The sequence below is a fragment of the Nyctibius grandis genome, chromosome 2, assembly GCF_013368605.1.
Source record: "Nyctibius grandis isolate bNycGra1 chromosome 2, bNycGra1.pri, whole genome shotgun sequence".
NCBI classification, from domain to species: Eukaryota; Metazoa; Chordata; class Aves; order Nyctibiiformes; family Nyctibiidae; genus Nyctibius; species Nyctibius grandis.
In genome coordinates this window covers 87,303,828-87,555,212 of record NC_090659.1, presented here as the reverse complement: position 1 = coordinate 87,555,212, position 251,385 = coordinate 87,303,828, and the positions used below count along the sequence as shown (strand labels likewise).

At 38.9% G+C, this 251,385-nt stretch overlaps 1 protein-coding gene across 1 annotated transcript; it reads left to right on the top strand.

Annotated features, from left to right (window-relative positions):
* Positions 1–28,928: 28,928 nt before the first annotated feature.
* On the top strand, positions 28,929–139,563 carry TDRD3 (tudor domain containing 3). The gene is made up of 14 exons (XM_068424692.1): positions 28,929–29,189; positions 71,372–71,456; positions 75,578–75,643; positions 85,791–85,951; positions 88,115–88,256; positions 94,440–94,511; positions 95,045–95,194; positions 95,874–96,014; positions 97,860–98,016; positions 98,380–98,505; positions 113,245–114,083; positions 116,023–116,148; positions 133,170–133,312; positions 138,038–139,563. Exons 1-13 carry the CDS (start codon positions 29,149–29,151, stop codon positions 133,287–133,289), a joined length of 2,226 nt encoding a protein of 741 aa, XP_068280793.1. The 5' UTR covers positions 28,929–29,148; the 3' UTR covers positions 133,290–133,312; positions 138,038–139,563.
* Positions 139,564–251,385: the final 111,822 nt, after the last annotated feature.

Sequence of the window (251,385 nt, the reverse complement as noted above, 5' to 3'; positions counted from 1 at the left end):
AAAAGTCCGCAGTGGGGGAATCTTCTGTTTATTGTTTATTATAAATTCCTGATTGGGTTAGACCTACTCAATTATGTCTGAGCAAATGATCGATAAATATGTTCAGATAAAAAGAACAGAAAATATTCTCAGTCTTTTGCCTATACATGCAGCTAGGTGGCCCATTAGTACTTTTATCATGTGGGTGACTGCCTCATGGGAACTAAATGCATTAACTCAACTCATTTAATCAAAGTAAATGAACAATCATCAAATGGTAAAATCTGTATTTTGACCTAACATGGCTTTGAGCCACTCACCTAGAGACAGAGCTCTGTATTCCCCTGAACCATTCTTGCATATATCTTTAATATCATTCCTCTCTATAACACACTTCTACTGTATGTTATGTTTTATGAGTAAATCTTCCAGCCATGGGAATTTACAATTAAAATAACCTTCACGTTGAGGACATTTCTGGTATTAGCTCTGTCCCTTATTATCCTACTTACGTTTAAGCCTTTTAGATGTGAAATTGAAATGGTTAGTTGTACATGGTAAAACAAGGAAAATCTATTTCCGTTTTCAAAAGATGAAACTTTCTGGTGCATTGGCTAGGCTTAAACTTGAGGGCGGTAAATTTTCAGTATGGTATGTAGGGAGTTAGTTACATGACTCATTAACATTAATTCCCATCTGTAAATAATTTTGTAATACTTTAACAGGGGAGCTATTTCATCTTTTATACTTAGCTGATTGTAAAAATGTATGCTGAAACCATCTGGCCTTAGTGTTTTGTTGGACTTCAGACTTTTAATAGCCAGCCTGATTTCCTTCACTGAATTGGGGTTTTCTAATCCCTGGCTCAATTCTCCTTCCAAACTAGGTAATACCGTGTTGCTATTTGCTTGTCAATCAATCCCTATCTCACCAATTGAGATGAATAACAGAGTTGCTATAAAAACTTAGGAAGGCTTTGGTCCTAATTCACATTCGTGCTAAAGTTACTTTACACTGCTCCGGTCGCTCATTTACTGGGTGTAAATGCAATTTACTGCCTAAGCAATAAAGTGACTGTAACATAAATGAGAATCAGATCCCCTATGTTCAGAGCAGCTAACAACTTCAAATTGCTGAGTACTATTTTCCCACAGGAGCTAGCATACTAGGATTTCAATGCCTATAAAGAATGCAACAAGGCAATTAAAAATGAAGATATTAAATGAGAAATTGAATGGTTATTTCTAAAGTCTGTTTAGAGCTGACTTTTCCAAACAATGGGACTGATTAAGCCTGGCTGTTACAAACATGTCGACTTCTTCTAAAGTTCAACCCTGCGTGAAGCTTGGGTATTTGCCACAGTACATGCAATGAACTCTCCGTATTGGAGAAGGAGGACTATATTTCAGGGATGCATGCAGAACTCCCTGACTCACCTGCTCTCTCAGGGACTGTCACTGAGATTCAACAATTATTAAGTAGTGATGCACAACAGTGTTTTGATAATGGATGAGTGGGTAGATAATGGCAAAAGTAACTTGAAACTGTAGTTACCACAAATGCCAAAGCAGACACTGCTACCTCACATCTTTTCCCATTTCTAAAGTCATGTTTTTTATTGCCTGAAGACTTACAAAACAGTTTTTGTTACAATGCCCCATAATGACTGTGAAGTTCTAAGCTGATGCTGGTCTATAGTAAAGAAGACATTTGATGGCAAGTAGGCTGTGAAGTGGGCTATTCCAGTTTAGACAGAGGTCAGTCATCCCCATGTTCTTCTTACACCTCTGTTATATCAGCATGAATACTTACTTTGATGTGAAGTCCACATTCCTGCCCCCGTCCTCCTTTCTTTTGGTCTGCCAAAGACACTTCCAACAACCCACATGCTAATAAAGAATTGCTCTACCGTGGAAACCACAGACACAAGAAGACTGATTTGCTAATACATGAATTCTTATATGCCATAAGTAAATTGTCCTCTGTGCTCTGTTCACTACTTCAGACCTATAAATCTTGTGCCTAGTCTTCTCTCACCAGCTGCTAGTCAGCTTATTTCAATCCTACCTTCACCTTGCTGAAGAACATAGGGAATGTAGTGTATATATCATCTTATACAAAGATTAATAGCTTTCCATGGTTGCTAAATTGCCTGGTTGTCTAAGCTAGGGCTGTGTTAAGGTGTGCATGTCATAGTCCAGATCCCTCATCTGCTATAGCAGCGTTCTTAGACAGTGTGGTGTTTTTGCAATACTACTCAAGCTAACTAGCTCTTGAGGCTGGATTCTGTAAAGGAAAACCCATGTGGTTTGTCTCCTGAAGGAGCAGGCATGTTCCTGTTAACACAAAAAATCATCAGCAAGCTTTGTGTCCATCTAAAAGTGACTTTTGCACTGTTCTAAGGGAGACCGATGTCTAAAAAGACTTTACTAATTTTTAAATGAAAGGTAAAAATAATCCTACTGCTCCTACGTAAGTACACAACAGGCTTTACGAGTGCTAATAAACAGAATCCTCTTCTTATTCTTTGGCATTGAACATTGTGATTTACTCCAATGTAACTGAGAGTGGAATATTTTCCTACCTCCCAGTTCAGATAAATCATTGTAAGTAGTAAAATATTTTTGAGATGTTGCTCCTGCTATCATAACTGTCTGTTTTGCTATGAGAAAAAAAAATCTATATAAATGTTTTAGAGCAGAGTTGATCATCATATATTACTTAGGCAGTTATGATTAGTTTTGCTTATGTTAAAACACTGTAACATTATTTAATGTAGTGATGAATGCAGGAATTACTAGTGCCATCTATTGTTGAAAAATGTAGACTTCTAAATGTTAATTTGCATATTCCATGGTAAAGTAGCATTAAAAATTTAATATTTTACTGAGTTTTATTGCAAAATGAAATAGTTTATGTAATTGCATGTTTGGAATGTTTGTACTTTGCACTCTTTGAAATTTGTATATCTTCAGAAAGAATGTACCTGGGTTTTATTTTCATTACAATCTTGCATCTGAAGCCAAACTCTACTTTAGTTTTGGACCCCGGAAATAAGCTTGTAGTGATTTTCTGTACAATAGGACAGAAAACAAATTTTTGCTTGCTGGACACAGTTAATTTTGAGTTGAAAATTCTTCAAAAGTGCACAGCAATTTGAGCCTGTGTGTCATATTCCAAAGCAGTGCTGTGATGAAGTCTCCATTTCACTGACCAAGAAACTTAGGGCCAGATTTAGACTGTTTCTTTTACATCTTTGGGTGTTTGAAAAGTAGAGGCCCAGCCTTTACTTACAGCAGAATGCTGCAAGGCATGCGAGATGTCTGTGCTGCCAATACAGGGAGGAGGTGGGTGGCTCCAAATAGATCTCAGAAGACCTAAATGTGGTTCCTACCTTTCACCATTGATGCAAAAGGAAACCTCTGATGAGCAAAGCTGAAAAAGCAGAAGTAGAGAGACATGGATTTTCTCAGTCTCACCATGCTTGGGAGCTGTTGCATTGGGAGTCACAGTGGTAAATTTTTTCCTGAGGGAAAGGTGAGAGCTGCTCCCCTGTCACCAGGGGAAGCACAGGAGTATTGCTACAGCATATCCAGAGCTCTCTGGTCTCTGGATGCCAAACCAGGTGGCATTTGTCTTAGTGACATTTGAATGATAATGTCTCAGTATTATTTTCCTATATCGCAACTGTTTGCTGTGCCTGCTGCATTGCCACACTCCATAGGAAAAATCTTTGTAAAAGATGGGTCAGTTGTATTCCAGGAGTGTTAATCTGTCTCAGCAACACCTCTAGTCCACACAGCTCATCACCTGGCTTTTTGGGGCACTCTTGCTTTTTGGCTGCTGCTATTGTACAATGAATGATAAAAAGATTGTAACTATGGGAAGAGGGCAGTGGCTGCCTACAGCAACAGGTACATTTGAAGGATGATGACATGATCAGAAGGAATCAAGTCTACCTAAATCCTTTTTAAATCAGGCTGAAACTCAGTTATGTCCCCCACAGCAATCCATTCCACCTTGGTCTTATCTTTTAGGCACTTTAATTTGTTGGTGGTGGGTTCCTGCCTGTCACTTCATGCTCCATTGCAATCTGCACGTAGGCAGGCATTTCCTTGACTCTACCCAAATCCCTTAAATATACCACGGTTTTCAGACATGGTCAAGTCATGACTCATGCACCATTGTATAGCTAGGCATACAAGTATCATGTGGAAGAACAGACAAACAAAACCTAAATAAAGGTTTGTGGTTAAGGCAATCACCCAAGAGGGAACAGATCTCTGATTTCCAGACCAGGCTTCTCAAACACGAGCATTTTACGTTATACCATCTTTGATTAATAATACCAGCAAACTTGAGAGCAAAGACCAAGCCTTCCCCCCATTTTCTAGCAGAATGCCCTGCACACTTCATGCTTTATCATTAGGAGCTTGGGCGGTTTGTGGTTTTTCTTTTTTAACACGTCCACTTGATAAGAAGGGAAATGTAAACTTTGAAAAGTTATTATATTCCTTTACCTCTGACAGGGTTAATTTTAACAATTAAAAATTAATCATATGAGAAGGAAAAGCTATATCATAGAATAATCAACACAATACTAAATGAAAAATATTGCATTTCTGCATGGTGAAATGGCTTCCTCATGACAAATCAGCATTGCTGTTTTCCTTGGGGGAAATCACTCCATAAGAAAAATATAACATTTAACTACAGAACGATTTACTTTCAAGTTACAAACTGCATGTTTTGTCTTTAAATGAAATGTGAAATAATCCCTGACTGCCTCACAAATACATATATATTTTTTCCTTCAGTTTGTAACACAAAAACTATAACATTTTGGAAATGATACTCTTTTTTTTTTTCTTATGGGTCTATAATAAGAAGAATAGCAAGACACAATTCCATATAGGTATAACTTGAGAAGTTAAGCAGTTTGACACTTTTCAGATTGTTTTATTTTCCCCTGAAACTGATTTTGCAATCAGGTATGTCTTTGCTGTAATCTTGTTTATTTTAGAAAAATGTACATGAAATCCCATTTTCCTGAATATGGTGGAAAATAAGAAACTGGAGACATATATTTCACTTGATAACATTTTACTCTGAGTTCTCTCGTTTGGATTGCTCTCTGACTTATACAATAATTAACTCTCTTGCTTTTCCTGTGTTTTCTTTCTGGTACACACACATGTATACATAGTAATATCAACTCGGGTCATCTATCACCACTTAATCTAAACTTTGAACACAAGTCCTATGAGGAGCGGCTAAGGACTTTGGGCTTGTCTAGTTTGGAGAAAAGGAGGCCGAGGGGCGACCTCATTGCTCTCTACAGCTTCCTGAGGAGGGGAAGTGCAGAGGGAGGTGCTTAGCCCTTCTCCCTGGTATCCAGTGACAGAACACGTGGGAATCATAGAATCACAGAATCATTTTGGTTGGAAATAACCTTTAAGATCATCAAGTCCAACCGTTAACCTAGTACTGCAAAGTCCACCACTGAACCATGTCCCTAAGTACCACATCTACATGTCTTTTAAATACCTCCAGGGATGGTGACTCCACAACCTCCCTGGGCAGCCTGTTCCAATGTTTGATAACTGGACATTAGGAAGCATTTCTTTACCAAGAGGCTGGTCAAACACTGGAACAGGCTTCCCAGAGAGGTGATGGATGCCCCAAGCCTGTCAGTCTTTAAGAGACATTTGGACAATGCCCTTAATAACATGCTTTAACTTTTGGTGAGCCCTGAAGTGGTCAGGCAGTTGGACTAGATGATCGTTGTAGGTCCCTTCCAATTAAAATATTCTATATAAAATTTCCATTGCTGTATGCCATTAGCAAAGCAATCAGAAATTTAACGGTTTCCTTGTTTGGCTTGAATGAAAAAGCTTTTGAAAATCTGCAATTCTATATCTGTTAAAGACCAAACAGTTACAAGCAATTCAGCTTCCTGCATAATAGCTGAATTGTGAATAAAACATTTAATTTAAACTTTTCAGTTGAGATATTTATCTCCCCTATGTTTTTATGGTACTTGGGGCAATGGAAAAGATAGAGACTTGAGTGTGTACAATGCAGATTAATAATAATATCATATTTATGTCATGCTAAGTTTCAGAAAGAAAAGACTCTCACAGGCAAAAATGTATTCTTAAACCTGAAATGTAAAGATATGGGGAGTACTCTAATCCAAAAATCAGAACCTTTTTGAAGAAGCTCAGATATAAACTGTAACTTCATTTTTAGCATCGTGTTGAACTTTTTGGCTTTGGTTGATATCAATAGATGAGCCACTATTATAAATACAGAAGAAGTTTTTCAAAAAAATCTTATAAACAGCCACAGGCAATTTCAAAAGTACAAACCCCAACTGTTTTAATAAAAATGTCTTTGAAGTTTTTCAGCTGTCAGATTTCTTTAATGCTATTCTGAAATTGGATAAAAGTTTGAGGGAGCTGATTTTTCACTCCAGATAAAATTAAAAATCTATTAAGCTGCTTTACAGATCTGATAGCTGAAATAATTAAGTGTCACTAGGCAAAACACAAGTCACATATAAGGTCAGTTAGGAATCTGGGTTTGATGGATCAGACGTGTTCATAATCACTACATGGGCAATCCACTTGACTGAACACTGCATGTGCCTCAGATCCATTAGCGTCACTTCCAGATACTGCAAATATTTTTGGAAGGTTTAAAGACACATAAGCTAGATGTTGTTGAAATGCCTAATGCCACTTGTGGTATTCCTTGTGTTATCTTAGAATCATAGAATCGTTTTGGTTGGAAAGGACCTTTAAGATTATCGAGTCCAACCATTAACCTAACACTACCAAGTCCACCACTAAGCAACATCCCTAAGCACCATCTACACATCTTTTAAATACCTCTAGGGATGGTGACTCAGCCACTTCCCTGGGCAGCCTGTTCAAATGTTTGATAACCCTTTCAGTGAAGAAATTTTTCCTGATATACAATCTAAACCTCCCCTGGTGTAACTTGAGGCTGTTTCCTCTTGTCCTATTGCTTGTTACCTGGAAGAAGAGACCAACACCCTCCTCACTACAACCTCCTTTCAGGTACTTGTAGACAGCAATAAGATCTCCCCTCAGCCTCCTTTTCTACACACTCAAAAACCCCAGCTCCCTCAGCCGCTCCTCATAAGACTTGTGTTCCAGACCCTTCACCAGCTTTGTTGCCCTTCTTTGGACTCGCTCCAGCACTTCAATGTCTGTCTTATAGTGAGGGGCCCAAAACTGAACACAGCATTCGAGGCGTGGCCTCACCAGTGCCGAGTACAGCGGGACGATCACTTCCCTAGTCCTGCTGGCCACAGTATTTCTGATACAAGCCAGGATGCCGTTGGCCTTCTTGCCCACCTGGGCACAGTGCTGGCTCATACTCAGTCAGCCATTGATCAACACCCCCAGGTCCTTTTCCACCACGCAGCTTTCTAGCCACTCTTCCCCAAGCCTGTAGCGTTGCATGGGGTTGTTGTGACCCAGGTGTAGGACCTGACACTTAGCCTTGTTGAACCTTATACAGTTGGTCTTGGCCCATCAATCCAGCCCATCCAGATCCCTCTGCAGAGCCTTCCTACCCTCAAGCAGATCAACACTCCTGCCCAACTTGGTGTCATCTGCAAACTTACTGAGGGTGCACTCAATCCCCTCATCCAGATCATTGATAAAGATATTGAACAGAACTGGCCCCAATACTGAGCCATGGGGAACACCACTTGTGACCAACAACCAACTGGATTTAGCTCCATTCACAACTCTTTGGGCCCGGCCATCCAGCCAGTGTTTTGCCCAGCGAAGCGTACGCCCATCCAAGCCATGAGCAGCCAGTTTCTCCAGGAGAATGCTGTGGGAAACTGCGTCAAAGGCTTTACTAAATTCTAGGTACACAACATGCACAGCTTTTCCCTCGTCCACTAAGCGGGTCACCTTGTCATAGAAGGAGATCAGGCTAGTCAAGCAGGACGTGTCTTTCATAAACCTATGCTGACTGGGCCTGATCGCCTGGTTGTCCTGTACGTGCTGCGTGATGGCACTCAAGGTGATCTGCTCCACAACCTTCCCCAGCATCGAGGTCAGACTGACAGGCCTGTAGTTCCCTGGATCTTCCTTCTGGCCCTTCTTGTAGATGGGCGTCACATTTGCTAACTTCCAGTCCCCTGGGACCTCCCCAGTTAGCCAGGACTGCTGATAAATGATGGAAGGTGTCTTGGTGAACACTTCTGCCAGCTCTCTTACAGTGACATAGCTTATATTAGCTCCAAAGTTCAACCATATTACCTTTATACATATTAATCCCCAAATCTAAGAGCACTGTTTAAATTTATCACTATCTGATGTCTTGAATTGTCAGAATGCCAGGTGAAGCCATGTATGTAATCATCCTCGACTGGAAGAGATAATGCAGAGAGCCTGAGCTGCAGAAAGCTACAGGAAAGTACAGAAGGCTTCCTTAGCTCTGCTTGGCAAGTGTGAAGCTTCAGCAATGTTTCAGGGACTCATGGACAAGTTATTAATGTCATTGTGGTTATGTATTCACATCTTGATAAATGCTAACTTTTGCATACATCTTGCAGATTGAACATGTACAAAGAACAAGAACTATTTTTCAACTGTTATTCAGGGTAATGTGATTCATTTCCACCCCAGCCCTGTAATGAAATATGAGAAATGAGGAAAACTACTGAAGATAACTTTTGAGAAATTAAAAAATTAGAAGGCTTATAGATGTGTCTTTTGCTGGAGTGTCCAGTTTTACTCACAAAATGGCAAGTGAAATCCTTTATTCCCAACTCTTCTACCCCCTGACCCCTTCCGAGTGGTGCAGGAAGAATGGGAGTTGTGGTCAGTCCATAATAGCTCCTCTCTGCTGCTCCTTCCGCCTCACACTTTCCCCCTGCTCCAGCATGGGTCCTTCCATGGGCTGCAGTCTTTCAGGGTAAACCTGCTTCTGTGTGGGCTCTCCAGGGGCTACAGTTCTTGTCAGGAGCGTGCTCCACCATGGTATCATCCAGGTGCTGCAGGGGAATCTCTACTCCAGCACCTGGAGCACCTCTTCTCACTCCTTCTTCTCTCACCTTCATGTCTGCAGGGCTATTTCTCTCTTTTCTACCCTCCTGCTCTGCCTGTCTGGCATTTTCTGGCCTTTCTTAAATATGTTTTCATGGAGGTGAGGCCACCCCTGCATCTCCTGGCTACCAAAAACTTGACACCTGCACCCAATACTATCCGGTCCATGTCGGGCCAGAAAAGATAAAGCACAATCCTATGTAAGCCCAGTAATTAAAAGCCTGGACTGTACAAGGAATAGGATCTCAGGTTAATACTTCTGCAAGAGTTTGGAGACGAAAACTCTCGTATAAATTTTTATGCGAGTGAAGCTACAGGAAGATAGTGCCATTTTGTGGCCATCTGTGTGGTTCTAGTTGTCAAAAAGGTTATAAACTCATGAGGGTGGGGGGATGTGGACACATTGGTTCATGGGGAGTTGGTACTTCTTATACTATGGTACTATAGTTTTATTCACACACATGAGGTTTGGGATTTTTTTTTTTTAAATAAATGAAGACAGAAATTATAGGCAATGAGTGTGTGTCTACCTCTAGTTTTGAGTGGACCTGTAATAAGGATGGGTACTATGGAAACCCAGGAGGAAAGACACCTCAGCCTGTGAGAAAAAAAAAAAGGTGAAGATGTTGGAAACTGGATAAGGAGATGATTACCAGCTGAAGGACTTGCATAAATGCCCATGAGTAAACAATTATTCATGGCCTTTGAAGACAGCCAAAGTCAGAGGTTTGGAACCATATGTTGTTCATTGGAAGAGGGTGTTTCTGCCAGATCAGCAATGACCACTTGTTCAATGTGGGATGGTTGTGATTACACTGTTATTTTTGTCTATTGACTTAAAACAAAATCAGTTTGGAAAATTATTTTAACCAGAAAGGTGGTGGTGCAGAAGTGCCTAAGAGTCAGAATCAGACTGAGGTTTCTTTACCTACCAGGAGAGATTGTCTTTGTTGCTTCTTTGTTGCTTAAGCATTCACTTCTTTTCAGAAGTGATAGTGCCTTGTGAAATCCATGCAACGGTCCTTGCAGAATTAATAGTATTATCCTCCTGCTCCTGTGTGTCAGAGTACACAGCAATAATATTACCCTCACTGAGCATGTGGCAATGGATATCTGCTATGGTTATATTCTACAGAGCAGAAGATAAGATGATTTTAAATTTGTAAGCTATCTGCCAGGTTGCAGAATTTAATTTGCAGGACCAAACTTCCGCAATATTGTGTTTATATTGCAGTGTCATTTACTGTTTAATAGAAACATTCACAATGCCCTAGTTCCATCTGTTATAAATAGTGAAGGCTGATAAACACTATGAAAACACAAGATGCAGCTTTCTGGCAAATTATGTTTAGTACAGCCCCCAAACATGAAGCATGATTTATAACATTTGCATCTCTCTTTTTTTTTTTTTTTTTCTGTTACTCTACAGTAATTACTTTAGAGCTTTAAGCAGATATATAAATAATACTCAGTTTTACACTAAATTGTTGTTTGAGAAGACAGGGACAAGTATATGCACACACACACACACGTTTCACACCCGCAGTTGTACTGCAGTTACAAATCTTGTAATGGCTGCAGAATTTTGATATAACTGCTTGCAAGTACATTTTTTATCAGACAAATACAGTTGAAAGGCAAGACCACACACTATTATTCATTGTATGAACAAAATTCTGTTTTCGATTAAGAAAATGGTGACGAGTAGCAATAGACTTGCAAATGCTTCTCTGATGAAACTACTGCTGTTCCCTGCTCTCAGGAGAAAGGGAGAAATTGTGTAGCAACAGGGGGAGTGAGTCACTGAACAACGCTGTTTGTTAGTTAGAAGGTGTGGGTGAGGTGTGGTAGCAAAAGAAGGTTCCTGGTAATGCTGTTTGGGCATGATCACTTTATCATCTGACAAGACTGAAAAACAAATTATTCTACACAGTTAAACTAAAACAAGCTTTCAATCTGAAATACCTGAGACAGTCTACAGAAACACTTGAAAAGACAGAGTTTAACTACGTTTACGTCTTCTTTTCCTCAAGCTGTATGCGAGCAGGTGAATCACGCGTCCACTCAAAAAGTGAAAGAAAGATTTTTTTCATTTGTTTTGTTTTTGAAGCAGATATATTTCAAAGGAATTAACTCGACAAGCCTCACCATAGTCACTGCTGACAGTCTTTAAGGTTAGTGGATATTTCTTCCTCTGCAGAAAATGTTTGTTTTTCCAGTCGTGTTGCCCGACTTTGACTTAACTGTAACCTTTCCAGGACATATCCACACCATTTAAATCCCCCTGGTTGTGTAAGCAGATCATGTTATAGACTGGACTTTTTGAAAGCTAAGCCAAACCACTTGCTTTTGGAAACAGAAGGTGTAAAAAGCTCTGAGATGAGTTTTGCGCATCCATCTCCTCAATTATATTTGATCTTGGAGTAATTAGCAGTAGGAGACATACTCTTTAAGGCAAAAGGTATATTACAGAAAACAACTGCTTCCCAGGCTGTCACCCCAGTGCAAGGCACTTCTTCCATATGCACAGCCTTAGCTGAGCAACACACAATGCTCATACATTCATGGTTTCATCTTCTGTTTTCCCCAGTGTTTTAAGTATTGAATTCTGAAGTCTTCTCCTGATAATATAGGGACGTGACTTTGATGTGAGCCTCAAACTGGAGAGGAAAATGGGGAGGAAAATGCATATATTTACAACACACTGGCCAATGTAGCTATAGTTTAATCCATTAACATGTTTATTTCTGACTTTTTGCTGCAATATGGTATGTTTGGTTTCTGCAATAAAAGTACAGCGTTTTAGGTATATCAAGTCAGAACATATAACCAAAAGTGACCTTAATCTGGAATACAGTGAAGTGTCAAGTGAAAGGATTTCCATCAGAAAGACAGAAACTTACAGAAAAGGCATGTCCCTTATCCCTCTGGCTATTATTTTCTTATATCCTGGAATTTTTAAATGTGCACACTTCTCATTCTTTGTTTGTGACCTTTCTCTTAAGGACAGGCATTTTCTTATCTTTTTCTTCCTGGAGTCAAGTTAATTTAATTTACTGATCATATCAAAGGCCTAATTCTTATGTACGTGTGTTTCACTGGATTAGTTTAACTGGGCGTAAAAGAATGTTAAGTAAAGATAATAGGATGATTTGTTTGAACACAACAGGTACAAATTAAGTTGTTAACTGTATTATATAAATTGCATTGCTTATCATGTCTGATAAGCAAGCTCAATAACATTTAGCTTTGGCGCATTTGTAGTTTCGTCAAGAACATAACTTTTCATACCGATTTTTAGTTGCAATGAAAGCAAAAAAGAAGGCTCCTGATTCAGAAACTGGTTTTGGCTGTGCTTCCTTTTCCTCTCAACCATCTGCCCTCCACCTGCTGTGGGGAGAAGTCAGTGTTTTATGCAGCAGCTACCACTACATTGCTGGAAATTACAGCATGGTCTCCTGTGAGGAACTAAAACTGGTCTATTGCGAAGAACTGAAATTGATGCTAGTTTACCATACCAGGTTGTGGTGTAAAGCAAAGTAGTTCAGTTCATACAGGAAAGACAGGGAGATCCAAGAGAAGTACGAGGGAAGGATGAGATGGACATTCAGCTCTTGTCCTCAGAATAGCCTTTTGTTTGTATGAATCAGCACCCTGTTAAAAATCCCTGTTCGTGTCAGGTATCATGTAAGGTCTGCAGAGAAAGGTCTGCATTTCAAGCCTAAATTACAGCATCACTTCAGTCCCACCATTGAATAAGGCCAGTAGAGCTAATTAATTAGTCATAGAGTCAAGAGTCATTTAGACTGGAAGAAACCTCTCTCTGGAGGGAACCTGATCCAATCCACCATTCAGAGTAGGTCTCACAGGTTGCCCACGTCATCCAGTCGAGTTTTGAATATTTCTAAGGGTGGAGATTCCTCAGCCTCCCTGGGCAACCTGTGGCTGCCTACTCTCAATAGGAGTAATTTTTTTTCTCTTAATATTTTATCAGAATTTCCTTTGTAGCAGTTCGTGCTCTCTCCATCTCATGCTTTCACTGTGTACCCTCAAGGAGAATCCAGCTTCATCTCCTCTATACCCCCCCATAGGGATTTGTAGACAACAACTCACTCCAGCCTTCTCAAGGCTTAACTCAGTTCATTTAAGCTTCTCCTCATAAGTCATGTACTTCAGGTCCTAATCACCCAGAGGAGATAAACAGCTTATCTAAACTTGAACATTAAACACTATATAGCATTCAGCTCTTGGAATTCAAGTCCTAGACATATAGCAAACTTATCTTTGTGTTCAGGAGACAGAGGAGCCAAAACAAATTACAAGATTTATCCTAGATGCATGTCAATTGGCAGGATGGCCTAATATCTAAAGTGTTTGAATTAATTGCTGTGATTCTTAGATAAATTAACAAGAAAACTGAAAGGTGTATTTGTATGCTTATATATGGCATTAGTGCAGAGATGAGTAAGAAATATAATGTTATTTTCTTCTATCTAGTCTTCAAAAATATACAGCAAATACTTGTAGCTTTCTTCTGTTTTTTTTTTAACTTGCTAAAGTTTGGAAATCATACCTTAAAGCCAGAAGATAAGTTAATGAGTATTATTTAATAAGTTTAGCCATCAGGAAAGTCAGTGGTTATTTGATCATAGTCTATTAGTATGTACACTGGGATCAGACTTAGATCAGAGAACGGTGGAATCAGTGAGACAACATATAAAAGTTCTGTAGTTGGAAGACAAACATATCAATTCAAGCTAAAATAATGTACATCATTTTACCACGATGGCAATTTACAATCAAAACAACTTACCTTGGCAATTAATGAATTTATCACTATGTGAAGCCTTTAAGTTATGACTGTGTGTCTTTCTAAGAGACATCCTCCAGCTCAGTCAGAAATTATAGGTCAGGAATTACTAGGTGAGGTATTGTGACCTCTATTATGCAAAAGCTCAGAGTAAATTTTCTGCATAGTTATCTCTGTTTTTAACTCTGTGGATCTACAAAGTAGAACCAGAGTGATGTGCTACATGGTCATTCCCCAGTGGCTGCCTGGACTGGAAAAAATGCCTTACTTCTGTGTCACATAGTACCATGATCTCTGTTTTCCAAATTTCTAATCACCTGCATTCATTTTTTGCAACACCCATGCCAAAAGAGGGCAGGAGGAAAATATGCTCTTTTTTTTTTTTTTTTTTGGACATAAGTTAGACTGTCTTCCTTTGGTATTTAAAGCTCAGATTGTATCTCCTATTATAAACAACCAGATTTTTTAGGGAAATTTCTGACCACTAAGCATAATGAAAATGAAACCCATTAAATAATCTAGGTGGATTAAAATCCCTAATAACATCTCACTTTCAGATCCTTTGAACTTACATTTTGTTTCTTGAATATACTGCATATGAAATTCTATAAAACAAACAAAAACCAAACAAAACTAATGCATATAACTTGAGAGAGAACAGAGAAGACTGTTCTAAACCCAGGAAATAATTTGTCTCTCTCCTTTTGGCTACATGTGGAAGTTGAGAAACATTTATATCACCCAAGGAAGCTATTAAGATAATTATGAGCTAAAATCTCTGCACTTCATCTTTCTGTGATGTTCCTAGACAGTAAAGCATGAGGCTTCAATTTTCTGTGATTTCCTCTGGAAAGCCCTCTCTTCTTCACTGGGACTCCTCCTGCTTTGCAGGACTGGGCTCTTCATCGCTGGAGCTATTCCATCGCTTCTGTAGTAGCAGCATACCATGCGCATCCCTCAGCCTCCTTACACAACAGATTGCAGTAAATCTTCAATTTAATATCCTAAAACCTTTTTTATGAAGCATAGAAATAAGCTTTCCTTCAGTAAGTGATACATCCTCAGCTTTCCAAAAGCACAACCTAACCTGAGAAACCGAAAATAAATTGTATGCGTGTTCTATAGAAATCCTCTAAACAAATAAAATGGAGAGACATTTTATAGCAGTAATAATTTCTTACTTGCGAGTGTTTCAGAAGACTCCCACAGCAGCAGCTGTTAAGGAAGTATCCATCTGTTCTTGTTTCTCTGAACAGAAGTATATTGAATAGATGGAGTTTCTAAATGTTCAGGGTTGTCATTAACATGGGTAGCTGTGATCGTCACTTAAGGCATTCCTGATATTGAAATTAAAATGAAGACTATCTCTGGTTCTATCACAATTTGAGAATGCGAAAAATGGTTCCCTGAAGAAACATCCTGTCAACCGAATATTTTTAAAATTATCTTCTGAAAACCACTTCAGTATTCCTGTGACTGAGCTGGAAATGCTGTATCAGCAGCATTACTGTTCTCTGAAAATATGGATCAAAACCCAGCTGTTGCAGATATGTTAACTGGTGAATAAAGTCCAGAGATCTGAAGCCTTTATACTGCACTTGAAACTTATGTTTCTATTCAAATATTGAAGGCTTTTCAGCTTTCTTCTCCATTGCAAAAAGTTCTTTGAGTCACTTCTAAGCAAGGCTTCAGAGTCCCTAAACTGGAGTGCTATAGTATAAAGACCAGAGGACTGGAGCTTCATCGATGCAGCAGTGGAATCAGCATGAGAAAGGAGAGATGAACACAAGCTGAGAAACACAACACATCAGTGTTTTCAGAAGTGAAACAGAAAATGTATGGGGCAATCGTATGAATGAATCTACGAAACATCTGTGAAACTCCTACACACTCCAGGGTGGTTTTACACCTTAAATATTTATATTTAAGCTACAACATTGTCGTACATTCAGATCAGAAATGCATCTTGGCAAGCATTGTTAAGAATGAAAATTCCCTCTTTTCTCTTTAGCATTGTACTCCACTAGACAGGAGGGAACAAAACAAAGGTTTTTACATGTAGCATATATAACAATTATAATATCTTTAGAATTAAAGCTAAAATAATACCAACTGAGGTATTAAGGCTTCGTATTAGTTTGTGATTTGCAATGACTGGTAGCTTTCATCCAAAACACTGCTAGCACTACCTTGCTGAAATGCCAAAGTTTGATCTGTCCATTATGTTTTCACTTTTATTTCTATATTCCTCCGATTCTTTGTCCTCTCACGAAGGCATGATGTTTTAAGTCCTATGGAACATTTTGCTATTTGTTATGTGAATGACTTGGTCTGGACACATGGTAGCCAAATATTCTCATTCCATGACGGAGTAGTTCCAGCATTGTCAACCACAACTGTTTACAGCTGAATCTATCTGCAAAGCTTCAGGAACTTAACTTTGCAACCATCAGTTAAAAAATAATAATGCAGAGCTTCGCATCTTCCAAAGAATCCTCTCAAACAAGTAAAAGCTGGCTAGCCTCCAGCCTTAAATGCAGTTATAAATATAAAACTTATACTGGCTTTTTGTGGTTTATAGGCTATTTTCTTTTTTTGTTTGTTAACTGAGATTTTTAGATCTACAAAAATGTGAGTAGAGGAAACTGGGTTTTTTAGCAATTTTGCAGATGATACTGGTAAAATTACAAGAATAGCATTTTTACTGAGGGAAAACAAGACAACAAACAAAAAGATCCCACCCTACCATGATCTGGACAACAGAGTATGTGATATACTAATTTGTTTGATAGAAAAGTATAGATTGTGTGCTAGGATTGTTTCGGCAGTAGGCATTTTGCTAAGCCACCTGCCAGGTTAAGCCACTCTAATAATGTAACCATGGTAATACTGCTGGCGTCAGCGTGAAAGACTGATTTGTGCAGCCAGTAAAGATTGGGCACCTTAATGCATTAGCTGGAGCTGTTAGGAAATGTTTGGAAATAAATATGTAAAATAGGTATAAAAGGTTCTCTTAGATTGTTTAGTGTTTTGCTTTGGGCAATATTTGTTAACAGCAGGCTGCCCTTTTTATAGGGCTAAGCGAATGTGGTTGTGAGCACTGAAATAGATAACAAACTGCTGGTAGATTCTGCTCTGCTGCTTTGCTTTTTGTGCTTTGACGGAAAACAACTGTTTCATTTTTAGCAATAAAAGTGTGTTAGCCATGCCTGTGTATCTGCTGATGTAAACCTGAGACTTACAGCAGTAATTGCAGAAAATCTGGAAACAGACAAACCCAGCAAAACTCGAAAGATTTAACTAGGCTCTGTAAAAATGGTCAGTGAGTTGGTCAAGGTGTTGCCACTACATTTTATCCCTCTTCTCCCCATCCCTCTGTTGTTTTCCATATGCTTTTCACCCCCACACATTTCCTGTCCCTCTCACATTTGCCTTTCATATGCCCCTCAGTTATGTGTTATCCTCACACCTCTAATTTGCGGCTACACTGCTCCACAAATAATGGGTTTGTTTTTTTCCAGAGAGGCAATGATCTGATGATATACTGTCTGTATCCAGCATCAGTGCTGACTTAATTAATTTCTACCCCTATGTCAACACAAGTGGTGCAGGACTGTAATGTGAATCAGATAATACAAAAAGAGATTCACTTTAAAGTAAACACCTCGGCACCTCTTCTCTCCAACTTCCCTTTTTTCAGCCAGGCACCTGGTTCACACAGTAGCCCCACAAGCATAAGCAAATGTAAACAGAATTAAAGGAATGTCTTAGTCAATTTTATAGAGGGTGGAACAGAGTACTGATTATTTCAGATTTTGTGGCCAGAAAAGGGAAAATTATAAACTTATATAATCAGTATTCACTCTCCGTGCCAAAAGGCAATTTGTATAAGAAGAAAAAAGGGAGTCCTTAATGACCTCTCTGTATGTTATGTTTACTTTGGTTTGCTTACTAGCAGCAATATTTGATGTATTACTGTTTCATGGCAAGAAACGATTTTAATTCATTGCATCTTATTTTACTGGTCTGTATTCCCGTTGACACAGGTAGCCCAAATTGTTGCTCTATGCTGTGGCCCAGTTCTTGCCAACTTTTCTTTAATCTCTCAATTTTTTGTTGTCTTCCTCTAGAACTTTTTCTTCTGATCTCTCATTTCTCTCTTTTTTCCCCTTTTGCTCATTTTTCATGGTGAGTGCTAGTTCTCAATGGTTCACTAATTTGCCAGACAGCACTGTGCTTTCTGGAGCATATTTGTGTCCCCCAGGCTGTCAACTGTTGGATTCTGCATAGAGTAGTTGCTGAATTAGCACGTGTATTTGCTTCTGAACTGAATCAGGAATTTTTTGTAGGCTTTGGGAAAAGTGAGCTTATGCTTTTGTAGTGAATTAAGGGAGTTACAGCTTTTAAAACAATTGTGGCAGCGGGAGTCCACTTGTGGATTTGGGGCTATGCAGCTTTTCCACTCTCTGAATCTCTTCCCTTCGCTCTTATGCCCCATTGTTGTATGGACTCCATTTGAAATATCTTAGACACTCAGGATAAATACCCAAGCCAGGGAAGTTCAAAGTCTATACGTGCAAATAATGAGAAGTTGCTCAGGGCTCTAGCATTTCTGTTTCTTTTCATTCTTCATCTTTGAGCACAGCAGAATTTAACCTAAAAGTTAGCTGAAACATGTAGTTGGAAAAAGAATATTTTGCTTTTAATAACTTAAACTATGTAAGGCTGCTGTATGATTCTATAATTCTGTAATTCCCTTCATAATTCTGCTCTTACTCAGAATATAGGGCCCAATTCTCTATTGAAAGAAGATTAAAAACCTACTATGATGATCTGCCAATTCTTTCACATTCTTTTGATTTCTTGTGTTTTGCTAACAGGCAGAAAACAAGGAGCACTGAGGACAGAATAATAACTAAAATCAATAGAGACAGAAAAGATACATAAATAAAAGAATCAGAAGAGAAAAGAACTGAATCATTCATAACTGAAGGTCAGCAAATAGCATGCCCAGTTATTGCATTCGATTGTTAGAAGTGTTGATTATGCTGCTTCTTGAAAGTTCTTAAGAAAATTAGTAGTTTTCCAAACTGCCCTGGTTTGGGTCTGCAGACTAAAAAGGAAAAGCAGTGGTAGGCAAAAGCTTCCACATCTGAATAGGAAAGACGCATGACACAGTATGTTTTCACTGCCAGGAAGTAACACAGAAACATTCTTGTCTGTTTAGTGTGCATTCAATCACGGATAGAAAGTCAACTGCTTAGCTGAAGCCTGGCACAGATTTCCAATAACTTGCTTTTCCTCAAGCACAAACATACAACAGCACCTGAGGAAAAGTACAGAGTGAATCTTTTATGATCTGAAAATAATCTTTTTAGATTTCCATGAGAAAACAGTATTTATTTATTTGGTCTTTTTCTCCCACTTTGCAGTTAAGTGAAGAGCTGACACAGATTGCTGGATCATTTATGCCCCAAACTGCTCATATAGAGATGACATCTTCTGGTATTGTGGATATACAAAATTAAAACTTTATGGTTTCAATAGTAATAATAGCAAAACCAATATACAACCAATACAAAACCAATTAAAACTTTATGGTTTCAATAGTAATAATAGCAAAACCAATATACAGAGTTACTACACAGCCATGTACATTGCTGCATAATAGGTAGTCACTGTTGTGTTGCGCAGCTGTGCTCTCGAATCTAATCTATGTTTATAGTTAAGGTCATGTTCTGCTCGTGTACTATGCAGGATGATGGTGTCTATGCCTGCATTGCTCTGATGGGTTGATCTATGGGCTTGTCATCTGCAGTGTCTTGGGTGTTGCTGCCCAACCCTAGAGGAACGGGCTTACCTTTAACAGGGACATCCGTTGGGCTGGACAGGCAACTCTAAGGTGTTGCATCCATGCCCACACTGCAGGCATTTTATGTCACCCTGGGAGCTACCTGACACTGTGTGAGGTGCCTTCTTGCACAACACCTATCCCAAAAGGCCTTTAGCACATCTGGGAAGACCCTCCAAGTGCTTTCCCTAACTTGTCTACTCCATATATATGCCATGATTTCACCATGCAGCCCGTCATGAGCAGTTCTGTCCAGCAGCATCCATTAGTAATGATCTTCATTTCACCGAGACAAACTATGACAAATTCAGCTTGAAAGGCAGGAGAAGCATGAGGGAAGCAGAAGTCTGCAGGGAGCACCAGGCATTCCCTACCTGGTCTCCTTCTATGTGAGGGCACTGTTGCTGTCTTGTACATTGAGTGACTGTACAGATAGCAGTTGGCCTTCAGCAGTGTCTCCACTGTTACTGAGTTTTCTTCAGTTACATTGTGTGTATTGATTTTGTACATGAACTGACTGCCAGTGGGACTCTAATTTCTCCACGTAACAGACCACGTTGGTAGCTCTGGGGTAGGAGCTCTCAGGAAGCAGCAAGCATGCGCCGCCCTACAAGGGAACAAAGCCAGGAGCTGAGGGCAACAGCAAGGCAGGTAGGGCAATGATCCCACCCACGTGGGCGCAATACCACGGTACCTGAGCAGGTACCATGCTGTTGAGCAGGCTCAGACAATATTCAAGATTACTAGACATGTCTGCAGTGATGAAGCAGGTGTAAGGTCAAGCCAGCAAGTCAAATCGGTGGTTCAGGATCAGCAAGGCACAGGGCCAGGCACAGACATACCTCAGACAACTCTCAAGGATCGAGGCCTGAGCTTCAACGCAGTTCCCAAGTAAAGGGCAGGAGGCCCCCATGAGGCTTCCCATAACTCCTTCTTACAGAGCTCTTTCCCCAGCAGCCTGATCTGAGGCTACAGCTGCACCAAATCAGAGCTGGGCTGGAGCACAGGCAGCCAGACGCCAAGGATGGGGGAAGTGGCTGCAAAGCCTCTTGGTGCACTCAGAGCCCTGACAGCAGCATGCTTATTTCCAGATTTCCATCCAGTCCAGAAGGTATCAGTCTCTTAAAAGTAATCTTGTTAGAGACGAGGCACAGCTGTTCAGAGCTGGGATGTTTACTGCAGCCCAGTGAAAGTCTGCAGAGCCATATGCCGTTTGATCCTCTGCTCCCTGGCTATTTACCAGCTCATTGTCCAGAGGACCAGTAGGTTGAGCTGTGCCAGAATCACTGACAAACACAAGCCTTTCTGCTGGCCCTCGAGGGGGCCCGCCAGCATCATAATTAGATGAGATTACATTCTGCTGTAGTTTGTGATCCGTTGTACCCTACTGATCATTGCAGTGGTTCATCTGTGCTAACTTTCAGATCTGAACTGTCCACCTTTTGACAAGCAGCCGCGCAGACCTGTCAATAGCATCATCATGCCATATATAAATGCTGCTATCCTGACAGCCACAGTGCCTCGGGAATTGTCTTTTGACAGCAGTGATGGTGTCTTTGAGACTGACATGATGCCAGCATGACCTATACTTTCAAGATCGCCACGGCCTGCCATGCGTTTTGTGATTTGCAGGAGAAAGTGGGGAGTGTGGTCAAACTGAAGGGTTCCAGAAGCAGGTAGTCAGATGACAAAATCAATTAAAGCAGCCTGAGAAAAATGTTAACTTGGCCTCAGTGGAAGTTATCTCTCCTTGCAACATCACCTTAACTACACAGTCTGTGGCTATAGGTAGTGGTATTATGTCCAAGACTTCATAATTCTTAACAATTTCCAGGCTTCAAAATGCTCCTCCTGTTTTTCTCTTTCCTTCATCCTGCTCCTTTCCAAACTTCCCTCTTTCTCCCCCCCCCAGCTATTAAAAATTCATTACTTCTGTAATTTTCCTTTCTTCTCTTTACTCTGTGAAAAGTCAATTCCTTCTCCAGATGCTGTAACAGATGCCAGCTGTTTGATTGCCTTCAGACACAACAGGTCAGGTTTGGTCCCTCACCCCCAGCAAACACCTCCCCAGTGTGAAACACTTGTAATAACCAGCCCTCCTTGCTCTTTGTCTACGGTTTAAGGAAGTTCATTACAGAAGAAGGATAAGGAGAAAGACTGAGTGCTGACTACTGTCCTCTCACTTCAGATGAAACAGAAAACATTCCCAAGCAGCCCTGCGTATTTTGAAGCGCAGCAACAATAGATGCAGTGAAGCTGATCCTTCTGACTGCAGCCAAACCACATCGCGATCTGGTCCACCACAGGACACAGAGATAGTCACTTTTGTTGAAACCTGTTCTGGTTTGGACTAGGACAGACTTCTCAGTTAAGTTTCTTTTAAGTGACTTTACTTTCTGAAGTTGACTACACCGCTTGCTGCCATGGAAACTAGGGTCCCTGCTGGGCCTCTTTGTTCCACAAAGGAAAGGACCATAAAAGTGTTGCTCTTGCTGGGAGGGGCAGACAGGACAGGTGACCCAAAGGCAGACAGGACAGGTGACCCAAACCTGACCAACGAGGTATTCCCTCCCACCCACATCATACTCAGTATAAAGCTGGGAGACCACAAGGGTCATACTCTTTTCCCCTATGGCCGACATCCTGGGAGGACTCCGCCCATGCTCCTGGCTTCACTCCTGAACCCGGTTCCCACCTGCTGCCGCGTGTGCTTCGGGACTGCCCAGCGCCTGCCCTGCAGCATCAGCAGTGATCATCATCAGGTGACCTCAGCAGCAGTTTTGTATATAGTTTATTATTTATTATACTCTTTTTCATTGTTACTGTTTATTAAAACTATTTTAACTTTCCAACCCATAAGTCTCTCTCCCTTTTCTCTTTTTCTTTTCCCCTTTGGGGAAGGAAAGGATTAGTAAGACTGTCTGTCATCCGCCCAGCCTTAAACAGCGACAAAACCCCAGTACACTCCTAGAAATACAGTGACCAGAAGTGAAGGTCCTTTACCTTTAGTGCCTGATTACTTTGGGCTACAAATCCAGGGTAGGAATCACCTGCTCTTGCATTCAGTGAGAGGACCAGTTATCTTCAGATAATGTAATGAAGAAAGCGTATTCCATAAAAGATGACATAAAAACTAAGACCAAAACAGTATTCTTGTCCTTGTGGGGGCCTCCCGTCAAACCTGGTGTTCAGGGTCTCCATCCCACTGTTGTTGGTTTCAGCACACCAAGTTGGGGTGCATGATACCGTAACTCACAAGTGTTATGGGTTTCTGCTCTTGCCCATTTCAGGCAGGTGCAGTCAACAGAGTTTCAGCTCCCCAGTTCTGTGAGCCTGCTGCTGAATCAAGGTGATTGGGGATGAAGTTGGCAGGAGATCAAGGCAACCAGGATGAATCAAGGCACAGGTGGGAACCTGTAGGGCTGCTGCAAAAATCTGGCTGTCCAGCTTTTGCTGTCTTGCCCTGTGCACTAGTTCTGTTTGTTCTCTGCCTCATCAGTGCCCTAATGGAAGTGTTCAAACAGATCAAACATTTCAGGTACTTACAATAACAGAGCATTGTGGAAATAACCTCTTTGTCACAGATTAAGTTGTCCCAGGTCACACAGGCAGCAGTCATGAACTGCATTTTAGGCACATCTCTACATGCCTATCATTACCTGGTATTCCAGAGGAGGGGCTGCCTCCCTCAGTCACTGGATGACATGGTGGATTTTGTGAAGAAGTCACAGGATCCAGTTATTCTTCGCTAAAATAAACAACAGGAGCTAGCTGCTACCTATATACTATTTCTGCTCCTAGCCTCTTACATTTCTAATTAATAAGGCAGATAAATACAGGATATGCAAGCAAAGTGATAGTCATACAGAATTAAGTACTCTAAACTTTGTTGGTTAATAATCTGAATGTAATAGAAAAACAAGTTGTACTCCATAATTAAATATGGCTTAAAGGCAGAGCACAGATGAGGGGTTCTTATTACCTACTTTGGTCTTACATTACATTTTTGTACACTGTTGCATACCTGCAGTTAGTGTGCCTAAGATGACATATTAAGCAATCTTTCCCCATCTACTCTCTCTACCTTTTTATATAGCCATATCATACTTGGAAAATATATAATATCTAAAAGGTTGTCTACATTTAGCCCACTCCCAGGGCTAAACAATAAGCATATATAATATCTAAAAGGTTGTCTACATTTAGCCCACACCCAGGGCTAAACAATAAGCAGTTTTTTTCTCACCCAATGTCCCTTCCCCAACCAAGGAAGGGAATTGGGAAAAGGAGGGAGACTCATGGGTTAAATTTAAACAGATTTAATAAAATAAAGAAACCAACATCAATGGTAATACAAACACTCAAAATTATACTTAGCCCACATGGTTGCAGCAAGTTGCTCCAGGAATAGCAATCATTGGGAATGCAAAAGAGGGAGGGGAGGAGAGCAACAAAACAAAACAAGCCAATCCAATCAAACAACAACAACAAAAAAAAAAAGCCCCCACCCCTCCTGTCAGGTTCAGAATCAAGCTCATCGCCTACCGCAGTGAAACCAGAGCTTCAACAGTTGCCTGGCCCTTGGCCCTTGACAGCAACCCCAAGTACATCCAATGCAGTCAGTCCCACGTGGGACCCACCTTTGAATCACATGGTATGTTTTACCTGCCTGCAGGTAAATCACCCCCAAACCCTGACCGCAAATAAAATAGATCCGAGATCCCTGAGTTCGGACAAAGCACAACTGAGGCATGGTATCGATAAACTTAACCTTTGGCTTTATTGATTCCAACGATAGGGCAACTTCTTAAGATAAAGTGAAAGAGAGAGAGAGAGAGAGAAATAAAAGCAAGAGGGAGAAAGAGATCAGTCAGAGGGAAAGAATAGTCACCACCCTGGATCCTGCAGCATCCCATGGGTCCTCTGTTGATTCTCAGCAGTTGGTGGTGGGTGGACACATGGTGCAACAAGATGGTTCCTTTTTATAGGGAATTTTTGCACAGTCATGCTGATGTAGAACTGCCAGTTCTACCCACCCAAAGGTGTGGTGATCATGTTACCACCAGTCACAGTCCCAAGGGCATGACATGTCCGGTTCCCACACCGTAGGATTGGCCCATCACCAGGCTGTTGCCCGATAATGAAACAATTGTATTCATTTAAGATCTTACTAGAACCTAAATAGCTTCATGTGTAGCACTTTGAAGATGTAAAGTACTAGATACAGGTTTTTTCTTTGAAGAAGATCAATACAGATAATTCTCTAGTTTTCCTTGAAAGCTGAAATCGTTTGTAAAAGATGTCCTAGAGCAAGCTGTTAAATCTCATGCCCTGTTTTTAGGTGATTCAGAATGCTGTTACTGTTAAGCCTGTTTCTGCGTAAAACACTGAGAAACCCATCTTCAGAGACAAATCATGGATAAATGTGTTGCTCATCAGACCTGTTTACAGGTTAATACAGAAGCAGAACTGTCCTGTTCTCAGGGCTTGGAGCACATCCCCTTCTAGGAGATTAGATGGCTGAGTGAAGGAGTTTATCTGGCCAAGTCCAACGTCATCTTCATCGCCAGTGAGAGCTGTTGTGAAGGAGGTAAAAGTGAGGCCCTGACTTTGCTTTCCATGGGAATTACTTTTAAGCAGTGGCTGTACCACCAGCCCCTGCCTGGGCTACATCACAGCCCTGTCACAGCTACATCTGTGCTCAGGCTTGTACCTCCTCCATCCTGACCTGGACTCAGACCTGCTTTCCTGGCTGAGCTCAGCCCTGTCTTGTCCTGGTGGCCATGCTGGGTGATCACCAGGCTGTGTCTGACCCTGCCTACCGTCTCTGGCTCTGATCCTGACCAGGACTTGCTGCTCCACATCCTGGATCCTTATGCTGAGGTTACCGCTCCTGCCTGCCATGTTACCACGCTCCACTCCTGGCTTGCCTTCCCTCGAGAAGTAGCCGGCCCTTGTTGCTCCATGTCACTTCTCTGATTCATTTGGAGAATAACTGCTTGAGGCATTTCTTAAAATTTAACATAGCTGATTCACACGGAGCATTTTTAAATAGGACAGTCAACCAGTCACGCATGGGGGTGCATTTGTGCAAACCATCACAATGATTAAAAATTACTCTTTTTTTTTTGGCTGGTATTGACATCTTTCAAAGATACTACAAAAAGTGACCATGTACAATAAATTATCCTGAAGCTACATATGAAATTTAGCAGCGTTAGTTGTTCCTCACAGACCTTGTCTTTTAACCTCACACTTTTCCATGGCTAACATTTTGAAACAGATGCTTGGAAAGAGAAATTGGAATGAGCCTTTCAACTTCAGTGAAGTATAACAAACTAGATTATGGTTTGGACAGAAGAAGACCATGTGAATTTTGGGAACAGTGATGCACTGATTCATCTTGAGTAACATGTATTTTTCAGAGAAAGCTACGGAGGCACAGAGCCCCTTACAGGTGTGCTGGAGTCTAGGCTCAGTCCCTGTATAGTCCCAGGTACTCTGATGCTCATTAGCTTCAGCAATGTCGTTTATTCTAAAGGTGATGAATATGGAGATCTGCTCTAAGAATGTTTTATCATCAACAGTTGGTACAGAGGCTCTTATCCCTCCAATTTGTGGCTTTCTGACTGCTTGGCAGGCATTGTATCACCTTCTGTTTTACTGTGGAGCTAATTATTTACCTCACTGCAGCACAGCTAACACAGCTAGAAACAGTAGAGTTTGGGCAGTACCCTCCGTGAGCAGAGAAAACGTGTCCTAATGGGGACTTCTCACGTCCAAAAGGACGTGGGTGTGTATCTCTGTCTCTCAGCTTACATATAATGAATTTGTTAGAACAGATGCCTGCAGACCTTTAAGGACAGCACGGGGTACTACATTTTCTTTATTGATGGTGTCTTGTGCCATGCAGTGCAACAGCTAGCCATATGCTGGCGTAAATTGCTGGTATAATTGCCTGGTGATTTCGATGAAGATTTAAGTAAGCAAAAGCTTCCATGTCTTAAACTAACACAAGGTAAAGCATAAAAGTCCGTAATTCTCATTATCTTCTCCTAGGTCATACTCCATCCCTTACTAATTGTCTCTACAGCACCTCTTTTTGAGTTATAATAATGTTTACAACCTTTTCTTGATAATCTAATGTGCAGACAGGTCAGACTCCAAATGCAAGGTGCTTTATTACCACTTCTTTTGCATAATAAGTGTCTGAACTAGCACTACACTTCCACCTATCTGCTGGTGCTTTTCCATGTCAGCAGCTGCCACGGTTAAGTGTGCAACAAGGGTGTGACTTGGCTACTAACATTTCAGTGTGGCTCTTCTGCTTAACTTTATGGTATTTCTCAGCGCTAATTTAAGAGCCTTTTTAGTACAGACATACAGTAGGTGTATTTCACAGCTCTTATGTTAGTTCACCTTGACATTATTCCTTTGGAAACTCTTGTCACGATATGGGACTGCACAACCTTTGAAAATCCAAACAAGTGATATGGTTATTCAATCCATGTACTGTACTGCTGGCTGGGTTGGCTCAGGTTACTGAACTCTGTGTCGCTGGCTCTGGTGATTGTTCTCTATGAGCTTGCATCAAAAATGCATTGTAGCACTTTCCCAGTTAATAATGCTCCCTCTGCTGATTTTTTTTTTTTAATGACCAGCACAAGGATTAGAACTTCCCTGAGTGTGATACTCGTTGTTTTGAGATTTTGCTGGCAGAGATCGCATACGTCAGTCTTCTAAGTGGACATTTATTATTTTAGGGCTAGAGTATATTCTTTCTGTTAAGACTCCAGATCAGAAAAGCTTCAAGGGTTATTATATGTGTAATGTAAGAGATTTCTCAGATTAATCTGAACAATACAGATTTTGTTTCCTTCTTCCGTGTCAAGCTTTTCATAAATATTGATCTTGAAAAGATTTGTAACTTCTTGAAAAACAGCAGCCACACAGGACACCATACACACTGGTGACAAAACCTTTGTCCGAGTATAAAATCTATACAATACAAAAGAGAAGACAAGGAATGAACAGACCATAGTAAAAAAAAAAAAAAAAAAAGTGAATAGTGCTGACCAGCACAGCAGAAGTCACAGCTTGTCATGTGTAAAACTTACGAGCGATTTCCACTCAGTATAGAAAAGACAGGTTTTCAGGTGGATCAAAAAAAAAAAGGAAAACAAGAAGCTGTTTTGGAGATGCTGCACGAAAACTGAAACATCCCAAGGATGAGAATGACACACAAAGAAAAGTGCATCTTTAACAGATAGACAGGTTAGGCAGGTTTTAAAACCTTAGTGCAGTAAAGAAGAACTAACATTTGGCACCGACCAGTTACAGAAGTAGCTGAATGTGACTGACTAATGCGAATTGTCAGTGTCTTCTGGAAGGTAGCTGCCCTCACCTACAGGCAGAAACCCTGAGTGCCAAGGCTCCGTTACGCATTTTCTTAACTCCTGACCTGCTCACGTTCACCTTCTGGCAGTTTCTCTGAACGCTGGAGCACAGAGAAAACGGGAAGGCAGCACTCCCGCCCCATCCATTACTGGTGCCTGAGGTAACTGGGCACTTACTACAGCAATAATGAAATAGTGCCCTTCATTTAAAGTATAATTCCCATTAAAAAGGCAGATCACGAAACTGAATGTTCATGTCAGTGCAGAGCGTTCTACGGAAATGCATTAAAAAAAAAAAAGACATTGAAGAAACACAGGAACAGCCTTCTACATCTTGTCACTCTTAACTGCTAAAAACCCCCTTCTCATCCCTAGCACCCTCTTTGAGAGCATCGAGGAGACTCTTTTCCTACGCAATGTTATTAGCAATAATATTATTTATAGATGAAATGCGTTTAAAATAAACTCTTCCCACTACTACAAGGGGGCAGGCCGCTGGCCACCGTTAAGGCTCCTGGGCGGCAGAGGCCCATCAACGGCCTGTGCGAGACCCTCCGCAGCGGGCCCGGGACGGGCCTGGCCTCCGGGCGCCCAGGCACTGCAGGCGGGCTGCAAGCAGGCAGGGCCTGCTCTCCACCGCCTCCCAGCCCCGGGGCGCCTCCTCCTCCGCCCTCACTCCTTCCCTTCTCCACCATGGCGGCAGCGGCTTCCAGGCAGGCAGCGGGACGCCCTCCCGCACCGCCCCCCTCATCCCCGTAGCAACCGGTCGCGGGCTTTGTTCGTCTCTCCCTGCGCCGCCTCCACCCCTTCCTTCCCTCTGCTCCGCTCCCCTCCCTCCCCCGCCGGAGAGCTGGCCGGGCCGAGCGGCCGGTGAGGGGCGGGGGAACGAGCGTGCCCCGTGTCCCTCCTCCGAGTGCGGGGGCTCCCCGCAGCGCCCGGCGGCCCCGCGCCGGCCCGGCCCCGCCGCCCCGCCCCAGTGGCCCCAAGTTCAGTGGGTGAGCAGCGGCAGGAGGCGCCATGGCCGACAGGACGAGGGCGGCGCTCTCCGAGTCGGGCTGGTAAGTGGGGGCGTCCTCGGCTGCGCCGCGGCCTTCCCTGCCGCCGGGCCGGGCCGGGCCGCTAGGCCTCGCCGGAGCCTGGCCGCCATCCCCTGGGGAGCGGCCGCCGGCCACGGCCGGGGCCAAGCATATCTTTGCCGGTAACTCCGAGCAGTGGTGTGGGGTTTTGGGGGTTCCCCTGTTTCTGAAGCGTGCAGCGCTGAGGAGACGTCCCGCCCTGAGCTCCGGCTTGGAGCCAGTCGCCATGTCCACGGGAAGGGGGTGCCGACCCCCCCCGGCGTGCGCTTGGGGCCTGTCACTGGAGCGGCTTGTGCTGGTGGCGGGGAGCAGCTCTCGGCCCCTCTTGGTGGCCCCGCGGAAAGGGGCGTCCCCCGGGCCCCCCACCCCGGGGCAAGCCGCTCGCCGGCGGGGCCGTGAGCCTCCCCGGGCCGGCGGGGGCTGCCCTGGGGCCGGCCTGCCTCCCCCTCTCCTGACTGCTGTTCCCCGAGGCCTGTCTCGGCTGGCTGTCAGCGATAGCAAATGCCAGGAGGCCTGGCGCTTGCTGATAGTTTTATTGTTTTTAATTACACTGTGCTCCCTTACAGCAAGGGAGAGAAGATGGAAAAAAGTGGAGTTAAAGTAGAGTAAATACACGTGTGAGGCTGAAACCAGGTATTCGTGTTTTCTAGTCAGTCCTAATCATCGGGCAGACCGTATTTGTTTCGGAACAACGTGTTTCAATGAGTTCTGCTTTTCAAATACCTCGTGCAAACTCTGCATCTCATTTGCTAGCCTAGAGGTGTTTTGGCACTGTTGACTGGAAGTTGATTTTCTTTTTAATTGATCACTTATTAGTCAACATTAGTCTTTTTTCCTTAACTACTTACAAGTCTTTCACCAAAACAAAAGCTCAATGCTAACTACCAAAACACAAAGCTACTTGCTTTAATTGTAATCGAGAAAAAGTGCTCAAATTACAAAAAGCGTCATTATGTCCAAAGGCATGTTGGGGATATTTCTGTTCTGCTGTTTAACTCAGTGGTTCTTTTGGACTGCGATTTCTTGTATGGCTAAGTCATAACAGATTAAAACAGACATCATATGATTTAGAATAGAATAGAATATTTCAGTGGAAGGGACCTACAACAGTCATCTAGTCCAACTGCCTGACCACTTCAGGGCTTACCAAAAGTTAAAGCATATTTTTAAGGGTATTGTCCAAATGCCTCGTAAACACTGACAGGCTTGGGGCATCGACGACCTCTCTGGGAAGCCCGTTGCAGTGTTTGACCAGCCACTTGGTAAAGAAATGCCTCCTATGTCCAGTCTAAACCTCCCCGGATGCAGCTTTGAACCATTCTGGCGCATCCTGGCACTGGATACCGGGGAGATCAGCACCTCCCTCTCCACTTCCCCTTCTCAGAAAGCTGTAGAGAGCCATGAGGTCGCCCCTCAGCCTCCTTTTCTCCAAACTAGAGAAGCCCAAAGTCCTTAGCTACTCCTCACAGGACGTTCCTTCCAGCCCTTTCACCAGCTTTGTTGACCTTCTCTGTACACATTCAAAGACCTTCACATCCTTCTTAAATTCTGCACACAGTACTCGAGGTGAGGCCACACCAATCCTAAATGCAGTGGGATAACCACCTCTTTTGACCAGCTGGTTATACTGTGTTTGATAAGCTACCTTTTACAGTGTTTATGTAGCTTTTACAGTGTTACTTTGTGGTAATAGTAACTAAACAGAGAAAATTAGTGTCTTTAGGTCTTCTTGTTGGATAAGTATCATATGTTTCAAAAATACTGTTCTAAGCAGTTCTAGAGTGCACAATCCCGTGATCCCTGGCTATCAGTGAATTGAAAGAATAATAAGTATTTATGCTAATTTTCATAACATTAGCTTATTTAAAGGGAAGTTTTGACTGTAAGAGGAGACTCACCCCCCTCTTCCATACTTACTGTGCTCCGAAAAGGAGAAAGCTTTCCATAAAAGTAATTTTTATTTTCATAGTTTTCTTTTCTTGCTTTGTATTGCATATTCAAAATTTTATCTCACAGTTTTCAGTTCTTAGTTATTTTAGTACTTTGTCAGTTGAATGAGTGCCATTGGTAAATGGCTTTCAGGTTTTGGCAGTACAGATATGAGGGGTCTCTGAAATGATCTGTTATTCTGTAGTGTTTGGCTCTCTCCTTGGGGGCATATACTCTTGAATGGCTCTAAACAGTTGTTTTTGCAATACTGCAGGGTGTGAGCCAAAGACAGAGGCTGAAAGATGATCTGGCAAGTAGTGGGCTGATTATCAGGTCCACTGGAATTATGCCTTGACGTAGTTGCATTGGGAAGGGTAGTATGAAAGGGGGAAATGAATGCATATACTTTTGAGGAATGTGAGGTGGAGTGGGGAAAGAAATAATGCTTTAGAAATCTTGTTTAGCTCAGTGTTCATGCACTTTAAAAAAAATAAGCTAGACATCCATGCTTTTAAGTGTTTTGCTGTTGCTCTTATGCTTATGACTTTTCTCATATTATTAGTAGGTCTTAAAGTTATTTAACACATGTATGAGTAAGCCTTCAGTGGTATTTCTGACTATACTTGTCTACACTGGTGGTTAAATCATGTTCTGTACCAAACTGGTTGCCACTGTTGCTGTCACCTCATGTCAAAATGGTATGCTCTCTAGTACAGAAATGAAGCTGAGTTTATACATTAAAATCTGTTCCCACTTAAACTGCAGAAGCACCACTTGGCGTTTCAAAGCGAGTGTTTGGTTTGAAGCGTTCTTCCATAGTTGCAAATCTGTTAGCTTGTAAGATACTGCCTGTACTGATCGGATTTTACTGTAACTTTCTTAAATCTTTAAAGATAAGAAGAGTTAATATAGACACTCATTTATGTGAATTTCTGCAATTAGTTTTTATTTTTTTATGACTCTGAATACAAAGTATTTTTCAACTAAAGCAGTAATATGGTGTAGTTACTATAGTATAGTAATAATACATATATTGTTTTTCAACTAAGTATTGTAAGAGAGTCATCCATTGTCAAATTGCCTGGAAATTTGTAATGTTTGCCTTTTAAGCTTCTTTAAGTATATCAATTACGTTTTTATCAGCTTTTGAAAGATGAAGTTGCCCTACCTAGTAAATGTAACAGTGGTAGCTAATGCTGATAATTTTTTTTTTGTGGTGGTGGTGTTTCATGAAAATCTATAGAAGACCTCTCTAGCTTGTGTGCAGAATTGTAGTTTTTCTGAAGTTCTTGCATCTGTCTTGAAGTATGCATTTTTTGAGGCTAGTTCTTTTCATTATGCACTACACTGCATACCTTGGATGCTGTATCTTGGAATGAGATACTGGCTCTGACTTTAGAGATGAGATGAGGTGCGTTTGTATTACGTTGCAATGAAAAAGATATTCTGTCTTGAAACAGAAGTTCTGTGTTAACTTTAATTACCAGATGCTTACTGGGGAGGAAGGCTAGGGGGTCAGAGAGAATTACCCTTTTGTATTGTTATAGTTACATTTGTGAATTTTGGAACGAATTTTCCAGTGTTTCCATTATAATGTAGACTTTAATGGAACGTGAGTTATTGAATCCAGTTTTCTTACTAGAAGTGAAGTCTGGAAGGACTCCTCCTTATGTAAACAATGAATAATGGAACACTTCTCACTGGCTTGCAACAGAATTTTTTTGTTTTTTGGAAGTCTCCTGGGTGGCATTTCACAAGAGAATATGACAAGCCAGGACCTCTTCAGTGGCCTGGAACTTTGCAGAACTTGGGAATTTATTACATGGAAATGCCTATACGTTGTCAAAAATGAACAATATGCCATGTCCTATAGCAGGTTTAGCCTGTTGTCCCACAGATCTTGGGTCTGGTGACTGATTGATCTCTGAATGTGCGAAAGCAAGACATGCAAACTGGATAACTAAAGAATTCGTTAGTGCAAGTAAATGTACATGTGAGTTCCTTGTCAAGTAGTACAGATTTTTAATTACAGTGTGTCATGCCATAAAAATTAGTAAGTCTATGGCAAAAATATATTGTCTTGTAAAACTTCATATATTTTGAAGATTATGTAAACAATATTCCAACTATGAAAAGTTTTTCCCAGAGGTGAAGAGGAATTGGAATTGTACTTGTTGTTTGGAAGCAAAAGAATAGTGCTTAGTAATCCATGAGAAAACCCTTATATCAATGTAATTTTGGTTTTATATACTTCATAAGTGAAAAATATATAGTTGGTGTATATCAAACTTTTAAGCTGAATTTTAGGTATTTCAGCAAGTAGCGTGCTGTATACTGGATAACTTTAGATTTAAGATTGATCTGTTCAAACTGGTTCTTTGTAGGACTAATCACATGATGTGATCCAAGCTCTAAAGCGAAAGGAGGTGCATGTCTAGAAACACAGGGAAATGCTCACAGGGGTGAATCTATCACCTCTTTCTACGAGTGCAGCAGGAATTTGGCAAAGTAGTCAATTCGAGGATCCCGCAAAATGATGTTCTTTTCCTGCATGTTCTTTTGCTGTTCCACTGAAACGTCTTTGGAAAGCTCAGCTGAAATTGGTCCCTGCATATGGAGTAAGCCCAGGCTGGATACAAGATGTTCCTTAGACACAGGGATAACACAGTGATTCACAGGAGAGGTGCATCTGTTTTGAGGTTCTTGACGCTCCTTTTGTGATGTACGTCATGTTATGAAGTTTGGTTGGTACCATGAAATCTCAAAGTGCCAGTACAAAATAAAATGCCAAATCATTGCATTTTTCTGTTTGTTCAGGTATATCCCTTGCTGGCTGGTCTGATCAGTTTGCATTCTTGCTGGATCACGAATAATAGGTAGCTAGAACTTGATTTCTCTACGCCATTTTCACTCTGGAGGAGCAGGAAAGGTCCAGTGTTTTACCTTCTGTTAAGGGAAACAAGCCTGAGAAACTAATACAGATACCATTTTTTATTTTTTAATTTATTTTTTTTTAAGAAGATGCTAGGTGGTAACAGATGACTGGTATCAGATGGAATTGTCCCAACTTTCACAAGAAACTGATTTAGGGCTATCATTAATAGTTAAAAAGGTGCAAAGAAGGATAGCTAAAATAAGGAGATGGAAGGACGTAGGGGAATACTAATATGTTTGGAAACCCTCAATTTGCAGAAGAGAAAACTGAAGGGAGAGAACTCAGTGAGGTTTATGTAATCTGCAGGCAGTACATAAGGTGAAAGTAGAAGTCTTACTCACCAAATCCTGCAAGATAATTGCTCACTGAATGCTGCAACACTAGAATTAGAGAGCACTTACCAAAGCTAGTAGCAGACTGGTTTGAAAATGGGTAAAATATTTGACCAAGGACCTCAACCAAAGCTTGTTTGCCAAGGATAAAAGGTTAACCTGTGGTTTAGGACAGCTGGTTAAAAGATGAGAAACCAGATAAATGAATGATTGCTTCAAGATGGAAAAATGTTACCAGTGGATTTCTGCTGGGATCTAGGGGTTCATCGTATTTAAAAATAGTCTTCAGGAATGATAGTGTTGTGGCATCACAGAAGTTTGTTGTTATATGGGGACTGGTAAAATCTAAACTGATTGGGTAGTTGCAGCAAAATCTTATGATACCATTGCCCAGTGTTTTTACATACAAATGTAGTTCAATTTTGGTGAACACCAAATGCTACTCGTGCAGGGGAAAATAATGCAAACCAATCTACACAGTGCTAAGCTCTAAATTCGCTAACCTTACTTACTCAGAGAAGGGCAGTGGTCAGAGAGCTGTTGGGAATTGCTCATGAAGAATGAAATAATTGGTGGGTCATTATGTATATCAATGGTGTGTCCAAATCATTAACAGCGTGCGTTAATGTAATCAAACCAGCACGGCAAAGGTTTCATAGACAGTGACAAAGTGGGTGAGAGGTGTGGAAGATCCTCTGTGCTGGGAAGATGAAGATCTTTAGTCTGGAAAACAGAACAATAAGGGGAGAGGTGATAGAGGTCTATAAAATCTGTAGATCATAGAGAAATGATTAATAGAAAGCAAGAATAGCTGTTTTTCTTAAGACAAGTATTAGGCCACCCGGTGAATTGAACTGCTACCTGATGAAAACTAAAGTAGCTTTTCAAGCAATGTGTAATTAAATTGCAGAACTTAATTGCCACATGATATGGTGGAGCAGAAAAATGTAAGTGGGTGAAAATTGTAATTAGGCAGAATCAGGTAAGGGTAGATGGCAGTGAATACTGGACTTTACAGTGGAGTTGGACTGCCAGCTCTAAAACGGCTGAAAACTAGGAATTATTCCAGGCACTTCTAGATATTTACTGTGTTTTACATTCTTTACCTGAATCATCTGCTTCTGACTACCCCTGAAAAAAGCGATCTACCTGTCTGTGTTAGATAGACCTAGACTGCATAAATAAAAGCACCATTTATGTTCCTATTTTTATGTTAGGTGTCTTCACACTGTAGTTCTGCTGAAGAAAGCATTTTCCTCTCGATTAGAGATGGGGAAAGGAGTAGGAGTTTGGAGAGAAAGGAGCAGGACTGTTGGAAATAGGACAGAGAGAAAAGACAAAGCAAGTGTGACAGTCCCCTATGCACTCAGTCTCAGCTGTGATTTCCACTGCTTTACTGCAACTCAGCCTTCAGGTTTTCATTAGTTGCTGGGAGAGACTCCTCTTCTCTCATCTTGTTATGCCAGATCTCAAATCAATTTATGCATCATCTTTGGGGACACAGACTTCACCTGCTGGTTTCTCTGAATAATCTGGTAGGATGCTGAAGCACTAGTGTAAGATGTCCTTGATTTATAGAATTGCTGCAATTTAAAGTGAAGGTGTTGCTACTGTGAACCCTTTACTCAACAAAAGAAAAAAAAGGCAAAAAAGATAAAAGAAAAAAGCTTAGTGTACTTGCAACACATCTAAAGCTGAAAGTCTTTTAAATTGTTACAGACCTTTTTTTAACACCCACCTTTTCAGTGGCCTTACTTTTCTGGATATAGTGTGTCTCAGGTTGATTCTCTCCAATCAATGAGTTCTGTAGGAGTATGTAGGCTTTCCATAGCTAGTCTCCTTTTTGGAGTCCGTGGAGATTTTGAATATAGAGTCTTGTTTCAGAAGTTATTTACTTAGCCTTATAATTCATAGGCTATGCTGTCTTTTTGAGATGCAAATACTTTATTAAGACAAGTGTTACTTAATGGGTTTGACTCAATGATGTAGTTTACTTCTTTCTGCCTCTTTTTGTCCCCATGCTCTTTGACTGACTTTGTATTGAACAGTGCGCATTATCTCTGAGATGGAGATGTCTGCTGAGTTCCATAATACTTTCTATCAATTTGTCTGTTGGTAAACTAATTGATGTCATCAGCTAAACAAGGGGAAAGGATGGAGCTTGTTAACACAATTGCGATGGATAGCTTTGGCTGATTTACTTCTTCCCTCTCATAAATTTTGCTTCTAAGTATACTGTAAGCAGAGCATGTACAAAGGTGATTTTGGTAGGGATTTGAGAGAAGGACTTGGGCAGGGTGGAATAGTAGCACGCTTGATTATTATTTACTTTTTCCAACAAACCCAAATGAACTTCCAAATGGAAGAGTGAGTTAAGAAAAGCAGCAGTGTGTTTAGGAAGTCTACATTTTCCTGATGGTCGGTATCTCTTACAATTTGAGCATAAGTAAAAGTAGGTGTGTTTTCAACTTGTGTGTTCCTGCAGACTTAAATTATTAGTCAGAAAGCCTGTACCTTTTAGAAAGCGGAAATTTGAGGCATTTGGAGTAGATGTTGGATATAGATGAACGAGGTCTCAGGAGAAAGCCCTTTGCAAAGATTTTGCATTCTGAAATCATGTTATGAGACTCTTGAGACAGGTTTTTTTTCCTCTCTTCAGTCTCTGCACGCTCACGCTCCCCGGACCCCGAATTCCTGAGCAACAGGCTGGTGGGAGGGTAGCTGGAGATTTTGGAGTGAGGTGGTGGTGTCATTCGTACTAATAACAAACTGATACTCAGTAGGTTTTTATATGTGCATATTTTACATAAGTGCTACTGCTGGATAAAATACAGCTGAATGTAAATAATACATATAGGACTATGTAGAAGGATGAAGCTGTCCTGAAGCTTAACTTAGACAGAATTATGCTTAGAAATGTTGGATTTTAAATATCCTATGCATTGGTTAATTTTTTAGATTGCTTATTCTGTGATAGTTGTAACAATATAATTAAAAGAAATTCAAGACTGATTATCCAAGCTGTGCATATTGTTCATATTTTCCAGAGTAATTTTCTACTTCTTTAGAGCAAAAGGAGGATATTTAATTCCAATAATGATAATTCTAATACAGCTGACAAAAAAAAGGAAAGGCTCTCTGGGGGATGAATGATATGTGAATGTTTCTGATCACATTTTATGTACTTAATGCAATGCATAGTTGTAGGGTGTCAGAATTTAGGAAGACCAGACAGCTCTAGGACTGATGTACAACCTTTGAGAGAGCTGCTTCGCACATTTAAGGAAAAAGAAAGTGACTGGTTTAAATAATCTTTGTAACACTAGCAAGCAATGGAAGCATGATGGGCATTCTCACATTGGCATCATTTTGAGCCTTTCACTTTGAGGAATGCAGCATAGGTATTAGAAATGGGAGTGATGGCATTAAGTGACAGCAAGCGAAGACTTGCTCTGAGTTAGAGAACAGACTGCTGAAATTCCTTCCTTGTCAGAGAGCGCTGCCTGGGGAGCGTGGTCAAGACTGGCTTTTTCTTTCCTGTTGTTTGTCTCATAGTGCTCCAGGAGCTGCTAGGAGCTTCTTGTGCTGTGTCATGTCTGAAAAAGAGCTGTTGAGGAAAGCCAGAGGAGAAAAAGCCATATGTGTTCAGACAGCTTCAAGATACTCTCAGTGGTGTGGCAGCTGTGTCTCTGGCACGGCCCCAGCCTTAGAATATTTTGTGTTCAGTTTAACACTTTAGGGTGGCTGCCAGCAGTTTCCTGGGGAAACGTGAGTGAGAAACAGTATTCACAGCTTGTGTCTCAGCAAAAAGAATTAATGAATTTCATTGTACGAAGAAAGAAAACCCTCTTTGTCATGACTTTTGTATGTTGAATTGCTGTGGCCTGGTATGAATCATGGAGTATCAAATCTTCTCAAGGAGCAAAGCACACAAGAACTCCTGCCCAGTGCTTTCTGACTGCAGGGGCTGTTTCCAGCATCTGCTGTATCACAGCAGTGCCGCTTGCTGAAAGCTTTATCTTATCAAAGTTTGGAGTTAGTGAGGTTATCTTGGGTACACCTCTGTGTGCTACCTGGAAAAATTTGACATTTTTTCGTCGCAGCTATTACTGCCGGATAACAGTGTGTGTACTTATCACTAAATCTATTCTATTAAGTAGTTGTAGAGATTCATGTTAACGTTTTTTTTCAATCTGTTGAAGTTTCACTCTGTTATATTCTTTTACTGTTGTAAAATACAGTATAGTGTTAGCTCAATATTTAAATACTTCTATAAACGTAAATAGGATATACCGTTAAAACACAGGCTAAAGGTGTATGTGATCCAGGACCCTTAGCAAGTGCATTAAAAACATTATTTTCCCATTTTATGAAGGTATGAAATCACTTATTTAGCTCTGATGCTGATGGCAGGATACTGAATGGGGAAAATACAACTTTCAATAGCTGGATCATCTTGTTATGTAGTATTGCTTGATAGAACAATAGAAATTACCATTTATTATGGAAGCACATTTAGACTTCTTTCTTTTGGTTGATGATACCATAATTACTGTTAGGGTCAGTGTACAGTGGGAGTGAGGGAGACTTTAAAAGGCATCAGGGCAGTTAAGTTTACTAGGAGGTTCCAAGTACGTACTTTTTTTGTATTTGTTAAACTGTGATCCTCTATCCAAGATAGCTTTAAATACAAAGCAGAGATTTTGAATTCTATTTACTTTTTAGAATGGTAACACTAATGAAGCATTACATTTTTCAACTTCTTAGAACACTTTCTGGTTTATAGTTGAAAGTACTTGCCAGTGCCGAGGTTTTAATTTAACTGTTATTTGGAGGTCAATGCAAGAGGAAAACAGTCACTGAAGCTGCTGAAGAGAAGGTGAGTGATTTTCAGGGGTGGTTCTGACTGCAGAGTAGTGATTTCTGAATGAAGTGTATTTTGTGTTGAAGTGATGAGTGGCTCAGGAATGCTGAGAGGATCCTTATGTGAAAAATATGAACCATCAAGCTGCTTTTCATTGAAAACAATGTTTAATGAGCACAGTCATGACTCTTGGTTTTAAAAACTAATTCAGATGTAACATACCTATCCATCTCTGTAATAGCATATAATTACTGATAGACTTGAGAGTTGCAGTTCAGCTAGTCGAAGAAACAGCTTGGTGTTCTTCCTTGTGGCAAGTACTTGCCAAATTCCTCTGCAACTTTTCACTTGAATGCTATCTGCAATGTTATATCTATTTTTGCTACAAAATAATACCAACTTTGTTTGTTTGTAACCATGAAAATCAGAATAAGTGAAGGAAGTGGATGTATCAATGTTTATACTTATTATTTTAAGCTAAACTAGTTTGAGTTTGTTTACTAGTTAAAATTATTTTTGAATATTTAGCATATAATGATTTCAAATCGATTTTGTGTCATTAAAGTCAAGTATGTAAAAATTTTATTAAACTTTTTTTTTAATGGCTGATGGAGTCTCTTACTATCAAATTGGCCTGTAACATTTCTTGCATATGTTTCAGAGTTTCCTTTTGAAGAATTGGCTAAACTGGAGAAGATCCCCATGAAATAAGCAAATGAGGAAACAAGAATTTGGAGTGGTTTTTATGCTTGAGGTGTTGAGTTTTGTTAAGTTTTCAACCTTGATCAGATACCTATTACAGAAATTCGTGATTGATGCTCATTATGATCTTGGACAGTTAAGCAAAAACGTTCTGTACTGTGTGGATTTTGAGATGGAAAAAGATTTCCTTGGAAAATGCTGCAAAGGGTTTACCAGCATGTAATTTCCTCTAAGTTTGGGAATGGGGAAGAGAAGGGAAGAGGAAACTTCTTTCTAATCGCTTCATTACTCACTGTCTCTTCTGTTTTCTCAGGTTACGTTTCAGTTCCTGACCTAACCATCTTACCATGTGAAAATAACATGAAGAAATGAAAAAAAGCTTAGTTTAGTGTAGAATAGTAATTTCTGTTATGTTCTTGCTATGATCTTATTTTCTTTATGCTATTGCACTAGAGAGATGAACTGAGTGCTTTATAACTGCAGAACCTCCACTCTTAAATGTTTTTCAGTTTCTTCTTTAGATTTGAATTTGTAATTTATAATTTTTTTTTGCTCTGTGCAGAATAATTACTGTGTTCCGTTGTTGTTGTTTGATTCTTAGTAACAAATTTTATCTTCCAGTAACAGTTAGGAATAACTGAATTCCCCCTCCCTCCAGCAGTTATTGGCTGACAAGAAAAATGTAATTTTCAGTCAGATTGAAAGTTTCTTTGACTGACTAAGGGAGGAGAGCAAGTAAAAGGTTGAAATAGAGTATCGTTCAAAAAACCCAGGGAGAATAAATACTGTGTGTTGTTCTCCTGTTACGCATTGGCTGACTGGGAGGTCAGGTGAATCTCTTGAGTGTTAGAGCCCTTAATTTAAATCGTCTTCCTGACCCTGCAATGCTAAAATACTAAATTGAAAGTATTAATTGAACCAGAAAACATGAAAATAAAGCCTAGTAGTGAAGGAACTTCTTCAACACCTGATTTTCACCTGTTATTTCAAAAAATGTTTAAGTAAACCATACAAAAGGTAACATAATTTGATATGGAGTCTTACACCTTTTTTTTTTTACGCTTTGTTTATAGCAGTAGCAGTGAAGTGCAGTGCGAGTTTTCTTTTGTGCAAATTGGTCTTTTAATTTTTGCTAACTTTGAAAAAGTGTTTGCTCGAGCAAAACTGTACTGCTATAGCTACAAGCATTTTAGTAAAAAATACTATCAGTTAGGAAAAGCATGCTTCTGGTTGCATGTTCAGACTGCACTTATCAATAACTGACTTTGTTTTGCAGTAGTTTGTCTGTTCATATTTTTTTCAGACCTATACTTGTCTGTAGGTCAATGGTTGAATGAGTCTTCTGTAGCTGATGTGCAGCCCATGAGCTGCAACTTGGAAATAATTCTTGGAAGCCCTTTAACAGATGTGTAGTATTTTTCAGTTTTAGAAATACAGATATCTGTAGCTGTAGAGCTTTTCAAATAATGAATTATAAATACATCTTATTTTTAGTGTGTGTTTTTTTACAGTGCATGGGTATGCATGCCTTTACACTTATTTTGAGTGTGGGTTGTTTTTTTTTAAATATGCTATAAATCTAGTTTTAGAACTCTGTGGAAATGCCTATTTTTAGCATAAAGTAGAATAAAAAGAAACCTGCCACTTCTGCAGGGTTGAAAATAACTTTTCCCTATGGAGAAGAATTTGCTATGCTAAGTTAAAATTATACAATAATAGTAATAGGGATGTGTGTATTGTAAGCTTCGATGACCACAGCTGTAAAAGAAGTTCTTTTCTGCTTAGCATTTTCAGTTATAACATATGCTTCTTTGAGTAATTAGTACTCATCTTTCATCCTTGTCTTCTGAGCAGGTTGTAACTTCTTTTTTTGTTTATTCGTTTTTGTCAGTTTTGATCTGTAGAAGGGAGGGATGTGCATGGGGTGTCTTCAAAAGTTACTTTTTTTTTAGTTAGAGCACTAGAACTAATTCTATAGGAGCAGTACCCCCTACAGCAGCTATTCTTGGGGATTTTGGGTTGGTGATAAAATTCTGTTTTAAATATTTCAAATAAAACTGAGGGCATTTGCTTAGCATCTTGCTTTGTGAGTCAGCAAGCACTGGGGATGTTAAGCTTATATTATTTCCGAAATTAATACAAAGTGTCTTGAAGCAGAATCAGTCCAGGTCTTTGACACTGATATGAAAGACATGCTTTAATAACAAAATACCAGTTAATAATGTTTCCCAGTTTCATTTTGTAGTTTTATGGTTCAGTGCTGTTTCTGTGTAGTAATAAAGTGAGATTTTACAGCTTGAATTGAGGAATATTAATAGTCTCCTTCATGAGTACAGTTGATAAGCTAAATGAGGTGATTAAAAATGATCAAAATTATACTTGATCTAATAAAAATATAGCTTTTTGTTACTTATGTGTGAATATTATATGTTACATATTCCAGTCTCAATAAGCCAACTTTTAAGTATCCTTGCTGGAAAAATGCACAAAATGTTCCTTTGAGAAAGCATTTTTGGTAATTAATTCTTATAAAGATGCCAGGTTTTGTTTTGTTTTGAGATACTCAAAATATTATTTAAAAAAAAATTTGCATGGACACCTTCTGTAGAGGCCATCCTACTCCCACCCCTTGTTCAAAGCAGGGCTAACTCTAAAGTTAGATCAGCTTGCTGAAGGCCTTGTCTAGTTGAGCTTTGAATATCTCCAAGGTGGCCTGCCCTAGTGCTTAGCCACTCTTCGGGAAAATTTTTCTCTCCCTTATGTCCAGTTGAGATTTCGCATGTTTCAGCCTGTGTCTCTCACACTTTTATCATTTCACTCCACACCTCTCAGAATTGGCTTTGTCTCCTTAAACAACCTTCAAGGGGGGGTGGTGGTGGGGGAATTAGTTCCTTGTTTGGTCTGCCCTTCTTCAGGCTGAACAAACTTGGAAAACTGAACGATGCTCTCAGCTTCTCCTTCTATGACATGGGCTCTAGCCCCCAAAAACATCTTAGTGCCTGTCTTCAGTTTGTGGGTCTTCTCTCATAATGGGAACCCCCAAAAGTGGACAGGATATTTTAGACATGGCTTTGAACTGGTGGGAGGGGAATAATTATGTCTCTTGATTTGCTGGCTGCAGTCTTGCTAATGCAGCCCAGTATGTTATTAGTCTTTACCACTGTATGGGCTCACTGGTTTGTGTTCAAGTTGTTCTTTGCCACGAACCCACAGAGCTGTTTTCTGTCCAGCCACTTCCCAACCGTAGCAGTTGCAAGGGGTATGTCTTGGCGCTTATCGTTGAGCTTTGTGATGTTCCTTTTGGCCAAAGAACTGCTATGGTGATGCCTTTTACATAGTTCAGTTTTTACTAGCATCTGATCCCCTGCACCCTCCCTCCCCAAAAGAAAAAATGAAAATGAGTTCTCTTATATTTTTCTTGTTGAAAAGTTGTGCATCTCTTTTAAACTGTAAAGTGCTTATGTTAATATCATTTTGATGTGCTTATGCTAGCACAAGCTATGCTGATCGGTAGTGAAAAAACGGTAATGAAAAAACTTGATTACAGAAAATGTGATATATAGACAGTACGTACTTAATAAGAACCATTACTAGAATGCCTTTTTTGGTCTGGCAGCTGCTTAAACTTCTGATTTCTCAAATTTATGAACTGGAGACTAACACAGAAGATGAAAGATCTCTTCATTTCATGTGGAAGTGGTATTTTGAGTTAACTTTGCTGCAGATCCAAGAAACTTAAATTGTTCCATTCCCCATTCACGTTTCTTTTCTCAGTCTCTACAGTGGAGTGGATGATCTTGCGCTGTCCTTTGCTGTGTCGATCAAAGTTTCTGTGCCAGTAGTGTGTCTCTAATCAAGTCCAATAACTGATGTCTGTAAAGAAGCCCGAGAGTGTGACAAACATGCAGAGATGATGTCTCAGAATGTTTCCCTAGCTTTTAACTATTGTTTTTTCAGCAATTTCCTCAGCTGGATATTTCCTTTCTATTAAATAAACTTTTGATGAATTTCTGCTGCATGGATCTGTGCAGTTGTTTTTTGAAAACTATGTAAAATTTTAGCAGCTGCAGAATAGTGAATAACAACTTTATATGCTGTATGAAGTGCCCTTTTTCCAAGTTTGCTCTATTTGCCACTTGCTAATTTAGAGACAGTGAATAGCCAATCCCTTTTTATGTCTTTAGTGTCACTTGCCACCATATAGATAGCTTAAATCCATTCTTCAGTCTTTTTCATGGTGAAGAAGCCTATACTGTGTAGTTAACCTTCAAAAGAAAGGTGTTCTGTGTGTTTGATCTGCTTTGTTACTGTCAAATGAAGAAGGGCAGAGAGAAGACAGGATCCTGAAAGGAGGGAGAGTTTAGGAAAATAAGTGATCTGATGAGGACAGGGAGAAAGAGGAAAATGAAGGGAGATACTTTGCAGATATGCATAATTCAAACTCTGTCATTATAGAAGAAAGTAACAAAAGACTGAGAAAATGTGACGTGACGCAGATGTGGTATTATTTAATCCCTTACCCCCCAAAAAAAGTTAATTAACAGCTTATTAAGCTAAATATAATGCATGATAAATTACATGCATGTTTAACAGTACAAGTCTGTGGCCTTTGGGTGTTGCCTTTTAGCCCCTCGTACTTGTGAGTTTGAGTAGAAGAGCATAAGAGTGTGAACAGTCATTTGCAGTTACAAGAGGTAGGGCTTGGCTTGCACAGGCTTCTGTGAGCCTTGGTGACTGGATGTGGGTGTGTTCCTATGCCGTTAAACATGCAGAATAAAAAGATTTGACTTTATCACACCACCTCTCTCTGTGAAGATGATATACCTGTTTTACTACTTGTCAGATGAGAGGTGGTTATTTCTTGAGATGTCTTATTTCAGCTGGGTCTTGCTTGTCTGCCTGTATCCATTGGAGTCCAGACCCCATCGTATACTGTGAATGATATTTTTCTACGAAATGCAGATGGATATTTCACTCGGTACTTTTTAGCTTAATATTACTTCCTAAATGTTGTGACACACACTTGATTTCACTGTTTGTTAATCGGAGTATTAGGGCATAAACTTAAAGTAACTTGCATTAAAGAAAGTAGTCCAGTTTTGATTCATAGCATTGTATGATTACTTGACTCTATTAATGAAATGAAAAACAAGCTGAAAATAAGCTTTTGAGAGCTATGGAAATCTGAAAGCATGTTTTTTTTCAGGCTTGTGCCCTCCACTCCTAAAACTAAACTCATTATTGTAAACTCTCCCCTTTGACTCCTGTGACTGCCTGCTGCAGTGCCCTTGGTGCTCTTTAGCGCCTGTGTACTATCATGCCTTCATTTCCTTCTTGTGGTCTGTCCTACCCCAGAACACATTTGGCTTCATCTCACGTCCCTCTCTGGCAAGCACCAGCAAGTGTTATGGCTGGTTTGGAGCTCGGTGAGTGCTTCAATTGACCAGTTGATTGATGCTGCTCGAAATGGATGAAAGCCAAGTTCTCTCTCCCTCTTCCACAATGCAACTGCTAATTTGGATGTTTTGCTTCTACCCAGCAGCTGATTTCTGTGAAACTTAGGGGAACTCAGTATCTTTGAGACCTCTGTTTCTCTGTCAAATTTGGCTGAAGTAGGCTTGCGTGATTAGAATTCATCAGTGTGACAGGGATGCTGGACAGACTGCATAATATATAATCATTGTTTTCTAAGGGTAATTGAATTCAACTGCATTTTAAAAACTTCTGGATCTGTGCACTAAAACAAAAAGGAAGAAACTAGACTTCATGTGAAATGGTTTATCTATTTAATCTGTGACGTGTTTTCTTTTTCCAGGTATTGAATGCAAAAGAAGGGAGGAGAAATTTGGGAAAAGTGTGTATCTCATGCTTGTTAGTTCAGCAGCTGGAGTATTCCAATACAGGAGGAGTGGATACCAGGTCAGGCCCTGGGGATTTGAACCATGTATTCTGCCTCCTGCAGGACAGTGCTTTGTCTGTGAATCCGTAATATACACTGTGGTGAAATAGTCTTTCTTCTTTGATGCCATTCCAATTTTATAAATAATCAAACTTCCTTTAGAGTTGCCTCAGCATCTCAGGCAAATTACCCCTTAGGCTTAGTGAATCAGTCTTCCCCCCCACACCTTTGTCTCTGTGTGTATTCTAGCATTTGGAGCAAGTTCAACAGAAGGAATTGACAGAGGCTCAGACACCTAGCACTGAAAATGTGGAGAGATGCTAATGTTCATGCAGTGCTATGATTTGAATTCTAATTTTTGTGCACAATGTTATTCATTGTACAATTATCCACTGCACTTATTCTCTGCTAGGAAAATGTGCAGCTGCAGTAAAGTGTTTTTAATCCCTTCATGTTTCCAGAAGCAGAAACTAAGCTCATCATTCAAGACAGGTTGGAAGTGACCATTTCCTGAAAGACTTGTGAGGTAGATAAAATTTCAACAGGTGCAGAAGGGATTTTATCAGAATATGTCCAAAATAAAAATGGCTGAGAGGGATGTTCTTCTCCTATGATTTAGTTTATAGGGCTTATATGGTTATTAACAGATAATTGTCCTGCAAAGCATAAGAGAATAATTTTTGAAGGAGATTCTCTTCATAGAAAATGGACATTTCAGTGCATCTTACCTTGATTTGAGGCAGTGTCTTCAAAATAAGGAAGATTATGGTCATAAGCATTGCTTTGCAAATTTTACTTTTCCCCCCACTCTGTGATGAGGCACCATGACTTGTCCTAACTCTAAGTTAGTCACGTTGGTCTCTCCTCCCTGAGAATCAGAAAGGAGAAGTTGCGAATTTAATTTTTCTATTTATCCTGACACATTAGTTTTGCTTGCTACCACCTCCTCCCTTACCTGGCAGAGATCAAGAGCAAGTGTGTACTAAGGTGTTTAGCTTCTAATACTTCAGATGGAAGTAGACTGAAATTTAACTGTCTGTGAAACTTGTAAGGAAAGCAGAACGTGAAGTAGCTGGGTGAGGAGGGGGGGGGCAGGGAGGGATATTAATGAAGGATGGCAGAATTGCAGGTAATTCTAAGTTTCAATTAATCAGCAATACACTGAATAGGTAACAAGAACATGGGTCTTCTGTTACCGTGTTTCCACATTTGCTAACGTATTAACTCCAGTCAAATAACTCTAAAGCGAGAAAAGGCAAAAAAAAAAAGAGGAGAAAAGGAGAGAAAAGCATTTTAAAGAAGCAGCAACTTAGCTGACAAAAATGGCTGTCATACTAGTTACCTGTTTACAGCTATGAAGACAGACTTCATGTTGCTTCATTCTTTCTGGATATCTTTTCTGAATACTGCTGAAAGAACATCAGTCTGCAGAAAACTGAGTGGTCTTGGTTGAAGTGTTATTTTAAAAAAAGCAGAGACAAGTTTACTTATTTTGTCTTTTTTTTTTTCTGTCTTTCTTCTTCATCCTTACGTTTCGCTTGTCACCGTGTTTTGTCTGGGTCCTTTGCATTTCTTTGTACCTAAGCTTGCAGTTTTCAGTCATATGAACAGTTTAAAGAGGTTTTTTTGGTTGGTTTTTTTTTTTTTTTTTTGGTCAGGGAAGGTGCAGTGTGTAAATCCTGCTGATGGCTGGAGCTGAACGCCTCAAGTCTTAGTCCCTGCACAGCACCCCTCTGTACCCTGTGGCTTGCTCACAAATTACCCCATCTCACCTTACTAGTAAACATAGGTGGAGCTGTGAATAAAGTTGTGCTTAATGTTATATCAGTTTTGATGTTACATTGTCATGTTGCCTCTAGAAACTAGAGCTGGTGTTGTTAATTCAAACCCAGTAAAATTTTCAGACTTACAAGCAGAATGCATGAATTTAATTCATATCAAAATACTTTGTGGTGTGCGTGTTACTATACAGTTTATTGTGAGGTGAGACTTCACAATGAAGTTTGTGATTGCAGTTGTTAGCGTGGAGATCAGGAATTATATCTATCCATCAGTCAAATTTCAGAGGAGATACAGGTGTATGATTACACATGTGAAGTTAAGCAAAACATAGTAAAAGGTTTGTACTGGCTGTGGAAGAAGGAGATGATGCCTTGTTCAGGAAAGAGTCTGAGTAAGAAGGGAGTTCTCTGATCAAATTTGTATGGACATAGCAACTTTATGAGATCAGCACTGAGAGTCATATGGCTATCTGATCAGTCTTCCTGAAAGCTGAATTTTCTGTGTCAAACCATTAACTTCTCTTAACTTCTCAGTAGTAAATGGCGTAATAGTCTTGCCAAGCGCAGGCAGTGATCCTTGATCTTTCAAAGAGTTATCAGTAATGTCAAAGAGATGGGGGCAGTCAAGTTTGTGGAGAGGGATGTGAAAATGGTCTCATGAGGAACATATTTTTTTTTATTTTATTTTTGAGCAGACATTGGCTATATCCTTAAATCTGTAAAGACAAAATAAATAGTTGGCCATAAAGGATAAGCACAGTCTGAGTGTGCAGAAAGACAGAAGCCCTTACCGAGTTGTTTAGGTAGGCATTTACAGCTTGTCAGTGGAATATAGAGAGAGGAAAAGGGAAATGCTCTTTATTTAATCTCTTCGTTGATTATATCAAAAATATTTTCCTGTGTTCAGTGTGAATTAAAGAGCTCTGGTATATCAGAAATGTTTCTGAACCTTTAAGGTCATGAGGAAATATTGTAACATGTATATCTGACATCACGACATTAATAAAATACATGTTGCTGGAATGGAAAAATGGCAAGCCAGATGCCAAGTTGCTTTGTCTGAGCATACTTACCAAAGTACTCTTTACCTGCCTCCCCGTAGATGTTATTGAGTCTCTCTGTTAACACTTTGCTGATGATCTTACTTCTGGACAGTGATTGAGAGAAGACTGCTTTGCATCAGATACAGTAGGCTGAGAAGTGAAAGGGTGGGAATTCTGACTAGGGAGGGAAGCAGAACGATGAGGAGAGCCGGAGTCGGGATTTTCAGAAGTGCGAAGCTTGTGACTATCGTACATTCAGTGCCTACCTCTAAATGCGTATGGAAATGCTAACCACGCAGAAAAAAGTGTAGTTGTTTCAGGCAGGGCATTCAAAGTTAGTGCTGATCTTTTTGATGCTTTTAACTAAAATCTAACTGCACTTAATTCCTTATTGTGGAAGGAAGGTAATGTCTTCTCACCTTACAGAAACCCTTGAAGGCAGGTTTAATTATTTCATATTGTTCACTTAGATTCTCTGATGACAGTATCCTAGCAACAAAACCAAAAAATAATCTTAAGGATGGCATAATGTTTTATTTAGTGCGGACTGCGAATAGTAGCTATTGAAAATAAGAGTGACTGCATATTATGGTATTGGCTATGCCTGAAGTGGTGTGTGTAAATACACATAAAAAGACTGTTTATGAAACCTCAGTTTGGCCTTTAATGTTTGTATTTCCTCTCTATTTTGGTATTGTCTTTGAAACCTTAGTGTGTCTTTAATATAATTTTTGTGTAGCAATGCATAGGTTTTGAAAGCAACCTGTAGATTTTCAATATGTCCCATCGGATAAGTTGAGAGCTTTATTTTTCTGTTCCTGAATTTTCTATCTACATGTGGAAGTACAGCTATAAAACCGACTTGAGAAAATCGTGAGAGGCAGTGCAAAACGGAATAATTTTTTGTAGTGCTCATAGGATGAAACAGAGCAGAGATTGTAAGTTTTTGTGTTATTGCTACTTTTAACTGGCTGGATACCACTTGTGGCAAATTTGAGTTACACAAAGTAGAAATTTAGGTTGGTGTCTCTTCAGTGAAAAAATAATAGCAATTTTTTCTGAAAACAGACACCTGTATTAGCAGATGTTCAGAGGTATTACAATTATATGCATTATTCCCTTGTTGTGGGTTTGTTTCTTTAATGTTGTGGCAGTCATTTACTTTCTGATGGTAAAATATTGTAGACTGGACTATGCAGGCAGTTTATGGCTATAGCTGTGCTGTTGGCTGTGAGAGTTGCCATGCTGGTTGTGCTTGAAGGTGGTGATTTCCAGAAGGGACATCATTCAGTCATCCTTACTTAACACTGTCTCCCTTCTGCACACTTCTGGAATCTATTGCAGCAGCCATTGGTGCTGTAGGTGTAAAAATAACTTAGTGTTTGAAGTAGCAGTTTCCTTGAAGTCATCCGGATCAATCTATATCATTTTTGTGAGCCAACAAGTGCAGTCATGGGTGGAGGATGATGGTAAAATGATTCGTTACCTTCTTAGGCAAGTCCTCTACAAGACTGACTCTAGCTGTTTCTGTCTTCCTATTAGAGAAAAGAGCAGGAAGCACAAGTGTAGTTCCTCCTAAGAAGGACTTTTTCTTTGATATTCAGGGAACTAGGGGATTTCTTGGGATTCTCAGAAGATTTTGAGTATGTATGTACGTATTTTTAATTATTTCTGAGGAGAATTTTGTTTTCTCTAGCATTATGATTCTGCCTATTTTGTAGAGGCTTTGTGTTGTTTTCTGACATACTGAAAGGCTGTCTTGCAGTTGCATTCAAATATTGGGTAAATCTTAGCTTGCGCTTCAGAAAGTATAGCTTTTGTTTTGATGCCTGTTGTCAAGAAGGTGTAGTCTAGGAGTTACGCTCCAACAGTAGACACAAGTTTAATTCTCTGTCCAAATTTAGTTGTCTAATTTAGATGCCTGTGTTGAGCTAGTTACTCTTAAGTCTCCATTAAATTTACAGAAATAATTGCCTGTGGAAGGCCATTCATCTCTTTCTAAGCTAGGGGTCCAAGGTAAGAAAGGTAAATTGCTGTGATGATGACAAATGGAGCAGAGAGTGACTGGTTCAGATTCAAATATCTAGCTTACTCTCTGCAGTGAGGGTCATTGCATCTCATCAGAACTGTTCAGATGGCACTAGTTCAGCTGCAGATTACTTCTCCCTGTTTCTAGCTGTGGATATACATATATATATATATATATATAAATATATATATATATATATAAAGTGTAAGTCGGCCCTTGCTGCATGCCTTTGAGGCTCTGGAGGTTTGGATGAGTTACTGCTGTTTGCTTCACCTTTTAGTTCTGGAGGCCTGGTTCAGGGGGTCAGTGGTGGTTCATAAAATGTTCCTTTTCATCTGAGCCATTTTTAAAGGAATATTTGTTTTCTCATTTGTTCAGCCATAGTTAAGATGGATGTATAATACAGTCCAGTAATTTTTTTTTTTTTTACTATGGTAGGCAATATTAATTGTTTTTACTTTTTAATTATGTTTTTAATTATAGCAACAGATGTAATAAATCACTGTATATAATGCAAATGCGCTTTTTCTCATGCCTTTTCCTTGAAGGACGTGGGGGGACATAACAGGAGTGTGTTTTTGTGTGTGTGATCTTTGTAGTATTTCTGAACACGAGGTATAATAACTGTGTTGCTTCAAATGTTTAGTTGTTGGTTAAAAAGACTCCAAATTTGCTCATAAAAATATCCCGTTTCTCTCTGAATGCTTCCTACCTCAAATTCAGTTTTCCCTTCAGTGTTTTTGTGAGGCAGGGCAATGTTGTTATCGCTCTTTTATGGATGGCAGCTGTGGCAGAGGCTTTGCTTTTGCATCGTAAGCGGAGAGGGCAGCGTGCCCGTGTGAGCCAAGTGCCAACTCCTGTACGCGCGAGGGCTCAGTTACGTTACCTGAACAGGCAGGTGCCTAATGCTGGTTGAGCCTAAGGGCTGGCAGAAACGACACACAGCTTACAGGAGTCTGGTATGCATCTCAGCTGGAAGCTGGTGGTATCTCAGACAGTACTGCTAGGTACCTTAATAGAGAGCTCTTTAAATTGACCACGTGAAGATTTTAAGTTCCCTGTTACTGGAATACCTTAATTTTTGGCATATTCTTGTCGTGTTTGAGTGTGCCAGTTCCCTGGGGAAAATAAAATCTTCAGTCTGAACTGAAAATTTTTGCATGATTTCTTCATTACCATTAGCTGGTAAATGAATTTCTTTTTCAAGTAGGAAACTTCTACAACTAAAGCTATTTATAGAAAGTAAACATAATTTTTTTTTGCAAACATAGGCTTTTTTTCAATTGCAAAAACCATGTAACATGCCCTGTTACAATTGTTATGTGTTTTGACAGCTTGGTGCCAATTTTTTTGTGACTCACTATGCTGTGATTTGTCATGAGTGATGTTACACTGTTAATATAGCAGCAGATACGTAGAAATATTTAATTGTAAATTAGATACTTCTGTTAGTGTTTTGCAGTTCATTTTCACTGCTTAGATTTTTATATGTTTTGTTTCTCTCCTGTAGTTATAGAAGACAATATAAGACTAAACTAAATGTGAAAGTTTAACTTTAATTAAACAGGCATAGTTGTACTGGTAAACCTTCTGGATGGGTTTACTGTCACAGTTTGTAGAGGAAAGGTATGCTGTGGTTGTGACTACCTCAGAAAATGCTAACAATGGTAAAAATGATGCTACAAAACCTTAAATTCATAAATCCGTAGAAATTGTAAGTCGTCTGTATTATATTGAGGCAAATACTTTGATGGTGTAGTTCCTATTTTAACCTCTACATGGGGAGATATAAAACAGCAATTCCAAAACTTAGGGTTGTTGCCTGAACTGGGGTTGTGACAGGTGGAAGCAGGGTCACAACAATGAGCAAAAATCTTCTTTTGTCAATTCTGTAATAGTTTTCAACCAATGTTCTGAATTATCTTGGCTGTAATTGTATAAAAATTAATTGGATTTCATATTGAGTACTGGATGTGAAGCTGAAAGTTAACAGTTAGCTGTATTAAAATATCAGAGAAGCATTAGAGTCTGAGAAATGTAGTTGTTTGGGGATTTTGAAAGCTGCTCTGGTGCTGGGAGACCCATTTGTCTCTCTTCCCCATACTCCAGAATATTTTTAGGGGAACTCAGGTGAAGATAAGAGTTTAATTAAATTTCCAAAACAGTTTTGTTTTCTTGCTAAGAAGTATCTAAGGTTTTACAGTGTTTGCATTTTGAGGCATCACGTTCGTTGTATACTGTACATCCCTTCCTAAAGAGGGGACTATTTCTTATATACTGTCATTGGAAACTCTTCTTCCTGGCTGTCAATAGCAGTAAGGGCCTTTTGCTGCCTAATCGTCTCTCCTGGTTTGGCATCCATCCCAGTGTAAGTTCTGAGGAGAAAGGAGCTCTGTTTTTTTTTAATTCATCCTCTATAATTTTTACTTTTTGAATGCTCTGAAAACTTGTATTTTGTTATAAGTGAATTTGTGTTTTTTTTTTTAACTTTACTGTTTTATCTGTAATAAAGGTAGCCATCATACATGTGTTTTCTCATCAAGAGGAATGAACTGTAGAAAGAAATGAAATTTTTTCAACAGTTACAGTAATCTGTAAATGGCTGGAGGGGATCAGCTGTTTGTAGTGTTGGCTTCCAATTCAGGGATCAGCGTGTTACTGTCAACCCAAAGACATTTTTGCAAATTATGAAGGAACCTATTAGCTGCTTAATTTCATTGCTCGTTGTGACTTAATTTATTTGCAGTAGGCATTACCTGTTGGTTTGTTGGTCATTCATATTCTGCGGCTAGTGCACACGAAACAATAATTGTATAGGAGGATCAAGGTAAGATACCTTTAAAAGTACTGTGAGAATCTTTTTTTTTGAAACAGGTGATCTGTGTAAAAACAAATGCTACAATGTGTGCATCACTGTCAAGTGGACTCTTTGAAAGTCATATTTTTTTTTTTAATCTACAGTAGTAGTGTTACTGTAGCTGATGGGCCAAGGATAAAGGAAGCATGGTTTATAGGAAGTCCTAGTGAATTTGGAAAAAGTGAACAGCCTTTTGGGCTCAGAATCATTTCAGTTTTTGACAATGAGCAAAATGTAAGGTAAACACAGGTCAATGTAGACATGTGTTTTTTCCTGGATCAGCAGCTAAGCTTTTACACTTCAGATTTCTTGAGGGGGGAAAAAAGGAATTTAGCACCCAGTAGGCAGAGGGAGGAAAAGATGGGAGCAGGGGCACTCTTTCCTTGAAGATCGTGCCTGAGGCTTTGAGGTGGGTTATTTGATTTATAAAAAAGGGTTTTTCTGGTATCTGGGAGTTTTGCTTATTGGTTGTTTGAATTCCTTCTGTGGTACAGTAGCTTAGTTTTATCTGGGAAGTTTTCCTCTATACACTGAGCCTCTCAAAAGTGAATACTCCTATGCTTAGAGTGTCTTGACTTTAGGAATCTGATAACTCTTCATGAATGCTGCATCTGTGTGTAAAATAGGGAAATTGTGTTCTGAAATGTTTTGCCATGGCATGATGTTATCTTGTGCTTAGCAGAAGGAGATAAACATCAGTATGCAGGTGCATATCTCCAGCAATGCAAAGCTGTTGCAGTATGCTGAAAATTAACTTGCTTTTAGTTTATTCCCTTCCTGTTTTAGTAGGATGAGAATAGGAATAGCCCTTTGCTCTAACACAACTTGGTCTAACAAGCGAGCATTTTTCTTTCAGGGCTGTAAGAGAGCGGGTTAGAACCAGCATATTTCATACAGCTTGATAAAATGCTTGACAAATGTACATTAAGAAGGTTGTGAAGCCCCTATACTTCCAGTAAAAAACAGTCACCTCCTAGGAGTTTGTAGGGACTGGGATTGAGGAAATGTGCTGAATTGCCTAACAAGCTTACAAAAGTGTTTTTACAAGCTAAGATATTTTATGGCACAAATACACTGCTTTGTTAAATGAAGGAAGGGAATGGATTTACCTCTTGTAGCTGAAGGTGGTTGTAGCTGCTTGAACTACCTGAAAGCTGATCTTTTGATGGCAAAACATGCGACGTCTCCATAGAAAGGACTGGGACTGCTAGTGAGAGGTTCCAGATAATCTTTGCCCTGAATTTCACTATCACAGATAGGCATGGTTTCCTTCCCCCCCCCTCCTCCCCCCCCCGGAAAGATGTATTCATTCTTCTCTGTTGTACTGGCGCAGCCACCTGAATTTGTCATAGCAAAAATTTTACTGTAAGATGCTGCCAGCAACTACTTGGCTGCCATCCTGCAACAAGAATAGCCCACATCCAAGTTCTGATGCTAAATCATGTGTAGGTTAACCTTTGTAACCCATCTCAAATCAGCGTGCACTGGCTCTGGGGAGAAAATCTGGCCTATTTATAGGAATACTCTGCCTGTATTAGATAGCTTGCATGCAAACTATGCAATTAATGCCTCTAGCAGTTGTTGCTGAGAAGCTTCCCCACTGTGAGGTAATGTCTGTGAGAAACTACCATTGTAGAAAGTAAATCCTCTTTTCACCTTAAGATTCCACATGACTGAGTCATTGAATATGGAAGTATCAGTAAGGTGGCTGTCACTGAAATAGTGTCATGTGCAGGAACAAGTTACAGTTCATGTCTGTTCACCTTCATCTGACACATGACATGAGCAGTAACTGGCAACATTTCAGTAAAAGGTGTTGTGACCTGTGATCTAGGATGTCATGTAAGGACTGTAAATATCGCAAGGCATACTGTAAGTTGACATCAGTTAAATTTCAGATGCCGTACTTGAATGCTAGCGCTCAATATAGTGTAATGGTCCAGCCACTAGCACAGCGGAAAAGTTTAAATGACCATGTGTTCGCCAAAATCTGAACAGCAGGAGAAATCTTTTGAGACAAAAGTTGGTATGGTAAATGTTTTGTGTTTTTTTTTTTCTTTCTTTCTCTAAACTGGCTTTAATTAGGGATGAGAAATAGGCTTTTCTTTCCAGAAGATAATTCTTTATCTCCCTCTATAATAAAGAAGTATCACAAGGAACAGGTTAAGGTCAGGGTCTTATTGTAAGAAGTGCTTCTCCTTTCTCTTTTATGTCTTTGATCTATTCATCTGGATTATCTCCATCCAGGATTAGGTTAAAATTATTGGCCTATAGTTGGGTAACAAGGTTACCTCCAACATGCCTACTTTTTGCTATGTGTAAAATTGAATGATTCACACTTCACACTTTTGTAAATGTGGCAGCAGAAAAACGGTGGTAGAAAAGATTCATGGTCTTTAGCCATTGTTACTGTTCCTTTAGATTTTTTTTTTTTTATGTAAAAATTAGAAGCTTAAAACACTCAGGCTAACGCTGTTCTGTAAACAGTTTGATAATTTTTCAGTGTTTTTATAAACAAACATAATAGGATGACAAGCAACCACAAACAAATTCAAGAAACACGGCATGACAAGTTTTGACAGGAAAAAGCAGTATTGTCTTGTATCTTTAATGAAGCTTTTGGGTTTTTTTAGTACTTAAGAGAAAATGTAGTTTATATACAGCAGACACAGTTGCTTGTAAGATGGGAGATTACTTACAGTATGAGACAATGTCAAACCTGAAGGACTGCAAGCACTTCAGTGGCAAGTCTTTAGAATTTAAAATGAACTTTGAAAAGAGTGTGAAATGGAAGAGAAATGAAGGCAATGTATTTCCATAGGTTTAATGCAGATTATTTTGTGTGTGTAGGTAGGATTATTCACCTGCATATCATAGGGTTCATAAGCAGCAGCTCTGCAGAAAAATATTTTGAGGAATTTTTTTATTTTGTTATACACCATACAGAGCATGAGGCAGTACCATGCTGTTGAATGGGGTATAGAAAGCAACTGTTCTGGTTGTTAATCAAGTATGGTGTTTGTAAGATACCTGAAAATGTTCTTTCACTTTGGTCAGTGCTGTAAGGCGTTAGCTGGAGTTAGTGTCCGGTTTGGATACAGCACTGTATGAAAGGTGTGTGGGTGGGGAGGAGGGAAGAGAGAAAAAGAAGTCGAAGTAGAGAACCAGAAAACAGCATGACCTTTTAGGGAAAGGCTAAAAGACTTGGCGTGATTTAGTTTACAAAGAGGAGCCTAGGAAATTGAAGACTTCAAATATTTAAAAACTATGCTCTCCTCTCCTAGCTGTTTGTAGTACTTTAAGGGTAGTAATGATCAAGGTGTGGTCAAGGAACACCTGACTTCTACACCTACTTCTGCTGCACCTACCTCTACAAAGTATATTTGGGTAAATTTATTTTTCTTATAGAATTGATGTGTGACATTAGAGACCAATACTGAAAATAAAAATAGTGTTGAGCAGATAAATCATTGTATGATTTATAGGCTAGCACACTTGCACAAATCTGCAAGTGTAATAATACTGCAGTAACATGGAGAACAGTGTACTTTTAAGGAAATGTATTTATATCGTGGATCCTTTATCTTCTCTAGAAATATCGTGAACTGCCCATTTGAAAACTGTCTTGTCATATCTTGGTCGTAAAGCCCTGGTATCTTACATGCCTTCTTGCATATTATTACATGAGATCAGCTTACATTTTTCTTCAGTCCTTCAATTTGAGAGTAAGAACTGTTTAGATCCATGGGGAGGAGGAAGATAGGGAAGGCAAAAAAATAGAAATGAACACTTGCCCCATTAAAAGTGCTATGTATGCTTATCTTATGGCGTCAGTTATTTTAGATAAATGAGGAAACACTTCATCCTTGTGAGTTAATTAAGAATGTCACTACTGAAGACAAATGAACAAAACAGAGGCAGGCTAGAAAGGAGGAGAGCATCTACAGATATCTTTGCCTTTGTAGCTGTCATTGGTAAGGTGAAATCTCTCAAAACATTATTATATGCTTTTGCAGAAGTTTTTTTCCAGTGTTGATGTTCAACTCGATTACTTTCCCAGTATTAGTTCTGAGGTTCAGAACACTGAAAGAAAGGTGTTAATTTTGATGGTTAGGAAGTATTTCTAAAAACAATTAATGGACTTGAGGAATAACAAATACTTTAATGATTGTTTTATTAGGAAAAAAAATAGATGATTAACTCATGTTTGTATTTATTTTGGGCTGCTTTTCCTTTGTCTGAATTTTGGTATGGTTAATGGAATTTACTTTTTGCTGCTATGCTTTGTGTTTCAAGTTTTAAAATGTTTCCTTTTTTTTGGCAGAGAACTAGTTGTCTGATGGTAGGTCTGGCTTTTCTATGCAGTGGTATGCCAGAAGCATCACAGCCTCACTTGGTACCTTGCAATAATAATTTAGCACAAACACTATAATTGCTGTATTTACCTTGATTTTATAATCTGGAAAAACATAGTTATAAATTACATGAATTTAGAAGGCAGTAACATAAGCTTGAGTGCAGGAGGAAAATAGAAAAACAGTGCTAAAGTGATAAAAAAATAAAATAACCAAGGTAGTTCTGAACTACATATTGACAAATATATGCTTATGAAGATGCAACCCAAAATTTGACAGCAAGATAATGACTTAAAATTCATGCTATTTTACTCCCAATCAAGACTTTTTGATGTCATTTTTATGTCATCAGGTGGTAATACTTAATTACTGTATAGCCTTACTGTCATCTTTCTCCACATCCTAATTCTAAGCATGCCTTTCTTTTGTGCCTGTCTTGAATAAGAGACTGGTTTCTGTGGGTGAAGGGTTTGTGTCTAGTCTTTTCAGTGCTGACTTCCAATGAGAGCCATCAGAGATAGTGATTTTAGGGATGCTCTGTGTCACCAAACTGTAGACTTCTATCGTTTAGTCAACTAAGCAGTGCTGGGATCTTAGCTTTGGGTGACTGATGGTGTTAGTAAACTGGAATGAATTGCCAGGTATTGAGCAAAGCAACCTTAAAAAACCCATCCAAATAAAATCTCTAAATATCAGTTGCAAAATTGCATTCAGATTCTTAAAAGTGGTTGTATAACACTTAGAACTTGTAGTTGTGACTCATTTGGGGGGGCAGGAATCAATATCAGTAACACAAAGACTCAATTGCCTACGTTTATCTATGTGATAGTTTCTTGCAGATCTGTTTCAGTATTGGAGCCATTATTGATTCTCAGCTCCTTCCCAAGTCATTAGTAGATGAAAATACGTGCTAAGTTCCTGTACAGTAAATTACCACTTCATTAGTTGTGCTGTATATGTTCAGAGCTGGTCTTGGTTAATTCTTCTCTGGCTTTTTATAGAAAGCTGAACTCTGTAATCTGTCATGTAATCGACTTGGTTACACAGAGGCCACATAGGTATCAACTGTTTGCTGTTTGTCTTACGAATGTTAGTAAACTAGGACATTAAATTATAAAAGAATTGTAGCTTTTGAAGGCTTATGCCTTGAACCTACACTGAGGCAGCAGTACAAACTACAGCGCTTCATGCTCTCAGAAAGATGGAAAACTTCTACCATGTAGAACTACTATACGTGTTCTGAACTGGGATTTTGTATCTCTGTCTCTCTTTACCAGTATCAGCAACTGACTTGTAATTTCTCTTGTACTTAAATGTATAATGTGTATATTAATTAAGTTATTTGCTAAAGGATTACCAGATCAGTTTATAGAAGCTAAATAGCTTTGGCTCCCAGGTATGAAAGGAAACAAACAAACAAACAAAACACTGACGTAAAGGGCCAACAACATCATCTGTGAAATTGTGCCATAATTCCTGTTGAATTTAAACCTATGGAAATAAAAGTGTGTGTGTATATATATATATGTGTGTGTGTATATATAAAAAAACAAAAAAAACCAACATGGAAATATGAGTAAAATGCATTAACTGAAGGCAGCATAATTTTAGGTTATTTAAAACTATGTCTCCATATTTGCATATTAAATTGTTCAGGTAGAGTTGCAAATTGGATTGAGTTCTTGAAATAATAGAAAGGTTGATTGGAAGACATCTCTGAAAGTCATCTTAATTCAAGCATTTGCTCCAAGAAGGACTCTAGATCAGGTCAGCTGTAGCTTTAGCTAGCTGTGTCTCAAAGAAGTTCAAGGATGGAGGTTCTGCAACCACTCTGGGGAACCTGTTCCTGTGCTGCACTGTGACCTGTGGTGGAAGTCTCCATTAAAAATTGAACAACTTGTCATTTCCAGCTTTTATAATCTGGAAGTTATGTTCAGCAGCACTGTTGCTCAGTAATTCTCATTCGATTTGCGTGTTTTCCAGTGTTGTGTCTTATGTTGCTTTGAAAACAGATCCTAGTATTCTCTGTGTGTTTTGGACTGCTAGTGAGCCAAGAGTTAGTGCCTAGAAAATAACCATTGCATATTTTTCATGAATGATAACTAAGTTAGAGCTCAGTACCGTGCATGTTGCGATACGGTTGTTTTATTCTCCATGTGCAATAGTTCGCATTTATTAGTGTTGAAATTCACCTGACATCTTATTGTATGGTCACAGAAGGCAGTGATCTTTAGATCTTGGTGTCTTCTAGAACTATGTGTAATCATCACCAGTTGCCACCTTGCTATCCAGTCCTTTGTCCTAACACTGTAGTTAGGACCAATGGAATATATCCACCCTTAACTAATCCTCGAGAAGAGGGACAGTTGTATTCACACCCTTCCTTTCCAGTGTTTTAGTACGTGAGAAAGGATTCTTCTTTCTTCTTGTGCCTTAACAATTCAGTATATTTAAGAACCTTTGGTGAAGGATCTTACCAAAACTATTTCAACAAGCCTTTCCACCTCCTCCTCCCTGCCCCCTTCTCCCCCTGCTCATTTTCTTCATCTTTCAGAGAAGTCTAATAGCTGTGGGTGGGACATCTTCTATCTGCCAGAAGTATTGCCTTCACCTGAAAGCTCACAGGGTTTTCACAAGCCTACAAATTCTAGTCTCTGTTATAGCTTATATGACTTTGCTCATAAGGGTCTATATAACTTCTAGGATTTCATGTGATTGCTCATTTTAAAAATACTGTGTGGTGTTTTACCGTTTTCCGTTCTTCTGGTACAGATGTTGATTTAAAGCATGTCAGCAGTTTTGTGGTTTGGCTCTTGTAGAGCTCTTAGCTGAATACTCGCTGGTCCCCGTGGGTTTTGTTGTTATTGCTGTATTTATTCTAAGACCCTCTATATTGTAATATCAGTTTGAAAAAATTGCTTAGATACGTATTTCAACAATAACTTTAGTTTGTAAACCTTCCAAATCTCTGTTGTAGAGATTTAGTTTAGAAATAAATTTTTAAAAGCTTACATATTATAGCATTTTCTTTATCAATTCTCTTGCATCTCAGTCATTTATCAGCCTCGTCATCGTCAAGTTTCTTGCATCTGCTTTGAAATTTCTTTATTATTCGCTTTTGTCAAATTAATCCTCCAGAATATTTTTTGATCCATCTTTCTTTTGACTTCTTGTTTGTGTGGTTGGTATAATTAAACTCCCTTAATTAAACTCCCTTTTTCTTTTGAAGCATGTCCACTAGTCTTTTGGATTTTAAATATAGAATTCACTATTCCTTTACCATTTTGCCTAAGCCATCAGTAATAATGGCCTTGGAATAAAGTTCTCTGGGAAGTCACAAAAATGCGAAACGTGGTTTTTTTTTTTTTTATCATCAATAATAATTTCTCACAGTTTTAAAATAATTTTTAATAGTATCTTAAGTATCTAATTTTTCCTGAGCTTTTGGCTGTTTTCTTGAACTTGACAGCAACTCATTTTCCCTATAGGATTCTGTATGTAACTAAATACATGGTGAAGCAAGAGCTATATACATTTTTAATCTTCACAACAAAAAAATAGTATGCAGCCGCTGAAACAAAATAGAGTTCTCAGTTTGACTCAGATACTTCTAGTCTTATTTCACCACCATGTATGTAAGTGATTTCTGTGTCTGCATTTTGATGTGATTGATGATTACTGCAGCGTTATGGAACTTGGTTCCTTCTAGTAGAGAAAGTTACACTCCGTGTCTCCTGTGTTCATGAAGGACTGAAGAAGTGGAAATACAGTCATGAATGAGATGGGCAAATGTTCCTTCCAGACTGATGCTAAGCAGCTGGTGATTGCAATCTTCTGTTTGGGGGGAAGTTCTGTTTCCTTTCATCCTTTCAATCCACTTAATTCCCTACTTCCTAACAAGTGCTTCAGATTTGACATCTTTAATATGAAAAATTTATACTTTGTTAGATAATTTTTGAATGTAAACCACCTGTCAAAGTATTTATCGGTAGCTTTTGCACTTGTTTTAAAGGTGAAAATAAAACAGCTGTTTACTTTTATTTATGTAAGCCTTGAGGGTAGTTACCTTTGCATATACTGACAGTGCTGTTAATGCAATTTAAAAGTATATCACATATAATACCCTAAAAGTGCAGCTGTACAATTTATTAAAACCTACCACATGCAGATCTGACAACTTAATTTGTAGCTTTTATCCTGTCCTTCAGTGATTTCTTACCCTGTTTACAGATGCCAATGAAAAGAGATGAGCATTACAGCATTCAGTGAAGGCCATCTAATTTGAGCTTTTTGAAACCATACGGAAGTAAATTCAACAGCTGCGCGGCCCTTTCAGAGAGTACCCTGCTTAGTAGTTTCTTGTCTATTCAAGTGAGGCTTCTCCACATGCATTTCTCCCTTTCCCAGTCGCTTACTTGGAGAGGAACGGTGGGTGTCCCGAAAGCAGCTTCCTGTGCAACTGTATGATGAGACATTCTCTAATTTCTAGGATTTCTGACTCTTGTTTAGGGCTTTACAAGTGATTATTTTATGTTCTTCTGATGGGAACTGAGATTCTGATTGAAAAGTTGATTCTGATTTTTGGTTTTACTTTCATAGTTTAGATAAAGCATTTGGTGAGTGAAATATATTACATTTGGGAAAGAACAAGCATAGGGTCTGAGGTTTTTGATGGCTGCATTATTGGAGATGGGTAATGTAGTTGTAAAGGTGTTATTAAGTTTTATGTTTGGTTCAAGCACAAAGTTTTTCTTAATTTTTCTGTTGTGAAATGCTTGTGGAAGATGTGCTGCCACTCTCATCATACAGTTTTAAACCTTTTCGTGTTTTAAAAAAATAAAATTGCATTCCCAGCAGTAGGAATTTTATAGAAGAAAATAGACTTGCAAAAAGCATACGTCACACTAGATATCACACTGTGGGAGGTACTACTAGGAACACCTCACTAATGCAAGTGTTAAAATGTCTTAAAATGCACGTTCTCTGTGTAAGAACTTGATAAAAAGTATGCTGAAAACTTGCTTTTGATACTTAATTTTTGGAACAGAGTAATTTCAGGGAGGCTGGAGGGGAAAAAAAAAACCAATACATGTGCCAGTAATTAAAAAGAGAAGAGTGGTGTGTGGGTCTGGGGAGGTGTGAGAGAGAATGATGGACTGTCAGGTTAACCTAATAATAGACTAATACTTCTGTTTGCATGTCAAACATATTAAAGAATCATTCTAGAACTATCACTGGTTACTCAAACTTTTGTATAAAAATAGTCGTTGTCTTTTGGAAATGGATGAGAAGCTGGGTGAGAAAGGTGACTAAAAAATTATGACATAAATACAGACTTCGAAGTGCTTGAAGTATTATTGCAGGGAGTGCTGGGGTGCCCTCTGCCTTCGGTGACCCCTAGCAGAAACCTCCTTACCACCAAGTCCTGTCTCAGCACCTACTGACCCAGGTATAAGGCAGCTCTCTTCTCTCCCCTGTTGTTGTAGGAGAGGGGTAAAATGCTGCTAGGTAGAGAGAGCAGTTACGTCCAGACCTTTCGCCTCTCCCATGTTGGTAGGAGGGGGAAGGAACTGGCTCTGCAGCAAGAGGGTGGATTTAGATTAGATATTAGGAAGAAACTCTTAACTGTCAGGGTGGTAAGACACTGGCACAGGTTGCCCAGAGAAGTTGTGGCTGCCCCCTCCCTGGCCGTGTTCAAGGCCAGGTTGGATGAGGCTTTGAGCAGCCTGGTCTAGTGGAAAGGTGTCCCTGCCCATGGCAGGGGGGTTGGAACTAGATGATCTTTAAGGTCCCTTCCAACCGAAACCATTCTACGGTCCTATGAAGATGCAGAGCAAGAAGTACAAGATATAGGAAGTAAGTCTTTAAATGTGATTGCAAAAAGGAAAGGCATGGTCTCTTCTCCATAGATGGACACAAAACGAGGCAACAGAAGGCAGTGCAGTGAGCTTAGACTTTACGGAAAACTTCATTTTTCTGGGTGTGAGAATATTAACAGTAAAAGTCCCAAGAATGCCACTGGATCTACATTTGTCATTCCTTACAGATGTTTGCCTTGTGGATAAAGGAACAGTTGGCCCTAGTTTTGGCAGAGCTTTTGAATTTTTCTAAAATATTCTCTCTTCTTTTTCACCCTTAAGTTCCGTTTTATTTTGTCTGGTAGTTTGTATAATACTACATTATCCTTTAAATAAAAAGCTCAGAAGCTGAAGGGAAGAACATTGTCAGTTGCCTTCCCAATATTGTTATGCAGGTTATAGGGTATGAAGAAGCCTTCTTTAAAATCTGATTTTCATATTTAGCATAATAATGTTTTAAAATGTGCTGGGTTTTTTTTTGAAAACAGCTTTAATGAGAGCTCCTCGATAAAGTTTGTAACATTGCAGTGTAATTCCTTTATACAACTGAAATTCAGTAGAACGTTTTGAAACCCTATTAAAGAGAACTCCAGGTTTTTAAAATAGTACAGGAGAGACGGTTCTTCTGTTATGGAACAATACTGGCACCCAGTGGTTGTCTCGTACTAGTGCGTTCTTTGAAGTTGCTCTGCTTTATTGTTAAAATTGTTCTCTCTTCTTTTGTAGTGTTACCAAGCATGAGAAATTTGAAAGCTCTCTGCGAATTTATTTCTTTTTTTCCCCTTTAAAATCTTATCTTTTGTATGGCATGATTGTATAAATCTTCTTTCTTAGCGAAGCAATGGAAGGAACATTCTGATTTCTGCATACACACAGTGAAAATAGCTGTATAAGATTTACTATAAAGCTTCAGCATTGTTTCATGTGGCTGGCACTGAATTACAAGAAGTACTGTTAACACAGTTTGTGCTTTCTGCTAATATCACAGTGATTCTGTGAAGAGTTGTGAATCTGAAATATGTAAATTTTATAGAGCATGTTTATTAATATTAATTTCCATTATTTACTTTTTTCTTTAAAGCAAGCTTCTCCTTAATAAAATGTTAATTATAGAGATGATAGAAGAAAATTACAGAGGATTTCTAGAAAAATATATTACGGGATAGAAAAAGGATAAAGGATTGAAGATTTGTGTTTGTGCATGAACTGTTGATTGCAAACAGAAAAAACATGCTTTTCAAGAAAGCTGCTTGTGAAAAATAAATATTATTAGGAAAGTTGTTTACCTGGTGGATTTCATTCTAAATAAAGCTTTTTTTTTTTTTTGAACCTTTTAAACTCTGTGTGTCTGTACACATGCATGTTTGTCTGCAGATCAAGTATTCGATCCAGCATTATGGAGCAGACAAGCAAAAATGCATCTTCCTTTGATACCGCTGATTTCTTCAGTGTTTCAGACATGGGTGGTAATAGTGTAGCAGTACAGAAATCTGTCTGTTTAGGCTACATCAGGTGTAATCTGTTCTTGATGAAGTAAAGCGGAAGATGAAACGAGATAAGTAGAGGCACAAGTGAGATTGGTACGACAGAGTTATGGCCCTTAGCAATGGGAAATGCTGAAAAGGAGAATGTGCTCACCTGTAATGTGCAAAAGTGGGTTATTAAATTGATATCATACTTGATATGAAGGAGCAGTGGGAAAACAGCTCTGCCTGTCACTGATGTAATATGTTTTTCTGTGTATTATAAAGGAAGAATTACTGAAATCTCTTTTCACACAAGATTGAGAACATTTTGACAGAAAAATTGCATATTTGGATTTATATGTGAATGGTTCACATAGAAAATGCTGATTCATTACTAATGGCTTTGTTGTAATGTTTCATTTGAAGGTAAGGTAAGAATCTAAGTACTTTCTAGGAGATTTCTTCTGACACAAGCTGTTGCTAAGAGGATTGTACTGCTACATGTCTCAGATGAGTGGAGCTGAGACAGGGGGAGGAATAGGTGCTACATATCCCTCAGGTTTCAGCAAGCATAATGTGGAAGAATTGCACTAGAAGCATTTATTTTCCTCTCTCTTCTGTTCTTCTCTCCCAAGAGAATGCTCCACAAATAACCATCTCAACCATTTGCAGCAGCTTTGTGCCCTTTTGATTGCAAGCTGATTTTATTTATTTTTTTAAAATTTATATTAATGTTCCAAGGCCACAAAATCCCAATGTGATTCATGCAGCATTACTTGCTATAATTCCTTTGAAATCAATTGGATTGTCTGCATTACTTCAATTTATAACTTTTGAGATTTTTTTAAAATGTGAAAGAAAGAAGTCTAGTGAGTACTTTTTTTCTTGGAAACCAAAGGTAGTTGCAATGTATGTTATTCTAGTTACCAGTCCTCTTAGAGAAAATATCAGTGTGGTTTTGTGTGTGTGTGTTTTGGAGGGTTTTTTGTGCTGGTTTTAAATTATTATTTTTTTTTAATTTCCTCAAAGATGTAAACACCTCTTTAGGATGCTTAAGATTTTGTCAGATAAAGCCAAAAACTAAGCTGCCAATTTTAACATAGTTGCTCATTTTCCAGGGTAATGTTATCTGCATTGTATGTTACGGAAATAATTTCTGTCGCTGTCAGTATGAGAAGGTGTCAGTAGTCAGCTACTGGCTAGCCTTTGACTTCTTAGAGAGCTTTGTGTAGCTGGGCTGCTTCTCACTCTACAGTTTTCACTCATTTGTTTTGTCATTCATTTATTTATTTGCTCCTTCACCTTAAGCAAAAGTGTGCAATTCTGAAACTGTTGTTGTGTCCCTCAGGGGTCCGTACGGGGACCACAGTGGGATCAAGTGCACCCTCAGCAAATCTGCAGAGGACACCAAGCTGAGTGGTATGGTTGACATGCCTGAGGGACGGGATGCCATCCAGAGGGACCTGGCCAAGCTTGAGAAGTAGGCCCATGTGAACCTCATGAGGTCCAACAAGGCCAAGTGCAAGGTCCTGCACGCGGGTTGGGGCAATCCCCAGTATCAATACAAGCTGTGGGATGAACAGATTGAGAGCAGCCCTGAGGAGAAGGACTTGGGTGTGGTGGTGGATGAAAAGCTCAACATTAGCTGACAATGTGTGCTCAGAGCCCAGAAAGCCAACCATACCCTGGGCTGCATCAAAAGGAGCATGGCCAGCAGGTCGAGGGAGGTGATTCTCCCCCTCTGCTCTGCTCTTGTGAGACCCCACCTGGAGTACTGCGTCCAGCTCTGGAGTTCTCAGCACAGGAAAGACATGAACCTGGGGGAGCAAATTCAGAGGAGGACCACAAAAATGATCAGAGGGATGGAACACCTCTCCTATGGAGAAAGGCTGAGAGAGTTGGGGTTGTTCAGCCTGGGGAAGAGAAGGCTCCAGGGAGACCTTATAGCCTCTGTATTATATGTAGGAAAGCCTTTCAGTACTTAAAGGGGGCTTTTAAGAAAGATGAGGACAAACTTTTTAGCAGGGCCTGTTGTGATGGGACAAGGGGTAATGGTTTTAAACTAAAAGAGAGTAGATTCAGACTAGATATAAGGAAATTTTTTACAACGAGGGTGGTGAAACACTGGAACAGGTTGCCCAGAGAGGTGGTAGATGCCCCATCCCTGGACTCATTCAAGGTCAGGTTGGACAGTGCTCTGAGCAACCTGATCTAGTTGAAGATGTCCCTGCTCATTGCAGGGGGTTTGGACTAGATGACCTTTAAAGGTCCTTTCCAACCCAAACTGTTCTATGATTCTACGGCATTTGTTGATTGTGGCAGCAGCATTTCTGTGCCAGGTTATTTCCCATACCCCCTTGCCTTTGAAAGAAGAGGAGGGGACAGCTTGTGATGGAGGTGTGGAGAGCAAGAATTAGTGAGCTTGTGTGGCACTGCCAGGTACCTCTTGGGGATTGGGAGCTTGTGAGCTGCTTACAGCAGTGTGATCTGGTTCATGAGTGGTTTAGGATTGCTTCCTACCCCTTGGCAATAGGAAATGTATTGGATTAATGTAATAGGATCACATTGTAGTTCACCTTTCGTTATCTAAGGTTGTAATAGGTCGTGGTATTTTACATAAACATGCAGAGTAAGTAATGTAGATGTTGTGAGGCTTCAGAGCTGTTGTCTTTCACTCTAGATGAGGTTTTTTGCTGTCTTTGGTTTTGTCAGGGTCAGATTATTTTCCTTCATATAATACGGAGAACAAAAAGATTGAGTGGCCTTATGCTGTAAAGGTCCTACCATCAGCATATCACATACCCTTATTAAGAGTGGATAGAAAAGATTACTGTTTTCTTCAGAGCTTAGAAAAAGAATTTCAGACTTCATAATCTGTATGTTGTGGGGGGAAGCCGTATGCCAGTTGAAGAGTTAATTTTGCCTTTTGTAACTCCTTTTTCGTACTTGAGAGATGTAGATATATGTTTTCCAGTATAAGTGCATTTATTTAAATAAGAAGTTTCTGTAAGATTGTAAAGAAAATCTAAACTTATATCTGGAGTACTTGTTGCTGTGTAGTCTGTATAAGAGAGTTATTAGAGCAAAATAGAAAAGACTGAGTTGATATATACTTGTTCCAAGCTTCTATTAAAGAAGGAGAAATCTGTGTTTTAGCTACTTCTGGTGTACAGTGTTTCCTGGTTGTGGTTTGTTCCCCGACCAATTCCTGACCATTTCTGGTGAAATCCACACTTTTACATCCTGTGGCACAGAAGCAACACGTGACACGTTATTGGAGAGCTCTGCTAATTTAGTTTTTCCCTGTTGAAGTTCTTCAGCGTAGTTTTGCTGAGATAGTTGTTGATTTGATCTTCTTGAAAGTAATTTTGATCCTGAGAATTGTTCTTATGGATTTAAGTAATTTATTCTTTCATGTAATAAATATCTATAAAAAAAAAAAACAACCAACCCGCAACTATAAAATACCCCCCCACACTTTGATGTTGACAGATTTTGCTTTTTTGAAGACTATTTTAATAACCATGTTAATCATGACATTTTGCTGAAAAGCTTTAGTGTTTGCTTAAATCAAGCTAACAGATGCCCCCAATGGCATTTAATGATTGGTGCCTCTGTTAAGTTAGCAGAGATTTCAGTCAGGTGGGCAACGTTTCTACTAAGTGCTGTTGCTTAAATGAGCACAAGTCAAAAATGAATAGTCTTTTCCAGTGGATTTCTCTTTATCTGTCTGTCTCAAAAACCTCCAAAGTAATGAGACAAAATAAACTGAAAATTTATATATAAATTTATATATAAAAAGTTATGAACTGAAAATTTTGACATAGCAGGATTTTGACAGCTGTGATGCAGTCTTTGCTTTGAAGTGAGAAAGTAAAACATGACTCAGCAGTGAATTTTGTGATGGCAAAATTAATAAATTTTCCCCTATCTAGGGAAAACTTAGTTCTAGGTCAGATTCTTGTTTATTCATTCTCTAAATTTTTTTTTTTTTTTTTCTGGAAAACGATAGTGTTTGCATCTAAGTACTAGGCTTAGAAGCTCTGTACGAGAACTGCGGTCCTAGCTTCAGTAGAGTTGAAGAATGACTTGTTTACGTTAGGAGCAGAAGAGGAGGAATCATTCTACGACTTTCCTGACAGTCTAAAACTCAACTTACAGGTTTTGTACTACCCCCAGCCCCTGGTATTGAATTTATGTTCAGTTTTACACTGAAGATAACAGAAGGTACACTTGTAGAGTTTATGATATTGCTCTTTCTAGGAAGTCTATTGGTGTAATTAAACCACAGTTGAAGCCTCGAGAGTACGATAGTGCCTGCAGGATTTATCTGTTCTGGTTTCCTCTGGCACAGAGTGGGAGTGCTGTTCTGCTTTACCTTCTGACTCCCACTAACGAGATCCATCTGCTAACTCACAGCAGTTACCTGAATCTTCACAGGTCATAGCACTCGAGCTTTGAGTTGCTCAACTGGGAAATCCTGCATTCCCATGCAAGCAACCAAATCTTGCCATGTTATTCTTCTCAAGCGTCTGCCTTTTATGTAAAAACTAGGTTTGTTTCTTCTTGTGTTTTTATATACGCATTTTTTTCCCATTCAGTGCGTCTAGGGTTTGGGTTGTTTTGATTTTTTTTATTTTTTTTTTTGGTTGTGGTGGTGTTCTGGTCCTTCAGAATTTGCTATGTGTCAGTGTCCGACTTGAACGATTAGATCCCATCAAGTGTCTGGGTTAGAGCACAACTGGGATCATTTTCTGTTCCCAGTCCTGCACAGTCTGGTAACAGTGGCAGGGCTGGAGAAGTTGATGTTGATGTTACTTGGGCTAGAATCAAAAAGGCCTATCAAGTGTACTTTCTTTCAAATGTTTTGCCTTGTTTATATGTTACACTGTGGATGTTATTTTCTTTAAAAAGAAGTATTTCTTGATGCACTCAGGAGTATTTAATATTTCTTGATGTATAGTAAGCTTGCTTTCTTAAATCATTCTTTTATTCTTTGGGCAGTGGTGATTTCTTGGTAGGTAGTTATTTAAATGTTATTTGGGCAAGTACTGTGTTTCAGACTGAGTGTCTAGCAAATGTCAATTATTTAATGATTGCTGTAATGTATTTAAATAAAATGGAGAGCTGTGCAGAGAAGGCAGATTGCCAGTTACATAAAAATGAAAACTGGGGTTTCGAATAGGAAATATTAGGCAAAATGAACAGCAAATGTCACAATTTCTGACCACTCATGTTAAAATTATCTTTTTTTTTTTTTAAAGTGTTTTTGGAGGTTAGAATAGATCAGCCCCTTTGAATTGATTAGCTGAATGAATTAATTTAAAACTTCCTTAGTTTTCAGATGAACAAATTTATCGTATGCTCACAGAATTTTTGTAGAAAGATACTTATCCTGGACTTACCACCATGAAGGTCACAAATGCCACTTCCAAATGTGATTGTGGAGGAGGTTTACTATTCTTATTTAAACTTTTTCACCATATTTGACTATTGATACACTGTAATTCACTTCTACTTTTCTCAGTTGCCTTATAGCCCAGGCAAACAGGTATATGTTTTATAGGATGGCAGTGTTATATGTCCCAGGCCTTGAGGGCTTAACCATACAGTCTTACTCTTCAGAAAAGGATGTGGTTGTGTTTTGTGCTGTGTGTGGGATAGGTTTTGTTTGTTTGGGTTGGTTTTGGTTTTTTTCCTTGCAAGTGCATGAGTGAAAGTATGCCACTTACCCCAAGTAAAGACCAAATGGTCGATTTTGAAACCAGGTTCTTATAATTTGGGGTGGGCGGGAGGAGGCAGGCATGAGGAGGGTAGTGCTACCCTCTTCAACATAATCAGGATGATGTCTGTTGTTATTTTGTAAGCAGAGGTGTTTTTTGTTGTTTTTTTTTTGTTTTGGTTTGTTTTTTTTAGAAATTATAGAAGAATTTTTTTATTCAGTCGCATCTCAGTGTAAGGAAACTGATCACACGAAGTCATTTTCCAAGTGTTTTTAAATTTATGCTTCACCAGCACAAAAGATACAATCTAAATATAATAATCTTAAATACAGAAAAAAATTTTGCCTAATGTATACATCATATGATAATCTAATATTTTTTTCTTTAACAGGTATCTTTCAGATGAAGGAATTGAAGCTTGCATAAGTTCTTCTGAAAAAGTCAATACAAATGACATTATCCTAGTTGCCCTTAATGTAAGTTATGATTGTGAAAACTTTTTTCTGACAAATCATGCTAAAAATTACGTATCTAATGGCTCAAGTGTAGTTTTGTGTGTACTGTTGTCTATGTGATTTACGTAAAGGACAGAGTACCTACCTCTCTCCTTGTGTGTAGGAGCTCTGTGCTTTATTTGGAAATGATACCTATTCCAAACTGTGAAACCTGGGGGAGAAAAACGAACATAACTTACAGTAGGAAAATATTTTTGTGTTTATGAAATGTAAATCTAAAGTCAAAGTACAAGCAGTAATAAAATCACAAGTGCTATGTACTGACATGAGTATGAAATTGTAGTATAAAGTATTAGTTTGTTGGGATGAATAAAACACCCTTACTTAGTTTGACTTCTGGATATAATACTCCTTAAAGCATATTCAAACTAATGGTGAATTTTCTTGTGATATGTATGTATTTGTAACTACAAACAGATTTTTTGATTTCCTGTAGAAATCTGGATTAATAGTCATTATTCCTACTAACAAATAAATACAAAAATATAAAAGAGAAACAACTCGGAAGACATAAACCTTAATACTTTTAAGGACTCAAGAAAAGGTGTGCATGTGAATTCCTGTTTTTCAGAATTCTAGTGTATACTTTGTTGGTAAATATTAGTAAGTCTGCTCTCTTTCAGTAACAATGAAAAGAGGGCAGCTACTTAATCCAAGTATTTGTAACTGATTTTTAATTTATTCTATCAAAATCATGAGGGAGAGTTTTGACAATTTCTCAGTCATCCATACCCAGAAGTTTTACGGCTTGTATACACTGTATATGGATTTATGTGAACTTCTTCCTTTGTAATAGCTATATGTAGTTCCAAGGGGAAAAAACAGTGTAGTAGAATGCTTAAGAGAAAAATATTCTTTCTTAATGAAATTGTGAATGAGAATTTTTAGGGATATTTTGTTCATCTTTGAGATTCAACCACTGCTGTTTTAAGTTGATACTCTTAAAAGAATATCCCCTCTACTCCTTTCATTTGTTCTTTGAAGCATGAGTTCGATCACTCATGTTTATATATGCACCAATTCACGTAATGAATTTGAAAAGAAGTAAGACAAAATCATAATGCAAAAAGGAAAAGAATGTAATGCAAAACATGCAGAGGGGAAGCATTTGGTTTCTGGACGGTAGTAGCATGCCTATATATATAGCTGAGAATGCATTACTGCTTTATAAAAAAACAACTATAATACTTCCAAATTACTGCGTATTACCCTGAATGTAATTATAGGCTGGAACAAGTGCTAGTGTGATCGTTTGTGCATGTATATGTTGTATTTCCTGTTTGTTTGATAGATAACAAACAAATAATAAAATAGAGGAGCGCTGCTGGATCTTATCCTTACTAACAAGGAGGGTCTGGTTGAAGAGGTGAAGGTTGAGGGCAGCCTTGGTTGTAGTGACCATGAGATGGTAGAGTTCAGGATCTCATGTGGCAGGAACAGAACAGCTAGCAGAATCACAGCCCTGGACTTCAGTAGGGCCAACTTTGGCCTTTTCAAGCAATTGCCAGGGGAAATTCCATGGGACAGGGTACTAGAAGGTAAGGGAGCCCAAGATAGTTGGTTAGCATTCAAGGACTCCTTCTTCCGAGCTCAAGATCAGAGCATCCCAGCAGGTAGGAAGTCAAGGAAGGGTAGCAGGAGACCTGCATGGTTAAACAGGGAACTGCTGGGCAAACTCAAGTGGAAGAAGAGAGTGTACAGATGATGGAAGGAGGGGCTGGCCACTTGGGAGGAATAGAAGTCTGTTGTCAGAGGATGTAGGGAGGCAACTAGGAAAGCTAAGGCCTCCTTGGAATTAAACCTTGCAAGAGAGGTCAAGGACAACAGAAAGGGCTTCTTCAAATACATTGCAGGTAAAGCCAACACTAGAGGCAATGTAGGCCCACTGATGAATGAGGTGGGGGCCCTGGAGACATCTCCCTTATGAGGAGAGGCTGAGGGAGCTGGGTCTCTTTAGCTTAGAGAAGAGGAGACTGAGGGGTGACCTCATGAATGTTTATAAATATGTAAAGGGCAAGTGTCATGAGAATGGAGCCAGGCTCTTCTCAGTGACATCCCTTGACAGGACAAGGGGCAATGGGTGCAAGCTGGAACACAGGAGGTTCCACATAAATATGAGGAAAAACTTCTTTACGGTGAGGGTGACTGAACACTGGAACAGGCTGCCCAGAGAGGTTGTGGAGTCTCCTTCTCTGGAGACATTCAAAACCCGCCTGGACGCGTTCCTGTGTGATATGGTCTAGGCAATCCTGCTCTGGCAGGGGGATTGGACTGGATGATCTTTCGAGGTCCCTTCCAATCCCTAACATTCTGTGATTCTGTGATCATTTCTGGTTTATTTTATTTTTATTATGTGGGTACTCCAAAGCCAGTTTTAATTGCGTATCAATATTTTTGTTATTAAGTCAGTTGTTTTGATGCCCGGAAGATTAAGTTGCCTGTTGGGTAAGTAGGGAATGGCAGTGTGGCTTGAACAACAGGATGACAGTGAATTTAGATCCACCTCTTACAAATTCACAAATTCTTTCCTCCACTGCTAGAGACACATTTCAGGCAGAAGAAACCAAGAAGTCAATGTACCTTTTGTGTGTGTGTGTGAATTGCTTAAATAAGTATGAAATAGACATAAATGTACCTTTGGTCCTTCAAATGTTTTTATTTTGTATAAGATCTTGCAAAGAGTTTGTAACAGTTGTGTCCCCTTCATGCTGCTGTGATTGGAAAGCACCTTGCTGGAGAGTTGTCAATTTTAAGGATATGGAACATGCGAGAACCGTTTATAGGAGTCTGTATGCTATTCAGAGATAAATGACAGATCAGTTCCCTCAGGTGGTCTCAAATAGAAAACCAAACGTGCTTTCTTGTCACTATCTATGGCTATATTGCACAACAGAAGGTGGGGTGAGCATTTATCTGCTCTGTAGATACTCGGAGTAAATACACTAAAAGAGCATCCCTACAATTAGTTTTCTATTTGTAGGGTGCCAACGTTTCTCTTTGTAAATGATTGGTTTATTCTGTTTTTTCAGTGTTTTAGATACTAAAATATAGGGCTGCTCAGTTAAAGATTAGGGTGCTGGAACAGTAGTCCCTTGGCATATATTAATGGAAAGTTAACGTACAAGTTTTAGTAGTAATTACACTTAGCCCTTCTTTCAACAGTGTTTATGACCATAATAAATAAGGAGGGTTTTAGCTTTGGTACAGTAATCTGCACCAGCATGTTCTATTTAAAACAACAGGCTTATTTCAAGCAATGGATCTTAGAAAATGCAGATGTTCTAGGCTGCATGGCTGTGCTTTATTTTTTTTTGACACATGTAAATACACTAAAAACCTAATGTGTAAAGCTTAATTAGTTTTTATTCCACTTCCTATTTTCACATGCTGCACCTTTTAGCCATCCAGTCCATCCTTTTGTCACACATCACCATGATTGATATACTTGTCCAGGCAATGTTAGGTGAGGAAAGTGCTTTTGTGGAGACTTGTTCCTTCGATTGTATGAAGTCTTTAGTTTAATGTTGTCAGTGGCCATGTTGCACAGCTGCTGAATAATGTCATGCAGCTGTTTACCTCCCTTACAAAAGAAGTAATCAGAAATTTAAGATAAAAAGCATTTAATGGAAATACGATGAGAGCTTTTACTGTAGGTTTAGTTGCAAAAATCATCCCAGCCTTTTATGAAGGATTTGTGCATGTAGAAACATGCACACAAACTAAAAACACTTTTAAGTGCCAGATGGAGAGTGAAGAAAGAAGTTCAGCTGTATTAAACGTCAGTTATGTCCAATAATTAAGCATTACTTAGTAATTTCTTTTCATCTATTAAAAGCTTTTTAATAATCTTTGAAAATGAAAATGTGCGTAAAACAAATACAATTTAAAAAGCAAATGGTTTCTTTTATTAATTCTTTTAGTCATATTTTTTTCATCATATGCAGTTAGAGGGATGGTTTTTTTATAGTCTATAAACAGTTGGTGTTATAGAAGAAATACCCTTCTTCCTATTTTATGATGATTTTTTCTTTGAAACAGGATATTTTAGGTTAATATTCTCTTGTTTTCTCTGTTAATTTCAGACAGATTTAAGAACGATTGGCAAGAAATTCCTCCCCAGTGACATCAATGGTGGAAAGGTGGAAAAGGTAGACAGTGTTTTTACTGCACTTTTTCTGTATTTTATGGTTTCTGTGTGATGACAGTCTTCTATGCTGCATTAGTCTGGTTTTGTCATTATTTCACATACAAAAGAAGCCAATATTTTAGTATATTATAGGATAATTATATGAACATATTAGTTTGCCCACTAGGCTTCATAAAGACAGGACTCTCTTTTTCTTTTTTATTTCTCAACTTTGAAATGCTTAAATAAATGTGAAGAATCCTAGCAACTTAATTTATCACTCAGAAGTCATTTAACCTGTTTGATCTTGACGTGGTATCAGAAATTCATTTTTTTCCCTCCTTTATTCTTGCGAGGGCAACAAAGCAGGTTAGGAATAAAGCAAAGCAGCTTTATGATTATGGTACATAGTGGTACATGTTGATACTGTATTTCTTGACTTCCTGATATATATGATTATAGCTATACACTTTATGTAATTTTCCTATGACTGTGTATCCTGTAGGTTATGTGGATAAACCATGTTAGATGGTAGAACACTTTATATGCTACAGAATAGTATTATGCTTGAAACTTGGATGTGCTAGATTTTTAATGTATGTTGTGTGCTTGGATAAAAATTAAATTTGGCCCCTTCAGTACACCCTTCCCGTTATCTTCCTTACATGCAGTTAAGAGAGTGGATAGATGAAGGAATTTTATTTTAAACCTAGTAGTAGTTCTCAATTCAAATGGTTGTCCCTAACTTCCAAATATTGACTGTCTGTATCACTGATGTGAAAGTTCTGGGGAAACATTTCGTTACTGTTGAAATTCAAATAGTGATAAAGCAAGGTAGGTTTGTTTTAAGAAAGCAAGATTGATGAGAGAGACTGTTAAGAGGTGTTGGGATTTGTGTTTTCTGCTGATGCTATTGTCTAAATGGAGTGGTGACTGCTGTAAACACTGGCTTCTACAAGAACAGCAGCAGGAACATTATTGTGAGATATGAAAAGCCCACTTGGGAGATAGTGTATTGCAGGATCATAGTTTTCAGCTAGGCAGCAGTCTGTGTGTGCAACATGTTACTTATTAAACTAACTTCGTGGGAAAAGTTTTATTAACTTTATTTCTTATTATGAGGAGCAATGTTTTTTGCAGGTGTCACTTAAAAAAAAAAAAAAAACACAACAAGGTGATATTTTGTGAAACTGATTGTTTGCCTGTTTAGGTTTCTGGATAACATGCTGTCAGAAGAATTTGATGTAGCTCTTTCTTATATCTATGATTTTAATATTTTTCTTTCTCTTCAGTATCCTGTTTTTGAAATACAGAAAACAAGCACAATAATTGCTTTTTATGGCATCTGTTTTTGCACTGTTTTTCATTTTTCAGTTGCTTAATTGGAGTACTAGTGAATTTTGCATTTCAGATCATGTAATACTTACAAGGTCCAAATGTATTTGGTTAAAGGTAATTCTCCAGAGTATTAAGGCTGTATGTGTGGTAATGCTTGCCTTACTTAGTTTTGCTGTTGAAACATGATTTCAGTCCAGAGTGACTTACTGTTTTTTTCAGACTTTTGTTGCATTATGGTAGGATTTCTTTAGAGGTAGTTGTTCAGTTTTCATTCATCACTTGAGAAAATACCTAGTAAGTTGTTCATTTCCTTTAGAGAGAATGTTTTCTAAATTTCTGTTGTCATTATGTAGTTCAAGTGGTCAATTAAAGGTAAAAGTGTCATTAATTTCCTCAAAACTTTGATGGATGTTGTATATGAGAATCTACTTACATGCTTTAAAATGTTTACTTTTAGTTTAGCTGCTCAAGTCACCACTTGGGTTTTTCATATTTCTCAGATGAAACTAGAAAAGGTGCAATCATGCCATTTGTTTCCACAAAATCAAAACCTCTGCACAGAAACAAGGGATGTGTGGTTGAAAACTGTGGTGGTTAGTGCTTTGAAATACCTGTGAGATAACAGCTACCCTTTCATGGGGAAAACCTTCTGCACCTGTACACATACAAATACACCTATATTTTGTAAAACTGAACATCTCAGAAAATGAACAGGTGGAAAAGGTAAGAAAAATCTAGTTTAATTTTCAAGGATCCATATTAAACTTGCTCCTCTCCCCTCAGTGTATGTTCTACGTTGTGTTACTGTGTGTCCTTTTGAGAGTTCTCATTTTTGTTACTGGCAGTACAAACTAGTATACATGTAGGATCCTAAATAAAAAAAAAAAAAAAGGAACTGTTACTGAATGGAGCTTGATAAATTTCCGCATGGGATTGTCTTACAGTTGATGGAGACGGAGGACTGGATAACAGTATTGAAGGCTGCAGGAATCCAGTCCAATCCAAACTTGCTTTTTGAAAGTTTCTTTGATTTAAAGTATTTCTGTTTCCCAGATTGTCAAACAGTTGAGAGAGATCAGTGCTTACAGACTCCTTCAATTTTTAATGGTTAAATAGTGAAAATACAGAGGAAAAGGGTATTTTTTTTCTCTTGGGTAATGACTCCTGACAACAGCAGCAGGAATTTTGAGAAACTATGGCCCCTAATGGGCTTTGTTAAAGGCAAATGTTTGTTTAACAAACTGTGTTTGTTAAATCCTAGGAACTTACATACTTCTGTCAGTACTGGTAAGGAGCCAGGACGTTTTACATGTGAACTTCTAGTAAAACTTAGTTTGGTCTTACTTTAATCAACTGTCTTTATTTGGATCATAGATCTTAGAAAATTATTCTAAAACCAAACCAAAACAAACACCTGCAAACCATTTGCTGGAGGAAGATAATCCTTCAGGTTTTAAAAAGAAGTAATGATTGCACAGAAAAATTCTGTTTGAAAATGATTTCTGTATATAGTTTTTAGCCCAGACTATTAAGATAGTGTAATGAATCTTCGCTTTCTTAACTGTAGTGTTTCCTTTTTTTTTTTTTGAGTAACATAAAGCAAATCTGACTACCTAATAAGCACTGCTATTTAGCTTGCAATGTATACAAGTATTTAATGTTACAGAACTATGTGTTTATAAAGGAGAGTGTTTTATGCAAGTAAAGGATATGGTTGGGACAGGAGTGACTTCTTAATGTAATCTCTCAGTAGAAAGTAGTCCTTTGTGGTTCAGAAATGCTTAAGGAAACAATAGAAATTATATGCTACTATTGTTCCTCTCATCCAAGACTAGGATCAGTATTATTTATCTGTATCTTGGGAACATACGATGTATTTCCATCTTGCATATAAAATAGCTTTATTTTGTAGTATTAGTGTAATAGGTAAATATTTGCATAAAAGCTGGCACAGAGTCCTTGTGTGAAACAACATGGGTATTTGACCGTTGCAGGTGATTATCAGCTTTAGTCATTAACACACAGAAATGTTTTATTTGCTAATTTATATCTGTTTTATGTGACTTTTTAAAAAAAAATTACCAGCATTAACCACAAGATGGCCACATTTGCATAGGATTTTAAAAAGCTGAACCTCCCTCTCGATGACTATATACAATAAATATAAACTACCCAGTAGTTTTCCCATACATTAATGTAAAACCTACAGTATGAATATTGTAATGCCATTATATAGTGTAAGATACTATTATTATATTTTTCACCTTGAAAAAGTAAGCAGACCATTAATTATGGGATTAATGATGGGTAAAGCTAGTCTTCATTCCTTAACTCATTTTGCATGTGTTCTGTACTCTTAACTTATTTGCATCCTTTAGTTACTGAAAGCTGTTTATACTGCTGAGGCACATAAAATGCAATTTCTTTATTTTTCTACTTGTTTCCTTCTTTTAGTTTTTTTTTAATTAAAGTCATCTGAACCATTTTTCGTAGCATTCCAGCCTTAATATGTGTGCAGTTGCTTGTCCAGTTTGTAAATACTTCTGGAGAGAGCAGTGTACAATTATACTATTTGGAACTTAAGAATTAAGGCATTACCAAAATAATAATATGGGATTGTATACAAGAAAACAGTTACAGGATCACAGAGAGGTTGAGGCTTGAAGGGACCTGATGAGGTCATGTGGTCCAATGCCCCTGCTCAAGTAGGGCCACCTAGACCTTGGTACCCAGGACCATGTCCAGACAGCTTTTCATTGTCTTCTAAGATGGAGACTTTAAAATCTCCCTGGGCAGCCTGTTCCAGTGCTTGATCATCCTCACAGTAAAAAAGCGTTTCCTGATGTTCAGATGGAGCCTCCTGTGTTTCACTTTGTGCCCATTGTCATTCTCTCGGCTGAACAGTTCCAGTTTTCTCAGCCTTTCCTCATAGGAGAGATGTTGCAGTCCCATAATCACCTTTGTGGCCCTTCATGTCCAACCTTGGTGTCCATTCTGTAATAAGTTTGGTCCTTCCCAGGAGATCCATGGAAAGGTTAGACTTGATGGGCCATTGAGTTACATTTCGGTGGCCCATCAGCCAGTGTTTTAAGACTTCTGGAGTTCACTACTGTCTCCATTATGGGCTGGTTTTAGGGTTTCTGTATCTGTGTATTTAATTCATTAGTTTTTCCTGCTCTCCTCTGTCTCGTATGCTGAATAGCCATTAACTAGATATCTTTACAAAACATGTATCCTTTCATTCCAGGCATTATTACAGTTTTGTCAAACTGCAGTCCCTTTTTTCAAAGAGTAGAAGTTATGGAAGTGTTGAAAGAAAGAACTTGCTTTAATCACAAGCCAAACATATTGTCCATGTTTAGAAATAATTAAGTTGATCTAGCTGATGTTTTAAAATATTCTCTCTTTCTTCCCCTTCCGGGGCAGGGGGTGATGGGGGACAGGACAACCCTAGATGATGTAAACATTGTCTGATGTATTCAACATTACCGTACTAAGTGTTCAAAGTGTTAGTAAGGGAACTGAAAGTTGTGGTTTTATAACGGAAAGCGATTTGCAACCTTAATAGTGGGGTTATAACCAGTTCTACTACTTAGGATACTTGATAATTTACTATAAATTTTTGTGGGATAAACAATTGTCTCACCTTTTTGTATATGACATTCAGCACCTGAGTGCTGAAGAGGTTTCAGATTGATTAAACGTATAAGGGTACCTGTTAACCATAACTGATTTGATTTTGATGTATTTATTAAAATATTTTTTCCTGTCTTGGTTCTTACAGTGACACTTTAAAACAATCCACATAAGGAGTACTGGCATAGGTCTTCTGGATTCACCTGGAATCCTGTGATGGTTGTCCTTGTTCTGCAGGAAGACTGACGCTTTTCTCCTGTCACTATGTGCTTGGTTTATGTGATGAGAGGGGAAATGAGCTGAACTGGGACTGGGAGATGTGGATGCTCTAAGGTCCTGATTAAGTCCATGAAAATCATTGTGATGTTAATTTGGTGTACATTTGAGAAAACTACACACTTCCATTCCTCTTTGTACCTGTTTTTTGAAGTGACATGTAATTTTCTTTGTGAAGGACACTTGTCCAAGCTCAACAAATGTGTAGCTCTGCTTTATTATAGTGTATACTTGGCACTGTAGACACAAAACCCTGAACATATTGGCATATATATTCATAGTTAGCCTAGCCCTCATTTCTTTGCACTCCAGATTTTTTAAGGGATCTACTAAACAATTGTTTTAAACCAAAAGCAAGTACCTAGAACTAGAATTTGCTCAAAATTTGTGAAAGAAATTGCCATTGTGGTAAAGCTACTGTTCAGCTGAGTGACAAACATAGGTGTGGTTAATTAGAAATGCTTCTCAGTTTCCTAGTGTTTCTTCATCTTTGCTTTAAAAACCTTGTATAACGTTAAAAACTGTTAGCGTTAATTTATGACAAGCATAGACTTTTATTGAAGCAACCCATGAATGTGGCACTGTGATTCATTCACTACTATAGAAAGAATCTTTCTATACAAAAAATCTAGAAGGGTGTTTTTTTTTTGTGACTGCTTTGCTGTATGTATGAAACTATACTATATACATAGATGTAGTATAGTTTCATACTATGCATTAGATAATCCAGTTTTGCTTCTGCTGAAATAAAAGAAAAATTCCATTCATATTAGAAACAGAATTGGTCTTTTAATTGTTGTTGAAAGAAATAAGGTTCAGTCAGCATTTACTAAAAATACCGTTGTTCTTCTTTATGCTCTTTTCTTCAAACATTCAGTATTGAAGAAAAAAGATAAAGCTTCAAGTTTCACAGAATCACAGAATGTTAGGGATTGGAAGGGGCCTCGAAAGATCATCTAGTCCAATCCCCCCGCTGGAGCAGGATTACCTAGATCATGTCACATAGGAATGCGTCCAGGTGGGTTTTGAATGTCTCCAGAGAAGGAGACTCCACAACCTCTCTGGGCAGCCTGTTCCAGTGTTCAGTTACCCTCACCGTAAAGAAGTTTTTCCTCATATTTATGTAGAACCTCCTGTGTTCCAGCTTGCATCCGTTGCCCCTTGTCCTGTCAATGGATGTCACTGAGAAGAGCCTGGCTCCATCCTCATGACACTTGCCCTTTACATATTTATAAACATTAATGAGGTCCCCCCTCAGTCTCCTCTTCTCCAAGCTAAAGAGACCCAGCTCCCTCAGCCTCTCCTCATAAGGGAGAGGTTCCACCACCTTAATCATCTTCGTGGCTCTGCGCTGGACTCTCTCTAGCAGTTCCCTGTCCTTCTTGAACTGAGGGGCCCAGAACTGGACACAATATTCCAGATGTGGCCTCCCCAGGGCAGAGTAGAGGGGGAGGAGAACCTCTCTTGACCTGCTAACCACACCCCTTCTAATCCACCCCAGGATGCCATTGGCCTTCTTGGCCACAAGGGCACACTGCTGGCTCATGGTCATCCTGTTGTCCACTAGGACCCCCAGGTCCCTTTCCCGTACACTGCTCTCCTACAGGTCTGTCCCCAACTTGTACTCATACCTGGGGTTGTTCTTGCCCAGATGCAGGACACTACACTTGCCCTTGTTATATTTCATTAAATTTCTCCTCACCCAACTCTCCAGCCTGTCTCAGTCTCTCTGAATGGCAGCACAGCCTTCTGGTGTGTCAGCCACTCCTCCCAGTTTTGTGTCATCAGCGAACTTGCTGACAGTGCACTCTATTCCCTCATCCAAGTCATTAATGAATATATTAAATATATTGAATAGTACTGGTCCCAGTACCGACCCTTGAGGGACTCCACTAGATACAGGCCTCCAACTGGACTCTGTCCCATTGACCACCACTCTCTGGCTTCTTTCCTTCAGCCAGTTCACAATCCACCTCACTACCTGATCATCCAGACCACACTTCCTCAGTTTAGCTGCGAGGATGCTGTGGGAGACTGTGTCAAATGCCTTACTGAAATCGAGATAGACCACATCCATAGCTTTACCATCATCTATCCACCGGGTTATGTCCCCCTAAAAGGCTATCAAGTTGGTTAAGCATGACTTCCCCTTCGTGAAGCCATGTTGACTGCCCCTAATGATCCTCCTATCCTTGATGTGCCTAGAGACAGCACCAAGGACAAGTTGTTCCATTACCTTTCCAGGGATGGAGGTGAGGCTGACCGGTCTATAGTTACCCGGGTCCTCCTTCTTGCCCTTTTTGAAGACTGGAGTGACATTCGCTTTCCTCCAGTCCTCAGGCACCTCTCCCGTTGCCCACGACTTAGCAAAGATGATGGAGAGTGGCCTAGCAATGACTTCCGCCAGCTCCCTCAGCACCCGCGGGTGCATCCCATCAGGACCCATGGATTTATGGATGTCCAGGTTGCTTAATTGGTCCCTGACCCAGCCCTCATCAACCAAGACAGACTCCTCCTCTATCCTGACTTCCTCTGGTGCCTCAGGGGTCCGGGGCTCCTCAGGACAGCCTCCAGCAGTATAGACAGAGGCAAAGAAGGCATTCAGTAACTCCGCCTTCTTTTTATCCTCTGTCTCCAGGACCCCCACCTCATTCATCAGTGGGCCTACATTGCCTCTAGTGTTGGCTTTACCTGCAATGTATTTGAAGAAGCCCTTTCTGTTGTCCTTGACCTCTCTTGCAAGGTTTAATTCCAAGGAGGCCTTAGCTTTCCGAGTTGCCTCCCTACATCCTCTGACAACAGACTTGTATTCCTCCCAAGTGGCCAGCCCCTCCTTCCATGATCTGTACACTCTCTTCTTCCACTTGAGTTTGCCCAGCAGTTCCCTGTTTAACCATGCAGGTCTCCTGGTACCCTTCCTTGACTTCCTACCTGTTGGGATGCTCTGATCTTGAGCTCGGAAGAAGCAGTGCTTGAATGCTGACCAACTATCTTGGGCCCCCTCACCTTTTAGTACCCTGTCCCATGGAATTTCCCCTGGCAATTGCTTGAAAAGGCCAAAGTTGGCCCTCCTGAAGTCCAGGGTTGTGATTCTGCTAGCTATTCTGTTGCTGCCACATGAGATCCTGAACTCCACCATTTCATGGTCACTACAACCAAGGCTGCCCTCAACCTTCACCTCTTCAGCCAGACCCTCCTTGTTAGTGAGAACAAGATCCAGCAGCGCTCCTTTCCTAGTTGGCTCATCCACCATTTGCATCAGAAAGTTATCATCAGTGCACTGGAGGAACCTCCTGGACTGTGGATGGCTGGCTGAGTAGGCCTCCCAGCAAATATCAGGGTAGTTGAAATCCCCCACAACAACCAGGCCCTGTAATTGTGAGACTGCTCTCAGCTGCCTGTAGAAGGCCTCATCAACCTCCTCATCCTGGTCTGGTGGCCTGTAATAGACACCCACAACAGTATCACCCCTGCCAGCCTTCCCCTTAATTCGCACCCACAAACTCTCAACTCGCTCCTGATCTGCCTCTGGATAGAACTCAATACATTCTAGCTGCTCACTCACATAAAGAGCAACTCCACCACCTCTCCTTAGTGGCCTGTCTTTCCTGAACAGGACATAGTCATCCATGACCACATTCCAGTAGATTCCAAATAAACAACTTATTCAGCTTTTGAGAAATCCTCCATCTCAAATATTGTGTTTTCCATGGTTTGATTTGAAGTCATAAACAATGCAGGTGTCTTCAAATTTTAAATTTATTTGAAAGTGTCAAGAATAGGAAAATTACATAGAAATTTTAGATCATTACTGGCTTTTGTCTCAAGATCACAAAACCATTTAAGAAGTTAACTCTGTAGGGTGCTGCTTTTGCTACTTTTAGTGACTATTTTATTCCTCTTCTTAGTGGAATTTCGTGGTTTGTTGATATTCCAAAGTATTTTCCTTCCTCTTTTGTTCTCATCCTAAAGTTCCTATTTCCTCATATTCTAATTTGTCTAGTTTCACTGCTTCTATTGTTTTATTTACTCTTTTCTTTATATATATTTTTCTCCTGGTTATCTGCTCTCATTTTGTGTTCTTCTGGGCTACGTGTTCTGTTTTTCAAAGGGAAGAAGCTGATGAGGTGCATTTTTTCATCTTTTCTGCTCTCTGTTAGGTGCTAGAGATCAGTTGAGTGGCAACAGATTATTCATTTTTATTTGTGAGAGGGATCAGAATGACTGTGTACTCAGCTATAACCGAAATGTGCTGAAGTGGTTTGGTTGGTTGGTTTTGATTTGGGTTTTTTTTGGTTGTTGGTTGTTTTTTGTTTTGTTTTGGTTCGGTTTGGGTTTTTTTGTGTGTGTGTAACACAAACTGTGATGTGTATAGGAAGATATGCTGCTTTTTTAGGTAACCAACAGATGGTGATGTCCTCTGAGGTTGTTACATTCTGATTGTACCTCTGTTTGAAAACACTGTGTTTCCATTTAGTGTTTGCAAAGTGGTTGTACATGAGGTGTACTCTTGATACAACCAGATAATCTCCATAGCTGGTTGTTTCTTGCTTTAGAACACTTTGTAGTGTAGTTCTGGACCCTGCAGTACAGCATGTGAAATCGTATCTGGACTCCATAGGATGTTGGAAGTGACAATATTTGTGGTTTTGTTTGTTTATTTGCCTCCCTAAGTCTTTTCATTCACTTTTCCGTAATTGGTATTGCAGACATGTATGAAGCATCGTAACTATTTCTCTGAAAAAGTCATTTTTGTCATGCTTTATAACGTACAGTACATGGGTGATAGAAGTCGAACATGACTGCCTGATCAAATTACACTTTCCTTTGCCTGAGGGCATCTGTTAGTGTGTGTAGATATTACATTGTGTTTACTTCATGGTGTTAACAGTTTTGTCTTTTCTGTTTTGCATATGTAGCTGGAAGGGCCGTGTGTTTTGCAAATCCAGAAAGTACGCAATGTTGCTGCACCAAAGGATAATGAAGAATCTCAGGCTGCTCCCAGAATGTTACGTTTACAGATGACTGATGGACACACAAGCTGCACAGCTATAGAATACAGTAGCATGTCAAAAATAAGGTGAACAACTTTCTTTTCTAAGTTTTGTTTTAATACTTAAATATCCTCAAAACAATGGAAATGTCCTTAGTTATATATGGAAAAATTGTTACACAAACCAGGTTTCCTTCTCAGATTTTGTATATAAAGGAGAACCTTAAATTCAGCATGCAGAGCTGCATATGAATGTGTTTTACAATACCATTTATGCTGAAGTACTTAATGGAAGAAGTGGATTTTTGCAGCCATCTGCTGCGTTAGAATTGACATGGCACACAGCATTTTGGGCGTGTGCAAACTTGAGCCAAATTCCCAACTTTTAGTAGTAGCAGATCCTTTGTCTGGCTTTGGTAGCAGGAATATCACAGGCCTGACACACCTAATTTAATGCAACTAGTGCTGCTTTACCATGGGCAAGGCTTTAACTTGGATTGAACTAGTAAATATTTCTTCAGTTAAAAGAGAAGGATGAGAGCGCTAATTACTGTTGAATATGGGGGGTTTTTGTGTGTTTGGTTATGAAGATGCTGAAAATTACCTCTAGTGTTTAGTCGCTGGAGTCATGGTGTGCTTTGTTCTTCACTCTAGTTCAGGTTACCTTGATTTAAAGAAAAAAATCTCCCTCTCTCTTTCTCTGCTATCTGCAACAATTAGATATAGACATATACTTCATTTTTAAATGTTATCTTTTACTATTAAACTGCTCCTTCTGAGCAGGAGCTAGCTTGCAGTTTCGAGTGCTGCTGTCTTAAAAGGTAGAACACTTAATGGTATTTTAATTCTAGCTTGAGCCAGCAAAACTTGGAATATTATATTCCAATGTGAATATAAAGAGAGTAGAAAAGAAAGGCAAAGAGGCTTCTGTGTAAGTAGATTCTAGATCACAAAATACTTGAAGAAGAGCACCCAGTAAAAGACATGATTTGAAAGTTTTTAGATAGAATCCCCAAAATATCAAAGAATTTATCATTCTGTAGTAATATTGTGAGCTCTTATTTTCAAGTAATGTTGTATGAAAATTTAATTTAGGTTGTATGTAGTTGTTTCAGGTTTGAACTTGGACTATTAACCTGGCATAATATGCTGTTTCAGTACACAGTGTTTCTTTAAATAAATAAATAAATAAAAATCATAGTTTTCTTTTAAATTGGAAGTTCTTCATGACTAGGGTTTCCATTTACCCATCCCCTCCTTTGCATAATTTTCATTTTTTGCCATATTTCTTTCTTGTCTATTTTTTCTGATCTCATTTTCTTTGCTTTTATCAGAACAGTACCGCAAATCCATTAATATTGCTAAGGTTAATGCCACTAGTGCTGAAATTGGCTGAGTCCACTGTGAATGTTTCTTACTGCATGGTATGGTCCTGTGATTGCGACAAAAGCTTTAGCATATTTTAAAGAGGTTATTGTTGCTCAGTTGAAAGGTTATAGCTGACTGTGTCCTGTGTCTCACAAGAAAAATTATAATTTCCAGATTGTGCTTCTTGTCATATCTTTCAATTATGGTTTGGTGATGGATGATTCTTTTATGCATCTGCTGTTGTTTTTCATAGGGTAGATTCACATGAAAAGAAGGTAAGGTACCTCCTTGTGGGAGCTGACCACAGAAAGCATCCGTATGTTTTTAAATGATAGAGTAATGAGAGAAAAAGCACTACAAGATGCATGTTTTTATATTTATTCTTGTGCAGTCCTGGCTGTTAGTAATGTATAGAAAGCTTATTTTCTAACTGCTCTTTGTTTTTCCCTAAGTTAAATGTCTAAAACAAATGAGATGATTAACCATCTGGAGATCCTCTGTTTATTAACTATAAATGTGTCCTAGGATAAGGAACTTAGACAACTGACTTTGAAGCATCTTCTGTTAGTGTAAACAAATCACACCCTTAGTTTGGTATTGTTAAATTGGATTTTAACGAAACAGACAATTTGCAAACATTCATCTCTGTTAGAATCTAATTTGCAATATGGCATTTTTGTGTAATGATTGGGAAGTGTTCCAATAAAACTATTGAAAAGTACTGTGCATACTGAAGGAATTATTGCAAAGGTTTTTGAAGCTAATTTTTTATTATGAAATATGACAGTGGTAGAAGTACAATAAGAGTAGAATTTTATATGGTTTTGGTGGCAGAATATTAATAAACATATTTTAAATATTTGACTTTGTTTCTACTTCTAGCCTGAACACTCCACCTGGAACAAAAATTAAGCTTTCAGGAATTGTTGAAGTGAGAAATGGATTCTTGCTGTTGGATGACAGTAACACAGCAGTTCTTGGAGGTGAAGTGGAGCATCTTATAGAAAAGTGGGAATTACAAAGGGTGAGGTAACACCACTGGAAATGCTTGTCTTACAGACTGCATATTACATTTAATGACATCACACTTAATGTGTTGACCATGAATTTTCCTATGATAAGCTTTTAGAACCTCACTGTCCCAATATTTTTAGGGATGCAGCCAAATATATGTAAATAGGTCTTATGTATAATCACAGAATCAATCAGGTTGGAAGAGACCTCTGGGATCATCAAGTCCAACCATTGCCCTGACACCACCATGTCAACTAGACCATGGCACTAAGTGCCATGTCCAGTCTTTTCTTAAACACATCCAGAGATGGTGACTCCACCACCTCCCTGGGCAGCCCATTCCAATGTCTAACGACCCTTTCTGTGAAGAAATGCTTCCTAATGTCCAACCTGAACCTCCCCTGGCGAAGCTTGAGGCTATGTCCTCTTGTCCTATTGCTAGTTGCCTGGGAGAAGAGGCCAACTCCCACTTCACTACAACCTCCCTTCAGGTAGTTGTAGACTGCAATAAGGTCACCTCTGAGCCTCCTCTTCTCCAGGCTAAACAACCCTAGCTCCCTCAGCCGTTCCTCACAGGTCAAACCCTCCAGACCCTTCACCAGCTTGGTCGCCCTCCTCTGGACTCGCTCCAACACCTCAACATCTTTCTTGAAGTGCGGGGCCCAGAACTGGACACAGTATTCAAGGTGCTGCCTCACCAGTGCCGAGTACAGACGGAATAATGTTGCAAATGAAGAAATTATAAGTGATCTTTGGGAATGGGAACTGATTCCTTTCATAGTCTGCAAGGATTGAAAACATTAATCAAACGTATTAAATCTATTTTAGTGCAGTCATGGGTGGTTGCTTTCCTAAACAGTGTGTTTGGTACCAAAATATTATAGCATGATGCCTTTTACTGTCTGCAGACTATACTTTTGAGACAAGAAAAATATCGCAAGTGTACAGAAAGCATTGAAGTTGGTAACCTTAAGTATGAATTATATATTGCAGATTCCATCAGTGCTTTAGGTAAATTTGCAGTTAGAAAGACAAATTGGAGGTTTTAAAATCTTTCAAACCAAAAACGCTTGTAAGCCCTTTTACTCCATTTTAGCCCAGTTCCTGTCCCAATAGAACTAAAGATGCTGCAGAAAGACTTTTTCATACATTTCCTCACAAATCAGTGGAAGTTCCTAAGGCAGGAAGTTGTGACCCTGCTACAAACAGTCCCAAATACTTACCGTATCAACTGTCACTACTACTACACACACACATCTCTCTATTTTCACGCCCATGTCTCTGAAACAGAGTAGCTGCTAATGAACACAGTGGACATTTCTGTGTAAATTACTTCTTTTATTGTTGCTGATGCTAAGTTTGGCACAGCTGTTTTTGTTACAGCTGGCCTTCTTCAGTGTTGGTTTGCGTTTCATAGATTTGAGTTACACAGTGTCCACTCTAGTAGATTGTTTGGCTTCCTTTTTGTGCTTTTATAGTTGAAAATAGTTTTTTAAAAACATTCCTGGTTTTAAATTAAGCTGCCTGCTTGTTTAAAGAGAAGGTTCTGAGGCCAACAGCAGAAACATTCCATTTTATTGTTTTTATTCATATTTAGTATAAAGTCATGTGAGTTCTCTCTACAGTTAAAAAACAGTAAGTCTTAAAATTTGATGGGTCAGAAGAGACACGCATAGAAGTAACGCCATCTAATTGCTAAGAGAAGGGTCAATAGAATCCGTTAGCTGTATTGGTGATATTTTGGACAGTCTGTTTTCATGTTTCTTCTATCTGGGCTTCAACAAATAAATGTTGCTTTATAAAAATTAGTTTGTTTTTGAGGTCAATGTCAAGAAATTAATCAGAACATGTTCTTTTTACAAGAAAGCAAACCATTTAATAACCATTGGCTTGCTGTTGACTACAAAAACTTTCAGCACTTGTTAGCACGTTGTGTTGATTTTATGCGATATGTTTAAAAGAGAGGTAACTAAGTTTTCACTGATTTACTCTAGTAAGATAAAGTATAGAAAGTTAACTAGTGCTGTCTTCTCAGTTCTCTGGTTCCATCTTGCAGTTTGCCAGAGTATTATTTTCTTTTTCTCGTTGACCAGCGCACAGCACATGATCAGCACATTTATGCCCAGCGTGAATGCGGCAGTGTCAGAAAAGCTGTGGGTGACAAGAAATCGTTTTGGACAGGTGAACTACGACCATTGGAAATCGTAGTTCCAGTTCTATATCCAGACTGACAGCTAGACAGATAGGTCTCAAACAAGTCTATAGAAGCCAGATGCTACTTTGATAGCAGTTTCCTCATGATTTCGATGTTTCTGTCCTGTTCAGAAAGCTTTACAGAAGAGAACGGTTGACAAATAAGCCAGATTGTCAACTCAAGATATTTGAATGAGTGCATTGCCACTTCTGGTCTAATCTTGCCACTGAAGCTTAAATGAAATGCTGAACTCTGTTTGCATGAAAAGACAGAAAACTTGTATTTGTGTGACTATTTCAAATTACTTGTTTTGAAGCCAGGTTTTTTTTCTCTCCGCTACAATGTCTGAGAAGTGTTAATTGGGCTTCTTGTGTAGATGATGAAATAAGTTTCTTTTATACTTATTAAAAAAGTTAGCGCTATTAAGTCAAATAATATTACAAACCTTTAGAATTAAAGTTGTTTGTCCAGTCTTAAATTAATGCCCTTGCACCTGCCTGTCACCTTCTAGTTGCATAATTGCATTACCGTTTTGTTGCATTGAGAACGATGTTTGAAACTGCTGTCAGGAGGAATCAACTTCTAGTAATGAAAGACTCGCACTACAAATATACTGTATGTGGAATGAATTTAGTATTATCATACTGTGTGTGGGATAAAAGTTGTATTCCTTGTAGCGTTCAATTTTATCATAAGGTAATTGTTGCCTAGAAATTTCAATTTTTTTGAAGTGTCACTGTTTAAATGACAGCAAATAAATAATTAAGGAGTAAATGAGAATGTTAGTGTGTGATTATTTTTCTAGACTATTTGGAAATATAACTTAATGTGTCATGGACTTCTTTAGATGAGGATACAGTTCCAAATAATTCTTACTTCATAGTGTTCCTAGTGTTCTGGTGGTGACTGGTGTTTCAGTTGGTGAGGATCAGTATCTGCGAGATATTGCTGGTACCCTTATTAGGAAGGAGGAGTACTTTATATTGCTGTTAATCAAAATGTCAGACGATATGTAAGTGAAGGCTGAAGTAAATTTTGCTGAGATGATTGGTGAGACTGTTTCGTAGGCTGTTACAGTTTTAAAACGTAGAATGTGTCTCATTATGGATTATCTAGAAGTAAAGTTCTCTAGTATACTTAATGGTTCTTCCATTTTGGTGAAGGTTAGGCTAAATATTGAGGTTTCCTGATGGGAGAAGTGAGTAGTTTTATGTGTACTTCAGAATTCATATTAGAAAGAATTGTGAGGATATAATTGTATATAATATCTAGGAGTTCAGTCTCATATTGTAAACTTTTGTTTATTAAGGGATTCCCTAGGAAATAATTTTTTAATGTCACAATGTAAATACAGCAGAAAGGGTAAAAGAAGCATGCTACATGTATTTATAACAAAGTTTATTGTAAAGGATAGATACTGCTCTGCCACAAGCAAATTTAATTGTAAGTTCAGAAATATTTTTCTTGTTGCCAGTTTGCTTTTTATTTGGTGCAAAGTGAAATTTAATTTCTAAAGCAGTTGTTCTCATTTCTCAGCAGACAGTGCTACCTGAGAAGAAAGTGTCAAGGCTGTTATTTACCATTAGGCAGAGTTCTTTCACTCTGGATAACAATTTTATGCAATAAATTCTTAAGATTCAAACTCCATGTAGCTAACTGTTAGTAAATATGCAGTCAGTTTTTAAGTGCTTTTTTGCTATTTGCCAAATTACATGTTTGAGCAGTATTTTGGAACAGTCTTTTTCTTGTATGTGTTTCCTTGATTCTGGTTTGGGAAAGGAAAAAAAAAGTGTGACCTTAAACTTGAGCATGTTCTTCCTGATTATAAGACATGAGGAATTAACTACGATCAAAAGCTCAAGTTCTTAGGCTATCATGTAAATATTTTTATTATAATTTGATTCAGTGCTGAAGTTCATTCCAGAATTACCCACATTTCTCTAGATCCAAACAAACAAAAAAAAAGTGTAGCATTTATTGGACCTAGAGTGCCTACCCTGGGGAAGTGAAGCGGCTTAGCTGTGAAATGACTGTTGTACTGTGCTGCTTCAGTTAACAGATACAGGAAGGTATGAGCATGCTGCAGTGATCAGCCCTTGGTTAGCTCATAATTCTGAGGCAGCACTTTAAGTGAATTGAAACTAAAGCAGAAAAATTTTGTGATTTCTGCACTTCTAAGTGCTTTGTTTTGAATAATTTATTGAATACTTTATCAGTGTTTTTTGCTTCAAGGCATGAGGAAAAGGATTTTTAATTTTTTTTTCACTGTTGAAAGGAATTAATAACCATAAATGATTTAGAAAATGGTCTTTGGTTCCTGAATAGAAGTAGTTAACTTGAAAAGAGCGGACCAAAAGTTTTGATTTGGGTATTAGTTAGCCAAATTAATCTCTTACTTATTTTAAGAAATTCTCTGATAGGTTGATGGCTTAAAGCATATTCACATTTATACTACAGTTCTCAAATGATGGAATTAAATCAATTTTACATCAGGGTAATAAATATATAGGTAAATGTCATATATAGCCTTAAGTAATTAAAACCTTCTCTGCCAGTGGCGAGTAATAAATGATGTATGTAATCATGCATGACTGTACCAGTGAGAAAAAAGGGATAATAGGAAATGAAGATGGTGAAACAGATGCATTATAGGAAATACAGTTTTGAAGCATTTTGACAGCATCCTTCTTTTTCCACTTCTGAAACCAAATATTTCTGTGTAATACAAAATAATTAACACATAACCAAATGTCATTCCCAGTGTATTTCATCCTCGTGCAGGTTGCTGCTGTTGTCACAATTAGTAAAGAAAGAGAAAAAGTGTATCAACTATGAACAGATATTTTAATGCAGTGTTTTATAAATCTGTCTTTTTACTGTTGTTGGCAACTAGTAATTTGTATTATTTGAGAATGCTTTGTTCTCAGGCCTAGGTCACTGATTGCCTGATTGTGGCTAAGAGTTTAGAGCACTTCTATAGATATTACGTATCGGTAATTGTTATGCTTATTGTTCTGGTCTTTGCGATCCAAAGAGCTGCTGATCAATGTAGCGTATGTACCATAAAGCCATAGCGGAAATTTCCTAGTGGCACAGTACTTTGTTTCCAACAGTGGCAAAAAGACGTGTATTTTAGGGAGAGCGCACAGCTTGAACTCTTACACAGCCTTGGGCATCCAGAATTGTTGTATTATGTTATATCAGGGGATACAGTCTTGACTAATCCTTTCAGTATTTGCTTATGCATGGGTCTATGAATTTCACAAAATGGTTGAGGTTGGAGGAGACCTCTGGAGGTCATCTGGTTCGATGCCCCTGCTCAAGAAGGGCCACCTAGAGCCGGTTGCCCAGGACGATGTCTAGGCAGCTTTTGAATATCTCCAAGGAGGGGAGACTCCATAACCTCCCTGGGCAACCTGTGCCAGTGCTCAGTCACCCTCACAGTAAAAAAAGTGTTTCCTGATGTTCAGAGGGAACCTCCTGTGTTTAAGTTTGTGCCCATTGTCTCCCGTCCTGTCACGGGACACAACTGAATAGAGCCTGGCTCCATCGTCTTTACAGTCTTCCTTCAGGTATTTGTGTAGATTGATAAGATCGCCCTGAACCTTACCTTCTTTAGGCTGAATTGATCCAATCCCTTTTTAAATCCCTGCTGAAACTGTATGCCTTTACAGCCTTTAATGGCAGCAAGTTCAATGGATGCTATGTAAAGAAACATCTGCTGCCTATTTGTGAGCTGCTTTGTTCTGCTAGTGTAGATTTTGGTATATAACTGAATTTTCTGCGTTTGCTCTATGTGTTGCCTTCATGATTTTGCAAATTTTCATTATTTTCTTCGTCTCCCTTCTCCTTACGTGCCCCAGGATTTGAAGTATATCATTATTTTTTATGCTTAAAATGTTCATCTTGTAAGTTTCATATACTTACTGAAATAGAGACATTTATCATAGAATCTGTTTTCTGTTTGCAATTTGTTAATCAACAATTTTCTTCTTACAGAGTTTAGCAAAACACAATAGGAGTAACATTGGAACGGAAGGTGGCCCTCCCCCTTTTGTACCTTTTGGGCAGGTATAGTGTACTTCTCTTTGTCATTTCATAAAAACCCTGTATCATGATACCTGGGGCCTGGTTCCAGTTAGATAAACGCTATCAAAACACCTTAGATTATGATGACTTGGATCTAAAAAATGTGCCTGTTTAAAAAAAATTGCATTGATTCTGTCACTTCGTTGTGCCAATTTAGTTGTAACATTTTTCCTCTCAATTTCAAACTTAAAATTTTATTTAGTATGTGGAGCCTTTGATTCTTCTGGTCAGATCTTGTAGGTGCTACCATAGTGCCTTCTTAAACGCCAAAGATATTCACAAGAATCATACTAGCTACATCATGAACTAAGCTTAAAATGTTGAAGTAACTCTTTTTGGCCTTTCTAGTGGACCAGAGGAGTGTGCTTTCAGCAAAGACATCTAGATGTCCTAGGTGTACATTTTTGCAATCATATTCTTTAGCTGAAGTTGTGCTACTCTAATGGAATAATACGTTATTTTTTTCAAATGAAAGTAGACAGAAGAATTAATTAAAACTTTCTTTTTATTTTCAGAAATGTGCATCTCACGTGCAAGTGGATAGCAGAGAGCTTGATCGCAGAAAGACTCTGCAAATGACAAATACTGTAAAAACTGTTGTGGACAATGATGAATTTGAAAAGCAGAGAACAGCTGCTATCGCAGAAGTAGCAAAGAGCAAGGAGGTTAGAATGCATGTGTTGCAGCATTTTGCTTACTGTTATTTTAAGTATTTCTCTCTTGAAACGACAAATGCTCTATGATGTTTGTCTGCTTATAATTCTACTCATGTATCTTTAAAAAAATGGATTAAAAATAGAGAGTCCTTTGGATTTATGGGTATGTTCTTACTTTAATAAAGCTAATAAATGTATCATAATGTTTTACTGTAAATGTGATTTTGATACCACTGTTAAAAAATGTGGGTTTTACAATTTAGTTAATGAGATTTAAGTAATAAATACAGGTTATCAATTTTCATCTGCTTTTTTCAGTTCTCAAAAACCCATGATCCCTTGATTCATTCTGAAAGACTAGATGGGAAGTTTAGTTCTGATGTGTCAGATTTTTATGTCCTCCCTTGGTTTTCCTTTTAGTTTATACTTCAGATTTGCTTAGTAAGTCATAAAAAATAGAATTATAGACCATTTTTACAGCCTCATTTGGGCATAGGGGAAAAAAACACCTACCTAATAACTTCGTCTTTTTTGTGTGTGTAAATTAGTGCTTTATTTGTTGATGCAAAGCATAATCATAAAAAATACAGCTACATCAAACTTACTGCACTTTTTCTACTAGCTAAATATTAAGACTTATTTTCATAAGTTCTGTTTACTGAAATATTATTTTTGTGCTTATCTAAAGACCAAGACGTTTGGAGGAGGTGGTGGTAGTAGCAGAAGTAATCTCAGTGTGAGTGCTGGAGGGAACCGAAACAGGGAACTGTTCCAGAAAGAGAAGATAACAAAACCTGAGGGAAAGAATGAAGGTGTCTACCGAGAACTGGTAAGGTGGAGTACTTAAATGGAACCTTAAACATGTACTATTAAAAACAAACAAACAAACAAACAAACAAAAACCAACCCAAAAGACCCTGAGGAATAAGGGCTTTCCTTTCAATTTATTTTGAAGTCTGTTTAGAATACTTAAGTTGCTTTTGTACTTTACTGAGATAGTTATGAATTTCAATGTGATTTTTGTAAAAAAAAAAAAAAATGTCGTCTTATCCAGTAAAATTTAAAACCAAGTCCTCATAAAAGAAAAGTAGCAGTATATATGGTATAGGACATTACAGTATAGTTTTATTTTCTTGTTTAAATAAGCTTAAGAGTTTTCCATGTTAACTTTTATTAACTCATTTTAGGCAGGAAGAATTCCATCTTTCAGTTTCAACACATCAAATAATATACATGAAAGTCAACAACCAAACCTACTTGATGTCGTCATTCTAAAAAGACAAAACAAATTGGTTATCCATTGCTTTAAGATCTAAAAATCATTATGTATAACCATAGAAGGCTTTCTGTATAGGCTTACTGGGTTCATATTTGCTTCATCTAAACAGCACCTGAATATGCTAAATGACAAAATAGTAAGTTTCAATAAGTTGCAAGTACTGCTTTACAGTGGCAGTAAGATACATTTCTTGCAGTTCATAGAAAAAAAAAAAACCACACTACTTAAAAAAAAACCCCAAACAGACAAAAACCCCAACAAAAGTACTCCCACAACATTTAAATTGGGTAATTGTTTAAAGTAAAGGTTGGACTCTATGATCCAAGAGGTCTCTTCCAACCTAGTTGATTCTGTGTGACTGGAATTAAGACAAAAAGTTGAATGTATTAAATATCAGGAGAAATGAGGAGTGGAGAAATTACTTCATAAGACTCTGGAAAACAGGGGAGAGGAAGGGTTAAATGTGGTTTGTCATACCACTCTCATACAGTTGCAGTTTAAATCATTCTGGCAATAAAAGTTCATGTTCTTTAAGCAGTGGGAGAAAGAAGGGGATGTGTATCTTAGAGGTTAGGTTCCATTGGGTTTGTTGGTTTTTTTTGTTTGTTTTATTTTCTTTTCTTTTTTTCTCTTTGGAGAGTCACAATATGGCTATTTTGGAACACGTAGACAAAATGTTATGTTCATGGGACTCCAGTTAAGAATGTATTTGGTTACAGCTGTTGCAGTAGATGGATAACTGGTATGATTTGGTTGGGTATGGGATGAGGAAGGACAGAGGGCCTAGTCCCATTTCATGTTTAGTGCCTGTAGGTCTGCCCACACTGGAAGAGGCAGTTTGGAACAAGAAAGCTGGTATTCCAAAAAATACATATTGTTTGTATTTTTTTTGCTCTCTTCTACAGAGCCTTTAGCAATTAAATTTTCTCTATGTTTTAAGAAGTGTATAACTGTGTTTTATATTGTCTGTAAAAGTTGTGAAAGGATTCAAACAGGAACAAATGACTAGTTTTTATACCAGTATTGCTTTCAGAAATTCCTTTTAGTTTTTATCTTGGAGAAAGTACATTACAGTCTCTCATACTATTCCAGTATACAGCAAAGGAAGAGGTACACTAGGGAAATTTGTACTTGAAACGACATAATATTAGAACTGAAAACTGATGAATTAAAAATCATCATAATAATAATATTTAAAGAACCTTCTACTAGCTGATTGTTTGGAGCTAAGAGAGATCGTATGTGAAGATTTTATATAAAACCGAAATATTTATCAGAAATGAAAATTGAAATAGTGTTTCAATTAAAAATTAATGAAAAATTCAAGTCAAATCGGGTGTTTTTATAGTCTCTGCTGTATCTTATGATTAGTTATGTATGTACCTTTTATTTCAGGTTGATGAAAAGGCTCTAAAACACATAACAGAGATGGGTTTCAGCAAAGAAGCAGCAAGACAGGCACTTATGGATAACAGTAACAGCCTAGAGGCAGCATTAAATTTTCTTCTGAACAGCAGTAAACAGAAACCTATTCAGGGACCACCACCTAGAGGTAAAACTTGCAAAGTAATGCTTTAGAACAGAGACTGTGAGCAAAAGAATTTGTGTATGGTAAATTACTAATGTAGTTATAGAAGGGTATACCTGCATGTTTTTTTTCCTGCAACTTAGAATACATTGCAAACCTGAAAGCAAATACTTAGAAAAGGCCTCTGTGTATTGTATTCTTGTCAAAATGTCTGAATTTGAAGCCATAGATTTGAGTATCATTAAATGGAAAATATCTGTATCTATTTTGTCCGTTGTAGAATTTTGTAAAGCTAGATTAATACAAACATTTTATAAATCAAATTAAAAAGTGTGTATACTTTTTTTAATTTGTTCCCCACTCACAAATAGCTTTTGATGTTTACAGGTAAAGGAAAGGGCCGAGGCCGAATAAGACCTGAAGATGAAGAAGAGCTAGGAAACGCCAGACCATCTGCACCAAGCACACTGTTTGATTTCTTGGAATCCAAAATGGGTACTCTAACAGTAGAGGGTAAGTTATTGAAATTAATGTATCTGGAACCAATATTGGACAGTGTTGGTGGGATTCTTTTTCCTAACTTTGTAATCTAAAAGCTGGTTCCTAGAACTTCCTCCACAGTCAGCCATAAAAAAAACAAGGAGTACTAGAGAGCTATTCGTCTCCTTTGAAGAAAGGTCAAATAAATCACATTGTGGTGGTTTGTACTTCTGTCTTGATTGTAGAAGAGTTTAGGGTGTTTGTTTCAGGCTTAGATGTATAAAAGTCAGTAATTTTGAAATAAAGTGGCATAAATCCCAGTTTGTTAATGTAATTTGATAAAGGCTGTCACAACTTTAATGGATTTACATGTTGTTCAGAAGTAGATAAATAAAAAAAGCCATAAACGCAGTCCTCCTTCCTCAGTTTATAAACAGTACGTTTTGTGTGCTGCCCACTTAAGAGTTTAGTAATTGTTTTTGTATTCCTCCTCTCTGGAGTGGGGGGAAAAAAAATTTTTGTCTGCTGTAAAATATTAAACTACTATTTTCTTCTGGTTTTTATGTTTAATAACAGTAAGGACTGAGGAAAGCCAAATAATCCTTCAGATTTAATCCAGAAGATCTGTGCTTTTTCTCTAATGTCCTTTTAGTTACTTTTCTTTCTTAAGAAGCCGTACAAGAATGTAGTCTATGCACCAGGATGTCTGTTTTTGGTCTAAATCATTCAGCACTTTGGAAACTTTAACAGACTTTAAAAGAAAAAAGAGGTAATTCCATACATCCTGAGGTCTCTAGAAGCTGCTGTGTTATTAACGTAAGACTCGTGGTAAGATCAGTAATAAAGGGAGATAATTTTTTCTTTTGAGTATGGCCTTGGAGGTGTTTCAGTGGCCAACGTGAAATGAAAATATCTGCTCCCATTATTTAACATGAAGGTTTTTTGATGGAGCTGTAATTTTTTTTCTCCCTATAAAATGACACTTTTCATAAAGGGTGAAAGAACCAGTCGTACTAGGTTATATGAACTGTTTGATATTTTGGAGTTTCTAAGGAATGAGTGCATTTAAGGAATGACTCCATTTGTGTGTAATTACTTTTTTAACTTAAGTCCCAAAATAGTCTTTGTCGACTGTTAATAATGGACTCTTGCTTTTCCAACTGCCCCCCTGAGCTGGTAGACAGGGACAGGGAGCAGAATAGAATCCCTGTAATTCAGGAGGAAGTAGTTAGTGACTTGCTGTGCCATTTCGACGCTCACAAGTCTATGGGACCGGACAGTATCCACCCAAGAGTACTGAGGGAACAGGCGGAAGAGCTTGCTAAGCCTTTCTCAGTTATTTATTATCAGTCCTGGCTAACCGTGCAGGTCCCAGATGACTGGAGGCTGGCCAATGCAACGCCCATCCACAAGAAGGGCCGGAAGGAGGATCCCGGGAACTACAGGCCTGTCAGTCTGACCTCGGTACCTGGCAAGGTCATGGAACAGATCATCTTGAATGTGATTACACAGCACCTAGAGGGCAACCAGGGGATCAGGCGTAGTCAGCATGAGTTTAGGAAAGTCTGGTCCTGCCTGACCAACCTGATCTCTTTTTATGACCAGGTGACCCACCTAGTGGATGAGGGGAAGGCTGTAGATGTAGTATACTTGGACTTCAGCAAAGCCTTTGATACTGTCTCCCACGGCATTCTCCTGCATAAGCTGGCTGCCCACAGCTTGGACAGGTGCACTCTTTGCTGGGTTAAGAACTGGCTGGATGGACGGGCCCAGGAGTGGTGGTGAACGGTACTGCATCCAGTTGGCGTCTGGTCACTAGTGGTGTCCCCCGGGGCTCAATACTGAGCCCAGTCCTGTTTAATGTCTTTATTGATGATCTGGACGAGGGTATCGAGTGCACCCTCAGTAAATTTGCGGACGACACTAAGTTGGGTGGGAGTGTTGATCTGCCTGAGGGTAGGAAGACTCTGCAGAGGGATCTGGACAGGTTAGATAGATGGGTGGGCCAAGACAATGGCATGAAGTTCAACAAGGCCAGGTGCTGGGTCCTACACATTGGCCGTAACAACCGCATACAGCGCTACAAGCTGGGGGAAGAGTGGTTGGAAAGCGACCCGGTGGAAAAGGACCTTGGGGGTATTGGTGGACAGCCGGCTGAACAAGAGCCAGCAGTGTGCGCAGGTGGCCAAGAAGACCAATGGCATCCTGGCCTCTATTAGGAATAGTGTAGCCAGCAGGACTAGCGAAGTAATTGTCCCCCTGTACTGGGCACTGGTGAGGCCACACGTCAAGTACTCTGTCTAGTTTTGGGTCCCTCACTTCAATAAAGACATTGAGGTACTGGAGCGAGTCCAGAGGAGGGCAGCAAAGCTGGTGAAGGGTTTAGAGGGTATGTCCTATGAGGAGCGTCTGAGGGAACTAGGGTGGTTTAGTCTGGAGAAAAGAGAGACCTTATTGCAGTCTACGACTGTCTGAAAGGAGGTTGTAGCGGCATAGGGGTCGGCCTCTTCTCCCAGGCAACTAGCAACAGGACTAGAGTACATAGCCTCAAGCTGCACCAGGGGAGGTTCAGGTTAGACATTAGGAAAAATTTCTTCATGGAAAGGGTTATTAGGCATTGGAATGGGCTACCCAGGGAGGTGGTGGAGTCACCATCCCTGGAGGTGTTTAAGAGAAGACTAGATGTAGCACTTAGTGCCATGGTCTAGTTGACACAGTGGTGTTAGGTCAAAGGTTGGACTCGATGATCCCAGAGGTCTCTTCCAGCCTAGTTGATTCTGTGATTCTGTGTGTTTTCACTGGATTTATGTAAAAAAAAAAAAAAGTAGTAACGTGGAAAAAGTGGAAAACAAGCTTGTAGTAAATGAAAGTGGACAGGTTGCCCTGTTGGGAAAGGTACCAACAGCTGTAATGTCAGTAGGCACCTGCATCTGAAATACAAGTAGAACAACCCCATCACTCTGGTTAGTCAAGTGAGAGATCTTTTGTTGAATGTATTATTTTTGTTTGTAGCTTACATGTATTAAAAATGTGTAAATATTTGTCTTTTTTTTTGCTGTAGCAGTGAATTCAAGGTTAGTTGTGTTTGAAATTCATTATTGAATTAGAAATGAAAACATGAAGCTGTGTAGACTCTGTCAGTGTATCAAAACCCCAGTTTTCTGTGAGAATTATTCGGACTATCTGCTTTCCATTACATGCACGGCATATTTTTTTCCAGAGTTATTTTTATTAGATCTTTCGGACTTTTGAAGCTGCACATATACAGTTGCTACTTGCATAAGCAGTGTAGCATTTTGCATTAATATGTTTGAATATATTTGCAGCCTGTAGCAACTAAAGGTCAGCATATTCAGGTGAAAGGAAACACAGCAGTCTAGAAATTCAATTCTTGGAGCTGTACAAAGGATACCTTCATCCAGAAAAAGAGGAAAGAGCAGCAAAGAAAAAGGACACATTTTGTCATAGAAAATTTACCTCAGCAGGTAGGCTCAGGAGCTGGTGAACCTGCTAGCAAACGCAGGGATCTCTTGCTGCTGCTGGTAGAATTAGATGCAATGCGAGCCATTTTAGAGTTCACTAAACATTTTCATGGCGTACGAAGGTTTAACTATGAACGGAAAGGCATTTGCTTATAAATGTGGTAGCTCGTAGTTCTTTTGATAGCAAATACTATATTGTTGCTGTACCTGGGTTGAGTTTCATTGCAACAGTGTCCTTTTTTGGCCTGCAAAATAAGTGATTTTAAGTAGCTAAATACTGTTTTATATTTTAGTTCAGTCTAGGTCTTACTAAAACACTTTGGAGAAAGTGAACAAAAAAGTTATAATAAGAGTTCCTTTTCTTACGTATGTTGTTTATAGTTTGTTTATGGTGAGTAGCCACAAGTTTGTTTTTCTTTATGAAATGCAGCTACTTGTAGGCTGAACATTTATATCATGAATCTTCACTGTATTTGTCAGGAATTCAAAATATGTAAAGAAAATACCTTTCAAATACACAGGCATTCTGCATTAGCTGATACAATTTTGTAAACTGTTCAGGTAATTAATATAATCACATTTTCAAAAGTATGTGTAGGGAATTATGCTTGAGATATATCTTTTGGCAACTCATTTTGCGTACCAAAGATGAGTCAGATTTTTACAGTGAACAGAAATGAAAACAGTGGTAGTGTTTTTCTCTCACATTACGAACATTGATTTTTCTTTGGATAAGCTTTATGCTTATATTTAGAGATTAGAGAAGGCTTTTATGTGTGACTGAAAGACATTTAAAGGAAAAATAATAGAAATAATCCCTGTGGCATATATGCCTGCCTTATTGTCAGTTATTTTATAGTAAGTAAGTAACAGTAATTTACCAAGAACTGAGTGAATTACTTCTTTTAAAATGATATTACTGATTGATAGTGTTGGCTTAGGGGGACTTTATGATCCTTTGGGTTTAGTACATGTGTATAGTCAACATACTGTAGCGTAATAAAGCATAGTGTTATGTGACTAAAAAAATGGTTATATTAGCATAGACACTTCAGTTTATTATCTTCACTATTGTGTTTTAAGGATAAAGATGCTTTGCTTTTGTGTATTTTTTCCCTCTTAAATAAAAATAAAAAGATTCCATAAATATCATAAGAAGAAAAACATAATTCTATGAACACTTTCTAAAGGCTTTGTACTCCTTTAGTTGCCAAAAGTTCTGGCATATTTCCTAACATGACACACACTGGTTTTGGTTTTGTGGTTTTTAACACTATGTTGGTGGTTTTTAGCATTCTCTGAATGATCAGTATGCAGTCTGGTGTACTATTCCTGAGTCCTGCTTTTCTGAAAAAAAAACCCCAAACTTGTTAGTGTTTTTGAAGAGTTCATAAAGTGTTCTGATTATTTTTGAATGTTTTTTAGTATTTCTGTCTTTTCTTCCTTCTGAAGAAATAATAATACATGTTCTTGTACTTTCTGTTATTTGGAAGTCAATGGGATTTACAGTGGTTGCTCAGTTTCATTTTGTTAGTTTTTATTTTCCTTACTGAATGGGTGTAGCCCATAGGACTGTGCCTCTTTCTGTACGAGGTTTTATTTTTATCTTGCGGAGTACTTCAAATGGATTTTTCAAGAAATACATAGGCATATGCTGAATTGCAGGCTTTTTGTCTCTTTAAAAGTGCTTTTTTTTCGTTGCCAAGTTTGAGAAGGCCTATGCAATCTGATGAATTCAAACACATCTTAAAGATCATTTCTTGAAAGTTATTTTCCTGCCATTTTTATGCCTCTGTGGTTGAAGATAATCTAATTTAAATTCTTGATTATTAGTTGTCTTAAGTTCCATGCAAACTGAGATGGCATCAGTGTTAACATTTGCAGAGTGATGGTGTATCTGCAGTGATTATACTTACCACTGGGAACTCTTTTGTCATGAAATCTGCATCCAAGTGTTTGCAGAAAACAGGATATATATTACTAGCATCTTTTTAATTTCATTTGTTCCTGGCAGTTGTTAGCGGTAGAGACACATAGTTCTTTCTCTCTTAGGATTAGCCGTCAGAAATTAAAGGCACATCAGGGAAACTGCAAGAAACAACTCAAATATGTAACGTTATATAGCCAAGAATAAGGTCTCTTCATTGATTTTTCTGCACAGTAACTGTACTAAGGATGGCCCAGGCAGACAGGTTTTTCTGCATTTATATGTAGCATAGTACAGCCTCCACTGAATATAAAAGAGGATTGATTGTTCTGCAGTATTTCTGGCCCCTTGCTATCCCATATGGTCTCTAAAATCCCAGTTTGTTTTTTAGTTAAGCAGAGGGATGGCCTTTGTATAGGGATAATGGATTTGAATAAATGAGCATACCCCTACTATTACACTAATGCATATGATCAGGAGCATATGATTACCTGGAATGGCCTTGTTTGCCATTACGGCGAGCATTAAGCTTCTTTACACTTCAGACAGATTGTAATTTCTTCTAAATGACTGAGAGTCTATGTAGAAGCAAAAACAAAAGGCAGTTTTGCTGAACTAAGAAAAATATCTTTTAATTCTGTGCCAGACCACATTTTCTTCAAAAATTACTGATGTGATCTGAGGAGAAAGTTTCTGAAAAGAAGAATTATTTATTTTTAAGCACACTGAGGACTGATTTGCTTTTCCCTGTTCATCCCTCCTTGTTTTTCTTACCTAGTGTTTCTAATTGCACCTGAAACCTCAGTACTGTTGAGAATTTCTAAATTCGCTTCTGGATTTGCAGTAAGCAGGCTAGGTGGTTCCATTTGTGAACAGGAACTGCAGAACAGTTGTTTCATTTGTTATCTTTGATTTGGTACCTTTTCATAGTTAGATTTAGACCACGTAGAAAAATATTTATGAATTGAAATAGCTTTGTATTTTGTTTAGGAGGTACTTCTATCCCTTTTTAGAAATAAGACAGCACATTAAGCTTTTTCTTGTTTTGGGTGTGTTTTTTTTTTGTTTGTTTGTTTTGTTTGTTTTGTTGTTGTTTTTTTTTGTTTAAAGAAGTATGAATTAGTTATAAGAAAGTAAGGTGTTAGTCTTTTACCCTGTAAGTGGTGTCTTGTGAGATTTTTTTGTAGTCTCTTTTTTTCAGAGTTAAATATCGTTTTAAGCAATCACAGCTGTCAAAAGTATTCAATACCTGACTCCATGATCTGCTAGTTATTTAATTGTAAAACATAGCATAGAGTAAACATACTTTATTTAAATGAAATGCAAAGAATTAAACCAAACTCATAGTTTTATACTGCAGGTTGATTTATTTATTGTTAACTGTGAATGGTTGGTGACACCTATGAAAATATTTGTGTTGAAATTAAGTAGTTTGAGGTTTGGTTGGAGAGAGAAACCTGCTGAGACTGTGAGAGAGAACAAAAATAGTGGACAAAACTGCTGTCAACTAGCTGCCGTTGCTTGCATTTGGATTATTTCTGCTACTGAACAAAAAAGATTTTTCCATTAATCTTCTTATTATTTTTCTTTTATTATGAGGAACAATTCATCCATCTTTGCCAGCTTAAATAAGTAAACACAAGGATTATCAGGGAGAACAAAACAGTGCCAAGAGCTTTGACTATAGAATTAAGGAATAATGGACAAAATGCTGAGAACCAGGCACGTTTCAGATATTTTCTTTCTTCAGTTCTTTGGGACTGAGAACAAGCTGGTCCTTCCATCTGCTCAGGATCCAAAGCCACAAAAGCTTTTGGCAGACATCTACATCTTTGAAAAACTCAAGCACAGATCAATTTTTTAATAATTATTTATTTATTATTAGATGCGGTAGGTGGTGAAAAACATAACAATGATTTTGGTTACCATATAGAGAGCTGTCAAAATTTGCTTTCCTGTTAGGTATTTAGAAGACATAATTGACTTGTATTTTATCCATCAGCTGTATTAGCTGTGTGGATTGGGCTTTTCTAGCCTCTTGTTTTTCCAGCCTTTTTTCTGAGACTGTTTTCTCTCTTTTTTCTCAACAAACTCATTTATCAGTTTTCTTCTTCAAATATGCATCCCATAACTACAGACCATACTCTTGTAGTGGTTTCAGTGATGCTGTGTAGCATCAGTATCACGTGAACTCTTGCCTTCGCTCACTCTGCGTCTTGAGCATCCTACCTAATTTAGCTGCAGTTACCCTTATGTTCTCCACCACTAGTGTTGACTGGAGGAGATAAGTGACAAAAGAGGTACTGACCATGTAGGAGGGTTTGCAAACAGTTGCCTTTGGTAGGGGTTTTCTTATTGTCTCATATTAACTCTTCACCCAAATGTTTGTCAGAAGAAACAGGACTTCAGTGGAGAGTGAGCATTTATCCCAAGAAGAAGGACACACACCCAAACTGTAAGGGACCCAGCCCCCAGGATCTCCTGTGGGACAGGGCATTTCTGTGCTTTCAGATTTGGATTTCTGTCCTTGAGTAGAAGACAACGTAACTGTTTATGCTTGAATAAAACCAGGATGTGTGATGTGTGAGGGGTTTTTTTTGTTTTTATATGGTAACATATTGTTTGGACAATTTGGGGCTAGTACATCTTGTCTAATTTCAACAGTGTTTTTCTTGTTTTAGTCCATTATGCTTTATATATTCCCAAAATAAGTTAAAGGTTTTAAATAAGTTGTTAATGCAATAGAATATAATTTAAAAATTATTTGTTTCATATTTTGGTCACACAATTTATTTGAATATCTAGGGGCAAGGGAACTTGGGAGGAAAAAAAGAATCTGACTTTTTGGAGTTAAAAGGAATTTGTAACATTTGGAATTTACCATCTAGTAGCTATGTTTTCAACAACAGTGCCCTGTTGACAGTAAGGGATCCGAATTGTGAAATAGTCATGTTTATTATGCAGCTTTACTTCTAAAAACTGAACTTCAGTCAGTGTTAGTTGTGAATATCAAGAAAATCAAACTTATTTTTTGTTGTAGTATTACGTTAGCATTGGTGACATATGTTAGGAGGCGTTGGTATTTTTATTTTCTCAGCAACTTCTCTTTAAATATATGAGAGAGAAATACAGTAAATTTCGTATATTTAAAGAAAAATAAAAAATTATCCATTTTTGTTTCAGTGCTTTAATCCTGTAAATTCAAGTTTGTAGTGAATGCAATGGCAGAATGTTTGGGGACTTGTATGCCACTTTATTATTATCATCCTCCTTCTCAGCTTGTATTTCTTTTGTTTCAAGAGAAACATGAACTCAGGTTCCAGTTCCTCAGTGTTACTACATTTTAGAAAGAATTATATTCATATTTATGTAACTTGACAAAGTTCTTGTGTAACCGGAATTTTACTCCATGACATGAAGTGTATGCAAATGTATCATTAATTTCCTTCTGTTTTTTTAATCTTTTGGTCGATACAAGATGGAACATGTCCTGGGGGTAGCTATCTCAAAGATATGCTTTTATAAAGTTGCATAAACATATCATTCAAGTTGGAAGGAGAAACACGAATCATTGCCACACGTGTGGGAAGGGCTGCTGTCTTTGAGTTTAACCACATTATTAAAAATGATAAAATCCACGGGAGAGCGCTGCAGGAAACCGTGCTACTTAAATTCCATTGTGCGTGGAGCAGTGCTTTTTAAATTGCGTCGGCTGTAATTTCCAACTGCAACAGGTACTGCTCGTTTCTTGTAAGCAAGGGAATGTGATTGGTTCTGTACAGTCTTCTTGGGTCATCACATAGAAAAGCTAAAATTAGTAAAATAACTGAGTGACAGTTTCAAAGTGAGAAACACTACTCGTCATCTTAAAACTACCCAGCAGATGACAAAAGTCTCGTCATTAATTTTGAAATGGATTTTTTCAGACCACGTTCCCAAATGTCCAGTTACAATGATGATGACTGGGCTGATGCATCTCACTGTTTGACAGAATAGCATACCAAATCTTCTTGTTAAATGCCAAAGCAGTACTTGTTTGTTACTGCCCTGTAGGAACTATTACTTTTCTGGGAACATTAGCTAATGGTTTGTTGGAGGTGAGGCAAAAAGGAGTAGAAGCAAGGAACAGCAGCTGCAATAGACAATCTGTGAGTAACATCCCTTATCACTTAACTTTTTCTGTTAAAGAAGCTTTAGTTTCCCTTCAGTGTTTTGGTGATCAGGCCAGACAGCACAAATTCATGAAGAACCTGTAATAGAATCGCAGAATCACAGAATTGTCTTGGTTGGAAAGGACCTTTAAGACCATTGAGTCCAACCATTAACGTGACACTACCAAGTCAACCACTAAACAATATCCATAAACAATATCCCTAAGCACCACATCTGCTTGTCTTTTAAATACCTCCAGGGATGGTGACTCCACCACTTCCCTGGGCAGCCTGTTCCAATGTTTGATAATCCTTTCAGTGAAGAATTTTTTCCTAATATCCAATCTAAACCTCCCCTGGTGCAACTTGAGACCATTTCGTCTCGTTCTATCACTTGTTACCTGGGAGAAGAGACTGACACCCTCCTCGCTACAACATCCTTTCAGGTACTGTTATACAGCAAAAAGATCTCCCCTGAGCCTGCTTTTCTCCAGACTAAACAATCCCAGTTCCCTCAGCTGCTCCTCATAGGACTTCTGCTCTAGACCCTTCACCAGCTTTGTTGCCCTTCTTTGGACTCGATCCAGCACCTCAATGTCTTTCTTGTAGTAAGGGACCCAAAACTGAACACAGTATTCAAGGTGTGGCCTCACCAGTGCCAAGTACAGGGGGATGACCACTTCCCTAGTCCTGCTGGCTACACTATTTCTGATACAAGCCAGGATGCTGTTGGCCTTCTTGGCCACCTGGGCACAGTGCTGGCTCATACTCAGCCATCCATTGATCAACACCCCCAGGTCCTTTTCCACCAGGCAGCTTTCCAGCCACTCTTTCCCAAGCCTGTAGCGTTGCATGGGATTGTTGTGACCCAGGTGCAGGACACGACACTTAGCCTTGTTGAACCTCATACAGTTGGCCTCGGCCCATGGATCCAGCCTGTCCAGGTCCCTCTGCAGAGCCTTCCTACCCTCAAGCACATCAACACTCCCACCCAACTTAGTGTCGTCTGCGAACTTACTGATGGTGCACTTGATCCTCTCATCCAGATCACTGATAAAGATATTAAAGAGAACTGGCCCCAATACTGAGCCCTGGGGAACACCGCTTGTGACAAACTGCCAACTGGATTTAGCTCCATTCACCACAACTCTTTGGGCCCAGTCATGCAGCCAATTTTTTACCCAGCGAAGCGTACACCCATCCAAGCCATGAGCAGTCAGTTTCTCCAGGAGAATGCGGTGGGAGACGGTGTCAAAGGCAATACTCTCACCTCTAGGCTTTTTTCACTGACTACTGTTGACAAAGTAACATTTACTGTTATTTGGCAATTTCCATTTGTGAATGGGTTGTGCTTGAACATTAAACAGTTAACACGTCCTGCTCGTTCAAGGCCATTGCATATGATATAGTCCTCTGGGAAGCTTTTAGCATAATAACTGCATCTTCATAGAAGACATCAGTTTACTAGATTTTACATCTCTTAAGATGAGAGTAGAAAATTGTCAGGTGTTTTGTGAGCAGCTTTTGCATGTCACAGTAAATAGACCTAGAAAAATGATGCTTATGTTCACTGTTTTGAAATTCTGTAGTCTCTTTCCATGCTGTCTAACATTTAGTATTAATTTTACCATACTATTTTAAAAAATCTTGTAACAGAAAGTTATGACACACTGTAAAGTCAGCTTGTTGCTTTTGTATCATGATCACATTATGTTGAGTAAAAATAATTTACTTGATCATCCAGTAGTCCTACTTTTGCAACTGATATATTAGAAATTTGCAGTTGTTAAATAGATCTGCAACAGATAGCCTTTTCTATTAACATCCTGCTGAAATTTCTGTTGCTTGAAAGAAAGAGATAATATGAATTCTTCCAGTAACTACTTAGTCCTGGGTGGAGCTATTCGTGCCAATATTTAAATGTGTTGCAATTTTTTTACTTAGCAGTTACTCTCTTTTAAATTTCCATGCTTCTTGGAGGAATAGTGTGTTATAACTCTAAAAGAAACTTTCTTAAAGTCCTGTTTTACAGGTAGTTCTTGTTAAGTAGATGAATAGCATTTTAGTGCAGGTTTATTTCTTTCTAGATTTTGAAGATTAATATTGCCTTTATAAAGGCAGAAAATACTATCTCACATGAGAATGCTTGAAACTTCTTATTGGAAAGCAGGTCAAAGAGGTGGAAGAAGGGTAGAAAGATAAGATCTCTGCAGCTGTGTGACAGAAGTAGGTTGCTTAGAGATCTATTGTTTCCAGATTTTGTGGTGTCTAGTGAAACTAGCTATTTTCATTAAGGCCCCTAGACAATAGTTAAAATTACTTATTACATGCTATGCAATGGAGTAGACATTTCCATACTTTTTTTCAGTTATAGAATATGTATAGGTTTCAGTTTTTCCTCAAGGCTTTAACTGAAGTATTACAACTTCTCTGCATGCTTTGGGGATAATCTTGCAGTTGTACAGAGTCCTTGTGTGTACTAGATGCTGTCTGAGGTGACTACCCATCTCACCTCAGAAAATGTTTCTTCATTTAGAAAAAGGTTGAAGGACAGCCCTCAAGAGGAAACCTTTAAATTCTAAGTCAATCCTAAAATCCTGCCAACTAGCAAAATATTAACATGCCCAATCTTGTCTTTAACCCATTTTTACTTTTACAGTTGGAACAACTTTCCCGTGTGAGTGACATTGTTTAATGAATTTCATATTACAAAATATTAAATAAGATGATTAACAATGAAGTATTTTAGACTTTTATACACATCTTTCTTTAATGGTGTACACAAGGTAGTAAACTTTCAGAGGTCATCACACAGTGTAATCATTTCATGTGTAGTTAACATTAGGAATAGACATGAGAATTTAGGTTGGGAATAGGAAGAGTGGAAGCCCAAGGGTTTTATTACCATAGGAGAAGAGGTATAAATTAAGAATGTCATAAAGGAAGGCTGTTAATTAATTAGGAAGATAAACCTTTCTGGACGATAGGAAATCTAGAAGATTGGTATGTATTGTACAGAAGTGGGAGAGTGTAATGAAGATACTTACAGAAAAGCTACGGATATAAAACAAAGAAAAACAGTATTTTCATGTTCCATTTGTAAAGGAGCGATAAAGAGATACTTTTTAAATTTAAAGGCGTTAGTCTAAAACAAAATCTTAATGTTACAAGATTTAAAAAGTCATATTTTCATTTTTAAAAAGAAAATGAATGTTTATGAAACTCTTGGTTCTTTCTGACTAATATATATTTGCATATGCATGCATTAAAAACATTGGTTTCAAAGTCATAAATTTTGTCCTAACATGTATTTTTATTAAGAATATGATCATGCTGAGCGAGCCTCATGTATGCTTATGTCACTTAAAAAAACACACTAAGTCATTTTAGTCAAACCTTTCTGACTTCTAAAAGTTAGGGTAAATCAAGTGTATGTAAAAATAAAGTTAGATTCTTATTAGCCAATTTAGTCCATTAAATTAATAAAAATTCTGTGAGCTATTAATAATATTGTGATACTTGCAAGTATTTTAAAAAAGAGCTAAAATTTACATTTAATTTTAACTCTTACCATGTAGCAAGTAATGAAAATTGATACATTTGTTGTCAGGTATCAGCATTCATTGTTTCTAGTGGTAACATGTAAACTAAAGTTCTTAGTTTTTCCTTCCCATAGGAGTGTATTCAGGGCCACGCAGCAGAGAGCCTGAATTCATAGTCCTACCAGGCCTGTGCACGCACACCAGACTCATGCACACAATACATACAAGGCCAACTACCATGGATGGACACAAGCAAGAGAATGACACCTTTGCAGGCACCCACATGACACACAATTGCTCATATGAACATGAATCATTCTAATGAGTTTATGCTTTCCTTTTCAATCAGCTTCAAATTCTGCTAGCAGATCTCATACCCAGCCACTCAGATGTACACACTCACATGGGTATCTCCTGGCCCCTAGACCCTTGACCTCTAGTACCTGCCTCAAATGCCTCTTGTCCAACTTGCTGGCTAGTACAACCTGAAGTTTACAGGAGGGTTACATGGGTGTACTTAATGTAGGTCTGTCCAGTATCTGAGCCCAGACCTGTGGTCTCTCTGGTAGATGGCCTTCAAACCCATGGTCTCTGCAGTATTCAGCTGCAAGGTCTTTCTTGTCCCACTTACCAGCTTACCCTGTCTCAAGTTTGCCAGCAGATTTAAAAACATGTCCCTTCACACCCACGGTAGAGAACTTAATCACACAGAAGATTTTTAGAAACAGAACTTAATAAGGACATGAGGCTACAGTGATCACGTGCAGGAGTTGGCCCAGCAAGTGAATTGACCAGGAGCCTGCTTACTTGCAACTGTCCTATTTAATCTCATTCCTTCTTTATTTTCTCGTGCTTACTCCTGCTGGATTCATCTTGGTGTTTCCTCTCCTTTGGCTCTTCACCTGAACATCCCATAAAAATTCCATGTTTGCCTAAAAAAAACATAATTCCATAAAAAGTTTCACAGATACCCACAATTCGGCTCCTCCCCAGCATCCCATACCAAGTTTCCTCTTTCTCATGAGATGCATGATAATCTTGTTTTTCTTCTCATCAGTTAGATTTGTGGTTGAATCTCTTGAAGGTAATACTTGAGCTGTTCCTGTTATGGCTCATTGATCAGGGTCTTCAGAGTTCTGGGCTTTGTTACTATTCCTGTTATCTGTGGTTTGTCAGCTGTGTTCATTTTATCACTTCTATTTCTTGCCTTTGTCTTTTATGCCGAATAGCTGTTAACTTTCTGTATAAATAACTTGTTTCAATTCAGATGAAAGGCATTCCTTTTTTCTCCTAATTTTTCTTGCTCTTCCTTTCTCCATGTTAGAATTCTGTTTTTCTGTCTTAAATGGCTGTTAGTCAAGTGAGTTATTGATGTCCATAGGGAGAAATGAGTAACCCCCTGGAAATTCTTGCCTGGCTTTTCTCATACTGGTAGGTGGTTTGGTTCTAAGTACAGCCCAGAGTAGTGTGTATTTTCTGATAACTAGGAATTGAAGTTCAAATGTCTCTGCTAAATTTTCTGTGTACCATTCCATTTCTATATCATAAAGGTAAATGCTGAATACTTTCTAAATAATACTGTTGCTTTATCAGTTACGGTCTGAAACACTATTTCTAAAACATGTTTGTGTGAAATATGTTAATAATTGAAATAATTTTTTTCTTTTCAGAACCAAAATTGCAATTTCAACCACCACATCAAGTGCAGCACAAAGTTATGAATACAGAACACAATGGCATCAAAGAGAATCATTCAAGACACATTTCTCGCAATGACATGAGACAACCAAGGAATGAGAAACCCCCTCGATTTCAAAGGGATGTTCAAAATTCAAGGCAGGCCTTGGAAAGTGGTGGGTTACCAAGAAACAGAGGTCCTGAAAGGCACAGCTCTTTAGAACATTGGACAGATGAAAAAAATAAAAGTGACAGACATTATCCTAGAAATGATAGGCCAAAGGATTTGGGTTATCCCATAGCCACTCACCAGAGTGATATCACTTTCAAAAAAAGGGGTAACAATATGCAAAACAGAGTAGGAAAAGGGGTATCTTTCACAGAATTCAAGGAGAACTCTGCTGCTCAAGATACTACAGACAACAATGACCAGAAACGTGGGAAAAGGGAAAACCAAATACACAATTCTGAAAATTTTTGTGATAGGAAGGCACGAACAATAAGTAGTGAAGCTTTTATGGTAAAAAGTGAGCAACATTTTGGTGTTAATAACGATTACCAAAATCCTGGTAGAACTGAGAATTTTAATTCTGTACCAAATGGAGATGCTGAGCATCATCAGAAAGGAAGACGAGTAGGACCTATCAAATCATCAGAACCCACTATGATCCCATCTTTTGATGATAAAATGTTGTATTACAACACCGGTCCCAAAAGGAGATCTGGGCCCATCAAACCAGAGAAAATATTAGAACCATCGATTCACATGGAGTATGGAAAAAGTTGGAGACCAGGGGATGAATGCTTTGCTCTTTATTGGGAAGACAACAAGGTATGCCTTTGCCAAATGAGAAGTACCTCAAATTGTACCTTTAATGTTTTCTTACGTACATGTGGGAGATTTAGTATGCTAGCACAGAGACACGTGGCTTTGTTCGTAGGTGTGTAGTGTGCTTCTTGGCTAGCTTCTTGTTCTATTTTTTTTTTATTTATGAGAGATGTCACTTGTATTCGTTGTGTGAAACTTCAAGCACGTAAATTAAGTCATCTTGAAGGTGATTGTTTCTGTCATTTAGGTGGAGTTTAGGATGACTAAGCTCGTAACAAGCATTTCACTTAAGCGCTGAAAATTTGGAGGGATGAATATGGATCTAGGTGCCCATATTCTTTTCCAAGGATCAAGAACCAGGATGCTGTGCTGTCTAGAATAGTCTGTAATGGTAGATGCGTAATGCCTTTTTCTAGAATAAGTCAGCGTGCGACCTTTACTAGCACAAGGGAAGACAAGAGTCTTCAGGAACAGGGCTGTTTAAAAAAACTCCCTCTTTCTTATTTCAATCATCACAGAAAGGAAACAGCAAAAGGCTTATTTTTTATTATTACTAGTAGACTATTAGCTGAAGAAGTTGTGGAACAAATAAGTTATGCTGCACAATACTTCTGTTTTACTGATTTTTAAAGGTTTAAATACTTCCTTTTAATCTGTTTTTCCTATTAAGATTTCTCTTGCAGCAAGACACTTTCATCTTCTCCTTTGCTAAACATGTTTTAGGCTATTTTCTTTGTTTTGTTATTATCTGTTTAGGAGTTCTCTGTCACTCTTCTTGGTTATTTTCTTTAGTTTTTGACGCTTTCTGATAATCTGAGAAGAGAACTACCTTAAATATTATTGTTCTTTGAATAGGTTTTCTTACCACCATTTTTTGTCTTCTTTTTGTGTTTATTTTATGTTATTTATATAAAGCTTTTCCTTTTTTTTTGTCTTTTTTTACAGGGAGTAGATAGTGTTAGCTCAGCAGTGTGACTTGATTTTTCTCTTTTTTGTTCCTATGACTAAAAGACGATAAAGCATGCAGTATTTTTGGTAGTGGCAACATATAGCGAGTTGACTCTCTGGAACAGGAATATGTAGCTTGGGTGGATGGATTAGTGTGAAATATAATGACATATTATGTAATTGCTTCCTATATTGGGAAGCATATTTGCATTACTGTGAGATGAGTTTTTGAAATTCTGGAAAGTATGAAACTTGCAAAATAAGTAGATATGAGGTAATCCCAGACTGTTACCTGAAAAGTACTCATCACATTACAAGGGGTTTTTTTTGAGGGCTATTGGTTTTAGTTATAATAAATGCTGCTGCTCACATCTAGGACAATTTTGAAATGTGATGATAAAATACAGTATTGAGCTTAAAAATGTTAGGAGGCAGGGATTTCGTTGTGTTCAACAAGAAAAGTAATTGAATATCTTCAAGAAAGATCTGTGTTTGCACAAATGTCAAAAAATCAAGTTTTGTGTTTAGAAAAATGACTTTTTGAAGGGGTAGTTTTATCATATTCTTATCATATTTTATTCTGTTTTAAAACAGGTACACAGTATGTACAGTGTATATGGCTGATAGGCACTTACTGATACATGTATTTTAAGAAAAAGTCTTACAGTAACATTCTCTGTATGCAACAGCTTTTATGTTAGTGATGGATTTGTTGTGCTTTCAGAGAAATGAAAACAAGTCTTTTAAATGTTCAGTCTCATTTCATAAGCTGCATATTTTCTCAATGAGTATTCAAAATACATTCTACCATGTCCTTCCAGTATACCATGTGGAAGTTTAATATATCTGGTTTAATATCTGGTACAAATCTTATTCAAAATGTAATACTGACTAAGACTAAATATATATATACATGTATATAAGAAGGTAGTTGTAAAGCTGTTTGTGGTACTTCAAGTAGTATTTTATGACCTTTGAAAATTTCTCTTTTAAGTTCTACAGGGCAGAAATTGAAGCTCTCCATTCTTCTGGGACAACTGCAGTTGTTAAATTCTGTGATTATGGAAATTACGAAGAGGTGCTTCTCAGCAACATCAGGCCTGTGCATGCAGACACGTGGGTATGTGATAACAAATTGTATTAAAAATATAAACTACATAGTCTGTACAAAATATGTAACCCTTCAGAAATTAATGCCTACTCATGCAAAGAGTGCAAATTGCATGTGTATAAAAATAGTTAAGCGAATACATGAACAAAATCTCAACTTTAGTTGTCTATATGAAACTTCATAGAAGTGTATTTTCATGTAGTATTCTTCCTGTATAATAAATTTCAATTGTAATATTTGAAAATTAATAATTGTCCTGTCAGCCAGTTTTATGCATATTTTCTCTCTAAAAGTTGTTGCTTACTATTAAACACAGTTTTCTCTTTATTTCATGTATATTGTATGTTGTTCTGTAAAGGTTAGGAAACAGCCTTTTAAAATATATATTCTGAAGGTTTTTACTGTATGTGCATGTATGGCTAAAAATAGACATCTGTATCACTTTATTTTGTATCGTGATTTTATTCTTTAATGATCTATTCTTTGCCAAATATTGTGGTGGAGGCGTATGCCTCAAAATCTGTTTTATGAGGTTTAGAATGTGTTAGCCTTATGGAAGTTGGAAATTTCTAAAGGCTTTATTTGTGAATGTCATGGAAATAGGTACATTTTGATTTTTTAAAAAAAAAAGAGTGCACAATTCTTTGCTGTTTGCTCTTACTATAAAAAGCTGCACAAAAAGTATTCATATTTGTATATTGATTCCTTAATGATAGGTTGACTATGCTTATTTTAATTTCTTACCTCTGGGTCTTATAGCCATGTTACTACTGCTGCAGAGGCTGAACAGTCAACTACCGTTTCCTGCCAGTGGTCTTCTAACTTGTGTTGTTGCCTGTAGCTCTCAGATGCCCGTACGGCCTCTGAGATGGCCTTTTTGTACTTAAAAAGATATCTGAAGCTCTTCCCAGCTGATGCATTGCTGTTTCTGTGAAAATTTAACTTTTTTTTTTTCCTTCTTTTTATCCCACTAGCTGAACTGTACGGTGCTAGTTTCTTACTGTATAATTGTACTTATTTTGACCCTTTTTCTGGGTTAATAATCAGCCTTTTCTTCATGCTTTTTACAATCTTGAGGAGTGGCCTTTATTTTACTTTAACCCTCTGAAAGCGAGCTCTCACAGTCTAAGAACTTGGCCTGGTGTTAAGACTAAGTTTATCTAGTAATGACGTGCCAACCTGAAGCAGTGGTCGTTCTTCCTGCCTCTTCTGCCTATCTCTGACCACATGTTCTTCCCCTTCCCTCTCCTCCCATGTTGGATCGTCAGTCATGTAGCCACAGGATGAGTCAAATGAGGTGGACTACTTTTTTGTTCCCATCAGGTTTGTTTGTTTTATATCAGAGTTAGTTTGTTAAAGCTGACACAAGATGGTAGGACGATGTATGAAGAGGGGGTTAAGACTGCTGAAGCAGCATAGTCCTAACATCATGCTGCATCCTGATGTAGTCATTGAGGCTTCCTCAGTTGTTACTGAGGAGAAATAAGGATTTTCCAAGAACCTTTCAGTCCATTCAGAAATGAAAGATACCTTTCTCAAGGGTCTTTTTTCTCTCAAGAGAGCCTAGGTGAATAGTGTAAATTCAAACAACTAAATTTAGATTGTTATGTAAGATAAATGACAACCAACATCTTCACAGTAAATAAATTTTTTATGGTTTCTTTCTGAGGTTTTACTGTTTTGTTGCTAAAAGGTCCTTGCAGCTATAGGATTTTTGCTGGACAAAGTTGATTAGCACCTTGCTTTTCACTTTTTTGTGTTTTGATGCTAACTCTAGTCCTCATTATGCATTTGGAGTTTTTAATCACCCATTGGACTCATGGTCTAATACTCAGGTTTGTCTTTTAAGCTGAACACTGTTGGTCACTTTTCTTTGTCTCAGTGTTCTTGTTAATATATAAATCTAGATAGCACACACAAATGCAAAATGAAGTTCTCATGCTACTTAATTCTTAGTCATAAGATTTAAGTAGCTGATATTTCCTCTTTACAAGAGAACAAACCAGATTTTTAAACTGACTTCAGTAATTACTTCTCTTTCACTGATTGATGTTATCAGCAACAATAAACTTGTTTTATTAGAAGTGTCATGCTAAGTTTTATTTCAGTCCTTCTGGGTAACTTCCAGATAGCTAAGTCTTTCTTAGCTGTCTGTACTGAAGACTTGTTACTGATGTAGAAATATACTGTATGTGAATTCTGATGTCCTAATATTGCCAGGTTTTTTTTGAAAGAGTTGTTGATATTAAGAAAAGATTTAGTGAATTGACTTAAAGGCATAAATTTAGTCTGTGTGTTAGAATTGATTATTCTTTACTGTTTTCTCCAGCACACTTTTTGGTACTCATGTGTTGAATTTATTTTTTTTTTCCGAAAAAGCATATACTGGTGAAAGTATACCACTGGGAGGAAGGGGAAAAAAAAAAAAAAAAAAAGAAAAGCAAAAAGTTGCTCAACTAGTCACTTGAAAAAACAGCCAAAATATCACAGTGACCTTATTTTGATGACATGACCTATTGTTTAAGCACCTGAGCTTCTGGTCTACTTTTGGCAATCTTTATAATTATCAAAAATAGTAAATTTATGAAAGTTCTTTACATTGTAAGTAGATTTAATATATTTTAATTTTCACCCCCTGCTAGTTAACATTCTGCTCTCTATTCCTACTGATTTTCTAATACTGACCTGCAGTGCATTAGTACAAGTTCAGTGGTTTTGCTGGGTTTGGGTTTTTTTAGTGGTTTGTTTTTTTTTATTTTTCCTTGACTGTAGATCAAATCTGCCTGATATTCTCAGGATACATTGTGCTTTCCACTTCAATGGAAAAACTGTTACTAGATAATCTTAAGACTCCTTGATAATTGATTGTATACTGTCCATCACCCCGTTTGCCCTGAGTCCTTGTAAGTTTTCAGTCCCTCTGACACCTAACATGCTGCTATTTATCTTTATAATGGCTAGAAGTATAGAAGATAAAGCTGTGTTTTACATGCAGTAAATCAAAAAGCTAGTGGGAAATTTTTTTTCAATAATCACGTACAATACCCGTATAAATATATGTAAGAACACTAAAACTAGGATTTTTTTTTCTTAGTGCTTGCAAAATATGTCTTAGGTATGCAATTCATAAATATTTTTAATAATAAAATCACATTTGGATTCTACTGTTTTAGAGTTCTTCTAAGTATCTTGTATGTAACGCTACAATACTGTATCCTTCCATTTCCCTCAATGTAGCAGGGGTCACTTAATGAAAATATTATAATCCCAATGAAAAAATACACTGAAAAGCCATTGTAGAAATAAGAACTGCTTGTTTTTCTTGTACAATATGTAAGATTGTACTAACAACTGGAAAGCATGGAACGTTAAGGGCCTTCCTGACTCACTTAATAGTTTGTTCTGTGGTAAAAAATTAAATAAAGTCAAGATAATACTTTAAACATTAAGTCTTAATTTTATTCTATAACTTGTAGGATTTTTTTTTCCTTAATAAATTATGAAAATGTGTAGCCTAAGTGCTTTTCTTGTGACATCTTTTCCCAAAGCCAAGTCCTGTTCTATTCTGCATTTCCTTAGTCACACGATAGGCCTTGTTCCACCATTTACACTATGATTGCATTTCTTTTTTTTTTTGTTTTCTATTATTATCTGAAGGAAATAAAGATTGTAGTTTTCCCACCTGTATATGTTATGGCCTTATTCTGATTGCTTTCAAAACAAGCTAGAATTCATACAAACTTTTTGCTTACAGTAATTCACTTAAAAATACTAATTATGAAGTCTGTAGTTTAGCTCAGTTTCCTCTTCCTGTATCTCTCACTGCATTTCTGCCTAAAGAGGTAAGATGACAAAAATGATTATTAAGGTATGTATAATCCTAGTTCTTCTATAATCTGTTTTGTTCTGTGGACACTGAAAGCCCACTTTGTAGCTTTCCTCAACTCATTCCTCCAGAAAGGAATGAGTTGAGGAAAGAAAATAGCAAAGGGTCTTAGATTACAGTTAATTCATGCCGTTAATTCAGGACTTTCTTATAACCGTCCCTTGTTTCAGGTAAGTAAAGAAGTAAACTCCTGTGAGTTTTCTGAAGGTGTTTCAACCTCTCTCCAGCAATGTAAAGAGCAACACTGAAAACCACTAAATGGTAAAGGCTTACAGCTGCCTCTTTAATCTGGAGAAGACTTTTGACTATCTGTTTTACGGAGGTTTTGAACCCATTCCAGTGTATTGATTTATGACAGGCAAATACTTGAAGGATTGGGTGCCATTTCTTTATGGTTCTTTGGCCTGGACAGCCTTGGCATCACGTTATGATCTCTGTGTTGTATGTCAAGCAGGAAGTCTTTCCCATTGAATAATTAAGTAGGTGCAGTAGATAAATGTGTCTTGGCTGGATCTCTTCTCTAGCTTCTGTCCTCATTGACTATGCTAAAAACAAGACTGTTAAAAAGAGTACAGTCTACTTAACGAGTTCTAAGATTACTGTAGAAAAAATGTCCCTAAATAGTTGTATCAGACAATAATTTGATGTCTTTAGTTCTTTGGCTTCTGTACTGTTAGGAAAATCTCTAGAATAATTTTACAGTTCATAATTGCTCATTCACTAAATGAATTAAATGAAGGCTCAGTATTTTGTATTACCCTTCTTCCTGAGTGGTGGTGCGTATTTATTAAATAATTTTAATCTCAAAAGTTACTAGTGTGGATTTACTTTCCACAAAAGGCTATGTTTCTGTTTTATTAAAACACTTTAGATTTAGGCAGTTATTTTGTTTGGATGTGCCTCATTTGCCATCTCACCAGTATGTGGTGATTTCAGTTGCCTCTGTCCTGCTGGACTGAAAAATTACTTTTCATAGTCTATCCTAAACTTTTTTATTTTCTTACCAGAGAGTTTTTTGTACTTACTGGAAACGTTACCTTAAATTCCATTTCATCTTTTAGTGAGCATCGTCATACATGCCTTTGCATGGAATTAACCTTCAGGTTCTGTCAGGATAATTCTTTATGTAAATTATTTATATCATAGAATCATAGAATGGTTAGGGTTGGAAGGGACCTTAAAGATCATCTAGTTCCAAACCCCCTGCCATAGGCAGGCACACCTTTCCTCTACACCAGGTTGCTCAAACCCTGATCCAACCTGGCCTTAAAGGCGGCCAGGAAGGGGGCAGCCACAACTTCTCTGGACAACCTGTTCCAGTGTCTCACCACCCTCACAGTAAAGAATTTCTTCCTAATATTTAATCTAAATCTACCATCTTTCAGATTAAAACCATTCCCTCTCTTCCTGTCACTACTTGTCCTTGTAAAAAGCCCCTCTCCCGCTTTCCTGTAGGCCCCCTTCAGATACTTGAAGGCTGCTATGAGGTCTCCCCAGAGCCTTCTCTTCTCCAGGCTGAACAGCCCCAACTCTCTCAGCCTGTCTTCGTAGGAGACGTGCTCCAGCCTTCTTTTAAGAGGCAGTATTTAGAGACAAGTGTTGTGGAAAGCATTTATCCTGCTAAACTACTAGTAAGTATTTTTCTTTAGCACCTCTATCCTCTGAGAAACTACATAGTTTTTCAGGCTTTAGTTTGGTGTATCCATGTTGGAATATAGACAGATGATCACAACTTAAGTTAACTGTTCCTCTGAACGTTACTGGCCATTAGCTGAAATGTAACAACTGACATGTAAAGGTGGTTAAGGAACTGCATTTTACTTTTTAATAAACTAAAAGTAGGCAAATTTCAGTTGAGAGGAGGTAATTTATACTAAGTGGGCATAAACCAATGGCTTTCAATTTTCTGTCTGTATCATTAGGAATTGCCAAATCTGTTTGAGTCTTCCACTTGAGCATTTCATATTCATCAGACTATGAAATACCATTGCAAATTATTGCCAGCTGTACAAATCAGATTAAGGGCACATTCTTCTTGGAGATGGTAGTTATCGAAAAAAATTGTGACAGTTAAAGCAGGATACTTGGAGCATTACACTGTTCTTGTCCTTCCCCCCCGCCGTTCCCCGCCCCGGCCCTGCCCCATGATTAAATATAATTGCATACGATGATGATTCATTTTTTAGAGACTGTGTATGGGCTCCTTAGGTTGCTTATTTTGAGAGAGACTGTTCCTCACTAAATAGTTTCCTTTGAAGCAACTTGCAGTTTTGTTTTGAGAGAGCATGGCTGAAATGATTTTAAGTATTGTGCTTGATCCTGTTGTAATGTGGTGCTGATGTCATTCTTCAGATTCTTGTTTTGAGACTTCTGAAGGATTTTATGCTTGGATTTCTCTATATTTCATGTGTTGAGGTTGAACATGTTGAGTATGTAAAAAGTTTGATGTGTAAAAATGTCTGGACTATTCCTGCCATCACCATTTTTCTTCTGATTTCCCCGTCTCCTTCATGTTTCAGTGTTCTGAGTTTCTCCACATTTAATAGATTAATTCAAAGGATTTTAATTAAAGAGGAAATTGGAGGAATGGGCATAGTATTCCTGACTGATTGCTTTCTAGGGAAGAGAGATGTGGTACTCTTGACTTGGTATCACAGAAGAGAAGCTATGACAAGCCTAATTTCTAGTGGGGTATGTGTATGTGATTCCAGATCTTACTCCCACTTAATGTATACAGTGCATGTTGAATAGACACATTTAATGTACTGAAGTTTTCTTGTACAGGCATGGTTAATGTCTGAAATGCTTGGGGTTTTATTTCCTTGTTTGATGACTTTCAAGTGTTATCAGTAATAATGTCTGTAAACAAGAAATCTTCCATAATGTAAGAACCAAAAAAAAAAGTTGACTGTGAAGGCAATTTTTTTGCAGAAATCAGAGAATCACAGAATGGTTTGGGTTGGAAGGGACCTTAAAGATCATCTATTCCCAACCCCCCTGCTATGGGCAGGGACACCTTCCACTAGACCACGTTGCTCGAAGCCCCATCTAACCTGGCCTTGAACACTTCCAGGGAGGGGCCATCCACAACTTCTCTGGGCAACCTGTTCCAGTGTCTCATTACCCTCACAGTAAAGAATTTCTTCTTTTCTTCATAAATGTTAAAGCACATGAAATTACTCCTTTTGCGTGGTTTTTTTTTGTTGTTTGGTTAGGGTTTTTGAGGGGCATGGTTTGGGTTTTGAGGTTTTTTTGAGATGTTTTTCTGCTCCTGTTGGCTTCCTTTCTTAGAGTAAATTTTGTAAGGTTTCTAACAATGGCAATGACTCTACTCATGTTTTATTTTCTTCATATTAATGTCATTTTCAGGTTTCTTTCATGTCGCAAGAGAGACATTTATAGACTGTTATTAAATGAGTGCATGTAGATGTCTGAGCTAGACATAATTGTTCATATTTTTAAAGACTAGTGACAATTAACCATATTTTCTCAGAATATCTTTAGAGACCATAAACAGGAGAGGAAATGTTTTGGTCTGACAAAATTTGCTTGCCTTCGCAGGACTTGGTTGGCATATCTAGATTTTCAGAGTTTTAGGGAAGTAGTATTTACTTCAAACTTCAAGATCTAATATCTTTGCTAAGTTAGGATGCATTTTTTTAATAAGTATAAAACTGACTAATTGTTCTAATTTACTGGGGGGGGTAGAATGTCAAAGATTTTGGGATTAATTCCATATTCCTTTTAAAAATGAAGTGTGGTGTTGAAGACCTCTTTGCCAAAGTGAAGTACCAGTTTCTCTAATGAGAGCAAGAGTTGATTAACAAGAAAGCAATAAATATGTGATGGCTATATAGAGGATTTTTTTTCCATGTTTTGTGCATTTATTGTGTATGTCCCACATACTGACCATCAAACATCACAGGGTCTTCTAACTTGGGACATGCTATCATGCAGGAGGATATCAGGGAATATCTTCATTGCTCAGAAAGATTGTTTCAGATTCTCCTATGCTCATGAAGCACATTTATCAGTCATCTTTTCTTTTTGTTTTTGTTCTTTCATTACCTTATACTTGCTAAGTATTTTTGTTAGTGCCTAGTTGGAAATGTTATTTCTGACTTCTTACTGGCAATCTTGAGAGCTTATTTCATATAGGTTCATTTTGCTGAAAAGGTTTCTGTAGTTTCGTCATAGTATCCTCTTCCCTTTTTTTAATTTGTTCCTTGCATTGATCTGTTTTCTCATCTCCTGGGCATTCTCATTCTTTCCCTACATTATATTTGCTTATGTAGGACTTCCACTGTGGGTCAAGTGGCATATAGGAGAAAATGAAAACAGTGGTGTTTAGCTGTTGCAGTAATGTTTGTTCCTTGCCTGATGGAGCTCCCTCAGTGTGCCTTTTCACTCCAGGACAGTGATGGTGAACCTTCTTGAGTGCTAGGGCTAAAAGTAAAATTTTACAAGATATTGGATGCAGACTTGGTGGGGCTTCTCTTCTTGCTTGCTTTCCTTCTTGGCCCATTGCAGTCTCGCTTCTTTTCCCTGTGCACATAATCGGCCTCCTTTTGATGTCTGACACCCGTTAGCTTAAGTCAGCAGTCCTCATTGCTGGGCATTGCGAGGCCCAGCCATTGGAAATTGCATCATAAGTCATAGAGTTTAGTCATTGCTGTCCAGGGAGAGGAGAGAAGTTGAGTCTCCATTGAGAGAGTTGAGTCTCCTACGAGTTCCAGGCCAGTTAAAGGAGGGAGCTACTCAACAAAGGTTGATCTCTCAGCCTGGAAGAGGACTTCCCTCCGTATCAAGGAGGGAAGGGAAGTACTGCAGACGTGAGTAAATTGGTGTGTGTGTGGGTTGTTATGTAATACTTTTGCTTTTCTTACACATGGAGAAGTTTGTTTTTTTTTTTTTACTTTGATCCTAACATATTGACTAATTATGTGTAGATATAAAAATTTGTTGAAGATTAGATTTTAGGTCTTTGTTCTATCCTGTAGCAGTTCAAAAAGTTCCTAATGTTTATAAGCATGTATTGCCCATCATAATTTTTTATTCCTGTTGTAGAACTTGCAGGATGACAGAGTCTATTTATTTTTTTAAAGTAGTGGTTAATAATTAAAAAATAAGTGCAATTCAGCATATTTTATTTTAAAATGTAAGCGTACAGCATATATGTAATGTAGAGGTCCTGACTTTCAAGTTAAGATACTCTCTTTTTTATGGGGCTATTCTGAGTTGCTTCATGGACAGTTTCACTTTTAAGACTTTCTTAAATTGCTGTATCCCTGCACCACCTGTAAGCAGTTTTGTTTTCTTTTTCTTTAATTAGGAACTGGGTTACATTTGTTTGTTTAATTTTTTTCTGTATATTTACTTAAACACCTTTAGCCATGTTTTACTTTCTAAATTTTTTTGTGCATTGGTCATTCACAAGTAAAATCATATAGTCATTTGTTTACTGGATATACACGTGTTTAATGTTGGGGATTTGTATGCCAAATTTTGTCATGGGCAAGCATGTGCACACAGCATTCTGTTTCACCTGAAACATCACCAAAAGTCAGTGCTTCCCTGTTTAGGTTTTAATAATGATTTAGTGCCCTAACAGCAAAGCATTAGATAATTTCTCAGACTATCAATAGTGTGTTCTTTCTGAATTTTTTGTTTGCAGAATTTTCTGATTACATACTAAAATAAGACCAGCAATACAGCAAATACTTTTTTTCCCCCATATGGTTGTGTATGGTTTTGCTTACGAGTGCACTTAGTGCAAAGAAACTGAATGCTGAATTTTTTTCCCAAGTCTGTGCAAGTATTCCGTTCGGCTATACGTTTAAGTCTGTGTCTCTATTACCAACGTAAACCAGACCTTTCCAGAGGTCTTCATTCAACTTGATGTTCTGAAAAACTTGATGAATACTTTATTTATTAAAAAAAAAAAGAAAAAGCTGGAGAGAGGGAAGGCTAGGGGTTGTATATGGGGGGAAGGATGGAGATGGACCCTTAATTCACTGCTGTTTCCAAAAACTGGCACAATTACTCCTTATAGTAACATTACTCCTTATGGCACATAACTCCTTATAATGGTTGCTGTTGCTGATTTCATGTCGTTAAATTTGTTTTGTTGAAAACATTTCTGCTTCTAGTTTGTGGTTTTCTTCTTGCTGAATTGAGAAAACTTGATGTGTCTGCTGTTTGCTTGTTATTTATATAGCAGATCTCACTTCACTGTATCTAATTTTCTTTTAGAAATTATTAAAAATAAACCTTTAAATATTTTTAGTTTGATATTGATACTACTCAATGTGAAGAATCTTTTACTAATAGAAGTTGGTATTTCTGGTTTGTTTTGGGGGCATGGTGTGAATGGCTTAAATATGTATTTCTAAGGAACTTTTAAAATTAATCATTTTTTTCTGTATTAAGAACATGGTGACAACTTGCAGGAGGGAATGTTTGTTTCAGGCACAAATCTCACAAGAAGAGTTGCACATTTATTTTAATATGTGCCACAGGGTGTGACTGCAAGTGTGAATAACCTGTGCAGTACCCTTAAGGGGAACAGATAAGCTAGCAAAATGTCTGTGGGACAATTGTGCCCTAGGCTTACACTATCCTAGTTTTATGGAAATGTAATTGGAATGTTGTCTATTTAGAAAATGAATGAATGCTTTGTTTTCAGAGCTGAAGAAAAGCAATGAAATACAGAGAAATGTCTGATTCTAAGTTAACTGGTTTGTTGCTTTTAGTGGTCCCAGATTTAAGTATGTAATTCTTTTCCTTGTCCATCCATCTGTTTTCCATTTCTTGATTTTTTTTGAAGAATCTACAGTTTTTCTGTCACTTGTTATCTAATGTTTATTGCTTCACTCAAAACTCAAGATGTATATTGTCTTAACAGAATCATTTAAAAATTAGCTGTGTTTCGGCTGCTTTTGTCACAGTTTATATTTTCAGCAGAGGAAAAATGAGATTAACTGAAGATGTTAATGGTGTATATCTATTTTTTTCAGGATTACTGAAACATTTATTATAAATTTAGTATCTTAAATTAATGTGTATTAAGGCTTTAGTTGAAAAATTGCTGGTCCTGAAGAACGCTTTGTAGACTTTACAAACACTGGCCAAGAAAATGTAAAGTTATTTGACTTCTGATGTTTGGTTAGTAAAAGATAACAGAAAAGATTTATTATCATTAATTTATTTCTGATGCTAAAGAAAAGACTTCTCTGGGAAGGGTCATCTTGGAATTTTTATTTTGAAAATGAAAAAGCAATAGATTTTATGAGGTAGCTCCATGCCACCTAGTTTTACGTACCATAGTTAGGAACATATTTACTTGTGGCCCATGTGTGTTCAGTGGAGAAAAAGACATACCCTAATAAGGATCAATTCCTTTTTCTAAGTGTAAATAAGGGAAACAAGTGGTTCATATGTTTTGATTATTTTGTCGTTTTTTTAAATGACATTACAGCAAGTTTGTTCTAATGAATTATCAGTAACTTTTGCATTATACTATTCCCGCATTAGGGAAACCATTAACTGAATTTATCTGTTGCACAAGTGGCTTTGTACAGAGCTTGAAAGTAGAATGTAGTGTTTTATTCATATAGTATGTCATATAGTAGTTCTTGATAAAATTTACTTCAAAATTAAAATCTTTTATTTTTGAGCAGACCTTACAGTTTCTTACCAATTCAAGAAAAAGTCTATTGCTTTTAAAAAAATCCATTTAGACAATAAGGCCAAATGTTTCTAGTGTATGTGATCCTTTAATTCCTGTTTAATATCTTCATCAGTGACATAGACAGTGGGATCAAATGCACCCTCAGCAAGTTTGCAGACAATACGAAGCTGAGTGGTACAGTTGACACACCTCAGGGACAGGATGCCATCCAGAGGGACCTGGACAATCTTGAGAAGTGGGCCCATGTGAACCTCATGAGGTCCAACAAGGCCAAGTGCAAGGTCCTGCACCTGGGTCGGGGCAATACCTGGTGTCAGTACAGGTTGGGAGATGAAGGGATTGAGAGCAGCCCTGAGGAGAGGACTTGGGCGTGATGGTTGATGAGAAGCTCAAAATGAGCTGGCAGTGTGTGTTTGCAGCCCAGAAAGCCAGCCGTATCCTGGGCTGCATTAAAAGAAAAAAGGCCCAGTCTAATCTAGATGTGTTGTGTACTGTGAAAAAAAAAAAAAGTGAGCAGCTGCCACCTTACAAAGATTACTCTGTGAGAAGATTACTCTGAGAGGAACTGGTATTTTAAGTAACAAGCATAACTTGCAAAGAAAATTGATCAAGAGTAAATATGTTGCATTATTCTGTAACAGACACTTCAAAAATGCTCTTGTCACAAAGTCAGTACTTGGTTAAGATCCTTGAAAAATCTACATTAGTGGTAATTTCTCTTTTACTTGGAATTTTCATACCTCATTTGATAGTAATTTTTCAAATTATGCCCTAACACCTCTCTAAGAGCATATAACTTAAAATTTGTGCTTTTATTAAATGACAAAAGCTACTTTTTCTTGAAATCCTGTTTTCATTCTTAGTTGTTATGGAGTTCTAAGAATCCATTTAAATATTCAGATAAAGTAAAAGTTTAAGGGATTGCTGTAGACACTGTAGCCAAGGATTTTTTTCCTTACAAATGTAAGATATTTAACATATTGCAATTTAAATATTTAAGTTTAGCTTTTTTTAGGAAACTTGTGAATTTTTAATATGGCTGTAGCATGGTTGGGTTTTCTGTTTGGTTTCTTTTTTTTGATACGTCTGGAAAATCTTACAATCTGTTTTTGATTGATACAAGCACAGGTAAGTAGAAACTGCAAAAATTGAAGATTAAAGCACTCAAGGAGGTTAACACTGGATGATTAGGCAAAAGAAGCAAGTTGTAAGAAACGAATTTAACCAGCAAAACAAGAGATCACTTGGTGTGTTAACAGCAGGATACAGCTGTTTGCCAGCATAGTGGGCACTGCAAAGAGGCATTAAATCTGGACTGGAAAATGTGAATTCAAATGCACATGAAAGAAAAGTGTGCTTTGCCATGAAGCCAACACTTTTTCTTTGTACTGAGTCCAGCAAGTTTTCCATGCATTGAGCATGTGGGTGAAGTTAAAACTACAGCTTAAACTGAAACAGTGGTTTGACATTACTGAAATGGAAAATGTCTTCTGGTTTCTTTGTCTTCTGTTTCTTCTTTGTCCCATGGTTCCGTGCCCCATGCTACTCCTTCATGCCTCCTTGCACAGGCTCTGGTGCTCATCCCTTAATAGCCCACAGAGAGCTATAATTGAAAAGCCTTAGCAGGAGGCCCCAGTGAATAGAGCAGAATTTTCTGGTCATAAGCAGGAATAGACAGAGGTAACTAGTTTGTAGGTGGCAAACTGTTGGGACTGCTCAACTGTGACTTGCAGCTGCATCCTAAATACATGCGAGCAGAACATTCAGCAAAGCTTTTGTGTAATGCATAACTTCTGTCCTGCTCTTTACTGTCATCCACCTATTCGTTGCTCTCAGAAGTTATACAGTAATTATTCACTTCAAGGACCATATGTAAAAAAAAAAAAAGACTCTAAACAATTCTTTTGAATGCACTGAAAGAAGTCTTGCAATTGAAATTCAATGAGAAAGCTTCTAGTGAAATATAAATTTACTCTGCCCTAATATTGTTAATTTAAAGAGTAAATTGGTTGTTAAAGTATTTTAAATGCTGGATTTATAACTTTATTCTGCAGCTATGAAATCCATTGATTTTTTTTTTTATGTAAAAGCATGCTGGTAGTCACTTGGCTGGACTGAAGTTACTCGCTGATTCACTAAGCTCAGCTGGTAAAGTATGGTGGTGATATCAGCCTTTCAGAATATATGGGTCCAAAATAAAAGCACTGAGTGTGCATATATTCCCATTTTACACTTGTTTAGTTCTTGTCCGTCTTATGAGCTGGATCAAAAATATCAAAAGCAGATTTTTATGGCAAAATTTTGAATAGAAGCTGAAATTCTCAATGACACATGCTTCCCTATTTGCCATCTTGTTTTAAATACCTAAAGAATGCTGATATCCTCCACCTTCTCTATCATGTCATTCTGATCTCTTAACTGCAGTAATTTCTTTGTGCATTTCATTGTTTGCATTGTAAACCTTTCCTTGCTTTTTCCTATGGTTCTGCCAGTTTTTGCTATCATTTGGAGTTGTGCTCAGAGGTATCATTTAATCTCAGGGTACATAGCACTAGGTAGGCATTAGTGTCCTAACGTGAAACCTCTACTGGTAATAGAAGGAGAATGAAAATGCCCTAAGAGATTTGTGGCCACCTTTACTTTATAAAATGTAATCTAGATCTTACATGGATAAGGAAGTAAGAAATGGAATAATTTAGAATGAGTCACAAGCAACTGATAAATGGAAAGCAAGCAGCAAGAATGACTGGGAAAATAGAGTTGGTGGCAAGATGTGTGACGTAATGGAGTGCAGTTATAATGGAAGAATTTTTGACAGCTGAAGTTTTTAGATGGAAATTTTTGAGCATGGGGTGGAGAGATTTTAAAGTAAATTGAGATAAAGATGAACCCAGAAAAAAATCCTTAAGATGAAAATAAAATAAAATGACAATAGAAAAAGGATGAAAGATCAGCAGTGGTGGATTGAGGGTCAGTGATCAAGAAATGGTGGAAGAAAAGAAATGCAGTTACTTGCAAAACAAGAAACTCTGTTTAATAAAGATATGGCTTGGCAAATTGTTATTTTGGAGAATGTTGGATCCAATGAGGATCAAATATGGATAGGTAAAACCCAAGAAACAAGTGACAATGTGTCACCTGATGTGAAGATGGCAGACTTCAACAAGATGATCAGTAACTCTGTGTGGGGAGCCACTGTGTATAGAGAAGAATGAAGGAACAGCTGAAAGGTGTTCTGTTGCCCATTCGTTATTATCATTTGCTGCATTGCTTGCTTTCATTTCATTCAGAGCCTCAAGAAAGTGAATGTGATTTCACATTTCACTCTTACATATTGTAATAAAAATACTTGAATTGGAATGCATGCATCTGAAGCTTTTCATTCTATGTGTAAAGACAACTACACCAAAATAGAAATGTGTAAGAAAAATTCTAGTTTTAATTTGATTTTACTGAATTCAAAGGATCAACAACATTACTTTGAGATTTGATGAAGATTTTTGAAGAATTTTAAGAAAATTTGCAATTGAGTCTTTTTTTTTTTACTCTTTTGGCAAATAATATGGAACTATTTTCAGCTATTCAGGTTTCTTGGAGTATAGTGAAAGAGCTAAAGGTGTTTAGACCAATTCAGGCATCTAGCTTACCTTCTAATGTTTTGATACTAGTACCTCTTGTGTTGTCAGTGCTGGGAGATTACTTCATATACTAAGTTGAGGGTTTGTACTAGGGCTAACAGTATTGCAGACTGTGTGGATTTTTTGGTTAGACGTACGTGCTTTTTTTTTCTTTTGGATAATCAGTGTCTCTGAACCTCTTTGTATGAGGGAATCAATAGTACTGCAAGCAGTAGAAGAGGTACACTGAGAAAAGTAAGTTTTATGGCAGAATTCCATGATTCTCAGCCTTTGGCTACAGTGAAACTAAAAGATATAAATCAATTATGTTGTATTCTATTGTGTTGAAAATCTGTTTTCTTCTACAGTTATTGCAGGCTCTCTCTAGTAGGGCTTAATCTGTTGTTCTGGAAATACAGCTATGACCACAGACATGCCCTGTAAATAGGAGACCTTACCATGAGGAATGTGGTTGTCTGTAACTGTTATTTTAAAAATGTATGTTTATTGATATTCAGGCTGATTCAGGAAGAGAAGTTTCTTGAGTAAGATCTGACTTTTCACAACAGAAAGAAACTTAGGCTGTAGATTTTCCTTTCTGTCTCTTACAGTGAAATATTTTACTGCTGTGACTTGCTTACTCTGTTATATGTATGCTGCACTCTAAGGGAGTTCCTGCGTGTTGGAATTGTTGACGAACTTTTAATGAATCATTCAATGTTCTTGGTTTGTGTTCCTGTATGTTCCTATGTTGTGAATGAAAGGGAATTAAGTACATACTCAGTACTTTTTCCCAAAAGTGGATTTCTTACAGCATGTTCCCTCTAGACCTGCTGTTTGCTACAGTGCAGTGTTAGGATATTAAAGAAACAAAATTATAACTGTTTCCCTGAGACACCGTTTGACAATCATACTGGTGTTCAGGAACAGGTTTTTCTCAGCCTATAATTTTTTCTTCTATTTCTCCTTGTTGTCGTCTCTAATGCTTTTAAAATTCTTCTCTATCTTTAATGTGTACCACCTTCAAATATTCCATCAGATGAACGTTTTTCCTTTCAGTACTTCTTGACTAAAGTAAAGATGTAGCTCTTCTAATCTTCCTTTGTAAATCATTCTCCAGTCTCTTGATTATTTTTGTTGTTTTTTTCTCTGTTTTCCACATAATTTGTCAGTATCTTTCGGGTATTGAGATGCCTAGGAGTGAATGCAATATTGCCAATATGTAATTACTTCTCCTCTCATTATTCAGAGGTTGTATTTATTACTGCTGCACATAACAAATTAATTTCTGTCCACTATACTTGTAGGCTTTTTTCGTTATTACTGCATCGCAGATTTTTATCTACTGTTTCGGATCTGTGTTCCTAGTATGCGTATTGTCAGATGCTGTTCCTTGCATTTCCTTTTCCTAATTCTTTTATTTCATTCCACACACATTTCTAAACTCCCACAAGCTGATATTTTCTCTTGCTCTGGCAGGTTGTCAAGGTTATCTTGCTTCTTGAGTTTGTTGCCTGTATGACTCTTGGAAAATAATTTTACTTTAATATATATGCTTTTTTTCCTGCAAATATTTAATAACTGCTGCTGCTGCCCTAGGGACTGAGTTTTGAGATTTTCCATCTTGTTTTTGTTAGCTTTCATAGGGTTTGAAAACCCACTCTTATTATCTCGCTTATTAAGTGGTCATCAGCACAGAAGCAGCAGTTGCTATGTGTGCATGAATTCATTCATACATGTATGTGTGTGTATGTGTTGTATGTATGTATGCGTGTACCTACTCATGTATAATGCATTTACCTGCTCTTCCATTTAAAACAATGCTATTTACCTGCAGGAGGAGGAGGAAGAAACATATGAGCAAACTCTAGAATTCCGCAGAGGAGGTGATGGTCAGCCAAGACGGTCCACACGACCTACTCAACAATTTTATCAACCTCCAAGAGCTAGAAACTGATTAATAAGGAAAAAAAAAAAAAGGTAAATATATGATATTGACGTTTTATTTATGGGTTTAGATTTCAAGAAAAGTAGATCTGGATTGTTTAATACTTCAGTGTTTGTGAAGTTTGTGAGAGAAATTTCTACAACTTCGCCAGTAGTTGGTTGCCTAAGAACCCTCAGCATTGGGTTGCAGACGGTGAATATTTTGAAAGTTTTATGGTTGTGTCTTTTTAGTTTTCTTGCAGTCACCTACATGGAAGATATGTTTGGTATATTGCTTCTAAAGTTTTTAAGGGATAGTGGTATATTTATGGTAGAAGTTGGCTATCTCTATTTCTCTGGATTTTGTGGCCGTAGGAATAGACTTAATATACCTGTAGAAAGAGGGAAGGCAGTAACACTTTGGCAAATAGCTTTTTAACTTTGCTGTATGTAAGGACTCATGTCATCTGAGCAAACTTTTACTTGATACTTTTTCATCTGTGAGCAGCAGCAACTTTCTCTCATTCACATACATTGGACCAGCTTCTTCTCTGAAATAAGTGGCTGCAGTCCCTGCTGAACTCAGTACTGTCTGTCTCTGTCCAAGGTCCCATATTCTACTTTTTGTGAGCCGTTTATTTGAATAAATATTCTTTGTGTTGTTTTGCTTAGCATGGAAAGGAGAATTTGCAACACTAAAATCTAGAATCTGTGAGGTCACCATTGAATGGGGAGGTACAAGGCGTAAGAATATTTACCATACTCTGAATCTTGAGGATATACTTGCACCTATGCTTTATTAATTAGCAGAAATTAGGGGATTATATATCATCCTCACAAAATACACCTGATATGCACATTCAGAAACCTAAAAAGGCCAGCCAGATAAAACAGTTATAATTCTTTTACTAAACAAATCAATTATGCTGTACTGCTTTCATTTTACCTGTGGTTCGTCTAAATCCTTAATTTTCAAATGTTGATTAAAAGTTTATCCTGAATAAAGAAAGCTTTGTAAAGTCACATGCTGTTTGGTGTACTTGTACAATGTGTCTTTGTTTTGAATTTGGCTCCCCTGCCCCCGCTCCCCCACTAGCCAGTTTATTTTTTCTGAGCTCTTTAGGTCCTTTCCTTGCTCCAGTCCTCCACCTTCAGTTGGCTTAATAGGTGCTGCTGATCTCTGCAGCTTTTGGTATTTCTGACATGCAATAAAGTACGATTTTACTTTTTTTGATCATATGCTAAAATACCTTTTTCATTTGGAGACTACTGGCGATATAAGAGCAAAAGTTATTCTCGACCCTTGCCAAGGTGATAATTATTCTATTTTTGTCCATATCATTCAATTTTCTATTTTAAGTAAGTGTATCAATCACTATCAATAAACATGTCACGAGATAATTTATGCAGGAATAATTCTGGCATATGCACTGAGCTGAGTTCTAAACCAGCTCATTTGGCTCAGAGGAGTGTCGTGTGATCAGCCAAATGAAGTGTGCTCAGTGTAGACAGCAGTCAAAACCAGGGAGGTTTTTTTGTGTCTTTAGGTAATATTTTTGGTATTTCTCTAATTTTACAGTATAAATCTGGAAAACTCCGTTTGGTTTTGGTGAGCTGGGAGAGGGGGGAAAACAGATGTCCAGAGAGAGTGGTAGTAACTCCTGTATCTCAAGAAGAGTGAATGAATTGTTGGCAAGAAAGGAACAACGTTTCTAAGGCACAGGTAGTTGTTCCTTGCAGGTTTTCTTATACCTTGCTTTGAAGATTCTGACAGTATCCTGATTTAAATTGACAACAGACTTGGCATCAAAACCTACCTACCATAAAAAATAAACAGTTGCAGCCCTTCCCCTGCCCCAGTTCAAATACTACTGTTTTATGTTGGACATCACCTAGATTCAGGTGGTAAATAGTGTCAGTTAAATAAACCTAAAAGCATTTGTCAACAAGTAGCAATGGACTCTTCTCATCCAGGAGAAAAATAAAGGTATATTTTGGAAAATGTGTCATGAAGCTGAATGTAATTTTTCAGCAACTACTTACTTCGCTTTAAAAAGTACATCTTTTATTGCAATACTTCCAGATATATCCTTTTTCTTCATCATAATTTAAAACTCTCTTCCTAAGTTGATGAAATGAGGTATTTCCTGTGTCCGTTTTTGGCCCAGGACTGTTCAGTTCAACATCTGCTCAAGTTAGATAGACAGTGCCAATTTGTCATCCCAAACTGAATTTATTAACCCAATGCCATGTACAATCAGTGGTAGCTTAAACCTGGTAAATTTTGGCTACTTTTGTGAGTCTAACTCTGCACTTTATCTTCTGCAATACAAATAGCAAATATTGTGGGAGTTATACATACCTTAAATAGTCATCACTGTAAACATCAATTCATTATGAGATAATACAGCTTACTGCTTGATACAAGATTCATCCCCTCTAGATAAAACATTCAATGCCATCTTCATTGGCTGCCGTAACTGAATTCTCTTGCACTTTAATTAAGTGGAAACTATCTCTAAATGGCTAAAATGTAGTCAATGAGAATATTTGTGTATTTTATATTAAAATAATTTGCTAAATCTAGCTATTTTAATTAGCTGCTTTATCAGATTTAGGTTTGTATTTGAAAAATTTCCAGTATTAAGCTCAACTACATTTCAACATAAAATAATGTAACAGCTATTGGATGTTAACACCAAAAAGAAATTGTCAACGTAGGAAATTGGTGTTAGATTCTTGAAACACTACGATCACTCAGATAGAAAAAGAAAATAGAGAGGCAAGAAGTGCCCTCTATGTAGGCGTTGGGTGGTACTATTTAAGCATAGTTAGCTCCTGTATTAGTTCCAGTCAAAACAATCCTTTAATTTTGTCTAGAATTTGTAATACGGATTTTTTTCCTCTGCTGCTGTGTTCTAGTGAATATTTGGAAAACTGAACATCTTGTTCCTTTCTCTTGAAGAGTGTGGCATTTGTGGTCATCTCTGAATAGTGTCAGAAAATGGAAATTCTTCCTCAGTTTAAGAACACTATATTGCCAATCTTTTTGAGGATAAAAATATCGTAGTGCTGTATCCAGGAGTTTTTTCTGTGCGGTATTAGACTAGCTTTTGCCTGCTAGATTTGCTTTCTGAAGCTCATGTAGAATCCAGTGTAGCTGCCCTCATTTGCCTTGTTTGATAGGTAAAGTGATGTGAGGAGATGTTTATTGGATACTTTTGTGGACGTATTTGTCGGGTATGGTTTATAGCTCCCCATAGTACATCTCATGCTACCATATATCTTTTACTTAGGTTGCATTTTGAAATGCATTACACTTAACAGTTGCAGACAGTGGAATTGGAGAGAAATCAGTAAGGAAAATCTATTAAGCTTTTCCAAAAATAAGTGCTGGATGTAATCAGTTCTTCTCTGATTTTAAATGTAGGCAGAAAATCAAACATAGTCCTTTTCTAAATTGCTTTCAGCTTACCCAGGCTTGTACAACAGTGTAGCTTTAATATCTTGACATGTAAAAGTTCAGGAATACTGAATGTCAGTTCCTATAAGTGTATTTCTATATGTTTTTTCCTCCTTTTTATTCCTTAGAGCTTTTGAGAGCACGGCATATTGTTCTTCTTTCAAGTTTTCGATAACCTGTTAGATGAAAACGTGATATGTCAGGGGAATTTTTGAGGGATCCAGTGAGACATAATTTTACCACAACTTTCCACTGAAGCATGCTTTGCTTCTTCACCAGATAATTGATTAATGACACCTTTACTCCCCATCCCTGCAAACATTCAAGGTCAGGTAGGACGGGGCTCTGAGCAACCTGATCTGGTTGAAGATGTCCCTTGTCATTGCAAGGCGGTTGGACTAGATGGCCTTTAAATGTCCCTTCCAACTCAAACCATTCTAGAACTCTATCCTGAAGAGCTTTTTGCCACAGTGTTCTACACTTTGGGTATTAAGAACAATTGCTGCAGACTTGTAGGAAGTCTTGACTTGGTGTTTATTATGAAGGCAGCAATAGATTAGTCATGTTAAGGTGAAGTAACAGAAGTATGGGGTAGTCAGTACCTCACTGTGGTTGCAGTTGACCTAGAAATGATCATTTATTAATATCTAGCAGTGTGAGGCGGAGAACGCTAACTCAGAATTTTATCAGAGCACTGCATTGAGCGCCCTTGAACCCACTCTAGGTTGTTTAGGGTATGAGTCAAATACTAGCTTTAACAGGTCTGTAAAATAAGATACTCCTAGAGAATCAAGATATAAGAATTAGAATCTAACAATAATAAAAATATGTTCTGAGCTTACACTTCCTGTGTAGAATGTCATGATAGTATGAAAAAGAAGGGAAACAAGTAATCAGACATGAGTGTTTTGAAGGATCATAGCTTTTGGAGGAGCTTGAAAGAACCTGAGTGTGAACCTATGAGTGCCTGGTCATTATCTGTTTCTTGAGTCTTCCTTTGCTCCATGACAGAATTAATCTACACATTGTCACCCTTGCTATAAAATCTGTATTGAAGTCCTTACCAATGGAGAAACTGTATTTTTGTGAGCAGTCATTGCCAGAAAGCATTCTTTCCTTGTATTATAGCAATCATATTTATTGCATTGAAGTGCAATCTTCTGATTTCTTCTTTTAAAGACTTCTCTCCCTGGAAGTACTGAAAAGCAGATATCCACTCTTTTGGAGGAAGAAAATGAAGTAACAGTAAAGTGTATGTTGCACAAAGAGCAGAGAGTTTTTATGCTTATCTATTGTATTTTATTTTTTTAATTTAGAAACCTTCTCGGGGTAGGGAGTAATTCACTGGCAGCTCCAACTTACTGAAGACTTCTAGAAGAAATTCTGGCTTTTTCCAAGCAACAGAATGGAACAAAGAAAGCTCATGTCAGCAGAAGGAATTTGGACCTGACACCACAAGAGACTTTTTTAAAGTTCTTAGTTATATGAAGCTGAATACTTTTTACATATGAAAGAGGCAAATTGTCTTTGCTGCCATCAATAAAATGACAGTGCACTATTCTGTTCTTTGCCTTGTATTCTTTTTACTGAGCCTCCGTTGTTAGTTAAGATAATACTAATGTATCATGATTTTTATTCATTTTGAATTTATTTTGGTTCTAATATTGTTTCTAGTAAAGTAAAAGTGAAACTTATATTTTCTCAAAAGCAGATAGTATTGGGCCTTTAATTTAGATTTTGAGTTAGCATTAGTGAAAAGTTAAAAAATTTTCAGCTAATTATTGTGCAGTGAAATTCTGAATAGATTTTGACTGTTTTCTGTGTTTATTTTCCAAAGCTGCTGAAGGCCAAATTACAAATTTGCCTATTATGTTTTTCATGATCTGTGATTAAAAGGTTGGAGGGGAGAAAAAAAAAATCAGTTTCAGTAGTAATTTTCTAAATAATTTTAGGTAAATATTTTCTTTTTAGGAATATTTATATAACAGAAACATTACTAGAAGGTACAGGAAAGTAGTTTAAACAAAAAGTACTGAAAGATGCATATGAGTATTTTAAAAGTAAATATGTGTATACATGCACGTGCGTGCAGCCTGTTGCATAGTAAGTTCTAACTTCCCTGTAGCTTTAAACTCTGCTTTTATTGTTCATATTGTTAGAATTTTTTCAATTATCATTGACACTTGAAAGAATCTTATGTCAAACTACTTTTCATTCTAAACTGTATCTTTGAATCTTACGTGATTACGACAAATAGTTGAAATTTCACTATTTCTTTATCTGAGAAGGACTCAAGATCTATGTACCATGCAAATCCCTTCTTGAAATAGCGCATATGTTTTGAGGTATTTCTGTAAGGACAGAATTTTACCTGAGATATGTATTGATGGTATAAGTTGTACAATTAATTCTACTGAGTTTCTCTCTGAGTGCTCATACAAAACTCTGGATAGAGCCTGGTTAATCTGGATTAAAAGAAGTTCTATATTGATGATGTAATTGAATGTATTTGCAGTACGTAATGTGGATTACTGTCCAAATGCAGTCAGATCTTACCAAGCACATAAATATTTGCAGAATAGTAAGGAACCAAATGTTTTGGTGCCTTAATGGATTCAAAGCAGCTTCTTGAGAATTATAATGCAACTCACTAAAAATTCTAAAGAAATTTGGAAGCTTAGAACATGAGCTATACAATGTTGAAATTCTTCACTATCAACTGACAAAAACCAAATTTTATGAAGTTCGTTAGATTTAAGTTAGAAACCACTTTCCAAATACTATGAATCGTTCTGGTCAGTTCTGCTAATTGTACCAGCAAATAAATAAATTGTAGATCTCATACGTTGGATGTTGGATGCTTTACTTCCAGAATTATCGCTAAGACCGCTGGTAGCAGCTATTCAGCTTCATAAAGCGATGCAGCCGTAGCATAATTTTAAAAAGCAGTTTTGATTTTTCTTTACAAATGGACTGTTCATTAAATGAGGGCCCTAAAGTCAGTGTACCAAAGCATTTTCTGAAATTAAAATAACTTATGTTCATTCTTGCTGTGAACTGAATCATAAAATTCAGAAAACTGCAGTCCGATTTAATGAACTATAAAAAAGAAATCGTACTTATGAAATTTGGACTGTAGAAATGCAATGCAGCATTCCTCTGTAGTGGCTGTGGCATTCTGAAATTACCACATGTATGTGCAGCTGTCTGTAGGCAAATGAAATATATTTGAGAATGTTTTTGTTTGCAAATCAGTAAAGACCATGTCCTGGTCTTTTCACTGGTGCTGAGGAATTGGAAAGGCAGAGTAAGCAAGGAGCTGGAGAGTCTCCTTGAAAAGATGTGTTGTCTTTGTTTGTTTTATTATTCTTTTCTGGTTTGGTTTTGACTGAAATAACTTCTTTTGAAAGCTCTGCCTGTTTAGGATCTGAAGAACCAGCGGTTTGAGTAGATAAAAACTATTTGCGTCAACCTGTTCTGAAAAGCAAGAATTCATATATTCATGCTCATTTATTCCTATATCTGGAAACAACATGATGATAAAACTGGGTATGTATATAAATTATTTTCTTGATTTGCAGAATCCGTCAAAGTCACAAATATAATAATTTGCTAGTCATAATGTCGTAAAGTTTACATACACAAGAACAAATGAATTTATTTAGCTTTTATGTTCAGAAAAAGTTATCACAACTAAACTAGGTAGGTCTTCAAAACTGATGTAAAAGTTAACTTCTGATTTGTCAAAAGCAACAGCAAAAGCAAGCTCCTGAACTTCGTAGGGCTACATCTGTGTAGTTAAACAAAAAAGGCTGATAAGGAGAACTGGATCCTGATCATCCACACTATTTATTCACTAGCTCAATTTCTGACTCTATTTTGGAGTGTTCTCAACTAGCTGTTTCTAAGACAAACCTGTCACAAAGAAACTTTGCCCTTTGCAAGCTGGACATGAGCCAATCTGTGCTTCTTGACCTGTGAACCAGTAGGTCCCTGGTCCATGGCCTTCCTTTACTGGGATTATAGATAAAGCTTGTGAGAATTTCTGTCTTGAATTTTAGGAATGCAATTCTAATGAGACGTTTTCCTTGCCATGGACTTGTATATAACATTTTTACCTAAATGAAATTTTGAAAAAGTTAGAATTCTGATTTAAATTATTCTAAAAGTTACGTGCCAAGTTGGTTATACTATCATTGAATAAAATTCTATTATTTTTTTTCTTATTCCGTTCATATTGTTGAGTGGAAATGTTCTGGTTTTATCTTACATGTTTTCAGTTTTATAACAAAATCTGATTGAAGTTGTCATGTTTTTGTTTAAAATTCTGCCTTGGACTAACATCTTCTGATAGATATTCATATATATTATATATATATATTAATATAGCTTTTTCTTTTGTCACTAACAGGTACTTTCTTATTATGTCTTTGGAAACAACTGTGCAAAGCATTTTGAGGATCACTTGTCAAGGACACTCTTCCAAGAAACACTGCTGTAATTGTCTCTGCAGAATCTCTCTATAGTGACTTGAGCCTTATGCACATGCAACTTGTTGGGAATACGGCTTTCCAAGGCAGTATTAACAACATATTTCCATTGGGTGGCAAAAGGTTGATATCACAGGAAGGACAAGTCTTACCCATGAGGTGCACATGGCATTAGATACAGAATGAGTAAAAGCTTAAGGGAAGATAGACTTTTAGCATGAGGTAAATCTGGAGAGACATTTGCAAGAGAATTCCCAAATAGCGAATTAGCTAATGAAGGTTGGTCTCATGTTAGCCAGGTAGATGAAAGAATCTGGCACTGTAGGGTAAACAGTCCCTTTCTGGCATTACGGTTGGAGGGGACTTCATGCTTTTGTGCATACACAGGATCATATCATGTGGAATAATTGTCTGTAGATGCTTTCTTGAAGGAGAATCCCAGTTTGGCTGTCCTTTCCTCATGTGGCTTGATCCAACTCCAGTAAAATCTTATAAAGTCCTTAAGAACTATATAAGACTCAAGAATGGCTAATTGCACAATTTAGCTAGCTCGGTTTAGCTTTCTACTTGCTGTACAACTATTGAGGCGTTCTCTTTTTTTTTCTTTCTGAAATGTTTTAGAGCAACCTATTGCAGGACAGCAGCAGCTAAACTGCAGAAGGTACTCCAAACATGTAGGTACTGACCTTCTCATAACATGATACGCATATGAAAAGTTTTGTGTATTAGTGATGTCCTTCAAAGCAATGGTAAAGACTCATAATGACTTCCTTCTTTTTTTTTGTTCTCTCTTTTTTTTTCCTCCCCTCAATATTCATTTCATGTCAATTGCTTATGTTGGCATGTTCTGGCTTTAAATTACAATTTTGTTTTGGGGTTTTGAGAATGATTCCACAGAATTTAGAAAGTAAAGGTAGAAATTACATCAATACTTAATTTTCCCACAAGATTGAGAGACCATAAAAAGTCAGTTTCCATACAAACACATGGGCTGTTGATGGACGTAATTATATTCTGGAAATTATGGTTGTGTGAATGAAACCAGAATCTAGAACATATTAAAAATGAATCTTACATGTGTTCAAATAAATAGGAACTGTGGGAAGGCAAATTATTAGGTGTATAATAGCAAAAGAGCACCATAGATGGTCTGAAAAAAATTCTGCAGCTGCTTTTAAGGAAAATGTTTGCAGTCATATTATAGTACGTTGTAATATTTCATGCAACTTGACTAATCTTTTTCTGTCTTAAAATGTATGCATAGGTAAGTATTGTCCAGAAGATATTCATGTTATTTTCAGGCAGCTTAGTATGTCATGGCATCTTGAATGCTTTGCTTTGATTTTATATCATATATTTCTCAACTGCAAAGGTTAAAGTACATAAATAATATTTTATATTTGTTGTACAGACAAAATAGTCTTAACACCAAGTATATTTTGTTAGCCATTAGATAAATGGCTATGCCTCTGCTAAAACAGCTGTAGTCTTATGTGACTGTGCACAGCTTTAAGTCTCACTTAACCATCTATTTTGTGCTGATTATTCTTCTGTAGCTATTTAGCAAAAGAACTTGGTTTGTTTACAATAATAATAAAAGTAAAAAGCAGAATAAATAAGGGGTGGTCTATCATTTTGACATGCCACAAATGAAACGGGTTTTTTTGTACTGGGGAACTAGAGTAGCATCTACAAAGTCAGTGTTCCACATGCTACTTTGAAAATTGCTTTCTTGAAAACTGAATTTTTTTTAATGTAAAAATTTGACACACACACCCCCCACTGCTAATTAAAAAATATTTCATTCCAGTTTAATTGATCGAAAATACAGGTGATCTACTCTAGAATTTCACTGCTCTTGCCATATCAGTCTCTTTGGGTATATTGTGATCAAATGCTCCAAGTAATGGATATTCTTGATGGCCAAGTAGTAACTGTGTTTTTTACTCCAATTGGTTGGATTACAATGGATATCAAAACTTGAGATTTAGCATTGTACATGGCAAACTTCAGATTTGTCATGCTGATGTTAATCAGGAGTAGGAGCTATAGCTAAGTTTCCGTGTACTGTAGCTGCAGAAATGACAATAGAATTCAGCCTGTACTGCTCCATTTTACTCAGTTGCTTTAACTTTGAACTCTCATTTTCAAAAGGAAAAATAAAGAATAATTTCTTACAGCTGTATATAAAACACTGAAAATGTGACTGAATTTAAAACAAGAAGCTGATGCCTACTACATATTTAGAAAGAAACAAGAAGTTGCAGCGGTTGTGAAACGTGAAAATGTGCCATGCACATCAGCCAGGGACCTTTGCACTCTGTGGCTGTGGAATCTGGCATTTTTTTCCTAATGTTGAAGATCTGAACAATTCTGATATAGAATAGTCATATTTCCAAACGATTTACCCCAGCACTTCATTCAGTCTCTGTACCCCAAGAGGAACGCGGCTTTAGTTGCCTCTGGCACTCTAGCTTTCTCACAGCACGTTGCAAGAAGCCAGACAACAATTGGGAGTCTCAGATGAAAGTTGATAGGATAAGATAACTGCCGTTGGTTTATGAGGTCTAACTTAATGTGAGAGGCTGTACTCTATACTTGGAAAATATGGAATAAGCTGGGATTCTGTGGTTAAATAGTTAAGGATGAGTACCATATCATTAATGTGTTGCAAACTACAGTTGTGCATACTTGAACAAGGACAAGACAGGTGGAAATAAAACATATTTAAATGATGATATGGTAACAGTTTTGCCAAGTAAAATATGCCATCTGCAAAGTACTTAGCATCCTGAAATGCAGCCTCTGGGAGGGCAGCCTTTGGCCTGTTTAGGAGCCTGGTTGACAGAGTCCCTTGGGAGGGGGTCCTGAAGGGGAAAGGAGTCCAGGAAGGCTGGACACACTTCAAGAAGGAAATCTTAAAGGTGCAGGAGCAGGCCGTCCCCATGTGCCGAAAGACGAGCTGGTGGTGAAGACGACCAGCCTGGCTGAACAGAGAGCTTTGGCTGGAACTTGGGGGAGGGTGGAAAAAGGAGAATTTATGATCCTTGGAAGAAGGGGCAGGCAACTCAGGAGAACTACAAAGATGTCATGAGGTTATGCAGGGAGAAAATTAGAAGGGCCAAAGCCCAACTAGAACTTAATCTGGCCACTGCCATAAAAGACAATAAAAGATGTTTCTGTAAATACATTAGTAATAAAAGAAGGGCTAAGGAGGATCTCCATCCTTTATTGGATGCAGGGGGAAGCATAGTGACAGAGGCTGAGGAAAAGGCTGAGGTACTTAATGCCCTCTTTGCCTCATTCTTTAATAGTAAGACCAGTTGTTCTCTGGGTACCCAACCCCCTGAGCTGAAAGGCATGGATGGGGAGCAGAATGAAGCCCCCATAATCCAAGGGGAAACGGTTAGCGACCTGCTACACCACTTAGACACACACAAGTCTATGGGGCCAGATCCAATCCACCCAAGGGTACTGAAGGAGCTGGTGGAAGTGCTCATCAAGCCACTTTCCATCATTTATCAGCAGTCCTGGCTAACTGGGGAGGTCCCGGTTGACTGGGAGTTAGCAAATGTGACGCCCATCTACAAGAAGGGCTGGAAGGAGGATCCAGGGAGCTACAGGCCTGTCAGTCTGACCTCGGTGCCAGGGAAGGTTATGGAGCAGATCATCTGAGTGCCATCACATGGCACGTACAGGACAAGCAGGTGATCAGGCCCAGTCAGCATGGGTTTATGAAAGACAGTTGTAGCAAGGCAGGTGTTGCTCTCTTTTCCCAAGCAACAAGTGATAGGATGAGAGGAAATGGCCTTAAGTTGTGCCAGGGGAGGTTTAGATTAGATATCAGGAAAAATTTCTTCACTGAAAGGGTTGTCAAGCACTGGAGCAGGCTGCCCAGGGAAGTGGTTGAGTCACCATCCCTGGAGGTATTTAAAAGACGTGTAGATGTAGTGCTTAAGGACATGATTTAGTGGTGGACTTGGCAGTGCTAGGTTAATGGTTGGACTCAATGATCTTAAAGGTCCTTTCCAACGTAAATGATTCTATGATTCTCTAAAGCATAGAATGCACAGTATTTATAGAAAGAATCTCACATTTAAGATCTTTTGAATGTGTCGTCCTTATCAGCACCATTTGACTTTTCTGTTTTGCAATAATGTGATTATCTTGATGTGGATGTTAAGAAGGCCTTTAACACTGTTTACTTGAGGTTTAGGTGAGATGCTGTTATTTTCTGGTAGGCCAATAAAAATAGTTTGCCACTAGATTATTTGTTTTGTCTTTTCATCAGTGGTTAGAAATAATGATAGCTACGTATTGTTGTTTCCTTGATACTAATGGAGGCCACTCTTTTATTAAGAGCAGGCCATACAGCCTCTTATGGAGAAATTGTGGGTGGTATGCTGAAGCCCAGCCAATCTGTATAACTGAATTTATGTCCTTATCTGACGAAAACATTGATGTCTCCTCCTGTAATTTTTGTACCTCCTACTGTAGAGAAGGTATTCATGAATGAGTCACACTGTTTCTTTGTTATGTACAATTATGTTCTGTTTGGGCAACAAGTGTCCATGGGGTGATCTATGTATCTGTCAAGAAAATGCATGTCCAGAGTGTTTGGACCACACTGTCCAGTTGGGCCATTTCTGACCTGCACTCTGTAAACTGTTAACCATTGCAGTAGTCATTTTTGTGACTTTTCCCTAGATAACATTAACGTCTACAATTCAAAGCCAGTATAATGCAGAATAATAACGATATTTGGTTTGGTTTTGGTATGTTGTTTTTTCCTGGCAAAAACTCTTATTGTAAAACAGGGGAAAGTATTCTGGTTCAGGATTAACTAGGCGGGAGTAATACTACGATGTACTTTTGTCTCAGATCCTTTCATCGAAGACTACTTATCAGTGCTACTTTACATTTTAATATCACATTTTTAAGGCAGTTTTGACTTTCATCACATAGGCTGTAGACTTTTATCTGGATATTTATTCAGCAGCAAATAGTAATCATCTCCTGAATCCTCTGCATATGAGGACTTTGTTAATTTTTTGTGTACACTGATTAACTTATCCCTTTGATAAAGTTCCTTAGTTCTTGAAAGCACTTAGGTCTGTTTTTCCCAGTTACTCCTATTACCAGATTGTTCCAGAACGTAATTCCTCAGAAGGCTAAAAATCTTCTAATTACAGCCTAAACGTATTCAGTTACACACACTTGTGCTTGTGTCACCATTCACCTTCAGTTTAAAGAGCTCTCATATGACCCTTGAGGTATTTGTGGGCAATTTCTAAACTATGCTGAATGAGGGCATGGAAAAACAACACTCTGCGAATCCTGTTCAGTAACCATTTGCAGTGTGGTAGCATGCCATTGCAGGAGGTTCTGTGACTCATGTGGTCCTTCATGCTTGAGTGCAGTAATTTCTGTTCAGTTGTGTATGCCTTCATTGAATTGGTGAATTTTTTAACCTTGCAGTTTCTTGTGCCTTTCTTCTAGTGATGAGGGAAGAAGACTGTATATTATTACAGAGCAGTGCAGGTTAGAAGGGACCTCAGGAAGTGTATGCCTAGGCCAACCTCCTACTCAAAACAGAGTCAGCTATGAGATCAAGTAAAGTTGCTCAGGGCTTTATCCAGTCAGGTCTTGAAAACATTCAGGGATGCAGATGCATAACCTTTCTGTGCAACCTGCTCTAATATTTGACTCTCTATCCTCATGGGGGAAAAAAGTCTTTCCGTACATACAGTCTGAACCTGTCCTATTTCAAATGTGTGCTTGTTGTCTTTTGTCCTCCTGCCACACACCTCTGTGAAAAGCCTGACACTGTCTTGATATGGGAAGGCTGGTGCTAGGTCCCCCTGCAGCTGTCTCTTCTCCAGGCTGAACAAGTCCCATTTCCTTGGCTTCTCCTCACAGGGCAAATGGTCCTGCCCTTGACCATTGCAGCAGCCCTCCACTGAAGTCATTCCAATTTATTGATGTCTTCCTTGTATTGGCAAATCCAAAACTGTATGTGATATTCTAGGTGGGGTCTAATGCATCCTGAATAAAGGAGGATGATAATGTCCCTTGATCTACTATGTTCCTGTTGATATAGCCCAGGATACTGTTGGCCTTCCTTGCTGCCAGAGCATAACCACTCACTCACATTCAACTTGCTGTCTACCAATACCCACAGGTCTTTTTCCACAGAGTGCTCCCCAGCCAGTCAGTCCCCAGCCTATAGCACCTCAAGGGGTCATTTCCAAGTGCTGGACTTTTTGTTTGTCTATTGTTTAATGAGATTCCTGTCAGCCCATTCCTCCAGCCTGTCTAGGTCCATCTGAATGGTAGCCCTGTCTTCCAGCATATCACTTTGTTCCCCTCCCAGCCCACCTCCAGTTTTGTGTAAACTTTATGAGAAACCACTTCATTGCCTCTTTCAGGTCACTGATAAAGATGTTAAACAGAACAGATCCCAGGGTAGACCCCTGTGGTACTCCTGTTGTTACTGGCCTCCAGGCCAGTAGGTTTGTTGGTCTTCTGCAAAGACATAGCATATCAGCACTCAGTGACTGCTCTTAAATCATCTTCTGTCCCCTGCTGATGTTTCTTTACAGGGTGTTGACCTGACTGGTTGTTGAACTCCACCCTGAATACAAAGACAGGTGAAGAGTTGAGCACACCTGACACAGACAGTAGTAACTGAGCCTGAGGAAGGAGAGGTTGCTTATTATGTTGTTGATATTACCAGTATGAAGCAACTTCTTTATCTTAAATACACTGTTTGGAATGCTTTGAAGAAGGGCAGGGAAGTTATCTGCTGACAGCGATACATTACGTGATATGGTAGAACCCAGAAGCAAAGTAGTCTAATGCTGTCAGACTAAAATCTCCGTGCTAGCTACTTGTGTTTCCAATGTGGAATGGAAATGAGTGTCTTGGACAATGTCAGGAGCAGGGCTAGCCTTGGGCACAAGATTAATAAAGTCTGACGAGCATCGACTTGGCAGCAGAGAAGCTGGACTAATGTGTCTGTTCCCAGCAGCAGGACTTGAGGAACAGGGAGCTCCTGGCATGGTCTCCAAACTGCCTCCAAAGAAACTTGGAACTGTACAAATCATAAGGGTAGGCATATCCTGAAGTGCCCCTTTAATGAAAAGTAAATACTCTTTTCCTGCAGGAGTTGCTCTCAATGGGTATGTTTTATTGCTAGCAGTTACTAGCAGGAGCTGTAACATTTATCTGTTTATCCCATAAAACTTGGAATAGACTGTGCTGGTCACAGAGTAATCTGAAAGACTGAAATATCCTATTTTCTATAAGATTACCACATCACTTTAAGTACGTTTCTTCCTCTATATTTGCCTGTGGACTGCAGAATTAAAGCATCACCTGAGGATTTTTGTGAGACTAAATTTTAAGAGTCTACATTTATTGAGCCATTTTTGGTCCACTTTCTCCAGCTGCTTAGTTGAATGTACCGAATATGAAAGTTGTTAGCATGTTTAAAGCTTTCCTTTGCATGGAGATTTATACTGTGAATTCATTTATTATGAGCTATGATATGCTGTAAGATAAATAACCCAAAATACTATATAAAAGTCAACATCTATATGTGATTAATTGAAGGAGTTTGGCAGAGAGACTTCAGCTGTGCTTGGCAAATTCAAAAAGTACGTCCAATTTATCTAATGCCAAGTAATATGTAATGAACAAGATCAAATTATAATGCTATGGTTCATTGAGTGTGGTTGATTAAGATCATTGTTCATTCACCTAAGACCTGTCATTTAATATTTACATTGTTAGAGAAATGCATGACTCGGAGCCTAGCAGTGCTTACCTTTTCAAAGAAGAGATATTTATAGAACGTAGTTCGTTATAAATATCTTAGCACAGGTGAGCCTGGGCCTACAGTACATTGAAATGTGTTCTCTCCGTAATAACTAGATCATGCAAGGGTATACTTTTTCTTTCCTGAGCTAATTATACTGGTAAAAATCCTCCCGTTGCAAAGATTTATGGTCATTTAAAGGGTCATTCCTTTTCCCTTATGGAAACAGATTACAGTAGTATAAACTCTATGACTGTACCAGTATAGCCAAAGCAGAATGATTTTTACTCATGTCCTTGTGTCATGTTTCCATGTGCTCTGTCATACGAGCAGTGTAAGGACCTGCTCTTGAGAGCTTGTTGAATGCAATGTTTGAAATGGGCTGGCTCACCAACTTCAGGAAGTGCTAGAAGATACCTGCCACCAGACGGTGGGTATGACTGCCTCTGCCCGATGGAAAGACATGTGTCTGTGCTACTCGGCAATACAGAGACTGTGAATGAAAATCGTAATCTCTCCCTTTTTCCTTCTTATTGTGTGAACAAAGTAATCCATGCAACCTTTTTCCAGTGAAAAATCTGCCCATACTTCACCCCACATATTTTTGGCTATATGTTAACAGCAGTCTAAGAACAGCTGACCTCCTTCTATCTGTCTTGTCCCACCTACACTGTGTTTCATAGCGTGGTTTGTGCTAATCTAGTATGACCTTTTTTTTTTGTTCTTCTACACCGGCGAACAATCCCGCAGTCAGAAGAGCCTATTGTAATCAAAAAGCCTTTTACCTGGTAGTTCTTATGATTTTCCATTGCAGTTAGGGTATAACCTGGCAACAAGTAGAAGTGAGTGCTGGCTGTATTTCACTCGTTTTCTAATTGACAGAGAAAATAGAGAAACTGCTGCTACTTTTATTATAGCAATGAATGGTAAATCTAGAGTAACCATACCTGAAATGTCATGCATTTCTCTGTGCTCCACATATTCTTGATTTGCTACCCTACTTTCTGTACGTTACTATTGCCCATTTTCGCTTTTTTCCTCAGTCATTTTACAGGAATCCAGATTTGCATTAATGGGTTTAAGTGCTCTTTTAAAACTATGCAGAACTGCATTTCTTCTAACTACAGCTGAGGATTAACTTCTGCACTAGAAAAGTGTTTTAAACCTCTACAAACAGAACAGAGTTTTGAATACCTAGAACACTGTGTCAATGTACTGAAGACTTTTTTTTTTTAATAGCGCAGGAAACATTTGGATGTGTTTAAGAAAAGACTGGACATGGCACTTAGTGCCATGGTCTAGCTGACATGGTGGTGTCAGGGCAATGGTTGGACTCGATCCCAGAGGTCTCTTCCAACCTGATTGATTCTGTGATTCTGTGATTCTGTGGTTTACTGTACTGGAAGACTATATGGTGCAATATCAAAACATACTAAAAAAGAATTTCACAATTTCAAATAAGCATCTGTGTCAAAACCAGTTTAAAAACTGCAAATATATTGTTGAAATCGTCACTTCTTACATGAGAATAAAAATTGTTGCTTTCAGAAATAATATTTAATTGTTTTGGGTTCTAGCATTAATTTTAACATTATTTTTGCTCTGGTTTTATACCTTTGTTTTGAATTGTGGCTTCCCTGTTTCTCTGTTATACTAAATCTGATATTCACTGTGGTTTATGTGATACTTTTATTTTTCTAGGGAATTAAATTTCTCTGCATGCTGATATCCCTAAATCTCAGGTTTAATCTGTTAAAAGTAGCAGAAACTTAAGTCTGTCCAGGATATACAGAAACAGTAATTAGAAATTTTCTTATTTGTATAGTAAAATAGGGCTTGATTCTGAAAGGAAATCTAAGTAGCTTTTGTACTCAACTTAAGAGAGGTCAGCCTGAATGACAGGAAGCTCGTGGAAGTCATATGTTGAGCTGGATTAGCTCAAAGCTCAGTTTGCAGCAATGCAGTAACATTCAGATAACTTTTTTCCTAAAAAAAAAAAAAATATTCCTGCATTGTCTTTTGTTGGCTCCTCCTTATCTTTGTGGTTTTTAAAATATATGTTCTAATAAAACATTTGAAATTAAGTTTCTGTTTTTTGCTGTGCTCAGAACACTGTGAAAAGGTGTCATGGATTATGAATGCAGACAGATTCATTAAATAAACTTATAAAATACAAAAATATTTTATCACCAATATTTTACTTACAGAATAATATTCAAAATTACTGTTCATATGAGGAGAAGCACTGTATGACAATTGCTTTTTAAATATTTAATTAGGAAGCATTTAATCTAAACATACAAAATTCTTTATTTTTTCCTTGTGACATACATAGGAAATTGAGGAAAATGTTGCTCATCCTGATTCTTGATAACAATTCTCTGTCAGTATGTATTAAAGACTAGAATAATTACAAATAGCTAAGACTAAACATATGTGTTTATGTATGCATTGCCTACTGCCAAAAAGTATGGTTTCCAGGACCTGGGAAGGAATCTTGCCTGTTCCTGTTAGCACCCCTGAAAGAGCTGAGTTAAGCAAACCACAGCGTCTTTTACAGATTGCATGAATTATTTTCCTCATATGGTTAAGATTTCATTATTTGGAAGCCTCTTCAGCAAAGCTCCATTTTATAAATGCTTAATCATTCCCTATTACATTGGAAGATTTCATAACCCAAAGAAGTATTGTAATCCTGGATCCCTTTGAGGGATCCAGACCTAAAATTCTTTGTTATAGAGCACTTGAATGCTGTATAATGAATACCTCATAAAGAATACCATTGAATCTGCATGTAATGAGAAATATCCCTTTGCCCTTGACAGCTGAATCATATTAATGTGAGAGCTTAGGATAGCCCATGTTTTCAGGGTAAAAGAAAGGGGTGGTCATGTTTGTTTGGACAGAAAGCACTTATATTCAGGCAAATACATAGTTTTTGCCTCAATCTCTTCAACACAGTATGCTTCACTTTCCCATCTTTGAGGCAAGGGGAATTAATAGACTTTCTGGAGTCAGTAGAAACTGGATTTTAATTCTTCAGTGATACTCACATTAAGAATATCTAGGCTTCTGTCTCTGATGTGTGTTCTTCAAAGTGCTTATGTTGATTACTTGGATTTTATTACCTCTTGACAGAGTTTTGTGATTCTCTGGTAAGTACTTTGAGAAACATCCAGTCAATCACTCAAACCAGATCCCTCTGGTTCGGCATGAAAAATGTCTAAATCAAAGTTTTTCAGATTGTGCAGAAATTTAAGAATGCAGCTTGTTCATTAGGGCTAATTTCAAGCAGATGCTACTTATAACAATGGAGAGGAACATGTCTGAGAACTGCAATTTCCTTTTTACCTCAGATGTTATGTTTCTGTAATGGCTTTCTGTAAAAGCATCTGACTTCTAGAGCAAAATTCTTTGAAATGGAAGGTAGAAAAACATGAAAAAAAAACAACTGGATTTATTTCTGATTTCAGTTATGTTTGCCTTCATTAATAAATGCAATATGTTATATCTCTGTCCATGCTGGCTAAAATTGCAGTGTTCTGTTTTAACCAGTGATGCTCACAGTTCAGTCTGTGACCTTAGTAGGCTTGTGTCTGTTGCTGTGTTAGAAAGCTCCTCCCAAATCCTTGTAGTCTATGTTTATGGTTTATCTAAACATAGTCATTGTCCCCACTGCATCATTTAAAATAGAGTGGTTGTCTTTTTTAATTGTTTTTTATTTCAACCTTTTATTTTCATGGAGATTTTGTATCCTTTGTTGTCATTAATAAGCGGATTGCTGTTGATTAACAGGCCTGCATTTAGTAAGCAAATTTAACAGTTTGTTTGCAAACATCAGTTGGAATTGCAGGACTACAGAGCATGACTGTGTAGCTACCTGGAGGCCCATCCATTCTTCCTCCCTGCCTCCCATCCCAGGGAGGGAAAGTTAAGAGTGCAAGCCAGTGTTTTAGATCTTCCTGACAACAAAGAAACAATCCTCAAAGCATCCATATGGAGGTGACTGTAGAGTGTGTAAGTTTTGGGAGAAGAGCTTGGATTTTCACACATAAATCTATCATAACCTGATACTGACTGAGTGAAGTTCTCCAACTGTTAAAACAGAGTTCTGTGAATTTCCAGGTAGAAGAAGCTCTAGCAATATGGTTTACATTGACTGTCCAGCCAGGGACACTAGAAGCGTATGGTGGTTTGTGACTTCTGCCGCTAGTACAGACCTTACCATGGGAACTCACAAGTGGGTGGTATTTGGATGCCATACATTTCCTGGCCATTTCTGTTGTGGGGCAGAATGTCCTGGTGGATGTCTGTGAGGTTGGTCTTACAAGACATTTCTGTGAATTTTCTGCTTCCCACTCCCGATGTTCATGTCACTGGGCCAGTTGTTAGCCTGAAAGCTAAGATGAAGCAGTGGAGGCTAATTGACTTTCCAGCATGGTTTAACCTCTTAAAGTGATGTACCTTACTGTGAAAGGCAAGATTTTAGCTGCAGGCAATAATGGACAAAATGGTGAATAAATACTTGCGATGGAATGTCTTTATGTCCAGCTGAGGTGTATAATACTGCTTTATGGTCTCAGTTTGAGTGTTCGTTATGTATTTTCATAGAACACTTCATTTTCCTTGGTTTTTTTTGTGAAGTGATGTAAAGGAAGTGTAGTACAATGTAATTGCTAGTTGCTTTATCAATCCTGTATTTAAGATCACTGTCCTTTCTAGTAATAGAGCAGTACCTCTTACTCTAAGAGTATGTTTATCCTTCTTTGGTATTATTAGTTCCAGGAACCATATACAGTTTGCATAGTTTGCTGGTTTTCTGTTATATAAAACTTTGCTTTTCTCTACATTCTTTCTCTTTCTGTCCTCAGAGAGAAGGTACTTCTCGCAGAACAGTGCAGAATTTTCTGGTTAAATGGGTTGCAAGGAGGAAATATATCTGTCTTATTTCCATTTTTATTGCACAAGGAATCTATTAATCTGTATTTTTATTTGTTTATAAGATAGAGTGAAGTTCAACAGCGAAGGACTGATTTTTCATTGTCTCTCTTGGTTTTGTCTAAAAGTTGTTTCTTTGTTCAAATTTTCTCTTATATTACAGGGAAAACCTTACCTTGTATTTAATTTGCCTTTTTTGTCTGCATTCAAAGGGAGAGAATTTAATAAATTTTAGAGTTAGAACAAAGTCATGCAAATAGAACTGAATAATCCTAAGAGAAGATTTGCTAAGTTGATTGTATTAATGTGACTACCACAAATTGCTATGAGTTTCCAGATGTTTAATTAGTACCTCTAGCAGCGTACTCTTTTCAGCTCTAGGCATAGTCTTCTGCTCTGAAAAGTGGCTGTGGCAGCTCCACTACCATGAGATGGAGCTCAACTTCAGCTCCTCTCTTTCTCACCAGGGTTCTTTCCTACCAGATAATTTGGTTTCTTTTCAGAAGCATAACCGTGTTGGGAACAAGGCAACCAACAAGTGTATAAATCTGCACATGGTAATACTTGATAGTCTGGGAAACACAGTATATGGAGTTCTTCAGTCAGAACAGAAAATCAAGATGTACAGATACATTTGATCACCCTGCTGCTTAACACACCACAGACATACATGATTTCGTTTCCTTTGCCGCAGGCAGCACTATGCTTATCACAGCTAGCGCTTACTTTCACTCCTTGGCTCAAAATGTCAGCAAGTTCATGGGAATAACTTCTGTGTTCTCTTCTCAAGAACAGGAGAGGACCTTCAGAAAGGTGTTTTTTTTTAATCTCAGTAGTATTGCTACACATTAATGGCTCAATTGCTGCTCCGTACCACATGTCCAAAGTAGCTCCTTGCACACATTGTCTCTTCCTGATAGAGGCAACTGCAGAAAGGACTAGGCCACACACCTTGCAGCAAAGCTTTTCACCCCTGCAACTATGGTAGATAACCATGCAAAATACAGCAGGGAAAATAAAATAATGTATACATTTCATGAAAATACTACAGTAATTTTGCATTTTCTTCATGCAGCTATACTAGTTTGAAACTACCTGTATTTCTACAGTGCTGGTGGCTTCAGTAGTGTGTTGGTTTATTATGTGTAGGGCTTTTGCATGTGACTACGGGTCACGTGTACACCGAGAGAGTGAAAAAAAAAGAAACTGGGGAAATTAGTTCAAACAGTGCCTAGATGTTTGGGATCTCAGGTTGAGGGTGGCAAGTGTGCAGGCTAAGATCCAAATTCCCAATGTGACACACACACAGATAACGGTACTCATAAGTTCAGAGTCTACTTTGACAGAAAAAAAGATACAGGAACATGAATATACAAAGAATTTCATCAGATATGAGCCATATCCCCAGGAACTCCTGTGACAAAAGGGTCTCCCAGAACTGAGAGGTGATGCAATTACAATTTAAAGAGACTTACAGCAAGGATGACTGATTAAATGTAGAAGTTTCTGAGAACACCAGAAAAAAAGAAATAGTGTGAAAGAGCATATGTGTGTGAGAGAGACAGGTTCACTTTCTCATATGAATAAAGTGAGGATTACACCTGTCCTTCAATTCTGTGGTGAGTGGGGTCAAGGTCCCTGGCACTGGGCCTGGACCTGCTTGCATGCCATCCTTTATTCTTTTCTTCTACTTCTCTTTCTCTCCCCTGGCCCCTTTTGCCACGTGCAAACTCCATATTTATGTGAAAAATCTTACCCTGATTCTTATGGAGTCTTGTCAGATTCACCTGTGCTAACTAGCAAAAATTGGTTCTTAACCTGCAAACTCTGTTGGGGACAGTACCAGCAGAGAATAAAAGCCAGTCCTGGGTTGAGGTAGGAGGGTGACATGTGACTTCTTTCCCTGGGAACAAAATGGAGGTTCCAGAGAGCCATTACGTTGGAAATCTTTTCCAGAGCAGGATCACCAAGAGCTGCCATCTCTTCACAGCTCTTTCTAGGTACTGGCAGTTGTCCACAGAAGGAGGCTATAGTATCATCTCAGGAAGGAGAATTGCATGATCATGCATTCCCGTTCCAGGTCCATCATAGGTATTGCCATTGCTGAGATAACACAGAAAACCTCCAATTAATTCAGAAGTATTTGAGATTGACTGTTGATCAAGCCTGTCTACTCTTCTTTACAGCTAACAGCTGCACAGCTGCTGCGGGAGCATGCCCTTCGGCATGGCTGGGCAAAGCCTTACTGTTTAACCCTTGCAGCTTCAGATCTGACCTTCAGTTTCAGCTAGCATGGCTGTGAGTTGGTAGATTGAGTGCAAGCTGGGAGCTCTGTTTTTTTTGTTGTTGTCGGTTTTCCTTTGGATGTGCACAGGGCTTTGAGCTCTCTTCTAGTTATTTTTTTCTAGTTTGTCAAGTTTTCCAATTCTAATGGAGAAACAAGGGCAAATTTAATATAACTACAGCAAGTGGTAATGAGTGGAACAGCCTATTGAAAAGGAAGGTGCATTCGTGTTCAATTACCTGGAAGATACAGACCTGTAGTAAGAATGGGGTGATGCTGGGAAGGGGGATTGTTATAGGTCTGTTCCTCACAGGTATGACAGAAAGGAATTAGGGTTATGCAACAGACTGTATGAAACTTTAAAGTCTTGGAAAGGTGAATGGCTCTGCTGGCTAACAGAAATAGGTACAGTGGATGGCAGTCAGCCCAGAGGAGCTTATTTTCGATTTAGAAGTTTCAGAATTCTCCATCTCAGGTGAGGAAAGCTTTAGATAAAATAATTCTCAAGATAAAGGCAGCTGTCAGTGGAGAAGGGGAATCTGAAGGGCCTCGTTGTGTCATTTGAAGCAAAGCAATGTGCCCTGGCTGCAAAGGCGGCTGATGGTATCCTGGGCTGCATTAGGCAAAGCATGGCCAGCAGGTGAAGGAAGGCAATCTTTCCTCTGTGTTCAGCCCTGGTGAGGCCACACCTGGAGGGCAGTGTCCAGTTCTGGGCTCCCCAGTACAAGAGAGACATGGACATACTGGAGATAGTCCAGCCAAGGGGCAAGAAGCTGATGAAGGGATTGGAGCATTTCACATATGAGGAAAGGCTGAGAGATCTAGGACTGTTCACCCTGGAGAAGAGAAGGCTCAGGGGGGATCTTCTCAATGTGTATAAATACTTGAAGGGAGGGTGCAAAGAGGACAGAGCCAGGCTCTTTTCAGTGGTACTCAGTGACAGGACCAGAGGCAATGGGCACAAACTGAAACGCAGGAGGCTCCCTCTGAACATCAGGAAATACTTTTTTACTGTGAGGGTGACTAAGCACTGGCACAGGCTGTCCAGGGAAGTTGTGGAGTCTCCATCCTTGGAGATATTCAAAAGCTGCCTGGAGATGGTCTTGGGCAACCAGCTCTAGGTGGCCCTGCTTGAGTAGGGCTGTTGGGCCAGATGACTTCCAGAGGCTCCTTCCAACCTCAACCATCCTGTCATTCTGTGATTTTGTGGAAGTAGGGTTATTTTCTTTTAAGATGAAATTGGTAGAAATGTCCTTTTTTCTTCTTTTTTTTTTTTCCCTTTTTTTTTTTTGTTTGATTGGATAAAAACAGTGTTTTGGAACTCTTCTTATTGAGGTGGTTAACAGGAAATAGAACTAGTTTATACAGAGTAAAATGCATTCAAAATGGCCAGAGAGTAGTGAATAATGAGTGTCTGGTGACAGGAATAATAGCAGCTCTTGACCTATATAACAATTATAGCAGCAGTTCTAGCAGTTCTTGTTCTGCCTAACAGCTCCTGGGAAAGAAAGACCTTAAGTGGATGCAAGGACACAGGAACCTCCAATAGACGGAGGACTGTTCACAGCAGTGGATAATTTAAAATCTTCCTGCTGTGATATCTGTAACTAGCCCTGGAATGGATTATCCATCTGGAAATACATCATTAACTAAAGAGAAGCATGAGATGCTTAAGACTATATAACTGTTCTAGTTTGGTTTGAATTAAGATAAGAAGCCCTTGTGAAGGCTGGAGATGATTAAGCAGGAGATATACTTGTCTCAGGTTTTAGCCCTACAGAAGTGACTAAGAAGACTGAGGGTTCCTGAACCCTATGGATGAAACCATAAATTAATTTTCTCTCAAGAGACAGCAAAACAAGTGACCCTAGAACAATTCTTCTAGGTGTTCCCAGGGAGAGTCTGGAAATGGGATTGTTACAACTGGATGCTGGACCTAGAGGTGGCAGCAGTACTGGTAGAAATTCAGCTGAAAGTGTACCTAGGCAGCAGACCACTAGAAGAGTCCAGACCCTAAGGTGTTTCACTTGTAGAAAAGGGAATTTGCACACTGAGACCTTCTCGTCTGCTTTTTTTCCACAGCTAAGCTGAACCATCTCTTTCCCATCTGGTTGCTTGAAGTGAGTTCAGAGATAGCTTCTCACCACGAAGGGCAAGATTCATGGCAGAAAAGGAAGGGTCCATAATTTCTTTTACCTTTGGTAAGGAGAGTCAGAAGTTTAGAAGCTATCCCTGCCATAACCTGATCATGCTTTTGTTCCTACTTCAGAAACCAGGAGAGGAGTGGTGAGCCTGCAAGGTGATGTGGCCCAGTGTAGCAGGAGGAATTTAGGCTCTACAGTTGGTGAACTCCCGGCAGGTGTTTCTTCAAGAACAGCTTAATCTTGGGGCACTGTGAGAGCAACAACTTGTAGCTGTGGACAGAGGCCTGGTAGATAAAATCCTGAGGCGGGCTGAGAGGCATTGAGGCAAGCAGTTTGTGCATGGACATCTGTATGCAAATAAAACTTAAGAAAGCAGCCTTTTTTTGGACATATTTATTTTGGCTTTGTCAAAAGTGACAGTCGGTGAACCCTAAACCCACTTGTGGGATGTTATGTTTCTTTTCAATTACTAAATACCCTTTTTGAATGGGTCAAGATGGAGAAACAGAAAAAGGTCTCATTCGTATGATGAAACCCTGGAAAGCTTGCAAAGTGTGCTGTGGCCAGGTGGTTCCATCACATTGGGACATTAGCGCTTTGGATGTTATTGACGAAAGTGAACCTGAAAGTGTATAACTGCTTTTGTCGGCTTTTAATCAATTCCATGAGGAAAAATTCCTGGTCTGCGAAGCTGCGTGTGCTACTTGTGTGTTTCAGTATAACTTTAAATACCCCCAAGATACTCCCTGTTAAGAATGTTGCTTGTCTAAACATAGAAGAGGAAACATATGCTCCAATTCTGTTTAGGAGGAGGAAAAGAAGCCTCTGGCATACATCTAATAGGGTACACGGCCCTTTAAAAATCCAGGAACATATCTAGAATTGCTGGATAACATAAATAGGCACAATTGATAATAGAGAGTGGGGAGAATATAGGTGGTAAATACTTATTTTACAAGTTTCAATCATCCATTTAGGAAAGAAAAAAATGTTTTCAAAAAAAGATCAGTCTCATGTACAGCCTCAAGTTCAATCTCTCATGTTTGGGCAAGGACTCCTGTATTTATCTTCCAGCTGTTCTGGTCTTTGTTCTGTATTCCGTTTCTCAGAGAGGACTTCATTCTCCATGAACTGTCCCAGAAGCTGTTCTTGCTTGCCGGTACTCACCGCTACGGTTTCTCTGCATGTGTTGGAATTTGGAAGAACTGAAGATGGTTTTTGGTGGCTTTTTTTGTTTTTTTGGGTTCTTTTTTAAGAAAGATCCACTTAGCTGAGTAATGCCTAAAGTATCAGCTTTTGGGCGAGGAGAAGGCTCAGATTCAGTAACTGTGTTTTTTCTCTTTGCTGTTGATCTGAAGTGAAAGGCAATTCAGTATGCTTTGCCTGGCTTGACAATGTCCTTTCATATTCTTGCTTTGTTACCTATGGGAAGAGGACGATCAGAGAAAGCAAGGCAGTAACTGTACTGCTGGATATGGGCTTTTGCCGGCAGCCTTTGACAGCGACCAGTGAGTGGTACTCTTGTGCAGGGCTCTCTTGGCTCAGTTGCAAAATAACCTTCCCAGACTGTAAGACCATGCAGACCCTTCATCTGGTTTGAAGAGTTCGACAAGGTTATTTGTGTAAGAAGCTGATTTTAATTGCCTAATAATTTGAACATGGGCATAGTGATTCCTGTATCACTGGATCATTAACTGAATGCAACAACAAATTAATATAAATTGGCTGTGAATACATGGAGACTGGAAATTAGGAGTTACCTAAATCAGGTTTGGAACAGCCCAGCTATATATTGTTTCTCAAGTTCATTCTGACCCCTGTGAAATTTTCTGAGAACTACTACAGACCCCGAAATGTTTTTAATGTTACATATACACTTAGTCTTGACTCCAGGGCTTAACGCTAGAGTCTACTGTGCCTTTCCTGCCTCAGGAGTCATCTCAGCCATTCTCCCTCATCTTCCCTAACCCTAGTAAAAAAACTATCCCTCATCTTCATTCGTCTGAACCCCTAGACTAATCATGCTTGAAATACCTGCTAACATCAGATGAGGACATCGATAACCATAGCCTTGTTTCTGCCAGCACCCTCTTTCATCCTGGCTGTGTTGGTTTTAGAAGACCTAACCTTTTTATACTCCCAGTGGCCTGATTCCTAATCCCAGTTGTACTTAATTCTAGCTAGATTTCTGGCTATAACCCTTCTGTATACAGACTCCTGACTGCTCCCTGGCCCAGATTAATGATGTGCAGGAAGTCTAGCTTTTCCCATGCTGGCCCAAACACTAATCCTAGCCACAATCCTGACCATAATGTGAATATCCTAATTTTATAATCTTTATATCCTAATTGTGCAATTCTCTGAAGAACCTTGCATAAGGCATTTATATTACGCTCTTTCTATCTGGGTTATCCTTGAAGGTTGCAGCAGGTTCCTAACTGTTCCTTGAGTACAACTACTATAACCAGATGGACTGATCTGTCCCAGAGTTGGTTGTCTCTGTTGGTGCTGTAAGTCATCAAAGCTCTGTGTGCTGTGGATGATTCACTAAGAAATTTAATTCTTCCATTCCAAATTTATAAAAGCCTAACCTCACAAACTAACAATATCTCAGGTTTTCTTGGCTAGGATCAAGGCAAAAACTATCAATATGCCATTCAGGTCTTCTCTGTTCTCTGATGTGTATATCCCACAAACAACTAAAAGATCTCCGGTTCCTCCTATCCCAAACCAAAGGCTAGAGTTAAAGCCATAGTCCAGCAAATGTGGTCTGCCTCAAAAAAATCCAAACATCATTACTTTTTACTAGCTCTGACCCTTGTACTACTTCTATGGACAATGTAGGATACTACAACAAATAGTCTGCATTAAAGCTAGTTTTCCAGACTCTTCTGTCTCAAGACCTGGCTAGCCAACAATAACAGGAGGGATGGGTGCAAGAAGAGAGGCGTGGACCCTCTCTTCCACAAGCACTGTGCAGCGCATTGATGTGAGGCAGTGCCATTTGACTTCAGAGCTGTGGATCAGTCTCCAGACCTCTTTTTTCCACAACAATGTAGGCTTCACCTTTGTAAATATGTTTACATGTGCACACAACTTTCAGCTTTTACAAAACACATATGTATGTATACGCTTTTTTGTTTGTTTGTTTGTTTGTTTTTAAATAGGGCAAGGTTTGAGTCTTCTCTATAGGGTGAAGGAAGGGGGAAATGCAGCTATTAAGTGAAGAGTAGGAAAGGACCAGTCCAACTCGAGACACTCACTGCCTCCTAGGAGCATGGTGGCCTGGAACTTTGGTCTAGTCAAAATGCTAGGATAGGGGGCACATGACCTCTGACTAGACCTGGGATGGACAGGAGCCAGTGTAATAGTTTTAACAGACAGGGTTGGGATTAAGTTTAAGGATACCAGAATCTGAAGATCTTGATTTATTGTGGGGTTCTGTGAGTTTTGCAGGGTTAAGATGGAGTCATGTTCTGATAAGGCAGCGTCAGCTCTGGGATGTTGTTTTAAGATTAGGGGTAGGTTTGGGATGGGGACAATATGGCATAAAAACTTATTTCTACTGAAATACTGAGGTATCCTGAGGGAGAGTGGGACATTAAAGAGACAGGTGAGCTGAAATCAAATAGGAAAATGAAGTTACTTTCTTTTAGATTTGCATATGTCACTTCAGCTCAATTTATGTATTTCCTGAAAACTACATTACCACCGTATTTTATGGGTACTTTTCAACTAACAGCCTCTGTGCATTTAACCAACCATCTGTAAATATAGACACAGAGATGATATTCAAGCCACCCACAAAACACACACTGAATCTCATTACTCTTTGTGCAGCAGAAGCTCTAGAATAATGCTTGTACTGAAAAGAATAAATTTTTTTTTTCCTGCATCACTTTAGCAAGAGAAAAATGAAGACAAGTTTGAAAGAATGAAATAGAAGGCTTAATAAAATCCATCTGAAGACTGAGAAAGAGCTCAGGTAGCTCACTCCAGGGATGGATTTTTCCTGTTCTGCAACGCATGATGACTTTTCTACCTGTACCTTGCTTCCTCTGAGATAAAGAACTGTGCAGGTTTTTTTTTATTCCCATGCTAAGTAGTGTATATATGATGGTTACCTTTCATCATATAATGAGATTCCACATTGTTGTAATTTGATTCTGGTTTAGTTTGTTCACATCCCTTTACTTTTCTAAATCAATATCCAATCACTGTTCCTTCGGGGCGAAATTTACAATTCATTAAGGCTTGCCTGAAAGAAGAGTATGAGTTTTATCTCAACAATGTGCATGCCAAAGTTCACTGAATCATTTAAATCTTTTTCATTGTTCTCCACTTCTCATGTGATGAAAATATCTTTTTGGAGTTGGCAGAGAGCAACGTAGCAGGACTAAACCAGAAAACCCATTTATAAAACACATTTTACACTGCTTCCTATCTCCACAAAATACTTTCCCATTCTTGAGAAGGTTAATATACTGGTATTAACTTAGTAAGATTAACAACAGATGTTTTTATTCATGGGTTGAACCTGTCTTTTTTCAGTTCTTATATAACAGAATCTTTTGATATTCTGGAGTGTCACAACTGTTAAAACAGTGCAGTTTACCTTTCTCCCAGTCTGTTTCCTGTGCATAAACTGATGTCTTCAGCTATCTAATGGCAGAAGGATTTTTTCCTTCTATAGAAAAGATGGAGCTAGTCTCTTTTAAGTAGTGCACAGGTAAAGGACAGGGGGCAATGGACCCAAGCTGCCTCAGGGAAAATCCTCATTAGACATTAGGAAAAAAAAACATAGTAAAGGCAATCTGATATTGAAACAGGTTGCCTCGAAAAGTTGTGGAAGATGCTTGAAAATACTCTGAACTCAATTGGATAAGGCCCTGAGCTACCTTACCTAATGTCAAAGCTTCCCCTCTTGCGTGGTCAAACCAGATGACCTCCTGAAGTCTCCTTCAACTTAAATTAGTATATGATTCTGAAATACTCACCAAGAAATAATCAAGTTGCCTGTGCTGAGAGCCATCCTCCTTCTCAGGCTGTAGTCCCACTATTTCAGTCAGCAAATGACTAACTGAAAAAATGTGCAACATTTTTCTAAGTCTAGGGCTGTTACCTGTTACATACTAAGGCTGTCTAAGCTGATAGAAGTGGTCCCTATCCTCTTAGTCATTGCCACTAATGTGCCAACTGTACTGTCACATGTTGGTAGGAACAAACAGGAAAGATCCAGTTTGAGACTAGTTAAAATCTGAGTTCTTCAGTGTATGAAAATACTAAAGAATTCACTAAAGTATTCTTGCCATATTTTGCCTCTGCTGCTGAAATTGCCTTTCTCATGTGGTAAATTTTCAACTAGCAGTGGAACCCAAGACAGCAACAGATCTGATTCATGTCTTTTTGGCACTTTCAGCAAAAGTTAGTTCAGTCTTCTAAAAGAGAAGAAAAATAAGGAGACCTGAGACTTTGACTCTGACATTTGAGGCTATTTCACATACAAATTTCCACATATAAAATTGCAAGTCTTCAGGGATCAGTCCAACAAAACATAAAATTATGTGTTGATATACATTTCCATTTAAATCCAAGAATAATGGGGAAAAATAAGAAGCTAGGCAGAAATAATGTAATAATGAGTTTATCACTCTACACTGTAAATTCTTGAAGCATAAGCTAATGTATAAGCAATTATAACCTTCAGGGAGAGGAAATAGAGCACTCTAGGCTCTATTGCCCTTGTCTGTTTTTTGTGGTTTGGCAGTGTGGAGAAGCTGTAGAAAGAAAATCTTGTAAGCTGAGTCCATGCATTTATTTTTAGTTTTATATGAGGCATTTGCTAATGGCAAAATGTCCTTGAGGTTAGGGAGAGGTTTTTTGGCACAGCCGAGTTTCTGCATTCCAATTTTATTATGATGTGCTCTTTGCAATTAATAATGAAAGAGTTTGAGGAAACAAAGGAAGGCAATGAGACTAGAGAGGCCAAGTTGTTAACCCAGTGTTATTTCCCCCCTGATAAGCAACAAATACAGTCTAGGGCACACAGGTACCATTAAGTCTATCCCATAGACTTTCTCCTATTTCTCTCTACTACCAATTTACTCTCATATAACCTCCTTGACTTCAAATGATTTCAAAATGCAAAAGCTGCAGCAAAGTGTTACTAGGATGATCAGGGAAGGTAGAGCCAAACTTTCCAGAACAAGTTAAAAGAAAGAGGCTTGTTTAGTCTAGCATGACAAGATCTGATTGCATAGTAGAAACACATCCAAGGTAAATGCTGGGAAACAAGAGTTAAAGGAGAATAGTAGAAGGGGAGACAGATGTATTCATTTTTCCATGGGTAAAGTTAGGTTAGAAACTATAAGAAGGTGACTAACCTTGAGAAGGGCGTAGGCTTTGGATGCATTTACTAAAGCTGAAATAACTTTTGACTCCATTAGGAGACACTGGCCTTGATTCAAGAGGTCCTTCTAATCCATATCCAGGGAATTACAGAAGGATATGGATCAGTGTGTGACATTCTTACCTCTCTCCAGAATCTTTTGCAGTTTAAAGAAATTTCAGTCTGTATAAGAGATTTCTCCTGCCTTTGATACATTGATGATTATCTGTTTTATGGGGGATGTGATTTAAGCAGTAAAATGCCATTCACCACAGATGATATAAAATGCAAAATTGTATTTTGTTTTGGCAGAAAGTTTTTCAGTATGTTCATTTGCCTAAATCAGTCATTATCTCTCGGCCTAAGATAATTTCCCATTTTTTTTCTGAAAATTTCAAATTACTTTAAAGGTATTTTTATAGCATAGAGAGAATGCTATTTGTCAGTTTCACTGAAACTGAGCTTGTGTAAGTTTCTAAGCTTATATTTTTTTTTTGTTATCTTCCTTTTCTTCTTGCCTTTTTGCCCATGTTTTCCATGGATGTACTAGTAGAATGATATCTGACTATTTTTAAGCTGGTTTTGCATGAATCGTATCACTGTTTGTCTTGTAGTAGTTTTTCTTGGTGTGGGGCTTGCTATCTTTTGATTAATTTCTTTGTCTCCTGGGATGTAAATGTGCATTTGTGATCTTTGGGTTGAAAACCTGCCATCAACTTGAGCTTTCATCTGCTTTCTAGTCCTTAATTAAGCGTATTGACATATTGTTAGTAAGGACGGTAACTTCCTGTGGTATAGCTGGCAACAGCACTGATTCTGCTGTTATATTTATTTATGAGATATCACAGTAGATGGAATCATCAGTTTGTGCACTGAAATCTTTGTAAATTGGGAAGAATCAATCTCTTTCCATGCAGAAAAGTGTATTATTCCCATTCTGATTCAAAGAGATGTTTAGAAGTAGGTAGGGGGTGACTGACCTCAAAAGTTTGGGGAAAATTGCCAGGTGAACTTGGTATGTTTTTTTAAAGGACTCCAAGAGTAAATGAAACACATCAGAGCAGATTCTCAGCTGATGTAAATTAGCATCACTCCGCTGAAGTAAGTATAGCAAAAGCAGTTTAACCAACTGACAATCCCTCGGCGTATGCATTTCTTTCTTGTTTTGTTGCTGATTTTGAAATGAGAGGACTCCAAGTGAACTTTTTGACCAAATTATTCTGTTGGGGGTCAGAGCAGGTCATGAATAAAATAAGAGTACAGATCAACTCCAAGGTCTTTCCACATGAATTATACCCTAATCATGGCCTCATGCACTCCCAGAACTCGATTCCCTGCAGCCTCTCTCCTGCCTGACCCTGATCTGGAATTAAATTGTTATCAGAATCACTGTAGCGTATATTGTATTACTGTGTATAGCAAATAAAAGTTGAAAACTTGGCATGTTTAAGACTAGGAATCATCTCATTTACCTTAAAGAGAGTAGTTCATGCTGTGAAAACACCAACATCTCCAAAATGCTCCTACTAACAGGACTGCAATTTAATATTAATAAATTGATGAAGTATTAAGACAACATATGATGTAAGCATTCAGTCTGCATGCGAGTTAGCTCCTATTAACATTCCTGATCAGATTTCCCAATGGGGAGTGCTGTGATTTGTCAGATGACTGCCACCCTCAGTGTTCAACCCAACACTGTGTTTTTTGTGGCATACTTTGTTATGTTTAAGAGATAAAGTTGTTAAAAAAAAAAATGTTTTTTTCTCTTTGCCTGGAAAACATTTGAAAAATGATGCTGCAAACTTCCATTCAAATTTAAATCTTAATGATATGAAGTCTGGCAAAACTGTTCTATTTGCCAAAAGAGTGGTGGGTTTTGGATAAATGAAATTAGGGTCTAAAACATTTTTTCAAAGCAAGTTCATACTTTAATGATTATTTTCATGTAATCATTTTATGAAACTTAAATACCTACTTGAATTAGGACTGTGTCCCCTCCACTTAGTGCAAGAAATGTTTCAGTGTGGATTGTTTCTTATGTTTGCAGCAGGTAGAGAGTCTGAACCTTAAGTGTGTGGTAAGCTACCTCCTTCTGGTAATTACGTTTTGTAGGGGCAAGACATCTCTATGTACAGACCCCACAACAGGTAAAGCCAGAATAACATTCAGGAACATATCACTACATGATATGGCCAGCAGGTTGGGGGAGGTGATTCTGCCCCTCTACTCCGCTCTCGTGAGACCCCACCTGGAGTACTGTGTTCAGCTCTGGGGCCCCCAACATAAGAAGGACATGGAGCTGTTGGAATGAGTCCAGAGGAGGGCCACGAAGATGACGAGAGGGCTGGAGCACCTCTCCCATAAAGACAGGCTAAGAGAGTTGGGGCTGTTCAGCCTGGAGAAGAGAAGGCTCTGAGGGGGGGACCTTATAGCAGCCTTCCAGTACCTGAAGGGGGCCTACAGGAAAGCGGGAGAGGGGCTTTTTACAAGGGCATGTAGTGATAGGGCGAGGGGTAATGGTTGTAAACTGAAAGAGGGTAGATTTAGATGAGATATTAGGAAGAAATTCTTTCCTGTGAGGGTGGTGAGACACTGGAACAGGTTGCCCAGAGAAGTTGTGGCTTCCCCCTCCCTGGAAGTGTTCAAGGCCAGGTTGGATGAGGCTTTGAGCAACCTGGTCTAGTGGAAAGGTGTCCCTGCCTGTGGCAGGGGGGTTGGAACTAGATGATCTTTAAGGTCCCTTCCAACCCAAACCATTCTATGATTCTATGATTTCAGCTTGTACTGCTGAATTTTAGAAGGAAAGATTTTGAAATGCCGGGTTTTTCCTTAAAGGACCTAACCCCTCTATGCCACATCTGCCTTCCTTGATCTCTACCCACATGACAGGTGTGTTCAGTAGCTTAATGAAGTTAAACATTTTGGATATGTCATCCATGGTTCAATGATGGGTTTTGCCCCAGGGCTACAGAGTCTACGTGTGTGTGTACATGCTCATTTCCTGCTGGGTATGATAGCAGAATGGGACTGCCCTAGTTCCCCTCCTCCTCAGAGAGGTCACTCTTTCAAACTAATCAGACACTTCTAATTGTGAGATTAATTTTAAAATTAACTGCTCAGTGTGTTCATATGTCTCCTTAAATAATGCATATATTTACCTTAACTTCTGTTTTAAATAATCTTCTATTAGAGTATAATCTTCTATTAGAAGTCTACTCTATATTAGAGTACTCTTCTATTACAGTAAGTGAGAAGCTACGCAACATAACCATCCATTAATAGCTATTAATTATTCTGCAAATCAAAGCTATAGGTAGGAGTGTTGTTGCGTGCATGTGGTAAGAATATGATAAGAAATAGAAAGTTCATATCTTACAGTGAAATAAGGCTCTTTTATTTCCCTATACTTATCATTTTTGTATTTCCTTGGGATTTGGTTTAGTTTGGAAGAGATTAGTTATATAAATATGATTTTTTATTCATTTTAGTTTAATATTAGTAAATTGATATTCTATTAAAACAACATATGATGCAACCATTCATTTTGCATAAGTTAGATTTTGTTTGGCATCAGTAAAAGAAAAACTCCTTTTTTCTTCCTCTGTAATTATACTGATTACACTATTTTTTATTTTTACTATGTTGTAAACATTTAAACACTGAACAGCTTGTTTCAACCTTTGAAAATTCAAGGCTTAATGAAATATTTTAATACAATCAGCTCTAGTTCTTGTTGAATGGAAGAAAATGAAAGTGCAGAAGAAAACCATATTTATCTTTGACTATTTAGTAATAAGTCTTTGCCTTCTTTTTAAAATGCCAATGTTCTGCCACTTTGCTCTTAGAATTTAACAACATTTTCAATGCTTTACAAAAAATTGCAAATGATTGAGCCAGGCCTAGTTTCTTCATTATTTGTGCATTTTAGAAATATAGCATTCAGGAAAGATTTCATATGTTTTTCTACTTTGTAAACTGTGCGATATAAACTGTAACAATGGAGGTTCACTTCTGTTGCCACTTGAATACACCTTTAGTTTACATTGAAGTCAAGAGGATGTCTGCATGAGCACTGAAAGTTGTGTGATGTACACTAGTGAAAGAGTTTATATTCTCAAGTGACTAAAGAACTTAGAGGTCAGTCTGAAATCTGTGGAGTTACAGAAAAATTGGAGAACAAAAAAGCTAGCTTGATGCTACTGCATGGACTATTTTATGAAAATAGCATACTTCCAACCACATAAAAAGCAAACAATCTCAAATTCTATTTCTTTGACCTAGTTTGCCATTGGATGTTTAGAGACAACTCTCCTCTGCCCCCCTCCAAGTCAGTATGAAGCAAAATCAAAGTTGAGTGGGAACAGATTGAGCAACCAGGAGTATCAAATTTGCTTAGTGATGAAATATCCTCATAGAAACACTCTTTCCTTGAGCTGTGAACACTGTCAATTTACCCGGTAATGTCAGCTGACTGATATGGTCTCTTACTATCTCTTGTGGAGATCTCCCTTGCTGCTGGAGATATCTCTTGTGGCTTAGGACCTCAAATTAGGCATTGTAAAGTGTCTCAACACAAGAGGGATAGCAGTTGATCAGTGCTTTGATCAATGCTATCAATGTGGGCATTAATCCCATAGACACCTCTAACAAAAAAGTTCTGTCTTCTATGACACTGTTCTGGGTCATTACAGTTAATGGCCTTTACTGAGAAATGCAGCAGGAGTAACGGAGAAATGAGGCAAGGACTCACAGATGAACCAGAGGAGAGCTGTCTGTCTGTTCTTTGAAAATTCTGTGGTATTTACGTAGTTATACACATATGCAATCTGGCTTCAACTGCCTTGAATGTAGTTATTTTGAAAAATCTCCCGTATAGCTGGATCTCCATCCTTCAGCAGAGACGGGAGGTTCTGGCCTAACCCCACGGTAGGTCACACAGTGATTTGCCTAACCCCATGGTAGATCAGGTACTTGAACTTGGCTGTCATGAGTGCAAAGACATGCTCTAACTGAAGAGCTTGCATTCCTCATGGACAGGCTCACAGCTTTAAAGTAAATGGGTGGTTTTGTTTCATTTTTTTTCAATGCTGGTTTCTACATGTGCTGGACAATTCCCCGTGTGATTTGGAACAATGTACTTATTGTTCCAGATGAGATTGACTCCCCAGGGAGTTCATCTGCACGGCAAACATCAATGTACATCGCTCTAAGTTGGAGCCAGAGGCAGTGGAGAAATAGCTATAATAACTCTGTCCCACTGGAGGGCTCCCCAGCACCGAAGTTATCTTCCTTTTTAATGGTTATCTCAGTTTTAGAGCTGTCTCTTGCCTGCAGTCCAATGCGAAGCTGCTCCCTTGCAGCAGAATAAATGGGTTTAGAGATGTGGAGGGTGCAAGACTCATTCCTGCACTCCCCTGTGTGTATTTTTAATCACTTCCCTCGGTATTGTTATCAAGCAAATAATGTGCTAAATACAACTCAGAATTTAGTGTTGCTCATATTCTGAATTTTTGTGTTAATTTCTGTGGGAGGTTGGCTAAATATCTTCACTGCTTCTTAACTGGTTACAGCTTTAGAAAAGTAATGGCAATTATTCTGGAATTGTTTCCTTTATTGTACTTCAATTTTTAATAGATGCCTTCAGTACAATACAACTACTTAGAAGTGCTCTAAAAGGAAAGTGACTACACTCGACTGCTTGACATTTGGCTGCTTTGCTCTTTCTCAGTTGTGTTGCTTTTAGTTTAATTTAGAGTTAAAATAAAATCATTCCTCAATTTAATTCATGAACAGTTTTAAGTTTCTGTTGAGATTTCAGGTGGTTGTTTGCTCTTGAGGAATTAAGTGCTTCAGAATGATACTCTGACTAGAAAGCTCAAGTGATTTTGCAGGAAAGTGTATGATGGCAAGTGAGTGGTCTGTTTTGTGTGCAGCAATGGAATAGCTTTCTATAGCCTTCCATTTTATCTGAAATTTTGCAACATGTCCTGCTTTAAACCACAATTTAAAAAAATCTCCACTTGTACCAGATGTTCAGCTGTGAGGAAAATTATTATTGGTGAAAATTATTATTGGTGAAACTTTCCCATTCAGCCAAGTTTTTAGCCAAGGGATATTTTGTGCGTTTATGTGAATGAATTTTTGTTCATCCTTCTTAATGTTCTTCTGGTGTTATTTACTTTCAGTTTGCCCTGACAAAGGAAAATACGCGCAACGAGGTACAGTAAAGATACCAAAATGTTTAGTGTTCTTCACTTAGAGGCAGCAGTGTAGAGAACATTTCCTAGTTATTCTGAGCACAGAGATGTTAAGATTATGTATTAAACAGAAAGAAATTGTAGCACAGTGGCTTGTCTGATTAGTATCATCTGAGAAGGTTGGAGCACTTTTTTTTTTTGGCTTGTATACCATATGTGCTTTCTAATTTCTATTTCGTCCTATTAGGCCACTAGAAATGCAACAGCTCATGTTGACCCTTTACAAAGTTGGATAAGAGTACCTGTGTGGTCTGGAAATCCTGTTAAAATTCACGTGGCAATAAAAGTATCAGGATTCCTTTCCATTAGAGACATTGTCGTGTCAGTGAAGTGTAACATACAAAACAACAATGAACAGACTGTACAGTTTATAGTTTCTGACCTGCACAAAATGTTAGCTCTATAAACATATTTTAAAAGACCCACCAGCAAATATTTAAAAATAATTGCAAATTCTTCAGTGATGTAGACACATAAATGAAGGAATTTTCCTGAGGCAATTATAGTGTCTCCTGCTGCTGTGCCAAAAGTATTACCATGATACATGAGACCTCCCACTGTTTGCAGATCTCTGCAGTAACCCGAGATTTAAGGTTTAGAACTTGGAGGTGAGCTGAAAAGACATTGTAAATAACCGCACGGGTTTCAAAGCTAACAGGATGACTGTGGTGCTCTAATACTGCTGCACTTGTCCAAGAGGATCTGCCACTCTCTATAAAAGCTTTGGGATGGCTTGTCTTTGTAAGTATTGCAGGAATAGAATGTAATCAAAATTTTCAGGCAAATGGTTGTTAATGTTCTTATGGACTAAAGACGAGTACTTTCCAGAGCTTGAACGGTTCTGTGTATCCCCTGAAGAGCTGATGTCACTTAATTTACAGAGTAAAGTGAGGAAAAAGTCTTTTTGTGTTAGAAGCTAGCCTTGCTTCGTCTTTTCTTTCCTCTAACATGATGAATTTTTGACCTGCTGTTGCTGAACATCTCATGACACCATTCTAGAGAGGGACAGTAGAGCACCTTCTCGGGGGTCACAAAGGCAGTGACCAGCACAGGCAGAAACTGGACCTGGCATCCTACCTCCCAGCCCCATGTTACTTTCTTTTCCCAGCTGGCAAGCTGAAAGTACCATGGATAGGAGTAAGTAAAGAAATCTTAATAAGCTACTTAAATCCAAATATCTGTGACTTTTAGGTTTATACATACTTCTCTGAAATTACGAAGTTATTCAGAAGTGTGCACTATTTTTTAGAGCTATTTATGGATATCGATGACAAGTGGTGTCCCTCGGGGGTCCATATTTGGAGCAGTACTGTTTAATATCTTCATCAATGACATAGTGGGATTAAGTGCACCCTCAGCAAGGTTGCAGATGACACCAAGCTGAGTAGTGTTGTTGATATGCCTCAGGGACAGGATGCCATTCAGAGGGACCTGGACAAGCTTGAGAAGTGGGCCCATGTGAACCTCATGAGGTTCAACAAGGCCAAGTGCAAGGTCCCACACGTGGGTCAGGGCAACCCCCAGTATCAATACAGGCTGGAGGATGAAGGGATTGAGAGAAACCCTACAGAGAAGGACTTGGGGCTACTGGTGAATGAAAAGCTGGACACAAGCTGGCGATGTGTGCTTACAGTCCAGAACGCCAACTGAATCCTGGGCTGCATCAAAAGAAGCGTGGCCAGCAGGTCAAGGGAGGTGATTCTTCCCCTCTGCTCTGCTCTGCTGAGACCACACCTGGAGTACTGCATTCAACTCTGCAGTCTTCAGCACAGGAAACACATGGACCTGTTGGAGTGGCTCCAGAGGAGGACCACAAAAAGGATCAGAGGGCTGGAGCACCTCTCCTATGCAGAAAGGCTGAGAGAGTTGGGATTGTTTAGCCTGGAGAAGACTCTGGGGAGCCTTATTGTGGCCTTTCAATAGTTAAAGGAGGCCTATAAGAAAGATGGGGACAAACTTTTTAGCAGGGCCTGTTGCAATAGGACAAGGGTTAATGGTTTTAATCTAAAAGAAGGTAGATTCAAACTTAGATATAAAAAAGAAATTTTTTACGATGAGGGTGGTGAAACACTGGAACAGGTTTCCCAGGGGTGGTAGATGCCCCATCCCTGGAAACATTCAAGGTCAGTTTGGATATGGCTCTGAGCAACCTGACCTAGTTGAAGATGTCCCTGCTCATTGCAGAGGGCGTTGGACTAGATGACCTTTAAAGGTCCCTTCCAACCCAAACCATTCTGTGATTATGTCTTCTTATATTTTTGACATTGTTAAAGCAGAGAGTTGGTCCAACTGTGAATCTATTGGCTGTAAACAAGGCTCTTTGCCTTTGGCCAAATTTTAGTCTCCTAGTGTTTTCACTCTGCCTGGAGTGAATATCTGTGACCAACAAATCCCTGAAAATAAGAACATATAATGGAAAAGCTGACAAGACCCTTAACAATAGCAGAGCCACGGGCTTTGGTATAAACAACATAATAACAGAGTGGATTTGAATGTCATCCAGAAATTTCAGTCTTTTGTTGCATTTCTTGTCCAATTGCCTGCATGGCTATTTTACAGCAATACTTCCTGGGATATTCCAAAAGATACGGTTATTCATCTACAGGCTCCTGCCATAACCCAGCAATAAAATGTACATTGGGATGTTAACTGCTCTTACTTTTATAACAGAATAAATGTAGAAACCCCAAGCTTGCTATGGGATAAGGTAGTAGTTAAATTAAGCCTGAACAGGTAGTTTTCTGGTTGCAATGTGCTGCAATATTGAGGCTTGTCAGCATGAGGTGCTGTGATAATGCCTAGCTGTGTGCTAATAAGTCACAGTATGAAGTGTAAAAAAAAAAGCACAGTCCCCTTTCTTCTCCTGCTGCTCGACCCCATGTCTTTACGTGAAATGAAAAGACCTTGGGCTAGATGCACATGTAACTACTCAAAGACAGTCTTAGTCCTGAAACAGGTGTCTGGGCTTCCCCACACAACACATTGCACAACCAACCACCTAAGAATGGGGTTCTCAAAACTCAAGGAGCTTTTTAGAAGGGAACAATGATGCACAAGAGACAAAAGTTGTTCTGCATTTGGCTGTCATCTTCTGGTCTATGAAAAGCCTCTCCTTACTTGTTTCCTTCTTTCTCTCCAGATCAAGGTCTCCAAACCTTTTTTTTCATCTCAGCTGCTTGAGGTTAAGGGAGGATAGCGCTGCAACTGTAACCTTTATTTTAAAATATTTGTAGTAGTTCTACTGCTATTGCCTTTCTCCTAGTTGGAAACACATCAGTTAAAGCACTCAGGGAAAGTCCAGTCCAATGTAATTAGCTCATGTACATATTACTATTAAAATCAGTGTCCCTATGGAATAGCATGGCAGTTCCTATTGCCCTTCAAAAGAAGGTAGATCTCTGTTTTGCCCCAGCCCTAAACAAGGGTAGCAACACTGAATAAAAATACAAGGTTTTACTCATGGGTCACACTTTAGGTATTGTACCCAGCCCAGGAGCCAGGAATAGTTCATAAATAATTTGACTGGCAAGCTGGTAAGGTGAACGTCAGATAAAGTTTACGTGCTTTGTTTTGCACTACTAATCCAACAAATCCACAAAAAACAGTTTGTAACCTGTAGTGCTAACATAGCTCCTAATTTTTATTTATGTGCCAAAGGCTAAATGACTGTTTTTTGTTATCTGATAATTAATGAGATCTTCAGTCTTTAGTAGGGTATGTGGAGGAAAAAACTCAAAAGTCCTGGCGATAGGTCTGGGAGAGTAGGAAAAGAAGACTATTCCTAGACTGCATTCTCTCTGTTAATTCTTTTCCATTTATATACTCAAAGCCACTCTGCTAATAAATTGGAAAGGAAAGATTAAGATTCCACACTTGGAGATATTCAGGTTATACTGAAACATATTAAACATAGACTTATGAATAGAATTTCCTGTTTTCAATAACATGCTCTCATACTTCACCTGTCCTTGGCTGAGTAAGATACAAGAAGCCCCATCTGCAGTTGTTGTGAGGTTACAATTCAATAGATAATCCAATTATATTTCTGAAACTAGATCGAAATTGCATACAGAATTGTGTTGATTACATTTTAATGCCAGTACTGTCATGGCAGCAGAATGGCAAAACACCGGTCAGCTGCAACAGAGCAGATGGGTTGCCAACACATGCGATATATTTAAGTGTTGTGAAGAAACTCTAGGCAGTTTCAGTGGATACTCAGATATTTAATATGTGATGTCCCTGAAAGGTAACAACTTAAAAAGTCACCACCTAAACTTTCTGACGATATGGTTAGCTTTTATCTGTCCTGGTGTCCTGTCCTGAAGCTGTGCATCACAGTGTAGAGTTCTGATGAATGCTGTGGTTTGCTCATGTGGTAGAGTCTCAAAGGTTGAGATGCAAAGAAAAACCTTGATCCTTTCTGCTAAAGCTGAATTGAAATTTCAGCATTGAAGTGCAAACTTGTAATCCATTCATCTGCTGCCTGACATGAAAGGGCTTTGTTTTTTTGGCCAGTGCCTAAATTTCAAAAATGCCCAGAAATGTCTTAGTCTTGGTTTTCACAATAGTACCTACCACTTGCCAAAGGAGGACCAGATTCCAGGCACTTATTTTTCCTGCTGCTTATCTTCCCCTTTTAAAGCGTTGCAGAACAGAAACAGGAGAAGGTGGTAATAATGTGAGAGCATTCAAAGTTAACCTGAAAATCCCTCCTCCTTTTGATGGGAATCATATTTGTGTCTCCCACACATTGCCTTAGCTATTGGGCGATAGTCCATCTGAAGAGGCAATATTTCTTCTCCTACTGTTAAAAAAAAAAAACAGGGCACTCTGTCTGTTCCTCTTACTTCAATCTCCCACTGCAAAGTCACGTCTCCTCTTTTTTTTTTCCTAATACTTTTTGTCATTCAGTTTTGTGCTCTACCTTCCAAACAACAGTGCACTTTTAGTAAATTTTTTGTAATCTTATTCTAGGGGGCCTCACATGACAGACTAAGGAAGCTTTCTCTCTCCTTCCTCTTTAATACTATGCAGTATGATATATGCTCAGAAAACTCAGCTTTTTTTTTTTCTTTTTAAAAAAGAAGAAAAATAAAGATTGAGCACTAATCATTTCTGCTCATAGTGCATCTCTCCATGCAAAGCTCAATGGCTTCTTTTTCCTGAGTACCCAGCATAAATGGTCCAGATAGCCATGAGTACGAAATCTCCCTCTTCCTGGTTGCTTTGCAACATGAAGTTTGGTTATTATTTATCTAATGTATTTAATCTCATGGGTTAAGGAGAGAGAAAAGCAGGGGCTGTGAAGTTAATCACTGCAATCTCCCCTAGAGAAATAGCCTGAGAATTGGTGGGCTCTGCTGAATGTCTGAAAACAGAAACAAATCAGTGTGCTGGAGAAAGGAAGAGATTAAAGGTGAATGAGTTCAAAAAAACAAGGCTCTCTTCCAGAGAAAGTTCTGACAACAGCAAGGACGGTTCAGATAAAGAACTTATGTTACTCTCTGCTGTGGCTATAAGCTGTCTTTCATATCATCATTTGAAGGTAATCACTTAGAGTCTTATAGGTTAAAGTAAAAATCTTCTATCACAATCCAGCAGGTTTACTGAGAAACAAATTGGAAAGCAGAGCTCCTAAGCAGTGAGTTCACTGAAAACAGACTGCAGTAATCCGTGCTACCTGCAGGTTCAGACTAGCCTCATGTTTTGAGGCAAATCAAATTCTGTTTGGAAAGGCCCAGATACTCTTCTTTCCAGGAGAAAAACATATTGTTGTCCATTCCACCATTTGGGTGTGAAGAAGCAACTCCAGATATAACAACCAATTACGCATCTGCTTTAGTGTAGTTAAACATCGTGTTCATAAGAGGGTGCTTCATGTTTATTCCAGGTTTTCAAGATACTTTTTGCAAAAAGGTAGGAAGGTTATGGTCCCGTATGGACAATTTATCTGCTAGTTTTTTTGTGGCTAATGCGAACATTTAATCCTCATGACTGCATGGTGAAGTGCCTGTAATTAGCCCTCAGTGGGGAAATGCTTTCATTGTTTAACTCTTTGCATTAGATATTTTAATACATTCTTTGCAGCCACTGTCTCATCCATCCCACAAAGAGTTGCTAATATTAATATAATGATTTGTGCATAAGCAAATCTAAAACCTCTTTTTTTTTTTTTCTTGCTGCTACTAGCTACTGTATTATGTTAGGCTTCAGGTTTCTTTTAAAAAAGTAATTTATTATATGTCAGCTGCACAAAGGGAGGTTGTGTAAGGTTGAGGGAATGTTGTCCTTTATTCTTTAATTGTATGTTACTGTCTATAGGACTAATAGGATCCATCATGGGATGCAGGCAGAAGGATATTTTGATGATTGTGTGAAACTTATAGTAAGGGGACTGTGGCAATGTGTGAGACTTACTATGGCATGTTTAGGGGCATTAAGAAAGGCAGGAAAAGGTGTATTGGGGAGGAACAGTGTGGGAAAATAGAAGGGTTTAAAGGATCTGGTTGAGTGTAATCAGGTTGCAGGTCAGTACACTTGTCTGTCTGAGTCCTGTGCTTAATTACCACAATTTGCCATATCTTCTTATTAAACTTAATTTTTACTGTCTGTGTGGGTGAGCTCTTCATCCTGACTCTGTGTGTCTATGTGAATATTAATGAATTTAAAACTAGACTAGCCAGTGAGTAGGAGAAGAGGTACCAGTAACTGGAGTGGGACCATGAACCTCCAGGGGCTCAGAGGTCTGTGTACCCATAGCTGGGGAGACCAGAGGATCAGGGGCCTGCTACTGGACAGACTGAGCATCTAGGCCAGCTGCTGGAGGAATTGATATTGCACATGCACATGTAACATATGTATTTATAACTGTGTATATGGACGCCCATGGTGTTACATTCTACTGAGAGACTTCAATCCTGATCAGCTGGAGAGAAGGAAAAGGGATCAGGCTGACTGTTTGTGTGAGTGCTGTGTGTTTTCTGTCTGCATTGATCTGTGTGATGTGCGTGAATATGGGTATATCTATATACGTACACTATATAATGTTTGTGTATGCTTATTGGGAATAAATGCTTAGCCTCACTATTGGCTGGTGGTGAGGTCACAGAGGTGCAGCAACCTTGGATCTATCAGGCTATGGGATTTGGCAGCTTCTAAGAGAGAACTCCAGTCTGAGCAATTGAGGCTTTTTAAAAAAAAAAAATTAAAAAATCCTTATGTGCAAGCAAATTTTTGGAGATGGATCTATTACTGCCAAGCAGGTTTAAACCTCTGCTTGTAGAGAGTGGTTCATGCATATAACCACTAACATTGCTCTGTAACCCTCAGAGAACTTCCTTTCTTAAGACTGTGTCACAAGTTATTTTCATAGAACAAGGAAACTTCAACATGAACTGACAAGCAGAAGAATCACAAGTCATAAAACATAAAGAATAGGGGAACTCACTGTATTAAATTGCCTTTTTTGAACAACAGCACAAGCAAAACTTCTGCTTCTTTACGTATGGTATAACAATGATCACTTTGCTACCACAAATTAGTAGTGCAGTTGCACAAATGACTAGCTGAGGTTCATTTTTTGGGGTTTGAGGTTGGGGTTGGAGGCTGCATGCTAAATCATAGGATCTAGTTTACTTGTTTTCTGGGGCTAAAGGCGGAGTATGTTCCTGTGAAAGAGAAAAAAAAAATAAATGTTTCTTCTATTTGAAGTACAATTATACATCCCTTCCTCTACTTGCAGCCAGACACTGATACGGCAAATGGAAAGTCTGTTTGGTCTTAGAAACTGTGACAAGGTTTTCTCAGTGCTTATAGAGTATTTCATGGTTTTAAACATTAAAATTGAAATCATGGCACATAGAAAATATTGTCCTGAATTGTTCAATTTGTTGAAGTCATAAAAAACAAAACCCACATTTTTACAATAGAAAGTGTTGCAAACCTGAGTCCTCCATGCTGTTACAGTCACTCAGGAGCTGTAATTCCAAGTCTATTTAAGACTCAGCTGGATTCAAAATTTGTTTAGCTAATAAGGTAAATTCCCTGAGGGGGCAGGTACCTGTTACTCAGTTGAACTGGCAAAGGAAGACAGGCTGTAACAAATAAACAAAAAAATAGCACAGACACCACGAAGAACATCTGTCTTTGAATGGGAGAAAAAGTTGCTAATTTGAGAGACAAACTTACAGTGACCATTTAGGTAATTATATTAAATTATGGTTAATATAAGTAATTATAATTATTTAATTGTGTCATAATTCAGCACAGTTAAATTCAGTCATGAGACATGTTTGGTGTCTTGTCTTGCCTGCGGAGAAGGAATACTCTCAGACATAGTGTGTCTATATCTTGTGTGAGCCACTGGCTCAGAGTCACTAGTGTTACTCACACAGCTGGAAGCTCATAGAATGGCAAGTGATGGAAAGACAGAAAAGAATCTACTTACCTTGCCTTCTAGCCTGTGAAGGCTTGCCCTGGGAGTACTTTTTCTAACATTATGTCTGGTGGAGTTTAAAATTCCTGGGTGCTGCTCTGCTTTTTATTCTTTTCTCCAAATGATTATGCCACAGCTTAATAGTTCCCTTTATCAGAATATTTTTTTTCTAATAATTATTCAAGGTTTTCATTTTCAGTAATGTAATTATATGTATTTTTTTCTAATTATAGCTACTGTTTTTCTTATCTGACTATAACAGAGAGGATTATTTTCTCCCTAGTTCTGTAATGTCATACCTCAATTGAAATTGCATTGCCTTTTTTTGTTTTCCTGTCATATTACGTAGCAATCTAATTCATTCCCAATTAAAATCCCCAGATCTCTTTTGGGATCAGTGCCTTTCAAGTTGTGCTCACCCAGAGGCTAATAGTTAAATTATTTTTCCCAGATGTATTAAACTCCAATCCTACACAGAGACTTATGCAACTGTTCAGTTTTATCTTTTGTGACTATTCGTTTTGAGTCGGATAGGACTACTCAGAGTGTAAAAACTGCAGCACACATGCAAATCTGTGTGATATCAGGCTTTTATTAAAACGAATATTGATTGAAAGTAGAAGTGATGCTATAATATCAACTTTTGGATCTCTTAATCCTTTGATGAACACGTGTTTACAGTTTGTCTTAGTTAAATATGGTGTATCAATAATTTCTGAATAAAACCAGAATGAATTGTTTAAATTAATATACATTGCTTTAGTCTAAGAATATTTTGTGTCTCCTAAGGGCATTTTTATTTTTCTGAAATGAGACTGTAAAGTTTAGAATTGTAACAAAAATTCTGCTTGTTTTTCTATGGAAGTTAAAATAATTTTTTCCTTCTTCATGCATTATTCAAAGCAGCCAGATGCTTTGGGTGTTCTGGTTGCCTTTGGAAGGAAACTAACATTTCCAATTTACGGTTATAATTTAAACTGAAATATCTAGGTCTAGCATAGTTAGTGTACTTTATTGCTTTCTGTCTGATTGAACACATAAGACTGAATTATCTTTAAAACACTTCAGTTTTGGTTTTTCTCATGTTCTAGACTTCTTTGTTGAGATATATTGTCTTCTGTGTCTCTAGGAACTGTCATTTCCCAGCAGCTTTGAAAAGTTTAGTGTTTTGACCCCATTTCCTTTTTAATTCTTTCTTGCTAAAGCCTTTTGATATGCTCTGGCTCAACCACAGTTATTGGACGCAAAGCAGGATTTAATACCTGCGGCCTGCGTTACGTGGCAGAATAGACTTTGTTATAGCAATGGTGCCTTTTTTACCCTTCTCTGAATCTCAGAGCTTATGTAAAACTCTGATTTATAAAGAAATGTGGCTGTTTGAACTCTGATTCAACTAACCATCCTTACTTTGCAAATCTCTAAAGCATGTGTGTATAGTAGAATGCTTGCTGAATAGAGAAGGATGAAAGGATGTGCTTATGATTTATTGAGCCACTGTACAAGAAAGGTTAGAATAGCTGAAGGTTAACAGATGCAGGAATCTCTTGGTATTTTTTGTAGTTCTTTGGAATGTCTGAGCTTTTATTTCTTAAAATGTTTTAGATGACCGGACAAAGAACAAGCCTTAACAGGGAATTGAACAGGTTAGGTAGCTAATCCTGAATCCAGAGATTTGCATTGGTGTCTTCACACAGATTATGAAAGTCAGTGTAAGAGATACTGACTAACTCTCTTTCTGCTGATCTGTTTGCTTGCTGCATAGGGAATATTCTTTCCATAGGCACAGAGGAGATGGAAGGAAACAACTGCTTCCTCTTCTATTCTCTTTGGAGCACCTTGATAAAGCGAGACTTTTCTTTCTGACATTCCTGTTTTCCCACCATCCTTACCTAGGTTCACTCTAGAGGGAGATAGGGACAGATTTTCTAGGAAGTGAGGGAGAACCCCCAGCCTGGTAAGAGTATTGAAGAGTATGACAAGGAACATAAAATGACCCTACTGTGTCGAAGTGAACATCTGCTATCCAACAACAGCCTAAGGAAGAGTACATGAAGAAAGTCAGCATCTGGTATTTTCCAGAATATTCTCCCAACCTCCAGTTGTTCCTGACTGACGACTTATGAATGGAGAGGTGTCTTTGCATTTAACAGCTCTTCCTGGAATTTTTTTTCCATGACATTATCCTGTCAGTTTTGAACCTACTAAGACTTTTAGCATTGGCAACCCTCAGTAGCAAGGAATTCTACACCACGGGGTCACACACAAGAGACAAAGGAAGGTGGTTTATTCATTCTGACACCTCTAGTTTAAACTACCTCATCTCTTTCTTGACAGACATCTTGGGTTCCTCCCAAGGTGGTTAGCACATCATCTTTTGATACAATTTTAACACTCCATTCTACTGCTGCAATCTGTATAAGCACACACATGCTCTCACACATCACTTCCCCATGGACTACTCACACAAAACTCGCCATGCTTTGGTGGCCAGCAATCAATTTCAATCAGATCTGTCTGTCCAAAACTGTTCATATCAGATTGCAAGCCTTGGTCTCTCAGCTGCTGGATGAATTCTTCTGGGCAGCTGAAGGAGAAATGAGCCAGCTGCTGGCCCTGCCCTGTTAAAGGCCAGGTTATTTCACTGTGATTCAAAGCTGATTGCTTCCTTCCCAGTGCAAAACTATCTCTGAGAGCAGAGAAACTGAAAGTAGAATTTGCCTTTTGTAATTTCAAAAATAAGCGACGTACAAGTGTGTTAGGCCAGACTGACTTGGATTGAGCTGCCTAGTTTTAGATACTTAAACTAGAAGCGTTGTCACTGGCCTCTCCCCAGTCAGCACAGTGAGATAATCTGCTCAAGGGAAATCTGGACCTCTTCCATTTAGTCTCCTGTTCCAAATTACTCTGAAGAAGCTTGCCTTTTCCCACTGACAGTAAAGGGAGTGTGAGGAAACTGGGTAACTAACTTGAACATTAAAGTCTGTTAGCTAAAATTAGGCATAAATAAATGTGGGCAAGGGAGGATATGGGATATTGACCATGACAGTGAATGGGAAGCTATCAAATGCATTAATTATCTGAGCTAGGTTGCTAGTTATGGGATGTGAGTCTACTAGTATGTTAATGAACAAAGCTGACTTTTAGTTTCTTCTGCAGAAACTCATGACTTCATATCTAAGGTCCTTCACCTGGTTCTGTTATACTGTCCAGAAGGGAATTTATCTTGTTAGTATACATTTGAAATACTTTAATCATGTATAACTTTCTTCTCTGCTCCCAGCAAAATATCAAGTGCTCTTTTTTACTGCATTTGTAGGATAAAAATTTCTTTGAAACCAGAGCCCTAGTTGTTTGCTGCTATGGTACTTTGATATTCTAATCTCAATACTGCCTCCTGTATCCTTTTAATAATACATTATAGTGTAATTTAGAGGTGGTACCAAAAAAAAAAAAAGAAAATTGAGATCATAACACAATGGCAATTTAGAAATTTAAATTTTATTCATTCACTGTACATTAATTCTACTGAAAAAGCAGTACACTGGATTGATTTTTCTCTATTAATCTGTGTAGAAGAAAAAGTTTAGGCAAGTACAGTTGAGCCTTGTTCTGACTTTCAACATCATACTATGAATTACCTCTGCTGTGTGATGCTGCAGATGGTATATGTGCTATTTTTATTGTCACATTTTTACTCTTTAGCTTAGATTTTTCTTATTGCCTTTTATAATCACTGTGCAATTGGTAGGAAAACAAAAAGAACACTCAATCCCACAGACAGGCTTTTTTTAATGGGATATGTTTTTGTTAGGGTGAGCTGATCTAAAGCATTGAGAAATAAAACTTTGAAATGAGGTGCATACCTCAAATCAGGAAGGTAATAATTCTGCAGTTTCCTGATGATGTTGGCAGGACAAGATATATGCAGCTTATTTCTTTGATAATTATACCTTTTCCCTAAATAGCTAGAAACTAGACTCTGTTCATCTATGAATGTTCCATTGAAAAAACTCTCCTGTCAAGAGAAAGAACAGTTAGAAAACAGACAAGAAGAATTGGCTTGTAATTTTGTGATATATAAAATGTAGCAGATGAAAAATACGACTCAAAAGCTATCAGCAGCAAACTATAGATTGGTTCAATTTCTATATCAAGTTGTGCAAACCATTGTCTTTCTGCTATGAAGCCCTTTGCGCTTTCTACTTATTGGTGTACTAGTGCTCTGGCATTTCTGGTCACTGCAATGTTAATGTCAATAAGTACTGGATAACACTTTGGATCTTCTAGGTCTGAGAAAACATGGTAGTGTTCTCCAACATTAACTGTCAATACCAGTAAACAAATCAATCTGTTGAAACATGACTGTGTTGATACTCTGGACATTTCAACTGCTCCCTCATCACTAATCTAGTACTACCAATGTATTCAGGAAATAGCTCAAGATTTGTCACCCCACCCCTATACATGCGGGGTATTGTTATATTTTATTTGATCTGGACCAGTGGTTCTGACCATTTTTAAAACCCTTTCTGAAATTTTGTAAGCAAAAGATAAAAGACTTCATATTCAGGGAAGGTCAAAGTCTACATGTCTCTGTCCTCCTTTTTCTCATATATACACTTGAGGGTTTGACCACTGAAACAAGGTAACTATAAAGTTGATTCTTTGTCAGAAGTAATGTGGTAGTTTGGATGATACAAATAAAATGGGATAAACTATGGGCCTCAGTGGAGAGACATCAGACCATGCTACATCATCCCTGGTCTATTTAGCTGTATGACTTCTAATTCTGTGATGGTTTTGCTGAACCCACATTGATTCTTGCAGAGCTTTATAGGAAAGGTTTATAGCAGTAAATTAAGAAATGCCAAAGAACATGCCCAAGCACTGGGGATCCATTACGAACTGTTCTAACTATTTTACAGAACAGGTGGTGTGCTTTTTGCCTGTGCCAACTAGCAGGGTCTGGACTAATCTGCAAGCTAGCATAGGCCAATGACCATTCCCAACAGACAATTTGTATTCAACCACAGGATTTTGGAGGCCAAGCTAATTTGAAAATAAGGTTGTAGGTTGTTCCATGCTAGATTGCCTTAATGACAGAGAATTGCCACAGGCAAGTTTGATTTAAATGTGTGGATATAACCTCTGTGTTAACCCAGAATTCTGCATTGCGGGATGCCTCTTGTTTTGGGCACAAAAAACCCCCACACTTCGTTTGTGTAAAGGTATATAGAAAGAGAGTGTCTGCTCTTTTAAGGGTATCTGGTCAAGGACTTTTTTCAATGGATAAAAAAGGATAATCAGAAAAGGAGTAAGCTAGCTACAGGAGCCAGGGGGGTCTCAGCATCAGCTTCTGGAGCTGGTGAGTGTCTTTAACCTCCAGCCACTGGGGCAGGAATGGTGTGTGTCCCAAAAAACAGCTATGGGGGTACAGGCATGAGTGAGGTCAGTGAGGGGCTCAGCACTAGCAGCTGGAACAGGACCATTGGTCACAGCCCATGTGCTGGCTGCTGGAGGTAAGTGTCTGTACCTTCCCCAAATGTGTGGATGTGTGTGTGGATTCACTGGCAAACTCCAGTCTGGGTCAGCAAGTGAGTAAGAGGCCCTGGATCTGGGCAGGGGCATCAGGCGGGCAGGGGCCCATGCTGGTGTATCGGTGGAACTGTGAGTGTGGGGCACCTGTGGGATGAGTGTGTGACTGCTTTGTGTTTGCAGTGAGAACCCAGCTGAACCAGCCAATGAGTTGGAGACTCGTGGGATGGGTAAGGGGGAACAGGATCCAGGCAGGGGTGCCAGGTGGGCAGAGGGGCCGTGTCAGAGCTCAGGAAATCTGCAAAAGTGTGTGTGCTTGTGAACCTGGAGAGTGTGGAGTGTGTGCTGCGCTAGTGTGGTGTGTGTGCTGCACTTTGACACTGTTTCCCGCAGCATTCTGCTGGAGAAACTGACTGCTCGTGGCTTGGATGAGTGTACGCTTTGCTGAATAAAAAACTGGCTGGATTACCAGGCCCAAAGAGTTGTCGTGAATGGAGTTAAATCCAGTTGGTGGCCAGTCACAAGTGGTGTTCCCCAGGGCTCAGTATTGGGGCCAGTTCTCTTTAATATCTTTATCAATGATCTGGATGAGGAGATTGAGTGCACTCTCAGTAAATTCGCAGACAACACCAAGTTGGGTGGGAGTGTTGATCTACTTGAGGGTAGGGAGGCTCTGCAGAGGGATCTGGACAGGCTGGATCCATGGGCCGAGGCCAGTTGTATGAGGTTCAACAAGGCCAAGTGTTGTGTCCTGCACTTGGGGCACAACAACCCCATGCAACGCTACAGGCTTGGGGAAGAGTGGCTGGAAAGCTGCCTGGCGGAAAAGGACCCTGGGGGTGTTGGTTGACAGCTGACTGAATATGAGCCAGCAGTGTGCTCAGGTGGCCAAGGTTGCCAACAGCATCCTGGCTTGTATCAGAAATAGTGTAGCCAGCAGGACTAGGGAAGTGGTCGTCCCCCTGTACTCGGCACTGGTGAGGCCACACCTCAAATACTGTGTTCACTTTCGGGCCCCTCACTACAAGCTAGACATTGAAGTGCTGGAGTGTGTCCAAAGAAGGGCAACGGAGCTGGTGAAGGGTCTAGAGCACAAGTCTTACGAGGAGCAGCTGAGGGAACTGGGATTGTTTAGTCTGGAGAAAAGGAGGCTGATGGGAGACCTTATTGCTGTCTACAACTACCTGAAAGAAGGTTGTAGCAAGAAGGGTGTTAGTCTGTTCTCCCAAGTAAGAAGCAATAGGATGAGAGAAAATGGCCTCAAGTTGCACCAGGGGAGGTATAGATTGGATATCAGGAAAAATGTCTTCACCGAAAGGGTTATCAAACATTGGAACAGGCTGCCCAGGGAAGTGGTGGAGTCACCATCCCTGGAGGTATTTAAAAGACAAGTAGATGTGGTGCTTAGGGATATGGTTTCGTGGTGGACTTGCTAGTGTTAGGTTAATGGCTGGACTCGATGATCTTAAAGTTTGTTTCCAACCAAAATGATTCTAGTGACCTTCTGCCTCTGCCAGTCCAATAGGAAGAGGGGACGTGGCTGTCTATGCCTTTGTCTGGTGTGAGTCCTGTACGTGGGTGCTGCTGGAGGCTGCACTTTTTCTGTGGCTGTCTGTGTGACCGGCTCTGTCCCTGTTCTCTCTGTGTGTCTGGAGTATGTGCTCAGATATGCTGTTGGCTGAACCTGTAAAGAGGACAGCAGAAGCCACATCCTTCAGCCAGGCCAGAGACCCCAGGTCCCGGGGGTACTGATCTGGGCTGCAGTGGCTGGGCAGGAAGAGTCTTGGACTGGGGTGGCTGGAGGAGATGACCACTCTTAACTTCCCTTGACAGTACAAGGCTGGCCCTTGTGTTTATATGGGGCTAAGCCAGACCTATTAAGTGCAGGCAGGCAGAAGCTAACTGTACGGAGACACCTGCATTTCCTTCCCTCCTCCTACTTCAGATTTTGAGTAGGAGGCAAATGAAGAAGTGGTCTTTCTCTTTCTCAATCAGGTCTTCTCTTCTGGGTCGAGCAGCAACAAGAATATGAGCCAAGGTTTGGGCCAACTTCTGTTCCTATCTGATCACTTGCCTCATTATTAGCCCTTTTGCTTTACGTAGGACCTCATAGACAACCTTCAGAAGCAGAAGGAAAAATGTTCTTATTTTCCAACACAGATGAGCTAAAACCTGTCTGGGAGCTATTAAAGATTCATGAGCTTCATCTCTGGGGTGGTCAGCTGATGGTGTGAGCCAACTGGTTGGCCAACAGCATTCCCAAAGACCATCTAAAACTGCTTTATGGGCTAGTTTGATCTACTGTCCACACTTCAGTCAACCCTGCTCTTGCTGCATTAGCTTTACATACATATAAGGAGCTGTTATATCTCAACTAAGACTACCATGAGGACTGAATCTGTCAAAACCTTATCTTCCTTAAGCACCATGTTTGTTTTGATCTTTGAACATCTAGTTGCTGCTAGAGATGCATTTGTCTCTTGTCTTCATGTAAAAAGTTGTTAAATTAGCTGGATTGTGCATAATTTAGGAAGAGGTCAGAACTGATCCCTCCAATTTGAATGACAAACTAGAACACCAGACGCCCTGCCAAGAACTTGCAGGAACAACTAAATTTTCCTTTTTAAAGTTCTGTTTTTCATAAATTTAAGTTCTGTCTCCTTAAACTGCGTTATATCTAGCACATGAGTGAGAACATGCTGCAGCTGCAAATCTGAAAAAGATCTTTTAGCTGAAATATTTGTTGATATGTGCTTGGGGATTTTTTGTGGTACTTAATATTTAATATATAACAAACAAGATGCCACCTTATCATATGAAACTGCCAGAAGTGAAAGTGCATACTGTAATAAGAAACAGAGATATAGTAAGTGAATCATCTCTTTGTCAGACAGTAAATTCATTGTTAAGACCTTTTACAGAATGCTCTACATGTCTAGCTATGTCTCTTTTTTTTTTCAGAATGATTCAAGGAATCTTATTTCTTCAAAGCAACATCTATAATTTTCCTGTAACTGGCAGAGGTTTAGAGTATGCTAAACTGTGCTCTGAAAAGAGAAGACAGGAGGAAAAGGAAAGAAAGAAAATAAATATTATTTTGCAGCAGTGCAAGCAACTTAGAAGCCTTTGGCTTTCTGTCAATGAGAAGTGATTAAACTTGCATCAAGGAATTAACACATTGATGTGGCACACTGTGCAGCTGAACACTAAAGTATATATTAATCGTACAGAAAAAAAACATCCTGTTATAATTCCCAGTGATCTGCACAATTAAGGCAACAACATTTTTGTATTTTCTCCTGTGCTGGCAGAGAATGCTGCATCAGTTTCTTCATTAGTATACATTGTTGTATGAACTGATTCCTTATTGTAGCTGTAGACTGTCACTGAGAGCCACAGGAGGTCTAGGAAATTATACAAGTATGGATCACAGAATGATTTTTAATTAAATGTGGCAAATAATGAGAAATCTATGGTTTATTTTGATTGATTTACATTATGGTAACATCATTCTATTGATAATGCAATGACAGTATTTCAAATTTCAAAAAATTTTTGTCTAGTGATTCAGATTTTCAATCTGTTGAAATATCTGTTAAAGCAATTTGTACATATTTAGGTCTATCTGAATTTTCCATTGTTAGAGGTTCGTTTCCTACAAATGAAAAAGCCTTCGGTTTCTCTGTATTTGTGACATTCCTATGGGAATGTTCTTGAGAACTGCATGTTCTGTGCATGCCTGAATCTATTTATTTTGCCTCTATCATTATCCTTCATGAGACAGTCTTTTGATTCATTCCTGTGGCATTTGTTTCTGAGAATTTGTTAACGAGTATGAATATGAGTCACCTAAAAAGAAGAAAAGTCCACATGGCATGTAAAATATGTGAAGAGAGTAACAAATCTTATAGGCATATTTTAGCACGTCACACTCTCATGCTGCCTGTTGAATGTTACTTTTAATCAAACATCTAAGGCTTTTGCCTTATGTTTTGGTGAGAGCACTAACCTAAGCCATGGTGAAGTTTATGTTGTAAACTTCTATTCTCAGGACAATTTGTTCAGATATGCATACATACATATGCATGTATATAAATGAATGTATCTGTATGTCTTAAAGGAAAAAATTTTTAAAAATTTTATTCCTATTCAAATTCATGATGAAACTTTTATTTTGTCATATTTCATTAGGAGGAGCCACAGGGCCTCAGAGTGACTTCCTTGCAATTTAAAATGAACCACGTACTTTTAAGAGCTGAGATATAAACATACCTTTGACTTTTCTGCTTTCATCTCATTGATTTTCCAGATACAAATTGATTATGTAAATCAAGTATTTCAGTTTATTAGTTCATATAATTATTTTTCTTTTAATTACTCCTTGCAGCTTTTAAAGCAACATTTAATGAAAAGGTATCAAAAAATGTTGCCGTAGCTTCATCATCCTTAATTTTCTGTACAGTCAGTGTTACTGAAACACAGTAATGCACCGCTTCCTATGACTAATCTTTCACAGCGAAATGTGTCCTACTGTGGCATGGATCTACACTCTATGATAGAAAATAGCAATGTCAAGAATTCCACTACAGTGCATTCTGTCAATCAGTATCCGTCAACTGAAACTTGAAACATGACTGAATGTGCTCTGTGGTGTGGGTCTGTAAAACACATTAGCAGTAGTTTACATTCAGTATTTGAAGCATTCTCAGATATTACAGTGTGTGTTGTGAATGCATATTGTGAATAATGTGTTATGCTCAGCTGATTTTTAACATACTGATTGACGTTTCCCACCCCCAAACAGCTTCTAAAGGCTGCTGCCTTTTCTTTCTCCAACACAACAGAAGACACAAAATGCCACGACCTATGTTCACAAAATGTTACAGGTTTCATTTAGAGTGTCAAAAGCTATATACTGTCTGTGTTGCTCAGGGGTTTTGTAATATGAATACCAAGCCTTTATCTGGCAGTAGTCATCTTAATTTATTACCATCTGAAGACCGCACAGTAGTCCATGCAGATTGGGGTGGTAGCTTCAGTTCTGTTCCTAGGGGACAGATATCCACATCATAAAACTGCCTCCACAGTTGTTACCGGACATGTTTGTTGAAGTTCTTGCATGTACAGAGTGGAGAAAAGTGACAGTCTGTGAGCAATTCTGAAAGTAAATGGCTTCAACATCCTCCTGGAAATGGTCCCATCATAATGGATTTGAGACACATTGAAGAAAAGCATGGGAAGCATTCGCTCCCCTGTACTTGTCTGACCCCCTTCGGGGGTGGATAGGTATTTTATTTTCTGCAGCTGCCATTCCACACATTTGAGTACATCTATTTTGACAAAAAAAAAAAAAAAAAAAAAAAAGATGCTGGAAACATGCTCAAGTGCTTGGATCCTGATTGTCTATGCTGCTCATTCCTTCACTCTGCTGTGGACTCCCTCAGCCACCTTCACCCAGGTCAGATTTGCTTTTGGGAAGGTGGGGAGATAGGCTAGCCCTGAGCAGAAGGCATATGAGCTTTCTTGTGGCACACAGCTGTGTGACCAGAAATCAAGTATTATTCATTAAAAACAAAAAGCCACTGACACTTCAGTGACACTCCTGTTAAATGCAGCTTTCCTATTTCTCTGTAGTCTTGTATGTAGGCTGCAGCTGCTTTTTGCATGGGTACGATGTTCTGTGAGCTCCACAGAAGTTCTAAGATCCCCCTGTCCTCTTAGTGCTGATAAAGATGATCATCAACCAGTCCAAGAGGATGAAGCTAGAACAGCATCTGTCTGATGCTTTGGGGACTTTTTCCCTGTCTCTCCTATTCATGCACTTTAAGTCACTCCAGAGCTGGGAGTAAGTTTGAATTCTCTGCCCAATGCTGATGAGTCTTAATACCTTGTTTTGACTCTGTATTTTCACTGTTCTGCTTAGCTAATTTTAACTTTTCAATTTCTCACCTCCTGTCTTTATTTATGGGTTCTGTTAGTCCATTATTCACCCCACCATGGGGAACTGTAGGGTTTTTCTGGTGGGCTCGACCCAATAGTCCTACATGTCTTGCTTGTAACAGCTTTTTGTCTGTATTAAGTCCTCATAATTTCTCAGCAGGTGACACCTGTTATTACTGGGGGAGTTTTTCTCTTGTGCTATTTTGAGTATCAGATAATGTTCACGACTGTCAATTGTGCCCTGGGAACCTGGAAGAAGCAGAGAAAGAATAATAGCAGATTGTTCTAGAGCATAAAGGAGATTACAGTTTCTGCTATTACCACTTCTATCATTCCAGGAAAAGCCAGTCCATGTTTATAGATAGCAGTTTCTAGATATAGTGCAGTAAGGCTAAAAGAGAGTACATCTTTTCTGAACACATTTTCATTACTTGATGAGTTCAGGTTAAAAAATAATTATTTGTGTGATTTTTTAACTCATTTAGTTCAGTGAAATCAGCTTTATGGAGGTCACGGTCATTGTGACTGCTGCTGTCATTAATTGGATTTATCATGCACAGCTCATTAATAGTGGTATTATCAGATGACAGTGAAAGACACAGTATATTGTGTCCTGGTTTGGCCTAAACCAGGCCGATTTTCCGTTCAGTGATTTTTACTTTCAGCTAAGTCTCCTCTAAGTAACTGCACTTTCTGAAACTAACTGCATGTTTTTGCAGACAGTGTCTGCTTCCAGGACTGATAACGCTCGAAGTTTGTAGTTATCACTGAGGCACCGGTAGGGATGTTGGGCAGAAAGGCTCTTGCTGTACTTGTTCTTGAGAGAAACCAAGGTCACTGCTGAATTCCTCACTGCTTACGAGTGAAGAGCCGAAGGGGGGTCGCAGCTGCAGGGGGGAGCAGACAGGGCAGGTGACCCAAAATTGACCAACGAGGGTATTCCATCCCATACACGTCATTCTCAGTATAAAGCGGGGGGATCACGAGGGTCTCGCTCTCTTTCTGCTATGGTCGGTGTCCAAGGAGGACTCCGTCTGTTTTCCTGCTGCCCCCGATCCCGATCCGTGCATCCCTGAATCCAGCTCTCAACCATCGCTAGGCCCAGCCTGGGCCTTCCCGGAGCCTGCCCTGCAGTGCCCGTGGTGACGTGGCTGACTTCAGGGGAGCTCAATCTTGGTTTTGTATATATATTTGTATATATTTGATTATTTCTATTATTGTTATTATACTCTTTTTCATTATTATAGTTTATTAAAACTGTTTTAACTTTCCAACCCAGAAGTCTCTCTCCCTTTTCCCTTTCCCTTTCCCTCTGGGGGGAGGGGGGGAGATAACAGAGAGCATCTGCCGCAGGTTTAATAGCCGGCCCAGCTTTAAACCGTGACAATTGTTATCTAATTCAGCTGGTGCTCATGTTGTTGATTTACATTAACTGTAGACATTCTTATTAAAGGACAGAATGGTAAAAGGAGAGGCATAATCTGAACATAGATGATGAACATATTTAAACTCTGTTCCTGGCAAACAAAGCATTCCTTTCTATGGTTTCCTGCTTCCTCTGTTGCATTGATGATAGGGTAGGTCCAGAAAAGGACTGGTTGCTAAAGCAAGGCTGTTAGAATGAAGGAGCACAGATGTAAAATTGTTTACCAGAGACTCACAGTTTCTATCTTCCTTACACCCTGTTGTCAGGTACTGCCTCACAATAAATAGTCATTACATGCCATCCTTTTTTAAAACTTATTTTAAAGTTTACCAGATTTCTTGCGTCATCATGCTCTATTTACAGCATTTTTTTGTATAGCTCCTACCTTAGATCCAGAAACTAGACATTCTTGTCATGTCCCCCAAAGGACCAGACCTACTTGTCATATCTTGAGGATGCCTAACACAAATTTTTTCCCTTCCAAAAGTCAGACATTCTCTCCTTATTTTTGAAAGGGAAAAGAAGCCATTGGTCTTTTCTGTAACAGCCTAGTGATTACCTCACTCATCCTAGAAATGGGAGAGCTGACTTTGTTTGCTGTCTCTGTCTGAAGAGCTTCTTCACTGGAATGATTCCTTTCCACAGGTTATATGCTTGGTTGCACAGGGACTTTCCCCCACTTTGTGCTAGATCTGTGTGATTATGCAAAATCACATGCTCTGCCGTGCTCCTTACTTATGGATTTCCCTGCTCTGCAGGCCTCTGTCTTAACGCTCTTTGTTTTATAGTAAAGGTAATTATGCAATACTTGCAAGATTGCAGTTCAAAATGCGGTGTTTCTTTGAAACACACTGACTAAACAACAGTAAAGAGAATCGAGTTCTTGATGAGATAGGTGCTATATCATTTGCTATATTCAGGTTTGAAACTGCGACCACAGTACTTGATTGGTTTTGTGTGTGGATCTTCCCCAAGTAAATGAACTGTGGCCAGAGAACATGTTATATTGACTACTGAGGTGTGAGTTTGGTAGTTTGGTGAATTGTCTTCTGAATGAGAAATATGGATAAAAATTGAGTAAAACAATGTCAAAAAGCTATTTGGTGACACTTGATTATTGCATAATACATGACTAATACCCATAACCAGCAAAAGTTTATCCTATGTTTGTGAACTGTCTTTAAATACTATTTATTTCAAAGTTATTTGTATGATTTTAAAAAACAAAACATACTTTCTTATCTTGAACCAACTTCATTTCCCCTCTTCAGACCTAAGAAACTAATAGCATACACAAAGAAAGAAAAACAGCAGTTGGAGGGGTAACCAGATGGTGGTTGTAGTGTCTCTGATTTTGGAAATAATTTATGACCAATTTCATTGGCCTCAAAATTAGAAGTGTCTTATGAAGCCTGGGTGGGAATGAGTTGATTACTCTCTACCTAGCTCATTCACTGCAAGAAAAAAATGGAGTAATGTAGTAATGTCTTGCTTCTGAAGATCAGACTGAGGTCCAGTAATTAAATAAATACTTATATATACGATATAGAATTTCATTAGGATATTGAATCAAGTTAGATCTCATTGGAAAAATGACAAAAACATGTAATGTTCTAGCAGTTTCTCTTTGTGACGCTGGAACTGTGTTCTGTTTCCTTTTCTCTTTCCTAGCTGTGATGAGCTATCATCTGTCATGTTGTTCTTGGTGAGTTTCTACTCAGTGTTCCTCAGCTTGTAATGAAAATAGCATCATAGAATCATAGAATCATTTAGGTTGGAAAACACCTTAAAGATCATAGAGTTCAACTGTTAACCTAACATTGCCAAGTCCACTGCTAAACTGTGAAGTGCCACATCTATACGTCTTTTAAATACCTCCAGGGATGGTGACTCCACCACTTCCCTGGGCAGCCTGTTCCAATGTTTGATAACCCTTTCGGTGAAGACATTTTTCCTGATATCCAATTGTTATAGAAATTTTCACATAATTAATGTAAAAGTTCTTATGAGTTAGGGAGACAAGGATCAATAGGGGTGAAATAGAATGAAGAATAGAATAATTAATGTAAGTCTATCTGAATAAACACAGGTGGGCTTTCACAATCCATGAATATTGTTCTCAGAGCTCCTTGTGTAATCCTGACCTATGACTGAACAAATCATCAATCAAAGCTTAATGAGTAGCTAAGCAGGAGTAGGCCTAAAGTATTACCTTCTGATGATTTTAGTAAAGGGGATGTATGGTTAACCTTTTCTTTACCTTAAAAGAAATATAGGAGACTTAGAAATAAACATTAATAGAAATAAAGTTCTAAATAGACTTTAGCTATTTTAGGTTAATACTTAGGAGACGCTGGCAGTGGAAACCAGACTCTGGTCAACCCGAATCGAGATGGGACGCTGATCACAGCAAGAACATTAAAGACAGGATGTCGACTGGAGTCGGAGAGGAACCAGAACATAAAGATCAGTGTACCGATGGAAAAGAATGGACTTTTGTGGACTCTTGATGAAGGAAGAAAAAGGAATTGAAATAGTTAGTGGATTATTAAGAGAAGCTCGTGAGAATTTTATGATGTAATTGATTATTAGTTTCTATATAAACCGATAGTGAATTTAAGTCAGGTACCATTCACTGCGGTGGTGGTCCAACTCTGAGTTGTTTAATAAAACCAGCAAACCTAGAGACCTGGACTCTGCCAATTTTCTTTAACACCAATCTAAACCTCCCCTGGTGCAACTTGAGGTCATCTTCTCTCGTCCTATTGCTTCTTACTTGGGAGAACAGACTAACACCCTTCTTGCTACAACCTTCTTTCAGGTAGTTGTAGACAGCAATAAGGTCTCCCATCAGCCTCCTTTTCTCCAGACTAAACAATCCCAGTTCCCTCAGCTGCTCCTCGTAAGACTTGTGCTCTAGACCCTTCACCAGCTTTGCTGCCCTTCTTTGGATTCTCTCCAGCACTTCAATATCTGTCTTGTAGTGAGGGGCCCAAAAGTGAACACAGTATTTGAGGTGTGGCCTCACCAGTGCCGAGTACAGGGGGACGACCACTTCCCTAGTCCTGCTGGCTACACTATTTCTGATACAAGCCAGGATGCTGTTGGCAACCTTGGCCACCTGAGCACACTGCTTGCTCATATTCAGCCGACTATCAATCAACACCCCCAGGTTCTTTTCTGCCAGGAAGCTTTCCAGCCACTCTTCCCCAAGCCTGTAGCGTTGCATGGGGTTGTTGTGCCCCAAGTGCAGGACGCAACACTTGGCCTTGTTGAACCTCATACAACTGGCCTCGGCCCATGGATCCAGCCTGTCCAGATCCCTCTGCAGAGCCTCCCTACCCTCAAGTAGATCAACACTCCCACCCAACTTGGTGTTGTCTGCGAATTTACTGAGAGTGCACTCAATCCCCTCATCCAGATCATTGATAAAGATATTGAACAGAACTGGCCCCAATACTGAGCCCTGGGGAACACCACTTGTGACTGGCCGCCAACTGGATTTAACTCCATTCACGACAACTCTTTGGGCCTGGTAAATCCAGCCAGTTTTTTATTCAGCAAAGCGTACACTCATCCAAGCCATGAGCAGTCAGTTTCTCCAGCAGAATGCTGTGGGAAACAGCGTCAAAGGCTTTACTAAAGTCTAGGTACACACCATCCACAGCCTTTCCCTCATCCACTAAGTGGGTCACCTTGTCATAGAAGAAGATCAGGTTGGTCAAGCAGGACTTGCCTTTCATAAACCCATGCTGATTGTTCCCAATCGCCTGCTTGTCCTGTATGTGCCACGTGATGGCACTCAGGACGGTCTGCTCCATAACCTTCCCCAGCACCGAGGTCAGACTGACAGGCCTGTAGTTCCCTGGATCCTCCTTCCAGCCCTTCTTGTAGATGGATGTCACATTGCTAACCTCCAGTCCCCTGGGACCTCCCCAGTTAGCCAGGACTGCTGGTAAATGATGGAAAGTGGCTTGGTGAGCCCTTCCACTAGCTCTCTCAGTACCCTTGTGTGGATCCCAGCCAGTCCCATAGACTAAATGTGTATCTAAGTGGCATAACAGGTCTCTAACCATTTCCCTGTCGATTATGGGGGCTTCACTCTGCTCCCCATCCCTGTCCTCCAGCTCACAAAGCTGGATACCTACTAAAGACTGAGGCAAAGAAGGCATTAAGCACCTCAGCCTTTTCCTCATCCTTTGTCACCATGTTTCCTCCCGCATCCAGTAAAGGATGGAGATTGTCCTTGGCCCTCCTCTTGTGGCTAACGTATTTATAGAAACATTTTTTATTGCCTTTTACGGCAGTGGCCAGATTAAGTTCTAGCTGGGCTTTGGCCCTTCTAATTTTTTCCATGCATAGCCTCACAACATCCTTGCAGTCCTCCTGAGTGGTCTGCCCCTTCTTCCAAAGCTCGTAAACTCCTCTTTTTTTTCCCGAGTTCCAGCCAGAGCTCTCTGTTCATCCAGGCTGGTCTTCTTCCCCACTGGCTTGTCTTCTGACACATGGGGACGGCCTGCTCCTGTGCCTTTAAGCTTTCTTTCTTGAAGAGTGTCCAGACTTCCTGGACTCCTTTGCCCTTCTGGACTGCCTCCCAAGGGACTCTGTCAACCAGGCTCCTAAACAGGCCAAAGTCTGCACTCCGGAAGTCCAAGGTAGCAGTTCTGCTGACCCCCTTCCTTACTTCTCCAAGAATCTAAAACTCTACCATTTCATGATTGCTATTCCCAAGACTGCCTCCAACCATCACATTACCCACAAGCCCTTCTCTGTTTGCAGACAAGAGGTCCAGCGGTACACCTTCCCTAGTTGGTGCACTCCCTAGCTGCGTCAGGAAGTGATCTTCCACACACTCCAGGGACCTCCGAGACTGTTTCCTTTCTGCTGTATTGTATTTCTAGCAGACATCTGATAAGTTGAAGACCCCCACAAGAACAATGTTCTAGTGTTTGTGAGACTTCACCCAGCTGCTTGTAGAATATTTAATCTGCCTCTTTATCCTGGTTGGGTGGTCTGTAACAGACTCTCACCATGATATCTACCTTGTTGGCCTTCCCTCTGGTTCTTACCAATAAACATTCAACCCTATTGTCACCATCCTCAAGCTCTAGACAGTCAAAACTCTCCCTAACATACAAGATCACCCCACTGCCTCTCCTTCCTTGCCTATCCCTTCTGAAGAGTTTATAGCCATCCATCGCAGCACTCCAGTTGTGCGAGTCATCCCACCATGTTTCTATGATGGCAAATATGTCATAGTGTCTCAAACGTTGGTGTGCCACCCCCAAGCTTATCTTTAACTCAGGCCTCAGGGAGGCAGCAGACTTCCCTGTGAAGCGGGTCCGGTATGCATATGGGGCCTTTTGTTCCCTTCAGGAGAGAGTGTCCTATGACAACGACCCATCTTTTTTTCTTTATGGAAGAAGTTTTGACACAGGGCATAGGCTGACTTAAACTCACTAACACTTCCAAGCTAGATGAACCATTGTCTTCGTCATTATTTGGTTCCGCTTGCATAGCTTCCTACCTACTATGCAAGGGCACAAGAGAAGGTGGGGTAGTCACAGAGGTGCCTGCTGCACCGGGCAGGAACTTGTTGCCATTGTCCCTTATCCCTTAAGTCACCGTGTTCAGACAGGTGGGAGAGAGGATAGGGAATCCTCCATCTCATGCATCCTGCCTGCCTGTTGGGCCTGTCCCAGGGAAGGTAGAGTGCAATTCCAGTAATCTCTCTCTCTCACACACTCCCTGGTACTCCTCAACCTACTCACCTCCTCCTCTGTCACTAAGCAGAGGAGTTGTCTACCTGGGTTCACCTTTCCACAAGTGTGCTCACTGCTGCCTTCCGATACTGGTGTAAGAGCAGGGCAGATCCTGCAGCCTGACACCTGGGTGGCAGCGTGTTCCCACCAGAGCTCTGTCTGGGAAGCTGCATCAGTCGTGGTGGGTGCAGACCTTAGAGGGGCAGGCCATGGCTCCCTGTTGGGTGGATACTATTGCTCCCTGGTCAAGCAGGCAGAACTTCAGTGCCCTTGCTGCATGCCTTGCTGTGCAAACTGCCATGCAAATTGCCGCTTCACGCCCTTGCTGACACACCATGCCCTGTTTGCCCACCCTGTTCGCGGTGCTCCTGGTCACTAGCACTCCCTAAGGTCTTCGTTTATATGAATGTGGAGGGGGCTTGGCTGCCGTTACTCCTTGCCCTGCCCAGGTCTCATCAGCTGCTGTGGCATGAGCTGCGGGCTTCTGGTGGCTCTCTCAGCTGCCCCTGAGGTTCCCCTGGTTCGGGACCCTGCCCCCCCCAGCTCCATGCACCATGCTAGAGCACTCCGCTGTGGATCAGATCATGCCAGCACTGGAGCTGCTTGCCTTGGCAACTGAGTGTATAGCTAACTGGAGAGGTACCTATCAGGCTATAACACGTCTTTTGGTTTATATATGTTTCTTGGTATTGGCCTTGAGTCTTTTTGATTTATCTGTGTCTGCCTCAGCAGATAGATTGACCATTTGAGCACATGGTCCCATTTACTCTGAAAATGACCTTATCACTTGGGAAATTTTCAGGAGCAGTCAGTGCAGTAAATGGCATAGAGGGGACGGTGAAAAGAGCTCTGCAATTCACATGAAAAATGGTAACAAGGCTACATAAACATGGTCATGCAGCCTTGGGAAGAACAATATGTTAAAGAAAGTTAGCAGTAATGTGTTTTCTATAGGACAGCTTTATGTGCATAAGGAGGCTTACTAAATTTAGTAAAGTAGAGATGAAACAGACATGTACAAGCTTGCAGGGACTTTTATCAGGTTAGTCAAAATATTAATGGAAATTTTTATCACTTTGCTAATAGTGGGCTTCATGTACCTTCTTCATTTTTTTTTCAGGGTAATTGTATCCCCCCATTTCATGGAATCACAGAATCACAGAATGGTTGAGGCTGAAAGGGACGTCTGGAAGTCATCTTGTCCAGTCCTCTGATTAAGCAGGGCCATCTAGAGCCGGTAGCCTGGGACCGTGTCCAGACAGCTTTTGAATATTGTTAAGGATGGACACTCCATGACCAAACTGGGCATTCTGTTCCAGTGCTTGCCTGTTAACCTTGTCTGAGTTTACTATCTGTAGTAACCCAGACTGCCTTTTTTTTGCTGCTTAGAATTGTAGAATCATTTAGGTTGGAAAAGACCTTTAAGGTCATCAAGTCCAACCATTAACCTAACACTGCAAGTCCACCACTAAATCACGTCCCTAAGCATCACATCTACAGGTCTTTTAAATACCTCCAGGGATGGTGATTCAACCAGTTTCCTGGGCAGCCTATTCCAATGTTTGATAACCCTTTCGGTGAAGACATTTTTCCTGATATCTAATCTAAACCTTCCCTGGAGCAACTTGAGGCCGTTGCCTCTCGTCCTATTGCTTGTTACTTGGGAGAAGAGACCAACACGGGCCTCACTACAACCTCCTTTCAGGTAGTTGTATACAGTAATAAGGTCTCTCCTCATCATCCTTTTCTCCAGAGTAAACAACCCCAGTTCCCCCAGCCAATGCTCATAAGACTTGTTTTCTAGACCCTTCACCAGCTTCATTGCTCTTCTATGGGCACCAAAGAACACCTTGGACACTTGTTGCACTACACTCTGATTAAGCTGTTTGGACTGGGGCTTTTTGAATCTTCTCAAAACCAAACAGTAGTTGGGGAAGGTCTATCCATAGTACTACTTGCAATGAAACAGGGAAATTACAGGAATGAGAGATAATACATAAGGAGACATCAATCAGATAAAGCTTGAATGCACAATGTTTAAATATTATGGTACTTCTGAGAAATGGCACATTCAAATCTTATCTGACTGTTTCCATATACATGGGAGTCTGTGTATTCATTAGATCAATCCTACATCAAACCACTAGCTTCTTTCTTTGACTAGTTGGGAACGTACCCTTTTCAATTATCTTAATTTTTTGTTCCATTTCTATTCATCATTGGCTACTGCAGTTTTTGTCCTTTTTAGAAAAGTTCTGTTGTCTCTCACAATGAGATTGTACCAAAGGTTTATTTGTAAATTTGTTTCCCACATTTTCAATTGAGTTACATGTCTTCAGAGTTTTCTTAGCACTGAGTGCTGGCGAGATTCAATGCACATACCTTCAGGTGCTTTGCTTTTAATTAACAGCTCGTTTCAAATTGTTCTGCCTTTCTTATTGGTGTATTGCATTGTGGTTGCTGAGTCAATCATTAAGGCATTCTGGACTATTAAACATGTCTTGTTTCTCACTTTATGGGATGTTCGATTTTGTGGCTGGTAGGGCAAATGACAGACAGCTTTAACTCAGTTTAAATCATAACATTGCATAAGTTACTATATCCTATCTGGTATGTTCTCTTTTCTGGTTATGTAACTTCCCTGTCAATCATTTTTGTTATCATCTCATCAGTTTGTCTGATATTTGTCTCACATTGTAGATTAGGTGCTATTAAAAGAGGTCATTATCTTGATCCATTACACTAGCTTGATTGAAGAGCTCACACTAAAACTTACCTATATTGTGGGTTTCTTGTGCAGCATTAATTCATAAGCTCTTAGGAACTCTGTAAACACTGTCTCAATCTATATGCATGATGTGACTTTTCTTTTTTGAATTTTAAACAGTAGAAAATAATCACCCCTGTAAAATATATGTAAGAAAAAAATAATTATTTTTTTTACACATGCTTCATAAGTCAAGGTCTATCTGCTTTCTTCACATCGATGGACCCTTGCAAGCACCATTGTCAGCACTGCTGTGCTGACAATGTTGAGTATTGTCAATACTCATGACTCTCTATCACAGTACAGTTCACCTCTTAAAGACAAAAATAGATTGAATATTAAGAGTAAATATTTCTTCTTTGGGAACCTCATTTTATATTTGTTTGGAATCTAACTACCAAAAAAGAGTAGATGGATTGTAAACCTTGTTGAAGATACAAATATAACATTTCTGTATAACTCTGAACTGCAAGTTTTCTTAATGAGCCACCAATTGTATTAATCTTTTATCAAATACCTCTCTGGAAGTTACTTCCATCGCTCTTTTCCTTGGCTAGTGTTTTGAGCTGGAAAAATGGAAAAAAAAATGTTATGAAAATGAAGACTCTGAAGAGATTGCTAGTTGGTAGGATGTCCACAAATATGTTATTCCTATCCTTCCATATAGGTATCTTCAGTCACTGGAGATACTATGTAATTATCAGAATGGTAATTGCACTCGGTAAGACCAAATTTTAATGATGCCAAATTTATATGGTTGAAGAGTGAGAAATGTGAGTTAAGGAGCTATATAACAGGATGATAGGATTTGAGTTTGTTACAAGATACTATAAAGGCAGAAATCTCCTTTCTGACTCATTCTGATAATGTAGTCAGGTGGAGTTTATTAACAGGGGTAGAAGATGAGTTGGAGTGTTACTGTGTAGTAAAGGGAGTTAGGAAAGGAAAAAGAGGGTTTTTGTGAGAAAACCAGTAATAAATAACTAAACTCAGGAAAAAGCTTCCACAGAGATTTATATTGCAGTCATTTAAGTTAGCCAAAAGGCAAAACATAGGAATTCTGGGAAGTTTCTGTTAGTTTCTATGTTAGAAACAGGGTTAAAGCAACATCTGCTTAGAGCTACACAGTGCTTACTAGGGAAGAAGTTTGTATTTTTGGCCTAAAGCATGTAAAAACAATCAAATGCAATCAACATGGAACAGGGGAGTGCCTGTGGACTAATGTTTGAAGATCCACTTGCACACAGATTTGTGTAATACATTCTCAGTCCAATAGGCAAATGAGAAGAGCAAGTAAAGATGAGAAGAGCAAGTAAACAACCCTACCCCTCACTCCAGAGATTTTCAGCATATTAGGATTTTTTTTCGATTGGTAATATTGTCTTGGAAATTAAAAAGAGAGAAGTTATTGAAACGTGTCTGACCTGAATAAATACATGGATGAATAAATACCTTTTTTTCCTGTGTTTTTTCTCATTAACTCACAGAGAACCAAAATCCTATACGGTGAGTACAGTACTAAAACACAGACATCTAGTGATAATGTTAGGGTGATCCTGTAGAATGAGCAAATGGGGTCATCTCTGTGCTAAAAGGCTGGCACCATGTCTGGCTCAAGATCCCACTATTTAAAAGTTGTCTTCTAATATGGAGGGATCTGCAGAACTATCCTGCATTTAGGACTTCATGGAAGGGACATTTGGCTCAAACTGGGTAAAATCTGTGGAAAACGTTAACTAAATCAGAAAAAAATGTGGCAGATTTAACATGGAAGTTTCAGCTTTGAGTAGATTTAGTTGTGTGCTCAAGTATCTGCAGCCCAGAGGATTTAACAGAATTTTTCAGCTGTCTGTAGCTTGCATAACTGCCAGCTACAGCAGAGATCAAAGTGTGGAATGGAAGGACAATATGCAGATGTGTCATCCTAGATTACTTGTTCCTATAATCTACAGTAAGGCATCAGTATAAGTTTATAATTTGCAGCAGATGCACCAGTCAAGTACTGGTTGAGCATTGTTTAATTTATAAAAAACTGTATCAGTTTTACTCAGATCCAACATTCCTAAATTTCAGAAGAAATAAGTACTTTCTAAAATTCATATAATGATTTATTCGGCGTTTTCTTAGTAAAGCTAAAGGATTTTGGATAAGCAAAAGCATAGTCATCCTTTTTTTTCCTTTCTATCTTTTAAGGGCTATGTCCTGAGTGAATATCTAAAGCAAAAATTGTTTGAACAAAATATGTAGTTGAGATATAGTATTGTTTGGAATAGATTTTTAAAAATTTCTCTTAAAAATGGAAGCTGTCAGAAACTTTTTGTGTTTTTACTATATTGCAAACTCTGAAAATGTGGGTTTTGCGAAGAGCTCATTTGGGTGATACAGCCTAAGTAATTTACCATAGCCGTTTATCTATATAAACCGTGCCTTTCAGAGGGGAGAAAAATTACTTTTCTTACTCAACACTTTCCACAGTCAATGGAGAAGAAATCTGCAGCAATGAACAATTCTTCACATTTCGGTGGATTTTCCTAAGAGCAGAGAAAATTTCATGTTAATGTTAGTACTGATGAAGTTCACGAAGTACATTTTGAGCCTCTTCTGTGCTATTGTCATTTGATCTTCTGGCACATCTGCTGCAGATTTGATGTATCCAGATGTATTTGAGGGAAGGTTTGAGGAAAATAGATATTGCAGGAGTCAAGAAGTTTTCTACAAGTGGTTCTTCAAAGTAGAGCAGGTCTACCAGAATAAAAATGACTGCGTCTGATTCTATGACTTATGGTTAAGTGGTCTGGAAAAGCACGGTTTAAATCTTTGTTCTGTATTTAGCAAAGGACTATGTAATAGTAAGGTATGTGCCCTCTGGAGCAAAAGCAAGTTTGCAGATGCATTATTTAAATACAGACCACACAAACAAGATTGTTTTGAGATTATTTTGCAGGAGGGTGAATGTTTGCATGGACAAGTAATGGTTTCTGTTTGATCAGTTGGTGCACTTAGAAGAGATGCTTCTGTGCAGAAGTTCTTCACCCAGAGACCTATTTTTCCATTCCAAATAAAAAATGTTACCTCTCCACATGAGTCTTACCTAATTCATCACAGTTTCAATAGCATTAAACCAAGGAAATATCCATGTAGAACTGCATTAGAAACACAATTTATGAATGTTGACTTTCCTTTTTACTTCCAACACACACAAAACGAGAATAATATCAAGTTAAATCAGTTCTATGAGTGTATTCACAAATTCAAGGGATCTGCTATGTGAGGAAACTATTGTTGTTTGCATACTGAACTACCAGTATTTTTTGATAACCATTTCATTAAAAAAAAAGAAAAAAGTTCTGTCAAGTTTTTGCTGTGTTTGCTACTAACTGTATGTGCTGAGTTTTTCTCAGCCTATGATGACATTTCATCTGGGAAAACAGGTGTTGGTCGCTATCCCTCACTGATGAAGCATGTGGCTCATTGTATCATTTCCTGGTACCTTGATAGCTGAGGGGAAGGTTTTGATTAAACTTAGATTAGTCATTGGGTTTGTTACTATCACTGTGCTCATTGCTGTCTACCAGGAAAGGTTTCTGATGTATTTAAATATCCAGGGGCAAGAAGTGAACAGATTATGTACTGACTTTAATGGATGAGTAATAATCAGTTTCCATCTAATATATGATGGACAGCTCTGTTACTATAAATACAAAGTCTCCCCCTTTGCTACCAGTTCTGCCTGCTGGATATATTAATCTTGAACATGTAAGAATTACAGGCCATTCCTTCTATTGTGCGTGCTGTTTCCCTGAACAAGTCTCTGAATGTTGTAGCTGTATGGAACAGTTATTTAGCGATTTTTTTATTAAAGAATTTGGTGGAGGAAGTGGAGGTGAGGAAGGACTCAGTCAGATTTTTCAGGAAAAAAGTAAGTGTTCTGTAAAAGAAGTTACCGTTGAAAAACCTTCTAAACAAAAAATTAAATCTTCCCTCCTGAGCAAATTTCCCAAGAGAAAACAAAAGCACTTAAAGTGGCACATTTAAATTCTGTAATCAAGCAGGAAGAGATCAGATCAGATCCTTCTTTGAAAGTGCGTTCTAACCAGCTGTTTACATAAAAGTTGGGGATGAAGCAGCCTTGCTTGGTAAGTCGTGTTACATTGTTCTGCAAAGAGTTTATGAAACTGTAGCTCTCAAAAACTTTTTTTGAAGGACATGCATTTTGACATTACAATTGATCAGATTTTGCATCATGTATGAGGATTGTTATCTCGTTTTTAAAAATCTTCTCTTGTGCTAGCGTTTCCTCCATTTTCTTCCTACAAGGTCTTTGTCTCAACCCTTGGTGCATATTTTAACTGCTGAACAGAGTGATAGGCTATCAGTGTTCTCGGACAGATAATCAGGAATCACAGAGAAACACATACATCAAATATGTTAATTATACATGTATTTTCCTAGTGATTTTTCATCCTTGATTATAATTAGGAAAGAAAGGAAGAGGACAAGAATAGTTCATTTTGGCCCTAAGTCCTGCTACCACATGAGGCTTAATAGAAATTTGACAGAAACAGATCCGGAAAGCTTCTGTTGGTAACTATTGGCAGCTGCTCAGTGAGGAAAATAATAAAAGCTTTGAAACATTTTCTTCAATTATCAAAGCTCGTTGTTGACTAGATTCAGCACCTGGTTTACACAGATTTCCCAAGGCAACATCTCTGAGAAGTGCTGTTTGGCCCTGGCTAACTTCAAAACTGAATACTTCAGCCTCCAGGGCCTAGTGTCTCCCTCCTTCTGTTTCTGGGAGGTGGATTTCACTTGTCTCCTTATCTTTTCTGTTCAGTTCCTCTTGTAGGCCTCTATTGCCTTACACCTATTTGCTATTCACTTTATGCCAGTAGTCACAGTAAACAGACATCTTTGCTTAATTACAGTGAATCGGAAGTTGTGTACTTGTATGACTTTGCTGGTTTAGAAGCCCTGTGGGACAAAGTTCCTGATCTGAGGAGTTTAGATATGAAGATGATAGGTGTGTTGCGAATACCTAAGCTAGAGAGCGGATAGATCTAAAATGGATGGATGCAGTGCAAACAAATATGCTGCAGAGGGATGGGAGCCGTGGTGGAAGCTGTACTGCTGGGGCACCCTCTCATCTGCCAAGCCTTTTCTGTTCCAAGTGTAAATTGGCTCCATACCTGTAAGCTTTTTGATTCAAGTCAACCTCAGACCCACACCTGCATCTTTTGTATTTGGGCAGTACATTGAACAAATAAAGTATTATGCATTACTAATTCATAAAATTATTTATAGGTCATATATCTGATCACAGGGCTGTTAGTTCTTTGCTAAACTAAAGTTATAAGAAAGAATTCAGAAAAAAAGTCTGTAATAGGATTTTAGGCCAATTCAGGTGAAAAAGTTATTGCTCTTGTTTGTTTTTAGATTAAAATGTTAGGGTGTTTTTTGTAGGAATGAGCTTTATGTAAGAGTATCAAACTTTTACACAGAAATTGATTTTTTTTCCCTCTAAGGACCTGAAGACATTAAAATCTATTACTCATATGAACTGACATTCATTATTAATGTTATGTCCCACTTTATTGCTTTCTTCAGGGCAAAACTAACATTCATTTGCTGCTCAGTGATATACAGTCAACACAAGGTGCATGGCTGCTGATTAAGTAACAAGCACATTAGGATCTTTTTATTTTATGGGTGCTGGCAGTATCTGCTCCTTGACAGCCAATTAAGGGCAGTTTGCTTGCTGCCCTGGTGGATCAGTGTGTACTTTCAGCCAACAGCCCAGAAGTTTTTGAAAATTATGAAGAATTGCTTCCTCCCTCCATAACTGGAAGTTAAAAGTATGGAGGGTTTTTTCCAGGCTTGATAATGAAATCTAAGTTGCACATTTATCCCACCTTAGCTAGACATCTTTGTTAGAAGTGTGGTCATGTCTCCCTGAGGTGGAGGAGGAGAAGAAGAGAGAACGAGAGTGAGAGAGAGAGTGATATGACTTGAGAGAGCAGTTCAGCTCTTATGTGTGAGTGAACTGTTGCCTGGAGATGCTTGCTGTCCTCTGTGAGTCAAAGAGCTTGTGTGGAAGAAGTTGGCTGGAACGGTTACAGCTATTGTGTGTGCTTCAGGTACTGGAAATGAAACTGGACTAAAGACTCTTTCTGAGCCTCTGTACCAAACAGCTCAGGATGCAGGTGTTATCACAGTGTGTGTGTACCGTGTCATCGGGTATGATACCTGCATTAGCCAAGGCAGCTCTGAGCAACAGTAAAGACAACTTGCTTTCCAGCAAGGCTGCTAGCTCAACCACAGACCTGCACTGCTCTGCCTCACCACCTTCCATCTCTGGGAGAGCTTTCCTAGGAGCCTGGAGCTCCTGTTAGCACATACTCCACACTGCCATATAGACCTTACAGAGAATGTCCCTCTCACCACTGGAAAACCAGCTATGGAAGGTGACATGAACTCCTTTTTCTCCTTGACTAAGCCCATCTCTATTCAGATGCTTTATGCCAGTTTGTATTACTACCTCAACAGCAACTTGACCTCACCAAGCCAGCATCAATTCAGCTTTATGATCTCTTGTGCTATTAAGACTTCATATGAGATTGAAAAGATATTAAATTTCAAAAGACTCATTGCATACTTTGCCAAAGCATGTAACTGGCTCCCACACCAGAATTTTATGGGGTTCTTTTTATTTGGTTGGTTGCTTTTTATTATTTAAACCTTTATGTAATGGTCAAAAGCAGGAACCAGAATAACTGGTACAATTTGAAAAGTTTACACAAATTTGGAATAATTTGTTTGTACAAATCCTTGTTTTATGCTTGTAAATGCTCATATGCATTTGTAAGCCTTTGGAGATAAAGTTATACCTGATACAGTGCGAATGATTCTTCTGAGTCTGAGGAACGGAATAACCATAGGAGACTTAAGTGTCACTCCAATGTGCCATTTTACACCAGAGATTGATGTTTGGTTCAGGTTTATACTAACTAGGTGAAATATCATATATGCAGATTCCCATGGCACATCTGTACTCTCTTTTGGTGGCCCATACAAGTTCATATACCTGTTTAAATGAGGTTTACTAGCTTCCCAGTTAACATCTATCATTTACTTAAAATGGACTCACTACAGTGAATAGATTTGCTTCTGATACTCCATTTGGTAAAACGGGGACCTCTTCTTTTCCAGAAGGTATATTTATGCCCTCAAAGAGTAGTATTTCAATGTTTATGCCTATCATCTATTGTGTATTTCGTTACTCCTGTTGGTCAAGAGGAAAGATGGACTATGCATCTGTCATAATACATATTGATCTCCTCGGAGATGATTTAAGCATCTATCAATACTCTCTTCTGGCCTCCATATAAGAGAAAATGCTGTATCTTCTCTCCATTTGCAATTCTTATTATGTCATGAAATCCTCTCACAATACTTTTTATTCTCTTTAGCAGTAATTCATAAATATCTATTTATTTTAACAGTTAATCAATTAATAGAAAATTACTGCACTGGATTTAGGTTGTTTTTCTGGTCTTAACTTCATTGTTATTCTCCAAGTTCTCTTTTGTTGTGTGTGGTTTCAGTACGACTTGTTTTCTGGTTTTCAACATCAGGACTCAGTCAGTCTCTTTGGTACTGTTAGTCCAATGAAGAGACTGGAGTAAAGTGTTGATAAATTTTACTTTTCCGTGACTGGAGTATATCTTAAGATGGATTAAGAATGATCTAGATTTTGAATGTAAGGATGAGCTTTTACCATTCTGTTTCAAACACCTAACTTTCAATTAGCCTCCAGTTTTCTTTGCTGTTAATTCAGAAATTTTGCCTGGATAACTGCAGTCATAACTGCATTATGTAAAAAGTGTAAATACCCACAATAGCAAAGGAGTCTTGACCTTCAGCTCTGCCTCAGCAGCTCCAGGGATACTTAGTTTCCTTCGTTGTTCTGTGTAGGGTATTGTTCACTTGGATATGTTTTCACTATTTCAGAATATTTTTTAACATAATTGATTAAAATGCCTCTATATAAATTGAATTTCCCGTGTGGACTTTTTGAAGTCTCTGGAACCTGATAAGCTTTTGCAACAGAAGAAGAAATGTTTCATGTGGCTTGAAATCCTCCTTGCATAAAGGAGCATTTCATCAGCCACCGTCTGCTCTGCTGAGCTCTGCTGGCACAGTGACACCTGAATCCCGTAGTATAGCAGTCTAACTCTAACTAGCTTTTTTGTCCTTGCCTCGGGGTAAGAGATTCAAGAAAGTTGTTTTGTTGTTCAGCTACAGAAGATACTGCTGAGCCAATGCATTAAAATAACAGAAAAGTTCCTCTGTTCTTGGAGAGAACTTTACACAAACTATAAAGGTATGCCACTCTGTTTGTGGTGCTCTTTGGATACAGTCGTTTAAAAAACTTGAAGTAACTAGCAAACCATTGGGAATTTAAGTTGTATATAAAAAAATGGGGGGAGGTAAAGAAATATTAAACACATCTGAATATAATAAAAAGTAAAACTGAGAAAAAAATAGCTTAAACTTCAAGATCTGGGGCAAACAAACTGCCATCCCCTGACTGGTTTAGTGCTTCCAGAAAGAGTGACAATCAACAGGTAAGGATGAAAGTAAACGTACATGGAACAAGAACATTTTACACCCCTCTCGCTTTAAAATATGCCCATTTCTGTGTCTGATCTGCAGCCATGAAGTAGAAGATGTGTGTATTTTACAGTAGCAGAAAGGAACTGTTTTTCTTTTGTTCCCAGGAGTCAGACCATGGCAAAACTCAATCAAAGAAAACTCTTCCCTTCCCTTTCTTTTCTTTAAAACTTGAGACAACTGAGGAAAAGAAACGGAAAAGTTACAGGTGCAGGTTTATTTTATGTTTCTTCTATTTTGTGAATGTAAGACACTTACACTTGATGATTCTCCAAAATCAGGCTTGCAGTTCAAAGAGTGAGAAGCAATGACTAGTTCATCAGAATTGTGTGATGTACAGGTGTCATTGATGGATTAACTGGGAACGAAACACATTTTAACTAGTATCTGAAGAGAAATCATAGCTTGATATGGAATGATAAAACTTTAAAGTTTCCTGAAATTGTATTGCTGTCCCTCCATATCTTATGCACTAAATAGACTTGAATGAGTTCAATGCCTGATTGGGAGCCACATGGCTACATGTAGGTTTTCCACAGGTCAAGAAATACATCTCTCTCAGCTAGTATTAACCAGCGTGACAACATGGTCTTAGAGAGCATTTCAATACTGAGAGTGTCATTGATGGAGCCATCTTTTAGGTAACAGTAATAATGCTTTCCTTGCATAGGTGTGTGCTCTTCTGTTGTGTAGAACCTATTCTGCAAACAAGCACAATGAAGCTGTTGAAACTCCTTATAGAGGGTAATGCTTTTCAGTTGAGAAGGTGTTATAGCCTGGCTCTGACCACCCAGAGACCAGTGACACAAGCAGATGACATGAGGGAGGAATAATGCTGATTGCACTTCCTTTCCAAATTCTGGGCCCTCTTTGCAACCAGGAGGGTTTCAAAGACACTTTTGTTGGGAAGTAGAAGTTCTTACTTCTAGGTAATAGCAGAGAAAGCCTGCATTTTTATAAGAACAGAAATCTCAGGGAATTGTCTACTGAAGCTTCTTGGGAGTAAGTTTCTCAGAGCTATGTATCAGTATGTTTTTCTGTAAAATAGGAAAGCATAGACAATGATTGCATTTCTGCTGTTGAGGAACCCAGGACACCAAAGCCCTGCAACCCATGTAAATTCAGATTAGTTCTGAGGAGACAGAACTTTGTTGCCCAAAGCCCTGGTCTAACTCGGACCAACCCGGCCCAAAGCCTGGGTCTAACTCTTAATACCAAATGTCTGTTCTTAGCAATTCCTTCTTCTGCTTGTTTTTGATTACTATTTTTTTCTTCCAGTTCTTTACCTTTTTTGCAGGATGAGGCAGATGAGAAAATACTGTTGGCAGTATGTAAATTTTCTGCACAAGTTTACCTTATTTGTCTATCATCTGCTTAGTTGCTTATTCATAAATCAAGAGGATTTATAGAGGAACCCCAACTTAATTATTTTTATTTTAATATTTGGAGAAGTTTCTCTCTTTAATTGACTGATAAAAAATGTTGAGGTTTCGAACTTCAGTGAAGTATTTTGCAAAAGAAGTTCAGTGAGAAAGAAGAAAGAAAAAATGGAAGTTTGGAGAAAAAGAGTGAAGTGATATGGAGGTTTGTTATCTTCTGTATACTTTTCTTATTCTTCCTCTGAGAGAACAAGTGATGAGCTATCAAATTTATAATGTAGTACTTTTTCAAACTTAGGTCATTTGCAGATAAGCTACTCTACCAGGTATCACCTTGGACATAGAATCATAATGAGTCTATTAAAATATGAGGAAGTATATTTTTTCTAGATGTATGATCATGGATTTATTCAGATTTATTGTGTACCTGAGAGAGCAGGAAAACCTGGAGTCAGTTTTTATTGCTGATATTTTTCCACCTACATTCATGAATGACATTTGGTTTTATTGCCGAGTAAAAAAGAAACAGTATTCCAATGGTAAATTGTGGAAAAGGACAACAAAACCTGTGCAGGTGCTATTCTGTCAAATTCATTGAAAGGTTGCCAAAGGCTTGGGGAAAGCACTTTTTAAAGCTTTCAGCAGAGAGTTTTAAAGGGTTTGCATGCTTGTGCTTTGACAGGTGAGGGAAAGGGAAAGATGAAGACCAAATATGCAGCCAAGTATTTGTCTCATCCCTTTTGGGATAGTACTGCTAAAGCTGGTGGCTAGCTTGATTCAAAAGCTTCATCAAGTCAACTTGAGTCTTCATCCAGCTGCATAGTCTTTGCAGCAAGGATTTCTTGCAGTGTTGAAAAGTAGCCAAACGTATTTCCATTGTGTAACTTAAAATTGTTGTTTCTTAATCATTGATTCAATTCCATTTGTGTATTAAAAAAAAAAGACTTCAGGGCCTAACTTCAACTCATTTAGGCAACCCATCCTTCCCTTGCCCTGAAAACCTGCACAAAGCACAACCCAAAATGAAAGCAAGTAGGGTAAATGTTAAAGGCAGGGAGTGCCTTTCAAGGCAGATGACATTTAGAGGCATAGTCTGCATGAAAAAGTGTGAGCTCACGAGAGGATTCAGAGGACGCTTTCCCACTGTGCAGCAGACATCCTCAAAGCACAGCAGCACAGCATGTATCCTTTTCCTCTTTTACCACACAGGACAAAAGCAATTCTTCAGTTTAGAGAACTCACCCTATAGATAATAATTTTAACTGAAACAGATAAAAATGCCTAAGTCTGTTCTGGGAATCAGAGTGGATGATGCAGGGTACTCTAGCTTCTGTTGCTATCCCCTAAAAGCATTCTTCATGACATGAGTCTGCCTTTTTTCTCCTGTTATTCATCTTACCCCCTCAGTACAAATTCCTGTGCAGCAGGAGTAGTCAATGATATCCTTGGTCATGAAGCCATCAAGAAGTAAAATCTATTTTTTCACAGCGGTTCAGATAGGGAGGAGATGAGAAAAAGAAAAAACTTCATACATAATATTTTCATACACATAATGAACATAAACCAAAAGAAAAATGCGCATAAGCCAAGAGAAAAACAACATCAACTCTGTTCATGGAGTGTCTAGATTCAGTGCAATATGAGAAGAATATTTTCTGCTGTGCCATCCAGGTAGTATGACACTGTATGATGAAGTTCATTCTCCTGCTCTTGTCATCGTTTAGCAACAGTGTATGGCTTCATTACTTCAGTCACGGGGTTACTCTTGTGAGGTAAGTTGTCTTTCATGCAAGAAATTGATTTCATATTTTGTGCATGTTTTTTATGTTGCTTTATATAGCCTTGAGTTTGTTTTTGTAAAACTAAATTGGCTTGCCTTTAAATTCACATGCTTATTCTTAAGAGAGAAAAGAACAGCTACCAAACAAAGCTTTGTCTCATGGCGCACAGCTTGTGAACACATTGTCCCAGTTGATATAAATCAAAATTCAGAATAGCTTTCATTGCAACTGTACTTCTATGTGCTTTTCAATGGTGAGATGCCTCCCAAGTTGTGAATCAGGACAGTAGTCACATATCTCCAGCCAACTGATAGAGCTGAAATTAGCTGAACACCTTCTGATACTTATTAATTTCACTCCATAGAAAGTACTGATTTTGAAATGATTATCTGTATTTTTTCCACGGAGTGCAAGACTAATCCTAAGGTAAACCTGGCAGCTTGAAGACTGAGGAGAAAGGTTGATCTTTCCCTGATCTCCAGTGTGATGGAAGCCTGTAAGGGCTTTCAGGCTCTGTTAGGAAAACATGTCAGAACGGTCCAATAGGCACACTGAAACAGGTTGATTTATGGGTCTTAAAACACCTGGAGGCATTTCTCTTAAAGCCAATCAGTTAAAAAGTTAGAGAAAATATGAGATTTATAATCATACTGGAGAAATGCAGACAAGCCAATTACTGTCCATGTATAATAGTAGAAACCAATACCTTAACCTGATGGCACAGCTTTGTAGTCCATATGTGAGAAATTTTAGGCAAGGAAAGCTTGGCAATTTTTTTCTGAAAGGAAATAAAAGATTTGCTTAGGAGGGGCTGCTTGTGGCCCCCCTTCACTGATGTATGGCTGTTAAGAAATAAAACTCTGTAAAGGTGTGCATGTAGTTAAGTTCATCAGGCCTGGGCAGTACGCACAGCTGGTTGGGGAAATCGGTCATGAAAAGGACTAGCACAGACAGCAGTTAGTAGCAGGAGCTAGCAGCAAGCCGAGATAGTGAGGGATTTTCTGGCTAATCAAAGTCAAGGCTGATAGACAGCAAACGTGGGTGAGTTACTCAGCCTGGTCAGTGGGGAAGAACAGGTGGTACAACACATGATCGAATTCAGCAGACCTTAGTGGGACCTCTTAACCTGATAGCATGAACCCAGAGTATATTGTATTTAATGTCATTAACACAATGTCATTTGAGGTCCTGAGATCCTAAGATTTCAGTGACGGCTTACAACTAGAAGAGTAACATACAGCTAAAGAAGGGCTGCTTTGGGAATATTCCCAAATATTTTGAAAAGTATTTTGCTTTTCAGAGAATATGCACATTTCCCAAAATGTCATATCATTGTGCTTTCTCTTTTTTCTGCTGCAATAAAATCTATTTATTTACATTTTTGTTTGTTTGTTTGTTTTTAGATTATTTTTTGTGAAGTACAAAATATTCTTTACTGGGTGGCCAGACGATGTCGTTGCTGTTCCTGGCTTTCTGGACAGGGACTAGGGCACTAGTTCTAGAAAAAATGAAAAATTGTGTTCTGTCAGTAAGTGCCTGGCAGAAAAGTTACACTTCTAAGATATATTTACTTTGTGCAAAAAAAAGAAAGGTATAGCAAGATGTGTGTTCATCTAATCTAGTGGGCAATGATAATTTGTTGAGTGTCACCTGTCTTTTGAAATTAAAATTATTGATAGTTTCTAGCCAGTAGATGAAAAATTCAGTTATTGCAAGTAAGTAACTCACAATGTGCACATGAAGGTTCAATTTTAGTATTTTGACAGCCAAGTTGCACTTCACTATGCAGTGGTAAAAAAAATGTCCTGCATTACAGGATTTTTCTGGCAAATCTCTTTGACAAGTGCTCATGTATCCCCAGGAGTGTTCATCTGATATTTTCGAAATTGATGTTACAGAATATAATCAACATTTCTAGGAAAAGAAGAATGAAAGAAAAGTTTTGCTATTTTCTTTTTTAAATAGAAAATTTTGTTGGCAGTAGTTGAACTCTGATATACATATATATTTTTTGTTAAACATATGGTTTATTAAATCCTTTTTCTACAAGTTTAACAGAAGTTGCTGCTTTATTATTGAATAGAAATGGTATTTCAAAATTATTCTCTTCAAAGAATAATTGTTATGCAAAACACTTTTCCAGAACTGTACAGGTACAGTGAAAGCAAGTGCTACTTTGCTGGAATAAATAAGCATTGTCTGTGCTGATTAACTTCATAGATAACCATGCTCTAGTCACTCCCATTTTAGAAATGTTTTTTTTTTCCCCTTTCTCCAGTTAATCTTCACATATCCTTTGAATTTGCAGTCATCAGCAAAGTCAATTCACATTTCTCTACTGTTCTCTCTGCATTATTTACCACCCATTTAATCACCAACAGTCTTGCACAAAGAGCTTATAGTAATTTCACTTGAAGGTACTACTTTGGGTTTTTTTTTATTACTAAACTTTCTAAGAAATAAAGCTCATGCTTCAGTTTTGTGGTAGGCATGCATGTTCATTGTGTGAATCTGCTGGTTGATTCATTAGTTTGACAGAGATATATGTCTTAAAAGATTTTTTTTTTTTAATTTCAATCCTTAAATATTTGATCCTATTGATATCTTCTACGGTCATACGTATTAACCAGGATTCATTATTTTATTTCTCTTAGAATTGCTTGTTTTAAAGCTACTATGAACTTCACCTTGTTATCAAGTTTGGCCCTTCAGGAACTATGTTAACAGCTTTCAACTAACTAGTATTTTGAACTATTCCTCAAGAATGTTCCACGTTTTAAAAGTTATCACTGAGTACTTGAGTGCCACATAGCATGGGAAATTTTCAGGTGAATGAGTAAACCTTTTCCTTCTGTTCCAGTTCTTCATTACACTTCTGTGGAAACCTTCTGCACTTTAGGTGCAACTGGCTGGCTTCAGTGGGAGTTTGAGTTAAGCAGGATGCTGCTTTAGGATTTAAATATTTTGATGATGTAAAGATCAGAATAATTGATGTAAATAACTTCAGTACTCACCAACCATTTTCTAGACTTTTTGGGCTGGCAGACTAGTGTACTTAGAAAAGGTTGTGAAGTATTTCCTTGAAAATCCCATACAATATACTGCAGCAGGCACAGTTAGCAAGAACTGAACTATAGATAATAACTTCTGTGGAAGAAATAGTTCCATTATCTTAAATAATGAAGTTCAGAGGCAGAAAGATAAAGACATTTTCCCTTGTTATTTTTAATCCTCTAAGCTTCAGGATCAAAAATGGGAGATAGATCTCTCTATGGTGTGAATGGAAAAAAAATGGAAAGCTCAGTGGCTATTTTTTTTTTAATGTGTGCAAGTTTCTTAATATTAATCTGTCATTGCAGCAAATTTTTCAGCTACAGTACTATATGTCTTCTGTAACTAGAAGTCTTGACTGACTTCTTCATGAATGTGATGGGTTTGGGGATTAAAAAATCTGTAAGTGGAAAAAAAGGTGAAGCTTTTTCTTTTTTGTTTAAGTCAAGAAGTATGTTACAGAAACAGGTAGAAAGTGATTTACAGCAGCTGACAAGTGGAGCTGTTAGTTCTGCTTTTATTCTGTATGCCTTTTTGCATTTGGTGTTAGCCCTATGTCTATCATCAGTTTTAATCATTTGTCCCAATATAAAAGTAAGAATCCAAAGTAGCATCATACCACCAAAAAATGATGTGATTTGTCATACCACAGAGACCCCTAGAGGGATGAGACACTCTCGTGAAAGGCTGTCATTCTGTTAGACTCTGAGAAAGAATCTTTTAAAAGTCTGAGAAATTGCAAGGGTCACTTTTGCAAAATCAGTGTTAGGCATTGAAAGCTGCAGAAGCATCTATTGCTTGCTGAAATCTCTCAGTTGCATGAACAACTAGATACAAATCTCCAGCAACCAAATTCCAAGTGGAAGCTGGCACTGACAGATGAAAGCTATTTAAAATTAAGATGCACTTAAGCATGTTTGTATAAAGATACAGACAGTCATATTTGTAAATTTGGCCTTAAATATGTATCGCTGAAAAAGTCAATCATTATTTAAAGGCATACTTTTGGAAAATGCTTCAAAGTGAATCTTAAAAAAACCTCCCCTTTGTATTAAAGAAACTACAACACCTACCTACTCCAAAGTTTCTTTAATACAAAGGAGAGGTTTTTTTAAGATTCACTTTGAAGCATTTTCCAAAAGTACGCTCCATAGACACAGGCGACGAAGGTACAGCCATGATGTGATAACTGAGGTTTAGTCATTTGTAAGTCATGAATTCATCTACCTAAGGTTCTTCCTATAGCACATGGGCAGAGGTAAGGGTCCATTCTGCCTATCATAGAGATCAATCATAGTCTGAACATACCTGTCTCTTCCCTGTTGCTTAAATGATAACTTATACCAGATTATACTGTTTAGACAAGAAAGGTTAGGTGACATAAATCTTCCTGCAAAGAGTTGGAGGGAATAGTCAGCAGATAATAAATTCTTCTGTAGTGTAGCACTTGTATTATTAAAGAAGTAAAGCCAATGGTTTTTGAAGAAAACTGAACAAAATATGATAAAAAATTACATTGGTTTTGATTAATTTTTAATCCAGAGAAACTTTACTAAGGCTGTGCTCACCCTAGCCATTTTTGAGTACTTAACAGCTAGATGGGGGTATCATTACTCTTTGATCCCCTGCATCCAGTGTAAGAAGATAAGCTCTGCCAGAGTGTGATTCATCTCATGCTTTCTGAATGATTAGAAAAACAGACAGCTATTTTACAATAAGTTAGTTAATGGTGTAATGGTGCCAACTATGAAACTGATACATAATTCCTCCACAAACAAGTGTATTTTTTACTTCTTCCTTCTTTGAAACACATTTACCAGACCACTATTAATATCACTGGTATAGCTGATAAATAGTAAAATGGATTTGGCTAGAAAGCTCTCTGTAAATTGTCAAATGAAACTCATCACTCAAATTTCACTTAAACACAAGGAAGTGCTGAATTTTCTGAATGCAAAATTACAATACAGAAGTTCTTGAGGGTAACTAGTTATGAAAGGGACAATACATGGTGCAGATGTATTTGAAACAGTGAATACAGTTGTCTTCTACAGCTTCTTGAAGACTGTTCTCAGCTCTAACTACATCAATTTGAGGGAAACTAGTGATGTTTCTGTGTTGGTTAGGGCCAAATGTTGTTACCATAGGAATGCTGTCCTCAAAAAGACATGGATGAAAGGACTTTTTTTATGTAGCCTTTCTTTTATAGGGATGTTTTCTCAGTGCCTAGGCAGCCTAGGCACTGTTCTTCAGTTACTGTATGCCCTCTCTCAACTTACTTGAACAACACTGGGACAGAGTACCCTCAGTTAAGTGTTTTTTAGATGGCCAAAAGGCATCATGGCTGTGCTGATTTTCATATAGGAGTTCTGTGGATGAGTTGCAGGTGCATGGTATGAGATAACAGTAAGTTGTGTTGGTCTTGCTAGGAAATGAATTGGGTGACATTATGGCATGTATCTTGCTTCCTGAGTTCTTGCACTGAAGAAAGGCCTTAATTTCGAGGTTCCTGTCACCACCATTTGGAAATGGCCATTCTGTCTCTCACAGCTGGGGATTCTCTGTCTGTGAAGGTGGCAGGCTGTGGGCATTCAAGACCATCTCTGAAGCTTCCCTCCAAGGGTAGGGGTCTTGATTCAATCACAAATTTAAGATTCATGGCACCAGGAGGCCACAGCATATGCCAATTTGCTTTGGTCCCTGAGTCTAGAGGAAAAAAGAGAGGCTGAATCCTTTTGACTCTTCTGCTTTGTATGGGCTGCTGTGCACAAATACAGGCCCCTGGGGAGGGTCGTGAGGAGGGCTAACAGCCCATTGGTGGCTCATGTTCTGTCCCTGGACCCTTCCTTTTTTTGAACTGAGACACTAAATGAACATAGCAAAACAGGCAGAATTCCTGTGCTAACAGGAATGGTTTTACATGATGCAGATGTGGGGGGATGATTTGCATAGAAAAAATGTTTATTCCAAAGCTTATAGCAGTATTCTCCTATGGCTGTGACTAAGGCACCTTGTTCTAGAGTAGAACAGAACATCCTGAAACAGATTATATCAGAAAGAAAAGAAGGTATAGCTGACCCCGAAACCAGAAGATGTCAACTGGGAATTCAATGCTTTCTTTTCTCCTGTGTATCACCTGCTGTGAGATTCTCAAGGCAGAGCAATAGCTTGTAGAATCAAATTGTCTGCTCCTTTTTACCCCTAAGTAAGGTTACTGGGAGTATGATGGAAATCAGCAGAGAGCTGCACCTCTGCCCTGGACCAGGTGCCCTTCTAAGAGCAGTAGTAGACAGCAAGTTGCATCCAAACTGGAAGCAGGTTTCAAATTCTGGGAACGCTTGTTATGCAGTGTTCTCAGTGAGGCCACAAGCATATTCTCTGACTATGTCTTGATCAAGAACTTGTAATTTTGAATCTCTAATTTCAGAAGAGAAGTTTTAAACATAGGTAATCGGATATTTTTAATAACAGTCTTTTTTTTTTTACCGTAATATTCAAATTTCCTAATCAACTCCTTTGGCTGCATTTGGAAAAAGCTTCTGTCTTTGAATGATAAAATTAGGAAGACAAACGAGAAAGCACTTAGTAGTCAACATACAAGATAAAAGAATTGACCAAGTCAGTGTAGCAAAGAATCAAACTTCTGAGATAAGCTGTGGCAAATGAAACCATGCACATGTGCCCTGTGTCCTGACTAAGAAAAAAGAGTAGTTGAAACTTTCAGTTTTATATGAGCATTCAAACTTGAAATGCTATAACTTTTTTTTTTCTTTTTAAAAGGAAAAGTTAAAAAAAATAATAATTTTTCAGGGCAAATGGATTGCCAACCTATAATGAATTTGTTTTCAAAGCATTAAGGCCAAGATATTTGCATTTATCTATGACAAAGTGGAAATAGGATTTGTCAACAAGTCATAAAAAGAACAACAAATTAGTGTGTCATCACATAGTACACAAGGCTATGCCCTCTAATAACTTATGCTGAGATAATATAAATAGAAAACAGTGTATGAAGAGAACTAAATTCTGTGGAATGCTAATAATAAGGATTTTAATATTAGAAAGAAAGCAAGTTATTAAAAGACACAGAAAACAGAAGTTTGTACTCAGTGACATGATGTCAAAAGCAGTATCTGTAAGAAGAAACTGAATAAAATAACTGAGATATTTACTGAGTATTAATAAAAATGACAAGCATCCTAAAGAGAGAAAAAATGCAATTTGAGGAGAAGGAAACTGTGATTAAATGAAAGTAAACAAGCTGGAACAAGGAGGAAAGGTCTTTCTATAAATTGCTTTAGTCTGGGAATATGTCCTGAACAAATGAGATGGTTACATAAGACTGTCAAAAGGCACCATTAAATATATTACCGATAGGCTGCTCAGCTACCATATAATCAAAGTGTGTTAAAGGATTCTTTTTGATAGCACTGACATTAAAACATATCATCAGACTCAGCTATTATTGTCTTTAACAGAACCACAACTAATATGAGGTGAAATGTGCTCACTAAGATCAATGTGTTGCTCATCATTGCTGAGGTTTTTTTCTGTAATGTCGCTTTTAAACAGATGGTTTATTTCATTAACAGTCATAAACAAATACCTTATAATGAAAAAGCTCTGATTTATCCTCCAAATAGTTGACAGATAACATGGAATTAAGTCAGTCTTTCGTCTCTCAGCTCTTTTTTTCATCTTTTGTTAATATGTCAGTGAATAAACTAATAAAAAATATCCTAATTTAAAGGCAGCTCAAATCCAACAAAAAGTGCCTTAGCAAGCTGTCATTTACTTCCACTAAACATATAAAGCACTGTATAAAATTAGTCTCATTGCTTACAATCTCTAGAAGAAAGTGTAAGTTAAAAAGACTTCATTACAAGGTTGGGTTTATATTCATCTGTATCCTTTTGAGTTAATTGTGAAAAGCGAATCCATAGCAATTAGCAATGAAGCATTAAAGAGTTACAAGACTTTAATCCAAATTACCTTTGCAAATAGATTCAAAGCTGAAGATCTTGAAACTGAAATACAGCAATCTTTTCAGTGAATTGGTACAGATAACATCATAATGGGAGATGTTGGAAGATAAATGACTGTCAAGAGCAGTGGCTGATAAGCAATTGATTTTTAGTTCTGTAATCAAAGAATTAGTCTGATTGGAAGCAAAAAATGTCTTCTCTTTTTTTTTTGCTAAAATGTAAATGTTAACAGATTTCAGATGGAATACAATGGTTTCTTTTCTTCTTATTTTATTATAATAGGGATGTATTTTAAAATATGGCAAAATAAAACTATTTGTCTACTTTAATTAGCTCTGAACCTCAGTATAGTTTCATTTTGTACGTTGACTGTAATCTCCTTTGACTTAAATGGTAACTTAAGTTCCTAGCTCATACACTGACATACATATTTAGACAATGAATTGTAGATGAACTGTATCCTGTATTTTCATCATACACAGTTAAATCTAGTAGGATGAACTGCCTCCCATTCCTACATTAAGGTGGGATGAATTGCTCTGTGGAGGTTCCCCTATTTACTTCTATGGCAAGATGTTAAAGAGATCTCACATGTGACTCTATAGACTAGGCACTTCCTTATCAGGATGAGCATTACATTAATTTTCCTGCTCCAGGTTACATGTAATTACTATTGACGCAATTTCATTTTGTACATGAGAGAAATAGAACCCAGTCCTTTGCAGAATGTTCCAAAAAGCAGGAATAAAAGCACTTATCTGAACTGTGGGCCCAAATGTTGTGAAACAAGGAAAGATCCTGAACCTTGATCTTGCATATGCTGAATGAATACTTTGGTCATTGGGTAACTGTGCAAAAGACTGTAACCATCATATCAGTATCTTTAAATATACAATTGGGGAAAAAAAAAGACTGTTGACAGCTTTCAGTGAATCCAACCTTCCTCCTCCCAAATTTCTAGATGATCAAGCACAATTTTTTTGACTGAAGGAAATGTTATTATGAAAAAACCTGATATTAATCAGAAATATTGCAATACTAAATCAGAATAGACTACCTATTGGCTCATTTTTCCTCCATGTGATCAAAATTTTTGCAGATGGCAACCTGCCACTCAACTCTTCTTTATTCTATTACTTTTGAAAAGTGATTCCACTGTGCATCAGCAAAATATTCCATAAATTCAGCTCAATGAAAAGCATTACCGTTCATTTTTTGCATGATTTTGATTGATTTGGTCCTATTGTGCATAAACAATTTGATCAGAACTAATGTGAATTGATGCCTGCTTGAAAAGTCATGAAAATTTACATAGGCAGAAAATAATTAGTAAAGCTGGTGTTAAGATAAGCCTCTTACTTTGAACAAGTTCTCAGAAACCAATTTTTACTTCATATACTGATGACAATTTGCAAGCAGTCACCCCTTTTATTACATTTGGATGCTTACTCAAAGAAAAATACCATGCCATGAATTGCTAACTTCACTTCCCGCAGTAGCTATGTGCTCCTTGGAGTTCTTTTGGCCAAGAACCAAACTGGCTCATCTGTGCTTTGCTTGTGACATTTTGTTTGATCACATCGTAAAGCGGTAAGGCCATGGAATGTATACATAGCACTATACACTAATAAAGTGTTTATCCTTTTATGTCTCCCAGATGCTCGCCTATCGCTTTTTCCAGTAGTAAAGAGAACGTGTTCGCTTCAAGTGATTTTGTGTTTATATTGTCTGTTGTGCCTGTGTGATAAGTCATGTTCTTTCCTCCTTTACTTTTGTAGAATCAGTAAAGCAAGTTTTGTCTTAAAGGTCTGTTCCTCTGTGTGTAACACATATTAGGTCCATTAAATAACTAGGATCAAATGGTAATAAAAACAGAGATTAGGAGAACATCCTTGAGGGAAAAGCAGTCAATAATTTCTGTGTTACTTAAAATCACAACATTCCATGGGACTGATGATGTTTAACTCCAGAGAGTTTCAGAGTGATTAGAATGAACAGAGTATTTCCCAAATTTAGGAGAACACTCAAGACTCGATGTGTTTATTTTGCCATTCAGAAAGAAAGTGCATGATACTTGGGATCTGACTCTCTATTGCTTAATATTTGGTGCTGATTTTTATGGTAGTTAAGGCAGGTGCAAACAGCAAATATTGTGACTATCTTTTAACTTAGATTTTACACAGCTATAAATTGCCAGCTGAATCAGCATTGAGTGCTGCAGGGCAGTAGATAAATGAAACCCTGGCTTTTTTAGACAGGTAGGAGTGCTTGTCGAGCAAGGCTGAAAGTCAATCAAGAAAAATCAATTGGAATATTCTAACAAATTATTAAAAATAAAATGTATTTTTCTCAGTTTTTCTTTGTTTACTCTGTGATGAGCTACCAGGTAAAAATTTTGACAATATTTAAATGCCTTTCAAGTCCAAGTACTCTTTCAATAGCAATATAGGCATTTAGGCCCAAACTATTTACTCTTGTCAAAGCACTTCACAGTGTATGCAATTTGTTCTGTCTGTTGTAAAAGCATCTGCCAGCATAGAGATTGTCATCAAGAATGTGATCTTTGGTTGACAGCAGAAGCTTCCATTGTACAAACAGTTGTACTGTCAAAACTGAGCTTTTGCTGAATTAGCTAATTTTACTTGAAAGGGCTGGAAGAGATCACATTAGTGGAGGGATTGACTTGTGATGATGAAGCAGAACACCATCAGGACTAAATTTTTCCATAGCTTTAGTTGTGCGTATCCTGTTTTTACAAAAGGGCAGAACTGCTAAACCTCACTGTGCAAAATCCAGTATGGGGCTGTGGATCTTCAGGTTTACCTCTGAAATGCTTAGATGTTATGGACATGGTCCTACAGAGTCCCACAGCCCATGATAACATGACTCTCTATGCACACACCCTGAGGCACTTTGGAAGGAAATCCACACAGCCAGCACTTTGAACAGGGAGTAGCCTGTAGTCAACTTGTTAATGGGAGAGCTGTCCTGAGAGATCCTCTAAACACCAAGCACAGGGACAAGCCCCAAATGTCACCTGCTGCATATCTCAATAACAATGCAGGAAGATAACTTTGTCCACTGAAGAGCCACAGGTAGATGATGATGACACAAAGCTCATAATTTTCTTTAAAAAAAACCACCTTCTTGGTGGCAGAAACAGTAACATTCTGCTGCTCTAACAAATATCTGGTGAGAACACACAACAAGGGAACAGGAGACCAATTCATTTCTCTGTAGTACCTGAGGGGATCAAATCAACCTCTTCTGCCTTTCAGGTGGGAGCGAATAGATGGTTTCCACCCATCGCACTGAAGCCGTGCAAAGGATAAAGACCCTGTGATGAAGAGTATAGCAATCATCTAATGGTCAGGATTGTCAGCTACAAAGAAGAGACAAAGATCATGAGCTCTGTTTTCATGTGAAATACCTGCATGGGGCAGTTATTGGATAAAATATTTAACTGCTGAACAATTAATAAAACATTAAAGAGCAGAAATAGTTATCAATACCAGCCCTACATGATGACATAGAAAACAGGTCTTGCCATTTCTTGTTCCAACAGGTGGACAAATTTGATTGAAATTTGTAGCTACATGGATAGAATATAGTTAGAGCTATGTAAAACTATTAACTTAGTATTACTGGCATGCTGATTAAATAAACATCATTGTCCAAAACCTCCAAAATACACCTTATGCGGATTCAGAGTTTTAATAAAGCTGTAGTCACTGAGGAAAGATAATTGAAAGGAACTGTTTTAATTACTTCATTGACATTAACAAGAGAACCAGTGTTTTCAACATTTCCATCAATAATTTGAAAGGAAATATAAAAGTCCCACTGATAAACTTTGCAGAATCAACTGCCAGAGTAGAAAATAGTGCTCAAAACACAGAAATTCGACAGTTTTGGGTTCTTATCTGTGGCCTTTCCAACAACACGTACCTCGGTACAGCCACATACAAATGTAGCCCTTTTGAAGTGACAAATGCAGAGTTTAGCTAAAATCTGTGGACTGCACTTTGGAAAGGTTTCTAATATAACCTTTTAAAAGGTCTTCTATTAATCATAATAAATAAAAAACTTGAGTTTGAACTCCCATTATGAAGCTGTGGAGAGAAAAGCCAATAATATTGGGATGCTATGAATTAGGGATTTTTACTTCTGTCTGCGGTTTTAATACCTCTGTCTGAGGCAGATAAATAAAAGAGGTCCAGTGATGATGCCTGTGCCCTGAGGTCAAGGTGGACTGATTAATTTACATCTGTGATGCTTAAGACCATCTCTACAGCAGGTTTGTCCTGAAGAGAGCTGGTTGGAGCAGTAGAAAGCATAGACAAGGAAGGAATTAGCCTTCAGTGTGGATGATTGGTGTTCAATCTCATTCCTCGGACCTCTTTTATATAATGCAGTGAATAGGTGCACCTGCTGAGACCTTAATTAGAATAGTGAGATCATTTTATTGCACATATTTTCAAAAAGGTGCAGGATAATTCTAGAGTTCAAAGAAAGTGTCAAGTAGCTGAAAAGCCAGAAATAATACAAATCAGTGGAACACTTGAGAAAATTAGCTTATTTAGCTTTTTAAAAAGGAAGGTGAGAAAATGATGTGATTATAATGCATAAATGCTCAGAGAAAGAAAGTAGACTGGTATAAAAGACTTTACAAACAAGTGAAAAAAGACACAGCAGAACCAGTTATTGGAAGTGAAGCCAAGCAAACTCAGATTTTAAGTAAGATATCAATTATTAATAGTAAGCTGATGAAAGAAGGAGTAGATTGATATTCTAACAAAGGAAGGACTGCATTTTTCACCTTTTTGTAGCTTCAGATCAGGGTTTTTCAAGAAGATATGCTGTAGTTACATGCAAGATTTTTCTTCACTTGTGGAAAGGACCAGCTGAAATTTAATCACCAGTCATATGCAGACAGTCAGTTTAAATGACCGAACAGATCCCTTTTGGCCTTTGTTTCTATGGATCTATATGCCAAAACATTAATTGGAAATTATCAGGTGGAGTGAATAAGTTCTGTAAGATTTATTTTGCATTGGCTTAGATAACAATTAAATGCAGGTGAAACATTTATATACATGAAAGGCTAAAAATAATTTTATAAAGTAAATAATACGTTATTTACATTATGACTGTATTCTCCTTAAAACACTAGGTGTGGACTTATTTTAAAAGATGATAGTTGATGTTTTTGGAAAGGACTGCCTTGACAGCAACGAAAAAGAGGATTTTTTCCTACACTGGGGGTACGGTCGCAGCTATGATTGGCTGGGTTTTATTTAGCACGTATTCTATGCCTGATCTGGAGATGAGACAGCTGAATTAAGTGCTTGATTTTTGGCTTGTATGCTGAGTCTAGTAGAAGAGGCATGCTTTGCAATGTTGATTTATGGGATATGAAAGTTCCTTTGCATGGAACAGGTTTGGTATATCGGTTTAAAAAATAACATACTGTAGAGGTTTGGTTAAGTGAGAAGGGGCACGATCTTGTGCCACTGAGCAGTCTGAGCAACCCAGGCTTTGAGCTACGCAAGAGTTAAGTCCAGAGCTCTGAGTATGTAAATCCATAGACCAATCACAAGTGCAATCGGGACGAGTGATTAGCATGTACTCAGGTTACCGCCTATATATTCGCAGCGTGCTTTGTTAATAAACGAGAAGCTTCCATACTCACATTGAGATTGTGTCGTTTACTCCGGACCCCGTCACCCAGCACCTGCGAGCACGCCGCCCCCCGTTTTTTCCCCTTACTTCAACTGGTAGCAGAGGATGGTTCCCTTCGGCGTGCTCTCTCCTAGACTGCGGTAAGCAGCGGAAAGGAGGTGTTGGGAAAAAGACGGCTGGGAGAGGTGCTGTTCAGGTTCAAAAAAGGGCAGAGCAGACACTGGAAGAGTTGGCTACTCAGGTCCCAGAGTTCAGGTGCTGTTCGGGTCCAATAAAGGACAGAGCAGACACTGGTTGGTGCTGTTCGGGTCAAATAAGACAGAGCAGACACTGGAAAAAGGGCAGCCATGGAGACAGAGGCTGCAGCCGCGTTACTCGCAGGTATCCTCTCTAAGAGAGGGAGCGAAACAGCAGAGAAACAGCTAATTAAGCTGATAAAGTTGGGCCAGCACTGGGGACATTTTAAAGACAGCGCTTGTATTTTCCGTGGAGGAATGGAGAGAAGTGGGAGACTTTATGTGGGAAAAGACTGTTGAGAGGGACCCCGAGGAAAACGAAATTAAGGAGGTGCGTGGACTCTGGCAAAACGTGATAGAGACTTTAAAAACTATGAGGACAGAAAGAGAGGTCGCCCGCTCGGCTGTTGAGATGTGTCTGGCGCCACCGGAGCCCACCCCCCCCACTAAAAACGAAAAAACTCAGGTTCTGGCTCGTTTCTTCGGGTTACTGGCAGTTAAGGGCATGTCAGCGACGATAAAACCATCCGTAGCTGAAGTCCGTACAGTGGTAGAAGTGGCGGACTCCTGGGGGCTATGGCGCAGTAAGAATTTAGAGGAGGAGGTTGCGAACAAAGAAACACGTGGCGCTCCTAGGACCGCATGGCAAAGGGAGCGGAAACAGGAGGGGGAGGGGTGGTCAGCTCCTCCAGACCCTGCGCGGCTTGCCGGCGGAGGGGAGGGGGGGGGGCTCATCCCCTCCGCGCCGCCGGACTACCAGCCCCTTCCGCCCTCGCCCTGTCAATCAAGATCGACGTCATCTAGCCCACCTGACCAGGGGAACCCGGAAACGGATGCCACGAGCCTTTTACAGCAGGTTTTGCGGGAATTACAGGATTTAAAGGTACAGCGACCCGAATTAAGAGCATCCACTCCTGGATTACAAAACAGAGACAACTCCAGAGATGCTCTGCTTCCACCTGCACCTAGGGCACCGAGGTGGAGTGGGGTGATTTGTGGTGCCATATTAGAAGGACACTGGAGTGCTGCTGCGGATCTAGGAGGAGTAGGAGCTTTTCCAGTGCTACAACAGAATGGAGTAGCTACTTGGGAACCACATGATTGGAAAATTCTCCAACAAGCAAAAGCTGCAGTTACCCAGTATGGAGTAAAATCAGATGCTACGAGCAATATAGTCTCCTGGATTTTTTCTGCTGATCTTTTGTGCCCGCATGACTCCCGGAATTTAATGAAACTGTTGCTGACACCTACTCAGTTCCTTTTGTGGGGTTCAGAATGGGCACAACGAGCAGCCAATGAAGCTGCGCGGAGAATGAACGATCCAAATGATCCTTTACATGGAGTTACTATGGACATTCTCACAGGACAAGGAGCTTATTCTACGGTGCAAGCACAGTTACAGTTACCAGCATTAGTACTACAAAAATCTGCACAGCTTGCATTTGAAGCATTCCAAGCCTTGCCTGGCTCCGCGATCCCGTCATTCAGATCGGTGGTTCAAGGAGCCACGGAGAAATATGAGAACTTTATTAATAGACTATGGGAAGCCATAATGAATCATCCTGATCTTGATGATGATAACAGGCAGCAGATGTTAAAGATCCTGGCTTTTGATAACGCGAACAAACAAACTAAACAGTTGCTTGCTAGCTTACCTAAAGGTGCAGGGGTGGAGGAAATGGTGAAACGAGTCGAACGTGCTGATGTGCAAAAAGCTAACAATACCGTTGCTGCTGCCATACAAAGTGCCGTTAAGGAGGTGGTTCAACCTTTGGCAGCCCTGGTACAACAAAGAGGGACACGACGACCAACATGAGCGGGACAATCCTTTCAAGGAAATTGCTATCGATGTGGAGAGAACGGACATGTCAGAAAAGATTGCTGAGCTGCTCTCTGGTGTGATACCTGCCAGAGGAATAATCATACAACTAAGGCGTGTCAGGGAAACTTCCAAAGGAGCGCGGAGAGGGGCCGCATGAGGAGACAAGTCAACCCATCATACGAACCAAAGGCTTTTTACAACAGCACCAACCAGCAACCCGAGGAAGCCTGGGGTTCGACGTGGAAATTACAGTAGATGTCACCTTACGGAGTCAAGAAGTACAGAAGGTCCCTACTAATGTACAGGGTCCGCTAAGCGGGGATTTCGATCCCATGGGAGGACTTTTGTTAGGACGATCTTCTGCTGGTATAAAAGGACTTATAATACTTCCAGGAATCATAGATGCAGACTATACCGGGATCGTATATATTATGATGTATACACTTAATCCACCTATGTTTGTACCAAAAGGTAGTCGAGTTGGACAAATAATCCCCCTTTCTGCCTATCAACAAGGTGCTAATACGACTACCTACCGTGGAGATCGTGGATTTGGCTCCACAGGACCAGGTATGTTTTACCACGAGAATGGACAACAGACCAAATATGGCAATCACGATGTCTCAGAACAACACTCGTATAAAGGTACAGGCCTTGCTGGATACAGGTGCCGACGTCACCATTGTCAGTCGACGTGTCTGGCCAAGGAATTGGACACTAGAAACACATGATTCACATATTGCTGGCATTGGCGGGAATTCTATGACAGCTGTTAGTCATCACCCTGTGACCTTACACTTTCCAGAGGGACAGCGTGTAACTTTGAAAGTTTATGTCTTGTCCTTGCCTGGGGTTTTCGAAGCACTCATAGGGCGAGATGTTTTAAGTCAGATTGGTGCGGTTCTTACAACCACCCATTTTTGATAATGGCCGCTGGAGAGCGGTCGCCCAATCCACCCTTGACGTGGTTATCAGATGAGCCTGTGTAGGTTGACCAGTGGCCTATGACTGAAGAGCGACTGCAAATTACTAAGGGACTGGTAGAGGAACAGTTAAAAGCAGGACATATCAAACCCTCATTTAGTCCTTGGAATACACCCATTTTTGTCATCCCTAAGAAAAGTGGAAAGTGGAGATTATTACATGATTTATGGAAAATTAATGAGCAAATGCAAGCAATGGGAGCATTGCAACCAGGTATTCCGTCACCTAACATGTTACCAGCAGGATGGCATATATTGATTGTAGACTTGAAGGACTGTTTTTTCACCATATCTTTACATCCTCAGGACACCATGAGGTTTGCCTTTTCTATTCCTGTTATCAACAAAGCGGAACCAGCTCAGAGGTATGAATGGGTAGTTCTACCGCAGGGCATGAAAAATTCACCTACGTTATGTCAGCTTTATGTGGCATGGGCACTGAAACCATTGCACCAGCTATGGCCACAGACTATCATCTATCATTATATGGACAATATTTTGTTATGCCAGGCCGATCCTTTTTCAGAAGAAAGTCTCCACAAACTAACAACAACGTTGGCGGAGAAAGGTCTCGTGATTGCACCAGAAAAGATTCAACGAACTGATCCCTGGAAATACTTAGGATGGACAATTTCGGATGCTCAAATCCGACCTCAAAAGGTGGAGCTACATACAGATTTGAAGAACCTGAAGGATGTACAAATGCTTCTCGGAGATATTCAGTGGGTCTGTAACTGTGTCGGTATCTCGAATACCGAGATCGCCCCCCTCACCGAACTGCTGCGACGATCACACCCTGCTGACACCATACAACTGTCTGAGACTCAACAAAGCGCGTTGCGGTCAATCATCACCAAATTACAATCTGTTTGGTCATCGCGACGCATTCGTGAACTACCTGTGTCTCTGCTTGTAATTAACAGTGAAAATATGGTTTGTGGTGTCATTTGTCAGTGGCAAAACAAAAAGGGGGAACTCCCCCAGGGCTACAACCAATGCCACTACAAATGCCACGATAAAGATGAAGCTTTTTGGGTGTTGGAACGGGTATTCCTTAGTGTACAACCGAAGACAAGCATACAGACTAGACCAGAAGCCATAGGGGAGCTAGTGAGAAAGGGTAGATCTAGGTTTATAGAATTAACGGGACTGGATACAGCGGATATTAGTATTCCTGTTAATGCTGTAGACCTAGAATGGTGGTTCTGTAATTCTCGACCCATTCAGGAGGCGTTTTTGGGGTACGAAGGAAGAGTCCATTCACAGCAACCGAAAGGCAAATTATGGCAGATATTACAGAAAAATCAATGGATAGAAAAATCTAAAGTACAGAAAACACCAATAGTGGAAGGGTTAACAGTCTATACAGATGCGGGAAAGAAACAGCACAAAGCGGTGTGTGTGTGGCAGGAAAAAGGGGATTGGGTACACCACATGCTGTATGGTCAGACCGATGATACCTTACAGACTCTGGAACTATCTGCCGTAGGCTGGGCCTTGACAAATTGGCTGGATGGGGCTATAAATATAGTCACAGATTCTATGTACGTAGCAGGTGTCATCCCACGCTTGGAGGAGGCATTGCTCCTAAACACACAAAATCCCCGCCTTGGGCAGTTATTCTTGCAATTACGGTCTATTATGCGACAACGCAGTGCGCCTTGTTGCATAATACATGTGCGGAGTCATCAATGGGATCTTGGATTGGGGAAGGGCAATCAGGTGGCAGACTCTCTGGTTAGTCCTCCTTGCCATATTCCTCCTTTAGACAAATTTCAACAAGCCAGTCAAAGCCATGAGCATTTTCATCAAAATGCAAAAGGAATACAGAGACAATTTGGAATAACAGAAAATGAGGCAAAATCTATTGTTCAAGCATGTCCGAGGTGTGGGGCTCAGGGACGAGGCATTGGTATTGGTGTAAACCCGAAGGGTTTGGCAGCACTTGAGCTATGGCAGATGGATGTAACACATATTCCAGAGTTTGGGAGACAAAAATATGTACATGTCACAGTAGATACTTTCTCGAAGTTAATCTGGGCATCTGCAATGTCCGGAGAAAAGGCGCAACAGGTTTGTAAACATTTGTTGGCGTGTTTTGCCGTTATGGGGGTGCCAGAACAGATCAAAACAGATAATGGGCCAGCATACACCAGCCAAAAGTTTCGTGTATTTTTAACACGCTGGGGAGTGAAACATGTTACTGGTATACCACACTCCCCGACAGGTCAGGGGATCATCGAACGTACCCATAGAACCTTAAAGGAATATTTGAGGAGACAGAAGGAGGTAGATACTGATCCAACATCACGGTTGCATAAAGTGTTGTTTACTTTGAATTTTTTGTGTTTGACAGGGGACCGAGAAGAACCACCGGTTGTAGTACATCACCAGCAGTTGAAATTTAATAATAACACCATTATACCTCAGTTACAGGTGATTTATCAGGAACCTGCTACAGGGGAGTGGAAAGGACCGGTGCCAGTGATCCTTAGTGGCCGGGGATATATGTGCGTGGCCACCGACCAGGGACCACTTTGGGTGCAGAGCCGATCAGTAAAACCACACCTCCCCGAGAAATCGGATGGGTGATGGAACTGGTAAAAATGGTTCTTACGGGAGTTTTTGTGATTGCAGTTATCTTGTTAATGTTACCATGTTTATTTTCTTGTTTGCAAAAAGCGTTAATGAAACTTGTGAATCAGGCCTGGCTTGCTCACAAACAAGAAGGGGGAATTGTAGAGGTTTGGTTAAGTAAGTGAGAAGGGGCACGATCTTGTGCCACTGAGCAGTCTGAGCAACCCAGGCTTTGAGCTACGCAAGAGTTAAGTCCAGAGCTCTGAGTATGTAAATCCATAGACCAATCACAAGTGCAATCGGGACGAGTGATTAGCATGTACTCAGGTTACCGCCTATATATTCGCGGCGTGCTTTGTTAATGAACGAGAAGCTTCCATACTCACATTGAGATTGTGTCGTTTACTCCGGACCCCGTCACCCAGCACCTGCGAGCACGCCGCCCCCCCTTTTTTCCCCTTACTTCAACATACATGCACTCTTTTTTTTGTCGTTATTTCTCAAGACTATGTTTGAACCAATGAGCTAGTTTTCAAAAGTCAGTATTCTCAAGATCTGTCAAACAATCACTAGCAATCAGGCGGTCTACTTCTTTTATTAAAATCAATAGCAACATTCTCAACCTGGGCAGGAATGTGATTGCACTAGGCGCATGCATACTGTCAAATTGGTTTGCTTCTTCTTTTACTTCAGGAACATAGCTCTGCCAATAATCTGCACAGTGCGCATGTTAACTCATTTATGAATTCCAAGTAGCGAACTGAGTAATAGCAATCTGGGTATGGAAGAAAGAGTAGTTTGTCACAGGCTTTGCATTGTACAAAGAGCATTGATATGAGCCAGTGCCCAAACTTGTCCTAGTAACTGGGGTTCAGTCTGTGCCATCAATAACAAGGTCAGTATAGATGGACTTCAGGCAGTTAAAAATTCAGTCAATAAGGAATGTATTAACTGTATTTAGGGAATATAGCTGTAATTAGATCTATGGTGAAACACAGTGTGAGACAAAGCAATCATATCAATTTAATTTATAAAAATAAAAAAAGGTCATGAACTTCATGTATTTTAAGGTCAGAAGTCACTGTCTGATGTCCTGGTTAATATAGGTCATACGACTTTCATGAATTAATTAGCATTGACTTCTATAGGACCAAGACCTTTATTGTTTGGCTTTTCCCTGTTACAGGTAACTACTGAAATCACCGGATCAGAAAGAAATTGAATATATTTTTCAGTTCATTCACTTTGAACTTTTCAATGTTATTTGCAGTCCACTGCATCAATGTCATATGCTGCTATAAAGGGAACTCATGTGCCCTTTCTCATCTAGGCTTTCCAAGAGCATAATTCCTATTAGCTCCAGGTAACTATGTAACTATGTGAAAATAAAAATGTTAGCAAGCTGATATTTCCACAGACAAAAGGAGGGAGAGGAAAAGGAATGAGATAGAAGGGGAACATCATGAACATGATTGCTCTTGTTTCTGGATCAGTTTGCAGACTAACGGGCTAAATAGGTGACAAAGAAAACACTCTCATCTCTTTTAAAAGGTCACTACAATGAATATCTCATGATTTCTTTTTAAAAATTATTCTTCCTTCACATTTTAAAGGAAACTAAAGTATTCAGTACCCAAAAGTGAGAAGAATCTTGTATCCAGAAGTAGTCAAAAGTGGATACTTATGTAGCGGTACATGAATATGGAGATTATGTGGGAGTTTTTCTTCACAGGTATATTCCTTTTGCCTCCACAGATTTGCAAGTATAGGGAAATCTGTACTTGGTCAAGTTACCTTTGCATTTACTAACTACTATTGGATTTATATTTCTTCTATGATTTTTAAAAATTGTTTTGTGAATAAATGTAAAGTTTGGAATCCACAACAACCTGTGGCAACTAATTCCACATATTAATTACATAGTGTGTAAAAGCATTCCTCCATTATTTGTTTTGGCTCATCTACTTGATCATTAAACTTGATGGCCTAGCTTATTTGGTCATTTCTTATACTGAAGCCTTTTCTTTTTTTACTTGATCTGGCTGGGATAGAGTTAATTTTCTTCATAGCAGCCTGTATGGTGCTGTGTTTTGGATTTGTGATCAAAACAGCATTGATAACACACCAACACTTTCGTTATTGATGAGCAGTGCTTACGCAGAGTCAAGGCCTTTCTGTTTCTCAAGCTGCCTTGCCAGTGAGTAGGCTGGGAGTGGGAAAGAAGTTGGGAGGGGGCACAGCCATGACAGCTGACCCCAACTGACCAAAGGGATATTCCAGGCCATGTGATGTCATACTCAGCAATAAATCTTGGGGAAAGAAGGAGTAAAGGAGGACGTTCATGGTTACAGTGTCTTCTCAAGCAACCATTAAGTGTGCAGAACTTTGGCTTTCCTGGAGATGGCTGAACACCTGCCTGAGTGTGGATAAATTCCTTATTTTACTTTGCTTGTGTGTGCAGCTTTGCTTCACCTATTAAACTGTCTTTATCTTCACCCATGAGTTTTCAGCTTTTGCTCTTCTGATTTTCTCCCTCATCCCACTGAATGGTGGTGAGCGAGTGACTGGGTGGGTGCTTAGCTCCTGGCTGGGGCAATCCACTACACTTATCTTTGATGAAGTTTACCATCTTTCTTCACGAATGTTCTAGGGCTACAATATTCCTTTTTGAGATGTGAGAGCTAGAACTGCACATGGTTTGCAAGATGCAGATGTACCACAAAATTGGATAATGGAATAATTTTGTCCTCAGTTGTATTATCTATTTCTTTCTTAATAATTTCTAACATTTTGCTTTCCTGTCTGACAGCTAATAATTTTATTAGATTATCCATTACAGCTCAAAGATACTTTTTTTTTTTTCTCAGTCGTAATTAACTAGTTCAGAAATCATCACTCTACATGCAATTTAGGATTGTTTTTCCCTCATGGGCATAATTTTGCATTTTTCAAGGCAGAATTTCATCTACTATTTACAGTATCCTTTGAAACTCACTGTAAACTGGACCACATAGTAACTATATGGTACTCTTGAGAAATACTATTCCATACCAACCAAGGTGATAAACACTACAGAGAAAAAGTGCTCCAGGAGATTGAACTAGTTTTTCCAGAAAGCTATGACAAGGATAATTTTGTGCATAATTATTCTCAGGCAAAACCTTATATAAGTCACAGTAATTTGTACTGACAAAAGAAGGTGATATTCCACTTTGTGACTTCAAAACATGTGACCATTTACTCAAGTTATTCAAAAAGAAGCTCTGTATTAGCCAATCCTTTCTACTTTAATCATCTAAAAATGAGTGGACAGCCCTATGACATTAATGAGCAGTGTAACATGTCTTTGGCTTGAGAGTTATGGTCACTTTGAGCTATACTTTTCTGACACTAATGCCTGAGTTCAAAGACATAACTAAACACAGATTAGAATGGAAATATACAAGGGATCATAAGTTGGATCACTTGCTTATGTAAAATAGAAAGGAGCTGAATTTCTCCTTGAAAACATTGGGAAATTCATTATTAACTTAGTGTATTAGACTTAAGAAATATGCTGCTACTAATGCATGTGAATATATTTATGTAAAAATATTTCAAATTTAAATTGAAATATATTTAAAAGGAAGTTCTCTCAACCATTTGTGATTGCTTTGCTGTTCTTGAAAAAGCAGTTATTTATTCTTTTTTCTAGAATGGAGTAATAATCATGTCACAGTTAAAGACTGGATCAATCAAGAACAAAACTCAAACCTCTAACTCAGTAAATATGATGGTATTTGCTAAGAAGAGCACACATCTGTAAGACAGTGACCTAGGAGTCTTTCAGATCTAATTTCTTGCTTTTGTTAAGAAAAGCAAAAGGTCAAGAAAAGACCATTGGAAGAGGAGAAAATATGGATGTAATAAGTCTTTATTTGAGATCCTAGAGTAACATACTAAGGGTAGTTCTTTTTCACTCTCATCTTCACATGCACTGTTTCAGGTCCCAGAAGTCTTGCCGTTCTGTTAAGCAGCATGCAACTCAATGGCTGAAGAGGAGGCACAAGATCTGGGTAAAAATAACACTTATTCACAGATCTTCACATTCTATTCCCAAACATACATCCCTAGCCCACAATTTTTTTTTCCCACCTCTCACAATGCATTAAGTCTTTTAAAACAGTATGTCGGACATGCCTCAGCCTGTGACATAACTAAATAAATGAAAGACATAAAAGACACAGACATATCGAGGACATAAGGTGCACAGCAAAGTAGAATTTGATCACGTGTACTGTGAATCCATTTTGTTGCACCTTTCAAGTAAAAAGCATTAAATGTTCATTTAGTGGTGCCATGACTGTCCACCATACATGATGAATCATGGCAGTTTTTCTGTCATGCTTCCTCCATTTTTGCTTCCTTACAAAAACTCTGGCTGCAACCCAGACACTGCTAAATAAGCCTGTTCCTTCCTGCAGTACTCAGCATAAGCTGCATGGCAAAGATGGAGAAGAAAAAGTAACAGGCATGCTGCACAGGCTGGCAATACTCTGCTGGTGGCAGCCTGTTGGGATAATTTTCAACTTGTTGCCAGAATTGCCTCCAGGCTTCACTATGATCCACATTTGGGGTTTGGCCCAGGAACAGAGTCAGGATGCTGTGAAGTTTATCTTTGATGCCTATTACCAACTGTGCCCACTGCAAGGCAGGCGCAGCAGAAAGTAGGGTCCAACAGCTTTCCCGCTTCTAGGCAGGTACTTGATCAGCTTTCCAAATGCTATCTTTCTGGTCTTTTCCTGATGAAACTGTGCCTGACTGACACCTGCATTTCACTCTGCACTGTAGCTTTCAGGGAGACTTTTTTTCTCTGTGATTGTCTAAAATAAAGTAGTTGTGGGACTCGGAAGCATTGTTGCTTTATGTTTGCACATTTTTTTTTTTTTTCCTCAGGACTAGCACATGCAGTTATACGAGGCTCAGAGCTGACAACAGACGAGGTGACACTTTGGAGTAAGCTTCTGTAAGGCTCCTCAGCAACTCCAGGGTGCTGAATTTCCTGCATAGGATTTGTTGACTGGGAGTTTGCTGTACTTTCTTTCTAGCTTTTCTCTCATCTGGGAGAGTATTGCCCTTCCCTAGTTAGATTTATGTTGCAATACTTTAAAATGAAGGGTTTTAGCTTCAAAGTACTTGGTTGCTGAACTAAAGGACTGTAGTTGAAAGCTCAAGGGCACAAAGCATATCCAGCCATGTCTTATTCGACATTTCACAGTACTGCTCTGCTTGGCCTATGCTTACGCACTGGTAGGGAAATAAAGGCTTGATCCCATTTTACCTCCTAGGTTAAATCCTCAGAGAGCTGCAGATATTAGCTAATTTCCACTATGAATCAGACAATAATGTTACAATTAATTATTTTGTGGGTTTTAAAAAAGAAGACACAGGAGCTTTATGTGACCTTCCTCTCAAAGCTTCATTGCTTCTCAGAGAACAGAGGAAATGTTTACAACATGGCTCTGCCATTTCATATTTGTAATTGACAGACTTCAGTTACAAGTAGCGAGATTTGAGCTAAGTATCCTAAACTTTCTCACAGTTAATGTAAAGTAATAAGTACTTCCAGGGCACAACTCATCTCATCCTAAAGTAGCTGTCTAAAACAGATCAAGGGAATGGTTGTGTAAGACTACTAAGGGAGTCTAGGGTGAATAGCTCATCTGTTGGTATCTAAATAGCATAAATTTAAAATTAAGTGAGGTGAATCCTACTCTAATCTGTTGCTTAAATGTAGATTGACTTCCATACTATAGCATTTTTATGTAGGAGAGAGCCAACAAATTTGAGCTTGAAGAAATTTTTGTTTGAAGAAATTTGCTAGAGAAGACAAAAGGTGGGGCTCAGTGCCAGGTTCAGACTCCTGACTAAAAGGTCTCTGCAGTGCAGATATCTATATGTGAGCTATGCATATAAAATCCCATATTTTCACTGTCCATAATGGAAGCCTAGACACCATAGAAATAGATGCATGGTATGCACATACATTTAGATGTCTCAACATGAAAATGGACTCTATCTCAATATGGTTAGAGCAAAATTTTTGTGGTGGTTTCATTGCGTATAGTGATCTAATCCCAGTAGGTGGGTGAATGACTGCACCTTTACATTTTTGCCCACACTCAGGCTTGGAACTGAGGATGTAGACGTGTATGTTTTTCTGGTTTGGGGTTGGTAAATAATGACTCACTTGTGCTGGACAGTAAGGTGTTTGGAGGATTATTATAATCAATTTAGCATTTGAATGCTGGAGAGGTGTAAGGGCTATAAAATATTTTTGCACCTTTTTGTAACACACATATCACTCTAGGAAATATTTTTGTTTGACAAAGGAATTTATATGCTTTTCTGTGAGTCTTATTTGAATCTTCAGCTATGACACTGTCACAATTTAGGCAAAAATACTGTGTGAGCATTAAAAAAGTTGAATAGCGTAGATATAGGCTAGGGATTTTGATGGGCAGAGGGAGAATGGGATTAGTTCCGAGCTGGATACCTTCAAGAGTTTTTACACAGAATCACAGAATCACAGAATGTTAGGGATTGGAAAGGACCTCGAAAGATCATCTAGTCCAATCCCCCTGACGGAGCAGGATAGCCTAGACCATATCACACAGGAACACGTCCAGGCGGGTTTTGAATGTCTCCAGAGAAGGAGACTCCACAACCTCTCTGGGCAGCCTGTTCCAGTGTTCGGTCACCCTCACCGTAAAGAAGTTTTTCCTCATATTTATGTGGAACCTCCTGTGTTCCAGCTTGCACACATTGCCCCTTGTCCTGTCAAGGGATGTCACTGAGAAGAGCCTGGCTCCATCCTCATGACACTTGCCCTTTACATATTTATAAACATTAATGAGGTCACCCCTCAGTCTCCTCTTCTCCAAGCTAAAGAGACCCAGCTCCCTCAGCCTCTCCTCATAAGGGAGATGTTCCACTCCCTTAATCATCTTCGTGGCTCTGCGCTGGACTCTCTCTAGCAGTTCCCTGTCCTTCTTGAACTGAGGGGCCCAGAACTGGACACAATATTCCAGATGCGGCCTCACCAGGGCAGAGTAGAGGGGGAGGAGAACCTCTCTCGACCTGCTAACCACACCCCTTCTAATACACCCCAGGATGCCATTGGCCTTCTTGGCCACAAGGGCACACTGCTGGCTCATGGTCATCCTGTTGTCCACTAGGACCGCCAGGTCCCTTTCCCCTACGCTGGTCTCCAACAGGTCTGTCCCCAACTTGTACTGGTACATGGGCTTGTTCTTGCCCAGATGCAGGACTCTACACTTGCCCTTGTTATATTTCATTAAATTTCTCCTCACCCAACTCTCCAGCCTGTCCAGGTCTCTCTGAATGGCTGCGCAGCCTTCCGTTGTGTCAGCCACTCCTCCCAGTTTTGTGTCATCAGCGAACTTGCTGACAGTGTACTTTATTCCCTCATCCAAGTCATTAATGAATATATTGAATAGAACTGGTCCCAGTACCGACCCTTGAGGGACTCCGCTAGACACAGACCTCCAACTGGACTCTGTCCCATTGACCACCACTCTCTGGCTTCTTTCCTTCAGCCACTTCACAATCCACCTCACTACCCGATCATCCAGACCACACTTCCTCAGTTTAGCTGCGAGGATGCTGTGGGAGACCGTGTCAAACGCTTTACTGAAATCGAGATAGACCACATCCACAGCTTTACCACCATCTATCCACCAGGTTACGTCCTCATAAAAGGCTATCAAGTTGGTTAAGCATGACTTCCCCTTGGTGAAGCCATGTTGACTGCCCCTAATGATCCCCCTATCCTTGATGTGCCTAGAGACAGCACCAAGGACAAGTTGTTCCATCACCTTTCCGGGGATGGAGGTGAGGCTGACCGGTCTATAGTTACCCGGCTCCTCCTTCTTGCCCTTTTTGAAGACTGGAGTGACATTCGCTTTTCTCCAGTCCTCAGGCACCTCTCCCGTTGCCCACGACTTAGCAAAGATGATGGAGAGTGGCCTAGTAATGACTTCCGCCAGCTCCCTCAGCACCCGCGGGTGCATCCCATCAGGGCCCATGGATTTATGGACGTCCAGATTGCTTAATTGATCCCTGACCCAGCCCTCATCTACCAAGACAGATTCCTCCTCTATCCTGACTTCTTCTGGGGCCTCAGGGGTCCGGGGCTCCTCAGGACAGCCTCCAGCAGTATAGACAGAGGCAAAGAAGGCATTCAGTAACTCCGCCTTCTTTTTATCCTCTGTCTCCAGGGCCCCCACCTCATTCATCAGTGGGCCTACATTGCCTCTAGTGTTGGCTTTACCTGCAATGTATTTGAAGAAGCCCTTTCTGTTGTCCTTGACCTCTCTTGCAAGGTTTAATTCCAAGGAGGCCTTAGCTTTCCTAGTTGCCTCCCTACATCCTCTGACATCAGACTTATATTCCTCCCAAGTGGCCAGCCCTTCCTTCCATGATCTGTACGCCCTCTTCTTCCACTTGAGTTTGCCCAGCAGTTCCCTGTTTAACCATGCAGGTCTCCTGGTACCCTTCCTCGACTTCCTACCTGCTGGGATGCTCTGATCTTGAGCTCGGAAGAAGCAGTCCTTGAATGCTAACCAACTATCTTGAGCCCCCTTACCTTCTAGTACCCTATCCCATGGGATTTCCCCTAGCAATTGCTTGAAAAGGCCAAAGCTGGCCCTCCTGAAGTCCAGGGTTGTGATTCTGCTAGCTATTCTGTTGCTGCCACATGAGATCCTGAACTCTACCATCTCATGGTCACTACAACCAAGGCTGCCCTCAACCTTCACCTCTTCAGCCAGACCCTCCTTGTTAGTGAGGATAAGATCCAGCAGCGCTCCTCTCCTAGTTGGCTCATCCACCATTTGCATCAGAAAGTTATCATCAATGCACTGGAGGAACCTCCTGGACTGAGGATGGCTGGCTGAGTAGGCCTCCCAGCAAATATCAGGGTAGTTGAAATCCCCCACAACAACCAGGCCCTGTAATTGCGAGACTGCTCTCAGCTGCCTGTAGAAGGCCTCATCACCCTCCTCATCCTGATCCGGTGGCCTGTAATAGACACCCACAACAGTATCACCCCTGCCAGCCTGCCCCTTAATTCGCACCCACAAACTCTCAACTCGCTCCTGATCCGCCCCTGGACAGAACTCAATACATTCTAGCTGCTCACTCACATAAAGAGCAACTCCACCACCTCTCCTTAGTGGCCTGTCTTTCCTGAAGAGGACATAGCCATCCATGACCACATTCCAGTCATGCGAGGCGTCCCACCAAGTCTCTGTGATTGCCACTAAATCATAGCCCCCCGACTGAACACGGATTTCCAACTCCTCCTGTTTATTCCCCATGCTGCGTGCATTGGTGTACAGGCATTTCAGGGAGCGAGCTGAGCACACCGATTTCACCCCAGGTATCAACAGCAAAGAGGGAACCACTGAGGTTTTATTTTCAAGTGTCTTTTTTGAGGGTTTTTATTTTCAAGTGTCTCAATGGCTTAGTTCTGTAAGACATATTTTAAAAAATTATGTAGTTTTTCTTAAAAAGATCTGGAGCCACAAGAGTCAATGCCCTGGTTATGATCAAAAAGGCGGAAAATGCCTACTTCCATTTTGTAATGTCAGAAATAGTTGGAGCTGAGAAAGCATTAGAAAGAAGTATTACACATTTTTCATGTTGTTACTTTTCCCAGGATATCAGTTTGTGGCTACCACGGAAAGCAGGCTTCTGTGCTAGATGGCCTTTTGATCTACCTAGTGCAGTGATTCACATGAGCCTGGGGAGCATGAGGTCACTTTAGACAGATGTCCTAGAAATCAGCTAACAGCTGTACCTGGGTGGAACATGAGAGGAGTATGGAAAATACCAGAAAAACTCAGAATATCTCATGGGCTTATGTGTTGGGCTTTCCTTCTGGTGGAGTGAAACTATGGATATGAATCTTCTCAAAGAGAAGGGGGTTAAACTTTTACCTCTTTCAACCAGCGTGTGCACTCTTGGCACTATTTTAAAATCAAGTGGTGACCACCATGTCCTTAGCTTGGTGCTAAATGCAAATCTGTGCAGAGGAAAAATGTAGTTTTTGAATCCTCCTAAAGTACAGGCCTGAAATAACTGTTCAGCAGCTCAGCTGTATCTAGACATTTATAAGAAATAGGACTTTGTTCACCTGGGAAGAATTAATATTAACCAGTCAAGATCTTGCCAGGAATAGAACCTTGAATTCTACTTTTGTCTCATGAGTTTCTTTTCGCTGCTAGTCTCAAGAGTTTTGGCTCAACCACTGATGTTATTAATTATAATAAGTTAATCAATTAAATAAAAACAACTTAGATTTATTTTATAATATATTAAACCAAAATTATTTTTAAATCCTACTTTATAAAATATTTGATAATAATTAAAATTTAAAAAATTAAGTCAGTGAAATGTAATATTTTTTTAAATGGTCCTAGTTGCTTAAGTTATTGTTTCATGATGTTTGGTTTGTTATGAAGTCCTAGGTTCTGGAGTTATAATGCTCTGTTTATACTTTATGAAAGTAAATTTGTGGAATTTTTGGTATTCCTTATAGTTGCAGAGAAACACCCAAAATATAGTCACACTGGAATCTTAAGGATAGTTATAAAGAAAACAATTTTTTTTTCCCCTTTTTAAGTCTTGTGTCTTTTTTCCTATGGGACCTGAGGTCTGGGTTTTCCAAGTGGTTATTTTTGAATGATAAAAGTTGATGATGTTACTTCTAAGAGAGATCTGGATTCTGAAAAAGAATTACAGCTTAAAGACTAGAATTTTAAGAAGTAGTAAAATTAAATATTACAGTATAAAATTGTTTTAATTAGAGTTAAGAAGTACCTCATGTTCTACAAATAAAAATAAAAGGCTAAAATTTAGTTTGATATTCTTAGTGAAGGAACAGAATAATCCTATTTGAAAGGACTTAAAAATTTTAAAGCACAGCTCCACTACAAAGACAAAACTGAACACCTAGGAAGTCCCTGAATTGTAGATTAGCAGAACAAAGGTTTTTCTTTTTCTTCCTTTGTTTTCTTTAAAAAAAAAAAGCCTTTTCCAAGGCTTTGGAACTTTTGTGCTTGGGCAAGAAAAAGGGAGGCTTATGCACCTGGAAACTTGGGAACAATCAACAGTAACTGGTAGCCACAATTAAACATTAATTAAATATTCACTCTGCTTTATTTTGAATGTTTGTGCCAAATCAGAAATCTCAATTTGCTATGGTAATTAGGTAGATTTTCAGCATAAATAAGGCTATATTAAGGCAGTTTATGTGGATAATAATTTGTTCATAGACTTGATTTTTCTAGTTGATGATCACTCCCATTTTAATTAATTATTTATTTTTATATGAGTCATAGGAAAGCCATACAACTGCACCCCCACAGCATGTACCTGAGGGGCTTCTGTTGAAGTGTTTTTGAAAACCAGAGGTAAGTTAATGCTAGGCACACTGAATTTACGTACTAAGTGGCATTTTTATGTATGTGTGCAAAAAGAACTCCTTTTTTTATTGTGATATGACTCACAAATGTTCCCAAAGGGAAGAAATCTGTTATTGCCTTGTATCCTCTTTCTTATACATGGTAATCATTGTATGTACAAACATATGCACAAAAAAAAAAAATCCTGTCTCTTGGATTAGAAGCAGTAATTATTTCTGCTTAATATATCTGTCACGGTGTTAATAACCATCTGATAGAGAATGCTTGTGGTTTTTTGCATTCATTTAGGCTTTCAGTAATTTTTTTTGAATACTTAAGAAAATTCAGTAAAGTTCAGCTGTGACTGAAATTTTGGAAGGCACTACAAAATCTGCTTAATTTTATCAGTCAATACTGCATCAGAAATTTGCAATTTGTCCACTGGAAATGGATAGTTCAGGTGTGCTCCCAAACTGAAGCACGCCATGACTTGTACTGTTCTCTACTAAAAATTATTTGGTATTTTCATTTTTGTTTTCAGTCTGTAATAAGTATCATATAATAAGAATTATTACTTTTTATTCTGGGAACACTTGTTATGAACTTGATACTGCCAACCTTAAGAGAGGCACAGGATGGAGCTTCTCTCTGAAGCTGTGGTTTGCCAGGCTGCCTGGGATCAAGTTCTGCTGACATCCAGAGAGTGTTTGCAAAGATGTGTCATGAAACAGGCAGCTGCAGGCATTAAGGTTAAGATCCCCAGAGGAATTTATAATAGCAAAACCTAGCTTTTAGGTACATTACACCCCTGCCTGAGAAGTTCTCAGGAATTAGATGCATAAGTGTGGAGCCTCACTTCACCCAACGAGACACTTCCTAATTAGCCATGGGAAAGCAGAGAGGAAATGCTTGTGGTTGAAATATTGTTCTTCATTTCAAGAAACTAAGCACATTTTCTGAGACTGCCAGAGGGGCCTGTCTCCAACTGGGACTTACCACTTTGAATCCCTTTTAAAGGGAGCCTAGACACTTGAGTATTTTACCAAAGTATGGACATAAATGTCCCTGAGAGGAGTATCTCTCCTTTTTTTCATGAGCTCAGTGATTACAGTTCTCACTTGACATGGGGAAGAGTTTTGTTTAATACCTGTCATGATATAAGTAGTTCTCAGAGTGGTCCAAATGCAGACTTTAGTTGTCGGAAGAAACGCAATGGCAAAAGCCTTCAGCATAGTTTGGTAACTGATTCAGGACCTTGAGGATCTACCAAGTTTTTGAGAATGTCTATACCTCTGGGGTAAGATGAAAAGGGGTTAGTGCTTCACTGCCAGAACATGAAAAGTATCAGGCACATTAGCCATGGAAGGACTTCTATAGGTGTAAAGTGTAGACAGTTCATGGATCTGTGGGGTTTTTTGGTTTGTTTGTTGTTGTTACCTTTTAGTCTGACAATTTTTTGACATGTTGAGCTCAATAAGTCTACAGGAGGGATTATGAAGGTAGGAAAAAGTAATTAATCTCCTAATGGTCTTTCCGTTCAGAAAGCACGTGGGGACCAAACACGCAAGAAGAACTTATAAAAATATTCAGCTCACATTTATTCACCCCACATGTCTGAAAGTGTCTAGTTCACAATGTGCATATCTAGAAGCTGTAGTGTACGTAATTCTACAGTGCAGTCTCAATTACTGAATTTCACTGGCTTTAAACAAATCTGAGATTCTCTAAATTAAGGTGCAAAAGTATGAATCTTTCTTATAATTCATGTTATTTCTTGCACATCTCCTAAAAGGGTCAAAACTGATGGGTTTCTGTGCTATCTATATGAAATAGACAGCTTGGTGCATATGAGTTCATTACTTTTCACCAGTGTGAAAAGTGCAGACTAAAGCTAAGTTCTCCTAGCCTCAGAATTTGTATTCTTTATGGTGTTATGGACTACCATCAATAGAAAGAGAAAAGACTACCTCCTCTGAAATAACAAAAAATATTTAGGCAGTCTAGGACCCAGCTTTCCTGCTCTAAGTCCTGGGCTATTGTGTTATACCCAATCAGCTCAGTTAGGTACCTATCTTCTGAAAATAATTAATAGTTCTTATCATAATTAACTATATCAGTGAAGAAATGCCAGGTAATGTTCCTATACACTTGTATCTCTCCTGCGTATACTGTTAACTGTGCCAGTTTCCAGTGTTCAAAAAGACTAGAGGCCATTTGAAATAGTCTGTTTGCTAAAGTCATCTTATTTTGAAGAGTTTAGACATTTAACAGTATGATGTGTGCTGTTCTGTATTAGTTACTTAGATACCAAAGAACAGCCCCAGACATTTACTTCTGTAGGCAATAGTCTCAGCGGACAAAGTTGCTTAATTCAGGGGCTTAACTCAGAGAAATCTGGGGAAAGAGATACTGCACTGTATCTCTTTCCATTTAGCCAGCTCTAGGGAGACTCCCTATTCAGTATGTGGTCCATCAGTTGTCATGTTCGTTGACTCTTAGTTTCCTAAAGCTTAGTTACTTCTGCTATACTGTATGTAAAACAGTTGAATTAGGGATAATTCCCATGCTGAAGAGCTAAAAGAAGTTGCAGGTTAACAAAAATCTTTTCTTCTTACATTATCCTTTAATCTGTTGTATAAATGTCACAAGCAGGATCCACTTAATTACCAGGAAGACAGGTGATGTGATATACTATTTCTGCAGTTAGCAGCACCACTATCAGATATTGATTAATCAGACCATGACCCTCATCATGGAAAGCCAGCATGATAGTTGTAACAGAAGGACAGGGGAGCAAAGACATTGCAGTCCCTTTGATGTGACAAAAATGCCAACAGTGAAAGAAACTAAAGCTGTTATCTTTATCTATTGCTGCTACTAGCTGTACTCATGTATTATGTCACTAAACGCAAGAATTAATTCTGAGTCTCAATGGGGGTTTTTTGACAGAAGCAATAGCAAGTATTCTGAACATTGCTTAGCTTTATCCAGGGTGAAACTGACTGACAGAGTCAGAAATTGCTTCTGCATCAATGTTGATTTTGTTCTCAGAAGACTGATCAGCAACTCCCACATTGTACAACCAGATTAGACTCTTTGTCTCAAATATTCTAGCTGTACTTTCCACTGCAGCAAATTTTATTGTCTTGCTGTATCTAAAATCAGATGGGTCTTGGCCCACTTAACCCCAAGAAAATATTTTGATTCCTCCTTTGTCAGATAGATTTTTGGTATTTGGTTGCTGACTGAAGCACCAGGGTTTAGAATCAGTGCTAAGTTACACAGCACTGTATTTCTTCTACAAGCCTTTATATGTGTTTTGTACATTTCTATCTGTATATAGAGAGAAACATACCCATTTTACTGCTGAATAGAAAATGTGAACTGTAATCTAAAATACATGCGTGAAACATTAAAAAAGAAAAAAGCTCTGAGAACGATAAATAATTTCCTGACTTTTATGTTCCTTGTTTACAGATGTATCTAAATTTGGAATCACCAACACAAGCAAAGGCTGACAAAATGATGACGTTACTCTTTGAATTAAAAATTACCAATTCTGATCAGTTCAGTTGAACTTAGTAGTGGAACAATTCCAAACTGTTTGTTTCCAATATGTATAAGTATTTGCAGGTCTTCTTTCATCCTCATTGACGTTGTCTCTTATTTTTTATGCCAAGGGAGTTATATTAGTCAGTATGGCACAGGAATTATACGTGATGATCACTTTGAGGCTAATGCTAGTTCACAACAAAATACCTGTTGACCAGAACTTGTCATAGAGAGCTTTTCGTATCAAAGATCTGTTATGAGATTTTTATCTGTAATCACAATCTTCTGATATCTGCTGTGCTACAAAATCCATCTGGTTTCTGTGTAAATCTGAAAAAGAAATTGGGTGGACACCTTTGCCTTCTGTTCCATAGGACACAATAGTTTTAATTAAAATTGCCTCTCTTTCTGAGGCTTTGGAAATGTTTGTTTTATTTTTCCTGTTCAGTGAGGTCTCTGTTCTTTGTGTGTCACTAACAAGTTCGCATTTTCTTCTGCATTTACTTGTTCACTGAGGATCGTGTGAGACCTTTCGGTGTCATCCACCCTTCTGGCCAAAGGCAACAATCAGAACAACTCACAGCTGCTTCACAATAATCGACATTTGTGTTTTCCAAACTAGAGGAGTATTACTAGTTTATAGAGTATATAGCTAATAGAGAAAGTCAGCAACAAAACAAAACCTGTAAAATATAATGTGGAAACTGACACATTTCATGTCCAGCAAACAAAACCAAGAAACCCCCTAAACAAACAAAAAAACAACCAAACAAAAAAACGATCCCACAAGAAATCCCAAGTACTCTGAAAGCTGTGGCTGCTGCACATGCAACAGCAACCTTATAAAGTATGCTCCAGTTACTGCTGTAACCTGAGAACCACCATGATTGCTCTTAGTTGCCAATAAGGGTATCAAACTTCCTAAAACCTCTTTGCCAGCTAGTCAAATTGTATTAGAGCTGGAACAGTCTATGTGACTTGGCTGACCTTCAACAAAATAATATGCAACTCTTTTAAAAGAAGATTTAATCACTCTATAGAAGTGAAGCAGTGATATGTACAGTGCCTGACAAAATGAGCTATCTAGGTGAATACACTGCCTGGTCGTTCACTACACTACACATATACTACATGCACACTTTGGTATCTGTTGATAGTACTTTTTGAATTTAGTGTTATGTTCAAAATCTTGTTATGCACAGAAAAGAAACACACCTTATATGTAAACTAAGTTATTGTTAGTGTATTTGAAATCTTAACAGTTTCATCAATGAATTATTATTAGTCCAGATGTAACTCAAAAAAAGCGACAAAAAAAAAGAGCACTATAGGAAGAAAAGAATTAAAATTTTTACACACACTACCTCTTGCCATAGCATCATAGATTCACACAGAATTACAGAATCACGGGGTGGTTGAGGTAGTAAAGCACCCCTGAAGATCACCTAGTGTCGGGTTCCGGATTAAGGTCTGCCTCAAAAGCAAATCTAGAAGTAAAATGCAGACAGCCTACGTAGGCCCGCCTAATTAGTAAAAAAGGAGTAAATCTAGAAATAAAATGTAGACAGCCTACGTGGGCCCTCCTAATTAGTAAAAAAGCAGTAAATCTAGAAATAAAATGCAGACAGCCTACGTGGGCATGCCTAATTAGTAAAAAAGGAGCAAATCTAGAAATACAATGCAGACAGTCCCCGAGAGGGACCTGCCTAATTAGTAACTCCAGTGCAGCCCACGTGTGGCGTGCCTGGTTCAATGCAGACAGCCCCCACGCGGGGCCCGCCAAATTATAAATCACCCGGTATGCTTAACCTGCCTGCAGGTAAAGCACCCCCCAAAATCCTGACCCAAAATAAAATAGATTCGTGATCCTTGAGTTCGGACAAAGCACAACCGAGGCACGGTATCAATAAACTTAACTTTGACTTTATTAAGTCCAACAATGAGGCAACTCAGTGAGCAAGGAAGAGAGGGAGAGAGAGAGAGAGAGAGAGGTAAAAGAAAGAGAGGAAAAGAGAACAGTTGAGAGGGAAAGGATAGTCACCACCCTGAGATCCAGCAGCATCCCGCAGGGTCCTTTGTTCCTTCTCAGAAGATGGCGGTGGGGTCCCGCGTGGTCGGGCGGTCCGGCCTCTTTTATAGAGTTTTACGGCAGAGTCATGTGACTTGGAGCCGCCAGTCAACAGTTCGCACCAATCACAGGTCCGAGGGCGGGACATGTCCGGTTCCTGCGCTGTAGGATTGGCCCATTGTCAGGCTGTCGCCAGAGAGACACATCCGGAGGCGGGTGGAGGGCGGAGACCTCAAGCCGGTGCCTACCTTATTGCGTCATAAAACATCGCCAAGGTCGGGCAGTCCGGGCCTCCACAAGATGGCGTCTGAGCACGTGACATAGTACGGTTTCTGAGACAATGCCGAAAGGAAGAAAAAAAAAGGGGGACATGGAACAGATCCCCACACCTAGTCCAACACCCCTGCTCAAAGCAGAGTGAACTACAGCAGGTTGCTCAGGGCCCTGTCTAGTTCGGTTTTGGATATCTTCAAGGATGGAGACTCCACAACCTGTCTGAGCAACCTGTGCCAGTGTTTCACCTCCCTCATTGTGAAGAAGTTTTTTCTTTTAAGTCTTAAGGAGAGACTTTCTTTTGTTTTGTCTTAAGGAGAGCCTCCACCACTTACTGAATGAGGAGGGCAGTGTAGTGTCAGGGGATGAAGAAAAGGCAGAGCTGCTCAATGCCTTCTTTGCCTCGGTCTTTAATGCCAGAACCGGTTGGCCTAAGGAGACTCGGCCCCCAGAGCCTGAAGGTAGGGACAGGGGGCTGTGTGAAGCCCCCGTAATCCAGGAGGAGACGGTTAGTGACCTGCTGTGCCAGTTGGACACCCACAAGGCTATGGGCCCGGGTGGGATTCACCCCAGAGTAATGAAGGAACTGGCAAATTAACTTGCCAAACCACTCCCGATTATCTACTGTCAGTCCTGGTTAACTGGAGAAGTTCCAGCTAACTGGAAATTAGCAAATGTAATGCCCATCTACAAGAAGGATCGGAAGGATGATCCAGGGAACTATAGGCCTGTCAACCTGACCTCGGTGCCAGGCAAGGTGATGGAACAGGTCATCCTGAGTGCCATTACATGGCACATGCAGGACAATCGGGGCATCGGGCCCAGCCAGTATGGATTCATGAAAGGCAGGTCCTGCTTGACCAACCTGATCTTCTATGACAAAGTGACCCGCTTAGTAGACGAGGGCAGGGCTGTGGATGTAGTCTATCTAGACTTCAGTAGGGCATTTGACACTGTCTCCCACAGCATCCTCCTAGAGAAACTGGCTGCCCGGGGCTTAGATGGGTGGACTCTTCAATAGGTTAAAAACTGGCCGGATGGCCGAGCCCAGAGAGTGGTGGTGAATGGGGCAAAGTCCAACTGGCAGCCAGTTGCTGGAGGTGTTCTCCAGGGCTCAGTTCTGGGGCCGGTGCTGTTCAATATCTTTACAGATGATCTAGACGTAGGGATTGAGTGCACCCTCAGTAAATTTGCAGATGACACCAAGCTGGGTGGGAGTGTTGATCTGCTGGAGGGTAGGAAGGCCCTATAGAGGGATCTGGACAGATTAGATGGATGGGCCAAGACAAACGGCATGAGGTTCAACAAGAACAAGTGCCGGGTCTTACACCTCGGCCACAACAACCCCATGCAGCGCTACAGGCTAGGGGGAGAGTGGTTAGAAAGCAGCCCGGCGGAAAGAGACCTGGGGGTCCTGATCAATAGCTGTCTGAACGTAAGCCAGCAGTGTGCCCAGGTGGCCAAGAAGGCCAATGGCATCCTGGCCTCTATTAGGAATAGTGTAGCCAGCCAGTCTAGGGAAGTGATCGTCCCTCTGTACTTGGCACTGGTGAGGCCGCACCTTGGATACTGTGTCTAGTTCTGGGCCCCGCACTTCAAGAAAAATGTTGAGGTGTTGGAGTGAGTCCAGAGGAGGGTGACTAAGCTGGTGAAGGGTCTGGATGGTATGACCTATGAGGAACGGCTGAGGGAGCTGGGGTTGTTTAGCCTGGAGAAGAGGAGGCTCCGAGGTGACCTTATTGCAGTCTACACCTACCTGAAGGGAGGTTGTAGTGGAGTGGGAGTCAGCCTCTTCTCCCAGGCAACTAGCGATAGGACAAGAGAACATAGCCTCAAGCTTTGCCAGGGGAGGTTCAGGTTAGACATTAGGCAGAATTTCTTTACAGAAAGGGTTGTTAGACATTGGAATGGGCTGCCCAGGGAGGTGGTGGAGTCACCATCTCTGGA

Coding starts and splice junctions, on each gene's coding strand:
- TDRD3 (XM_068424692.1), top strand. CDS start 29,149: ATGGCCGACAGGACGAGGGCGGCGCTCTCCGAGTCGGGCTG. Junction 85,952..88,114: donor AGTAGCATGTCAAAAATAAG/GTGAACAACTTT, acceptor TTCTACTTCTAG/CCTGAACACTCCACCTGGAA. Junction 94,512..95,044: donor CTTTTGTACCTTTTGGGCAG/GTATAGTGTACT, acceptor TTTTATTTTCAG/AAATGTGCATCTCACGTGCA.